The sequence below is a fragment of the Lynx rufus genome, unplaced genomic scaffold, assembly GCF_022079265.1.
Source record: "Lynx rufus isolate CCGP_SWC_20201006 ecotype Redwood Valley unplaced genomic scaffold, mLynRuf1.p SCAF_2, whole genome shotgun sequence".
NCBI classification, from domain to species: Eukaryota; Metazoa; Chordata; class Mammalia; order Carnivora; family Felidae; genus Lynx; species Lynx rufus.
In genome coordinates this window covers 129,114,176-129,399,026 of record NW_025814834.1, presented here as the reverse complement: position 1 = coordinate 129,399,026, position 284,851 = coordinate 129,114,176, and the positions used below count along the sequence as shown (strand labels likewise).

At 45.7% G+C, this 284,851-nt stretch overlaps 8 protein-coding genes and 1 non-coding gene across 18 annotated transcripts; 4 read left to right on the top strand and 5 right to left on the bottom strand.

The window, feature by feature from the left end:
- The first annotated feature begins 1,129 nt into the window (after window positions 1–1,129).
- LOC124516860 (small Cajal body-specific RNA 2) lies at window positions 1,130–1,540 on the top strand. The gene has a single exon (XR_006963246.1). It is a non-coding gene; the product is annotated as a small Cajal body-specific RNA 2 (non-coding RNA).
- An 883-nt stretch (window positions 1,541–2,423) lies between these two features.
- Window positions 2,424–13,204, bottom strand: CFAP276 (cilia and flagella associated protein 276). Its single transcript, XM_047085120.1, has 5 exons — window positions 13,124–13,204; window positions 4,644–4,760; window positions 4,006–4,121; window positions 3,511–3,641; window positions 2,424–3,068 (listed from the first exon to the last, which is right to left on the bottom strand). Exons 1-5 carry the CDS (start codon window positions 13,202–13,204, stop codon window positions 2,998–3,000), a joined length of 516 nt encoding a protein of 171 aa, XP_046941076.1. The 3' UTR covers window positions 2,424–2,997.
- A 1,163-nt stretch (window positions 13,205–14,367) lies between these two features.
- On the top strand, window positions 14,368–87,811 carry ELAPOR1 (endosome-lysosome associated apoptosis and autophagy regulator 1). Of its 2 annotated transcripts, XM_047085589.1 has the most exons (23): window positions 14,368–14,520; window positions 50,699–50,819; window positions 53,381–53,573; window positions 58,609–58,756; window positions 59,452–59,532; window positions 60,114–60,219; window positions 60,362–60,511; window positions 66,696–66,784; window positions 70,751–70,928; window positions 71,625–71,753; window positions 72,148–72,238; window positions 74,197–74,302; window positions 74,575–74,712; window positions 75,228–75,491; window positions 76,792–76,965; window positions 81,446–81,626; window positions 81,932–82,028; window positions 82,498–82,599; window positions 83,929–84,055; window positions 84,133–84,311; window positions 84,833–84,998; window positions 85,242–85,297; window positions 86,130–87,811. In XM_047085589.1, the coding sequence occupies exons 1-23, from the start codon at window positions 14,368–14,370 to the stop codon at window positions 86,227–86,229; spliced, it is 3,129 nt and encodes a 1,042-aa protein (XP_046941545.1). In that variant the 3' UTR covers window positions 86,230–87,811. The 2 variants fall into 2 exon arrangements, with proteins under 2 accessions (XP_046941545.1, XP_046941544.1); XM_047085588.1 differs by lacking the exon at window positions 85,242–85,297 and having other exon boundaries at window positions 86,161–87,811.
- Window positions 87,812–94,054: 6,243 nt separating this feature from the next.
- Window positions 94,055–115,932, top strand: SARS1 (seryl-tRNA synthetase 1). Its single transcript, XM_047084398.1, has 11 exons — window positions 94,055–94,245; window positions 101,057–101,127; window positions 105,993–106,070; window positions 107,308–107,466; window positions 108,441–108,584; window positions 109,351–109,506; window positions 112,329–112,550; window positions 113,108–113,237; window positions 113,507–113,664; window positions 115,032–115,161; window positions 115,503–115,932. The coding sequence occupies exons 1-11, from the start codon at window positions 94,110–94,112 to the stop codon at window positions 115,658–115,660; spliced, it is 1,542 nt and encodes a 513-aa protein (XP_046940354.1). The 5' UTR covers window positions 94,055–94,109; the 3' UTR covers window positions 115,661–115,932.
- A 10,182-nt stretch (window positions 115,933–126,114) lies between these two features.
- Window positions 126,115–150,803, top strand: CELSR2 (cadherin EGF LAG seven-pass G-type receptor 2). Its single transcript, XM_047085582.1, has 33 exons — window positions 126,115–129,451; window positions 133,792–134,439; window positions 136,357–136,579; window positions 136,994–137,109; window positions 137,286–137,374; window positions 137,756–137,913; window positions 138,341–138,504; window positions 138,658–138,783; window positions 139,148–139,314; window positions 139,595–139,885; window positions 139,969–140,143; window positions 140,378–140,519; window positions 140,678–140,798; window positions 141,198–141,381; window positions 141,558–141,659; window positions 142,298–142,392; window positions 142,608–142,817; window positions 143,301–143,484; window positions 143,585–143,713; window positions 143,800–143,980; window positions 144,141–144,308; window positions 144,407–144,533; window positions 144,648–144,848; window positions 145,227–145,401; window positions 145,721–145,833; window positions 145,964–146,043; window positions 146,131–146,257; window positions 146,348–146,470; window positions 147,095–147,222; window positions 147,672–147,760; window positions 147,866–148,060; window positions 148,189–148,359; window positions 148,507–150,803. The coding sequence occupies exons 1-33, from the start codon at window positions 126,115–126,117 to the stop codon at window positions 148,743–148,745; spliced, it is 8,778 nt and encodes a 2,925-aa protein (XP_046941538.1). The 3' UTR covers window positions 148,746–150,803.
- Window positions 150,804–153,373: 2,570 nt separating this feature from the next.
- Window positions 153,374–157,330, bottom strand: PSRC1 (proline and serine rich coiled-coil 1). Of its 3 annotated transcripts, none has more exons than XM_047085272.1 (8): window positions 157,207–157,329; window positions 156,661–156,718; window positions 156,512–156,569; window positions 155,614–156,055; window positions 155,117–155,260; window positions 154,807–154,925; window positions 154,407–154,500; window positions 153,374–153,981 (listed from the first exon to the last, which is right to left on the bottom strand). In XM_047085272.1, the coding sequence occupies exons 1-8, from the start codon at window positions 157,237–157,239 to the stop codon at window positions 153,781–153,783; spliced, it is 1,149 nt and encodes a 382-aa protein (XP_046941228.1). In that variant the 5' UTR covers window positions 157,240–157,329; the 3' UTR covers window positions 153,374–153,780. The 3 variants fall into 3 exon arrangements, with proteins under 3 accessions (XP_046941228.1, XP_046941226.1, XP_046941227.1); XM_047085270.1 differs by having other exon boundaries at window positions 153,894–153,981; window positions 154,807–155,055; window positions 155,146–155,260; window positions 157,207–157,328; XM_047085271.1 differs by lacking the exon at window positions 153,374–153,981 and having other exon boundaries at window positions 154,403–154,500; window positions 154,807–155,055; window positions 155,146–155,260; window positions 157,207–157,330.
- Window positions 157,331–161,424: 4,094 nt separating this feature from the next.
- Window positions 161,425–175,874, bottom strand: MYBPHL (myosin binding protein H like). Of its 6 annotated transcripts, none has more exons than XR_006963018.1 (9): window positions 175,686–175,863; window positions 167,061–167,149; window positions 166,305–166,500; window positions 165,952–166,091; window positions 165,649–165,808; window positions 165,410–165,546; window positions 162,689–162,734; window positions 162,102–162,152; window positions 161,425–161,515 (listed from the first exon to the last, which is right to left on the bottom strand). XR_006963018.1 is itself a non-coding variant. In XM_047085597.1 (9 exons), exons 1-8 carry the CDS (start codon window positions 175,831–175,833, stop codon window positions 162,724–162,726), a joined length of 1,068 nt encoding a protein of 355 aa, XP_046941553.1. In that variant the 5' UTR covers window positions 175,834–175,863; the 3' UTR covers window positions 161,425–161,515; window positions 162,689–162,723. The 6 variants fall into 6 exon arrangements, 5 of the variants coding, with proteins under 5 accessions (XP_046941553.1, XP_046941555.1, XP_046941554.1 ...); XM_047085597.1 differs by lacking the exon at window positions 162,102–162,152 and adding an exon at window positions 164,128–164,314; XM_047085598.1 differs by lacking the exon at window positions 161,425–161,515 and adding an exon at window positions 164,128–164,314 and having other exon boundaries at window positions 162,124–162,152.
- Window positions 175,875–178,355: 2,481 nt separating this feature from the next.
- On the bottom strand, window positions 178,356–245,986 carry SORT1 (sortilin 1). 2 transcript variants are annotated; one of them, XM_047085927.1, is made up of 20 exons: window positions 245,642–245,986; window positions 222,967–223,026; window positions 221,455–221,528; window positions 212,428–212,530; window positions 211,728–211,892; window positions 207,980–208,053; window positions 203,868–203,917; window positions 202,851–202,981; window positions 199,332–199,476; window positions 198,195–198,350; window positions 196,440–196,546; window positions 193,469–193,571; window positions 192,962–193,130; window positions 191,941–192,131; window positions 189,524–189,713; window positions 185,803–185,919; window positions 185,089–185,197; window positions 183,552–183,658; window positions 183,153–183,276; window positions 178,356–182,936 (listed from the first exon to the last, which is right to left on the bottom strand). In XM_047085927.1, exons 1-20 carry the CDS (start codon window positions 245,951–245,953, stop codon window positions 182,922–182,924), a joined length of 2,502 nt encoding a protein of 833 aa, XP_046941883.1. In that variant the 5' UTR covers window positions 245,954–245,986; the 3' UTR covers window positions 178,356–182,921. The 2 variants fall into 2 exon arrangements, with proteins under 2 accessions (XP_046941883.1, XP_046941884.1); XM_047085928.1 differs by having other exon boundaries at window positions 202,851–202,978.
- A 3,959-nt stretch (window positions 245,987–249,945) lies between these two features.
- Window positions 249,946–274,021, bottom strand: PSMA5 (proteasome 20S subunit alpha 5). The gene is made up of 9 exons (XM_047084434.1): window positions 273,895–274,021; window positions 269,705–269,771; window positions 263,249–263,375; window positions 260,752–260,819; window positions 259,737–259,844; window positions 259,539–259,597; window positions 258,557–258,659; window positions 257,465–257,551; window positions 249,946–250,192 (listed from the first exon to the last, which is right to left on the bottom strand). The coding sequence occupies exons 1-9, from the start codon at window positions 273,921–273,923 to the stop codon at window positions 250,115–250,117; spliced, it is 726 nt and encodes a 241-aa protein (XP_046940390.1). The 5' UTR covers window positions 273,924–274,021; the 3' UTR covers window positions 249,946–250,114.
- Between the last annotated feature and the right edge of the window lie 10,830 nt (window positions 274,022–284,851).

Here is a 284,851-nt window from a genome sequence, read left to right as displayed (position 1 = left end):
CCTGTTAACCTAGTGTGATGGTCACCAAATATACGATATAGTTCATAATTTATGAGCGTGTGTTTTTCTCCTTTGAGGGAGCTCATACATGCATCAGCTTTCATATATATCAGCATATATACATGAATAAGTGTTGAGGTGTATTAAATAAGGTAAATAGCACTCCTCAAAACATTTTATCTACCACTACTATTAAAATACAAGTATCACCTGTCATTACCAGTCATAAACTCCTTCATTCAAATGAGGTTATCGGGTTAACCAGCTATGAACCTAGGCAATCCTTGAGCCAATGGGATTCTGGCACATAAATGGATACTTTAAATGGATACTTTCCTTCTATTTGTTTATAAGTGCACGGTGGGATTGGTACAGTTACAAATTATAAATTAATATTTTTCTGGTTTACCCTCATCCACACCTTTTTCACTGAAAAAAGAGAAGGTAACAGACATTAAAATTGTGTTCCTTGATATGAAAGGAGCTAATACTAATTATATAATCACTACTTTTTTTTTTCACTACTTATTCTGGAATTGGAAAGTTAGACATGCTTTAACAGACATGCAAGTTAATGAAGGTTCAGCAATGTGACTGCCACAGAACCAAGTTCCAGGTAGCAAGAGGGCTCTTGTGAATGAGGATAGGGATATGCCTTCCTACTGTTACTCATCTCACAATTATCATGACTATCAAGCCCTTGGATTTAAGTAACCTATTCTCACCCTTCCCTTTGGTAAAATGATGTTTTCCTTCTCCCTTGGGGGAGGAACTCCTGCAGAACCTGATACTGGTTAATGACCGGGATTTGCCTTCTCCATGGGAAAGTAGCCACCTATAAATCTGAGACTGAATCATCTTATATCCAGAACTTGGGTCAAAGACCAAAGAAAAACTAGAGATATGGATATAAATATGCTGCTGCACAAAGACCAAAAGACAAGCACGATTTAGGATTGCCGGATTTTGTCCAGCCTTTCCCTCGGACCTGGGTTCGTTCCCCTCCGAGCCACGCGAGGGCAGCAAAACGCATACCGTCACGAGGGCCTATGCTCAGTGGTTCCTCCCAGAATCCTCCGAGGTGGGGGGAGGGGCGGAGGGATTTAAAAGAGGATGCGGACTTCCGTTCTCTTTCCGGAGGGAGAGCGGCCTAGGGCGAGGTGGTTTGTGTGGTGCTTTGGTGTTGAATGGAAGGCGCGTATGGGCTGAGTGTGCGTGGATGCGCGACTGTGAGTGTGCGCGTGGGGCGTGCAAGGCGAGTGTGTGCGCCCGTCCCTGAGCCACTCTCCCCCGCCTACACCTTGATCTTATTTGATCGGGTTGTGACCCTTGCCCCGCGGGGCCGACCCGATATGAAAAGCTCCCCTCCTGCGAAGCCCCCTCCTCTGGGGCGCTGTGCAGCGAGGCCCCTTTGGCGGCGGCGACGCTGCGGTCCCGGAGCCGGTCTTACGGGGCCCGGCGCTCAGAAATGATGAATTGATCAGATAGACGAGGCCGGGCTAGTCCCGGGCCACTGATTATCGAGGCGATTCTGATCTGAGCCCGGCCCTGGGGCACGGCCACCCGTGGCATTGGGGCTAAGCGTTTACAATCGGCGGCGGCAGGGGCGCTGACGGGTGGGGAAGGCGCGGGTGAAGGAGCCATCGCTCCGCCCCCTGGGGCTGGAAGGGCACGAAGTCGTGTTTGCCGCCTCAGTGTTTTTCTTTAGCACCCCTCCCTTTATTCCTTTAGTCCCGACTTGTGATGACCGTTTGTATGGTACCAACACTGGTGCCCGCTGATCTAGAAGCACACTACAGCGTCTGCGCTAAAGGCTCTATGTATATATGCACGCCTATATGTGTGTGCGCGCGCGTGTGTGAGTATCCGTAAGAGAACTTGGAGAGCTTGTAAATATTCAGATACCGGGGACCCGCCCCAGATTTACTGAATTAGATTTATTAGGGAGGTCAACGAGTCTGTATTTTTAAAAACCTTGATGTATGGGTCACAGTATTAAAGTTTTAAATATTTCAGTATCAAATAACCTGCATGAGATGATTATCTGGAGAGTCACCCATCTCTGCCGCTTTCAGCCATTATAAATAATGAGAATTGAAACTTCATATTGTCACTTGGCAGCAGATACTATCTGAATAGGTGGAGTAACTGTGGAAGAGGGGCTGTGATAGATTGGTGGGATTTAAGGACCATGTGTACCTAAGTAACAGGAAGAAGTCCTTTCATATCTGCATTATTCAATAATGCACATGCTGTCCAAACTTAGAAATGGAAGTTTACCCTACAGTATTCTAAAAGGTCTGCCATTTCTTGCCCAATTTAACAGCAGGTCCCCCTGAGTGACTTGTAATTTTAGAAACCACATTACTGCATTGGTTTTTAGGTCCCCTCAAGCCCAAGCACCAGATTATTGAACCATGTTTAGAAGAACTGCCTGTATTTCACGGCACAAATTGACAAAGAAGGGAATTGACTCCCAGGCAAGAAGACCGCAGAGTCAGAGAATGAGCAATGGCAAGGAGCCTGGACCAGACAGATCGAGCCCTCATGGCAAGGTAGAGTCCAGTAGATGACAAAATCCACTTGGTCCGAAGTATGTTAAGTGTGACCTCATCGTAACCATTAATGCCACATAGAACTACCAGAATTATGGCAGTGTGAGCTCATTAAGAAAATGGGCTACGTCCATTCTTGTTTCCTCAACACTTAGCTCAGTGCCTGACATATAAAAGTTCGCAAGAAATGTTGAATGGATACATCAATGTTTGGAATGACTTCTAAATCCTTATCTTCTCAGCAAAATGACTCCAAATTGCAAATATGTCCAACAGGACTAACTTCTAGAAGTTGGGAAACTTCCATATTTTAAGAGTAGTCAAGTGTCAACTTTTAGTCCTTGGGCAACACACTTCAAGCTTCATCCAGCACAAATCTATTTAATGGAGGTGGGCGAAAGGACGTTCCACTATGATTAATTAGTCCAGGGGCCTGTCAACACTAGGTAGAGAAGAAGCCACCATCATTCTTTCGGGAGTAGCCTCCATTGGTGGCTGCAGTATGAGGGGACACTGTGGAGAAAAGAGAAGAGGGAGTAGGTTGTGAATTTCAATTGTTTGCCTTTTCTGGGAACCTGTAATCATCCATACCTTTCTGGGTACTGTGGAGCAGTAACAAGCTGTCTTGTAACAGCTGGGAAACTGGCATATACGGGACTAATGGGAGATAGCTAGAGGTCTTTCATTCCCAGGTTTCTGCCCTTTGCTAGAAATTTTGTTCCCTAGACCTAAGGCTGAGTTAAAGGCTCTGAAAAATTGAACTCACTTCCTAGCTTATAGGCAACATGTCCCCTGGATTTAGCCTGATATATGTCAACTTAGTCACTGCTATTCCTAGATCCTAAGTTATCCCTTAAGTTCTCTAATGGCCAGTCACCTCAACTCCCTGATTCCTAGGTCCATTTAAAAAAAACTCTTGTACCACCCATCTGCCCCCCAGTCTTCTAACCCTTACCTATGGATCCCTGGATGCTGTGGATAGACTCCTTCTTAGGGTTGATCCAGTGTCTGATGTTAGCCTGGGAAGTGATGGAAGGTGGCAGAGGAGGGGGTAAAGGTTCTCCAGGGAATTGGGTCTTGATGATTCTGGAAGATGGTATGGGGAAGAACAGGGGAGAGTGAAATCAATCAGAAGGAGACAGGTGAGGAGGGAAAGAGTTGCATGCAGCCTCAGAAATAATGCAGCCAAAGATCCTTTTTATCTTTTTCAGTGGAATCAACTGAAGCTTTTGTTTGTTTATACAGATAAGAACAATCCTGGAGGATCGCTATTCATTTTAGATAATAAAAATATAGAAATTGCATTACAGATACAGATGTAAAAAATATAGAAATCTGTATACAAATGAGTACCTCTTGGTTATCGTTGTTATTTTTCAGGTAACACATTACCTTACTTGACTGGATGGCATTGTCCTTAGGACGGAGAGGCTCCACCTCCACCACTTACCCATGGGTATCCTGGGTGGTCTCCTGATGTAAGAGTGTCTCATTTTTGTTCTTGAATGTCCCTGTGTGGTGGTTGTACAAGGCTGCTAAGCGGAAATCCAGGTCATCCTTGGGTATCTACAGAGGAAGTCAATACGCCCCACCCCCAGGGTTAACTTGCCACCTCTACCCCAACTCTAGTCAGTTCTGCTGGGCTCTACTTTTCCCCAAAAGCAGAGCGAACCCTTTTTGTGGCTGAGACCCACCAACTCCTTACACACCAAAGACATCTTAACTCTTGTCAATATAGAATTGTGTCATGGTTAGGCCTAAGGAGGGGTGAGTTCTTACTGGAGATATGGAAATAATTATACTGTCCTTTAGTTGGGCCTAATGGGCCTTACTTCATTTATGGTTACAATCAGAAGAGAAGTCTGGTAAGAAAACAACTTGCTCCAGATAATCAACTGGAGAAAAAACCGAAGCCTTCCAACTTCCCAGGGGCCAGATAAATCAATATTTGGTTTTGGATTTGGTAGGATCTTGGATTGGGGACAAAATAAAGATGGTGATGCAGTTAAGGACAGACTACCTTTCCAAAAATGATAGTCACGAGTCTTAAGCGGATGTAAAGAGAAATAGCATTTCAATACTAGGTACCTCAGGATCAAAAAAATAAACTTCCCGCCTCATGGAGGTGATTGTGGGAGTTGAGTTGAGCCGACTCCAGGGTTCCTGTTGCTGAGCAAGGTGATTTGGGTTCTTATATGGCAGTTTCTGCAAAAGAGAAACCACACACAGGACCTGGTTACAGGAGGCCTTGCTGATGTGATGGCTTCAGTGACACCATCTCCTTATTCCATCCTATTTTAACTGAACCTCAGATACCTTCCACGGGGAGAACAATATGAGGCAAGATTCCCAGACTTTAGATGCTCCTAAGTTTTCAATCTTAGAACTGGCAGAAGTAGGCCAGGAATACAGGGAAAGGGGTGAAGTGGGACAGGGGGTAAAGAGTGCAGAAGAGATAAGATGATGAACTCAGGCTTAGATGTCCTGAGTTTGAAGAAAAGGCAAGACATCTGATTGCAGTCAACAGGTAGAAAATGGGAAGTGTGCAAGTTAGAGGAGAGCTCAGAACACGTAATAGAGGTTTGATGGTCGTCCGCATGAAGTAGTAGCTGAAGCCTGCAAAAGGAGTGTGGCCAAAAGGGCTCATGACTGTATAATATTATAATGGGGGGGGGGCGGGTGGAGAGGAAAGAGAAAGGACACTAAGGCAATCAGAGACAGGAGAATCAGAAGAGTGCAGTGTCTAAGCAGGAAGAGAAAAATATCAGCAGGGAAGGGTTATTGTGACTGCAGAAATGTCAAAGAAAAAGTACACCGGTTAGTCAATCTTCTAAATAGAACCACATAAGCATGAATGTGAAAAGCACATAACTGATTTTCTTCATTGTATGTAAAGCTATATTGTATCCCTAGTGTCTAGAACAGCAACCTAACACATGGCATTCAAAAATGAAACACTGTTTGAATGATGACTGAATTCTAGTGAGTACAATTCCAACCTAGTAGAAATCAAATTCAACCTATCCAATGTTGAAACCCTCCTCCCCTCTATATATGGCAAAATGCTGTGTGACTCAGATCAGTTATACATTAATTGAATACTATGTTCCAGGCAGTGTGCCACCAGCAAAAAAGATGACAAATGAAACAAGAAAACTACAAATATATGAGGCAAGCATAGGCAGATTTCCTCCCACTTTTCAAAAGCTACAGAAGTCTCATCATGTCCTCATTCAGTGGATGAGACTGTCTTTCACTGAGAAAGTCAAGACTGTTGAGCATGAATACCATCCTCACATCCAATGTCCTTCCATCTCAAAGAAAGAGATGTCCCTTTTACTCAAGAATAACCCTTATGAATGGAAAAACATATTCCCCTCAAATGGAAGAAAAAAAAAGCCAGGTAGCAATACTTATATCAGATGAAACAAACGTTAAAACAAAGACTGTATCGGGCGCCTGGGTGGCGCCGTCGGTTAAGCGTCCGACTTCAGCCAGGTCACGATCTCGCAGTCTGTGAGTTCGAGCCCCGCGTCGGGCTCTGGGCTGATGGCTCAGAGCCTGGAGCCTGTTTCCGATTCTGTGTCTCCCTCTCTCTCTGCCCCTCCCCCGTTCATGCTCTGTCTCTCTCTGTCCCAAAAATAAATAAACGTTGAAAAAAAAAAAAATTAAAAAAAAAAAACAAAGACTGTATCAAGAGTCAAATAAGGGCATTACATAGTGATAGAGGATCAATCCAACAACAGGATATAACAATTACAATTACCTATGTACCAAACATAGGAGCACCTAAATACATAAAGCAAATCTTAATAGACATAAAGGAAGAAATTGAAAAAAAAAAAAGCAAGAAATTGATAGTAATACAATAACACTAGGAGACTTTACCCCACTTATATCAATGGATAGATCATCCAGACAGAAAACCAACAAGGAAATGATGTTTTTGAATGACATATTAGATCAGATGGACCCAACAGATGTATACAGGACATTCCATCCAAAGCACCAGAATTACACATTGTTTTTGAGAGCACATAGAGCATTCTCCAGGACGGGTCACATATTAGGCCACAAAACAAGTCTCAATAAAAAAAATTTTTAATTAAAAAAATTAAAAAAAAATTTTTTTTAATGTTTTATTTTTTATTTTTGAGAGAGACAGAGTGCAAGCAGGGGAGGGGCAGAGAGAGAGGGAGACACAGAATCTGAAGCAGGCTCCAGGCTCTGGGCTGTCAGCATGGAGCCTGATGTGGGGCTTGAACTCACGAACTGTGAGACCATGACCTGAGCCGAAGTTGGAAGCTTAACTGACTGAGTCACCCAGGCGCCGTAGTCTCAACAAATTTAAGAAAACTGAAATCACAACAAGCAACTTTCCCGACCACGATAGTGCTGAAACTAGAAATCAATTAGAAGGGGAAAAAAAAAAACCCTGAAAGAAACACAAACACACAGAGGCTAAACAACATGTTACTAAATCACCAATTGGTCAACTAAGAAATCAGGAAATCAAGAAACAGAAAATGAAAACACAGCTGTCTGTCCGAAGTCTTTGGGATTCAGCAAAAGCAGTTATAAGAGGGAAGTTTATAGCAATACAGGCCTACATCAAGAAACAAGAAAAATAATCAAACGATCTAAAGAAACTAGAAAAAGAAGAACAAACAAACCCTAACAAAGAACTAACAAAGTTAGTAGAAGGATGGAAAAATGAAGATCAGAGCAAAGATAAATGAAATACAGACTAAAACATACACACACATACACGAAAAGATCAATGAAACCATGGGAAACATAAAACTGATAAACCTTTAGCTAGACTCATCAAGAAAAAGAAAAAAAAGAGAGGACTTAGATAAAATCAGAAACGAAGGAGGAGAAACAATAACCAACATCACAGAAACAGAAATAATTACAACAGAATATTATGAAAAACTATATGCCAACAAATTAGGCAATCTAGAAAAAAAGGATAAGTTCCTAGAAATGCAGAACCTTCCAAAACTACATCAGGAAGAAATAGAAAATTTGAACAGGCCAATTACTAGTAACAAAATTGAAATGGTAATTTAAAAGTCCCAACAAACAAAAGTGCAGGACTAGATGGTTTCACAAGTGAATTCTACCAAACATTTAAAAAATAGTTGGGGCACCTGGATGGCTCGGTCAGTTAAGCATCTGACTTTGGCTCAGGTCATGATCTCACAGTTTATGAGTTTGAGCCCCACATTGGGCTCTGTGCTGACAGCAAGGAGCCTTATTTGGATTCTCTGTCTACCTCTCTCTCTCTTTCTCTCTCTCTCCCAAAAATAAAGATTTTAGGAAAATAAAGAAGAGTTAATGCCCATTCTTCTCAAGTTATTCCAAAAAAATAGAAGAGGAAGGAAAACTTCCAAATTCATTCTACAAGGTCAGCACTACCCTGATGATAAAATCAAAGACACTACAAATGAAAAAAAAAAAAATACAAGCCAATATCCCTGATGAACATAGATGCAAAAATCTTCAACAAAATATAGCAAAACAAATTCAATAATACATTTAAAGGATCATTCACCATGACCAAGTGGGATTTATTCCAGCAATGCAAGGGGGCTCAGTATTCACAAATCAATCAATATGTTACATCACATTAACAAGAGGAAGGATAAAAACCATATGATTATCTTAATAGATGCAGAAAAAGCATTTGACAAAATACACCATCTGTTCATGACAAAAAAATCTCAACAAAGTAGGTTTAGAGGGAATGTATCTCCACATCATAAAGGTATATATCAATTTTAATGGTGAAAAATTCAGACTTTCCTCTAATATCAGGAACAAAATAAGTATGTCTGTGCTCACCATTTTTATTCAACATAGTATTAGAAGATTTAGCCACAGAAATCAGATAAGAAAAAGGAATAAAATGCATCCCAATTGGTAAGGAAGAAGTAAAACTGTCACTATTTGCACGTGACATGATACTATGTATAGAAAATCCTAAAGATTCCACCAAAAAATTATTGAAACTAGTAAATGAATTCAGTAAAGTTGCAGAATACAAAATTAACATACATAAATCCATTGTTTCTATACACCAATAACAAAGTGGGAGAAAGACAAATTAAGAAAACAATTCCATTTACAATTGCACCAAAAATAATATTATAGCTAGGAATAAATTTAACCAAAGCAGTGAAAGACCTCTTTTCTGAAAATTATTAAGACATTGATGAAAGAAATTGAAAACAACACAAATGGCAAGATATACCATGCTCATGGATTGGAAGAAATAATATTGTTAAAATGCCCATACTACCCAGAGCACGCTAAAGATTCAGTGCAATCCCCATCAAAATACCAATAACATTTTTCACAGAACTACAACAAATAATCCTAAAATTTTATGGAACAAAAGACCTCGAATAGCCAAAGCAATCTTGAGAAAGAAGAACAAAGCTGGAGGTACCACAATCCCAGATTTCAAGACATGTACAAAACTATAGTAATCAAAACAATATAGTACTTTAGGTGCCTTGCTGGCTTGGTTGGAAGAGCATGAAACTCTTGATCTCAGGGTCATGAGTTCAAGCCCCACACTGGGTGTAGAGATTACTAAAACAAATAAATAAACTAAAAAAAAAAACCCCAATATAGTACTGGCACAAAAATAGACACATAGATCAATGGAATAGGATAGAAAGACCCCAAATAAACTCATGCTTTTATGGTCAATTAATCTATGACAAAGGAGGCAAGAATATACAATGGGGAAAAGACAGTTCTTTTGATAAATGATGCTGGGAAAAAAACTGGACAGCTACATGCAGAACAATGAAACTAAGCCCCTTTCTTATATCATACACAAAAACAAAAGGAAAATAGATTAAAGACCTAAATGTGAGACCTGAAACCATAAAGTTCCTAAGGGAAAACATATGCAATAATCTCTTGGACATTAGCCTTAGCAAAATATTTATGGATATGTCTCTTCAGGGAAGGGAAACAAAAAGAAAAATAAACAATTGGGAGTACACCAAAATAAAAAGCTTGTTCACAAAGAAAGCCATCAACAAAATGAAAAGACAACCTACTGAATGGAAGAAGATATTTGCAAATAATATATCTGATAATTAATATGCACAACATATAAAGAACTTATACAACTCAACACCAAAAAACAAAACAAAACAAAAAAAACCTGATTAAAAAGGGGGCAGAGGACCTGAATAGACATTTTTCCTAAGGGGACCTACAGATGGCCAACAGTCACACGAAAAGATGCTCAACATCATTAATCATCAGGAAAATGCAAATTAAAACCACAATGAAGTATCACCTCACATGAGTCAGAATGGCTAGTATCAAAAAGACCAGAAAAAAAAAGACAAGAAATAACAAGTGTCGGCAAGGATGTGGAGAAAAGGGAGCCCTTGTGCAATGTTGATGGGAATGTAAATTGGTGCAGTCACTGGGGAAAACAGTATGGAGGTCCCTGAAAAAATTAAAAATAGAAATACCATACAATTCCATAATTCCACTACTGGGTACTTACCCAAAGAAAACGAAAACACTAATTAAAAAAGATATATGGACTATGTTTACTGCAGCATTATTTACAATAGCCAAGACATGGAAGCAATCCAAGCGCCAATCAATAGATGAATGGATAAAGAAAATGTGATATCTATATATCTATATATCTTTATTCTTTTTTAATGTTTATTTATTTTGAGAGCGAAAGACAGTGCAAGTGGAGGGGGGCAGAGAGAAAATGCTAAGCAGGCTCCACACTGTCAGCACAGAGCCCAACATGGGGCTCGATCCTGCCAACTGTAAGATCATGACCTAAGCCGAAATCAAGAGTCAGACACCTAACCGACTGAGCCACTCAGGTGCCCCTATATCTTTATTCTTTATCCATTCATCTATCTATCTATCTATCTATCTATCTATCTATCTATCCATCCACCCACAACGGCATATTACTCAGTCATAAAAAAGAAAAATCTTTCTGTTTTCAACAACATGGATGGAGCCTGGGTATCTGCTAAGTGAAAGAAGTCAGACAAAGAGAAACAAATACCAGATTATTTCACTTATATGTGGAGCCTGAAAAACAAAACAAAACAAAAGCAGAAATAGACCCATAAATGCAGGGAACACACTAAAGGTTGCCAGAAGGAAGGTGGGTAGAGAGAGGGGTGAAATAGATGAAAAAATTAAGATATACAAACTTCCAGTTTTAAAACAAAAAAGCCACGGGAATGAAAAGTACAGCATAGGGAATATAGTCAATAATATTGTAATAATGTTGTACGGTGACAGGTGTTGACTACACTTACTGTGGTGAGCACTGAGTAATGAATAGAATGGTCAAATCGCTATGTTGTACACCTGAAATGAATATAACACTGTATGTCAACTATACTTCAAAAATAAAATAAAAAGGAATAACCTTTTTCCCCTGAACCTAGCCTTGTGCTTCAGAGAGACCTGCACCATCCTAGCATCCCCTGTACTCAGCTTCTCTCTCGTTCCTTTATCACCGTCTCACTACCACTCTATCACCTTCCTTGCAGAACTAGACTTCAAGAGTTGACATTTACTTATCTCCACTTCCTCCCCATTTCCGTCCCCTCTTTAGCCACTGCAGTCAGGCCTCTTTCTCAAGCTAGCACTGAAGCTGCTCTTGCTAGTGACCAGTGATCTTTATCTTTAGCTAGGATTGGAGGATCCTTTCCAGACCTGATCTTATTTGACCTCTGCAGTTTATGGAACCATGATTCAGATTCCCTCAAATGTTCTCTCCATGCTCTGTTGGTCCAGTTCCTCCTTGTTTTCCTCTTGAGTTTAGTCGTAACTGCTTAGCTCCCTTGTCAGCACTACTTTCTCTTTCTCTGCCCCTTAGTGCATTCTCCAAGGTTTTTTTTTTGTTTTTTGTTTTTTTTTTTTTTGTATTCTTACATTCACTGGATGAGCTCATTCCTTCCTATGGCTTCAACCACCACATGGCTATTTTGATTTCCCGATATACATCTTCAACCTAGAACTCTCAAGCATGTTGCCTGCTATTCATGTTCACTTAAGAGTCCTACAGGCACCACAAAACAACATCTGCATAACTTATCTGAACATCTTTCTCCCCAAACCTGCTTCCCCTGAATCCCTCACTCAGTAATGGCATCAATTAAGTCCTCGGACACCTAGGAGCTGTCCTAGACTTGTCCCTTCTTTTGGGCCCATCCATATCCAGCCACAAAGTCTCATCAGTCCTGCCCTTTGCATCTTTTTCACATCTGCACCATATTGCCACCCCCTGCTTTAGATCCGTTATTCCTCCTGGAGACTGCTGCCTCCTGAGGCTCTTGCCTCCTTGCTGATTCCTCTTGTCCTAACTCCCATTCTACCCAACCCACTGTCACTGTGTTTTCTGAAACATCCATTGATTGTGTCATTGTAGTGCTTAAAATCCTGACATGATGCCCCGGTGCCTCCAGCATGGAATCCTAGCTCACTAGCATGGTGTACACAGCACATCCAGTCCAACAAGGTCACTCCGGCTCCTGCTCTCTCCCCTCCTCCATCTCACATTGATGCTCCAGCCATTCTGGACTCTGGTCCCCAACAGGCCACTCTTTCTCTCCTTTCCATGTATGGGCACCCGCTGCCTCCTCTGCCCTGAACATCTGGTTCTTGTTTCCTTCTTCCTAACTCACATTCCACCTCCTCCCTCACCTGGCCCAGCTATTTGGATGTGAAAACTCACCTGCTCTGGGAAGCTTTCCTTTAAGCTCCCAGTTCTCCTGATACACAACATATAACTCTGTCATAACACCTGTGCTATTGTGCAGGCATTCTTGCTGTTGTGGTTGTCAGTAAGCTTTTCTACCAGAGTTCCTCTAGAGCAGGAGCCATATCTAATTCATCTATATATCCTCAGTGTTGAGCAGATTGCCTGGCATATGGTAAATGATAAATGTTGAATAAACCAAAGGAAGCTCTTTGATCCTGTTATTTAAGCCACAATTACTATTTAATTCACCGTATTTCACACCACTTCAAGCATCCCAAATACCCCTGCCAGAAAAAAAAAAAAAGATCATCTAAATTCCCAAATCACTGACACACACACACACACACACACACACACATTCCAGTATTAACCAAAAGACAGAGATGGTGTGAAGGCAGATGTATAAGGCATGACCTGGTGGCTTCCAGAGGATTCTCTCCCATTCCATATCTCATGTCTCTTCAGAGAACAGTTTTCCAAACAGGGCAAAGGGTGGTTTGGCGGGACCTGCGACTGTTTAAGCCACATTACACAGCATTGCTTTGGGCAACGAGAGCCCCTAGTTCCTCTGGGCTAGAGCTCTACTTCACTCTCCTCAAAAGCACCTCTGAAACGTTAGCAGACCTGAATATGGGGCCAAGGAGGCAGGCAGAAAGCAAACTTATCCGGTACTTGACTCAGTGTCCTCACCAGAATCCTTTAAGTTACCATCTCTGCCCATTAGGCGAACAGAAAGAAGAGTGCCATCGACCCTGGTGGGAATCTGCGCAAGAAACCACAGTACCTTGGAAGCTCGGGCTTTTCCCAAGTAGGAATCATCGTTATCCAACGTAGGGTGCTGGAAAGGGTCTCGGGTGAAAGGCATGGCAAAAAGGCGCTGGTGTGAAGGACGGGGGGCCCGCGCAGCCGCACACAACGCACGCGGAGGATCCCGGGTCCCAATTGTTTGGAACGCCCAGTTTCGGTTGCCGAGCAACTGCCCCACCGTCTGTGACTGAGGTGAGTTCCCTTCGAGAAGGGCGCCACCTGGCGGTGCAGCGCGGGAGACCCCTTGGGAGGTAGCTCCTGGGAACGCAGAGGGAAAGTGTCACCGAGTGTACCAAGCAGCCCTGAATTTGCATTCGGGAGGCTTAGTTGAAAAACGCCGGCCTCCTGGCGTGCAGGACTTCTGCAAAAGACTTCATCTGGGGAAAGAAGTCCTAAAAGATGACCCAGGAATTTCCTTCTACCTCGCATCTAACAGAAGGATTTTTCAAAGCAATGAGAGAATGAGGATGTCAGGAGACGGAAGAGCCCAAGTGTCTTGCACAAACACTCCTTGCTTAAACCCGTTTATGCCAGTCTCAAGCCTTCTCACAGAGCCGGTTGTAAAGGCACCGCTGAATTTGGTGGGACGGAAGTTAAGATCTCCAGAAGAGGCTGCTGCAGTAGGTAACACGTACCGGGGCCACTCTTCCAAACTGTAACTTCTGGAGGTGAGATGGCGTCTCAATCTTCCTTCTATCGCTCCACACACAGGAGGTGCTAAATAAGTATTTGTCGAACGCCACGTCTGCAAAATTAGAGGTGCTCATGAAAAGCCCATGGCACAAAAGGGCAATGGAAAAGGTGGATTTGGTGGCGATGGCTTGGAGGATGTTTCTACTGCGTTCTTTACACGCCCCCCGTGCCCGCCTGTTGGGCCGGTTGCAGACCCCGGGCGCGCGCCCTCCCACGCGGCGCGCGCCGGCGGCGGCGGCTGCCATGGCGACCGGCAGGTGAGCGGCAGAGGAGCTCGTGGTCCCTGACCCACCCGCGCGGAGGGAAAGAGGAGGCGGTTGCCAAGGCGACGTGGGTAGGAGGAGAAGAGGAAGGAGGGAGGAGGAAGGATGGGCGGCCTCGGCGTAGCCGCAGGGAGGTGACTGACTCGAGCCCAGCCCCTTGCATCCTCCCCCTGTGAACCTCCCTCCCCTTTTTTTCCGCCTTCTGCCAGCAGTAGCAGCAGCCGCAGCACCTGAGCCGCTGCTGCCGCTCGCTCAGGACAACGTTATGGCTGAGCCTGGGCGCAGCCTCCATCCCTCTTCCGGACGTAGGGGAAGAAGTGAGCGGCGCACACTCCGGCTTCTGCGGCTGCTGCTCTGGGTTGGGACCGCCTTCCAGGTGACCCAGGCAGCGGGACCGGAGCTTCACGCCTGCAAAGAGGTACTGTCTTCCCCGATTCAACCCCACTTTGGTTAGAAAAATCTTGGATCCTGGCGGAGACCTTGAGGACCCAGGCACAGACAGTTTCAGAGGCCACGGAGTTTAGGTTTCTTTGGGGATGAGACGTGGGGCTGGGGGAGGGAAGAGGAGCAGACTGGCGTCATGGAGAGGCCAGCCTACTGGAGGACTCACGAAATAGATCATCCTCACAGCTTGGGCTGCTGAGCTCAGGGGGGAAGGTCCCAGCTCCAAGGAGCCCAGGAGGGACCCAGGTCCCTGGACTCGGGAATGAGGGAAGAAGAAGGCATGGGTTGTTTTCCAGCTGCAATGAAATTACCTTTAGTTGAAAACAAAAGATTATGTACAGAGGGGCAAAATGGAAAGTGAGAGAGAAGAAGTGGGGTAAGAGAAGAGTGAGGAAGGCCAGAGGAAAGTAGGGGAGCAAAGTGGGAATCCTTGTGGTTTCATCATGGCTTCAAAAAAGGAGAGTGAAGGAGGAAGATGTGTGAGGGGAACTGAAGGAACCCATCACCTCTCTCTCCCCACTCCATGTCAAACATCCATTTACCTTGCAGACTGCTAAATGCGTTGCCTTTCCCAGTGCGCTTTGTTTAGTATACCTGATAGCACAAGACCCACCTCTGACCACACTTTGAGTCCTGTAATATTTCGCTTTCCACAAATCTCTACTTTCCTTTTCTGGACTTCTGCTGACGTATGTCATGAGTTTTTTTCAAGGTGCTACTCAAACGTTGCCAACACAATTCAGACAATAGGTAGTGAATGTCTTCCACTTAAAAATGTCTTTGAGCATTCTTTTTGGAGGGATACACAAGGTATTAAGGAGTAACAAAACTCAGTAGTTTCTATAGTGTTGAAATAACAATATTTGGTTGTTCTCTGAGTAACCCTTTTTAACCATATGGCAGAGACAGTAACAAAATACAAGAACTGCATTGGGGAAGGCAAAATAAAAGTTGTTCTGTTATTTCTGTGAAATGTGAAAGAATTGTAATGCACCAATAGTTTAGCCCCGTAAAAGGAATCTCCAATGTCATACTTGGCTAGAGTTTTGAGAGGTTGAGATACTTTTTGTAAGTTGTCAGTGTTGACTGATTAGTAACAACAACCCCCTCCCATATGGACATACATTATTATGAAGGTGCTCTATTCATTACACTGTCTACAACATAACAGATCAAGAAGTGAAGGGACGGGAAGAGAGAGAATTTTTTTTAATGTTTTTATTTATTTTTGAGAGAGAGAGACAAAGTGTGAGCAGGGGAGGGGCGGAGAGAGAGGGAGACACAGAATCTGAAGCAGGCTCCAGGCTCTGAGCTGTCAGCACAGAGCGTGACATGGGGCTTGAACTTGTGAACCACGAGATCATGACCTAGGCTGAAGTCGGATGTTCAACCAACTGAGCTACCTAGGCACCCCTTAGAATTTTTTACTTCATTCATGAACATGATACTAGTGGCTCCAGTTAATGGCAGTTCTGGTAACTCTCGTCAGTCCCCTTGATGACCTGCCCTGGGCCATCTGTGTTGCCACTCAGCCACTTTATGACCTGTTTTAAAGATGGCTGGGAACAGAATGATTTTGTCCGTGACTGTGGCTGACTGTCCTTGGTGGCCTGTGGTCTAACCAACTGAGATAACTAGTTCAAGCAAGCCCACTTACCCAAGACTCCAACAGGGGAGTCTTCTGAGTGAAAGGTAAGAGTCTTACAGTGCAGCGACTACTTCTTGGTGAGATCTTGTCAGCTCTGGAAAATATGAGACATTTGAGAAATTAAAGATGTTGTATCATCTTGGTTTGGAGGGAGGGAAGAATATTGACACCTGAGAACTGTAACTTGGGTACAAATTTAGCCTTTAGTCCTTTTTAAATGGCTGACATTTGCCTAAACAAAAGGTCTTGCCACAGAGCACGAGCTTAGGAGAGTGGAAGGCTGTGCAACCCAGTTATACGAGGGTTCCACTCCCTGCCTGTCACTTACCACACAGTTTTTGGATTTGTAGGATGGATGTCTCAGTATTACCTACCTGAAAAAGGACTGCTTTGAGTACTGAAAGAGAGAGTAAAAATAAAAACATAAATTTGTGTTACCTAACCTCCTTTCCCATTCAGCTTCTTTACCATTAGATCCACACCCCGTGCCAGAGTGAAAGTGGCTTAGGAACCATGCTTATTGGCCACAAGCATCAGCAAGTCCTATTGAGACTCTCCTTGAGCAAACAGTGGCTGTTGGACACACGTGATGCCAAAATAATAAGGAAGAGAATAAGCCCATTGTTATAATGTTCTTCATTTGGCAATATGAACTGACGCAACAAGTTTGGGGGCTTCCAACCCTAAATGGTGAAAAAACAATTCAAGGTAGACTAACCCTTCTCTACTATTAATCTTCATATGAATTTCTTGTTTGTCCAATTTGGGTATTACTGACAGGGACTCTTATCAGAGTCATTAGGCCAACCCTAATAACAACAGTGCTGTTGCAGCCTTGTTTTCCAAATCTGAGGTATCCCTCTGGATCTAATCAGGAGACAGAGAGGTTTAGCATGAGGCCTAGACTAAGGTGACAGAGAACTGGGAGTTCTAGGTTGCTAAACCTGGGCCAGGGTGTGGCGTGCGTTTCCTTTCACAGTTTTATAATAATCAGGGTCACCAGTGGAACTAAGAATCCTGTATGGTATTTGTTTTCATGAATCATTTCTTTAGCCCTGTGCTAACCTGGGCCAAGTGCTGACTGAGAGCCAAAGGAGCATTTCCTATAGCACGATGAGTCTCAATCTAATGAGAGAGGAGCAGAAAACCTTCTTAACAGATCTGCCTTGTCCTGAGGCTCCAGCATTAACTGCCCCAAAGGGACTTCCCAATCTATACTGAAAAGTCTGTAGGGCTTAGGAATCTGGCATACCTGGATTGTAATAAAATTCAATTGAGTGAGTGATGACTCTGCCACTTAGTAAGGATGCTACTTTGAACAAGTTAATTAATTTCTTGCAACCTCAGATTCCCAATCTGTAAAGTGGGGATGATAATACTCTTCATTATTCTTACTCTCACAAAGCTGTTGTGAGGATTAAGTTAGATAACACATGTAAAACGCCTAGTGCATACCGTTGATATGTCATAGGTGCTTAAGAAATATTGGTAGGCAGGGGCGCCTGGGTGGCTCAGTCAGTTGAGCATCTGACTCTTGATTTAAGCTCGGGTCATGATCTCACAGTTCCTGAGTTCGAGTCCCTCATTGGGCTCTGTACTGACAGTGCAGAGCCTGTTTGGGATTCTCTCTCTCCCCCTCTCTCTCTGACCCTCTCTCCTTCCTCCCTCTCTCTCTCCCTCTCAAAATAAATCAATAAACTTTAAAAAAAGAGAAATATTGGTAGGCAGAAGAAATAAGTACACAAATAATGATACATAAATGGTAACATAAGGTTAACATGTGGTGAACAATGCAAGAGTGGCAATATAGATGTGAATAGGAAAAGAAGAAAACATATTCGAACAGTTAGCACTTGACCTACTTCTGGAATAATCAGTAGGACTGCAATGGGCAGAGATGGATTAGATAGAGGGAGGGGCCTGTGGAAAGGTACACCAGGAAAATGCAAGGGATCCTGGGAAGAGCAAGTAGACCAGGCGGCTGAAATGTGAAGTAGGTGTGAGTACAATGGGAGATAAGGTTGGAATGTGGAGTTGGTGTGGGGTACAGTAGAAATCAAGGTTGGAGAGTTAGAAACCTGAAGTGCAGAATCCTTGAAGGATTTCTGGCGGAGGTAGTGGCCTGCTCAGAGCAGATTAGCATGAATGAAAGGTAAACATGGTTGGGGTGCCTGGGTGACTCAGTCGGTTTGAGAGTCCCGCTTCGGCTCAGGTCATGATCTCACAGTTCGTGGGTTCAAGCCCCACATCAAGCTCTGTGCTGACAGCTCAGAGCCTGGAGCCTGCTTCGGATTCTGTCTCCCTCTCTCTGCCCCTCACCCACTCACACTCTGTTTCTGTCACTCTCTCAAAAATAAATAAACTTAAAAAAATTTTTTTAAAAGAAAAGTAAACATGGTTGAGGTAGGCCAAAAGGTGAGAGAAGGAGATGGGGGCAAGGAGACCGGTCAGGGAGGGGGCTAACAGAGGGACTGTGCTGGCTGGTGGTAATGGGACACATAGAGGTGTAGATATGAAAAATACATTGAAGGCTAGAGGGTTTGGCGACTGACTTTAAGTGCAGGGTGAAGAAAAGGGGCAAGCTGAGGGTTTTGGTCAGGGTTTTAGAGTGGGCATGGGAGATGCAGAGAGAACAGCTCTTGAATCAGAGTGATGGCCTTTCGCAGTTCTGACTTCCCCAGAGTCAGCCCCTGTACCAGGAGGAAGAATAGCCTGAGACCCTGGCACCACACTTTACCCTCTGATCATAGCTTCTGGGCTTCTATATTTCCTCCTGTATTTGCTTCTAACTCGTTATTCAAGGTCTGAACTCCACAGGGAAACAAGTTGATCTAGAAAACATTGAGGACCTCTGAGCTTTCAGGAAATATTTCACTGAAAGCATAAGAGTTAAAGTGACTCCTTTGATTGGGAATCATCAAGGTTGGATGTTTAAAACATCCTGCCATATTTGGTGGACAGGGGAAATTGAAAGTCTCCATTCATCATGAAGTATTTATAGGGTTGCAAGAGGTTCTGTTTTTGTTTGATATCAGAGGGCGCTAAAGAGTAATAAATTCTTGAGATCTGAAGACAGTTAGGAAGTCATTTTGTCTACTCTCCTGTCTCAAGGTAGGAGTATAAAACTGAAGCAGACTGATCATTATCTGCCTTACTTTAATAGAAAAACTTTAAAAATTGTAAAAGTGACTCATTTCATTTACAGAAAACTTGGGAAAAATAAATAAAAAGAAGACAGTAGAAATCACCTATAATCCTAGCATTCAAACCATCATTTTTTATGTATGTATTTGTGGGCAGACTACTGGTACAGAGAGTGGGGTCTGGATATACTAAGTGGGGTGGGTTCAGTTTCCAGCTCCTCCATTCAGTAACTGTATGACCCTGGGGAAATTATTTAATCTCCTCAGGACTCAACTTCCTCATCATTGTGGTGGGAATATTAATAAAGACCACTTAATTACTATATTATGACAGTTAAGTGAGTTAATACATGTAAAGTGTTTAGAACAGTTACTGGTGCATAATAAGTACTCAATAAACATTAGCTGTTATGAATTTTTAGTGGAACTATGATTAACATGGTCTTAAGGTAGTAAAAAATTAATAAGAATTTAACGGTGGTAAAAGTGTTGGAAAGGGGAAAAGAGTAGATGTGAAAGATATTCTGAGGACAAAGTTGGTAGAATTTGGCCAAGAGAGGGAAGAAAGCATAGCAGTTAAGGGTCTGGAGTTGTACTATCTAGATATAGGAGCCACTAGCCGTGCGTGGCTACCAAGAAATAAAAATGCAGCTAGTGCAGTGAGGAAATGAATTCTTAATTTTTGTGATTTTAATTAAGTTGAAAATAAAATGCACACTCTATTCAATCATTGAAAAATTATTGGCTGTGTTTGGAACTACTTGGGTACTTTCATAACCATAAATTTATGAAATCTAAATAGAGATCAAGTATTTTTGATGAAGATGTAGCATCTGAGTTCGGTTGTACGGTAAAGTATAAAACACAAACCAGAGTTGGAAAACTTAGTACAAAAAATGAATGCAGAATACTTCAGTAATATTGCATGTTGATTGCATGTTGAAGTGTATTATTAAAATTAACTTCTTTTTTTTAATGTTTATTTATTTGAGAGAGAGAGAGAGAGAGAGAGACAGATCACGAGTCGGGGAGGGGCAGAGAAAGAGGGAGGAGACACAGAATCTGAAGCAGGCTCCAGGCTCTGAGCTGTCAACACAGAGCCAAACGCAGGGCTCAAACCCATGAACCATGAGATCATGACTTGAGCCAAAGTCAGATGCCTAACTGACTCAGCCACCCGGGTGCCCCTTATTAACATTAATTTCACCTGTGTCTCTTTACTTTTTCAAATGTGCCTGCTGGAAATTTTAAAATCTTACATGTGGCTAGCATAGTGTTTCTACGGGACAATGGTGGCCTGGAGGTGATGGCTGTGTGAGTTTGTCACCTGCGGTTGAATCCTAGTTACCATTTCAACTGCATTGTCTTGGGCAAGATACTCACCTCTCTTTGCCTCAGTTTTTTCATTTGGAAAGTGGGGATAATTTAGTTCTTACCTTTTATGGATTGGGGGAGGATTAAAGTGCTTTGCAAAATGCATAGTGTATAGTGAGTGCTTAATAAATGTGTTTGTTACTGTTTTATGAAATCTTTGTTAAAAATTTAGGAATGGGACTGAACTCCAGATTGCTTTATTCCCTTTTGTCCTATTGAATACTATTTTGAATACTATTGAATACTTTATTCCCTTTTGTCCTATTGAATACTTTTTAATTTCCCTTTTGTCCTATTGAATTTTTTCAATGTTTATTTATTTAAGTAATCTCTACACCCAATGTGGAGCTTGAACTCACAACCCCGAAATCAAGAGTCTCATGCTCTTCCGACTAGCCAGCCAGATGCCCCTTGAATACTATTTTTAAATAGCTTTATTATTTTTGCAACAATGATACATTCTTATTCTAAAATTTCAAGAAATATAGAATGCAAACAAGGACACAAAACTTACCCAAAAGTTTGTAACCGGCTAAAACCACCGTAAACATTTTGTTGCATGTTTCCAGACTTCTTTCTATACTTCTAGACTTTCTATACTTCTACACTTATATGTATAGATATAAGTATATAATTCTCCAAAAGTGGAATCATATCACACATGCTGTGTTATAACCTAATTTTTTCATGCAATAATTTACAAGAGACATTTCTGTTAATAAATATAGGTCTGATTTCATCATTTTTAAGGCTGCATAGAGTTCTGTAGCATGTATATAATATAACCTATTTAATCAACTTAACCAATTCAAATGACTTCTAATTTCTATTACTATATACAATACTGAAATGAATGCTTTTGCATATATATTTGTAAATACTTGCTCAAATGTTATCCTGTTAACTCCTTAAGTTATATTGCTAGACATGGAGATTCCTTGATCAAAGAGCACATATTTTTTTAATATGTTTTTAAAGTTTATTTATTTATTTTGAGAGAGAGAGAGCGGGGGAAGGGGAGAGAGAGGGAAAGAAAGAGAATCCCAGGTAGGCTCTGCACTCTCAGCACAGGGCCTGATGTGGGGCTCAAACTCACGAACCACGAAATCATGACCTGAGCTGACATCAAGAGACACATTTAACCAACTGAGCCATCCAGGCGCCCCAAGAGTGCATATATTTTATATTGCTCTATATTATCCAATTTCTCTTTTGAGGAAATTGCACCAATTTTATTTTCCACTAAATGTCCTCACCTTTTCTCATACCTTTGGCAATACTGTCAGTCCTTTCAAACTTGACAAATCAGTAGGAAACACACACACACACACACACACACACACACACACACACACACACACAAACACACCCTTTGGTTTTGCTTGGTCCATAGCAGAAGGACCCCTCCTGTTTCAAGAAGGACCCCACCTAGAGCTCCCAACCTACCTTAGAGTGTTTCTGGAAGCTATTACTGCAACTGAGAGACAGAATCTTCCTCATTCTATAGCAAACAATATAAACAAATCCCTATACATCATCCAAGTCGCTTCTCAGCTGCTTCCTCCACCAGCCAGGAATGAATGAAAACTCTCTTTCACATTTCCCCACCTAAATGGTTCTGGGGTGGAACTGGGCTTGGAAGGCAGACTGTATACTCCCAAATTACCAATGCAATTGACTTACAAATTTGGTTAAGTGGTAAGAAAGAAAAGCAAAAGCTGTGGCAAGGAGGCCTAACCTAGATTATAGATTGGGAAGGTTAGAGCTGGCTACTCTGAGGAGTGGGTTTAAGTGGCGAGCTGAAGGTTTGGAGAAGTTTGGCAGGTGAAGACGAGTGGACAAGTTTGCAGGCAGGAAAGAGTCTGTGCTTACAGGACAGAGAGAGGGCCAGAGGGCCTGACAACATAATTTTATACTTGCAAAATGAAGAATGTATATCCCCATTTCGAAGTTTCAAAACTATTAAAGGAAGACACGAGATCTTAATTAAAAGTCTTTGTTGGCATGGATTTGTTTAACAATTGTTATTTACTTTTACATTTTAAGGTAATATATGCTCATAATAATCATTCACATTTATTGAGTGCCCTAAGTGACCTACAGGCATTTGGTTCTTATAGGAACTCTAAGCAATCCATTTGGTCCTTACAGGAACTCTATGAGGTAGGCTGTTAATACCCAACCTCCATTCCACTTCCCATGGTTTCCTGTCCTCTTACCTGCTTCACTTTCCTCTACAGCACTCTCTGCCATCTGGCATATATTTTACATATAAACATATGTGTGCATATACACCCATATTTTTTAAATTGTCCATATCTTCCGACAAGAATGTAAACTCTTGAGGGCTGGTATTGTTGTATGTTTTATTCCTTGCCACATTTCCAGTGCCTGCCACAGAGAGATGAGACTGCCAGAGGTCACTTGGCTGGTAAGAGAGCAAGAACTCAGGCAGCTGAGCTCTTAATCACCGTGCTGTTTTCTGCATGTCAGTCCCAATTGTGCAGAGGGTATGAGCTGAGAAGTAAAGGTTTCCCCTCCTCCCTGCAAATCCCCAAAGGCTAACCTCTGTCAACTCCTGCTTAAATATATTCTTCTTGAAATGTTTTATGCCTGTACAAGCACATCTGTCTTTTCTTTTTACCTTCTATACAAATCAGATCAGAATATTTGTCCTGTTCTATAATTTACTGTTTTCCTTACTTTAGGCCCATGTCTTTATTTTTAACAACTGAATTGTGATTCATTATAAGCATGCGCTATGATTTATTGAAACAGAAACTTGATGAATAGGTCAATTCCAGTCATTTTTATGGTAACAGTGCCACAGTGAACATCCTCCTGTGTGTATTGAGGCATAATTGTTTGCTTGAGTCTGTCAGATGAATTCTTTCTGTTTTTCAGTTTTTATGTATTTATTTTGAGAGAGACAGACAGTGTGAGCAAGGGAGGGGGAGGGGGGGAGAGAGAGAGAGAGAGAGAGAGAGAGAGAGAGAGAGAGAGAGAGAGAATCCCAAGCAGGCTCCACACTATAAGCACAAAGCCCGACTCAGGGCTCGAACCCAAGAAACTGTGAGATCATGATCTGAGCCGAAACCGAGAGTCGGAAGCTTAACTGACTGAGCCACCCAGGCGTCCCTCATCGGATGAATTCTTTTTTTTTTTAATTAATTTATTATTTTTTATTATTTACTTTTATTTTTTAATTTACATCCATGTTAGTTGGCATATAGTGCAATAATAATTTCAGGAGTAGGACCTAGTGATTCATCCTCTACATATAACACCCAGTGTTCATTCCAACAAGTATCTTCCTTAATACCCCTTGCCCATTTAGCCCTTCCCTACCCACAACCCCTCCAGCAACCCTCAGTTTGTTCTCTATATTTTAAGGGTCTCTTATGTTTTGTCCCCCTCCCTGTTTTTTTATTATTTTTGTTTCCCTTCCCCTATGTTCATCTGTTCTATATTTATATAGAATTTAAATTTATATCTTAAATTCTGAGTAAAGTCATATGATATTTGTCTTTCTTTGACTTATTTCACTTAGCATAATACCCTCTAGCTCCATCCACGTAGTTGCAAATGACAAGATTTCATTTTTTGATTACTGAGTAATACTCCATTGTACATAATATGCCACATCTTCTTTATCCATTCATCTGTCATTGGACATTTGGGCTTTTTCCATACTTGGGCTATTGTCAATAGCGCTTCTATAAACATTGGGGTGCATGAGTCCCTTTGAAACAGCACACCTGTATCCTTTGGATAAATACCTAGAAGTGCAATTGCTGGGTTGTAGGGTAGTCCTACTTTTAATTTTTTGAAGAATCCCCATACCATTTTCCAGAGTGGCTGCACCAGTTTGCATTCCTACCAGCAGTGCAAAAGAGTTCCCCTTTCTCCACATCATCAGATGAATTTTTTTTTGTCTTTGCTATCTTTTTTATTTACTTATTTTATTTATTTTTTATTTTTAACTTGTTTTATTTTTTATTTTTTAAAATTTACATCCAAATTAGTTAGCATATAGTGCAACAATGATTTCAGGAGTAGATTCCTTAGTGCCCCTTACCCATTTAGCCCCCCCCCAATCCTTCCAGTAACCCTCAGTTTGTTCTCCATATTTATGAGTCTCTTCTGTTTTGTCCCCCTCCCTGTTTTTATATTATTTTTGTTTCCCTTCCCCTATGTTCATCTGTTTTACATCTTAAATCCTACATATGAGTGAAGTCATATGATATTTGTCTTTCTCTGACTAATTTCACTTAGCATAATCCCCTCCAGTTCCATCCACGTAGTTGCAGATGGCAAGATTTCATTCTTTTTGATTGCCGAGGCATACTCCATTGTATATATATACCACATCTTCTTTATCCATTCATTCATCAATGGCCATTTGGGCTCTTTCCATACTTTGGCTATCGTTGATATTGCTGCTATAAACATGGGGGTGTGTGTGTCCCTTCGAAACAGCGCACCTGTATCCCTTGGATAAATGCCTAGTACTGCAATTGCTGGGTCATAGGGTAGTTCTATTTTTAGTTTTTTGAGGAACCGCCATACTGTTTTCCAGAGTGGCTGCACCAGCTTGCATTCCCACCAACAATGGAAAAGAGATCCTCTTTCTCCGCATCCTGGCCAACATCTGTCGTTGCTTGAGTTGTTAACGTTAGCCATTCTGACAGGTGTAAGGTGGTATCTCATTGTGGTTTTGATTTGTATTTCCCTGATGATGAGTGATGTTGAGCATTTTTTCATGTGTCGGTTGGCCATCTGGATGTCTTCTTTGGAGAAGTGTCTATTCGTGTCTTTTGCCCATTTCTTCACTGGATTATTTATTTTTTGGGTGTTGAGTTTGATAAGTTCTTTATAGATTTTCGATACTAACCCTTTCTCTGATATGTCATTTGCAAATATCTTCTCCCATTCTGTCAGTTGCCTTTTAGTTTTGCTGATTGTTTCCTTTGCTGGGCAGAAGCTTTTTATTTTGATGAGGTCCCAGTAGTTCATTTTTGCTTTTGTTTCCCTTGCCTCTGGAGATGTGTTGAGTAAGAAGTTGCTGCGGCCAAGATCAAAGAGGTTTTTGCCTGCTTTCTCCTCAAGGATTTTGATGGCTTCCTGTCCTACATTTAGGTCTTTCATCCATTTTGGGTTTATTTTTGTGTATGGTGTAAGAAAGTGGTCCAGGTTCATTCTTCTGCATGTCACTGTCCAGTTTTCCCAGCACCACTTGCTGAAGAGACTGTCTTTATTCCACTGGATATTCTTTCCTGCTTTGTCAAAGATTAGTTGGTCATACGTTTGTGAGTCCATTTCTTGGTTCCCTATTCTGTTCCATTGATCTGAGTGTCTGTTCTTGTGCCAGTACCATACTGTCTTGGTGATTACAGCTTTGTAGTATAGCTTGAAGTTTGAGATGGTGATGCCTCCTGCTTTGGTTTTCTTTTTCAAGATCACTTTGGCTATTTGGGGTCTTTTCTGGTTCCATACAAATTTTAGGATTATTTTTTCTATCTCTGTGAAGAATGCTGGTGTTATTTTGATAGGGATTGCATTGAATATGTAGACTGCTTTGGGTAGCATCAACATCTTAACAATATTTGTTCTTCCTATCCAGGAACATGGAATCTTTTTCCATTTTTTTGTGTCTTCTTCAATTTCTTTCATAAGCTTTCTATAGTTTTCAGTGTATAGATTTTTCACCTCTTTGGTTAGATTTATTCCTAGGTATTTTATAGTTTTTTGTGCAACTGTAAATGGGATCAATTCCTTGATTTCTCTTTCTGTCGTTTCATTGTTGGTGTATAGGAATGCAACTGATTTCTGTGCGCTGATTTTATATCCTGCAACTTTGCTGAATTCATGAATCAATTCCAGCAGTTTTTTTGTGGAATCTTTTGGGTTTTCCATACAAAGTATCATGTTATCTGTGAAGAGTGAAAGTTTGACCTCCTCCTGGCCAATTTGGATGCCTTTTCTTTCTTTGTATTGTCTGATTGCAGAGGCTAAGACTTCCAATACTATGTTGAATAACAGTGGCAAACGTGGACATCCCTGTCTTGTGCCTCACCTTAGGGGGAAAGCTCTCAGTTTTTCCCCATTGAGGATGATATTAGCGTTGGGTCGTTCATATATGGCTTTTATGATCCCGAGGTATGCTCCTTCTATCCCTACCTTCTTGAAGGTTTTTATCAAGAAAGGATGCTGTATTTTGTCAAATGCTTTCTCTGCATCTATTGAGAGGATCATATGGTTCTTGTCCTTTCTTTTATTGATGTGATGAATCACATTAATTGTTGTGTGGATACTGAACCAGCCCTGCATCCCAGGTATAAACATCAGATGAATTCTTAAATGTAGACATAGTGGGTCAAAAAGTCCAAGTGTTTAACATTTCAATAGATGTGTGTCAGGTTGGGAGCATGGGTTTTTAAAGCTAGCATTAGCCTTCTCCACCTGCAGTCAGATGGAGGAAGAGGGAGGCTTGCCTGGTAAGACTGCTGCCAATTTATTCCCCCCCTGGGAATCACTGAGACCCAGAGGGCAGAGTTGAAGAGCCTGTCAGCTTTATCAAGCTGCCAGCTTTTCCGAGTCAGGGCAGATGGGCTTGATGGCTAATTTTGCCAGATTTTCAGAAAATAATTTGGTCCAATTTATAGCTTTTTCTCAGTCTGTATCATTCCTCTTGTAAGTGACAAAAATTGTGCCATTTGTCACATTTCTTCTTAAGCTCTCCTTCTATGTCATACCAGATAAAGCACAGAACAGATAATTATAGTTAGTGCTTGACAGCTGCCAAAAGAAAATATATTTTTCATACTTCCGAGCTCTCCACTTTTCAAAATCTTTTTAAGTCTGAGAGCCATAATATGAGGTTATCACCCATTCTTCTCTTTCGATTTGACATGTGTTATTAAAGGCATTTATAAAAGACCCACAGAACTATGTGGGGTGAAAAAATAAATATGCTGATTTTCACAGGCCTAGAATGTGATTTTCTAAATTGGAATTGTACTGATGATACAAAATAAAATGCAAAACTAGTAATAATAATTGGACTTTAATAAGCCTGTGTGCTAATTGGAGTATCCTCTCTTTACTGCATGCACAACAGTCAAGGAGACCTGTTTCTGAATTAGAAAGGAAACTGAAATTGGCAAATTTTCTGCTTGAAATTGATTATTTTGCCCTCCAACCTCAATCATGTGAAAATAAAAGAGTGGCTAATAATCCACCAAGAGGAAAGATAAAGGAAGCATCAATTGTATCTGTTCATCTGACTTGGTTCAGATTCTCATAAGGATGGTGCTGGCTCAGGATAGCACTTTGGAAAAGTCAGGCCTGCCAAGCCCTGTGCTGAACTAGATGCTCCATACAGTTTGAATTAATGGGTCAACTTACTTTCCTTGTAAAACATTTGTTTTAATAAATCAGTGCTAGAGCTCCCATTTGCATACATTCAGCTGTATGTATAAATCATCTGTAAAAGAAAAGAAGGGATTGTGGGGTACCTGGGTGGCTCAGTCAGTTAAGTAAGCATCTGACTTTGGCTCAGGTCATGATCTCGCAGTTCGTGAGTTTGAGCCCTGCATTGGGCTCTCTGCTGTCAGTGCGGAGCCTGCTTCAGCTCCTCTGTCTCCCTCTCTCTCTGCCACTCCTGCACACGTGCACTCTCTCTCTCTCAAAAATAAATGAACATTAAAGAAAAAAAGTGTTTAAACAGGGCACCTGAGTGGTTCAGTTGGTTAAGTGTCTGACTTCAACTCAGGTCATGATCTGGCGGTTCACGAGTTCCAGCCCCGAGTTGGGCTCTGTGCTGACAGCTCAGGGCCTGGAGCCTGCTGTGGGTTCTGTGTGTCTCCCTCTCTCTCTGCCCCTCCCCCGCTCATGCTCTGTCTCTCTCTCTCTCTCTCTCTCTCTCTCTCTCAAAACTAAATAAACGTAAATTTATTTTTCTTTTTATTTATTCATTTATTTTTTTTTATTTTTTTAAATTTACATCCAAATTAGTTAGCATGTAGTGCAACAATGATTTCAGGAGTAGATTCCTCAGTGCCCCTTACCCATTTAGCCCATTCCCCCCTCCCACAACCCCTCCAGTAACCCTCAGTTTGTTCTCCATATTTATGAGTCTCTTCTGTTTTGTCCCCCTCCCTGTTTTTATATTATTTTTGTTTCCCTTCCCCTATGTTCATCTGTTTTGTCTCTTAAAGTCCTCATATGAGTGAAGTCATATGATTTTTGTCTTTCTCTGACTAATTTCACTTAGCATAATACCCCCCAGTTCCATCCACATAGTTATAAATGGCAAGATTTCATTATTTCTGATTGCTGAGTAATACTCCATTGTATGTATATACCACATCTTCTTTATCCATTCATCCATAGATGGACATTTGGGCTCTTTCCATACTTTGGCTATTGTTGAAATGTAAAAAAATTTTTTAAAAACTTAAAAAAAGAAAAGAAAAGATGGGATTATGACCAAATATAAAGTAAATAACAGCTTAGCAGCAAGTCGTAAGAAAACAAAGAACTATGGGGGGTGGAGGGGAAGACATGTTGTTAAACAATCACATGTGTTTTTAGCCCTAGGTTATCTAAAAGACTACCCCTGATTTTTATATTCTCCAGCTAGTTTTTCTTAGGTGGGGATAGATTCAGGTAAGGTTTCAGAAGAATGTGTGATTGTGGCCAATGTACTTGGTTGTGTTTAATGTAACTCTCATTCTAGTCAGATGATGAGTGACCAAAGGGAGTGGGCATGAATGAGTGTGAGCAGAAAAAGGTGGTACCGCTGGGAATATGCAACAGATTCTCAGGAGCTTCTCTGAAAGAGGACACATCCTCTTAATTTTTAGATAACTTAAAAATCTCAGGCTTTGTTTTTGAAGTATTGATATCACCCCATTTCCATTAAAATCTTTATTTTATATGTGCAGAAACTGAGGCCCAAGGAGATCAACAGGTTGGTTCACTCTGGGGAGAGTCGTTTAGATATAAAACTGTGATCTCACAAAAAACTGCTGTTAAGGTGGATCTCAGTAGCCATCCAGACATAAGGCATCCTGACTAGCTCCCTAAGATAGTGGAATGGTGCTTATCCTCAGGTGGCTTATATTGCGTAACAATTACCATTGTTTAAAAAAGTACTTTTCACCCCAGATAATGAGAGGCTCACTATTTCTAGAGTAAACCCCCTACTATTGGGGTAAAAAGTATTCTTTTCTAAACTTTGTAATTATGAAGCAACATAATTGGTCCTCTGATGTCCCTATTGTTTATGACACTCGTTTCCTGCACCCTAGACCCTTCCTGTTTTTTTCCTTCTTAGGAAGATTGACAGATACTGTCCGTATTGGTACCTAGGCCCAGAGAACAGTTATCGTTAGAGTACTCACAGTTTGAAAACATTAATGACAGATTTCCTCTAGAGATCATGGGCCATCGTCAAGTTTTCTCCACCAAATACTTATTTTTTTCTCTTATATATTTAATCCTCTGAAATTTAAAATAATTCACATACCAAGTATTTATTGAACATCATGCACTGAAGGAACCCTGGAAGAATGATAGGACATGAAACTGACATCGATGCCACCTACAGTCTTTCAAGGAACAAGCAGTTACAAACGGAGATCAGTGCATGATAGGATGAGGCCAGATCGGAAGGAGCAGTGGGCAGAGCACTGCCCCTGGAGCCGGGTTCATATCCCTGGTGAAGCTTCACTGACTGTCAGACTCAATTGTCAAAGGAACTAATCATATGTAATTTGAAGGATTTTTGTGAAATTAGAAATGAGAAATAAGATATGCACAGTGACAAGTTGTATTTGTTTGTTAGGGCTGCAGTAACAGAGTACCACAAGTTGGATGTCTTAAAACGACAGAAATTTATTCTCCCACAGTTGTGGAGGCAAGAGGTTCAAATTCAAAGGGTCGCGGTGCCTCTGTGGTGGCTCTAGGGAGGAGTCTTCCCTTCTCTTCCTCGCTTCTGGTGGTTGCCAGAAATCCTTGGCACTCCTTGATTGGTAGCATCACTTCAATCCTTGCTCTCTTGTCACATGGTCTTCTCCTGGTGTGTCTCTTTGTCTTCACATGGCCTTGTTACAAGGACATCAGTTATTGAATCGAGGGTCCGTCCTACTCCAGTATGACCTCATCTTAACCAATGACATCTGCAAACACCCTATTTCCAAATAAGGTTACACCTTCTGAGGCTCTGGGTGGACATGACTTTTGGAGGGACACTATTCAGCTAGTACACCAGCACATAGTAAGTACTCAGTAAGTCGAAGTGATTATGGTTACCAAGAGCCAAAGTGCAAATGAACCGAGAAAACCGATTTCAGTACAAGCTGGTGTGGTTAAGGAGAGCTTCTCCAAAGATGTGAGAAGGTCAAGCAGGGCTTTAGAGAAGTGGTAAAATTTAGATAAGAACTGAAGGTGTAGGTATGGTGGGGGAGGAGAACGGCATATCAATATTTTAACAATGGGACTATTAACCGTGTAAAATCAGCTATTAATGAGACAAATCTCCTTTGTTCCAACAGGAATTAAAAACTACAATCTTTTTCTGAATGGATAAGCACATATATTGTCTATTGTTATCTATTATCTATTACTTTGTAACCAATGACCCTAAAACTTGGTGGCTTAAAAATAACAAACATTCATGATCTCCGTTTCTGTGGGTCAGGAATTTAAGAGTGGCTTAGCTGGGTGATTCTGGCTCAGAGTCTATCATGAGGTTACAGGCAAGATGTCAACCCGTGTTGCAGTCCCCAAAAGCTTGTTTGGTGAGGATCAGCTTCCAAGATGGTTCACTCACGTGGCTATTGGCAGGAGCAAGTTCCTCCCACATGGGTCTCTTTATAGGATTGCCAGAGCGCCCTTACCACATGGCAGCCAGCTTCCTCCAGAGCAGGTGGTCAGAGAGGGAGGGAGAGACAGAAAGTGCAAAGAAGCATCCAGGGACCCTTTTATGACCTAATCTCAAAAAGTCACACACTATCACTCTTGCCATATTCTTTCTGTTCTTTAGAAGCAAATCGCTGAGTCCAGCCCCAACTCAGGTGGAGGATTGAGCTCTTTCTTCCTTTGGAAGGAGGAGCGTTCAAGAATGTGTGGACATGTTTTAAAACCACCACATCATAGTACATCATGAAATCATCCATTCCTTTAACTGTTGGACTAGTTTCCTAAATTTGATGTTCCTAAATCTCCATGTTACTATTATTACTATGTATTAATACAATAATCATTTTGAACTCTGACAGTATGCCAGACACTGTGCTTGCAGCTAGAGATTTGGAATGCATTGGTCCAATGCTTGCCTTCAGGGAGTTTATAGTTTAGTTGGAGAGGGACTTTGTCATAAATATAATGCTCTTATATAAGTGACAAAAGTGAATATAAACAAAAGGCTTTGCGTTTGCACTATAAGAAGGAAACTGCAGAAATCAGAGAAGGCTTTTAGGGGTAGGTGGTATCTGAGGGCCTAGGGTAGCACCTCAAGCCTAGCCACCTCTTGGTATAGAGTAGATGCTGGGAAGGTCTTTGGGGAGGGACATTCTAGGCCAGGAGATGGGAATGTGCAAGGTTTGTATGGGGGATTTTCAGGTTGTCCAGGGTGGCTTTCATGGAAGGGGAAGGAAAGGGAATGGGAAGATGGATTGAGGCCGGTCTTAGAGGCTCTTATAGAATAGACAGTATTAGGGAGAAAGATTGAACTTGATTCTGAACACACTGGAGATTTCTCGGGAGGGTAGCGAATGCTTAGATAGGTGTTTTGGAGAATAGAAAAAGTTAGACCAGAGAAACCAGTGTAGCTGTATGTATGAACTCATTCATTCACTAATTCATTCACCCATTCATTCATTCAACAAACTTTATTGCAGACCTGCTATGTTGCCAGGCATTGTTTATAGTCTAATGGGATATACACATATCTGAAATCATCACAGAGATAAAATTACAACTGTGACAAGTGCTACAAAGGGAAGGTACACTGTGCAATGAGAGCACCTATTAGGGGATTTGACTTAAGCAGGAAGTTCAGGTAACTCTTTTCAGGGCAGTGATAACCCAGCTGGGGTCTGAAGGATGTCCAGCAGTAATAAGCCATGAAGGGGTAGGAATCAGCACATGCAAAGGCCCTGAAGTGAGTACAAAGGACTGAAAGAAGGCCAGTATAGTGTGAGGAGCAGGGAAGGAGAACATGGTGAGAAATAAGAAAGGAAAGGAAGTCAATCAAACCATGAATGGTCTTATTTTAATTAAGTAATTAACAGTGCCTCCACCTATAAGGACTTCAGTTTTCAGGAAATACTCCATCAAAATAGTAAAAGCCAAATATAAAATAAAGATTATGGCAGGAAAAATACAATTTAGAATGACAAATCCAGAAAAAATAATTAAATGAATATATGAACCCTATGCAAGCAAATGGACTGGAAACTTGACCCTGAGCTTCCTGGTGGCCAAGGTAAAAAATGAAAACGTTATAGAACATTCTCAGAGCCCATTAAGAAAACACATGAGAAAATTACTTAGTGGGAAGATGCAACAGAAAGATGTACTGATAGGGCAGCTGTGGCATGAGAATGGGAAGGATTAGGAACATCAGAGGAAGACATTGCAGAGAGATTCATTGATTAGTTAATATATTACTGAGACTCTATAGTATCTGTGGATATTATCTCTCAGTATCTTTGGAGATTGTTATGGGACCAGTGATTATTATTTGTCTCTTGTATATATGTATATGATATAGAGATGGAATATATCTTCTTTTCAAGCCAAGATAATTTCCTTTGGTCTCTAATTGAAATTGCAGGGGATACAGTGTTTTGATTGCTATCTATTAACCATTACAGAAGTTGGTACTGCTTGGAGTGAGAGGAAAAAACAAGATGGCTTGTTTACCAATAAGTGTAAAAATAAAGAAGTAGGGGATTTGTCCTGATTTCTCCTGCTAAAAAGCAGGATCATCTGAGGCCTTCCTGAAAATTAGGGAGAATGGCATCCTGCTTTAATTTCTTCCATCAGATTTCACTCTTGGACCCAGGCCATTTCTGCTTTGGCAAAGCAAGGGGTGCTGATGTGAGCTGTGTTCCCAGTGATGGTGCTCCAGGCTGGCCCCAGGGGAACCTTTCGAGATTGTTGTATGTAGTGGTTGCCAGAACCTCAGGCACCATCAGGTGCCTGGCCGTAGGTGGGGCGGATGCGGGAGGGCGGGAGGAACTCTGTTACCAATTTTAGTACCGCATAAAGAAGCCTTTCATTTTCTACCTCCTAGCAGAAGCCATCTGAAAAAGTGAATTTAGGCAAATGGCTTGAAGTTGAGCATTCTGCTTTGGACCCTGTTCTTTCTTCCAGCCTCTTGCTTTAGCTTTAGGTTTTCAGATTTTCTTCGACAAAGCCTCACAGCCTGCTCCAGGCAGAGCCCAGCGGTGGAACTCTGGTTTGGGCCACGCACAGGCCTTCTCCACCTCACAGGGCTCCGGGGCCTCTCCCTGGCTGGCATCTGGCTGCCACCCTCGTCTGCCACCAAGACCCTTAGAAAGAAGAGTGACTTCCTTTAAGAATCAGATCACTCTTGCAAAGGATTGCTGAGTCCTGGCCCTCTGTCCCGTGAACAGATGGCTTCTATGATGGTCTCCTCGGTTTACCGATAACAAGCAGTTAATCTGTTCAGTTGGCTGCTGTGTCTCCTGCCCTGGTCTTTTCTTCATGACTATGCAGCTGTGCAGCTAGTTGGTTCCACCTGGATCTTCACTTCATGCAACTCTGAAGTCCTTTGGCAGCTTTCAAAGCTTCTTGCCCTGGAGAGGCCTGTCAGCTCTTCTTTCCCAGTGGAAAGTCCTCCATGGTGTTTCATCAGAGCTTCTTCCAGGGATGTCTCATCACTTCCAGCAGAGCAAAGAAACATGAAGAAAGGGTTCAGATTTAAACACTTACCTCCAGGGGCGCCTGGGTGGCGCAGTCGGTTAAGCGTCCGACTTCAGCCAGGTCGGGCTCTGGGCTGATGGCTCAGAGCCTGGAGCCTGTTTCCGATTCTGTGTCTCCCTCTCTCTCTGCCCCTCCCCCGTTCATGCTCTGTCTCTCTCTGTCCCAAAAATAAATAAACGTTGAAAAAAAAAAAAATTTAAACACTTACCTCCAGGCACTCTCCTCCCTCCTTTTAATTAATTAATTAATTAATTTTGAGAGAGGGGGGGGAAGGGGTGGGGGGGGAAGGGGTGGGGGGGGTCAGAGGATCTGAAGTGGGCTCCACTCTGACAGCAGAGAGCCCAATTTGGGGCTCGAACACAGGAATCACCATGAGATCATGACCTGAGCCGATGCTTGACCCACTGAGCCATCTAGGCACCCCTCTCCTCCCTCCTTTTAAAAAATACTGGAGTAGGGGCACCTAAGTGGCTCAGTCGGTTAAGCATCCAACTCTGGATTTCTGCTCAGGTCGTGATCTCAGAATTTGTGGGTTTGAGCCCCACGTGGGGCTCTGGGCTGACAGCTCAGAGCCTGCTTGAGATTCTGGCTCCCTCTCTTTCTGCCCCTCCCCTGCTTGCACGTGTGCTCTCTCTCTCTCTGAAAATAAATTTAAAAACCATAAAAAAAACAATAAAATAAAGTAAGAACACTGGAGCCATGTAACTTTTCAGCATAAAAAGCAGTGACAATGGTGGGAATTGGAAGACGAGGTTTCTGGAAATCCTATAACTGCATAGGTGACTCAAAAAAAAAAAAAAATGACCAAGCCAATCTCTAAGTCCCCACCCACTCTCGACATCTCCCAGCCAGCTTCCTGATTTAGTGAAGGGGCTCCCCGCTGCAGCTGGTATGAGCAGCACATGGAGGGCTTGCTACACCCCAGATTGCTGGCCCCACCTTAGAGGTTCTGATTCAGTGGGTCAATGAAAAGGCCTAAGAATTTGCATTTCTCACATGAACTTATTGAGGCTGGTGGTATTAGGTCCACACTTTGAGAACCACTGCTTTAAATTTAATGGAAAGGAGGGGCGCCTGGCTCAGGTCATGGTCTTAGAGTTTGTGAGATTGAGGCCTGCATTAGGCTCTGCACTGACAACACATAGCCTGCTTGGCATTCCCTCTCTCCCTCTCCCTCTCCCTCTCTCTCTCTCTCTCTCTCTCTGCCCCTTTCTACTGCCCGACTGCACATACTCTGTCTCTCAAAATAAATAAATAAACTCTAAAAAAATAATAATAAATTTAATAGAAAGGATAAGAGTTTTGAAGACAGGTGGGTTTGGGCCTGAGTCCCAAACCAGCAGCTTACCAGCCATGTGACTTTGGGGCATATGCCTGAGCATCTCTGAACTAATTTCTTCATTCTTAATATGGGGTAAATAATATCTACCCCACAGTTCATTGATCCAACACATATTTGTCATATAACTATTGCAGTACCAAGGTTTCTAAGCTAGCTGGTGGGGACATGACAATGAATGAGACCATTTTTGATGTCAAGGGATTTGGGGTAGTTGTAAAGATTAAAAAGAGAAAATTTGCAAAGTTTGAAGACCCTGAGAGATGTCTATTAAATATTCATTTCATTTCCCTCAGAGGAGGTATCATGATGCTGCTTTTACTTTTTTCAGGAGGGGGTGTCCAAAAGAGTCATCCTCAAATTTTATAGTATAGGGCCTAGAGTCATACTTCTCTCTTTGTCTAGATAGAAAATTTGAGGTATGGGCACTGGTGTCAGTTTAATTGTGTCCTCCAAAACTCATATGTACCTTGGAGTAACCCCGATGTCCTCCAGCACCTCAGAATGTGCCCTTATTTGAAATTTGGGTTTTGGCAGACTGTAGTCAAGATGAGGTCATTTGGGGGGGCCCTATTCCAATGACTAGTGTCCTTATAAAAAGTGGAAATTTGGACACAGACACACACACACACACACACACACACACACACACACACACAAGGGAGAATGCCACGCAAAGATTGGGGTTATGTTGCTGCAAACCAAGGAAGTCCCAGAAGTTGTCGGCCATCACCAGAAGCTAGGAGGGAGGCATGGAACAGATTCTCCCTCTCTCGTCCTGTAAGATGAAAACTGTACTGGTGCCTATATATGCCGGGACCGCCTTGATCATATTGGTATCTCCTCACCATATCCATAGTAAATATTTTAGCTGAATTACTCTGAAGTAAAGCAGGAAACATCTCAAAGGATTATGGTGAAGGCATAGGGTCAGAATAGAGATACGGTAGAAGTAAGCAGGGGCCAGGGAGTGAAGTGAAACTTGCAGGGGGTCCGGTGCTTACTCTGAGGGCAATGGTGGGGCAGTGGTACGTTATGTTTTGTGGTTCAAGTGGGTCACTCTGGCTGTGGCCTGGAGAGTGGCTTGGAGGAAAGGAGGGAGCCAAGCCCAGGAGACAAGTGAGGAGGCTCCTCTAGGCAAGAAGTAATTGTGTTTTGTCTTCATTGGTAGCAGTGTGGATGGAGAGAGGTGGACTGACTCAAAAGATATTGTGGAGGTAGAAAACAGATAGGTCTCAGTGATTACGTGGGGCCTAAGAGAGGTGTCAGGAACACAGTTGCTGGCTTGAACAAGTACTGAATGTAGCAGTTTCAATATCAGAGCAAAAAGACAATGCCAAGACTGGTATTTTATCTTTTAAAGTGTTTGGGGGAGGGTGCCTGGGTGGCTCAGTCAGTTGGCCATAAGACTCCTGAATTCTGCTCGGGTCATGATCCTCATGGTTCATGGGATCAAGCCCTGAGTCAGGCTCTGCATTGACTCACTCTGCAGTGTGATGCCTGCTTGGGATTCTGTCTCTGCCCCTCCTACACATGTGCACGAGCACATGTTCTTTCTCTCTCTTGAAATAAATAAATAAACTTAAAAAAAAAACCCTACTTTAAAAAAGTGTTTGGAATTTATTAAATATTTTAAAGAAATAAGTAAAACTAAATATTTAAACATTTTTTGAAGTTTTATTTATTTTGAGAGAGAGAGAGGACACGTGCACATGAGTTGGGGAGGGGCAGAGAGAGAAGGAGAGAGAGAATCCCAAGCAGGCTCTGCACTGTCAGCACAGAGCCCAACTCGGTGCTTGATCTCCCAAACCATGAGATCATGAGCTGAGATGAAATCAAGGCTCCCCCACTCAACCAGCTGAGCTACCCAAGCACCCCACTAAATAGTCAGACTTTTCAAGTGCACCTTCTATAACACATTAAGTAAATCACATTCATAAAAATATAAACATTATTATCATTCTCATATAAATTGTTAGCAGATAAAATTAATGAAAATAAAGTATTATTCAACAAACCCTAAGGACCATTATTGCTACCACAGGTGGATTACGGTATCATTCAGTTAGGTATGGAACACCAGGTGGGGAGGGTAGTTAAGAACTATTTTTATTTATTTATTTTTTTACTTTTTATTAAAAAAAATTTTAATGTTTTATTTCTTTTTGAGAGAGAGAGACAGACAGACAGACAGACAGACTATGAGTGGGGGAGAGGCAGAGAGAGAGAGGGAGACACAGAATCTGAAACAGGCTCCAGGCTCTGAGCTGTCAGCACAAAGCCCGACGCGGGGCTCAAACTGGGAACAACGAGATCATGACCCAGGCTGAAGTCAGATGCTTAACCAACTGAGCCACCCGGGTGCCCCTATTATTTTTTTTAATGTTTTATTTATTTTTGAGAGGGCATGAGTGGGGGAGGAGTGGAGAGGGAGGGGGACACAGGATCTGAAGCGGGCTATGTGCTGACAGCAGCAAGCCTGTTTTGGGGCTCGAACTCACAAACCGAACCATGAGATCATGACCTGAGCCAAAGTCACATGCTCAACATACAGAGCCACCCGGGCACCCTGAGAACTATTTTAAAATGTTGGTTCTGGTGTGCCTGACGAAAACCTGCATAGGCAATTAAAGCTAAGGGTCAGGGGCACCTGGGCAGCTCAGTCAGTTAAGCATCCGACTCTTGATTTTGGTTGAGGTCATGATCTCACGGTTCAAGGTTTGTGGGATCAAGCCCGGCCTTGGGCTCTGCTCTGACAGCACGGAGTCTGCTTGGGATTTTTCTCTCTTCCTCTCTCTCTGCCCTTTCCCCACTCATGTGAGCACTCTCTGTCTTTCAAAATAAATAAGTAAACTTAAAAAAATAAGGATAAGGATCAGGAGCTCTGGGGTAAGGGCTGAGCTCAAGGTATAAACTTGGAATTATCAGTCCATGAAGGCAATTGAAACTTTGGAAATAGCTTTGTGTAAGCGATTTGAACTGAGCTTTAGGAAAGTCTAGGATTTTAATTGAACTAGAAGATGTGTAGGTGGAAGGATGGATTTACAAACTGAGGAAAAGAGCAAAGCAAAGAAAGCTATGGTGTTAAGGTTAAGTGGATACTGTTAGCCGTGCACTGGCCAATGTTTAACAACTTGCTCTTCAGAGGTGAAGGGAAACCCTGGTTTATCGTGTTTGCTGATTTCCATGGTATAAATGCTCCCATTAGAGTCACTGGCAAGCTATCAGCGTCACTGAGCGTGGGGTTGGGAACAGATGAGCACAATCAGCTGTTGTAAGCTCATGTTGTGAGCAAGTGAACTTAGCCCACAGCTAGACGCAGTCCTGATGGAGAGGGAGGGTTCTATCTGGGAGTGGTGTTGGATACATTGAAGATAAAGTGAACGACTAGTGTGGCTGTGAAGACAGATGACAACAAGTGTTGACAAGGAGGTGGAGAAATCGAAACCTTCATACATCGCTTCTCGGCCTTTTGGCCAAGATCAAGTGTAGAAACCTTCATACAGTGCTGCTGGGAATATAAAATGGTGCAGCCACTGTGGAAGGCAGTTCGGCAGTTCTTCAAGAAGTAAACGTGGAGTTACCATATGACCGAGCAATTCCACTCCTAACTATATTTCCAAGAGAACTGAAACATATGTTAACACAAAAACTTGTCCATGAATACTCATAGCAGCAATATTAACAATAGCCAAAAAGTGGAAACATCCCAAATGTCCGAGTAATGAATGGATAAATAAAATGTGGTATATCCATACAATGAAATGTTATTGGGCCATAAAAAGAAATTAAATACTGATACAAGCTACCACATGGAGGAACCTTTGAAAACCTTATGCTAAGTAAGAGAAGTCAGATACAAAAGGCTGTCTATTGGGGGCGCCTGGCTGGCTAAGTTGGTAGAGCATGAGACTCTTCATCTCTGGGTCATGAGTTCAAGCCCCATGTTGGGTGTAGAGATTACAAATAAAATAAAATAAAATAAAATAAAATAAAATAAAATAAAATAAAATAAAATAAAACGGCCACCTATTGTATAATGCCATTTATGTGAAATGTCAGTAATAGATAAATCCATGACACATAGAGTAGACTGGTGGTTGCCAGGAGCTGGGGGAGGGGAAGATGGAGAGTGAATGTTGATTGGTAAGATTTTGAGGACTCTTAACCCCCCAGTTTGAGAAACAATATTCTAAGAGATTGTGGCATGGCAGCTGTTCAGATATGTTTGCTTCATTGGAATTATTGAAGCCCTGACTGCTGACCTGGCTCTCCAGGCTGGAAGTCTCTCCACCAGGTCAAGTTCTCCATCACAAACAGCTAACACATCTGAACATGAAGCTGTCCTTGGAGAGCTTTGCATAGGCCAAGCCAAGTTGGCCTGTGTCTTTCATGCATGATTAAAAGCTCAGGTGAAAAAAATTTGATGGAACATTTTGATCTCATTAAAAACCAAGAAAAGCACATCTTTGAAATATAATCTCATAAAACCCTGCTTGTAGACAGATGTGTGTACCAAATTCTCACCTATCAGAAAGGGATTGAAATTTATAAAGGGACATTTTGTTTCCTGGCGACAAAGCCATTTCAATCCTAGGGATATTTACAAGCAATACCAAAAAGCTCTCTGCACCTGACAGACTGGCTGCAGGTACCAAGTGTCTAAATGTCAGCAACCAGCCTCTCTCTTGGAGAGATTAGCTTTGGAGGAGTTGTTGAGGGAGAAAAAGTGGAAAAAGGACAGATGTTATTTCATATGTATGAGCAGACTGGGATTAGGGGGTGAGTCAAGACGGGTGGTAAACAGCAAGGGGAACCAGGGAGGTCTAACTGCTGCTGTCATCATTGCTGTTAGGCCAGAAATGGCTCCTTCCTCATAGCCCTCACAGAAAGGAGTGAAGAGCCTGGGCACTCCCTCCATGAGCTCTCTGCAGGCAGGGTCAGCTGGCTTTGTTTTCTTTTTTCTTTTTTTAAATTTTTTTTTTCAACGTTTATTTTATTTTTGGGACAGAGAGAGACAGAGCATGAACGGGGGAGGGGCAGAGAGAGAGGGAGACACAGAATCGGAAACAGGCTCCAGGCTCCGAGCCATCAGCCCAGAGCCTGACGCGGGGCTCGAACTCCCGGACCGCGAGATCGTGACCTGGCTGAAGTCGGACGCTTAACCGACTGCGCCACCCAGGCGCCCCTCTTTTTTCTTTTTGTTAGCCAATTTACAAAGAGCTGAACATAATCTCCTAATTGTCCTGAGAATTTGATGTTACTCAGTTTGGGTGGGTGGGTGGGATCCACTCAATCATCTTAGCAGGGCATTGTCATCCCTGTTTTATGGGCACAGGGTTTAACAATGGGTCCGCGGTTGTGCAGGACAAGATGAGAGTCTGGATCCCTGGGGTCTAATCCAGAGCGCCTTGCACAACTCCAGAACCACTCTAGAGTCTGCCCTTTTGCCACCATTCAGTCACTCAACAAATACTAATTGATAGTGATTGTGTCAGGCACTGTTCTGGGCCCTTGGGCTACATCAGTGAACAAAAACAAAGATGCCTCTTCTTATGTTGTTTCCGTCTGACCTGGAGTGAGGGCAAGGGCAGAAATAGACAATAAACACAACGAAAAGTTAAGTTAGAAAGTGTGTTTGAAGGTGGTAAGTGTATAGAAGAAAGGAGTCACTTAGGATTTGAAAATCCATAGGGTGGGAGGGGAGGAATTACAATTGTAAATAGGGAGGTGGAAGCAGGAGGAATAATATCAGGGGCCTTGGTAGGGGCTGAAGGGGAGGATGCGCGTAAAGAGAGGAGCCCCAGAGCCGGGTGCAAGGGTGCTCGTATGTGTCACTAATGGCGGCTGTCGTTACCACACCAGTTCCATCTCCTGTGCCCAAAGTGGACAGGCAGCTCTAGTTCCAGACAGGCTGGACAGCAGGGTCCTGCCTGACCCAGGGCCTGGTGGCACAAACTGCCCCAGCTGGGTGTGAAGACCCAGCAACCAGTTTTGTGTAATGTGCCCATGGTCAAATGAGCTGGGGTGACCGAGTGCCGTCTGCGGTTTTTGATCAAAATGGGAGTTGAAAACCCCAGAGTCGAATAGAAAATGCTGAAAGAAGGGGCAGCGGAAGGCCAAGGCTCCCCTATCCTCCTTCAGACTGGGAGCCCCGGGGCTCCCAGCTCCGTGTTGCTAGGCAACAGCACACAGATTGAGGGCAGCCAGCAGGGGCCAGCCTGCCTGGGGTCTGTTTGCTTTGGCTGCTGCTGGGTCTGGTACCTGTTCCGGGGGAGAGGCTGTGTCACTTGGAAGCAAACACCTGACTGTGTAGGGTTATTAAAGGAAAGCCAAAAAGCCATCCTTGACTCTGAGTTGGCCTCAGGGCCTGCAATTCCACCTTTAGCAATTTGCTCCTTCAAGCAAAGTCTGTGGTGTCAAACTTTTTGGGGGCTAAAACAAAATCTTAACTGGGAAGAATAAATACGCAGAAGAGATTTTAGGGGGGGAAAATGTTGCTTCATTAAAGGGGGGAATCCCCACTCCCGGCTGAAGGGGCTTTCTAAACCCCTAGATTCTGAACCATAATTTGAAAATCCTTGGCTTAAAGTATTTCAGCCCCCTGTTAAAAAGTGAACAGCCTTTGTTCAGCAAAATATTAAGCTATTTTATTTTATTTTATTTTATTTTATTTTAATTTTATATTTTTAAATGTTTATTTATTTTTGAGAGAGAGAGACAGATCGTAAGTGGGGCAGTAGCAGAGAGAGAGGGAGACAGAATCTGAAGCAGGCTCCAGCCTCTGAGTTGTCAGCACAGAGCCTGACACGGGGCTTGAACCTGGGAACAGCAAGATCATGACCTGAGCCAAAGTCAGACGCTTAACCGACTGAGCCACTCAGGCGCCCCAATATTAAGCTATTTTAAAATTACTAATATGTTATGATAGATTTTCATGGTTTTCTGCTGGGGTAGGGATGGTGGAGAACAGACTCCTCTGAGGATATGATGAAATCTGTATACCCTCTGCCCAGGAAAATGCACATACGTGAAATTCTGCATCTGGTTGTATTGGGGAAGTTGTCCATAGACCGTAGATTAAGGAGCTCTCTGTCTTTCAGGACACTTGTTTATCTGATTTACTTCCAAATGAGACAATACTTAAGTCTTGAGAAGAGTGAGTTTTGAAGGAGGGAGGGAGGAGAATCAGAATCTTGGGGATGGAGTCTGTATTTTTAACATGATCTCCAAGCAGTTGTGATGATCAGGTAGGCATGGGCATCAGGGCTCTGGAGGTGGTTTGTCTAGCCCCTAAGGCCCAGGAGACACTGCTGTGAGTTGGCAGCCCTTATGAGGGTGAGGAAGAGGGAGGAGAGAGAGAGAAGCCCTGCTTTCCCCCTCTAGTCTGACAAGCTGGAGAATGGGAAAGACCCTGTGTTCTCCATCCTGCCCTTCGTAATGGGAAACTGACGTTACTTGTGCCCCTGAGCCTCAGCCAGGCCCTCCACTCAAAATTCAAATGAGGGCACTCCAAAGCAAAAAGAACAAAGACCAGTACTTCAGAACACCATCCAGCTAGGACTGGGCCTAAGAAAGAGTCTCATTTGGGACACTGATGTTCAAATTCCGATATTTGTGGTTTTCCATGTTCTGTACTAATGAGAGGTCATTCCTCCCTCCTAGCAAAGGGTTAGTGTCTCCTTAATAGTCAGGATTGTTTAATGGGATCTGCTCCCATCTGGGTCAGGTGCTTTCCAAGCAAAGAAGCATTCGCCACTGAGTCAACAAATAACCTATTGATCCCGCTGTACCAAGCTTGGGGCGTTTTAACTGGTCTACCTCGCCTCCATCCTGACATTCTCTTCAGAGGATCTGGTTTTCAGGGACAGCGAGAGGACAGGAGGATGAACCTGCAGTTGGGGGAAGAGCAGGAGGCGGCCTCCTTCAGACCCCAAGGCCTGTAGTCAAAATCCGGGTTTACTTAAGAACCTGTTTCTTGACGCAGGCCCTATTCCAGCCAAGACAAACCCAAGTCGTGTTTCTCTCCTGCTTCCTTGGGTGGTTGTGACTTTATGCTGCATGACTTGGTGGTTCTCGGACTTGGGATATGAGACCCTGGTTGGCTCTGTCTCTCCTGCCTGTGGTGGGGGATGTATCCTCTTCCCCCCACTGTAGTTGCTGCAGTAATCCTTCCTCTTGTCAATGTTTTGCTCAAGTGGAGCCATTTATCCAAAATGAACAGTTAAGATGTGTGCATTCCAATGTGTATAAATTTTACCTAAAAATAAAAAAAAAAAAAAAAAACAGCAACAACTTCCAGAAGGGAGGAGTGGGTGGAAGTAAATGGGGAATGAGTAGAGGTAGATGAAGAATGACAGAAATTAAGAATTGAAGCTGGGGGGTGGGGGTCATCATATTCTGTTCCAAAATTCTTGTTTTGACATTCGCCACAATAAAAAGAAAAAAAGTACTTAGAGATGTCTGTTTTCTCTTAGAAGTCTCCCTACATGCCCCTTCCCCACTCAAGAATCTTGAAGAAACTCATACCCTTTACCCTAGTAATTCCACTTCTGGGAATGTATCCAAATCAAATAATGAGAGATGCACAGAAGGCTTCATAGTAGTGCTATTTAAAATAAGAAAAAGTTGGACAAAATTCCATGTTAAAGGAACTACAGTGCAATCATTAAAGCCACGGGAAAGTGCTTGTGACCGAAATTGTAAAAAAAAAAAAAAAAAAGTACAAAACTCCACACTGTATGATCTTCATTTGGTTTTTAGAAATGCATGTGCATGTATAGAAACAGAATGTGGAAAGGAATACAATCATAGGTTTAAAGTAGTGATCTCTGTTTGCTGGGCTTGTAGATTTTTATTTTCATTTTAATTCTAGCCTATATTTTCATCTTTTCTACAATGCACATTGAGCACTTTGACAATTATTTTAAAGACTGAGTAGTGCCATTTTGAAGGAAGCAGGAGGAAAAGGTGGAAGAAAGAACAGATTTCCATGCAGGTCCTAGCCGTAAAATAGTAAGGTACTGGAACAGGAAGGAATCTTGCAAATGGCCTAAATCCAACTTTCTCAGTTACAGATGAGAACACTGAGGCCCAGAAGAGTCAAACAACCCCCTCGGCTGTTTGTTGTCAGTCTCTCAGACTGCTTGTTTTAGCACCACACGGAGCCCTTACTTCCCTCCCAGGAACTTCGCAGCTCCAGAGTGTGCCGTGTTAACCCCTGCAGGCCCCGCTTGGGGAGCAGCCTTTTGTCTTTCCGGTCTAGGCCACCTGTTGCCAGCGTCCTTGGCCAGCGGGGCTGCAGAAATGACCTGACAGGAAGAAGGTCAGAGGAGCAAGGGGCCAACTGCCGCCCGATCACTCAGTGCCTCTCCCTCTGACAGTTCCAGCCAGCTATCCCTGCCTACTCGGTTCTGCTGTCACAGAGGTTACTTCTAAGGAGTGAGGTTAAATGTTTGTGGGGTCTGGCCTTGTGGCTTTCAGGCCATCATGAGTTGAAAAGGAAACAGTGCATTTCAATGGTTACTGTCACATTGGAGTCAAGAGACATGTTACAGTCTTTGCCAGAGTCCTTACACATGGTCTTAGTCCGTTCTGGCTACTATAACAGAACACTACGGACTGGGTAGCTTAAAAGGCAAACGTTTCTTACTCATGGTTCCGGAGACTAGGAAGTCAAAGATCAAGGTGTAGGCAAATTCATTGTCTGGTGAGAGCACTCTGCCTGGTTTGCAGATAACCCTCTTCTCACTGTATCCTCACATGGCTCTGTTCCTCTTTTTTTTTTTTTTTTCTTTCTCATGTTTATTTTTGAGATAGAGAGTGCCAGCGGGGGAGAAGCAGAGTGGGGGCGGGACAGAGGATCAGAGCCCGATGCGGGGCTCAAACCCACAGCCATGAGATCATGGCCTGAGCCTAAGTGGGACGCTTAACCAACTAAGCCACCTAGGTGTCCTGACACTAATCTCTTCTTGAAGGCTCTACCCTCAGGCCCTAATTACCCACCAAAGGCCTCACCTCCAAATACTATCTTATCAGGGCTTCAACATATGAATTGGTTGGGGGTGGGCACAAATGTGCAGCCCATAATAGTTATCAAAACCTTCTCTGGAGAACGTGGGGGCAAGCAGGAGTATGCAATGATAACTAACTGTAGAGAATGGTGGAAGACCAGAAATAAGCCTACCTACGTGTTTATGGTCTGTCTCCTCCCTGTGCCATCCCTGCCAGCACACTCCCCACCATGCCCACATCTACACCCTTAAGAGCTGTGACTGTCTCGGATACTACTGCTTCACCAGAACCTAGCACATAAGAGACCCTCAGTAATTACTTGTTGAACGCGGTATATGAGTAAACACCATTTTCCTAGAATGTGGAAGACCCGACATGTTCCAAGCTAACGGTATTCCCAGAGTTTAAACATTTTAGTTCCAAAAGAGCAGAATGTTTGAAAAACAGTTATTTTTTAGCACTTAATATTTATTTGTACAACTGTAACATGATGCTTCCAAACAGTTGTCAGTAGCCAACACATAAGCACCAGGGAACTGCCATGGGCATATCCAGTGAGACTGTCATGATGTCCACTCTGTCTGTTGCCTTCCACTTTTTCCTCCACTCCTCCCTCTTGGTGTCTTTTGAATTTGGCATCTATCTATCTATCTATCTACATATATATATAGGTAGATATACTTTTTAAATATATATATTTAAAAATAGATAGATAGATAGATAGATAGATAGATAGATAGATATACACTTTGGGGGATATTTCTTTTTTTTTTAATTTCTTTTTTATGTTTGATTTATTTTTGAGGACAAGAGAGACAGAGCACAAGCAGGGGAGGGGCAGAGAGGGAGGGAAACATAGAATCTGAAACAGGCTCCAGGCTCTGAGCTGTCAGCCCAGAGCCCAAATGCGGGGCTCAAACTCACAGACCACGAGATCATGACCTAAGTCGAAGTCAGACGTTCAACCAACTGAGCCACCCAGGCACCCCTGGGAGGATATTTCTTAAATGCAACTACCAGATCACAGATTTCTACTCTCTGGGGTACTTAATAGGATAAATCAGAGGTTGGGCATTTTCCTGTGGCATAATCTTTTTTTTAATTATTTTTTTTAAATTGTGGTAAAATATACATAGCATAAAATTATCTTGAACATTAAAAAGAATTTTTAATGTTTATTTATCTTAGAGACAGAGCGTGAGTGGGGGAGGGGCAGAAAGCGAAAGAGAGAGAGAGAGAGAGAGAGAGAGAGAGAGAGAATCTGAAGCAGGCTCCAGGCTCTGAGCTGTCAGCACAGGGCCCGAAGTGGGGCTCGAAACCACGAACCACGAGATCATGACTTGAGCCAAAGCCAGACGCTTAACTGCCTGAGTCCCCCAGATGCCCCTATCTTGACCATTTGTAACTGAACAGGTCAGGCATTAAGCAGCCATCACCACCATCCATGGACAGAACCCTTTTCATCTTGCAAAACTGAAATTCTGTACTCAGGGGCCCAGTCCCCAGCAACCACTAATTGTACTTTTTCTCTCTATGAATTTGAGAGGTACTGTGGGTACCTCATATAAGTGGAATCATACACTATTTGTCCTTTGGTGAGTGGCTTAATACAATTGGCATAATTTTCCTGTACCAACAGACAGCTCAGCATTTGACCAAGGAAGTTCCAACTTAGGGATTTTTTTTCTTCTCCTCTCTCATATTCCCCAGGAGTATCGCATGTGGCTGGAGGATTTAGGGGAGGGCAGATTAACTAAGGTGCCCACCTCTCATTTCCAAACCCTACCCTTCTTTTCCTGATGACAGGCAGCAGCCACTGCCTCCTGTGCCCTGTTTGAAATTGTGAGTTGGATGTGTGCACGGGGGAGTGAGGAACTGTGTGCTAGACATACATGCGGAATATATTTGTGGGTCTCCTTTGTGAATCTGTATGTTATGCAGACTATACACTTTCAAAGATCACTGGGTGAATTGAGGTACTGTTGGGGATTTGATTTGTTCACAGAATGCTGAATATAGCCCAGGAGCGCTGCCATTTATATCTCTGATTTAACTATCTGTCTAAGCTTATATTGTGAATAGTGAGATCTCAAAGGATAGTTTAGATTTGAAACAGCTGCAGTAGACCCAGCCACTTTGGATGGTGGAAATATCCCCAAGTGACATGAAATCAATTAGCACATATTGAAAAGGGAATTTTCTAAGGCTTGGAATCACCATTTTCCCGGCAAACCCCCCACCCAAGTGGCACCCAGGGGACACCAAATGAAAGGCGATGAAAAGAAATGGACTTGGCCCGTGTGTCTCCAAAACGCCAAATGTAGTCAGAGTGAACTGAAATTATCTGCCCGAACAGATTAGATATTTTAACACCAATTCTCAGGCCTCCGAAGCAAGCCTGTCAGCTGGCACACAACCAACACTGTCTTATTTAATTTTTAGATTTGGCTGTTAAATTTGGCCCAGTGTGAGTCTGTGTTTGATTGGGTGTATGGGGATGGTGGATTTCTGGTGGGAAGGCCTGGGTTCTAGCTCAGTGACTTACCAGCTGTGTGAACTTAGGCCATTTCACCCCTGTGTGAGTGTTTCCTCACCTGTACAGTGAGGGAAGCACTCCTGCTCTGCTTGCCTTATGGGGAATTTGAAGATCAAATTAGACCGTGTTTGGGAACCGTAAAATCACTATGCGGATGACCAGCTTAATCATGCTCACAGTGGGGACATCAAATCCTTTCTGCCCGGTTCACTCAATTCTGCATTTAATTTACATACTGTGAATTTTACCCCTCATTCTTGCAGTAAAACCCTTTGGGGAGTACCATATTTAGACCTGGAATTGCTATATGTGTAGTTGCTCTCTTCACCTTAGAGTCCTCTGAGATAAGGAAAAGACTGGAATTGGGGGTGGGGAGAATAGACCCAGAGAGATGGTAGCCCAAGGGCACAAAGAATCCTGATGTTTTTCTTTCCTAGATGACACTGATGTCTAAGTCCAAAGCCGAAGATTCTCATCAAAAGTTAGGCTCACTGGGGCAGTTGGGTGGCTCAGTCAGTTAGGCATCCGACTCTTGATTTCAACTTACAGTTGGTGGGATTGAGCCCTGTGTTGGGCTTTGCGCTGACGGCACAGGACCTGCTTGGGATTCTCTCCTTCTCTCTCTGCTCCTCCCCTGCTTGCATGCACTTTCTCTCCCTCTCAAAATAAATAAACGAACATAAAAAAATTAGAACTCCCAAAACAGTTCCCCCAGTTTTCCCCTTCTCCGCATCTTCTCCCTTTGGATGAAATTGCTGAGTTTGTATGTTGCTATTTTGAGCCATACTGGGCGCAGCACTTAGTAACTCTAATGGCTGGGCATAGAATATATATTTGGTAAATATTTAAAATAGAGGGAAATAAAATTGTTCTCTTATCATCTTGAGTTTCTGAAACTACAGCTCGAGAAACAACACGTTCACTATATTTCCACAAATCTGAAGTGCCATTGCTTCTTAGACCCACCGTTTTTTACGTATTGCAAAGAGAGGAAAAGCTTTATCAGTTAAAATATGACACAGTGCTTCCTTATTGTGCCAATTATAAGCCACTTTGATTTCACAGATGTTAAAATGTGAAATAAATACGCATTTTAGAATAAATGAAATGCAGCGTGTTTACCTCTTCCAAAAGGTAAAGCTTTCTGCTTTTGGTTCTGATGCATTCTTAGATTAGCAAACTTCAAAATGGTCTCATTTTTAGTCTCAGCTCCTTGCATTTACACGTGGTATGCAATCATGCTCTTATGTGGGTTGAAAGGGGACATTAAATCGATTTTTCTTACGGACACAATAGTACCAAGTACTTCCCTGCACTTGAATATAGATTTAGGTAAGGGCGGATTATAAAATACTTGTCAGAGCCAAAATGATAATAGTTCTGTGATCTGTTGTTTATTACGAGATTTAAAAGAGTGAGAAATGTTTAAGGGCATTTGATGGATCTATTGTGGGTTTTTTTTATCCTCCCAAGTAGTGCTTTTTATTACTTTTGTTGTTACTGTTGTTCTATTTAATGCTTGATTGGGCTGTTTTGTGGCTCTTATTTAGGTTATTGTTAGTTCAGTAAAGCAACTGAACTGTGAGTGTCCCACTGCACAGAGAAATTAGGCATGAATAGGTTCAGGTGATGAGAGCTGCCTGGGTGAGATAGGATGTTTTCATAAAATGTAAGGTGGGAACTCATCATCTTTCCAGGCAGAAGGGAGTGTGAAGAACAGGAAAATACAGCTTCTGTGACAATCCTTTGCACATTTTTCACAGACCAGTTCTTGCTCATAATTCTACAGTTTAGGACAAGAAAGCCAGCACCTGTTTCCAGCCTGTTCTGTAGTTTCCTTCTCACATTCCTTTGGTCCGTTGGGTCATTATCTATATGCAACAGCAAGAGAGTCACCACACAGAAAGGATTTCTAAGGACTGGACTGTGGTTGGGTGGAGAGGAGTGATCCAAATCATTGCAGCTCCTGTGGGCTTCCTAACAAACATTCGGGCACCATGATCCTTGCTCCCTGCTGGGGCCCCAGGCGCGTGTCGTCGGCAGCCCGGCAGCCCTCGTGCTGGGCGGGAAGTGGGTGGAAAGCTGTTAATGTCTGGTCACTGCTAATGCACGTTTTGCCCACTGTTGTCTCCCCTGCAGTCTGAGTACCACTACGAGTACACCGCGTGTGACAGCACGGGATCCAGGTGGAGGGTCGCCGTGCCGCACACCCCGGGCCTGTGCACCAGCCTCCCCGACCCTGTCAAGGGCACTGAGTGCTGTAAGCATTCCTGCCGCTCACCTCTGGCCTCTGCCCCGAGCCTCCTGCCGTCCAAGCCAGGCCCTCTCTGACAGTGCAGCTGCCTTAAGGAATCAGATCTCTCCCCCAGTTAGTCCCCAGCCCCTTTGAGATTTGGTACAGAAATGTGATTTCATGGATGCAAACTGGGTATCTAAATTTGCTTTTCTTTTCTTTCTTTCTTTATTTCTTTCTTTTTTTTAAATTTAAATCCCATCAGGGGATAAAGTATGAGCAATTCCAGCTGTGTGCCAGTCAGCGATTTCTTTCTGTTTGCATACATTTTCTTTTGTGCCTGTGCATCTCTCTCCAGTCTGCACTTACCAGCCACAATCAGGCATTAGGAAAAGACTGTGATTTGCTTTTGTTCTTGAAAAGGAAGCCAGAGAAGATGAATTTCTGCACAGACAGACCTTTAAAATGCACTGGGCATCACTTCAGGGAACAAGAACCTTGCCCAGCTGTGGAGCTGACTGTGCGATCAGAAAAGCCGTGACTTGTCTGCAGCTCTGTCCCCACCTCTGCGACTCTGTAGTCACAATTTTCCTACAATTGGCAGCTATTTCCCCTCCACTGTTCTTCTAAGCAGTGTAAAGGGATAAAACAGGGACTAGAGTCAAGGAATACTTGGAGATTTGGAAAGGAGATTTAAATTCTTTTTTTTTTTTAATATTTATTCATTTTTGAGAGACAGAGCATGAGCAGGGGAGGGGCAGAGAGACAGGGAGACACAGAATCCAAAACAGGCTCCAGGCTCCGAGCTGTCAGCACAGAGCCTGACTCGAGGCTCGAACCCACTGAGCGCGAGATCATGACCTGAGCTGAAGTAGGACGCTTAACCAACTGAGCCACCCAGACACCCCGAGGGCATTTAAATTCTTAAAAAAAAAAAAAAACCAAAAACTTACATAGTGCCTGGTTCAGTCGGTGAGCAAATAAATGCTTGTTAAACTACTGAATGGATATTGTGAAGATCTGAGCAGGACTGAGGTGTGACTGCTGCAAACAAGTGAGCCATCTTCAGGTAACTCCGCCAGCTTAACCGAGCTCTTCTTATGTGCATGCACTGTGAACCACAGAGATATATAAGGCACAGTCTCTGCCTTCAAAAGCTTAACGTCTGGTGGAAGAAGCAGACATTCATTCCTCCATTCATTTTTTCAGCAAAACTATATGGAGCCCCTACTATGTCTGTGCCAGTTACTGAGCCACTGTCCCCAGAGGAGCTCAGAGCCTAGCAGCAGGCACACACCAATATGATGTATTCATATGAGATGACAAAGGACAGGAGGTACGTGTGCCTAGGGCTCAGGAACAGCTCGGGGAACTACTTGGGCAGAGGTTTGCAGGTGGAAGAACACCAGACACATTCAGGGAAGAACATGTGGTCTGGGGTGGAGGCAACGCATGGAAGGTGACGGTGACAGATGGGGCTGTAGTGGAGCAAAGCCTGTAGTGGGAGATCAAGCTGGAAAGTTAGGTTGAGGAAAAAATTGCAGAAGATTTTGAATGCCTGGCTGAGAGCTTAGATTCTATAACCCAAGGGGAGTGCCTGATGATCTCTTAAATAACAGGGATAATAGTACCTATCCGTGTTTTAGAAAGATACCTCTGACCACAGAATGAGCAAAAGCAGGAAACAGGGAGCTAGTTAGGAGGACTCTGTAATCATTGAGCTAACAGCCAGGAGAATCCCAACCAGCATGGTGGCAGTGGAGCCAGAAAGGAGACAGAGACCAGAGACTCAGGGAAATTCATGGCTGAAGGGCTGGGCACCGTTCAGAAGACCATGGTATGTTCTACTGGAGAGCTCTCAGAATGGCCAAGGCTGTCCCTCAGGAAACGAAACCGTCAGGGACAAGTTCACTAAAGCAGAGCTCCCACAGCCCTAAATTTTATTTTTTATTTTTTATTAAAAAAAAATTTTTTTTAACGTTTATTTATTTTTGAGACAGAGAGAGACAGAGCATGAACGGGGGAGGGTCAGAGAGAGAGGGAGACACAGAATCTGAAGCAGGCTCCAGGCTCCGAGCTGTCAGCACAGAGCCCGACACGGGGCTTGAACTCACGGACCGCGAGATCATGACCTGAGCCAAAGTCGGCCGCTCAACCGACTGAGCCACCCAGGCGCCCCAAATTTTATTTTTTAAAATAACAGCTTTATTGAGATATAATTTGTATATCATAAAATCCACCCCCTTAAAGTGTAAAGTCTAGTTTTTAGAATATTCACAGTTGTACAACCACTATCTAACTTCACAATATTTTCATCACCCCCAAAAGAAACATCATATCCGTGAACAATCTCTACCCACGTCCCCTCCCCCAAGCCCCTGGCACCATAGATCTGCTTTCTGTCTCTGTGGATTTTCCTATTTTGGACTTTCCATATAACGGGAATCATACAAGATGTTTTAAATCTTAGTGGGTCAACTTCTGGATCTTGATCCTCTGCTCCTCATTTTAGGGTGCCCACAGGCTGCCTACTCCTCCTGGTGGCAGTGGCCTCACCACCCTGCCCTTGTCCCTTCTCTGCGTTCCAGCCTTTTCTTGCAAAGCCGGGGAGTTTCTGGACATGAAGGACCAGTCCTGTAAGCCATGCGCTGAGGGCCGCTACTCCCTTGGCACGGGAATCCGGTTTGACGAGTGGGATGAGCTGCCCCATGGCTTTGCCAGCCTCTCAACCAACATGGAGATCGAGGACACCACCACCGAGTCCACAGAGAACTGCACTGCGTGAGTGCCCCCTATAGTCCCCTCCCCTGTGCTGGGCTGGGGAGGATCGAAACCAGGGAGCCAAGCAGCCAAGGGTTAGGTTGGAGCAGCTTCCCACAGGACTGTTGGACATAACGCCCACCTCAGCCCACTCTTACTGATCCAAGCTTACAGTGACTGACAGGCGTTGGTGAGGGGTAAAGAACAGGGGGAAATAGAGAGGGGTGGATACGGTGGATAAGGGTTAAATGGCCCCGTCCACTTAAAATAGAACCTAACTGGATTTCTGCCATGGGATTTTGGATCAGCAATAAGCTGCCTCAACTTGATTGCAACCCAATGTGTAAAGCGCTAGGTATCTTCCTGGCTTTGGTGCTAACTTCTAAAACTGGTCAGCTCAACCTGAGTTTTTAGATTTGAGGGAGATAGACTAGGGCCAGATCTTTGGTCAGTGGTGGGTGGGATCTTCCAAACCTCTTGAGACCCTGGTGACCAGAAAAAATTTTCTAGCTCAGAAGGAGATCTTTTCAGTACTTGAAAAGCTCAGCCCCAGGTGCTTGAGTAACTGGTGAGTGACCCTTATCATATCTTTCGATATTTAATTCCAGGGACAGGAATTAAATGATGTGCCTTCTATGTGTCAGGCACTATTCTAGATGCTTTACATATATTACTTTCTATAATTCTCTCAAGAACCCTCTGAAATTGGTTATCATTATTTCCTTTACACAAATGAGGAATTGGAGGCTTAGCAAGGTTAAGTGACTTGTCCTTTGTTACCCAGCTTAGAACTGGTGACATTGGAATTCAAACCCAGTCCCAAGCTCTCTACTGCCCCATGAAGCCACCCTCAGATAACATTTAGTGTATGCTAGGCAATGTCGGGTCCTAGGGAGGAGAAACAGAGGGGTGCACAGATGCTCTTTGTTAAATATTGACAAATAAGATGCGAGGAAAGTACCTGAAAGTTTCTTTTACCCCCAAGTAATCAAAAGGATGAAAGGAGTTAATGATTGTTTACACTTGGGTCTCTAAAACTGGGACCAATGTGTCCCGTTCCTACACTTAAAAAGAAGGCCCATTAGCGGAGCCAGGCAACAGGTATTTTATAGTCGGATTTTAATGTCACTTTAGAGTTTAATATTATGTGTCAATATCATTGGCATGACAACGTTGGCAACAGAGATAAAGCCAGGGAGGATTAAAGCTGAAAGGAGACCCATTTACGTCCTAATAGAGAATGTAATTGACTCCACCTCCCCACCCCTGCAACAAGGTGCAGGCCCGGTCACCCAATCAATTCTTACCCGCTTGAAGAAAGGGTTTCTCTCTCTGGGGACCTCACTGAGAGTCCAGAAATCATTACCTCTCAGCAAGACAGGATGTGGGCCAGTTAATAACAACTTGTGTTTCCACAGCACACACTGCTTCAGGGCCTGCATCTTAAGGCATCCAAGACATCCCTGGGAGGGGAGAAAGAATGTTTCTCCTCTGTAGAAATGGAGAGGAAATGGCCATCTAGAGAGGCTGTGTGATTTCCTCACCGCCCTCAGAAAGGCAATAATTGAGCTAGTACTGAGATGTTACCCGAACCCATGTCCACTGTCTCCAACCTGACCAGAGCCAGCCTCCCCGCTGTTCTGCCTCCGGCGCCCCCAACTCATCTCAGCCTCTGCTCCAGCCTCTGCATGCCAATGGCTGCCAGCAGCCAGACCGAAAAAACACAAGTCCAACCACCGTACTTCCCCGCTCGAAACTCCAGATTCTGTGGATTCCTGTTGCTCCTGGAATAAAATCCAATACCTTGCCGCAGCCTGCGTGGCCTGCCTGGTCTGGCCTCTGCCTTCTGCCCATTTCTCCAGCTTCACCCAAATGCCTTCCCTCTGGCTTACTGTGTTGCAGCCACGTGGCCACCATACTCCTTCCCTCCTGGGTCTTTGGACACGCTCTTCTCCAGCTCTTCTGGCTCACTGCTGCTTCACACTCAGGTCTCTGCCTGAAGGTCACTTCCTCGGAGACGCCGGCTCTGACCCCACAGATTCCCGTCACATACACACTCTTGCACCATCTTGTATTTCTCCTTATGGCACTTAGCAGACTTATTACTATGTGATCAATTGTGCGATTAGTTAAGTTTCCTAATCACTTCCATGCCTCGATTTCCTCATCCTAAAAAAACAAAACAAACAAACAAACAAAAAGTGTTAAAAATAGTATTCTTGTAGGTTGTGGTAAGGATTAAATGAGATGATCCATGTGAAGAATTCAGAGCAATCCCTGCCACTAGAAATCAATCAACACATGTTGTTATTATTGAATGTGAAATGATCTTCACCAGAGACAACTCTGACAAAACCCAGAATCGTGATGCCTTTTGCAAATGTAGCCCACTTATGGCATCCTTTTAATTATTCATCTCACTCTAGGAGTTATTTATGGAAGATGCCATGGAGCACATCAGCATTAAGCGTTGTCTCTTTTAGCAGGAGAAATCAATACCATTCGATTAGTTGGGGTGTCTGGGATGAGCTCAGTGTAGGTATTTGAGAATAACACTATTTTTTTTAATGTTTACTTATTTATTTTGAGAGAGAAAGAGCGGGGGAGTTCAGAGAGAGAGGGAGAGACAGAATCCCAAGCAGGCTGTTAGGGCAGAGCCCAATGCGGGGCTTGATCTTACGAACCGTGAGATCATAACCTAAGCAGAAATCAAGAGCTGGTCGCTTAACCAACTGAGCCACCCAGGTGCCCTGAGAATAACACTATTAAAGAACTTGAGGGGCGCCTGGCTGGCTCAGTCAGTTGAGTGTCTGACTTCAGCTCAGGTCATGATCTTGTAGTTCTTGAGTTCAAACCCTGCATGGGGCTCTTTGCTGACAGCTCAGAGCCTGGAGCCTGCTTTGGATTCTGTGTCTCCCTCTCTCTTTGCCCCTCCCCTGCTCTCTCTCTCTCTCTCTCTCTCTCTTTCTCTCAAAAATAAATAAACATTAAAAAAAATAAATAAGGAACTTGAAATACATGCTATTCTAACAAACACAGGTCCCCTTAACAGACCACTGTTAATACTTGCCTGGGCTGGTCTCAGGCAAAACAATGAAAGAGTGGGATTATCTTTGGTCACCGTTTTCTACATTAATCTATATAATTCTGAGTCCCTCCTATGTGCCAGGCACAGGGCTTGGTCCTGGGGCTACATTAGTGAGCAAGATAAGTTTGGTCTCTGCCCTTAGAGCATCTGTAAGCCAGCCAGGAAGACAGACAATTAAAGAAGAATTAAAGAAGAACTAGAATATGATCAGAAGAGGGGGCACCTGGGTGACTCGGTTCGTTGAGCATCTGATTTTGGCTCAGGTTATGATCCCAGGGGCATGGGATTGAGCCCCTTGTCGGGCTCTGTGCTGAGCCTGGAGCCTGCTTAAGATTCTCCCTCTCTCTTTCTCTCTCTCCTTCTCTGCCCCTCTCCCCTGCTCATGCTCTCTCTCTCTAAAAAAAAAAAAAGAATATAATCAGAAGAAGAAGCCGAATTGCAAATAAAGAAAAGATGCTCAGCCTCACTAATAATCAAAGAAATAAGATGTAAAGCCCAATGAGACACTGTCTCTTACTACATCACATTGGCAACAACTTTACAGTCTGACCATTCCAAATTTGGGGAGGACGTAGAGGAACAGGAACTCTCTCACGTGCTGGCGGGCGCAAGTTGGTAGCAACTACTTTGGAGACGGTATGGCAGGAGCTGGGAGAGCTGGAGGTTCACATGCCCTCTAACCCAGCGGTTGTTCTCCCAACCACCTCCCTCAGACACGCGTACGAGGAGCAGAGCAAGTGTTTCTAACAGAGTGGGTACAAGAGCAAAATACTAGAAACAACCTAAAAGTCCACCAATGAGTAATGGGTAAATAACTCTGGTAGAACCATGCAAGGCAATATTATAGAGTAGCAGAAATGAAAAAATAGCTCTGTGTGAATAGGGATGAATCCCACAATCATCATACTGAAACGAACAAAAAAAGTAAGTTTCAGCACACATAAATATGATGCCATTTACATGATGCCCAAAACCATGATCGTAGGGCATATTGTTTAGAAATACCTGCATGATTATTAAAGGATAAGGAACATGTGCAGATGGTAAGCACCATATTCTGGAAAGTTGTTACTTGGCTGAAAGGAGCAGGTGGTAGTCAAGGGTTTGAGATTAGCTGGGTGTACACCAAGGCTTCTGCTATATTGTATTTCTTAAGCAGGGTGGGGGTCTTCAATCTCTCATAGTATGTGTAAGTGAAGTAGAGGAGAGTTATGGCTACGAGAAGAGAATCTGTGAGAGCTCAGGGTACACATAGCAGAGGCCAGTAGAGTCAAGGGGGACTTCTCAGATGAGGTGACGTTATTTTAAGACATGAGGAGGAAGTAAACAGAGGGGGAGAGGAGGTAGTTTGTTCCAGGAAGAGTGAACAGCATGTGGGAATACCCAGGGGGAGGGAAAGTTTGGCAGAGAAAGCGAAAGAAATGCTGCAGGGCTGGAGTCTAGAAGGTTCTCTGGCCTTCCCTCTTCCCAGTTGCCAGTTACATGCAGCATCTAAAAGTGGGCATTTCCAGAAAAACAGGTGGGATAGATTGGATGGACTCTTGGTTTCTGAAAAACAGCAGTGTCTGCTAAATTTCGTTGACAGCTTCGGAATTAGGCAGACTTGGGTTTGAATCTCAGCCCTGCCACTTGCTGGCTGAGTGATACCGGGCAAGGTACTCACTGAGCCTCAGTTTTACCATCCATTAAGTGGGAATGAATGGAAATCATGAATATAAAACGTGTAGTTCAGTACCTGGGAGGAAGACAGGTGGGGGTACACCTACCTGTCTTCCTCATGTCGGCTGTATCTCCAGCCTCCTTGATCCAGAGGTCATCCTTTACTGAGCATGTTTGTGACTAAATTCCCGTTTGCGAGTCACGAGTCTGGAATTCCACCGAGACCCAGCAGGACATGAGACCTGCACTTCCCACAAAGCATGATGGGCCGTGCGCCTGCCAGTGAACTTGGCTCTCGTTCCCTCACAGGTCCAAGTGGGTTCCCCTGGGTGACTACATCTCCTCCAACACGGACGAATGCACAGCCACGCTGATGTATGCTGTCAACCTGAAGCAGTCTGGTTCCGTCAACTTCGAGTACTACTACCCAGACTCCAGCATCATCTTCGAGTTTTTTGTAAGCCCCTGGCCATGGGGGAGGCTGGGAGGTAAAGGCTCTCCAAGGCTCAGATTCATTTACAGGATCACAAGCACATTTCCGGTTGGGGATTTTCCACAGTTGTCTTCCCTCTGGAGAGAACTATGGACAAATGGGCTGAGACTTCAAGATGTGGGGAGAAAGGCAGAAGTTCGGGGACTCTGCAGGGGCAGGAGACCCTAGGCATTCCGCCTGCTCAGACATGAAAACAGCATGTAAAGGCTTCTGAGTTATGAGTTATTTTTTCGGTGTTGATGCATTGCCTTTAAAAAAAAATTTTTTTTTAATGTTTATTTACTTTTGAGAGAGACAGAGCGTGAGCAGGGGAGGGGCAGAGAGAAAGGGAGACACAGAATCAGAAGCAGGCTCCAGGCTCCGAGCTGTCAGCACAGAGCCCGATGGGGGCTTGAACCACGAACCATGAGACCATGACCTGAGCCAAAGTCAGATGCTTAACCTACTGAGCCACCCAGGCACCCCTGCTTTGACATTTTGTGTGTATAACTAGCTCTTGCCCTGCTTCAGGACTCGTGTTTTGAGCTCAGTCCCCAAAGGAAACTGGAAACTCTTCCCCCATAAGAAGAGCCCTCTGGAAGGCTGTTGCAGCATGGGGGGGTGAAGAACCCATTTTCTTGGAAAGCTTTGACTCTGTCCCCAAACTCTTGCCGCCTCAGGTTCAGAATGACCAGTGCCAGCCCAACGTGGATGACTCCAGGTGGATGAAAACCACAGAGAAAGGGTGGGAATTCCACAGTGTAAGTATCATACCAGCCTTCTTGGAGCCTTTCCTGGGGATACCAGAAAAGGGATCAAGGGCTTTTCTTCCAAGGACAGTTTCCTCCTGGTCTGGGCTTCCCACCCCTCTGTCCCTAGAAGGCAGGGGTCTGACATGATGAGGATGCCATAGTTTCTGTCCTCTTGAGTTGACAGAATATGGGTGTGGGCGACTTGCTCCCATGGCTCGACCCCAAGGACCAGCAGCTTCGCAGGGTTAAGGGCCAGGTCTTCTGGGGATACACAGAACCAGAGAAGAGTGAGGGAAGTCCACTCACCCTCCTGTCAGCACCTTCAGGCTCCTCCATGGGTCTTACCTTGGAGATACTCGTGGTATATGTGGGTGAGGGAGAGGCCATGAGGGTTGTAAGAGGAGGCTTCAAGGCAGAGAGGAGCTAAGCTGATCTGGGAGGAAGGGCAGAGCTGAGGAAGTTGAGGGAAGGGATCAGAAGAGGTGCCTCCACGCAGACAGTAAGGGGAAGGATCCCCACAACAGGCTAATCCGATGGATTAGGGATATCCATCTCAGCAGCTAAATGAACTTCCTGTTTGCGGTTTCTAGGTCGAGCTAAACCGAGGCAATAATGTCCTCTATTGGAGAACCACAGCCTTCTCAGTGTGGTCCAAAGTTTCCAAGCCCGTGCTGGTGAGAAACATCGCCATAACAGGTACCAAGGGGGAGTTGGGTCCGGCATCTGCTGCTGATTTCCTAACTCTGTGGGGGGGGGGGGGGGTGCTGGTGAGGGCCGGTGTCCAGGCCTCAGTCTCTAGGCTCAACCGTTGCTTTTCTATGTTGTTCATCCTCCCTAGGAGTGGCCTACACTTCAGAATGCTTCCCCTGCAAACCTGGCACATATGCAGACAAGCAGGGCTCCTCTTTCTGCGAACTTTGCCCAGCCAACTCTTACTCAAATAAGGGAGAGACTTCCTGCCACCAGTGTGACCCTGACAAATACTCAGGTGATGTTTCTGAGGGTGGGTAGAGTTTGGTGGAGGTGGGGAGGGGGTGATAACCAACAAACATGGGGAGAAAACAGGAAGGAGAGCATCCTTCTGACCATGCTAAAGATGATGCTTCTTAAACCCTGGTTTCCTGGACACTGGAAGAGCCTTGCTGATCCACACTCCACTGATCACTCTGGAAACAAAAATGAAATCATCCAACAAGTAATTATTGAGCCCCTACTATGTGCCAGGTCCTAGGTGCTTGGAATACACCAGTGAACAAAATCGACAAAGCTCCCTGTTTTCATGGAATTTACATTCTGGTGGGGGGGGGGGCGGGGGAGGCAGACAATAAACAGTAATGATAATAAATATATAATAAATTATAGTACATTAGACAGTAAAACGTGCAGGGGGCTGTGGCAAAAAGAAAAAGCAGTTCAGGGTTACAGGGATTAGGAAAGTTGGAGAAAGGGGTTGCAATCTTTTTATTTTTTTCCTAAGCAGTGAAATTTGTAGACACGAAACCTTATATAAGATTACAGTTGGGGTGCTTGAGTGGCTCAGTCATTTGAGCATCTGACTCTTGACTTCGGCTCAAGTCATGGTCTCATGGTTCACAGGTTCGAGCCCCGCGTTGGGCTCTGCGCTGACAGTGCGGAGCCTGTTTGGGATTCTCTCTCTTTCTCCTTCTCTCTGCCCCTCCCCTGCACTCATGCTGTCTCTCTCAAAATAAATAAACATTAAAAAAAGATTATAGTTATAAATAATAGATACTGTAAGTAAAAGGTATATGTTTATATATTTTAATTCATAACAATTATTATCAAAGTTAATTTAGAAGAGCCATGAGGCTGTATTGATGAGCAAAACATTTTGATAGCAAGGGCTAAAGATGGAAGTTACAATCTTTTTACTACTTTTAGCAGCCTGAGCATCCATTGAATTCAAGGGAGGCCTTTTCAGGAAATCCAGGGTTCCTTGGAACATAGTTTAAAAACGAGTGTTCTGAGGGAAAATAAGGGGACAGGTGTAGCAGGCTGTTGCTAGTCTCTGAGTAGCTTCCTAAAGCATCACAACTTGAGAAACAGAACTGGTCATTTGAGGGAGTCCCAGGGTAGCAGGGCTATGGTGTAAGGTGGGCAGTCTCCCCAGAGGACCCTCTGCTCAGGCACCGCAGGCATTGGCACACCGGCCAATCTCTAAGACAGGTTCTAAACAAATAAGCCGGGAGGGAGAAGGAGTCCCTTCGCTTTCCCTACAAACACTCATAATTATTCCAGTTTCCTTTTCTTACCCAGACTCACATACACACCCAGCTCAAGGCTCTCTCTCAAGCAGACACTCAAACCTGTCCACAGACACACCCTTCAGCAGGTGTTACACTATGTGTTTGCTCGGCCAAGACGAGCCACTGACCATGTGAACCGCTTGTTTTTTACACTATTCCTAAAACAACAGTCCTGTTTATCTACACAGATCTTGCCAAATGAGTATAGTTTTCAGCAAGAACAGGAATGTTGAGATCTTGAGGGATGTTTTAATCCATAAGTCTAAATTCCTGTTTTTCCACTTGCATTTCTCATTCTCCTTCCCTGCTCTATCAATGGCAGCCTTTGTTGGTCTTAGTCTCCAGCTGCCTTTCCAGCCCAGCAGCTGTACAAGAGTTTGAATGGCAAGGTGGCTCTAGAGAAACCGCCCGGGAATGTTTTGATCAACTCTGTATGTAAACTGATTGTCATCCAGACAACTGTTACGAAAGTGTTCGGTTGGGAGTCTGAGTTTTTGAACTTTTGCCACCAGGTTCTCAATCCACCTCTTTGACTAGAAAGTGAGTTTTTACAATGACTTGACTCTTCCAGAATACAGGGTCAGTGGGAGGCTGGGGAAATGCAGAGAGAGACAGAGAGAGACAGAGAGAGAGAGGCGGGGGTGGGGGTGGGGGAGAGATCAGAGCCTATGATGGACTGTGCGTAAAGGGAGGTCAGAAGACCCTGTGAACATTTAGTCATCTATTTACAACTAAGTCCTGAGTGCCAGCCAGGTGCCAGGGCTTGGGCTTGGTGCTAGAGTTGGAGCTGGTGCCTACCCTCTACCTTATGTCGGAAAGTAGGAACGCCATTATAGGAACACCTGAATTTAGTAACCCCATGGTGCAGTAGCTGCTGGGATAGGAGCTCTGAGTGTAGCACACGGTAGAGGCAAAGAAGAGAACTGGTCAGTCCTTTACTGTGGAGACAGGAAAGGGTTCAGTGGCTGTGGTCTTGAAAGATGAGTTGGTGATTTGATGGATGTTCTAGAAGTGTAGCCAAAGCCAGAAGGCTCAGGGATCTTGAAGAAACTTGGCATGGCAGGAACTGACTTGGAGAGACCTAGCATCCAAGGCCAAGAGGTGGGCAGGCAACAGGCCATCCACCAGCCCTTCTGTGCCATCACTAAACATTTGAGATTTGATCCTATCAGCAGGGATGGGGTGGGGGGGGCATTAAAGAATTTTAGCTGGGGAGTAACATGATCTGGCTTGTGGTTTTGAAGGACCACTCTAGCTGCCATTTGGAAAATGGACGAGGAATGGAACAACTGGAGGTGGACGCCACAGGCCAGAGATTTTGCAACAGGCATCATTGCCGGTATCCAGGACCTACACTAGGAGCTGATGGGCCTGTATCTGTTAAGGACAAAGACTTGACTAAACGCATCTTTCTTATTGATAACTAAAATTTGATCATTAAGATGAATTCCTTTGTGTTACATTGAATATTAGGGACTTATTTCCTAGTAGAACAGCTTTGGGTTTAAGAGCATGGACTCCAGAACTAAATTACTAAAGTTCAAATCCCTGCTCCACCACTTACTAGCTCTGTCACCTGGGGCAAGTCCCCTGTCTGTGCCTGAGTTTCCTCATGTATAAAATGGGAGTGGCAATAATCCTATCTACCTCATAGTGTTATTGTGTGGATCATTTGATTACTACAGATAAAGGATTTGGAACAGTGCCCGGTATGTAGTAAGCACGTATTTTATCATAGCTGACCCTTGAACAACATGGGGACAAGGGGTACCCACCTCCCAGGTAATCAGAAATCCACATGTAACTTTTGAGTCTCCAGAAACTTAACTACTAATGACTGGAAGCCTTACTGCTAGCAAAAACAATTGATCAACACATATTTTGTATGTTTTGTGTATTATATACTGTATTCTTACAGTAAAAGAAGCTGGAGGAAAAATGTTATTAAGAAAACCACAAGGAAATCTACTCCTGAAATCATTGTTGTACCATATGCTAACTAACTTGGATGTAAATTAAAAAATAAATAAAATATTAATAAAAAAAGAAAACCACAAGGAAGAGCAAACACGTTTACAGTATATATACTGAATATACTGAATATATACTGAATATATATATATATATATATATATATATATATGTATGTATAAACCCAGTCTGCATATAAGTGGACCTGTCTGGTTCAAACTTGTGTTGTTCAAGGGTCAACTGTGTTCATTTTCGTCAAGGCTAGTCCCAGCTGTCTTCGCTTAATATGAAAGTACTTTTAGCATAGGTAACAACAGTAACACGTCACTTGGATGGTACTTTACAATTTACCAAACATTTTCTCATGTATTACTCACAGCAGAGTGCAGGACTGATCTCCCTGTTTATAAATGAACAAAGGGCAGCACAGAGAATTCGAGGGATTTGCCCAGAGTCTGAAGTGGGGTCTGACCTGGGCCAAGCATTCATTAGATGCTTGAACCTTCAGGGGAAATGTTTTCCTGTGATGCAGTGGATCAGGATGACAAGACCTTGTACTCCTAGAGGTGGGGAGAAGGTCCTGGAAGGAGGTGGGAGGCTCAAAGAGAGGAACTGGAGTCCCCATGATAAACTTTATCTTCTCACAGTTTTGCCCTGGGGCCAATGCTATAGGAATCACTTTTCACTCCCTCACCAACCATCTAGGCCGATCTTTCAAACTTGACTAGTACCCAACTTAAACACTTTGATGAAACCTGAGCTAGGGAAGTAAGGTCCGTCTCAGCATTTGGGTTAATCATTTCTTAAAACTACCTTAGCAGTTGTCAGTGTGTAAACAGCTGGACCCTTTTTGCTGAAACCTGGAGCTAGGGCATCAGGTTGAGCAAATATTTGACAAACAGAGAAAAGTCCTTGTGCAGAATGTACTTTCTTCCATGCAACTTGCAATTTGCTAGACCCAGTATGCAAGGTCCTGGGAATTGGTGTGTTTTCAGCATCTCCCCCCAAATTTCTCCTGGCCCAGTTTGTCAAAAGCAGGAGTCCCTGGATCTCTCTGTGCTGAATGAGGCCTTCTGCTTGTTAGCCAAGTCAATGAGCTGAGAAGACTCCAGCTGTCTTTCAGGCAGTATTTCCCTCTTGCCCAGACTAATAAGACGGGGACAGAAGAGGTGTGAGAATGCGTGGTTGAGGAAGCTCCCCAGGGCAGGCCAAGGAAGCTGTAACTAGGAGATTCTCTGATCTAGGAACTCATTTGGTGCCTTGGAAAGAAGAAGGGATCAGTTGGGAAATAAGCCTTCACTGGGAAAGAGAGAAAGAAATTCCTCAATCCTTATTTAAAATCCCATGACAGTTACCAGATAGAAATCATTCGCACAAACCCAGGTAATAATAGTTACTAGCATTTAGTGAATCCCTACTTACGATGTGCCAGGGATGTGCTGGCTCCAGTGAGGTGGATATTATTATTCCTGCTCTACAGATGAGAGCACTAAGCCTCAGGTTCAGTAACTTGCCTGAAGTGACACAGCTGGTAAATGAAGCAGGATCTGGGGTGCCTGGGTGGCTCAGTAGGTTACGCGTCTGACTTCAGCTCAGGTCATGATCTCAGGGTTTGTGGGTTCGAGCCCCGCATCAGGCTCTGTGCTGACCGCTCAGAGACTGGAGCCTGCTTCGGATCTGTGTCTCTGGCTCTCTTTGCCCCTCCCCCTCTCATGCCATGTCTCTCTCTTTCTCTCTCTCTCAAAAATAAATAAACATTTAAAAAAAATGTTTTTAAAGAAATAAAGCAGGATCCAAACCCAGATCTGTCTAACTTAAAATCTCAGTCCACTCTATCACACAGCCTGTCAGATAACATATAGAGTGAGGAGGTCTCACTTGTATTAAATGTTTACCTGCAGGTGACAACAATAGTCACTGTAGAAATGATGGAGACAGGTGTAGTGGTAGTATTGTACTGGCACTCTATAAAGCCATGACTTTTATTTTGGGGAAGTAAAGTCCCTGGAAATTTTTAAAAATTTATTTTCAAAAGTTATGTATATTTTTCTGGATAGAAGAAACAGGTCTTTTTGCAAATTCTCAACATGTTTGTAATTCAGAAAAGGTGAAATTCATTGTTTCAAAGAGGGATACACCGAAATAGTTCTTGCTATCGAGGCACTCATAGGGTTAAAGCAAACTGACATACAGAGAGTAGAATAAATAAAATGATAGTTAAGACGGTTTTTATTAGGAACAGGTCAGGGTTAGAGATGGCACCAGGATGTTTGGGGGTAGGGAAAGTGGAAAGAGCTCTATATCTTTTTTTTTTTAAATGTTTATTTATATTTGAGAAAGAGAGAGAGTGAGCGCAAGCAGGGCAGGGGCAGAATCTGAGGAAGGCTCCAGGCTCTGAACTGTCAGCACAGAGCCCGACATGGGTCTTGAACTCAGGAACCGTGAGATGATGACCTGAGCTGAAGTCAGATGCTTAACTGACTGAACCACCCAGGCACCCCAAGAGCTCCATGTCTTAAGTGGAGTCAGAGGAAATTATCAGCTCATTTGTGTAGGATGGTTGCATGGAAAAGGGAAAACAGGATGCGGGTTTCAGGAACTTACGTTAATGGCGGTTAACCTGTAAGATGCTCTTTCTAGCTAGTCGCCCTCCTCACTGGTCCCCTGGCCGGTCCCCTTCTCTCTGCCCCTCCCCACCGTGCGGGCCCAGTGGCTTCTCATAGCTCTAGGGAGAGGTGCAAAGGGGGTATCTAAGCAGGGCTTTAGGGACCGGAAGTGAAACAAAGGGAAGGGTGGGTATGCAGGGTGTTCTACTCCCATCAGTACCTGTGTTGTGCTATACCCCTGGGTCTTAGAGGTCACAGGTCATGAGCAAGTGGGCAAGAGCTCTGCTTTCTTATATAACTTCAACTATTTGTCCTTACTTTTCCAACTTAGAAAAAGGATCTTCCTCCTGCAAAGTACGCCCAGCCTGCACAGACAAAGACTACTTCTACACTCACACAGCCTGTGATGCCAACGGAGAGGTGGGTAGCGTGATCTTGGAGCCCCTTTGTCCCAGATAGTTCCTTTGCCTGCTCCTTGGGCTTTACCACATTTGGAGTTCCAGAGGTCAGCGAAGCTGGCACCAGAGAAAACCCCACAGACCTCCGCAGTGACCCTGGGGCCAAGGGGGGAAGCAAAACAAGACGGCCTCATTCATTTTCAGGTCAGAGACTCGTTTTTGCCCCATTTGTTCCGCTCCTTAGTTACATGTGCTCTGTTGCAAAAAGCCATTTCATTTTCTTTTGCTTGGTTTCTTCCATTTGCTTATTAGCCCCTCTGGGCAATGACTGCCTGTCCATGCACACTTATTTCCTCATGGAACTCATCAGACTTGTCCCCTTGGTGCTGCTTTTGTGGGCTGGCAAAGGGAATTGATTCCTACTTCCTGGCTCACTGGAGAATGGCCTGACTGTTCGGTCTTTGCTGGTTCCCTCTTTCCCCCAGGCTTTCTGCCTCAGAAAGACTTTCCTTTGTAGTCTGCATCGCCACTGAGTCAGCAGCCGTGTTTTGAATATTAATGCAGTGCCAGGCTTGGTGCTCAAGTTGGGGACTCTGCGGTGACAGAAGTGCCTGCCCTCGGGGAGCTCACAGTCCTAAGAAAGAGGGTGAGGGAGGAGAACAGGGCCTGACCAAAGCAAGAAGAAAGATGCGCAGGGCCCTGGGAGAAACCAGGAGAGGAGTGACCAGGACTTGGGGGTCCAGGAAGGCCTTTCAGCGGTCATGTGTTCATTTCAACAGTCAGTCATGGTGCTAAGCACTCCGTATACAACAGTCAACCAAACAGAGGGAACATCTACTCTTATGGAACTTAATTCTTGCTGGGGCACAAGTGGAGAGAGAGAGAGACAACAGATGAACAACAAATTAGACTATATCAGTAAGTGGAGGGAAAAAAAAATAAAAGATTAGGAGACAGAGAATGACAGAGGGTGGAGATACTATTTTAGAGAGGGTCGGGATGACATTTGAGGAGGTGACATTTGAACAGAGACCTGAGTGAGATGAGTGGGGGCCCCAGCGCTTTCCAGGCAGAGGGCACAGCAGGTATGGAGGTCCTAAGACGATTTGTCTTAGATTAGACGTTCTAGATGAGTTGTCTGTATCTGTATCCCTAAACCACAGCCTCTCAGGCAGAGAGAATGAGAAGTTGGGAAATCTGCATTCAGCATTAAGCATGTGCATGGTTCTTAGGGTGCATAGGTGTTTGCCGGCTGGATGGCTGGATAGATTCTCCTTTTGCCAAATAAGCACGGGATAAAGTCTGGTCCTTAGCAGTGGCTGTTTTTCATAATCATCTCCTACTCTCCACCCTCCCCCACCCCTTTCTTCATGTTTGGAGCATCATTCCCTTGCCCAACAGCCAAGGGAGAATGGCTGCACATATCATCAGTTGTACCTTACATTCAGTTCTGCAGTGTTTGGGGTTCTGTATGACCTTGAAAAAATTATTTTCATTTTATTGGCATCAGTTGACTCACTAATTAAATGAGGACACTTAATCCTGCTCCTCTTCTCCCCGCTTGGCATAACATATGACTGAATGTGGCTCTTTGCTTCCTTCTGCCCCAGTCTCTCCCCTCCCAGGCCCAGGCCAAGGCCCTCTAAATCTGTAGTGAGCTCTGCTGCCTGCCAGCCTGGCTGTCTGCCCTTGCCTTTGGATGCTCAGTAGGGCCAGAACCAGTGCTCCGCCTTAGCAGCCCAGCTAAGGCTCAGGGGAGGAGCCCTGAAGCGTGAGTGCACACGAACATGGGTTCATCAGGAATGCTTTACAGAACTCTTGTGATTTGTGCCTCATGCCCACACTGGTTCTGCTGAGTCTCATGATTTCACTTTGCCTTCTAAACTGTATTTTTAAAAATATTTTTTAGAGTTTATTTATTTTGAGAGAGGGAAAGAGAGAGCACATGCAGGGGAAGGGCAGAGAGAAGGAGAGAAAGAATCCCAAGCAGACTCTGTGCTATCAACCCAGAGCCCTACGTGGGGCTCCAACTCATGAGATCATGACCTGAGCTGAGACCAAGAGTTGGACACGTAACCCACTGTGCCACCCAGGTGCCCCTAAACTGTATTTAAAAAAAATGTTTTTTTTAACGTTTATTTATTTTTGAGACAGAGAGAGACAGAGCATGAACGGGGGAGGGTCAGAGAGAGAGGGAAACACAGAATCTGGAACAGGCTCCAGGCTCTGAGCTGTCAGCACAGAGCCCAACACGGGGCTCGAACCCACGGACCGTGAGATCATGACCTGAGCCAAAGTTGGACGCCCAACCGACTGAGCCACCCAGGTGCCCCTAAACTGTATTTTTAAATCAAGGGCTGTAACTCGTAACTCGAGCTGACTCGCATGATTGCCCTGGTGACCTCTGCCGTGCCTCGGCGGTTTCTCAGGGACTAGATTGGCCAATTCACTGGGGCTGCTGCATGTGCTGCTCTAAGGGATGGCCCAAATCAGTCTTCCTGCTCCCCAGACCCTTCTCTCCATGAGACTCAAGGGGACAGGCTGAGAGCGCCTAGGTTAGAGCACAAGCCGAGGGCTCTGGCCATTAGCTGCTCTTCCAAGGGAGGAATCTCTTCACAGCTGAGCTGAGCAGGGAGAGGAGGAGCTCTAGCACTCACTGTCAGCAAAGACAGCACAGGTTCCTTTTAAGACTTGTCACTTCTTATCCTGAATAGAATGGAAAGATGCCTTATTCATCCACCTTTTCACATATATGGTAGTGCTGCACAGATTATCACATCAGCGTAATCCACAGAAGTACTTTTTGTCTCTGACTCAGCCCAAGGACCACATAGGAGGCTTGGAGCTGCTGAACCAGGAGCTTCCTGTAGGTCAACCCCTCTTCTGTATAGATGCCTCCATCAGAAGAGTAGGGATGGCCCTAGTGAATGACAGATACAATGCTTCCCTTCCCCACTGATGTGATAGCTGACCATTCCTCTTCCCTCCTCCCCAGCTTTATTGAGATGGAATTGACATATAACATTGTGTAAGCTTAAGGTGTACAGTGTGTTGATTTGATGTATTTGTATATTGCAAGATGATGACCACCATAGCATTAATTAATACCTCCACTATATCACTTAATTAATATTAATATCAATTAATTAATTGATTATATCAATATTAATATCAATCAAATAATTAATATCAATTAATTAATATATTAATTGATACCTCCACTATATCACTTAATTACCCTTTTTATTTTTGCAGTGAGAACATTTAAGATCTACTCCCTTGGCGACTCTCAAGTATATACAGAAATACAGTACTACTAACTGTAACCACCTTGATGCACCTTAGATCCCCAGAACTTATTGGTCTTATAACTACAAGTTTATACCCTTTGGCCAACATTGTCCCTTCTGCCTTGATGTCTCAGAGAACACAGTAGCCATAGATTGTTATTATGTGATTGTTGCCCTTGCTAGATGGTGAGCACCTTAAGGGCAGGGGGCCATGTCTCATTCATCTCTGAGCCACCAGGTCTGGCACACAGATGTATTAGGCTTTCTAAAATGTCTATTGAGTAAATGAAAAGGCAAAGAAAATACTTGGAAGACAAATTGGACACCCCTTTCTATGTTTTGGGGTTTTCATCAGCTACTTTTCCCGTGACCTTAGTAGTGATAAGATTCTACATTGGAATCAGAGCTTTTTCTGGAGACAGCTGGTCCTCCCATGACCATTCTTTCTGTCACACAAGTCCTCATTAAGTATTTCCCTCTTCATCCAGTCAACATTCAGCAAATATTTGTCGAGCACAACCATGTGCCAGGCTCTGGGCTAGGGTCATGGGAGGCACTGGTAACCAAAACAAGTTCCCCACCCTGGTGGAACTTTCGTTATAGCCCAGAGTCCTCCCACCTCACCCCATTCTCGAGATAAATTCCTAAAGATGTGCCAAATGCCACACAGGCTGAGCGTTCTTAATCCATTTCTGCAGACACAGCTCATGTACAAATGGGCCCAGCCGAAAATCTGTGGTGAAGATCTCAAGGGGGCCGTGAAACTGCCCGCTTCTGGCGTGAAGACCCGCTGCCCACCCTGCAACCCAGGCTTTTCCAAAACCAACAACAGCGCCTGCGAGCCCTGCCCTTATGGCTCTTACTCCAACGGCTCTGGTAACCTCTTTATCTGCATTCTACCCATTCCCACATCACCCACATGGGTGGTCAGCTGAATGTGCCTTCTGTCCTTCCAAGGACGCAGTAAGGACTGGGCCACTCTGTGGACTAAGTTCAGGAGCAGAGAGGGCAGGGTGGGACCTGTCTGCAGGTCAGAGTCATACTTGAGAACTGCCTGCCTTCCTCCCTATTCCAACTGCGAATGTGACTCGGACTTGAAGTACCCAGTCCTCACCACAGAGACTGCTAGCATGCAGCAGGGATGCTAACCAGAAGGTCTGGGAAGCTGGGATGGCCAGCTTGACACAATCAGAGCCATAAGCCATGCTGCAGAAAGGAGTTGGGAGGATTTGTGTGCCTATTCATGTAAATGCATTTACTGATAATAATGTGACAAATAATATGAACTACATGCATCAGACTAGGAGACACATTTAAGTCTCAAAATGAAGAACTTGGTGAGCAAGGAGGACAGCTGGAGTTTTGGAATTCAGGGTCAGAATTTACGTCCTCAGTTTGTTAAATACATTGTCAGAATGTTTTTGAGTCAACTCGATATAACCGTGCTATGGTGCTCAGCATCACCCTCCTTTGGCTGCCTGCCCTTGTCGCCACTTAATCTGTGTGACAGCAGCTCTGGTCAGGGTGGCCGCGGCCTCCCCGCTGAAGGTGTGGATCTTGTGGTTACCCCAGATTGCACCCACTGCCCAGCCGGGACTGAGCCTGCTGTGGGATTCGAATACAAATGGTGGAACACGTTGCCTTCAAACATGGAAACCACCGTTCTCAGTGGGATCAACTTTGAGTACAAGGGCATGACCGGTAAGTGCGTCCCCACTTACTGTGAGCTGTCGGCTCCCTGCTCGCCCTACAGGGGCTCCTCCACCTCACATTTCTTCATAATAGTGATGTCTACAACGAAATGAGCTATTCATGCCATGCATTCTCTCTAAAGTTCCACTCCTTGCAGACATTTATCTTCCAAAACTTAGTTTTAGAGACAAAGCCAGAACTAGAAGCAAAGTGCACACTCCAAAGAGCTTGCTCTGAGAGTTTCAGGGGCTTTGACCCAAGTAGCAGGATAAATAACATGACTTGGTTGGGTTAGTGGTTCTGGATGCCTCAAAGGACAGTGTTCTCTCAGCATGTCATCTGGTGTACGCTTGCCCTTCATCTGAGACCACTGGGGTGTTAACTCTCCCCTCTCTTTTTCCAGGCTGGGAGGTGGCTGGTGATCACATTTATACAGCAGTTGGAGCTTCAGACAATGACTTCATGATTCTCACTCTGGTTGTGCCAGGATTCAGGTGAGGAATACAAAACCCAGGGGAATCCCACACCACCTTGGCCACAATCAAGTCCCACATAGCTTAGAAGGTTGTAGAGGAGAGGGCTTCTGGCATACAGAAGTATGAGTTCAGAATAGAGGAGAGCAATGGTAATGGTCTGACAAAGATAATCTGAATGCTAATATGGCTTCTTAGTTGCTGCCCATGCTGGCGGACCTACTGGTCGCGCTCCCTCTCATCTGGCTTCTCTCATCTATTGGCCACGTGCTACTCAAATTCTTCCTCCTGGGGGCGCCTGGATGGCTCAGTTGGTTAAGCATCCAACTCTTGGTTTTGGCTCAGGTCATGATCTCATCTCATAGTTGGTGGGTTCAGGCACCACATGGGGCTCTGTGCTGTCAGAGAAGAGCCTGGTTGGGGTGCTCTTTCCTCTCTCTCTCTGCCCCTCCCCCACCGCACATGTGCGCACACACTCTCTCTCAAAATAAATAAAAATAAATTTGTCCTCCTCACGGCATCTAGATAAAATGTTACCAAAAACAAAACAAAACAAATCAAAAAACCAAAAACGCTTTTAAAAAGGAGAGCCAGAAATACCCATAGACAGTTCATCTTTATTTGGGGTAAGAAGACTGAGATGGATTGTTCTCATTGTCATATTGATCCCCATATCCCAAGAAGACCTAGGACATTAAGCAATTTGTTTGCCATTAAAAAAATATATATATACTACAGGCAGTGTGGTACAGTGGAAAGAACAATAGGCTGAAGACAGGACACTTGAACTTTGCCAATTATTGGCTTTGTGAACTTGGAAAAGTCACCATGCTCCCCCTATAGGCTTCAGACTCTTCATCTGTAAAACAAGTCACATTCTGTGACTTTGGACTAACTCAGGTTGAGATGATTCTTCCAGCCCAGTGGTTGGCACAACTGTATAGACGGGAGCTGGGACTGATGGTACTTAGAATACGAGCAAATGACCAAAGCCAAAAGAAAAGCCATAAAAGGATTTCCAAAGCCAAAGTGAATTCTTGTACCCATATGTGCTTTCAGGATAGGGGGGGTACCACTGAAGAGGTTCCCTATTTCCAGTCTGTCTTCTCCACTACCTTCTTCAAACTCCCTCCTTTCCATCCCTGGCACAGTGCTCAGCCCACAGTGGTTGCTCAAAAGGTATTCATTTCCTTTCCCTTAATTTACACTACTCAGAGATGAGCAGTTATATCCCATTTGCAAGGTGATCAAAATTTTTAGGCTTTTTGGGGGGATAACATTCCTAAAAGTACGTATCAATTTTCAAATCTGATTGCTATGGTAAAGTCCTTCCTCAAATCACCCACTCACCACCACCCCTTACCTGCCCCCTTGGGCATGGATCTCTTTCCCAAAAGAAGGACCAGACTAAAAACTTGGCTTGAAGAGATGATAAATTGAAATATCTGCTCATTTGACCCAGGAAAAGCTCCCACCACCCCAGAGAATGAGCTGCTAAGTGAATGTAGGTAATTTACATCTTATGATGGTGGAGCTTCTCAAACAATGTGCTTATGCATCACCTAGGAATCCTGTTAGTGTGCAGATTCCGATTCAGTGGGTCTGGGGAGAGGCCTGAGGTTCTGTGCATCTAATAAGCTCGGGTTAGGGTGATGCTGCTGGTCTGGGGACCCCACTCTGCTAGTGAGGTTAGATAGCATTTTACTAAGCACTCGTACATCTGGTATGCCTTTGGATCTCACCACAATGATGGAAGGTAAATAAGAAAGATATTATCACCTTCATTCTACAGATGAGAAAACTACAATTTGGCTAGGACAAGGTCACATAGCTAGGTGGCAGAATTGGACTTAATCCATGCTGTTTCCAACATACTCAGAACTTAATCCTGTCCCCCCAGCAGACCCTTTGCTGCTGTCTGGGCTCTTCAATAAGCATTGCCTGACCTCTGGAATTGACTTCTAATTTCTGCGCCATAGACCTCCACAGTCAGTGATGGCAGACACAGAGAATAAAGAGGTGGCCAGGATCACATTTGTCTTTGAGACCATCTGTTCTGTGAACTGTGAGCTCTACTTCATGGTGGTATGTTTCCCTTTCCTTGTCTGCTATGGGGCTTCCAGGGACTATGGGGAGGGTTGCCCCCCCCCCCCGCCCCATTGGCACATGAACATAACTGACAACCTGCTTATAGCGACTTCACAGAGGAAGGGCCTGGACTGTCCATCAGGAACTTAACAGTTTAACATGGGTCTGACCAACTGTAATGGGCCCTGGGATGGCAGCAGCATGGGCGCCCTGCCCCTCACCAGCCCCCCAGCAATTGTACTGTCTCCACTTGTCTGTCTTGGGTTCAGGGTGTGAATTCTAGGACCAACACTCCCGTAGAGACATGGAAAGGTTCCAAGGGCAAACAATCCTACACCTATATCATCGAGGAGAATGCTACTATGAGCTTCACCTGGGCCTTCCAGAGGACTACTTTTCATGAGACGGTAAGCTCCTCCCCTTCCGCAGACCCCTGGCTCCCAGGAGACACCTCTGAGTCAGGATGATCCCTGGCATTAGCTTAAGTATGAGTGTGAGGTTCAGAATCCAAGGGTTAGAAGGATCTTAAGGAGTCCAGCAGGGAACTGCCTACTCCAGCCCCTGAGAAGCACCCAGCCTTGTCCAAATGACTTCCAGGGAAGATGACACTCTAAGTACTAATACTTTTTTCCCCTTTCACAAGGAAAAGACCTGCTTTTTTTCATATATCATTATCTACTGCATATTTCCCCCATGGCACTTAATATTTTTATACAACATTTAGAGTGGGTTAGTCTTGGTTTAGTGTGACACAAAATGTACATAAAGAGCTACTATTTAGTGAGAAAAAAAAAAAGGATTCTTCCAAGACTTTTCTCAAGTATTACAGGGTAAAAGAGGGTTAAGTAGTAATTTGCTATTTCTAGAGAACTCAATTGCTTCTGGTGTCTCAGGCCTCTGCCCTCTTTCCTCTTGTTTCCAGGGCAGGAAGTATACCAATGACGTCGCCAAGATCTACTCCATCAATGTCACCAACGTCATGGATGGGGTGGCCTCCTACTGCCGTCCCTGTGCCCTGGAAGCCTCTGACATGGGCTCCTCCTGCACCGCTTGTCCTGCTGGCTACTACATTGATCGGGATTCAGGAACCTGCCACTCCTGCCCCCCTAACACAATCCTGAAAGCCCACCAGCCTTATGGCATCCAGGCCTGCATGCCCTGTGGTCCAGGGACCAAGAGCAACAAGGTGCCAGCAATGTGTCATGCATCCTAATCTTGGCCCTCTGGATGAACCACCTCAGAGGGTTCCAGGACCTGGGTGGGATTTTTGAGGGGCTGATACCCAAGCATTCCCTGTAGCTTACTCCCGGGTTAAGTCCTTGAGGACACCCACCCAGGCTGTGACCATGGACGGCAAGTTCTTAGCTGTAGACATTGGTTTTCAGGGTCTAGGCCTCAGTCAAGGACAAGTCTCATCTTCAAGAGATGGGTTAGGGAGATCTGTGACTGTCTGGTCCAGAGGGTTATTTGGAATCTCTGCAGAGACTTAAAGGAAAGGAATAGGAGCTCGGGTTCACATTCAGCCTACTTCAATCCAGACAATTGTCATGGGTATTTGCCCTGAGTCCTTTGGGAAGGCAACCCACCTTTGCTGGGACATGCAGTTAATTGGCATTGCTCTCTTTTATCCTAGAGATTTCTTCTAAAGTAGAAAAGCAGTGCTGTTGCCCCCATGTACTTTCTAAAGCTAAGAAAGTTCTGTGACAGAAAGCTCTTAGGTGTTCATTAATGCTTTTAAATGAATTTGTATTTTATTGATCACAACCACACAAACACACAAACATCTGTAAGGCATTGTTTATGCAGCCCATGAATGCTGCTCAGTTTAGCTGTGCAGTAAAAAGCCACAATTCTGCAGATCCCAGACAACCTCTTTTGGGCACCCTAGACTTTTGCCACTAACTTCCTCCCCTGGGGCTCCCTCTGCCGTTGTGGGAGGGAGTGGCAGTTGCATGTGGCTGCTGCTGAACGGGGACCCTAAAACAGAGCAAGGCGGGGGGTGGTTATGGGAAATAAGTCCACTTTTGAAGCTCAGTGTCCTGCAGAGAACCTGGGAGAGAGGAGGTAGGGTTCAGTGAGTTTTAAATGGGGAGGGAGCAAGGCTTGTATTTCCTCCTCTGCCATCTTGAACACCCTTCTTCCAGTTAGCAATTCTTGTCTTCTGCTTAAAAGCAAGAAGGGCTACCCTGTGTATTGAGAGAGTTCTATATCCAGGCTGAGGGACAAGGCTATAAAAATCTGACCGAATTCCTTACTGGAAAACAGTAGATTTGCGTTTGTACATCATATATGTACTAATAATTGAACTGTGAGATGCACATGACCCCCACTAGCCCATTTGCCTTGTTTTAATGTCCACTCAATCTGTATGTCCGCTTCTTTCACCCCTGGGCTGGACCAGGCTGGGGACGATAGCCACCCCTCTCCACTACAGTCTCCTCCAAGTGCTGCCCACGCAGCGGGCCTGACGGACCCTTTCCCCTCAGATCCACTCTCTGTGCTACAATGACTGCACCTTCTCGATCAGCACTCCGACCAGGGTTTTGGACTACAACTTCCTGGCTTTGGCAAAAACTGTCTCTCTGGCTGGAGGGCCAAGCTTCACCTCCAAAGGGCTGAAATACTTCCATCACTTTACCCTCAGTCTGTGTGGAAACCAGGTAAGGTGTACGCATGCTGATGGCGTCATATTGAAAGAGGACACCAGGGGCGCCTGGGTGGCGCAGTCGGTTAAGCGTCCGACTTCAGCCAGGTCACGATCTCGCGGTCTGTGAGTTCGAGCCCCGCGTCGGGCTCTGGGCTGATGGCTCAGAGCCTGGAGCCTGTTTCCGATTCTGTGTCTCCTTCTCTCTCTGCCCCTCCCCCGTTCATGCTCTGTCTCTCTCTGTCCCAAAAATAAATAAACGTTGAAAAAAAAAAAAATTGAAAGAGGACACCAGTAGGTCAGAGCCAGAGATGACACAGGAGCAAAGCCAAAAAAAAAAAAAAAAAAAAACAGGCATCAGGCGGTTTAGGAAACTGAAAGGTTTCTAAGTGATTATTATTCTCCCTCAGGACCTTTTCCTATAAAATCAGATGTTTGGTTTATGAACATTTAGGAAAATAAAGGTGTTCAAGATAAGATGTTCGTTTACTCCTACCTGACTTTTATTCTTTCAAAATGAATATGTAAAAACAATGCAGAAGGAAGATTCTGTTCCCTTTAAAAAGCAGTCTTCACTAATCATGGAACTTGTTATTTGTTTTCTTCCCCCCCCCCCTTTTTTAAATTTAAATTTCAGTTAGTTAACATACAGCGCAACATTGATTTCAGGAGTAGAATTCAGTGATTCATCACTTACATACAACACCCAGTGCTCATCACAAGTGCCCTCCTTAGTACCCATCACCCATCTGGCCCATCCCCCACCTACCTCCAGCTGTCAACCCATAGTTTGTTCTCTATCATTTAAAATATCCCTTACAGGGGCGCCTGGGTGGCTCAGTCCGTTGAGCATCCAGTTTCGGCTCAGGTCATGATCTCACGGTTTGTGAGTTTGAGCCCCCGTCAGGCTCTGTGCTGACAGCTTGGAGCATGGAGCCTGAAGCCTACTTCAGATTTTGTGTCTCTGTGTCTCTCTACCCCTCCCCCACTTGTGCTCTGTCTCTCTCTGTAAAAAGTAAATAAAATGTAAAAAAAAAAATTTTTTTTAATCCCTTATGGTTTGTTTCCCTCTCTTCTCTTCCCTCCCCTTCCCATACGTTCATCTGTTTTGTTCCTTAAATTCCATCATATGGTGAAATCATATGGTATTAGTCTTTCTCTGATTGACTTATTTTGCTTAGCATAATACATTCTAGCTCCATCCACATCACTGCAAATGGCAAGATTTCATTCTTTTTGATGGCTGAGTAATATTCCATTGTATATATACCACATTTTTATTCATTTGTCAATCGATGGACATTTGGGTTCTCTCCACAGTTTGGCTATTGTTGATAATGCTGCTAAATTGTCAATAGTTTGAATCTGTATTTTTGTATCCTTTGGATAAATACCTAACAGTGCAATTGCTGGGTCATAGGATAGTTCTATTTTTAGTTTCTTGAGGAACCTCCATACTATTCTCCAGAGTGGCTGCGCCAGTTTGCATTCCCACTGACAGTGCCAGAGGCTTCCCTGTTATTTGTTTTCTAAAGGCTGGATAAAATAAACTGTTTGTAGTTCATCCCTGTGAACCTTTGCTGACAGTATAAAAGAAAGTAATGTGAAAGGCTTTACAGGATATTAAAACAATGTTATGTTCAGCCATTTCATGCTGCTGCAAATATTTTGGATCAAAAATTCAAAGGCAGAAATTAAAGGGCAATCACACCACTACTGCACTTAACTAAATCACAAACAAGGCAGGATTCATAGTTGGAGAGTTATTAGTTTCAAATGTTACAAAATAAAGAGCATCTTGAGCCTTTAGTCTGTGACCCTGTGAGCAGTGAGGCCTTTACACAGCACAGCTTTTATCACCTTCTGTAGCGTGCAAAAAAAAATTTGACTTGTGTTTATGTAGACAACAGGCCAAGAAATAAACTAATCAATATTCTATGGCGATTATGTCTTAATAAAAGAAAGGAAGGAAGGAAGGAAGGAAGGAAGGAAGGAAGGAACTAATCTATGGAAAGTTCGAGATACATGTCTCTATCTTGTCTTTCAAAGTCTTTGAAGAAGTTAAAATGAAGCTTCCACAGTGAGTTAGTGATAACTCAGGAATTGAGACTGATTAAAGGAAGACCATGTAGTAAAAGTTTCATTCAGTGAGCTGGAAGGACGATGAAGATGTGGAGTTTGGAGAGATTGCCTTCTTTTCTTTGCTCCTTTTATCTTTTCAGAAATGCTTACTGTGTACTGTCACACGACAGACTGGAATAACTCTTTGTTTTACCATAAGGTACAGATTTCTTTCTGTTCTCATGTTCCTTATTTCTTACACTCTAAAAAATAAACTAAGAACCACCAGATTTAGCAACTGACATTGCTTCATTTTTAACAAAACTTAGAATATTGAAAATCCTACATAGTAAATGCTTAATACACTTACATTTTTAAAAATTTTATTAAGTTCTATTTATTTTAATTTTTTAATGTTTATTTATTTTGAGAGAGAGAGAGGCAGAGAGGCACAGAGACAGAGAGACAGAGTGCAAGCAGGGGAGGGGCAGAGAGGGAGGGAGACACAGAATGTGAAGCAGGCTCCAGGCTCTGAGCTGTCAGCACAGAGCCCAATGCGGGGCTTGATCTCACAAACCGTGAGATCATGACCTGAGCCAAAGTTGGACGCTCAACCGACTGAGCCACCCAGGCGCCCCAGAAAAAATTTTATTAAGTTTAAAATTTTAATCCTGGTATAGTTAAGATACAGTGTTATATTAGTGTCAGGTATATAATACAGTGATTCAACACTTCCATATATCACCCTGTGCTCATCGTGATAAGTGTGCTCCTTAATCCTCATCACCTATTTACCCCATCCCCCCACCCACCTCCTCTCTGATAAAACACCAGTTTGTTCTCTATAATTAAGAGTCTGCTTCTTGGTTTGCCTCTCTCTCTCTTTTTCCCCTCTTTGTTCATTTCCTTTGTTTCTTAAATTCCACATATGAGTGAAATCATGGGTATTCATCTTTCTCTGTCTGACTTATTTCATTTAGCATTATACTCTCTAGCTCCAACCATGTTGTGGCAAAAGGCAAAATTTCATTCTTTTTTATGGCCAAACAATATTCCATTGTGTGTATATACCACATCTTCTTTATCCATTAATATATCGATGGACACTTGGGCTGTTTCAATAATTTGGCTATTGTAAATCATGCTGCAATAAACTTAGGGGTGCAGGGGCACCTGGGTTGCTCAGTCAGTTTAGTATCCAACTCTTGATTTTGGCTCAAGTCATGATCTCACAGTCGTGAGATCGAGCCCCACGTTGGGCTCCATGCTGGGCGTAGAGCCTACTTGGGATATTCTCTCTGTCTCTCTCTCTCTCTGTCTCTCTCTCTCTCTGACTCTCTCTCTCTCCCCCCCCCGCCTTCCTCTGCTGCTCCCCAACTCAAGCTCTCATTGTCTCTCTCTCAAAATAAATAAATATAATTTTTTAAAAATATATTGAAAAGATGATTTTAATTTTTTTAAATGTTTATTTTTGAGAGAGAGAGACAGAGTGTGAGCAGGGGAGGGGAAGAGAGAGAGAGGGCGACACAAAATCTGAAACAGCCTCCAGGCTCTGAGCTATCAGCACAGAGCCCAATGTGGGACTCGAACCCATGAACTGTTAGATCATGAGCTGAGCCAAAGTCAGATGCCTAACCGACTGAGCCACCCAGGCGCCCCACAAATGATTTTATATTAGCAGACAAGTTATATATTGATATTCCACAAATTTAACATTTTTTCAAGAACAATATCTCAGTATTTCCTCTACTATAAAATCTCCAGGAGGAAGGAGTCTTATGCCTACCATCTTCCAGAGTTCTCTACAGTGAGAGTTGTTATGGAATGTTTATTTCTTGGCATGTTCTCTATATAAACACAAACTTTCTTCTCTTGATACATTTTTTAAAATGGAATAGGTTCTAATTATTTCCCAGATGTCCTACCTCAAGGCAGGGAGGCAGTTACTTATGGGGTCTGTTTCAACTGCTGGGAATCTCTGTCTGGAAAGTGCTCCCAAGACAAGCACAGTGGAATCAGAGCACTAAGGGAGACACAGAGAGGGAATGTTCAAAAATTTCAGGAAACCAGTCATATATTTCAGCAGCTATCTAGAAAACTGGCCAGGGTAAGGTGGGCTGGTAGATTAGAGCTCCAGATTGTTTGCCACCATCACGACACCACTTATACAAGGTTCCCACGTGATTGCAAGGAAACAAAAAGGCTTGCGACCCCTGGGCCAGGCTTCCAGAAACTAGGACACCTAGGCCTTATTTTTAGCATAAAAAAAAAAAAAAGTCTGTTTTATAATTAGATCTGGGATGAATCATTCCACTGCAACATACCATCGGAAGGCTGAAATTTCAGATGTGAAAAAGCTGTGCCCTCCTTCCTTTTGGGAGTTCTATGACCATTCACTGCTCCCCACTTCATCCTCTCTGTGTCTGCCAACCCAGGGTAAGAAAATGTCCGTGTGTGCCGACAATGTCACTGACCTCCGGATTCCTGAGGGTGAGTCGGGTTTCTCCAAATCCATCACCGCCTACATCTGCCAGGCGGTCATCATCCCCCCGGAGGTGACAGGCTACAAGGCTGGAGTGTCCTCACAGCCTGTCAGCCTGGCTGACCGACTTATCGGTAAGTAAATCAGCCGCTGCAGCCTGTTTGGGCTTGTATATGTGTAAGAGAGAGTGAGGCTACCGGGCTCTGAGGTGAAAAGGCCCCAGATGAGGGACCCAACCTCCTGACCTTTGTTTTCCATTCCATCCTGGGATGCCACGTGCCCCCTGGGGCTTCTGACAAACCTTGGTTCACCCTTTCATGAGCCACTCTGGGGTGTGATGAGATGGAGGAAGGTTGGATGTTGACAGGTATTGAAAGAATTGAAGTGGTTGCCGGCTCATGCTACTAGTGACAACTAATTAGGAGCTCTAATTTGGCAGGGGTGACAACAGATATGACTCTGGATGGAATCACCTCCCCAGCCGAACTTTTCCACCCGGAGTCCTTGGGAATACCGGACGTGATCTTCTTTTATAGGTGACGATGAGAGACCAGTCTGTACAAGGGAAACCTAGGCCCCTCCACAATTTCTGGTGCATCCCTCTCTCCAGCCACCTACTTATCAAGCCAGAACATACCCGATGTCTAGCAGAACCACCCAGCAGTGACAGCTACAGGCTGGGAGTCCACTGATTCCCAGCTTCTGGGGTATTACTGGGGCAGATGTGCCCTGGAGGCAGGGAGAAATACGGGATTACCTGTGGCTGACTTCCCTTCCTGACTTAGGAGACTCCGGTGTTATGGATATGCTAACCTTTCCTGGACCAGTGCCTTTCCCCTTGACCACATCTCCCCGATCCCCACTCTCTCACTGTATAACCCCAGGCCTGTGCACTCCCAAGTCCTGACTTCCCCAGCAAGGAAACTGTTCCATGTTGACGTCAACGACTCTCCAATGGCACAGGTGAGTGATTCGTTCCCCTATGGGGGTTGGCTTTCTCTGCAGGTCCAGTGATGTGACCCAGTCCTGCAGTTCTGGGAGATCAGCCACCGTCCGTGTCAGATGCAGTCCACTGAAACCCGCCCCTGGAAGTCTGTTGCTGCCTAGGTAAAGGGGTGTAACAAAAGGTCTCCCTTCTTTGGGCTCATTTCATCCCAAGAGCCAAAGAGAAAACAGTCTGAGAGCCATTCATTGGCTCTTGGGGACACAGTCATGGCTCCAAATTCTCGATCTTCAGATGTTAAGAATGGGGCAGAAGGATGAGTCAAAGTGACTCTCGCATTCCCATACCATTATGGGGACAGCGGCATAGCCAAGTGATTATTTGATTCATCTCCTCCCCTTACTAGCTATGTTATTGTGCATTAATTTCTTATCTTCTCTGGGCCTCTTTTTCCTTATCTGTAAAATGAGGGTAATAATAAGTTCCCTCAGGGGGTGGTTGTGAACTTGTGGACTTCTCATGGTGTCTGGCATATGTACTCGCTATTATTAGGATGAGTAATGGTTTAAGGAATCCTAAGAATCTCTCCACAAATAAAAGACCCAATTCTGAGTTTAATAGCTGAGTGCATTAAATCGAGAATTCTGGAACCAGTTTGATGACCGCACCCCTCCCCCACCTCCTTTTTTTGCCCCACCTAACCCCAACTAACATTTTGAGGGGCACTGGTGTCTTTTGTGTGTGTGTATTTTTTTATTTTTATTTTTTAGTGTTTGTTTATTTTTGAGAGAGAGACAGAGTGCGAGTTGGGGAGGGGTAGAGAGAGGGAAACACAGAATCTGAAGCAGGCTCCAGGCTCTGAGCTGTCAGCACAGAGCCCAATGCAGGGCTCAAACCCACAAACTGCCAAGATCACAACCTGAGCTGAAGACAGACGCTCAACCGACTGAGCCACCCAGGCAGAGGGGCACTAGTGTCTTGAGGAACATGGTTTGGGAAATGTTGCTCCTAAATAAGAGCCACTCAGGGAGACGGGGAACAAAGCAAGATATTTTGACTCCGCAGTGGTGTCAAAATGTTAAGACCGCTATTCTTGTTGTAAACATCACAGTAAAGTACATAACAGCTACCCATGACCCGAAGTCTATTCCTGAAACCCACCCCCCAGGTAGCTGCATCAGAGTGGCTTTTTGCAAAATGTCACAAGTCCACGGAGAGAACAGGAGTCTCTGAAGTGTTGGTTGGGGTAGCCATGCTAGAGCTCAGACACCTCACATTAGCTGTGATAATGTCAGCAAAACAAACGGGCAGAGAGTAGAGAGCCCGGTGGAGGGTGGGAGATCAGAGAGCAAGACCTGTGTTAAGGACTAGTTGGAAGGGTCCTGGTGGGGTTCACAGTTTGGCAAGGAGAGGATGGATCAGGCAAGCTATGAGATGACAGGACTCCCACCACCCAGCCAGTGAGCGCTCAAGTCTCTTTTCTGCTTTGTCAGCACATGCTCCGATGGGACCTGTGATGGCTGTAACTTCCACTTCCTGTGGGAGAGTGTGGCTGCTTGTCCGCTCTGCTCCCCTGCTGACTACCACGCTATTGTCAGCAGCTGCGTGGCTGGGATCCAGGTGGGTTTCTCTCCTTGGGGATGTCCCATGAGAGAAGGGAATGTGACCTCTAAGTTTCTTGTTTTCCTCCCCAACAGAAGACTACCTATGTGTGGCGAGAACCAAAGCTATGCGCGGGTGGCATCTCCCTGCCTGAGCAGAGAGTCACCATCTGCAAAACAATCGATTTCTGGCTGAAAGTGGGCATCTCTGCTGGCACCTGTACTGCCATCCTCCTCACCGTCTTGACCTGTTACTTTTGGAAAAAGAATCAAAAGTACATGATGGGGTATTGGAGTTTGGGGATGGACAGGGTTGGATCTTTGAAGTGGGAGGAGAACATCTGAGGGTTAAATTCATGGGGCTGTCCTCTGGAGTTGGCCACAGATGCTGTGACTCTGGCCAGAGACTGGTTGAGCCACTTATCCAACATATGTATTGGTTACCCTGACTCCTGAACACGGACAGTATCACACGGCAGTCTATAAATGGCTATTAGATGCTCAAAAGAAAAGCAAAGAGTACCCTAAATCTGTTGTTATTATTAACAATTAAAATAATAAATTTACGATTCCAATATTTCTGTTAAGCTTTGGGAACACAGAAACAGCCAGACTTCAGGAAAAAAGATCACTGAACTGGAAATCAAGATTCCTTAGCTATATGCCCAGCCCTCACACCATTTTGCTGTTTCAGATTCCTTATCTATGGTTACCTGTTTATAGCCCAGCCTCTCTCTCTCCTCCCTCCCTTATTCCACATTTTGTTGTCTTATCTTTCCCATCCCCTGTCTCATAGACTGGAGTACAAGTACTCCAAGCTGGTGATGAATGCCACCCTCAAGGACTGCGACCTGCCAGCAGCCGACAGTTGTGCCATCATGGAAGGCGAGGATGTGGAGGATGACCTCATTTTTACCAGCAAGAAGTCACTCTTTGGAAAGATCAGATCGTTTACCTCCAAGGTAGGGAGGCTCGTCAGTGCACTGAGGTCAGCCTGGAGGGCTGGAGAAGACACCAGTCCTAGGACACTGAATGGTCCCACACTGTTCAGGGATCACTACTCTGCTCCCCACCCTCCCTACTGTTCTGTCCCTTCACCTTCAAAATCCTGGCTTCTGCCTTCTGTGTTTCCACACCTTTATTATTTCCCATGGGGTCCAAGGCTTCTCTTGACCAGGCTCCTTCTCTCCCAATATGCACTCCAGTTGATGAACTGTTTGGGCCTTTTAACTTCCAGAAGGAGTATTGAACCATTTACGTTGTAAGAATCATTTCCCCCCACCCCCACCCCTTTTTTATTTTTGAGGGTGGGGAAGAAGTGGTCTCTAGGATCAACTTCTGATAGAAGCGAGGCTCTCCTTTGACCAGTGGAGGGTGCTGTCACCTTATGTCTGGACCTGGTCCTTTGGGAGCTGAGTCAACAGCTAAGTCTAGGCTGCTCACCACTGAGCATTGTGGAGCTGGGAGAGTTGGCTCTGTCCGTGTGGCTGGGTAAGCGAGTTTGAAGCTCATAAATGCAATACCCACAACCCTGTCGCTGGGTGTGGGGCCAGCAGAGAGCGTCCAAGCAACTCCTCCAGGGCCACAGCCCTCTGCAGCCCCACTCTGCCAGAACGCACACCTCACTGCTGCCCTGAACCAGTTCATCAAACAGGTGTGGGTGGGGAGGGTGGTAAGAAGAGAGGAGAGGACTGGAAGGTTGGTGAGAGAAGGAGGGTGGGTAGGTGTTTAGATTGTAGAATCTCACTCCCTTTGTACTGACCTATCAGGGTGACTCCCTTGGCCTTTTTAAAAATCGTGTGTGTGTGTGTGTGTGTGTGTGTGTGTGTGTGTGTGTGTGTGTTTAACCAACAGGAGAACAATTTACCCTGGGACCCCTGAGTCTTTCTGGGCTTTTAGAATTCAGCAAAGATGCAAAGCAGGGGGTTTTAAAGATTTTTCTCATCCTCTGACTGACTGAAAGGACCAAGAAGAATAGAGGGAATCTTATATCTGTTTCCACAAAGCTGCTGGAAACAGGAATTCCATAAGGGTTCCTTCTGTCACCTCTTTTCCCTTTCTCTCCTTTGTTCGGCAAACTTGCCCCCCTGCAGCAGCCAGCTCCTGTCACCATCTCTCTTTCAGAGGACTCCTGATGGATTTGACTCCGTGCCACTGAAGACATCCTCAGGAGGCCCAGACATGGACCTGTGAGAGGCACCGCCCTGCCTCCCCTGCCTCCTCACCTTGGCACATCACCTTGCAAGCCTGTGGCGATTTGGGTGCCAGCTTCCTGCTGGAAATCTCTTCATTGTGGCCTTATCAGAAGAAGTTTGAATTTCAGATATCTGTTTTTTTATAGAGTACCCAAACCCTCCTTTCTGCTTGCCTCAAACCTGTCAAATACACCCACACTTTGTTTGTATATTACTCCCTTGCTTGCATCTTGTTTCCCAAAATGGTCCAGCCTTGCCAGAGCCATGGCTTCATCTGCTCATAATTCTTATAGCACTGGAATGAAAAGTTTTCTTTCTTCTTAAGTATAGAAACAACTTCCTCTGTCCTCTTATTGAAGGGCAGAAGCAGCTGGGAGTTTTTCTGATGATATGCCCTCAGCTCCTGATCTCTTTAGGAGAGAGGCTGGGTGAGGAGGGTGTGGGCATTCCCTCCTGGACCCGCGTGGTGGCCTGGATTCACTGCTCCTGGATAACCAACTCAAACTGAGTTTCATGGATAGGCTGAGGGCAAGGTGAGTAAGGCCTGGGGAAGAAAAGGCTCAATAAGCACAAAGAGAGGCAACCAGGAAAGTTTTGTTTTGTTTTGTTTTTTAAACTAGGTACTTCAACTCCCTTTCCTAAGTAAGTCATAAATATTCTCATAGGAGCCAAAGGAAAAAGTGCACCAAGAAAATGCCCCAGCCCTGGTGGATCTATTCTCCCCCCACCCCCCTTTTTAACATCCCACCATCTCCCTGTGACACTAAAGAGAAAAGGTAAGCCCCAGACACAGATGTTTTAGCTTTATTCTCTGCTTGCTTTTACCCACAGAGATGACAAACCCTACCAGTAAGGAAAATTTCCTGTCCTTGAGGGCCCCATTCCTAGAGGCTTGAGCCATATCATGGAACTGGAGTATCTTATGTTGAAAGAACACAAGGAGGCCAAGGTTTTGATGGGGCCATACCAGGGGATGCAGCCCACAATGGGATGAACCTGAGGTGGCCAGGATGTCTGCCTCTAAGCTTAACTCACTCATCTGCTCAGCTACCAAATAAACATTTTCTAGGTGGGCCAAAAGAGGAATTGACTCCCAACCCCTACTACAACCACAGAACCAGATCAGTCTTCAAGGAGGAAAGACTAGGGGGAGTTGAACAAGATGTGTAGCAAACTGGAACACCTCACACTTTCAAGTCTCTATCCTTCTCTTTCTCCTGTTCTCATTTCCTATGTGTGCTAAAAAACTAAAAAGACTTCCCAATTTCTGGCAGCATCCCTTTTGAAAGGTGAGTAAAGTGAGTGTCCTCTGTGCCCCTTTTCTCTACTTTTGCACCAAGTATAATCGATGGACTTCCAGTGACTACAATGGCAAAACCAGTGCAAAGCTTAAATTCCGGTTTCCTTTCTAATACTGGCAATTCTCCCTCCCTATCAGGCTAACACGACCATCCCTCGGTCAAGGGCCCAGTTACCCATGCTTGTATGTATCTTCTTTTTTGGGTGGCCGCTTGGTGCCCAGAGGATAGGTAGAGAAGGGGGTTGGCATTTCTAAGTGGTTTGTCTGCCATAAAAATGGTTTGCTGATCTGGTTAGCCACTGCTGCCCTGGCAGTGGTTTTATAAAAGGGTCAGTGAGAACCAGGCCCTGCTGTCACTTCTGGTCATCAGTAGCACTGCTGAAGGCAGGTAGTCCCTTTGGTTCAATAAACCTAGAAACTTTTTTGGGGGGTGTCCTCCTCTTATGGGAGTCAGGCTCTCAGACCCTGCAGCAATGTTGGAATTTCTTCCAACAGATGCAAACACCTAGCTCCTGAACTCCAGCCTCAAGTTTTCTGTAGCCTCAGTTAACACCCTGGACACCTGCTTCCCCACTGAATAACTTTCTTTTGTGACAAGAGCCATACAAGGTCCTTAGGCACCTTCGAAGCAGTAGGAAAAAGTATATATCCTGTTGACTTCTTTATTCTGACATCTTGAAACTGAGTGCCCACAGAGCAACCTCAAATTCCACTGATTCAATGTTGTTATAATGCTTTAAGCATCTCCTTTTTACTATTGTTTAGTGTACCGACTTCCCTGTGTCCTGCCAGGGAGCTCCTCAGTTACGATATCGGGGTCACCTGTGACTTAGACGTATTAGATGTTTTTTAATAGCCCTATTATGATATCATTCACAAACCATACAATTGGGTCCTCGAAAATATAAAACTCCATGGATTTCGGTATATTCACAGAATTGTGCAGCCATCACCATAATGAATTTTAGAAGAGACACATGTTAGATTTTATATGGGAAGAGCATTTAGCTCTTAAACAAAGGCAATAGTGATTTGCTACTGGGGGAGGAAATGTGGGCTCTGGAGACAAAATACTTAAATCCCATTTGGTTACCTAGAGTTCTAGAAGACACAAGTAATTCTCATCACGTAGGCATCACCTGATTCGGCTGGGAAAACAAACATTGTGGTGTGTTCAAGGACTGGGAGATTTCTTATGCCAATACAACTTTTTTTTTTTTTGTCTGACTCTACATTAAAGATAAGACTGACTATATTTATACAACAGAGACTTTTAGCGGATTTTTCAGCTTTGTGAAACCAAATTTTTGTCTCATCAGGACTGCTTGGATTTCCTTTTTATTCTGTATTCCAAGAGTTTATAGTTTGTTAGGGGATGGCTATTGCATGTCATATTTTTTCCTTTCCTTTCCTTTTTCTTTTCTTTTCTTTTTTTTTTTGTGAAATAAAAACATATGTTTCAAGTTGTTTTTCTCGAACATGAGTTGGGTGGCCAGATGGGTGAGTCAGAAATGGAAGTGTTCTTGAAGCTTAAACTGAAGATGAGGAGAGGCGCCTGGGTGGCTCAGTTGGTTAAGCATCTGACTTTGGCTCAGGTCATGATCTCACGATTCATGGGTTCGAGCCCCACATCAGGCTGTGTGCCGACAGCTCAGAGCCTGGAGCCTGCTTCGGATTCCATGTCTACTCCTCTCTCTCTGACCCTCCCCTGCTCACACTCTCTCTCTCTTAAAAAATAAATAAATAAACAAACAAACTGAAGATGAGGATGATTCTGGAACCCTGCAGTGACAGAAATGAGCATGCTTCAGAACAATAGGGACCTATCCTAGAAAGGCTCTCACCACCTGTTCAGGAATCAGCAACAACCAAAGCCTGTTTCCGCGGTAATAAAACGCATCTAATGATGCCTTCACTCCCCAAATTGGGTGAGGATCAAAGGGAGAACACGTAAAACACTTAGCATGTCCCCTCCCTTCCTTTCCAGTTCAGTTTTCTCTCTGGTGACACTGAGGCCAGTCACAGAACAACATATGTAGGAAGACAAAATTCGTTGCTTTGGGTGTGGCATGGATTCTTACAGAGCAGATATGGACAAAATCCTAGAAGACATCAGGACCTACCATTTCTAGTAGTAGCCGGATTTTCCTGCTTTAGTGCTTTCCTTCACTCTAGTTGAGGGCACTTAACCCCCCAAAAAGATTTCCCTCAGCTGGTTGTTTCTGTCAGACTGAGTTGTACCTGGTTGTACTGATGGTTAAATATTTAAATATCACCCCTGCTTATAAGCATAAAGTCTAAACTAGAGGCAGGTACTATCCCCATTATAATAAATGAAGAAACTGTGTCTCCAACAGAATTACTAATGTGGCGTGTAAATCCCTAACAGCCTACCTGCCCCTTTCTGCCCACATTGCTTCTACTCTAACCACACAACTTTTAACTGCCCCTTACTTATAAGCTCTTTCATGCCTCCCTGTTTTGGCCTATGCCTCTGCCTTCACCCCTTCCTTTTAACCTGCTAGACCCCCACCCAGCCTTCAAAATCGCCCCGCTGTGAAACTTTCCCTAGCTCACCCACTGAGGACTTCATGGTGAAGAAACAATGACATGGGAATACCACAGTTAACTTACATGAATTCAACCATATATTGTGTAGTATTCCAATGCATCAAACAACAGACATGACCAAGATTGAAAGTGTGTGGGGGGAAATATGTGAATGATTTTAAGGGTTTCCCAATCACTGACAAAGAAGTGAAACAGGTGACTAGGCAAGAAGATGCTAACGACTTGGTCTAAACCTTAAAGAAGACAATTGAGAACCACAGAGCAACAATGCCTTATTGAAGAGACAGAAAAACTGACGTAGGGTTGCATATACAAGTGTTTATGGATAATTTAAGAGCTATTCAAGGAGAATTTAGGAAATAAACGAACTCCATTTTAGTGCTGAGGTTAACAATTCCACATAAAATGTAATACCCCAAACCACACAGTGTGGTAGGAGAATGGACACCTCATTCCAATTCTGAGGGAGAGGTGGGATCAAAGTCATCCCCCCCCACCCCCCATCCTGGCAGCTTTTCCTGACCGATGTTATTTTTAGATGGTTCCTCCTTCATTGTCCAAGGATGGCAACATGAACTTCCTTTGTTACTGTGTTTCTCTGATAGAAGGGAGTGGGCAGCCTCAAGCTGGAGGTAGGGTTGTCAGTTTCTCCTGAAACAGTATGATAAATGTCACTGGACTGTGGGAACCAAGAAAGGTGGGTGCTGCACCAGTCTGGGGGGCAGGGGTGAATAGTGTATCAGAGACAACTTCCTGGAGGAATAAGGAATTAGCCAGTTTGGAGGAACATGGAAGGGAAGGGGAGTTCTAGCTAGAAGCACGTTGCACAAAGGCTCAGAGATGAGAACGGGGAGCTACAAGTAGGTCAGCATGGGGAATGTGAGGGGGAAATGCCAAGAGACAAGGGGAACATTTTAGAGAAGTCGGTAGAGGGCAGATCATGAAGGGCTTTGACACCTATGCTTGGACATTCTCGTGAGGGCAACAGATAGTCGCTGAAGGTTTCTAGAAGGGGAGTGAGAGGGTAGGGCTTGCATGTCCAACACTGAGAAATCCTCCTCCAGATCTGAGACGAAAAGAGGAGCTAAAACAAGACCCAGGAGAGCCCTCCTACGTTAGCCAGCACCGAACTGCTAAAAACAGGGTGGCACCCATGGCTGGGTGCCCACCCTCTTTTCTTGCTCTCTCCCTGCAGGTACTCATGCCCTCTAGGCTCCCCACTAGCTGCCCAGGACCCCCAAGGCCATATCTCAGCTAGGACTCTACTTCCTGAACCTACCACAAGCTTCTAACTGCTCAGCCTACTTCCTGTAACTCACTCATCCAGCAAGGATATAATAACCACTTACCACGTGTAAGGCATTGCGCTGGGTTCCGTGGAGATAAAGATGCACTAAAGGGTCTCTACCCTATAAGAAAAAAAAAAAACAACAGCACATTTTCTAGTCAAGTACCTCAAGGCTCTGTTTTCTGCTAAAGAATGCTAACACACTCTATCTTAGAGTCTTACCAATATTCAGGTTTTGTCTCTACTGCTTCATTTCCTTGGGCCTCAGTGTTCTTACATAGAAGATAAAGGGGTTGGCCTAGCTATTTTCCAGCTGAGGGGTCCCTGAACCCCTGAGTCCTCAGATGCAGCACCCAATAGCTATTCTCAGTGTTAAAGCTTAACAGAAACCACACATCCATAAGTAGTATGGCTTCACATCATCACTCCATAACTAAAGTATTATGTTGATTTGTTTTTGCATTAGCTTCTGGCAGTATAGTAACACTGGTTATTTCCTGCTGATCAGAAATTCTAATAGCAGCTGCATATATCTGATTAGTAAGAAGGGAGAGTGAATTTTTAAAAATCATGTGTTTTAGACAAACATTTCAAAACAGGGGGGACAAGGTGATGAAAAGGTTAGGAATTATTAGGCTAGCAGTTAGCTAAGATTCACCTCCAGCTTTAAAAATGCTATGATTCTGGGGCGCCTGGGTGGCGCAGTCGGTTAGGCGTCCGACTTCAGCCAGGTCACGATCTCGCGGTCCGGGAGTTCGAGCCCCGCGTCAGGCTCTGGGCTGATGGCTCGGAGCCTGGAGCCTGTTTCCGATTCTGTGTCTCCCTCTCTCTCTGCCCCTCCCCCGTTCATGCTCTGTCTCTCTCTGTCTTAAAAATAAATAAACGTTGGAAAAAAAAAAATTTAAAAAAAAATGCTATGATTCTAAGCTGATGAAGTATGCTATTATGTTAATGTGTTATATTTATCAGGTAACAGCATTTTAAAGGAAGATGGCTGTGATATAACAATAAGACTAATGGTGAAAATTCCTAAGGAAATTTGAAGAGGACAGAATTTTTTTAAAAAATTAAGCTTATTTATTTCAAGAGAGACAGAGAGAGCAAGTGAGGGGCAGAGAGAGAGGGAGAGAAAGAATGCCAAGCAGGCTCCACACTATCAACACAGAGCCCGAAGTGGGGCTCAAACTCATGAACCATGAGATCATGACCTGAGCCGAAACCAAGAGTCAGAGGTTTAACTGGCTAAGCTACCCAGGCACCCCTGAAGAAGAGAGAATTTTAAGGTCATCCTTCCAATTATACTGATTGGATTGGCCCAATGGACCTCCTCCCCGAGGCCTGAGCCCCCGTGCAGGCTTAGGAATGCCCATCACCATCCTGAAACTTAGTAAACAAAACACATTTTGGCAGTGACTTCACTGACATAGAAGCAGTCAGCCCCTATCAGACCTTGCCCTCAGAAGGTTTCAGGGAATCTAACACCGGGATGACTGTTTTCTTACATGTTTTCTTCAGAGACTGCAGGTTCCTACATGTCCTTCACACTGGTTTTGAATCTAGCATCCTATGCAAACTGAACCTAGAGAGGCAAACCCAGACAACCCTCTTATTCAAGCCTCCCTCCAGATCTCTACTTGTCAGCTTCACCACTGTCTTTAGCCCTACACTGTATCTAAGTTGGCTTGGCAGACACTTACTGGGAAGCAGGGAGAGCAGTGCCATATCCTCATCACGGAAGCCCATGCACATGCCATAAGACCAAGGAGGTCTTAGCATAGTCAGCTGGTGGGGCACTGGGGCGGTGGGGCTCTAAAGTCTCTGTAGAGGATGGGGTGAACAGACCGTCTATTCCCAAATCCTCCAAATAATCTCTTGTTACCAGGAGGGCTTTTTGATAACTTTGGCTCCAATCAGCAACCACAATATTTCACTGTAAAGGCCTTTACATTATTAAAATGAAAATATGGTGAAATCTTTGTTCAAGGACCCAATATGTGACTTCAACACCTTGTACTGCCTTCATATCTGCTAAATACTTTCCTCTTTGTTAGAGTCTCTTCATGTCTCTCAACTATTTCAACTGCACTTTTCCAATCCTGTGATCCTAAAGGTTGGTAACAGGACAATATGGTTTACTCAATAATCCGGTTAGGAAAGGTATCCTAGCAGGAAAACAGGAATCTCCTGTTACCAACCTTCAGGACTTTAACATGAGACTAAAACAGAGACTAAAATATGTAACCATAGTCTTGTCACAAGATGGAGAAGAGAACAGAAATTCAGGGAGACGGTCCAGTCTTAGGAACCATCCTTGCAAGACAAAAACTGGCATCTATTGGAAGCTCCAGCTTCCGGAAGCCAGAGACCATATTGGCAAGCCTCTGCCTACACTGAGATATGCCCTTTATCATGAGGAAACTGAGGCACTCGCTTTTATGGGACAACCAGAGACCCTACAATCAGCGCTGGGACAGACAGGGACAAAGCCCATGAACCAGACCGGCCCTGCGCAAGACCTGAAAAGCCCACGCCCAAACACTCCACCTTCCTATCCGCGGCCCAGTCTCCGACACAACTTCTTCCGGCCGAGAGGGGGCGCCTGCGCCCTCCCGCCGCGCCTGCGCGGGGAGGGCGGGTCAGCGCGCCGGCGCAGTGCGGCGGTCAGTGGCTGTGGTGATACGTTCTTCACGTCCCATAGTGTGGCCCGAGAGCAGGAAAGATGGTGCTGGATCTGGATTTGTTTCGGGTAGATAAAGGAGGGGACCCAGCCCTCATCCGAGAGACGCAGGAGAAGCGCTTCAAGGACCCGGGACTAGTAGATCAGCTGGTGAAGGCAGACGGCGAGTGGCGACGATGTAAGTACCAGGACGCTCAGGGTGTCCCACGGCTCTAATGCCAACTTCATCTCTCTGATCTCGTTACCGCTCCTGAGACCACAGCTTCTGCCCCTCGTTAGTCCCCTCCCTGGTTGCGGTGACTCCGAGGCTCTCACTATCCCCTAAAACGCACGGGGCGAGCCGGGACCGTCCCACCATTTCCCTCCGCCCGGGTGGTGGGAGCTGCCTTCCATGCGTGCTCTGTGCGGCTCTCTGGTCGTCTGGGGAGGAGCATGGCGCGTGCGCATCAAGAGCTGTCAAGCCTTCCTGCGGCAAGGGTAGCCAGAAGAAAGCTAGAGCGGGAGGTTTGGGGTGGGAGGGTCCCCTTTCCTAACACCTGTCTTTGGTCGCTTTAGGTCCCTTTCTCATCTTCCGTAAGCCCCGAGTGGTGTCCCTCTAATTTGATAGGATCTAAGGCTCCAGCCTGAGACTGAGTCACGGTTGCAGCGTAATAGTTTCAGTCCACCCATATTGGAAGTATTTTGAGACTTAGGCAGCCACTCCTGGCTAAAAACAAAGATCTCTGAGCTTTGGGGAAGGTCATCCCTCTGACCTGCAGGCATACCTGTAAGAATCGAGGAAAGACTTTTCCATAGTTGACCGGACATGGGGAGAGAAGCGAGGTGAGGCAAGAACAAGCTTGTAACTATTAAGGCTGTTTAATTGTGATATGTGCAAGTTTTCCGGAAAAGACGTTAGCAGAGTTGGTCTAGAACCTGGAACTGATCCGGGCATCTTTCGTGAAGCTAAATAAAACCAGAGAACCCTCTGCCTATCAACCTCTGCCTGGATTAACTGGAGTAGTCACTGATTGGCCGGAAGCTGTCAAGCACATGTGACTCTTTTTTTTTTTTTTTTGTCTGATGCAATAGGTCTGCAACCAGCTGAGGGCCAGGTTTTATGACAGCACGCTGCAAAGGCACTTGCTATCCAAAAATGTGGTGGATTTCTATTAGGAAAATTGATTTTCCTAAATTTATCAGGGTATAGGGTAGGAAAAGAGTATTTGATTAATTCCTGTTGTCTGCTAATTCTGTAGTCTCATTCATTCTAATGTGGTATTTGACTGTGAGATCCCACCACCGATTCACATGTAAATCTGAAATTTTAAGTTGCAATGGAATTAAATGGAAGAAAAAAACTAGACTGGACACTTTTACTGAATCAGAAGTCAGACGTATCAGATTTTGTGTCAGCCGTTAAAGACTTTGAATGTGTTAGTCTCTTGTCTATAACATGCACATCCACAGGAAATTCTGTCCCTTACATGATGAGTGGATATGTGGTAAAGGGATGAATTCTTTGGGGACAAGGTTGTTTTATTCACCTGTATGTCCTAGTAGCTAGGGTATACATATACATACAGGATATACATATACACATGTATACATTTAATCCCAGTACCTAGCACTGTACCTGGTTCTTAGCAAGGGTTTGACAAAGGTTTATTGAATTCACAAATAGTTTCTTTGTTCAGGCCACTATGCCCTTCTGTATGAAAAACAGTTTATGTAGTTTATTTTCAACATACCTGTTGATTTGATTCTTTTCTACCCGACATCCCTTCCTAATACTTTCTTTGCAGCCAAAAGTTCATGATGTTTCCCAAGTCACTGGCTGCCCAAGTTGGACATCAACAGATCTTACATCGAGGTTCTTTTACGTCTGAACCTCAGATCAGAGGTTGGGGTTCTTTTGTTATTTGCTGCAACAAGGACTTGTAACCCAGAGCCACATTAAAAACTCAGATCATGTTCCCTGAATGAGGACACAGCAGGCTTCACAAGTATACCTATTTGTCTGCCTGTAGACTTGCAAGACTTGCCACGAGGGCCTTGTGTGGAACATAGATGTCTGATACAACTTGGAGTCATAGTGTCACATCAGAGTTGACCACAACTCTTCTAACTCCAAGGATTCAAACTACGATTTCTTCTTTTTAATAAAGAGTAATATGGCAAGGACACATTTGGACATCTGATGAGCATTTGTCTCGACTATTTCCAAAGCAACTGTATTTCAGTGTATCTTGAAATCTGCTACTAATTACAGGAATTCTATCTAGCCTGTGCACTCCTGCACGAGATTTCTCTTTACCAACTGTTGAAGTTATTTCCACTTAACCCTACTGCACATGCCTTAAGCCAGTTCCTTCTCATTGGGAGAACTTTCTAACTGCTTTCAGCTTCACCCCAGAGTCACCTAGTGCAGGACCACATCCAGAACATGTAATCTTTTTGTAGTTTAAATCTAATCATTTTACATCCAGATTTAAGTCTTGCAGTGACATTCTTACCTTAAAGCAGCGCTGTCTGATGGAAATATAATGTGAGCCACATGTGTGATTGTAAATTTTCTGGTAGTCACTTAAAAAGGGAAAGAAAAACAAGAAATTAAAATTTTTTAAAATTTTATTTTGGAGAGAGTGTGTGCGCAAACAGGGAAGAGGAGCAGTGGGGAAAGAGAGACTCTTAAGCAGACTCCACACTCAGCACGGAGCCGGGCACAGGGCTCCATCCCATGACCCTGGGATCGTGACCTGAGCCAAAATCAAGAATTGGTCACTCAACCGAGCCATCCAGGCACCCTAGGAAATTAATTTTAGCAAGATACTAAATTATCCAATATATAAAAAATTAATGTTCAACATGTGATCAGTATAAAAACTGAGATATTTTACATCCTTTTTCTTTTTCACAAGTCTTCAGAATCCGATGTATATTTTACATGTACAGTATATCTCAATTTGGGCTTGCCATGTTTCGTAGCCTCAGGTAGCTAGCGGCTACCATATCAGACAGTGTTGCCCTAAAGCATAAAAATGCAAATTACTTAACATAATTTACAAAGCTCCACTTGTCTTCCTAGCCTCATCTTCTGTCACTCTCCAACATATGCCCTCCACTCTTTGTTCTAGCCTTGTTATGCTACCTTGTATGCTCTTTCACACACCTGTGATTGTTGCCTCTTCTTGGAATATTCCTTACCAGGCTGCTGCCCCCACTTCCATCAGCCCTCTTTGCTAAACCAACTCTGTTCCCATAGCACTACCTCATTTGTTGAGTGTTCTCTGTATCTCATGTATCTTGTTGTGGCATTTACACTATTTTGATATACAACCTTTCTAAGCTTATTTTTATTGAGATGTAATATATTCAGTAAAGTATGCAAATTTTAATGTGCAGCTTAATAGGTTTTATAAATCTGTATACCTGTGTAACCACCATCCAGATCAAGATCAAAGACATTCGCAGCATCCCAGCAGTCTCTCTCATGCCCCTTCCAAAAATACCAGTATTCTGCCCTCTGTCACCATAAATTAATTTTGCCTGATTTTGGACTTACTATAAATGGGTTTACATAGCATATACACTTTTGTATGTGCCTTCTTTCTCTCAAAATTATGCCTATAAGATTGTTCCATCTTTTCATGTGGAGCAGTGGTTGGTTCTTTTTCATTGTTGTACAGTACTCCCTTATGTAAATATACCAATCATCATATAAATACTCCAATCAGTTCTACTGATTGCCATTTGGATTACTACCGATTTAAGGGTGTTATGAATAAGGTGCTATGAACATTGTTTTGTGTGTCTCTTGGTAGACATAAGCACTCATTTCTGTTAGGTATATGCCCCGGAGTAGAGTTGCTGAATCATGAGGTAGGGACATGTTTAGAGATAGTAGATATTACCAAATAGTTATCCAAAGTAGTCATAGCAGTGAACACTCCCACTAGCAAAAGAAGAGTTCTAGTTGTTCTACATTCTTGCCCTTAGTATTGGCAGTCTTTTTAATTTTAGCCATTCTGGTGGATTTGTAGTGGTATCTCATTGTGGTTTTAATATGAATTTTCCTGATGACTAAAGATATTGAGCACCTGTTCATAAACCTCTTAGTACTTGGATAGCCTATCTTAAGAAGTGTCTGTTCAAGGATGTTGACCAATTATTATTTGTTTGTCTTTTTCTTATTGATTTGTAGGAATTCTTTATCCATTCTGGATATAAGACCTTGTCAGATGTATGTATTGCACATATTTTCTCCCAGTTTGTGACTTGCCTCTCACTCTTTCAGTCATTTAATGAATAGAAATTAATTTTTATGAAGTCTAGTTTATTGATCTCTTCTTTATAGTTTATGCTTCCTGTGTTCTTTTTAGGAAGTCTTTTCATATCCCAAGTTCCTGAAGAGTTTCTCCAATATTTTTTCTAGAAGTTGTATTACCTTGCCTTTCACATTTAGATGGATGATTCATCTCACATTGGTTTTGGTGTATGATGTGAGATAGAGATCAAGTTCATTTTTCCCATGCAGCAAGCTAGGAATAGAAGGAACTACTTTAATCTAATAATAGGTATTTATCAAAAAGCCTATAGCTAATGTTCTTAATGATGAAGTACTGAATGCTTCTCCCCTGAGGTTGGGAACAAGACAAAGATATCTGCTATCACCACTTCTAATCCACATCATGCTAGAGGTTCTAGACAAGGCAAGGTTCTAGACAAGGCAAGAAAAAGAAATAAAGGATTGGAATAGAATGTGATGACAGATGGTAACTAGATTTACTGTGGTAATCATTTTGCAGTGTATACAAGTATCAAATCATTATGTTGTACATGTAACTAATGTAAGATATGTCAATTATACCTCAGTGAAAAAGAGAATTAAAGTGGTCATTTTTTGCAGATAACTTGATTGTGTATGCAGCATCTAAACTATTAGAATTAAATTTAGCAAGATCACTGTATGTAATGTACAGAATCAGTGATATTTCTTTTTTTTTTTAATTTTTAAAAACATTTTTTATGTTGGGGTGCCTGGCTCAGTCAGCTGAGCGTCAGACTTCGGCTCAGGTCATGATCTCACCACTTGCGAGTTCAAGCCCCACGTTGGGCCAGATCTGTGCTGACAGCTCAGATGCTGGAGCCTGCTTCAGATTCTGTGTCTCCCTCTCTCTGCTCACGCTCTGTCTCTCTCTCTCTCAAAAATAGACACAGGATCCAAAGAGGCTGCAGGCTCTGAGCTGTCAGCACAGAGCCCAATGCAGGGCTTGAACTCATGGACCATGAGATCATGACCTGAGCCGAAGTCGGATGTTTAACCGATTGAGCCACCCAGGCGCCCCAATGATATTTCTAGATACAAATAATAATTAAAAAGCACTGATATCTAGAATACTTTTAATAAATGATGTTCAAGATCCCTGCACTGAAAACTACAAAACATTCCTGAGAAATTAAAGATAATGAAGGGATATGCTATATTCATTGATTGAAACATTCAGCATTGTTATATTATTTTTAATTGTCTTTTCTTTCTTTTCAACACCTAGCATGATATTTTCTTTTATATTGCCAGCACTTAACATAGGGCCTTGCAAATAGGGACTAAATAAAAATTTTAAAACCTTTTTATGTCAAAATAGTTACAGATTCACAGGGAGTTGCAAAAATAGTATAAGAAGGTCCTGTGTACCCTTCACCCAGTTTTCCTCAATGACGACATCTAGCATAGCTGGTACAATATTAAAGCCAAGAAATTGACATTGCCACAATTCACAGACCTTATTCAGATTTCACCAGTTTTACATGCACTTTGTGTGTGTGTGTGTGTGTGTGTGTGTGTGTGTGTGTGTGTGTGTGGTTCTATGTGACTTTATCCCATGTGTAAGTTTGTATAACAACTGCCACACTCAGGACAGAACGGTTCCATCACCACAGGAGACCCTCTCACTGCCCCTTTGTAGTCCATTCTGTTTTCCCCTCTCCCCTCCAACCCTGGTGACCACTCTTCTGTTCCTATCTCTCCAATCAATATAAGTGAATGAGAAAGTAGTTACATCATTTTGTGCTGAAGTTTATTAGTTCAAGTTCAGCAAAACCTTAGAAAATAGCTGCCTAGGTGCTGTCTCATTTCTAGTCATCATTTCACCTATCAAAAACTTGATTTTTGCTGTATTGCTACTCAGGCTTAGATTCAAGTGGTCCAACTTTTGCTAATTAGACTAATGAACCACAATACTGACATGCGAATTTGGGCCACAGTACCCCTATAGGCTGATTAGAGCACTGTCTTCCCCAAAAGAAACTAAAGTATAAGAAACTTACTCTCAGGGCACTTGGGTGGCTCAGTCTGTTGAGCATCCGACTTCGGCTCAGGTCGTGATCTCATGGTTCGTGAGTTTGAGCCCTGCATTGGGCTCTGCGCTGACAGCTCAGAGCCTGGAGCCTGCTTTGGATTCCGTCTCCCTCTCTCTCTGCCCCTCCCATGCTCACACTCTGTCTCTCTCTGTCTCAAAAATAAATAAACATTAAAAAAAAAAATTTAAGAAACTTACTCTCAAGGCCGCAGGTGAGATTTATGTCAGAGCAAAGGGAATAACATTAACCATTTCTGGCACAAGTTCATGGGACTAGAAACAAGACTGCCCTCTTTCTAGAGTCTAGCGCATATCACATAGTTTCTTTAAGTGGATTTTAAGATAATTGAGCAAGTTATAGTTACTTGAGTTTTTTCCAGGTTTCTCAGATGTGTTATTCTACTGTGACATTATCCAGCTTGTGATACTTTCTAATTTCAGTCCCAGAAGGGACTTTTCCTAGTCATCAAATGCTGAGGTAATCCTATTGTCACCACTACATGCCAACTAAATTGGGGGCTCTAAAGCTGTAAGATTTCACAGCTTCATGAGATCCTTTAGCTCTGCCTAAAGGTCCATGATTAAGAGAGGGGGATGTTTTAATTATGTGCATGTCTTTGGTATATTCTTGGATTCTTTCTTCTTCAGGCCGATTTCGGGCAGACAACTTGAACAAGCTGAAGAACCTATGCAGCAAGACAATTGGGGAGAAAATGAAGGTGAGAGAATGGTAACAGCCTTGAGAACTTGAGCAGAGGGGTTTCATCTTGCTCTTAGTTAACCCTCATGTAGTGTCTAACTTAGTACCTAATTCTAGGAGGTACTTAATTCTTAGTACCTAATTCTAGGAGATACTGAATTTCTTACCAGGGGAAAATATTTTAAAAATAAAAGAAGGAAGTGGGGAAGGGAACTAAGAGGCACCTTCAGGGAAAGGTGAGTCCATCTTCTGTCTTCAGATATGTCTTAGTCCTTTCAGGCTGCTATAACAGAGTACCATAGATTGGGCGCCTTATAAACAAGGGAAGTTTATTTCTCACAGTTCTGGAGACTAGTAAGTCCAAGATCAAGGAGCTGGCAGATTCCATGTTGGTGAGGACCCGCTTCCTGGTTCATAGGCAGGCCTCTTGTTGTATCCTCACATGATAGAAAAGAGCTCTCTGGGGTCTCTTATAAGGAGAGCACTAATCTCTTTGATGAGGGCTTTGCCTTCACGGTCTAATTTACTCTGAAAGACCCCACTTCCAAATACCATCACACAGGATTAGGTTTCAACATACAGATTTTGGGAGGACACAGACATTCAGTCTGCAGCAAGATAAGATTCTTGCCACATTGCTCATTCGTCGTCTATTTTGTTCTTTTTTTTTTTTTTTACCTTTTTTTAATGCATTTTAATTCATTTTTGAGAGACAGAGTGTGAGTGGGGGAGGGGCAGAGAGAGAGAGAGGGAGACACAACATCTTAGTCAGGCTTCAGGCTCTGAGCTGTCAGCACAGAGCCCGATGCAGGGCTCGAACCCACGGACTGCAAAATCATGCATGACCCAGGCCGAAGTCAGACGCCCAACTGACTGAGCCACCCAGGCGCCCCATTGTCTATTTTGTTCTTATAATAAGAATATAAATTACACCAGTAATCTTGTCCACTTATTTCTTGTTTTTTAAGTTTTTTTAAATGTTTATTTTTTAGAGAGAGAGACAGAGTCAGAGCGTGGGTGGGGGAGGGGCAGAGAATGGGAGACACAGAAACCAAAGCAGGCTCCAGGCTCTGAGCTGTTAGCACAGAGCCCAATATGGGGCTCGAACTCACGAACCACTAGATCATGACCTGAGCTGAAGTCAGCTGCCTAACCGACTGGGCCACCCAGGCGCCCCTTGTCCAGTTATTTCTTAAGCTCAACCTACAGTGCCAGAAAGGTTTTCTTATGGTGGACTTGAGATTCTTTGTCTCAGTGTCATCGTGCTGTTTAATGAAAAGAGCACAGATAAGGAGTTCAGATCCTGGATTGCTAGCTGTGTGGCTTCAGCCAAGTACACTTCTGAGCTTCGGTTTTCTCATCTGTGAAATGTCAGTGTTAACATTCACCTACAGAACAGAACTGGAAGAACTAAAGTTTTTAAATGTGGAGAACCTGGCACAATGCCTACAACATTGTAGTTCTTCAGCAAGTGCAAGTAACAACAGAGGGCAAGTAGTTACTGGTTTTCATCCAAAAACTCTTTCCTTGCTTGGAGAATGTTAAGTTTCAGCTTGGGCTTGCTTTGGTATCCAGAATAGTTGATGTTTTTAATCTTTCTTCAGAAATATCCTCGGGGCACCTGGGTGGCTCATCGATTGAATGTCCGACTTCGGCTCAGGTCATGATCTCACAGTTTGTGCAGTCAAGTCCCACGTCGGGCTCTGTGCTGACAGCTCAGAGCCTAGAGCCTGCTTCGGATTCTATGTCTCCCTCTCTCTCTGCCCCTCTCCTGCTGGTGCTTGTGCTCTCTCTCTCTCTCTCTCTCTCTCTCTCAAAAATAAATAAATAAATAAATAATCTTTTATAAATTTAAAAAAAGAATGAAAGATTTACTCATTTAAAAAAAAGTCCTCTTATCCCCTTAATCGTTTTTAAAAAATTTTTTTGAAGTTTTGTTATATTTATTTAAAAAAATTTTTTTAATGTTTATTTTTGAGAGAGAGACCAAGCATGAGCGGGGGAGGGTCAGAAAGAGAGGGAGACATAGAATCTGAAGCAGGCTCCAGGCTTTGAGCTGTCAGCACAGAGCCTGACCCAGGGCTTGAACCCACAAACTGTGAGATCATAACCTGAGCTGAAGTCGGATGCTTAACCGATTGAGCCACCCACGTGCCCCAGAATGTTTTCTTTTCTTTTTGAGAGAAAGGGAGATAGAGCATAAATGGGGGAGGGGCAGAGAAAGAGGGAGACACAGAATCCGAAGCAGGCTCCAGGCTCCAAGCTGCCAGCACAGAGCCCGATGCAGAGCTCAAACTCACAGACTGTGAGATTATGACCTGAGCCGTTGGTTAAGTGTCTGACTTAACCAACTGAGCCACCCAAGCGCCACATCCCCTTAATCATATTTAAAAAACATATTAAATACTCCCTAAAATCTGTCTCATTTTTAAGTTGTAAACCTCTAAACTAAACCAAAACATGAAATTTTGGAACCTGAGCTAGTAAAGAGCATAACAAAAAGAGTTCTTCCAGATTCTAGCACCTTACACTTCGTGATAATCTGAATCCTTCTCTCTAACAGTATCTTGTTACACTTTCAGCTTGTGACTGGCTGTGGAAATTGGTATCAATGATCATATAGTTTTCTTCCTTTGGGACTCATGATGCTTAATCATTTGCATGTCAGAGGCCCCATAATTATGCTAATTCCAGTGTATGCTCCTGTCTGTATTCTTTGGGGCGTATATATAGTGTCAGCCAAGTATTATCCTAGCAAGAAGATGGAAGTGTTTTCATTTGCAGTGGCATTCTTAGATCCCTTTACTGTAGTCCCGCAACGAGTGTTCTCCCTTACTGTCCATTAGAATGGTCTTAGTGCTTTAATTTGTATAGCGCTGGAAAGTATTGAAAAACCTTTTGTGTACCTCTCATTTTGGTTTTGAAATTTGCTGCAAACCTAGAGTATAGTATATTTGTCAACCTTATTAAAAGGGTAAGAGAATAGGCTTAGGAAATTAAGGGGCTTTCCTAAAATCACATTGTAAGTTAGTTCCAGGCCCAGAACTTGAACTCGGAACTTGAATTTGCTACCCAGAGGAATTATCAGATAGCAAGGAGCCTCAGCCTATCTTGGCTACTAGATATGGAAAACCTTGAGATTTGAGGCCATTTTTTCCTACCTCAGTAGTCTATGCTTGTACTTAACAAAACTCATTCTGGTATTTTCAGACTTTTGCTGCTTTTTTTTTTTTTTCTTTAATGTTTATTTTTGAGAGAGAGACAGAGTGGGAATGGGGCAGGGACAGAGAGAGGGAGACACAGAATCCAAAGCAGGCTCCAGGCTCTGAGCTGTCAGCATAGAGCCGGATGCAGGGCTCAAACCCACAGGCTGCAAGATCATGACCTGAGCTGAAGTTGGACACTTAACCGACTGAGCCACCCAGGCGCCCCTGGACTTTAGCCACTTTTTAAGATGAGTTTGCTTGAGTCACTGAAGGATGTGAGTTATGGTTAGCATCCTGGCTTTTCACTTTGGTGTATGTGATTGTGTAATAAATCTAAAGGATTTCTATGCTTTACCCTCGAAAGATTTGGTTCTTTCTTATGACTCAGTTTTGTGCAGTGGTATATGAGGTTGTATAAATGTAATTGCCTATTGTTTTATGTATAGAATTTAAAGAAATCTTTAGGATATTGTACATGATTTGTAGTCGTAAAACAGGCTCTGAATCTCACCTTGTTTTTGTGCAAGTTTTGCTGAGGTTTTACATATCCTGTTATAATGGCCTTTGATAATTTTCTTTAACTCCTTTTTTTTTTTATTTTTTTTTTAATGTTTATTTATTTTTGAGAGAGAGAGTGTGAGCCCGGGAGAGGCAGAGAGAGAGGGAGACACAGAATCCGAAGCAGGCTCCAGGCTCTGAGCTGTCAGCACAGAGCCCAACTGGGCTTGAACCCATGAACTATGAGATCATAACCTGAGCCAAAGTCAGACGCTCAACCGACTGGTCCACCCAGGCGCCCCTAGCTCTTTTTTTTTTTTAAGTTTATTTATGTATTTTAAGAGACAGAGAGTGAGTGGGGGAGGGGCCGAGAGAGGGAGAGAGAACCCAGTGCAGGCTCTGCACTGTCAGTGTGGAGCCAGATGCAGGGCTCAAACTCGAATCAAGAGATTATGACCTGAGCCAAAACCGAGAGTCAGACACTTAACTGACTGAGCCACCCAGGTGTCCCTTACTGCTTTTCATTTGGGAAGAGTTTGACTCCTAAAATGATTTTCTTCATGGCTCTGGGCAAGGATTGGAAACGATTTGGCAGACTATCATAAAGAACAGGAGAAGAGAAACCAGAGAGGAGAAAACCTAGCCCTGGGCACATTCTGCCGTTTTGCCACACTGCATTGATTGCTTTAAACTTAGTTCCAGATTTGGTGACTTTTTTCCTTAAAAATTTTGTTTTCCTTGGCATCCTAATATTCTATCATCACATCCATTTTTTCCCTTTACCCCCGGTGCTCAACGCTGGGATTGTTCTTAGCAAGTTGACCAGAATTCACAAATTCACACCCAGGCACCTGCCCCACCACTGAGCAATGGTATGAGCATTTTCACACATTCTTGGTGTCCATAACCCCTCATGTCCAGGGCAGACATTCTTCTCACGTTCCTGTTGGTGTCAGCCCTCTGACCCCGATGGGTTAATTGATCTGGCGAGGATCAAAAAGCTAGAGAGTGGTAGAATAAGGACTTGAAACTTTGATTTCTCACTTCCAGTTTACTAATTTTTCCTCTTATGTGTTGCAGCTTTTAGATTAGTTTATATACTAATTTGGTGTGCGCTTCTAAAACTATGTCAAAATTTTTCTTTCATTTAATATATTGTTTTGTTTTGTTGTCCCTGCAGAAAAAAGAGCCAGTGGGGGATGAGTCCATTCCGGAGGATGTATTAAATCTTGATGACCTCACTGCAGACACTTTAGCTGTAAGTTATTGTCCTTTCCTTTTCTAGGCTGGATTTCTGTTCTTTCATTGTAACTTTATTCCCAGACAAGCAAGTGCTTACACTCTGCCCCACATAGCACTGTGCACCGTTGAATGTGTGCAGCGGGAAGTGGCCCCGTCCGCTCTTGTTGTACTCTCCACCTGAGTGTTTGTTACATCGCAGAGATGGAGACAGATGGAATGGAAAAGTTGAGAGTAGGAAGAAGAGAAAAAAGGAATTGAGCTATGTTTGGTTTATAGAACCTGTTTTCACAAAGTCCAGGAATTTTTCAGTCTGCTGGAATTCGCTAAATATTCCCAACAGTGAACCTAGGGGAGTAATTTTCAAGTTTTTTAGTCATCGAACCTTTTCTTAAAACCTGTAACACAAAAGCATAGCAAGGGAATAAATACACAAAAGCAGAGTTGCTGCACTTGAAGGGTTAGGTTGGGGGTGCTATTCCTGTCCAGGCCAACCTGCTAAGGGCTCCCCAGCCCCAAGAAATCAGTTTGAAACACTTGGAAGAAGGAATACAAAATAAGCTTAAGACAGGGTCTCTTGCTCCTAACAAATTTATAATCTTTCTAGGGAACAGTTAAATGTAGTATGCAAGAGTGCTAAGTTGTTTTAATTAGGAATATTAGAAGGTACAAGTTGTTTTTGTTTTTTTTTTTAATGTGTGTTTATTTGAGAGAGAGACAGAGACAGAGACAGACCGTGAGCAGGGGGAGGGGCAGAGGGAGAGGGAGACACAATTTGAAGCAGGCTCCGGGATCTGAGCTGTCAGCACAGAGCCCGAAGCGGGCTTGAACTCATAAACTGTGAGATCATGACCTGAGCTGAAGTCAGACACTCAACCCACTGAGCCACTCAGGCACCCCTAGAAAGTACAAGTTAAGGGAAAGAGCTCTTACAAGAGCTACAATATTAAAACCCCTGAGATATATTGGAATGAGAAGAATGGCCAGAATTTATCCATGTCTGCCTTAGGTACCCCAAAAGAAAATGCCAATGAGTTTTTAAGGGCAAGATTGTGTGTGTGTGTGTGTGTGTGTGTGTGTGTGTGTGTGTGTGTGAGAGAGAGAGATAAACTGGTTCTTTGAAAGCCTTCATTGTTAATTTTTAAAATGCTGTCACAAGGATTGTCATTAGAGCACAATAGGGCAGCAGAATCTTATTCCTGCTGTATCCTTGACCTGCTGTGGCCTGAGTACTGGCCTGGCCTGTTCATCTACAGAACCTGAAAGTCTCACAAATCAAAAAAGTCCGGCTCCTCATCGATGAAGCCATCCTAAAATGTGATGCGGAGCGGGTAAAGTTGGAGGCAGAGCGGTTTGAGAACCTCCGAGAGATAGGGAACCTTCTGCATCCCTCTGTGCCCATCAGCAATGACGAGGTAGGTGTGGGTGTCACAGCAGGCGGCTGCCTCCACTGCTAGCCTCTGTTGGGGATGGGGTGGGGCGGGAGGAGGACAGGGAAATGCTGGCACTGTCTGTATAATATGCCTTGTGTCAGAAGCTGGCTTTTTGTAAAATTCACTCTGCCCACCAATTGAGAATTGAAAGAGTCAGATCCTTGTCTGATCGGGAAGTAGCAGAGACAGCAGGTAGGAGGAGACTCCTGGCACAGAAATCTCTTCTAAATCGGGCTGCTGTCCTCCACTGTGTGTTGCCCGTGGTAGCAGCGGGTCCTGTGGGAGGGATCTGCTAAATCAACCTCACCCCTCACCCACACCCTGCTGAGAAGCTGCAGGTTGAAGGGAAATCTGCATGATAAAAGTTTCCTGCTGAGTGGGAGCTTCCCCAGCACAAAGCTGCTCTGAGCCCAGCCTTTGTTCCCCGACACCCCAGCCGTGGCTAGGCCCATCTGTGCCTCTTTCATTCATTCCCTGGTGAACGAGTGTTAAACTCACTGCTGCCTGGGGTGGGAGACTCAGGAGGTCAGGGCCCGGAGCCCGCCCTCGTGTGGCCCCAGGACCAATGAGAACCTGGAAAAAAAAAAAAATCTACATTCTCCTCTGCACCCCAGGCAATGCTGATTGGGGGGGAGGGGGTTGTCCTGTTGCGGATTTTCTAGGAGTCCTTTAAAAGGGTAAAAAAATGTGAGAAAAAGACCTCTTAGAAATTCATGATTTCAGTTCCATGGCTATAATTGCTTCTAGGAATTTGTGAATTATTATTTCTCTATTGAGCACAGATTCTCTAGCAAATTCCCTTCCCTAGTTTCTGTACACAATGACCAAAGCCTAGTGTTTGAGTTCAGCAGTAGTTTCACAAAGCTCTAGGTTGTTCTTGGAATGGGGTGTGGAAAGGTGGAAGTTGTGGGGTTCAGTGATTGTGCATCTTTCTCTCCTGTTCTTGTTTTCCTTAGGATGCAGACAACAAAGTCGAGAGGATCTGGGGTGACTGTACGGTCAGGAAGAAGTACTCTCACGTGGACCTGGTGGTGATGGTAGATGGCTTTGAAGGCGAAAAGGGGGCCGTGGTGGCTGGAAGTCGAGGGTACTTCCTGAAGGTAAGAGTCAGGAACCCATAGCGATGGGATTATAAAAAAGGAGCTAAAAACAATATGTGCAGAAAACATAACCTACTTAAAGAAGCCCACAAATCCAGCACTTGTTCTTGCCTTTCTTCTGCACACTTACTGGCAGTAGATGCAGTTCTCTTTCTCAGTCAGGAAAGTGCTTATCAGGATCCCCTAGAACAAAAGCCACTAAGTGACCCTCTGTTATGAATATATGTTGCACTGACTGAATCACAACAGTCTGCTTTTAAGGAGCTTAGTGTGCTTTGACCAGCATACAACAGAGTCGAGCCCAAGTCAATGAGTGCTGGGGTGTGAATAGGCCCAGAGGACTATGAGAACAGGTAGGTAGAGGCAACAAACCCAGAGTAGTTGGGACAGAGGGCAGATAAATTCAGGGAAGACTTCCAGAGGAACATGGGAAAATAATTTTGGAGATATTGTACATGTATACACGTACATAAACATGCTCTCCATACACACATGAGTCCAGTGTCGTGAGAGTTACTGCAAGAAAGTCCTCCTGTGCACCCTGGACAAAGAATCCTTTTTGCCTCGCTTTGTTTCTCCTTACAGTGTGCCTAGATGATGTGCTGGGCATTGATGTTAAGAAGGAATCTCTTGGGTCAACTGTTGGGGTTCACGGTCTTTGCTGGCCTCCTGTGTGCCCCCAGTTGCCTCTGAGTGTTAAGTTCTAGCAGATAAACATGATGGCGATAGAACCCAATCATACAGTGCCGTGTCTCTGCTCCTTTAGGGGGTCCTGGTATTCCTGGAACAGGCGCTCATCCAGTATGCCCTTCGCACTTTGGGGAGTCGGGGCTACACTCCCATTTATACTCCCTTTTTCATGAGGAAGGAGGTCATGCAGGAAGTGGCACAGCTCAGCCAGTTTGACGAAGAACTGTATAAGGTGAGTAAGCCTGGGGCAGTGTGGCAGAATGCCTTAAGTTACAACATTTAACTTCAAAGATACAGAGCAGTGCTGACCAGTAGAACTTGCTGCGATGATGGAAATATTCTGTGTCATGGCTGTTGAGCACTTAAAATGTGGCTAGTACAATTTTAATCTTTGTTAAATTTTACCTTAAATAGCTACATGTGTCTAGTGGCTACCATACTGGACAGTGCGTTCATAGAGTCTATATTATCTTTCCCCAGATAATCTGTATGATTTATCTAAATTGAGCATACTTTAATACCATGGGCTTTGAAAAGAAGCACATTTTTGAGTGCTTGGGACAAAAGAAAATTATAGAAGTGGCTGATCTTCCTGTATCCTCCTACTCCTAGCCCCAGACTAGTTGCTTCTGGAGGGTGAGACATATTTTCCTTGGGATGGATGTGGCTTCCGGGTTGTGACTCTTTCCCAATCATGGACCATCTCAGGGAGAGCCAGAGCTATTCACGTTGAGAGTCAGAGGGTCGTTCTGATGAGCTGACTCCAACACCAGCTGTGGCACCCGCAGTCTGACTAGCACGTAGAATTTCTAGAGTGTCTCTGCTAACAGCTGCCCCTCACAGCATAGTCCACTTTTCACTTGTCCCCCGTCCTCCTTCTGTGAGAAGGGGGCCACTTTGCTCCTACTGGGAAGGAGGTAGACAATGCTCTTGGGCTCACTTGACTTATCTTAGGTAGAGAGAGGAGTTTAATAGTTAGAACTTCTTCCCACTGGGTCCTATTGATGACTTCTAGTTAGGCTTTCATTCAAGATGCATTGGGAAGCAAAATGTTTTCTAAACTCTGATCATTAGTGTAACCTTGATGTCCTGCCTCTCTTCTCTTTCTTTCTTTTAATTTTTTTAAATTAAAATTTTTTACAGGTTTATTTTTGATAACGTGTGCACACACACAGGTTGGGAAGGACCAGAATGGGGGGTGGGAACGGAGGATGCGAAGCCCGCTCTGTGCCGACATCAGAGAGCCCAATGCGGGGCCCGAACTCACAAACTATGAGTTTGTGACATGAGCGGAAGTTGGACACTTAACTCAGGAGCCCCTTCCCTTTCTTTCTTTTAATGAGGAGAGGAATGTGTTCATGTATCAGCTGAAACCGGTTTTCTCTTTTCTTTTTTTCCTTATCTCAACCCCAAGATTGGATAATCACTAACAGAGCTTTAGAAGGATGCCCTTCAGGTAACCCCAGGGAGAAGCTTATATGGAGGATTATGAGAGGCACACTAGGTGGCAAGTGCCCTTTATGTTTCCTGCATTCTCCCTCCCTCTCTTTTCTGGATGCTTCTTGGATCCATATACAGGGAGAGTCACAGGTCTCAGTAGTGAGAGTCTGGGCTGGCACTTCTTGCCTAATAACCTCAGTCTGTGAATTCTCTGGAGCAGCGTTGTCCAGTAGAACTCTCTGCAGTGATGGGAATGTTCTGTATCTACTATCCAGTTTGGCAGCACCAGCCACATGTGGCCATCGAACACTTGAAATGTGACTAGTGCAAGCCAAGGAACTAAATTTTAATTTAATTAATTAATTTTTTTTTTAATTTTTTTAATGTTTATTTCTGAGACAGAGAGAGACAGAGCACGAGTGGGGGAGGGGCAGAGAGAGAGGGTGACACAGGATCGGAAGCAGGCTCCAGGCTCTGAGCCATCAGCCCAGAGCCTGACGCAGGGCTCGAACTCACGGACTGCAAGATCATGACCTAACCGAAGCCGGACGCTCAACCGACTGAGCAACCCAGGCGCCCCAAAATTTTAATTTAATTTAAAGAGCCATTGGTGGCTAGTGGCTATACTGTATTAGACTGCATAGCTCTGGAGTTTTTCTGCATTGTATGTGGGTAGCCTCATAAGAGGCTAAATTCCCATGGTCAAGTAGCAACGTAGTCTTCCGGGTCCCCCAGCACTAACCCAGAGGAAGTTTCCTCCTTCCTTTTTTAAAAATTAAAATAATACCACATGACAAAGTTTGGAAATGATGGGGAGAAATCATCATCTTTCCCAATTCCTAATACAACAGTTGACATTTTTAATAGCCTTTTGGGGGCTTTTTTCATACATCTATCATTTTCCACTACTTCTAATCACAATGTATATAGATTGCCTCAGCATTACATCAAAATCATTTTTCAGTGTTACTTCGTGGTCTTCATAACCATCATTTTTTAATGGTTACATAATATTACATGGCTGTGATGTAGGATTGTTGGCTCTTCCCTTGTTGAAATATTTAGGGGGGCTTCCTTTTTTGCCATCATTAAGTCATGTTACAATGAACTTTGCCCTGTTTCTACCTTTTTTTCTTCTGCGTTACTTTCTTCAGCTGAACACCAAAGTGATTCTTTAAGGAGAATAATCCTAGACTAACTCACAAGCACCCGGAAAGCAGAGCCCGGGTCTCCTTTTGCCCAGCAGTGGCAAACTTGGCACTTCGTAAACACCTAACAAACATTTGGCAAGTGGATTCATTTATATTGCTACCAGCACAGCCAACCGTCATTGGCCACTGTACGTTATTCATAAAGGTCTCATTTATTAGATAGATAACAAAATATTATCAGAATATCTTACCTCCTTTTAATTTGCATTTCTTTGATCTCTGCTAGGGATCCCCTTTTGGAGTGACCTGTTCCCTCTTTTGTCTTTTTAGCTTCCCCTGCTCACTTCCAGGCAGGGATTGAAGTCAGTTCTCCCCATCCCATCACTCAAATCTTCCCTGTGGTTTCTTCTAGCTGAGGTCCTCACCCCTCACTCTTAACTAATAGAGGTCCCTCCTCCTACAGGTGATTGGCAAAGGCAGTGAAAAGTCGGATGACAACTCCTATGATGAGAAATACCTGATTGCCACATCAGAGCAGCCTATAGCTGCTCTGCACCGGGACGAGTGGCTGCGGCCCGAGGATCTGCCAATCAAGTATGCCGGCCTGTCCACCTGCTTTCGCCAGGAGGTGGGCTCCCATGGCCGAGACACCCGCGGCATCTTTCGAGTCCATCAGTTTGAGAAGGTGAGTGGTCAGGTCAGGGTGAGGAGTAGGACCCTTCTTCCATGCATCTCTCCGGGGTGGTGAGAGGAGAGGCACAATCTGTGTTACTCGGACCCACCCCGGCTTCACTCTTCCCTCTCGCCGCCTACATCTGTTTCTGCCTAAGAAGCGCATGCTGGAGTGGCTGTGAGCACAGACTCTGGAACCAGGCTGCCTGAGTCCCAGCGCCAGCTCCAACACTTAGCAGCTGTGTAACCTTGAACAAACTGCTTCTCCTCTCTGTGCTCAGTTTTCTCCTCTGCAAAAGGAGGATAATAATAGCACGTCCCTCATTAAGCCTGCAGTGAGGATTCAACTAGTTGATGGGATAAAGTACTTAGAACAGTACCTGGCGTGCACAGGGCAAGAGCTCCACGTAGCATTTGTTCTTGCGGCCCCAGTCCAGTCCAGCGCCAACCTCATGTGGGGCCCCAGCCTCACCTGACTCCCAGGGGTGTGGGAAGAGGTCTTCACTGCAAAGATATCTCCCACTTCAGCCCTGTCCTGTCGTCACGGTCTCCTTGGGTCCTCCTCTGCAGATTGAACAGTTTGTCTACTCGTCACCACACGACAACAAGTCATGGGAGATGTTTGAAGAGATGATTGCTACCGCAGAGGACTTCTACCAGTCTTTGGGGATCCCTTACCACATTGTGAATATTGTCTCAGGTAGCAGCGTCCCTTTCCTGCGTCGCACAAACACCACCCTCACCAGCAGGGCTGCCACACAGAGCAAAATAGCTCACGATCCAATTAATTGCCACATTAATTAAAACATCACACTCTTATCACTTGGGAGTGTTTGGTGATAAGAATATCTGGGCGTGATTTCACTTCTGGGGAGAGGATGTAAATTAAGGAATTCTGCAGGTTTGCTAAAGGTCAGTCTTGTGAAATCCCATCCCTCCTTCATGAATTCTAGGGGTTTTCCCTTACAGGTTCTTTGAATCATGCTGCCAGTAAGAAGCTTGACCTGGAGGCCTGGTTTCCGGGCTCCGGAGCCTTCCGTGAGTTAGTCTCCTGTTCTAACTGCACAGACTATCAGGCTCGCCGGCTCCGAATCCGATACGGGCAAACCAAGAAGATGATGGACAAGGTAGGCGGTCCCTGGGGAGGCAGGAAATAGGGCCCTTGTGCAGAATAGGTCCATCTTATTTCTCAGTCCTTGGAGTATGTTCTATCCCATCATCATAGGAAAATCTGAGCTTCTCAGTCTAGACCAAAAAGGGAACCTGAAAGTGACTTCTACTGAATCAGGACTGAGTCTATGTATGTATGTATGTATGTATGTATTTTTTAAGTTTATTTATTTTGAGAGAGAGAGTGTGTGTGTGTGTGTGTGTGTGTGTGTGTGTGCGCGCGCGCGTGCATGGGAGAGGGGCAGAGAGAAGGAGAGGAGAGAATCCCAAGCAGTCTCCATGCTGTCAGTGCAGAGCCCGATGTGGAGCTCAGTCTCCTGAACAGAACTGTGAGATAATGACCTGAGCTGAGATCAACAATCAGACCCAACTACCCAACCACCCAGGCGTCCCAGGACTGAGTCCTTTAAAAAACATTTTTTTTTTAATGTTTATTTTTGAGAGAGAGACAGCAGGGGAGAGGCAGATAGGGAGACACAGAATTTGAAACAGGCTCCAGGCTCTGTACTGTCAGCACAGGGCCCGACACAGGGCTCAAACCCACAAACTGTGAGATCATGGCCTGAGCAAGGTCAGATGCTTAACCAACTGAGCCACCCAGGTGCCCTGAGTCCTTTTAAATTTTTTTTTTTTTTTAACGTTTATTTTTATTTTTGAGACAGAGAGCATGAACGGGGGAGGGTTAGAGAGAGAGGGAGACACAGAATCTGAAACAGGCTCCAGGCTCTGAGCTGTCAGCACAGAGCCCGACGCGGGGCTCGAACTCACGGACCGTGAGATCATGACCTGAGCCGAAGTTGGCTGCTTAACCAACTGAGCCACCCAGGCGCCCCACCCTGAGTCCTTTTAGATAGAAACCTGAATCTAGCTCTATTCTACAAGGTAATTCTAGCTTTTCTCTTTTGGACTTTGTTTTCTGTGACTCCAGATAAAGGATAATCCCCACTTGTCTATAGAAAACAAGTTGAAGGCAGTGTCTTCCCTCTCACCAAAGAAGGTCTGGGTTTGTAGGCTTATCTCTTCAAACCCAATTCTCAGGCCCTAATGTTTTCCAAGTCTTGAAGGGACTTGAAAGGGGTAAAAGGGAGAGGCCCCTTGTTAGTTTCCTCCTCCCCCTAAAGGGCCTGGCTCTCCTCCATTTGCTGGGGCCTACCACTTGTCGCTCATGGAGACCTGAGGAATCTTAATTCAAATCCAGAAAAAGATCAATAATGATTTTGATTTAGAAATCTACAGTTGGGAAGTCTGGCTGAGTGGGTGGTTCCTGGTCATGAGTAAGACCAGGCTGAGTTTCGTGTTCCCTGTGGGGACACTGTCTTCACAGGTGGAGTTTGTCCACATGCTCAATGCCACGATGTGCGCCACCACTCGCACCATCTGCGCCATCCTGGAGAACTACCAGACAGAGAAGGGCATTGTTGTGCCTGAGAAATTGAAGGAGTTCATGCCGCCAGGTAAAACTCCCTGCCCGGCCATCTTCCTCCTCTTCTGTCTTCATACTCTTCTGCATGGCAAGCCCCTTTCAGAATGTACCAGCTTTTCTTGTTCCCAAACTCTGCCTATCCTCTGGTGCTAGGCGTTACAGGGGGCAAAGTTGAGAGAGTAGCCAGTACAGGTATGACATTTAAGTGCAGCTAAAATTCAGACTGGGGAAGAAAAGAATTAATGAAACCAGTTGCCATCGTGGGTGCCCTTTTGTTCATAGGGATCATTGTCTTGTGGAACTCTCCCCAGAGGCCCTTGGGCTTTGACTCCTGAGATACGATAGGTTATTTGATTGGCTCTCTTCTTCCAGGTCTCCAAGAACTGATCCCTTTTGTGAAGCCTGCCCCCATTGACCAGGAGCCATCAAAGAAGCAGAAGAAGCAGCATGAGGGCAGCAAAAAGAAAGGGGCAGCAAGAGATGTCCCCCTAGAAAGCCGGCTGCAGAACATGGAGGTCACTGATTCTTGAACATTCCTTCCTCCCGGTTTGTCAGGCTTTCGTTTCTGTCAGCTGGGATCTCAGAACCTGCCCACGGGCAGGGAAGCCAAGCACCCACTCGTCCCCGCCCCATCTGACTGCATTGCTAAAAGGGGAACAGTCTGCCGTGTACAACACAACGTTCCTGTCTCTTTGCATGGGCATAGGATCCAATCACTGATGACTGATGAAACCATGTAATAAAGCATCTCTGGGGAAGGCTAGGACTATTCCACAGTCTTCTGCCCAGGGCTCGAACCCTGTCTCTGACAGTTGTCCCTGGAACCACACTTCTGCTTTTCCTTCTAAAGAAGGCTGTTCCATTTAGCAAGTCAGACAACCTTTGAGAAGGTAGGTGAAGGCAGGGGTAGATTAGGAAGGGCTCTAGGGGAGAGTGAAAACTTTGTCTTAGACACACAAGCTTGCAGAAGGGCCAGATCCTCCTCTGTAAATCTGACCCTGCTTAAAAGCAGTTAGGTAAGACTAGCTTAGAGGCCAGAGTTGACATAAAAAGCCTCACGGTGCTTCTGTTCCCTAGGATGGGCTCCATGGGAAGGGCAGGAGGCTGTGAAACCACAGGAAAGATGAGACTGTGTTTAATCCCACAGTCCCCAGATTCAGGAGCACAAGTTGGAGCCTTATTAACACCTGCTTCTCTTGCCCAGTCACCCCCAAGTGGGAGACCAACCAGAAGAACAGAAGGGAGGGAGGAAGGATATTTTCTCCTTTCTCTGGTGCTCCCTCTGTTGCCCTAATGGCCAGTTGACCGTTTCCCTGGGGAGGGTGATGGTTAGGCTTTTTATTTGCTGCCTTTCATCTGCAGTGTACAAACACTTCACTTTAATAACACCTTATGTTAGTATAGTGCTTCTCTTCCAGGAGCCTAACAGACTTCCTATACTGATCTCTTTTATCTTTGTGACAGTCCCAGACGAGAGGGTGGGGACATGATTATACGTCTTCCATTGTACAGAAGACAGGGTACCAGGCGAGTAAGGGAGATGAGACAACATGACCAGGTGGGAGCCAGGAGTCCCTACTTCTCAGCAGTGCTCAGTGCCTATTGTGTTTCTTTGGAAGATGAGGGCATGGCTCCGAACTGGCCTGTCATTTAGGAGCCTTTACTTGATCTCCACGCCCTTAGTCCCTAAGCAGCAACTTCCCCAGGCCTGCCTGAGCTTGGCACCCAGGAAGGAGGCTGTGTGCTGGTCTTCCACTAGGGACTTGGGACTGATCCTGTTCATCTTGCTACTGGAAACCCTGTCGGACTGGGCCACCCATAAGGATGACCACGATGACTCTTCTGCCACCAGGTAGGCTCCACCAGCCTGCCTCTACTGTAGCCCATTGCCCTCTGCTCTGGGATAATAAAGCCAGGGCAAGGGGATGAAAGAACAAACTGCTCCCCACCACACACACTTCCCCGTTTGAAAAGCCTACTGGGCTTTAGGGTTAGAAACTTTCAAGTGGCTCTGAACACCCCCAACTAGCCCTAGAGGTCCCTATACTTGCCTCCTCTGCGCTCTCCTACCTTCTTCTGCTCTTGGTGCCTGTGACCTTCCTTCCACCAGGAGGCACTGCTTTTCTCCATGCCCTAAAAGTACCCTGGGAGGGCAGTTGCTGGGGCTCTGAGCCTGTAGGGACCTGGCCTGGCTTCTGGCTGCCCTTACCCTGACTCCCTCTCTGCGCTGGCTGACATACATTCTCACCTGACCAGTTTTCTGGAGCCTTTGGCACCTGGAACCTAGACTGCCTATTGCTTAATGCAGAGAGAGCCTCCTGCTCTATGCTGTTGGCTGCCCGGCTTCCCACACCAGCCTTCTCCTACCTGCCCAATGGCTGGGTAAATGTGCGGACAGGCCTGGGAGCCTGCGTAGTGAGAAGGAATGAGTGGAGGCCTGGAAAGTAGCCGATGTGTGGCCCAACTCGTCTGTTAGCGGGAAGTCTGTACTCCTTTCTTACTGATGGAGCTGGAGGAGAAAAAACATAGTTGTGAAGGAAAGGATGACCCTGCGGCTGAGGTCCTTCCCTCGGGTCACACAAGAACATGCCAGTAGGTGGGCACACATAGGCAAACACACGCATTTACTGAGTGCTCACTCTGTTCTAGGCACAATTAGGAACAGGGCTTACAGGAAGAATGGGACACAGTCCTTGCTCTCAAAGAACTCACAGTCATTAGGAAAGGTGTGGCTTGCCTGCTCCAGAGTGAGCTGAAAACCAGACTCCTTCCCTCCCTGGAGCAGTGGGATGGACCTGATGCAAGCCTTGTTTAGGATGGGAAGGCTGGCCTGGACGTGAGCACTTGGGAACCATCCCAGATAACCTTGACTCCACCCTGGCAGTTGCCTCCGCAACCCACAGCTGATGCCCTCATCCCTGGCATCTTGACCTGCCCCATATCCAACCTCAGCTACCCAGGTTACCTCAGTTGGCAAACAACCCCACAGGCCTGGTGGAGTGAGTCAGAGCCCTGGGTCCTTCACCAACCCTTGGTTCCCACACCCAGGAATTCAGGGCCCAAAAAGCAGGTCTGGGTGCTTCAGGCAAGAGAGAGGAGGCACCTGGTCTCTCTACCAGGAGACAGGGACAGCTAGAAGCCAGACTTTCAGAACGCAATTCTAAAGAGCCAGGCAAGCCTAGGGACCCAGTGTGAGACTGCTGAGAAGTTCAGTTTATTAGCCACCAAGGAGCCAAACCCTGCAGTGGTAAAGCCACTCCTGGGATCTAACACTTTTCCTTGTCCCGCTTTTCCTTCGCTGAAGCTTTTCCGGGTTACCCTGGGTCCTAAGAACAGCTTTTCTCCACCTCGACCTCCCCTATACCTCCCACAAGGGGCCTGGGGCAGCCCTGGCTGCACTCCAGGGATGAGTCTGACCGGCAGAACTGGGATGGGCCCTAGAGAAATGTGCTGCATGTCGGAGCCTGTGCCAGAATGAGGGGCCTGCCCCACTCCCCCAGTCACCTCCCAGCATGGGGTTCCCCAAGAGCTCCTCCCAGGTACACACAAAAGGGGGGTGCAACCCCACATCGCCTATGGGTGAGGTTCTGGTGGGGCTGACACCGCTGCCTCTGACGTTGCCCTTTTAAGAGCACCCCCTGGGGGGGCGGGGGTGCTGCAGGCAGGTTCTTGTTGCAGAAGCCTGGTGCTGTGTGGCTCCCCACCGACCTGCTGGAAGGAAGACTGGGACGCCAACCCTGCCGGGTCCCAACCTCTGGATCCCAGGGGGTTCCCAGCAGCCACTGATTCTGAGAAAGCCCCCTTTTCTGAGGGGAAGGTCATCTCTTTCACTGCTCTGATTGGTTGGCTGACAAACCCTGCATTTTGGAGAGCAGTCCGGTTCCCTCCACAGGACTTGGACTTCCCTCCCCCCACTTAAACCTGCTGTTAGAAATGGTCTGGGAAATTATTTTCATTGAGGTGTAAATTGCTAATAAGATGGTGCGACCCTTCAGGGAGACTTTTTTTTTTTTTAAACCCCGAAGAAAGGTAAGAATTAAGCTTCCATTTAGAATAACGTTCATCTTTTTCTCCTTCCATCTTGTCTCAGAGAAAGAGAAATATATATATTGTTTTCTTTCCTTTTTCCCCCCTTGTTTCTCTACTCTTCCTCCAGAACCAGCCCTTGTCTACTTGTTCCCTGGATCCCACCACCATCGGGCATCCCTGAATCCCTGCTCATCAGCTAGCTCTCTCCTGAACCTCCCTCTCCCCTCCAGTCTCTCCCCTCCTCACCCATTCCCCTCAGTACCTACCTGCTTAGTTTTCCCATCTTAAAAGAGCTTTCCTCCTGCCCTGCCTCTGCTGTCGAATTCAGTCAGATCCCATCTGGCTCCTTTCCCTCAGAGATAAATAAACAGCAGACACTTGTAGGCTCTCCCTACCTCATCAACATTCTGGGCCCTCCTAGTCCCCACCCCCTCAGAAAGAAGGTGGAACGTTCCAGACAGAGGGACCAACAGGAGGGAACAGGAAGAAGGCCTGAATAGCAGGAGAGCAGAGAATGAGGGGATATTGAGTTAAAAGTAGAGGAGCGGGGTAGGATAAGGAGATTGTACCTGCCCCTAGATGCTGGTTCCCCGGATCTCTGGCTTCTCCCTGCCCTTTCTCTGCATGCTGTCCTACTTTACATCCCAAATCTGCAATCTCTCACCATGCATCTCCAGCTCTTCTACCCCCCCCGCCCCCCCCCCCCCACATACACATTGACTTCTCCACCAGGATCTGAAAGTCCTAAGCACAAAGTCCAGCTCCCTAGCTGATCCTCTGCCCTCTCCCTCCTCTGGGTATTCAGACACCCAAAACAAACACCTGAGAGTCACCCTGGACCACCTCCTCCTCATCCCCAGTGGCCTGCCTCACACAGTCCCACTGAGTCTCTTGGTCACTCAGATCTGCCCCCTTGGCAGCCTGTTCCCCAGCCACAACACAGGCTCTCCTCCTGGACTGTTGTCCTGCTAGTCTGTACCCCCAGCTCCTCCTTCAGTGGGACTAGTCACGATGTGGGAGGAGGCGTCTGAAGGTACAGCCACCGTCCTGCCCTCCCCAGCCCCAACACTGCAGGTGGCTCTCTCAACTTATCAAGTCAAGCCCAGACTTCTCAGCCAGAGTCCACACTCTTCCAAAGCCTTCCCTAACTCCTCCACCCCACATAGAAATACTAACACAGCTAAACACAGCTCTACCACTACATTTGTCTCTGTCCACATTAGACAGATTAGTCTTGTTCATTTGTGTACCTCTCACACCTAGTTTGGTGCCTGGAGCATAACTAGGGGCAGACAGGGCTCTCTCCTAGGCCTGCTCTGATACACTTAACATTTAAGTTATTGCAGATGTTGCTTTGGGATATGCTGCTCGTAGCTCAGCCCCAGGCTCCGTCTCTTTCCCTGTGTGCTCGGGAGCCAAAAATGATCTCAGCTGGATCTTGGATGGACTGTACATCAGCCGTATGGAATGCTAGACCTACTGAGCCACCCTCAGCAAATAGCATGGCACTGCAGGTGGAACCTATCGCTGGGTTAAGGCATCTAGTGCCATCTTTTAATGAGCTTCAAAGAAAGTCTATCTAAGTTGGCTGGGACATCAGGCCTACAGCTCCTGGCTGCACCTGGCATTGGAAATACAGATTTGTGGTTAAAGTAAGTGAGTTCAGGGCTGTCCACAGAGGAGGCCAGAGGAACACCTGGCCTCCCAGATGGTAGCTCCAAGAATGGACAAACACCTGGTCGTTCCTCTATGCCAGCCAGCCAGCCTGCCAGTCTTTCATCCAACTACTCATCTATCCATTCATTTAACCAGTATTTACCAAGTGCCTACTATGTGTTGCCTACTGTGCTCGGTGCTAGTCTTCAACACACACGTATTCTCTCTGCTCCTGGAACTTACTGCTAGTGGCTGAGACAGATGTCAACCAAATAAATTAACAAATAAATGCTGTATGTAATTATAACTTGTGATATGTGCCAAGAAAAAAGGGGCTATTTAAGGCTACCATATTCAACAGCTGGAAGGAAGCCAGGGTGCCCAGAACAGAGTGAAGGGGGTGGAGGCCGGGCCCCTCTGGGCTTTGTGGACCAATATGAGGAAGTTGGCTTTTATTCTAGCACCTCCAAAAAGCCCAGCGCAAGGTTTTCAGGAAGAGAGCAACATGCTCAGATCAGACTTTGCAGTATTACTCTGTGAAAGACAACAATAAGGGGTCTTTTAATCAGATAAATCCAGCATGTGGCATATCCAATAAGAAAATTGGCTTGGACTCTTCAGTCACTTTCACATGGAAGGGAGGGAGGGAAGGAAGGAAGGAAGGAAGGAAGGAAGGAAGGAAGGAAGGAAGGAAACTAAAATTATATACAACCAAATGTTATATATAAACCTCTGGTTTGAAAGTAGCAGCTATCAAAGACCTCTGAGGGATAGCAAGGAATTTGGATTAGACTGGATATTAGATGATACCAGGAATCATCTTTTGTGTTCCGGGTGTGGCAGCCACCCTGTGGGGTGCAGGAGAGAGCTCCAATGCACAGGGCTGGGCTGGGCTGGGCTGCGAAGGGTTGAGGCGCCATGCTGTTTGCACTTCACTTTCGTTTCATTCCCTAAAAACTGCGAGAAAAAACGTAGTGTCCACAATTAGTGAATCTAATTGATAGAGAGTATCTGAGGGTGCATTGTCCCACCTCTGGCCCTTTTCCTGAACACTTGCCATTTTCCAAAATAAAACATTGGGAGAGATTTTTTTTTTAATCTAAAAAATGTTTATTGATTTAGAAACAATTACTTGGGCTGCTGAGTGGAGACTGGTTTGGAGGGGAAGCAATCACACGAAGACTCCAAGCATCCTCACAACTCTGACGGAAAGCCCCTCAGTGCCAGGCATGGAGTTGGGGGTCCGTCCTCAAGGAGCACCCTCAGCTGGGAAGAAAAGTGCAGGGAAGCGGACTGGGCACACAAGGCAAGTGTGGACCACAGACACTCAGGTCTTGGCCTGCCCCAACTTTTGGTTCCTGGTCCCTTCCATCCTACCCCACCCCATAGTCCCAGAACAGCAATGTGTGAAGTTCCACATGGCCAGCCTCTCCCCTCCCATTTCTGTGCTCTTTATACAGCAACACCGAGCCCAGAAACAGGATCTTGCCCTCGGAGAATCAGGATCCCTGCACCTCTCTCTCCTGCCTGAGAAACTGCCCTGCCCACCCAGCAAAGGTCACCGTGACCCTTCCCTTTTGCAGCCTCTCTCCACACTACTCCTTTCAAGCAGGCCATTGGTCCTAGAACTTCAGCCCACAAGCATCTGCCCTGACAGGGGTCACCTGGTTCTTCCCAAATGTGGCCTTGTCTGCCCCTCTACTGTGCTGGGCCACAACATACCCACCCCAACCTTGGCTTCAGCCAAGGTGACACATCTCAGTCATTCATAAGTATAATGCTTAAAAGCATGAACTTTGGAAGCAGATTGCCTGGGTTCCAATCCCAGGTCTGCCATTTACAAGCTGTGTAACCTTGGAGAAGACCCTTAACCTGCAGGTTAAATGGATTTGCTTATGAATTCCTCTTGCCAGGAATGCTGTTTCTGATTTGAGATGCAACCTAAGTCCTACCAGGTCTTTCTGGAGGATTTACTCGACCCTCAGTGCTCTCTCCTCTGAATTCCTTTAGTCCTTTCTGTCTCGGTTGCTCCTGGAGCACTTCACCCATGCTGTCATGTTCAGCTGAGAGCCAGGGCCAGGCCCTATGCAGAAATGTATTCTCCATATGCCCGGGGAACCCTCAGGAAACAGCCTGGGTGAGGAAGATCCATGAGAGCTGGGGGAGAGCCTGGGGCTATCCCAGCAGGTCACTTTCCCTCCCCAGCCTCCACTGTAAAACTTGGCCTAGAAGAGCAGTAAATTCCCTTTGAACAGACTCCAGGATCTTGCTTCACCCTGGTTTTCTCCCACATAGGAGGGAGGTCTAAAGGTTCCTTATAGCTGGGAAGTTCCATGAAATAGGCAGCCCCCTTCTTCTAGGGGTCAAGGAGGACACCACCAGGGCAAGCCCTAGTCGGAGACACTCTGGTGCACAGAAGACTTGGAAGTTTCCTTTCAGCTTTTGGGAGGTGGATGCTGCTGAGGAGGTGACAGTGGATGGAGAGGCAGCTCTGTCTTGTGCCCCTGGGGGCAGGGCAGGGAGAAGGTTAAGGGCTATTTGCCAAATGCACTTGGAGATGAAAGGAGAGGTTCATCACATCCCACAACTGTCTACTTTTGGGTAGAAAGGCCACTGACCCGGAGGAGGCTTCCTGTTCCTGTGCCTTCCATGGCAACCCCTGCCTCAGTGCTAGGTTCCAGAACCGGGATCCACACATGACCCAGAGCCAAGGCTGCTGCTCTCTCCCACCCAGAAAGCTTAGTTTAGTACAAAAGGAGAGAGATGAATGGAAAGCTGCAGTTTCCCCACGTGTTGGCTTAGGCCTTCATCAGAAATGAGAGTCTCATTACCCAACCCTGATTCAAAGGATAATTAACAGATGGTATAATTTCCGAGCATTCTCCGTGCCACATGGCTATTAGGTGAAGAGCAAAATGCCCACGCAGCCCCAGATCCTCCCAAACCAGAGTCAAAGCAAGTCCAGAGAGGCAGAGCCCTGCAGAGGCCGCTTAAGCCATCCCTCTGCTTCTGGAGCTGCCTTTGGCCTTGCCCAGAGGAAGAAAGCTCATCTTCAATCCAGGGGAGAGCATTCCCAGGAGCCACGGGTCCCCCTCCCACTTCCTTCTCCCCATCCTTTCCACCGCCACCACCAGAAATGTAGCCTAACCCTAATCCCTCTTGCTGTCCCCAAGGCCCATCTCCTTTCCTTTCCCCTGAGGAGAAAGTGATATATCAGCTCACCCTAGGCATCACTGTATGGTCACACTGTGACCCTGGGCCCCAGGTCCCTGAGAGGGGATTCATGTTTCCCTCTACTGTGACCAGAACGAAGCGTTGGAAGGGAGCATCTGGTTCAATGCTTTTCAAACTAGGTTCCTCCAGAGCACAAGCCCCACAAGGTGGCCCAGGGATGTATTGATGGGCAGAGGGGTGGGGATAGGGCAGAGCCCAAACCTGCACTTCATTCCAGGAACACTACTTTTATCTGTTTAATATTTTGGACTTCTACTTCAATTTCATTTGAAAAAGGGATTCTACTGCTAATTTAACTTGTGGAAACCTTATATAGGTACCTTATTCAATCCTCTCATTTTACAAAATGGAAATTGAGGTACAGGAATTTGACCAAGGTCACATAACCAGAGGGTGGTGGGACTGAGACTAAAGCCCTACCCTCCTCCCCAGGCCAGCCCTCATACTGCCTGGCCAGGCCCCTTGCAGTCTCTGCAGTTGGCCCTATTGTCCCTGAATAGGCGTCTCTGGTTGGGAGGTGAGACAGGGAAGCTCCTTCCAGATCACCCTCCACCAGCCCTGCCTGGCTTTTCTTCATGGCCCAGTTTCCATGCCTGGGCCACCTCCAGAGCTCCTGGAATCCTACACACCCCTTTCAAGTGCAAGGTTCAGTCTGTAGGCCTACACTGTGCACCAGGCACGGCTGTTTGTTCATCACAAAGCTGTGGGTGGAAGGAGGGGAACAGCAGCTGGACACTGATGGGGAAGGAGGGAGGGGGGCAAAAGTTCATCTCTCCAGACAGGAGGCCCTATGGGGCAGTGAAATCCACTGGTCTAGGATCTAGGAAGCCTGGGTCCTAATGCTTGGCTCCATCCCCAACCAGCCTTGTGACCCGGTAAAAATTTCAGCCATTCTGGGCCTCAGAAGCTGGTGATATTAGTATGTTTATACCGACTGGCTTTGGCTTTGGCAGTCCCAGCTTATCGCTCCCTACAAAGTCCAGGGGTGTCTAAGCCCAGCAACTGGACCCCAAGGGGCATCCTAATTAGACCACAACTTGGATGAGGGGTGAGGATGGGGGTCTCAGGACTCTGTGTTCCAGGGAGGTGGGGTGTCACTCTGGAATATGGGGGAGGCTTTATACTGTTGAGCAGGCCCCTTTTAGCTCAGCCTGACCCAGGACTCAAGGGCTCTTATCAGCAGCCGACCATGGTGACTGGAGTGAGGTGGGCCCTTGGTCTCTGAGAGCCCTTCAAAATATTTTTGAAAACCTGTAAGCATACTTAGGGCACAAACACCGTTATTCTCATTCTCTGTCTGGCTTCTGATTGTTAATTCTTCTCTAATTTGTGGTAGGGATCTGGCCCCGGCCCAGGGGCAGGCCTGGGAAGGGATTGGGAATGGAGGTCTGGCCAGCGGGAATCCTAGGACGTCGGTGTGTAGGAGGGCGCCGGGTGGGGCCCACCTCCTTCGGTGCGGCTGGCGTTGCCGCTTTAAGGCGGCGGCGGCGCGAGCAGGTCTATGGTAATGAGCCGCCGCCGCCGCGGCTGCCGCCGCCGCTCTGCAGAGCTCGCCCGCCCGCCGGGGAGGCGAGGGATCGTGGTGGGGCTGGGCCCTTGGCCGCGGAGACAGCAACAGCCTCGGCGGGGACGCGGGGCGCGAGCGAGTGGCGCGGGGCAGTCGAGGACGGCCGGGGTCCGGGTGCGTAGCTCCGCGGGCTCAGGTGGGCGATCCCGCGGGGGCGAAAGGGGCACCTCGAGACTCGGGAAGTCGGCAGGGCCAGGGTCGCGCGGGGCCCGCGGGCGCAGGTGGCGAGAGCCGGGCGCGCAAGTGGAGGCGCGGCGCCAGCCAGCGGTGGTCGGGGTGACCCGGGCGCGGGCCGGGATCTGGGAGCGGTGCGAGCCCGGGTGCGTCGGAGAGCTCAGCGCCGGGCCCCGCCGAGGCAGCAAAGCGCAGGCCCGAGGGGCGCACGAGTGGCCCCCGGGGACTGGCGCCCCGGCCTGGGCATGAGGCGCGGCGGGGCCGGCTGGAGCCGGAGGAGGAGCCGCCGCCGCCGTTGACCCGGCCGGCCGGGAGCAGGGAGAGATGCAGAGCCGGGCAGCCCGCGCCCCCCTTCCAACGCTACTGCCGCCGCCGCCGCCGCCGCCGCCGCCGCCGCTGCTGCTGCTGTTGCTGCTGCTGCTGCTACTGCCGCCACTGCTGGGAGACCAAGTGGGGCCCTGTCGTTCCCTGGGGCCCGGGGGACGTGGCTCCTCAGGGGCCTGCGCCCCCGTAGGCTGGCTCTGTCCAGCCTCAGCCTCCAACCTCTGGCTCTACACCAGCCGCTGCAGGGATGCAGGGACGGAGCTGACTGGCCACCTGGTGCCCCACCACGACGGTCTGAGGGTCTGGTGTCCAGAATCCGGAGCCCACATCCCCCTGCCGCCAACGCCTGAAGGCTGCCCATGGAGCTGTCGTCTCCTGGGCATTGGAGGCCACGTTTCCCCCCAGGGCAAGCTCACCCTGCCCCAGGAACACCCGTGCTTAAAGGCCCCACGGCTGAGATGCCAGTCCTGCAAGCTGGTGCAGACCCCGGGGCTCAGGGCAGGGGAAAGGTCAGCAGAAGAGTCCATGGGCGGGCGTCGGAAAAGGAATGTGAATACAGCCCCCCAGTTCCAGCCCCCCAGCTACCAGGCCACAGTGCCTGAGAACCAGCCAGCTGGTACCCCTGTGGCATCCCTGCGGGCCATTGACCCAGATGAGGGTGAGGCAGGCCGGCTTGAGTACACCATGGATGCCCTCTTTGATAGCCGCTCCAAACATTTCTTTTCTCTGGACCCGATCACGGGGGCTGTAACTACAGCCGAGGAACTGGATCGTGAGACCAAGAGCACCCATGTCTTCAGGGTCACGGCACAGGATCATGGCATGCCCCGACGCAGTGCCCTGGCCACACTTACCATCTTGGTGACTGACACCAATGATCATGACCCTGTTTTTGAGCAGCAGGAGTACAAGGAGAGCCTCAGGGAGAACCTGGAGGTTGGCTATGAGGTGCTCACGGTCAGAGCCACAGATGGTGACGCCCCTCCCAATGCCAATATTCTGTACCGCCTACTGGAGGGCCCCGGTGGCAGCCCCTCTGAAGTCTTTGAGATTGACCCTCGCTCTGGGGTGATTCGAACTCGTGGCCCTGTGGATAGGGAAGAAGTAGAATCCTACCAATTGACAGTGGAGGCAAGTGACCAGGGTCGGGACCCCGGTCCACGGAGTGCCACAGCTGCTGTGTTCCTATCTGTGGAGGATGACAATGACAATGCCCCTCAGTTCAGTGAGAAGCGCTACGTGGTCCAGGTGCGTGAGGATGTGACCCCAGGGGCCCCGGTACTCCGGGTCACAGCCTCAGATCGAGACAAGGGCAGTAATGCCTTGGTGCATTACAGCATCATGAGTGGCAACGCTCGGGGACAGTTTTACCTGGATGCCCAGACTGGAGCTCTGGATGTGGTGAGCCCTCTTGACTATGAGACAACCAAGGAGTATACCCTACGGGTTAGAGCACAGGATGGTGGCCGCCCCCCGCTCTCCAACGTCTCTGGCCTGGTGACAGTGCAAGTCCTGGATATTAATGACAATGCCCCCATCTTTGTTAGCACCCCTTTCCAGGCCACTGTGCTGGAGAGTGTCCCTTTAGGCTACCTGGTCCTCCATGTCCAGGCCATTGACGCTGACGCTGGTGACAATGCCCGCCTGGAATACCGCCTTGCCGGGGTTGGGCATGACTTTCCCTTTGCCATCAACAATGGCACAGGCTGGATCTCTGTGGCAGCTGAGCTGGACCGGGAAGAGGTTGATTTCTATAGCTTTGGGGTAGAAGCCCGAGACCATGGCACCCCAGTGCTCACTGCCTCAGCTAGTGTCAGTGTGACCATCCTGGATGTCAACGACAACAACCCCACCTTTACCCAACCAGAGTACACGGTGAGACTCAATGAGGATGCAGCTGTGGGCACCAGTGTGGTGACAGTGTCGGCTGTGGACCGTGATGCCCACAGCGTCATCACCTACCAGATCACCAGTGGCAACACCCGTAACCGCTTTTCCATCACCAGCCAGAGTGGTGGTGGGCTGGTGTCGCTCGCGCTGCCATTGGACTATAAACTTGAGCGGCAATACGTGCTAGCTGTCACTGCCTCTGACGGCACACGGCAGGACACGGCACAGGTGGTAGTGAACGTCACTGATGCCAACACCCACCGTCCCGTCTTTCAGAGCTCCCACTATACGGTGAATGTTAATGAGGACCGGCCAGCAGGCACCACGGTGGTGCTGATCAGTGCCACGGACGAGGACACAGGTGAGAATGCCCGCATCACCTACTTTATGGAGGACAGCATCCCTCAGTTCCGCATTGATGCAGATACAGGGGCTGTCACCACCCAGGCTGAGCTGGACTACGAGGATCAAGTGTCCTATACCCTGGCCATCACCGCCCGGGACAATGGCATTCCCCAGAAGTCTGACACAACTTACCTGGAGATACTCGTGAATGATGTGAATGACAATGCCCCTCAGTTCCTTCGTGACTCCTACCAGGGCAGCGTCTATGAGGATGTGCCTCCCTTCACCAGTGTGCTGCAGATCTCGGCCACTGACCGTGACTCTGGCCTTAATGGCAGGGTCTTCTACACCTTCCAAGGGGGTGATGATGGAGATGGTGACTTTATCGTAGAGTCCACATCAGGCATCGTGAGAACGCTTCGGAGGCTGGATCGTGAGAATGTGGCCCAGTACATTTTGCGGGCATATGCAGTGGACAAGGGGATGCCTCCCGCCCGCACGCCTATGGAAGTGACAGTCACTGTGTTGGATGTGAACGACAATCCACCCGTCTTTGAGCAGGACGAGTTTGACGTGTTTGTGGAAGAGAACAGCCCCATCGGGTTGGCCGTGGCCCGGGTCACAGCCACTGACCCTGACGAAGGCACCAATGCCCAGATCATGTACCAGATAGTGGAGGGCAACATCCCTGAGGTCTTCCAACTGGACATCTTCTCTGGGGAGTTGACCGCTCTGGTGGATTTGGACTATGAAGACCGGCCTGAATACATCCTGGTCATCCAGGCCACGTCGGCTCCCCTGGTGAGCCGGGCTACTGTCCACGTCCGCCTGCTTGACCGCAACGACAACCCACCAGTGCTGGGCAACTTTGAGATCCTTTTCAACAACTATGTCACCAACCGCTCAAGCAGTTTCCCTGGGGGTGCCATCGGCCGTGTGCCTGCCCATGACCCTGACATCTCAGACAGCCTGACTTACAGCTTTGAGCGGGGGAATGAACTCAGCCTCGTCCTGCTCAATGCCTCCACAGGCGAACTGAGGCTGAGCCGGGCATTGGACAACAACCGGCCTCTGGAGGCCATCATGAGCGTGCTAGTGTCAGGTAAGGAAGGGCCCAGGTGGTGTCAGGTGGGGGCGGCCATTGGAGGAGGCCCTGGGCAGCCGTCCAGGGAGAAGCCTTGGACTCACCTCTCTGCCCAGAGGCTGGCACAGAGGTTGAGGGGTGAGAAGCAGCTTGGGAAGGAGCCCTGGGAATCCTGGCAGCTGGTGCAGGCCCCGCCTGCCACCCCAGGCTGGGCTGGGCTGCTTCGGTTGGCTGCCCCCTGCCTACCACCCTGTGACGTGGCAGGGCAAGTATGGCGAGGCTGCCCTGGCTATGGCTGCCAAGAATTGTAAGAAAAAAAAAGAAAAGAAAAAAGGCACGTGGAAGACTGGGGGGCCAGGAGAGCTGGGGGAGGGGTAGAGAGGACTGTGTTGTGTGTGGGGCAGGGAGGTGAGCCGGTCCCCTCAGCACCCCTTCACGCCCGGCAGGGTATTCTTGTGATCTCATAACAGCCTTCTGACAGAGCAGAGGGCTGTGGGGCACAGGGTTGCCGCCGAGGGGTCAGGACCCTGCTGTCGGGCCTCTTCTGGCCCCTTCTGGCTCCCGGCTGAGCCCCAGACTGGCTGAGGGGGACTTTGTCTAGTGCATTCTTTTCCCTCCAGGCAGAAAGAGCCTGGCCTGGCTACCCCTTCAGAGCTCCCGCAGGAAGTGAAGCCAGAGCTCATTGTCTCTGTCCAAACAGACCCCACTGTCAGAGGCCATGGTTCGGGGTCCAGCTTGGGGGAGGGGCTGCGGTGAAGCCAGGGCCAGGCTGAGGCCTCCTGGGCCGCCTTGCCACCCCGTGGGCTCTTCTTAGGATGCTAGGCCTTCCTTGCTGTCTGTGACCAGCCTGGACTCAAGGAATGGGGTATGGGGACCAGGATGAGCGAGGGGACTGGTGGTCTTTGAGGGTAGAGCCCCCTGCTCCGGTGGGGAGAGAACAGAGTCCTGGGGCGTGGGAGCCTGGCCAGGACCCAGGCTAGGCATTCCTGCTGCTTGGCCAAGCGCTCAGCCTGCAGACTCCCTGGACAGAGGGTTGGGGGAGGAGAGTTGGGGGGGGGGGCATTCTGTCTTCTCTGTCAGCTATGAGGAGTGATTGGCAGTGGCAGGGAGGGGGCCAGCCCCAGGTTGCCGAGTCCCTTCCCCAAGCCTGGGAACAACTGGCACCCCCATGAGGGCCCCTTGTTAGAGACACCCTAGGGATGGATGGCCCAGGATACCCCATTCCAGACACATAAGGGAGGAGAAGAAAAGAGTCTGGCACCCCTCTATTGCCACCTCAGGGAGTCTGGGCCTAGAGGGCAATGAAAGACCTGTGAGATGCAGGGTGTGGTCAGCCCCCTCCCCGCTCTGGGTCCTTCCTGGACAGATGCCTCCCCTGCCCTACTCCCTTAGGTGGCCACAGGAGCCAGGGGATAAGAGATTTTAGAGGTCATGGACAAGGCTCTGTGCCTCTTGAAGCTTCAGTTTCCCTCCAGGAGGAGGAAGTGAAGGGCTCGAGCTCCTGTATCCTGTACCTTTTTCTGCTGGGAGAAGCAAGCTGTGGGGAGGGATGGAAAAGAAGGGCCTCTGCTTCTTGTCCTCCCCACAGCCTGTCCTAGGCGAGTATGGCAGGACACTGAGGAGGCCCCACCCAGCCTTCAGGCTCCTACCTGGGCAGAACCCCTGACCACAGCTCCCTGAGAACAGAAGGGAAGGCCTCAGGCTGGCCCTCCAGCCCTGGCCCCACCATGTCCCTTAAGCCCTGACCCTTGGAGGCAGTCACCACGGCAACCCCAAAGTTAAGGGAGGCTGGGGTGAGGGGGAACTGACTCCCACTGCCCCTTTGTTTTCCTTCTCTTGTTCTTTGTCTCTCTTTCTTACCCGCCCCTGCCCACGGGGCCCTCCTGCTCAGCCCCACTTCATTGCCCTCTCCTGATCTCCTGTGTAGCTCTCTCCTCCTTTCCTACTTTCTCCATTGCTGGCTCTTTTTCTGGGTCTTTGTTTTCCCCTGTTTGGTCTCCACGTTCATGCCCCTCTGACTTCCCTGCCTCTTGTCCCTGTGGCTGAAGCTGCCCCAGCTTGGGCTGGATGGCTCTTCTGAGGCCCCAATTCTCCCTGCCTCTTTCTTACTCTGCTGGAACACACAGGAACTCTTGTGCGTGGTCTGGTCAGCTCCCAGAGCGGCAGACCCCCACCCACTCCCCCCTCCACGCCTACCGCTTCCACTGGCACATCTGCCAGGGGAAGACAGGTTTGGAGTCTGATTCTGCCACAGTCTGGGACCTGGGACCCCTGTTCCCACCCTGCCTTGACACCTGAGGGGTGACCTAGGTCAAGGCAAGGGAGAGGAACAAAGAGGAAGGACTGAGCAGTACGTTGACTGCTGGGGATGAGGGACAACAGAAGAGGGGGCAGGTGGCCACAGATGGTAGACCAGATGGGAAGCAACAGAGACACATTGGGTGAGGGGCATGGGCGGGGCCTGGGACGGCAGTGGGGAGACACAGGGAGGAGTGCTTGTTCCCCGGGGCTGAGTGGTGGTGAGGTTTCTCTTGCTCACTGGCTTTGACTGCCCCCTCCGCTCCCTAATCAGTTAGGGGCTCTGTGTGGACTCTTCGGCAGCTTTCTGCCTGGAAGGACTATCCCATCAAGGAATCACTGGGCAGAGGCACCAAGTGCCTGAGAGCCCTGTGCCAGCTCCCCACCTCAGTGCAGGGTGGTCTGAAAGAGGGAGAAAAGTAGAGCCTGAGGTCATAAATCTGGGCAGGCCTCCTGGAGTAGGTGAGCTTGGGGCAGGTTAGAATAGTAGGAGGACTGTGGGTAGGCCAGGTGGGAAGGCACAGCGTGTTCGGTAGCTCTAGACGAGAGTAGGAGGAGCAGAAGTGGGGAATGACAGGCAAGCTTGTTGGTGAGAGCAGGCAGGCTTTGGCAGTCTCTGCGATGAGGCTGGAGGGCAGGTGGGTGGACCAAAGCCATGGCTGAGATGGGTGTCTGCCTTCAGCCTTCCCTGGCTGAGCTGAGCTGCCTGGTGTAGTCAGCCACCTCCCGTAGGTACGGCAGAGAAGCAGAATCTATTCCCAGGTCCCTCTCCTAATCCCACCCCACCCCAGAAACACCATCTTCTGCCCTGTTCCCACTAGGGGTTCCTTCTTAATATCAACTCAGGGCCCCTCCTGCTGTGTTTAAAAGATCATTTCCTCACTATGGAGACATCAGCATCTTAGCATTTACCGAACACCTACTATGTGTAGGACATTGTAGTAAATTTAAAAAATGAATACCCTTTACAGCCCTGCCAAGCCATTTCCTCCTCCCCACTGGCCTCCAGCTTTCATTTTCGAACTAAATAAAATCCAATGTCACGTATATGTGCATTCAGGTGTGCATGGTATTTCTGGGCTTAGAGTGTGGGTGGAGTGAGACACTAGAGTGTGTTAGCACCTAGCTGTTTATAAGTGAGTGTGTGGCCTGCAGGTGTAGCAAGGATTTGGGTGCAATGCAGTGAGCCAAGCGGGCGATGAATAGCTAGAGGCCCAAGGCCGGAGGGGAGATCAGCCTAGTGGGGCTTTTCTGGGGTTTCAGGTTGGAGAGCTGCCCGGGCCCTTCCATCTCTGCCCCCCACCCCCATCTCTCACAGCATCAGGGCAATGGGTGGTGCAGCCCCTGGAAAGGTGGCTCAGCTGGATTTCCTGGGGTGAGGCCTCCCCAGGCTATCTTCAGCAGCCCAGAGAGTTGGGCGGGAAGAATGCTTTGTGTGGGGCGTTGCTATGGGGATAGCAGGCCTGCGCCCAAGCAGCCATGGGGCTCAGTGGGAGGGGGACTGGGTGGCCCACTGACCCAGTTCACCCCTCACTCTGCCTCGGTGGGGGAGGAGGGAGCACAGCCAGGGTCAGGGTTATGGTAGTGTCGAGGTATAGAGGCTGAGGGGTAGGATGATCATTTTTGTGGGTATCTCATGGTGCCCTGGGCCCTGTAGAAAGGTAAGAAATAGGCAAAATTGGGTTCTTGTGCAGGGAAGTCCTGAATTTGGTGTAAGAGAGTTAAGAGTCATGGCTTGGACAGGGAAAGGTGCACAAACATTAAAAGACATGCCGTTCTTCACAGTGCAGGGTTTTTGTAAAGTATGCAAAGAGAACTTGTGAAAAATGGAATCACCTTAAGTGTGGGTGGGGTCCGATCCAGCAAGGTGTGACTTCCCTACATGTAGTCTCTTAGGCACTTTTTGCCACTGTGGCAACTGGGCAATTCAGTAGTGTGTGGGCTGGATTTCGGCTCCCGCTCCCTTCTTGGGGTGCTCCTGCCCAAGGCTAGGTCTCCGGCTTGGCACCCCTGCCCTCCCAGCCCTGTGCCGGGTCCTGACCCATGTCACTTATCCGCAGACGGCGTGCACAGTGTTACTGCCCAGTGCGCACTGCGTGTCACCATCATCACGGACGAAATGCTCACGCACAGCATCACACTGCGCCTGGAGGACATGTCGCCAGAGCGCTTCCTGTCCCCCCTACTGGGTCTCTTCATCCAGGCGGTGGCCGCCACGCTGGCCACACCCCCAGACCACGTGGTGGTCTTCAACGTGCAGCGGGACACCGACGCCCCCGGTGGCCACATCCTCAATGTGAGCTTGTCCGTGGGCCAGCCGCCTGGGCCAGGGGGCGGGCCGCCCTTCCTGCCCTCCGAGGACCTGCAGGAACGTCTGTACCTGAACCGCAGTCTGCTCACGGCCATCTCGGCGCAGCGCGTGCTGCCCTTCGACGACAACATCTGCCTGCGCGAGCCCTGCGAAAATTACATGCGCTGCGTGTCGGTGCTGCGCTTTGACTCCTCCGCGCCCTTCATCGCCTCCTCCTCGGTGCTCTTCCGGCCCATCCATCCCGTTGGGGGGCTGCGCTGCCGCTGCCCACCCGGCTTCACGGGCGACTACTGCGAGACCGAGGTGGACCTCTGCTACTCGCGGCCCTGCGGCCCCCATGGGCGCTGCCGCAGCCGAGAGGGCGGCTACACCTGCCTCTGTCGCGACGGCTACACGGGTGAGCTGGAGGGGGTCGGGGGGAGGTATTCTGGAGGGCTAACGCTTCAGTGCAAGCACAGATCAGGCTAAGGACCGGGGCTGCCTCGTTCTTTTCCAGAATAAGGCAGGCACAGGTTACACTGGCCATCTGCAGATCCCACTTGCTCCTCTACAGCGACCTACTGGGGAGGGAGGAGGGGGGAGCCCACCTTCTCCCAGCACTCCCCACCCCCATCCCAGGCAGCATAGTAAGTGAGGTCAGCGCCTGCTCTAGAGGCAGCCGGCTCGGGTTTATATTCCAGCTTTGCCACTAGTAGTAGTTGTGTGACCTCGGGCAAGTTACTTAACCTCTCTGTGTCTCGGTATTTTTAAATGGAGATGATGAATTGATTTACCTCACAGCGTGGTTGTAAGGATTAATGTAATTAACTTAATACATGTAAAGAGCCAGCCCTTGGAAGGTGTTGGCTGTGATTTAAGAGACCACTGGACTCAGGCGACTTGTTCTGAGTCTCACCTCACAGCTTGACTAGACCTGAGGCTGGGCCTGGAATCTGGTCTCCCCCACCACTGAGTGAGTTACCTTTTTGGGCTGCAGCCCATACTTTTCTTCCCAGGCGTTGAGAAGAAGGCATAGAACAAACTGGAGGGGTTTGGGTGCGGGGTAGGGTTGTTTCAGAAGGTCTGTGTACCTTTGTGACCCTGAGCAGAATAGCTCCACCCCTGCGCAGGTGCTGGGAAAAGGGTCAGGCCTCCCAGTTGGCCTGTGACCTGGGTTTTTACACATCCCCTCCCCAGCCTCTGCTTTGTGCTCCTGACCCCGCCCTGCAGGCTCCTGTTTCTCCTCAGGACACCCCCTTCTCTCCTCCCTGGGCCCTTCCTTCCCAGATAGGTTAGGCCTACTCTCTCTCCTCCACAGCCATGCCCACTGGCTCTGCCAGCGTTGGCGGGCAGACCCCACCGCCTTTCTGCTGCATCTTCCTGCCCAGAACTTGCCAGACTTGACTCCTCTCAGTCTGCTGTGGGTGGGGGTGGAGGGGAGGGGAGGGCTTGGGGGATGGGAGGGGAGTCTTTGTCCAGGAGGATGGGGAGGGGGGCTTAGAGTAGGCGAACAACAGTTTCCATGGAAACAAGAGCCAGTCACTAGGCACAGGAGCTGAGAACCTATCTCTAGAATCTGGGAATGGGGAGGGAGAGAAAGGGGTGGATTTTCCCATCTGATGTTGTTGGAATTTTCAGTTCCTCCACTGAAATCCTGGTCTGCTCCCAGGGCTCAGTTCCCCAATCTGTCAGCATCTCCCAAGTGCACAGAGGGCCTCCTTCTGGGCCCCAGGACTCAGGGCGGGAGTTCTCTGCCCCATTCCTGGGAGTCTCCAGCTTCCCCCACCCCTCACCCCCCACCCATAACTCTGACAACCAAAGTGGAAGCCTGGTCTCTTCCCCAGAGAGGGAAACTGATCTTGGCGCCTGGCAGAGACAAAAGCACCAGTGGGAGGGTGGGAGGAAGGGGGTTTGGCACCAGCCCTGGTGTTGTCCTGCAGGCTCTTTCCTCCATGCACATCCACCCCTGTGGGAACAGAACACCCCCAAGCTTGCTTGGAAGCCAGGACACCAAAGGCTAACTAGGACCTGGGCCTTATGACCAGAGACCCCGGCAGGCCTGTGCACTTGAGCCCCAAAAGGAGTACAGAAGGGCCTGGGAACTTCAAGGAACTCGCAGGGGAGCAGTATAATGGGATGGTGGTGAGAATGGCACGGTGGGCTAGACACAACACCCCGGTTTCCTAGATCTCAGAGAACGTGGGCACATGAAAGGAGGTGCAGATGCTTGGGAGAATTTGGGAGTGTTATGGGAGGTATCGCTGGGTGAGGAGCCGTCCCAGTTACTCTACCCTCTCAGGCACTTGATATCCGCCCTGGCTTTCCCCTTGCCCAGGTGAGCACTGCGAGGTGAGTGCCCGCTCAGGCCGTTGCACCCCAGGTGTCTGCAAGAACGGAGGCACCTGCGTGAACCTGCTGGTGGGTGGCTTCAAGTGCGACTGCCCATCTGGAGACTTCGAGAAGCCCTACTGCCAGGTGACCACGCGCAGCTTCCCTGCCCGCTCCTTCATCACCTTCCGTGGCCTGCGCCAGCGCTTCCACTTCACCCTGGCCCTCTCGTGAGTGGCTGGGCCCTGAGCTGGGGGGAGGGAGTGTGGCGGGAGCCTGGGGTGTCTCCCATTCTGCACGCAAGGCAAGAGGTCAGGCAGCGAAAGTGCTTGGAGCAGGTTGTTGGCAGAGCCAGCTCTGCACTTGAGAGTTGCTTGTGCGCTCTGCCAGCAGACGTTCCTTACCCGCCAGGGTCCACTTATCACTTTTCCTACCCCACTTTTGAGGGTGGGGAGTCAGGAGGTCAGGGTTCTGGTTTTAGTTCTGGTTTGGGCTCATCTTCCACGTTCCAGCTCCACAGCCCATAACCTTAGCCAAGTGTCAGCCCTCTGGAGTGTCCTGAGTAGGATCAGGGAGGGGCTAGTTAGGTGGCTGGGGTTAGGCTGGTGCCCCGCTCCCTGCCCCCATCTCCACCTCCTGCTCAGGTTTGCCACCAAGGAGCGCGATGGGCTGCTGTTATACAACGGACGTTTTAACGAGAAGCATGACTTTGTGGCCCTCGAGGTGATCCAGGAGCAGGTCCAGCTCACCTTCTCTGCAGGTGATCCCGGTTGCCCCATGTCCTTGCCCATCTCCCAAAAGCCCTATGTGTCGTGGCCCCTGACCCCAAGCCACACGCCCTCCCAGCCCAACCTGGGCCCAGTCCCAACTGTGAGCACACCCTCCCCATTCCCAGCCCTCATCTGACGTCCCAGCTCACCTGGGTCCTTTCCCCAGGGGAGTCGACCACCACTGTGTCTCCATTCGTGCCCGGAGGGGTCAGTGACGGACAGTGGCACACAGTCCAGCTGAAGTACTACAATAAGGTGAGTGTGGGAGGGGGTCAAGGAGCTGGAGGGTTCTGTCCTTGGCTCAGGTGCTCAGATCTAGGTGGTGCTTCATCCAGGGGGGCTGTTAATGGGTGGCACTTCTGACGGAAGTGGGGGAAGGGGGTGGGAACTTGCCACTTTGCCAGGGTGTCTCCCTTCCACCCGGCAGTACTAGATGTCCCCTGTCCTGTTAGGCACACACTCCAGAGCAGACATTGGGGAATGCAGTCGAGCACATATGTCACGTGAACACACGTGTGCACACCTGTATATATGTGTGTACAGAGCGGTGTCAGCATGTGCTGGTGCCTTTGTGCCTGGCCCGTGAACCTAGTGGGCTTCTTGAACTGTTTCTCTTCTCTGCCCTTCCCTGTCCAGCCACTGTTAGGTCAGACAGGGCTCCCGCAGGGTCCATCTGAACAGAAGGTGGCTGTGGTGACTGTGGATGGCTGTGACACAGGAGTGGCCCTGCGTTTTGGAGCTGTCCTGGGCAACTACTCCTGTGCTGCCCAGGGTACCCAGGGTGGCAGCAAAAAGTGAGCAGGGGAGAGGGCTGAGGGATGGGGTGCAGTGTGGGGCCAGGCAGGGAGGGAAGGTTGAGACAGTGGGCCTCAGGGAGCCCTGAAATGGAAACCAATCCAGATGGCGGCCTTCCCTCATCCTGCTTCCCTTAGCCCCTGCTCAGGCTTCTGCAGAGGTTTGGGTTGGGGAGCGGGAACGGCAAGGTTAGGCGATTAGGGCAGGGTCTCATGGAGCGGTCTGGGGGGTGCAGGGGGGATGGTGGGTGTGAGATGAGAGTGGCTCCAGGTTGGGATGCCCCGCTTTCTCTGTGCTTTCTCCAGGGCCCCTTGGGCTCCTGCCTGGGCCCTTCCCGCCTCTGGCTTGGTGGCAGGGAGAGGAGAGAAGGAAGAGCCAGAAGCTCCCCCGTTTTGCCTCACGTTGCCATCATTTCTGCTCCCCCAGGTCTCTGGATCTGACAGGGCCCCTGCTGCTGGGTGGGGTACCTGACCTGCCCGAGAGCTTCCCTGTCCGCACGCGGCACTTTGTGGGCTGCATGAGGAACCTGCAAGTGGACAGCCGGCACGTAGACATGGCTGACTTCATCGCCAACAATGGCACCGTGCCTGGTACGGGGACCCGGGGCAGGGGCAAGGCCAGGAACCCAGTGCAGAAAGGAGGGCTGGGCCTGGTATGGGGACATGTTGGGGGTTTCAGAGGCCCCTCCGGCTACAGGTTTTCTGTCTGGAGCCCTGACCCGAGCCCCTTTCTCTCCCGTCTAGGCTGCCCTGCCAAGAAGAACGTGTGTGACAGCAATAGTTGCAACAATGGGGGCACCTGTGTGAACCAGTGGGACGCGTTCAGCTGCGAGTGCCCTCTGGGCTTCGGGGGCAAGAGCTGTGCCCAGGGTAGGAGGGGCAGCCAGCAGAGGCTGAGGCCCGAGAGCTGTCAGCAATGCTGGGAACACTGGCAGGGTCGGGGCAGGCGCTGGGCAGGGCCCAGCCAGGCTGGGCTGTAGGTGGAAAAGCGTGTCTGGGCAGAGCCCTGAGAGGGTAGCACTGGAGACAAAGGGCCCAGTCAGAGGCAGGCCTGGGCACAGCATGGGGCAGGCGCAGGACAGGTAAATGCTCTGGAGGGTGGGGCCAACGAGGCGAGTGGGCACTAGGAGGGGCAGTGCCCTGCCTCCCACAGAGCCACCACCTCTGAGCATCATACCCCCTGGGGCACTTGGCTACTCCACCCCTCAGAATCTGCCTTTATCTGCCTCCTCAGAAATGGCCAACCCGCAGCGCTTCCTGGGCAGCAGCCTGGTGGCCTGGCACGGCCTCTCGCTGCCCATCTCCCAGCCCTGGCACCTCAGCCTCATGTTCCGCACACGCCAGGCCAACGGTGTCCTGCTGCAGGCTGTCACCAGGGGGCGCAGCACTATCACCCTGCAGGTGATGCAGGGAGGGGGTAGTGACCAGGGCTGCTGTAGCCTCCAGGGGGCTGGTCAGAGATGGCTGGGCGGGGTCTATTCTTGTCCCCAAGGAAGAGGCCGCTAGAGCTGTTTGTTGGATCACTGCTGCCATCTATTGGCCCCAAGGGAAAAAACACCTTTTCTTCTCTGGCCTCAGCTGGGTAGTAGGATGGGTTTGGTGGTCCAGGAAGGACGGCAGTGGGCTAGAAGAGATGATTAAGGCAGTCTGCTGACCCTCTTTTCTTTTCTCCTGCTGCCAGCTGAGGGAAGGCCATGTGGTGCTGAGTGTGGAGGGCACAGGGCTCCAGGCCTCGTCTCTCCAGCTGGAGCCAGGCCGGGCCAATGACGGCGACTGGCACCGTGCACAGCTGGCGCTGGGAGCCAGTGGGGGCCCTGGCCATGCCATCCTGTCCCTTGACTACGGGCAGCAGCGGGCAGAGGGCAACCTGGGCCCCCGGCTGCATGGGCTGCACCTGAGCAACATTACAGTTGGGGGAGTGCCTGGGCCAGCCGGTGGTGGGGTGGCTCGCGGCTTCCGGGGCTGTCTGCAGGTGAGCCTCCTCCCCTGCCTCCCAGTCCTCACCACCTGGAGGCCTGCTCCACAGAGGGCCAATACCGCTTCCGTCCCTCCCAGGGTGTGAGGGTAAGCGAGACGCCCGAGGGGGTTAGCAGTCTGGATCCTGGCCGTGGGGAAAGCATCAATGTGGAGCCAGGCTGTAGCCTGCCGGACCCCTGTGACTCGAATCCGTGTCCTGCCAACAGTTATTGCAGTGATGACTGGGACAGCTATTCCTGTAGCTGTGATCCAGGTATGCTAGGGATCCAGGGAAATGGGGCAGGTTGGTGGGTGCCCAGGGTCTCATTTCAGCTCTGCTGTGTGACCTGAGGTGGGTCATATGACCTCTCTGAGCCTTGTCTCCTGCACTGCAAAGCCATAGCCAGCTGGTATGATTCTCAGACTGGAAGGTGGTGGATGAAGGCAGGTTTGAAGAAAGTGCCAGGGGAGGGTGGGCTTTGAGTCTCTCTCATCCTTATGGTCCCAGGTTACTATGGCGACAACTGTACTAACGTGTGTGACCTGAACCCATGTGAGCATCAGTCCGTGTGTATCCGAAAGCCCAGTGCCCCCCACGGCTACACCTGCGAGTGTCCCCCAAATTACCTTGGGCCATATTGTGAAACCAGGTAAGTGGACCAGGGCATGACCCTCGCCTGTCTCTGGGGTGTCCCTCAGAGCACCATGAACCTGGGTGAGCCACAGCCACAGTCGGAAGGGCCACACAAGGCTGCACCAGACAAGGATGGCAGAGGGAGCTCATGTCCGCCTGGGCTCCTCTCTGCAGGATTGACCAGCCTTGCCCCCGAGGCTGGTGGGGACACCCCACGTGCGGCCCGTGCAACTGTGATGTCAGCAAAGGCTTCGACCCAGACTGCAACAAGACGAGCGGCGAGTGCCACTGCAAGGTGACAGCCCCCACCTGGCCTCCACAGTGGCCTCCTGGGCCCTTAAGTGGAGAAGGCCTTACTGCAGAGAGAGCTCAGGGCTGTGTGCCCTTGCTCTGATGGGGTGGACAAGTGGCCCCGTGCTCTGATGTGTCTGGGGTGTGGGGGACCCAGGATGGATACTCTACCAGTGAACTCTAGGCTGGCCTCACTGGTTGTTTGCAACCAGTTCTGACTGGTTGGCATCTCACTGATGGGCTAAACCGCAAATTGTTACCAGTTAAATATTTTGAATACCATTCCTGGGGGGACCTGAAGTCAGCGAGCCTCCCTCCAGAGGGGCCACAGCTGAAAGGATCCATGAGCATCCAGGAGAGAGAGCCTGGGCCAGTGACCCGCATCCTCTGTCCCCCCTCTCAGGAGAACCACTACCGGCCCCCTGGCAGCCCCATTTGCCTCCTCTGTGACTGCTACCCCACGGGCTCTTTGTCCCGCGTCTGTGACCCCGAGGACGGCCAGTGTCCATGCAAGCCAGGCGTCATTGGGCGCCAGTGTGACCGCTGTGACAACCCTTTTGCTGAGGTCACCACCAATGGCTGTGAAGGTGGGGCTCCCATGCTGGGTCGGTGGCTCTCCTGCTGTGTGCCAGGTCCCGATGTCCCAGGGATGCCAGGAGCAGGGGCTGGTTGCAGTCCTGAGGCTGCTGAGGGTGGGCTGGGAGCCTGAGCAGAGCTGCAGGGGGACAGCTACTCCTGGGTGACCTTGTGTGTTTCCTTGCAGTGAATTACGACAGCTGCCCACGGGCCATCGAGGCTGGGATCTGGTGGCCCCGTACCCGCTTCGGACTGCCTGCTGCTGCTCCCTGCCCCAAAGGCTCCTTTGGTAGGTGCTGGACTTGGCCTCTCATCACTAGGACTGGCTGCAGATCCCGGGACCTTTCTCTGGTCTCCAGGTCCTGGAGACTCCATGTCCCACACTGTTGCTCTGCTCCCAGGGTTGCCGGGATGAAGGGCACCTACATCCTGAATTCTTAACAAAAATGCTGAAACACCTGCCGTGTGCAGCCACAGTGACGGGTATAGAGATTCAAAGATGAATCACACAGCGTTCCTTCCCATCCTCAACTCACCGCCTGGAACAGGAATTATGCCACTAGAAAGGCAGTCTGGGGAGTAGGGGCTGTTGGGTGCTGTTCCAGGGGACCCAGCCCCAGTCCTGGTCCTTGGACTGAGATGATGAACAGAGTTCATAAGCAGAGAGTGGCAGAGAGCACAAGGTGCAGAGGGACAGCGATGTCTAGGGGCTTGAGGAGAGTGTGTGCCCTGTGCTCCTGCATCCTTGTTTGGGCCCATCTTGCAGGGGTTTCTTACTCTTCTCATCTGGGCTGCAGGAGGGCAGGGCCCTTGTTTGCTTGTCTCCTGTCTCTGGCCCATGAGGTCCTGGCACCCGGGAACTCTGGCAGGTCCGGGAAGCATCCTGTATCTGTCCTGAGGCCTGCCATCTGGGCTTCCTTCCCCCAGGGACTGCCGTGCGCCACTGTGATGAACACAGGGGGTGGCTCCCCCCAAACCTTTTCAACTGCACATCAGTCACCTTCTCAGAGCTGAAAGGCTTTGTAAGTGAACCTCTTCTCTCCCCTCGCTGCTGCTAGCTTTGAGAAAAGGGCTTTTGGAATTCCAGCCCCCAGGGTCCCCCCCACCGGGAGTGGCCATTTCTCCCTTTTCCTGAGGCCCTTTTACTCCAGAGTTCCAGTCCTGCTCTCTGGGGACCTCACTGCTATCCTCCTGTGCTGACCTCCTGCCATCCCTGTCCTGTCCGGCTCCATCCTAGGCTGAGCGGCTACAGCGGAATGAATCAGGTCTGGACTCGGGACGCTCCCAGCGGCTGGCTCTGCTTCTGCGCAATGCCACACAGCACACGGCTGGCTACTTTGGCAGTGATGTCAAGGTGGCCTACCAGCTGGCCACACGGCTGCTGGCCCATGAGAGTGCCCAGCGGGGCTTTGGGCTGTCTGCCACGCAGGATGTGCACTTCACCGAGGTGGGGCTTGGATGGGGCAGGGCTGGCTGGTTAGATGGGGGTCATGGTGAGTGAGCCCGTTTCTGGGGCAACCTGAGGGCTGAATGGGGAACACTCTCCATCCCTGCCTTTGGGGACCTCCCAGTTGGCATGAAGCCTCCGGGATGTCCCTCGAGCCATGGAATTTAGAGCATCTCCTTCCAGCTCTTTTTCTAGTAAGGTGTTAACAGAAACTAACGTTTGTATTGGGGCCTGGCCTGACCAGGTTCCTCGGAGCAGAGGCCTTGCCCACCTTGCCAGGCTGGGGAGGAATCAGCATCTAGCCATGTGTGTGGGTCCAGACACAGGGCTTGGGAAGCTCCTAGTTCCAGAATGAGGAGGGAAGGTTTGAAGGAGCGGCATGGTTGGCGTGGGTAGCCAGGGCTGGTCGAGGCACAAGTGGGGCCCGGTGGTGGGGATGAGAAGGTATGGGGCTGCAGCCCACTGTGACCATGCCTACCCCAGAATCTGCTGCGGGTGGGCAGCGCCCTCCTGGACGCGGCCAACAAGCGTCACTGGGAGCTGATCCAGCAGACGGAGGGTGGCACGGCCTGGCTGCTTCAGCACTACGAGGCCTATGCCAGTGCCCTGGCTCAGAACATGCGGCACACCTACCTGAGCCCCTTCACTATCGTCACGCCCAACATCGGTGAGGCTGGGTCAGGGAGGGGGCTGTGGAAAGAGGCCCTGGCCAAGGTGGCTGTGCTGGGGGCCTGACCCAGGGTCTGACCTGTGACCCTTCTCCCTAGTCATCTCTGTAGTTCGCCTGGACAAGGGGAACTTCGCTGGGGCCAAGCTGCCTCGCTATGAGGCGCTGCGGGGGGAGCGGCCCCCTGACCTGGAGACGACGGTCATTCTGCCTGATTCTGTCTTCAGAGGTCAGTGGGGAGCCAGAGGGTGGGTCAGGGGCCAGGCTGGGGCATCTGTGCGGGGCCCAGCTGAGTGGACAGTGTCCTGGTCCCAGAAACACCCACCGTGGTCAGGCCCGCGGGCCCTGGAGAGACCCAGGAGCCAGAGGAGCTGGCTCGGCGTCAGCGGCGGCACCCAGAGCTGAGCCAGGGTGAGGCTGTGGCCAGCGTCATCATCTACCGCACCCTGGCCGGGCTGCTGCCCCATAACTATGACCCGGACAAGCGCAGCCTGAGGTGAGCAGCTGAGGAGACAAGGGGTGGGTGGGATGCAGGTTGGGCGGGTGAGTGCTGAGGCACAGAGAGGCCAGGGGTCGGGGCATGTCCAACTGATGATGGGTGTTCCCTCAGCCACGGGACTGCCATAGTGACTGTGTACCTGCCTGTTCTTCATCAGAGTCCCCAAACGCCCTGTCATCAACACACCGGTGGTGAGTATCAGCGTCCATGACGATGAGGAACTTCTGCCCCGTGCCCTGGACAAGCCAGTCACGGTGCAGTTCCGGCTGCTGGAGACGGAGGAGCGCACCAAGCCCATCTGTGTCTTCTGGAACCATTCCATCCTGTGAGCCTAAACTGCCCTTCCCCCAAGGCTTTGGGCGGAGAGCCAAGCCCCTGGGTGCCTTACACTCCTGGTCCCCTGCCCCTGCCTCCCTCGTGCAGAGTCAGTGGCACAGGTGGCTGGTCAGCCCGAGGCTGCGAGGTTGTCTTCCGCAACGAGAGCCACGTCAGCTGCCAGTGCAACCACATGACGAGCTTTGCCGTGCTCATGGATGTGTCCCGGCGAGAGGTTGGACCCCCAGGGGGCAGCCGCGGAGCTAGGGGTGGGAGCCCAGGGCACTGGGCTGGATTCTTAGGCCCTGCCCTTCCTAATTCTCCTGGCCTCTTGCCACCTGCTCTGCAGAATGGAGAGATCCTGCCGCTGAAGACACTGACATATGTGGCCCTAGGGGTCACCTTGGCTGCCCTACTGCTCGCCTTCCTCTTCCTCACTATCCTGCGTGCCCTACGCTCCAACCAGCATGGCATCCGACGGAACCTGACTGCTGCTCTGGGCCTGGCCCAGCTGGTCTTCCTCCTAGGAATCAACCAGGCTGACCTCCCTGTAAGATTTCTCCCCTCACCCAGAGACCGTCCACAACTTCTAGTCCTATGAAACTTCCTATAGTCCTCCCCAGCTCCCCAGTCTCTGCTTCTGCAGCAAGAACTCAGAGCCCAGCCCAGTACCCAGCCCATGGTTTCCTCTTCTCCAGCTCCCCCTCACCTACCCCTACCGCACCCCCCTCTGCCGCCTCCCCCCCCACCGCCTCCCCGTCCCCCAACCCCCCCCCGTCCCCCAACCTCCCCCCCACCCCGCCAGCATCCTAGGAGTACCTTCCTCTGGCCCACACTTCCCAAAGCACCACCTTATACCCAGGCCCTTCCCCTGACAAGACGCTCTGGGTGTGCCCTGGTCACTGACCAGGCATGGCTGGGCCCCCAGTTTGCTTGCACAGTCATCGCCATCCTGCTGCATTTCCTGTACCTCTGCACCTTCTCCTGGGCCTTGCTGGAGGCCTTGCACCTGTACCGGGCACTCACCGAGGTGCGCGACGTCAACGCTGGCCCCATGCGCTTCTACTATATGCTGGGCTGGGGTGTGCCTGCCTTCATCACAGGTACCTCCCACCCCCTTCCCGGGCCTGAGGTTCTGCATCCCTAGGCCCTGGGTCCACCTTCATGCCACACCTCCCCACCCACATCCCAGTCCCAGAGGCCCCATACCCCCATGACCCAGGCTGAGTTCTCCGTAGGCATGCCTCTCAGTCCTTGAGGCTCCCCACCAGGGGCTGGGTCCCCCATCCTGGACAGGTCGGCATGGACACATGGTGGGTGGAACCCTTTGTCCTCTGCACCTGGCCCTGTGAGCCCATTTGACACCTGACTGGTATCAAGGCCCTACCACCCCTTCCCCTGCTGTTGTCACCATACCCCCAGGTCTAGCCGTGGGCCTCGACCCTGAGGGCTATGGGAACCCTGACTTCTGCTGGCTCTCCATCTATGATACGCTCATCTGGAGTTTTGCTGGCCCTGTGGCCTTTGCTGTCTCGGTAGGTGCTAGAAAGTGGGCTGGGGGTGAGCAGGCTGAGTGTGTCCCCATTTAGGAATGGGGAAACTGCTGGGCCCCCGCAGAGTTGAGTAGAAGCTGTCTGTCCCCTGATGATCGCCCTCCCCTGCTAGATGAGTGTCTTCCTGTACATCCTGGCAGCCCGCGCCTCCTGTGCTGCCCAGCGGCAGGGCTTTGAGAAGAAAGGCCCTGTGTGAGTATGGGGTGTGGGTGCCTGGGCAGTGGGCAGGCATCGGTGTGGGAGGCCTCCTGGCCGGGCTCACAGCCTCCCCCTCTCCAGCTCAGGCCTGCGGCCTTCCTTCGCTGTTCTCCTGCTGCTGAGCGCCACGTGGCTGCTGGCGTTGCTCTCTGTCAACAGTGACACCCTCCTCTTCCACTACCTCTTTGCTGCCTGCAATTGCATCCAGGTACCTGGCCCAGGCCCATGGAGATGGGGGTGTGAGGCTTGGCCATGGGGTGCCCGATTCCGCACTTAGCTGCTGCCTCTCGCCTGCCAGGGCCCCTTCATCTTCCTCTCCTACGTGGTGCTTAGCAAGGAGGTCCGGAAAGCACTCAAGTTTGCCTGCAGCCGCAAGCCGAGCCCTGACCCTGCGCTGACCACCAAGTCCACCCTGACCTCGGTGAGGGAGCCAGGGATCAGGGACGTGGGATCAGGGAGGTCTGGGGCAGAGAGGAAGAGGCAGAAGGACCAAGGAGCTTGTTCTCTGTGCTTTTTGCCCCGCTTTTTCTTCATCCTTACATCCTTTCCTGGAAGGAGGAAGGGGTGGTGAAATGGTATGTGTGGCCTGGGAAGAGGGGGACATGGGGGTAGGGAGGAAGGTTTTGACTCAGAAGAGTTGGGTGTAGAGCTAGGAAGAGTAAGGTGAGGAAGTGACCAAGACAGGTGACCCAGTCACGGATGCCCAACATCTGAGAATCCCTCGTGGATCTTGGTAGATTTTCTGTGTCCAGCACATTCTCAGGAGATAATTCCTGGTACCATTTTTTTACCAGGAAGCCCTTATATAGCTGAGTCCAGGGTACTTGGCGTGCACAGGGCTGGCCCAGGTACGGCAGAGCTATGGCTACTACCAGGCCCCGATATGGGAGTGGTGGGGGGAGCGGAGATGTGGGGCCTCTCTCTTTCAGACCTGGGCGTGTAGGTGGTAGAACTTAGGGCAAGCTCCCTCGGCCCTTCTGCTCCCCGTCCTGGGGCCACCCCGGCCTGCTCCCCCTACCTACTGACCTCTCCGTTCCATGCCTAGTCCTACAACTGCCCCAGCCCCTATGCAGATGGGCGGCTCTACCAGCCGTACGGAGACTCAGCAGGCTCTCTACACAGTGCCAGCCGCTCGGGCAAGAGTCAACCCAGCTACATCCCCTTCTTGCTGAGGTGAGCCCTGGTGACGGGGGCATCCGCAAGGAGAGAAGAGTGCTGTGCCTGCTGGAAACCAGGCCAGCCACCTGCTGGGAGTTGAATAGTGCACTTGGTGGCTGGCTGACTGGTGGCAGCTTAAATTAGAAGCAGGAGGGGGGTGCCTGGGTGGCTCAGACCGGTTGAGCGTCCAACTTAGGCTCAGGTCATGATCTCATGGTTCGTGGGTTTGAGCCCTGCGTCGGGCTTCGTGCTGACAGCCTGGAGCCTGCTTGGGATTCTCTGTCTCTGTGCCCCTCCCCCATGTGTGCATGCACTCTCTCTCTCTCTCAAAATAAATAAATTAAAAAAAAAAAAAGAAGTAGGAGGGGCATGGGGCAGAAACAGGGAAACGAGAGAGAGAGAAAAGAATGGGACACTAGGCAAAGGGCTGGGCTGACCCTTCTAACATGGCCTTGTCTTCTCAGGGAAGAGTCCACACTGAACCCTGGCCAAGGGCCCCCTGGCCTTGGGGACCCAGGTAGCCTATTCCTGGAAGGTCAAGACCAGCAGCATGGTGAGAACAGAAGCCCCTGATGGCCGGTGGGGGGCAGCTGCCTGGCTTTTGTGGAGGGTGTGCAGAGGCAGGTTGGTCAGCCGTGATTTCTCCCCCACCTCCCAGATCCTGACACAGACTCTGACAGTGACCTGTCCCTGGAAGATGATCAGAGTGGCTCTTATGCCTCTACTCACTCATCAGACAGTGAGGAGGAGGAAGAGGAGGAGGAGGAGGAGGCCGCCTTCCCTGGAGAGCCAGGCTGGGACAGCCTGCTGGGGCCTGGCGCTGAGAGACTGCCCTTGCACAGTACCCCCAAGGGTGGGCCGGCGCCAGGGCTTTGGCCTTTGAAGGGGGCAACGGGAGGGCAAAGGGCCTGGAATTCCTAGGGTAGTGAGTTCCTAGCTGTCTGTCTTCTCCGGGCCTTATCAACTTCCTTTCTCCACCAGATGGGGGCCCAGGGTCCGGGAAGGCTCCCTGGCCAGGAGACTTTGGGACCACAGCAAAGGAGAGTAGTGGCAATGGGGCCTCTGAGGAGCATCCTTGGGAGAATGGAGATGCCCTGCCTCGGGAGGGGTCCCTGGGCCCCCTTCCAGGCCCTTCTGCCCAACCTCACAAAGGTGAGCAGGGCATGCCCAGCTGCCATGCTCCCCCATTTGGCAACCTCACAACTCACCTTTGCCCCGTGGCTGGTAGGGCTCTCTAGGGCAGTCCCATGAGCCTACCACTTGTTCCTCATGGCGCCTGCACCCCCCCTCCCCCCACAGGCATCCTCAAGAAGAAGTATCTGCCCACCATCAGTGAGAAGAGCAGCCTCCTACGGCTGCCCCTGGAGCAGGGCACAGGGTCTTCTCGGGGCTCCTCAGCCAGCGAAGGCAGCCGGGGCGGGCCCCCTCCCCGCCCTCCACCCCGGCAGAGTCTCCAGGAGCAGCTGAACGGGGTCATGCCCATCGCCATGAGTATCAAGGCGGGCACAGTGGATGAGGACTCGTCGGGCTCCGAGTGAGTGAGGCTGGCTGGGTGGGACCGGGCGCAGCCCCTCAGAGGCCCGGCTGGGCTCACAGCTGCTTCCAGGCCTCGCCAGGCTGCTCTGGCAGGCGGTCGGGGGACGGATGGGCTGGCCAGCTGCCTTACTGTGACATGCCCACAGACCATGGTGCCCCATGGGGTCAGCTCAGCCCGCATCGGGCAAAGTGAGGGAGGGTGGGGAGCTGGGGTTGCTTTTCTGTTTCCTTCTCCTGGTGGAAGCTTCTCCCTGTCTTCTCTGCTCCGACTAACCCCCTGTCTGCCTTTTCTGTCACTTTCCTTTCCTGCCTCTCCAGATTTCTCTTCTTTAACTTCCTGCATTAACCCTGGGCCGGTGGTTCCTACACCCTGAGGCTCCCTTACCTTCCCCAGCTGCACTCATGCCCCCACTCCTGTCTTGTGCTCTATCCTGCCCTTGCTCCCCACCGCCTGCCCGCAGCAGCGACGAAACGTCCATCTGAGGAGCCTGGGCCTTGCCGGGAGGGGCGCCCACCCCACCCAAGGCCATCTAGTGCCAACTCCCTCCCCCACCATCCCCTTCACTGCACTTTGGACCCCTGGGGCCAACATCTCCAAGACAAAGTTTTTCAGAAAAGAGGAAAAAAGAATTTAAAAAAGGATCTCCACTCTTCATGACTTCAGGGATTAATTTTTTTTATATGCTGGAAACTGACTCCCCTTTCCCTTCCCAAAGAGGATAGGACCTCCCAGGATACTTCCCAGCCTCTCCTCAGTTTCCCATCTGCTGTGCCTCTGGGAGGAGAGGGACTTTTGGGGGGCCTGCCCCTCATTTGCCATCACCAAAAGGAAAGGACAAAGCCACATGCACCCAAGGGCATCAAGCCCTGCAGGCTGCACCCCGGCAGGCCTCAGTATGGTGAGGGCGTCAAGGTGGAGGGCACTCCTCACTCTGCCTGTGCTGCCCCTCCCAGGAACTGAAAAAAGCCCTGTCTGGCGAGGGGGCAGAAGGACTCCACGCCCCCAGACCCCCAAATGCTGCATGAACACATTTTGAGGGGAACCCGTGCCCCTGGGCGGCGGCCGGGCCACCCCAGCCCCTCTTCTCTCCCTGGACTCTGGCCACGCGCTGCAGTCCAGGCGTTTGCTCAGTTCGCTGACCCAAAAGTGCTTCATTTCCCTGCCTGACCCGCATGGGGAAGGCCAGTCGTGTGTTAAGTTGCGCTTCTTTGCTGTGGTGTGGGTGGGACGGGGAGGAAGAGTAAATCCAGGGCTGGCTCAGTCGCCCCCAGACGTCTCAAGCACAGGTCTCAAGCCTGGGTTCTGGTGTCCACTCACCTACCCACCCGAGATCAGACAAATCCCACTTTGTCTGACCTGCTGTGGCCTCTGAGACATGTTCTATTTTTAACCCCTTCTTGGAATTGGCTCTCTTCTTCAAAGGACCGGGTCCTGTTCCTCTTTCTCTCCCTGTCCCACGCCCACCCCCAGCTCCCTGCGAAGAGAGAGTTAATATATATTTTATTTATTTGCTTTTTGTGTTGGGATGAGTTCGTGTCCGGTCCCAGGGGGTCTGATGTGGCTGTGACAGGTTGGGTGTGTACCCAGCAATCCTGGCGTGGGGGCCTGAGGCCCTTCCCCTGCTCCAGGCTGTCATCTCCTGCCTCCTCTCCTCCGGCCTCCTCAGTTTTGCCAACTGCAATTCATTTGAGTTACTGTTTATGCTAAGCATGTACTCCTGACTTGTCACTGACTTTCCTCTGGAGCAGGTGGCTAGAAAAAGAGGCTATGGGTGGGGGAAAAAAATGTTCCTGTTCTCACTTGTAAGGCTGGTTTTTGGCTTTTCTGCCATGGATTCTCCCCCTGACCTCTCCCCTCAGCAATTCCTGCAAAGGGTTAAAAATTTAACTGGTTTTTAACTACTGATGACTTAAACAACACAAAGATGCTGGATGCTAACTTGATACTAACCATCAGATTGTACAGTTTGATTGTTACTGTAAATACAGTAGGGTTTTGTGTTTGTTTTTTTCATTTCCCCATACTACTGAATAAACTATAGCTCTGTGCGGGTTGAGCACTGTCATCACGTGCTTCTGTGTGGTACCCTGTCCTTCCAGAGGGCAGCTCTGGAAAACAAGAGCAGGCAGGGCCCTAGGTGGGCCAGGAGGTCAGGGGACTCAGATGCCAAGCAGCCGATGAGCTAGTCCCTCTACCAACACCCCAGCAGTAGCCAAATAGCCTCATCAGCACAGAGCCCATGTCCTGGCACGTCCAAGGAAGATGCGGCAGGTGGCAGGAAGGTTTCCTTTTCACCAGGATAGGAGGGACTTGTGTGGCTGGAGAGGCTGCAAACAGCAGGCAGGTTTCCGGTCCAGTCGCTTAGGGGCTGAGTCCTGGGGACAGAATTCAGGAGGCAGGGAGGGCAGAGTTGAGTGGCTGAGTGGCTGGTAGGAATTCAAAGCTCAGTGACTAGGTACCTCCTGACCACTTCTCTGGGCCATTTTGTGTGTTTTGCCATTGGAAATGAAACAGCAATTCACACTCAAGCCAACTACGTGTTCTGCAACATTACTTCTCTTCCCAAGTTTTGTATTTTCTTCAAAGGTCTGTTCAGCAAACTAGTTAGGGAGTTAACATGGGGGCACTAGAGGGTGCGTAGTGATTAAGAGCACAAGCCCTGGGCACCAGACTGAGTGACTTAATTTCTTTGCCTGCAAAATGAGGATGGTAAGAACATCCACCTAATTGAGCTTTTATGAGACTTCAATGAGTTACCACATGTAAGGCGCTTAAAACAGTTCACAGTGCATAGTAAGAGGCCAGTAAATGTTGGCTTCCCTCATTGCTGCTACTGGGCAGGGGCAGGGTTAGAGAGCATAAAGAGACAACTAGAAAGGCGGACCTGAAGGGAAGGAACGCAGCAGCTAGCTGAACAAGGAAGGCAGCTGTGGCAGGTGGGCCTCCTCCCTCGCTGGCACTGCCTACTGAATGTTGCTTAAGCCGGCTTGGGGCGGGATGGGGGTGGGGCAGGATGGGGGCGGGGTGGGTGGGGATGGGGTGAGGTGGGGGTTACGAAATTCAAGACTGACCGAGAGCAAAAGAACATGCCTTGTCCTTTCCGGCCACCAGGTGGCAACAGCACATGGGTCTGCGGCTGGTTTTGTCTCCCAAGCTACACACACGTGCCATCTGCTGGCCACACCTAAGTGCTTGCCTGGGCATGCCGACCTTCCAGCGCTTCTGCCAGAGCCGGGAGTCACCAACAGGCCCTGCTCGCCAGACACCCGTGCAGGACACAGCTGGGGAACACACCTCAGGTTTTCTGGCCTCTGCCAGATTTCTCCAGAGCCAAATACTCAAGTGTGTTTCCACATCCCCTCCCCCAACTCAATTCTTGGAATCCCAGAGGCTGTAGGAGTTGCTGACAGAGGCTCAGGGAGAAGGGTGAACATCTAGGCAGCTGTCACTGTGATACAGGTGAAATGTGTTACATGAACTTTAAGATCGGCCATAAAAAGGAGAAGACAGCAGTGGAAGGCCTCTGTCTGGGGAAGGGCATTTCAGTGCCTATGTAGGGTGCTTGTGGGCATATGTATGTGGGGGGCAGGGGACACCAGCTGACACTCCACTCCCTCTGCCCAGTTGCCTATTGCCTTCCTTAAGTCACAGCCTAGCCTTCTAAGAGGGAAGTTCTCTCAAAACTCACAGGGAATTGAATTGGTTCTGGTTGCAAGAGTCAAAGGCTGTGAGTCAAAGGCTTAGCGAAATCTGTTCAATGAGTCTCATTCATTCAACAACCCCCCACCATCTTGCACTCAAATTTATTTTTTCAATAAATAAACGAAATTCTCTGCCACATACAAATGACAACACTAGGCACTGCAGAGATTTCTAAAACCTAGTGCCAACCCTCACGTCTAGGAGGGGACATAAGAGAACACCAACAATATCTAATGATATACGTGACGAGGTGTTCCAGTATCTTCTACTGAAGCAGTCAGTGAAAGTGAATACCAGGGGACCCATCAAAGGGTCCCCTCATCTCAGTACCTCAGGCTAGATGATGAGGCATTCTCAGAAGGCTCCATTCTCCGGATGTGCAAGTGGCTTAGTAGGTTGAGTGTCCAAACTTGATTTTGGCTCAGGTCATGATCTCACAGTCTGTGGATTCGAGCTCCGCATTGGGCTCTTCCCTGACAGAGTGGAGCCTGCTTGGGACTCTCTCTCCCTCTCTCTCTCTGACCCTCCCTCGCTCCCACTCTCTCTCGCTCTCTTTCAAAATAAACTTAAAAAAAAAAAAAAAAAGGCCTCATTCTCTTGCCAGGAAAGGACACCCAAACTTAGCAAGCTTAGGCTATAAATAATTGACCAAGACCCTTGATAACCTCACATAGTGTGAATCAAGCTATATTTTACTTGATCTGGACCTTCCAGTAACACACAAATCCTGTGAAAATGCAGCTTGTTCCCATCTAACGCCAACAAAGGGAGGGCGGATAGTCACAGCTGGATGAGCTGCAATCACAAGAGCCTTCGGCCTATTGAGGCCCCAGCCTGGGAGGCTCCTCCTGGCTCCCTCATTGGAATAACACAGGAGTTTACTACGTATTTGTTTGAAATTGGAGCATTTACTTTCACACATACAGAGATTATAAAAATACATTCATTTTATTTTAGAAAAACGCAGATCGATGTAAGCTTATCATAAACTGACCTCTTGAGAGTCACAGAATTCACAGGAAATAAGTTCTAGAGACCAGGTGCCTGCCTCTGCCTCTCCAAACAGGCCTGCATCCAGTAGAGGATGTGATTCAGGACTGTTCCTCAGAGAGCATGGAGGTTAGCTACAGAGGCCATTCACATGTAAATGCCCAGTGAGCCAAAGCCTGGGAAGAAGATCAAACTGGGACTGAACACAAGAGTGGGGGGTGGAAGAGGACAAACCACTCTCCTGCATTTCTCATTTTCTGCTTGTTAATTTCACTGTTGGGAGGTGACCTCTTTTTCCTAATCCTCTTTCAACCCACAGAGTTTGATTCCCCTCCAGCTCAACCCTAATCCACCCCATCTCCCATCTCTTCACTCCTGGGGCACCAGTCCTGGTGGCATCTTTTCCTCCTGCTCCTGGGCCAGAATCTTCTGGAGTCAGGGCCTGCCTTCCATGAGAGGGCTTGGAGGGTCGAGTAGAGGTGAGTCCAGGCAGTGACTGTAGTGGTTTGCTCCTGAATTTTTGCTTGCTGACCTGATCTCTTTACCTAAAGAGTCAGAAGGAAGAACTGCTTTAAACTGTCCCTCTTCTGGGCTATCTGGGTGGCTCAGTTGCTTGAGCATCTGACTCTTGATTTCAGCTCAGGTCATGATCCCAGGGTGGTGGGATCGAGCCCCGAGTCAGGTTGTGTGCTAAGCATGGAGCCTACTTAAGATTCTTTCTCTCTCTCCCTCTGCCCCTCTCCCCTGCTCTCTCTAAATGAATAAACAAACAAACAAACTTTCCCTCTTCTTCAAGCCTATTTGTCACCGAGCTGAGTTGAAGTTCCTCAGGGAAGGAAGAAATGGGACTCCCTGACCCTCTAGTCTCCCCTCCTCATTCCCATCTTGCCACATAGGATTCAGGGCTGGTGTGCCTAACAGTTTGGAAGCCTCAGTGACAGGGGAGAGAGAGCATCTCGACCAGTCTTACCTGGTGGGTCCTGGGACCGCCACTTTCCTGGGGGGCTGCAGGTTGCTGCGAGTGGCAGCAGTGATGGGAAGATTTGGCCGCTGGGAAACAGGAACTTGATGGGGGTTAACAAAAGAAATAAGTGAGCAGAAAGTTCAAGTGACCCTCCCCGAGTGAGTCTGGGATTAGTGCCTTTCCTCCCACCCAAGGTTACAAAACATAAAGTATTTGAAAACCACAGTTCACACTCTTTGCCCGGGCCCACATCTCTCCTTAGCTCAGTCTCCCCATCTTCAAATTGGGCTGTAATGAAGATGGAGAAAGGGGTCACTGTTCCCAGCTCTGTGAGGGTGCATTCAACCTGGTCAAGGGTAGGCATTCTTCCTCCTGATTTCCAGCCATTACGTCCACTCTTCCTCACCTCTGTGCCCTACAGCACTTGGTCGTGGAAGTCCTTTCCGAGGTGGCAGAGAAGCTGGAGGCAGGGCACCTTTGCCGGGTGGTACACTCCGGCTGGTGAGTGGCATTCGGCTGGCAGGCCTGGGGATGGCAGAGGGAACAGGCAGTCGACTGGAAGGCTTAGCAGCTGCTCCCTGCGGCCGAGAGAGGCGCTGAGAGTTGCCGGTAGGAGGCTGTGGGGCCAAGACTGGTCTGACAGGGGTAGGCGGGCCTGGTGGAGAGGAGTAGAGGAATTTTGGGGTCAGCTCCATACCCTCCCTCCTCCCATTCACCCACAGTTTTGCTGCCCAAGTCTCCTCACTTGCTGTTGCTCTCCCACTGGGCCCAGCTTTGCCCCGGACTGGAGGAGTAGATCGGGCGAGAGGAGAAGATGCTGGGCTTTTGGATGTAGGCAACAGATTGCAAGTGGGTGACTCCTGAAATACAAGAGAGAAAAAATAGGACTAGAATGGAAAAAGAATCTGTTCTGCTGGCTGTTTGAGGAATAGAGGTGGAGAGCTGCCTAGATCCCAGGAAGCAAGGGCAGACGTTCGCTGCCGACATCGTCATCCTCATCAATACCATTTATCGTGAGCTTATTATAGACCGTGTAGAGTTATGCACAGACACTGTGCTAAGTGCTTTGCTTATGGTATTTTGCTCAATTCCAACAGTCCTGAGGTAGAATTTTACTATCCCCACTTTACCAACGAGGAAACCACTCTATGGCTGTACCGAGTCACGCACTGGGTCTGAGGGCACACGTCCAACCCAGGCCCTCCAAACTCACCCTTTTCACACTGGAGGGCCTCTTCCCAGATGCTGCCCGGAGAACCCTGACTGACCCCTTCTTATCGCCGCTCCGGAGTCGGGGTGTCAGGCCGCTTGGGGAGGGGGTGCTCCGAGTCAAAGAACTCACAGTGGGCAGCAGGTCTCGGACAGGACTGTCCTTCAGCACAAAGGTCTCCCGCCGGGGGCTGGGCTTCACCCTGCGAGGCCCCAGGCCCTCGCCCGTGCTCTCCTGCTCCTGCAGGGCACACTGCTCCAGCTGAACTGCCAGCCGGTTGGCCTCGTGGAGAATCTCCTCCAGCTTCTCTGGACTAAGGGGACCCAAGCTGAGCCTCAGCCCCTGGGGGGCTGGGGCCACTGCATTTGGATTACTTCGATTGGAGAGTCCTCTTCGGAGCGGTTTCTCTGGAGTCACCGACACTGCTATGTCTTCCTCCTCACGACTGAGACAGAAAACAAACCAGGCGCCATGCCCACACAGAAGAGAGCAGGAGACTGCAAAGGAGACTGGGCAACTCCTCCACAACAGAGCCAGGGACACAACCCCAAACCCGGAAGCCCATGCTGGCTGTGAGGGTGGTCTCTAGGTGATGAGATGCCCCGTTCTATGAGGCCTCATAGGCCTTTAGCACTTACCGACACTGGAAATTATGCCAGGATGCGGACGGAGCAAATCCACTTACCCTTCTTCTTAACATCCTGAAATCTCATTCCAGCTTATCCCTTTTCCCCTCCCCCAAAAGTGTCACAGGGGCCCAGGTCAACTAGTCACCCAGCAGCCCCAGGGCACCCAACCCCAATTACCAACCCAGACCCCAGAGGACAATACTTCAGCACTAAGGGGACAGAGGCAGACAGGCACTGTTGGAGGAAAGCAAGTAGGTTAAAGAGGCTGGTACCTGTCAGATGGTGACAGCCCTCCAAAGTCCAAGGTCTCATCCGCTATGAACTTTACATCTGTAGGGGAGGAAGGAAGGAATGCCAGCCTCGGGTCCCTAACGCCGTTCTCAATCGCAGCGCCTTACTCCTCCCTCCTTACTTTCCTTACCTTCCTCTAAATCTTCCATGTTCCAGCCAGCAGGTGCACGAGTCAGATTAGACCTGAGCTGGAGACAGAATACACCTTTCTTCAGGTCTCCATCCTGCCCAAGGCCCCCAGCTAAACGCAGGGTGCAAGCCAGGGGATGAGGATCATGCTGGAGATAAAGCAAGGGTCCCAGGGGTAGCACCTGCCCCTGTAACTAGCCCTGTGAACTCCGGGGAAGGTGCCGAGAAAGCACCATCCCCCTCCTCAGGTTGCCCTGCAGCCCCCCTACAACCTGGGCTCTTCTCACCGGGGGCGGTCTGCGCGCCCCATCTTCTTCCTCGCCACCATCCTCCGGTTCTCTCTTTCCCCAAACCACCTTTCCACTCACACGGCACCACACTCACACGGCACCACACCCACACCACACCTCCAGCCCACCCTCTGTTTTTACTTTCCGCCCCGCCTCACCTCTCGCAGAAAGCACTTGCCTCCCACCACTTAGTCCCGGGAATCAGCCCTGAGGGGGTGGGGCTCCTTTCGAATCTCTCAGGCCCCACCCACTCTCACCACATGTGCTCCGTGATTGGTGGTTCCCAACATCCCTGCCCTCAGGGGCGGGGCGGCATCGACCAGCCGGCCGGAAGTCTGCCGGTGGGGGCTGTGTGGAGAGCGGTTCTAAAACAGACTTCATCCGGTGGGCTATGGCGGGGAGGCCGCCTGCGCGCGCGTGTGTCCGGGAGACTTTCCTTGGAGGAGGTGGGGCCTCGTGGCGGCGTGCGAGGGACCTGACCAATGACTGTACGTTTCTCACCCTGCCAGCTGGGCGGAGCCGGGCTCCCCGCTGGACCTCCGAGCGCCAGTCACCCTAGACGGAACGCTCCTCTTGAGGAAATTTGTTTTCAGGGGCTTACTCCGTTTGCGAGCACCGCGTTTGCCATGTTTCCTCATTTGTGATTTTTCCAAGTTATGGAAGCACCTAGACATTTATATTTTAGGTATATTGAGGTTCTCTAAGAAGTACAGCCTCCATTATCTTTTTTTTTAATATATACAAGTTAGCATATAGTGTAATAATGGTTTCAGGAGTACAATTTATCGATTCATCACGTACATATAACACCCAGGGCTCATCCTAACAAGTGCCCTCCTCAATGCCCTTCACCCATTTAGCCCATCCTCCCCTCAACCCAACACCCCTCCAGCAACCCTCAGTTTGTTCTCCGTATTTAAGAGTCTCTTGGTTTGCCTCCCTCTGTTTTTATCTTATTTTTCCTTCCTTTACCATATGTTCATCTGTTTTGTTTTTTAAATTCCACATTTGAGTGAAAGCATACATTTGCCTTTCTCTGAATAATTTTGCTTAGCACGATACATTCTTGTTCCATCCACGTTGTTGCTAAAATGGCAAGATTTCATTCTTTTTGATCGCGGAGTAATATTCCATTGTGTATATATACACCATATCTTCTTTATCCAGTCACTAGTTTGGTACATTGAGGTTCTCTAAGAAGTACATCTTCCATCATTATTTTAAGAGAACATTCAGAACCGGAGGTGAACAGGGTTTTTGGACACGGAGATTTGGGTCCAATTCAGCCGTGACTCCTCTGTCACAAGGCAGGCAGGCTTGAGTGTATTTGACCTCTCGCTTATCTGCAGAGCAAGAACCCTGACCGTCAGTCATGGTTTCATGGCTAGAACTACCAGAGTCAAGTTTATACCTTGTGCCTTAGGGGCTTTTGAGGGGTGTTTGTAACTTGCTACCTCTAAACTAAAAGCTGTGTTTGTGAAGTGCTTAAGCCTACTTATTAGAGATCTTTTTGTTGTTTCCAAGTGTTGCCTGTGAATAGGCTGGGGCCACCAGTTAACAGGGCTTCTTAGAAATGTTCTAAAAATTTAAAACAATGGCTGGAGAACTTTAGTCTCCAGAGTTTATGACCATTCTTTTGGTTAATATTTAGAGGCTTTTTTGGGGGGGGGTTACTTTCTAGTTTTTAGCTGTGAAGCTGAGGTGATGAGGTTTGCAGGCACGAGATGTTACTGTAAGAAATGCCACAGGAAGCAAAGGAGACTTGGGGTTCAGTGGGGGTGCTAAGGCAAAGGGCGGGGGGGGGGTGGCCCAGAACTTGCAGGCTTGTGTGAAGAAGAACTGGGAGAAGAGGATTGCCTGGTTTTCTGTAGGCTTGTTGGTGAGGGTGGAATTTTGGTTGTTTGTAGGATTCAGGTTCTGTGGAGGTGGGAAGACCAGAGCCAGTAGTTTCCCTCTCTCCAGGCAAGTGGTGGCAAAGTGAAGAATGAAGGGAAAGAAGCTGCTCATTAACTGCATTCCTGCTGGGCCGAGGAGCAGCCTGACTGGGGAAACCCCGCCCTTGCTTCTTCCCAACCTCAGGTGAGTGGGGATGCAGTTGTAGCAAATTGGAAGTTAGTTCCTCCTGTGGAAACTCATCTCCAATTTCCTGTCACCCAGTTATGATTTTGAAAGCTGTTGCAGTACCAGAAAAAAAGCAATTGAACTACTTTCTCCTCCATCAGAATAACAACAAAACCAGAGAATACAGATTTCAGGCACAAGAATTCTTTACTCAGCCTAAGGCCACTAATCTGGGAATTATTTGTCCCCCTCAGCCCAACCCCTAAAATGACATCTATGAACAGATGTTCAAGATTTTGGATAAATAGTGAATAGACGAATTAATGAAGAGATTACACCCCCTCCCTGGCACGTGGTAGACCTTACTTCAGAAGGAACTCCCTAGTGTTGAGGGCATAAATGACAAAATTAAGGATTCCAGTACAGTTCTTCTTGAATGTGGGAAGATTAACTATGACTGGAAGTCTTGTTCAGCGTGAAGATTTTATTCCTTCACCGTGAAGGTTCAGCGTATAGGAACCTTGAGTACTTTGATAGCAGAGGCATTGGGGCGGTGAGCTGAGGCCAGAGGTCTAACTGATCCTTAGGGCATCGTAGCTGGGTGTATTCCACTCCTTCCTGACCCCGGCCCTGCTTCAGCTGAAGGGAGGCCTCCTGGCCATTGTGTCCCTGACTAGCTGGCTCTGGACTCTGGTCCCCCTCTCTCCCCAACCTGGCAGTTGCAGCAAGGGGTCCCGCAAGGGCATTTGACCATACAAATAATTTGTGTGGCTAGTTTCTCAGTTTTCCCAAGATGCTACATAACTAGTGACATTCTGGATGCGTGGAAAAAGTTAATTATGACATATAATGGATGCCTTGGGGGGCATTGGGGCATTCTCATAGTGCTCCAGTTGAGAAAGGCTGGAATAGACATTTGCCTCAGCTGAAAATAGACCTTTGGTGTGAACAGAAAAGCCTGTCTCAGTTTTCTCAGCCGAAACACACCCTCCTCCTCTTCAAAACCTTGCCTAAGATTTACTGCCTCCTAGCGGTCTTTTCTTTCTTACAACCCATGATCCCACCCCCCAGACCTGCTACAGTTGAGCGTCGCTTGGGTGAAAGAGATGAGAGGAAAGAGAGAAAGCTTGAAGTCAGGCAGACCTGGTTCCAATCCTAGCTCTGCTAACTTACCAGCTTCGTGACTTGGAGCAGCTTATGAACTTCAACTTCCCCATTTGGAAAATAGAGATTAAAAGTGATAAAGCCTGACGTTCAGTGTCTGATGTCGAGAAGACTATTTCAGTTACGTGCTACTGTGTAACAAACCACCTTAGTATTTCAGGCTCGAAACCCCAGATCTCATGATTTTACAGTTTGATTTTACAGACAGTCGTGCTAGGAGGACCTGTCTCTACTCCATGACCTCTCTATACTCCAGTCCCAGTGGATTGGACTTGACTAGCGCTGAAAGGTCTCAGGCAGCCACACGTATCTAGGGCTATGGTGCTGGCTGTCAGCTGGGATGCTGGGTTGTCCTGTATGTGGCCTCTCATAATTTGGAAATCTGTCCTGAGATTCAACTACTAGACCTCTTAAGGTCTAGGCCCAGACTGGCACAGCATCACCTCCACTACATTCTTTTGGTTAAAGCAGGTCACATGGTCAGCCCAGATGTGAGGGGAGGGGAACAGACCCCAACTCTTTGGGAAGAGCACGATGCCCTTGCTAGCCAAGATGGGGGGAACTGTTGCTGTCTTTTGCAGATGCCATTACAGAATGGCTTTAATATCTTACTTGTTATGAGAATGAAAGCAAACATGTAAGCAAGAGCACCTCACCTTTATTCTTTCCCCAAGGCTTAGTGAGACTCTGCTCCAATTTCTTCAGTGTCTCCCAGCCCTCAAGTCTTAGTGCTTGGTCTTTAATTAGCTATGTATGTATATGTGTGTTCTGCTGTCTGTGTCTCTGTGATGGATGTGCATCCTCTTTTCCAACTTATACTGGAAAGATCAGAGAGGAAGAGACCAAGTCATGTTCAGCACCTCTTTCAGCACCAGGCACAGGATAGAGTTGAACTTAGCTCTGTCATAGACTCTAAACAAAAGGACAATGTTAGAAACCTCTGTGGAAGAGAATGTGGATATAAGAAGAAAGAGGAGGGGGCACCTGGGTGGCTCAGTCAGTTAAGTGTCTAACTCTTGATTTCAGCTCAGGTCACGATCTCACGATTGGTGGTAGCGAGCCCCGTGCCGGGTTCTCTGCTGACAGTGCGGAGCCTGCTTGAGATTCTCTCTCTTTCTCTCTCTCTGCCCCTCCCCTATCTGCACATACACACTCTCTCTCAATAAACAGACAAACAATTTTAAAAAACGGATTCCAACTTTCTAAATGGTCTTCCCATATAGAAAGCCTCAAACAGATGGACACTTATGCACCGAGGATCCACACGTTTATTTAGATTAGTCCAAAGCAGATGTTGTGCTGGAGCTGCTTAAGGACACAATCTCCCCACAGTCAGGCTTCCTGGAGGCACAGAAAAGAGAGGGTATGTTGTGGCTCTAACAGCAAACAACCAGTGCACACCCAAGATGCTGAGGCAATTCTCCTCACGGTCCCTGGGTCCCGTGCTATGAATTCTCTCCTTACCCTGCTTTGTTGCTGTGTGCTGGCTGAGAGAGAGGTAACAGGGCAAGTCCCGACACAATATAACATTAACACAGAGAGGGAACTAAGGCATGGCCAGAGAGCTATCTTTGCAAGCCAACTGGCAGAGAGAGCTCTCTTGAGAAATCTGGACTTTTAATGCGTCCCTGAGGGTTTCCATTTGATCTATATCAATGATGGGCTCAAATAAATGGCATCTGGGATGGTGTTCATTCTGTTTTCGTCAGCCAGGAACTGCAAGTCCCAGGAGACATTGGGAACTGGTTCTCCCTAATTCTCCCATGAGCCGCTCTTTCACCCCACTCATTAGTTCATGCACAGCATTTCTACTGTGAGTGATTTAGAATCTGAAGAAGCTATCAAATTTTAAACGATGATCTGAGTTGTCCTTTGCCAGTAATGTGCTGCTTGGGACCACATACCCGCATGTTCAATTATTACTGACCTATGATGATAATGGTGGTTTTCTTCTCTCAGAAGGGAAGGAGTCCACAAACTTCAAAGTAAAAAACAAGCAAACGAATCTGTTTCTTACCATGCTTATGACACGGCAGTAGAAACAGTTAGCAGGAGCAGCTTCCTGTCTCTTTTTCCACGCTGCTGCCGCTTGGTGGTGGTGACCCACCTCTACTCCTCTACTGGCTGTTCCCTTGATGCCTTTTCTTATAGCACCTGCCCACCTCCCTTCCACTGAGCCCCCTTACACTTGGATAGATGCTATCACTCCTTTCCAGAGGACCATTAGATTTAATACCTATCATCACTTTGAGTACAGAAAGAGGACATGACAAAAGTAGTACCAACTATGGTAAAGTCCTTCCATGGAGATGATAGTATTAGCTTACAAAAAAAAGTGGTTAAAAGGAAAATAGTTATCAATGACTGCATGGTCGAAAGGCTTAGTTAGGAATACAGATATGTATTCAGATCTGTATTCTGTATACAGATATGTATTCCTAACTAACACTAACAGATTCAACACTAACTGTAAATACAAAATGCTCTATTCAGAAGCCCAGTCCCTCTCCTTACCTTTGTCAGAGTTGCCCTAATCTTCTTTGGAGGCCTCAGTGAGGAGCTGCAAGAATTCAGACATTTCTCAGAGTTAGCATCTCAGAAATTTCTGGGAAACCTTCTTTTTTTTTTTTAATTTTTTTTTAACGTTTATTTATTTTTGAGACAGAGAGCGATAGAGCATGAACGGGGTGGGTCAGAGAGAGAGCGAGACACAGAATCTGAAACAGGCTCCAGGCTCTGAGCTGTCAGCACAGAGCCTGACGCGGGGCTCGAACCCACGAATTGCGAGATCGTGACCTGAGCTGAAGTCGGACGCTTAGCCGACTGAGCCACCCAGGCGCCCCTAAATTTCTGGGAAACCTTCTTGTGGAGCATTGGGAAGGGATATACTTCTCATGTTTTTTGAGAGTCCATTATGTAATTAGGAGTCTACACATGGGGAAGAATAGGGCACGTAATGGCCCATTCATTCCTGATTCATGCTATGCACACTTAGAGAGTGCCCACTGTGTCAGAAACTGGGCTCACCACCGGGGGGACAAGTGTGAATCAGGCTGTACCTGCCCTCACAGTGCTCATGGGTTAAATGAGAAACCAGTAAATAGGCACTTATATAACAATATGTTAAATGCAGTGATGGAGATCTGAACAAGGTGACAGGCAGAGATAAATGAATGAATACTTTAAAAGAGGTATGGGGGGGGGCGGTGCCTGGGCAGCTCAGCTGGTTAAGTGTCTGATTCTTGATTTGGGTTCAGGTCATGATCTCATGATCCTGAGATCAAGCCCCACAAGGGGCTTTGTGCTGAGCCTGGAGCCTGCTTGGGATTCTCTCTCTCTGCTTCCTGGACTGGGCCGAAGACTGTTTAAAAGAAAAACGGTCTGGGGCACCTGGGTGGCGCAGTCGGTTAAGCGTCCGACTTCAGCCAGGTCACGATCTCACGGTCCGTGAGTTCGAGCCCCGCGTCAGGCTCTGGGCTGATGGCTCAGAGCCTGGAGCCTGTTTCTGATTCTGTGTCTCCCTCTCTCTGCCCCTCCCCCGTTCATGCTCTGTCTCTCTCTGTCCCAAAAATAAATAAACGTTGAAAAAAAATAAAAAAAAAAATAAAAGAAAAACGGTCTGAGTAAGGAAAGTCTTGGGCTCTTTCCACCACAGTGCCGACTCCTCACTTAGCCAATACTGGGAATCTTGGGGGGAGCTGATCACCACCTTGTGCTTCAGGTTTCTCCTTTGCAGAATGGAAATAGCCATTCTTTCTATATTACAGAATTGTGCTGGAGAGAAATAAGATATTGGATAATAAAAACGGCCCCTCAAATACATCCTGATGATGATGGTGCCCAGTGCCGAGAGCACGTGAAGGGGAAGCCAACCAAGCCCTTCTCCATGCAGGCTTGTGGCTCTGCCCCTGAATTTTCCAGCTGTGGAGAGAGGGTATGAGTTCTGCCCTTACCTCTCACATCCACCCGACAGTCCACAGATGCCTCCCCCAGGGGGTTAACTGCCTTGCAGGTGTAGATACCCCCATCAAAGGGACCAGGCTTGCGGATTTCGAGAGAGCAGATTCCCAGGTGAGTGAGGGCTCGGTACTTGGGGTTGCCTTGGATATCCATCTTGTTCTTCAGCCAGATGATCTTTGGCTGCAAGATAAAGGTGAGGGGGCCAGCATGGGAGTGGTGAGAAAGTTCCCCATTCCTTACGTTGGGGGAGGGGTTCCCTTACTGGTATCCAAAATCCTCCCAGGCTCCTTCTGTTGGTTGAAATGAGCACCTGAAACCTTGCCTTGTTCATCAAGTATTCCTGAGTAGAAAAAAGGTAGGACCTTCTGTTCTTTCCCCTGAGGCACCGGGCCTCAGAATCCCCTCTTTTTTGTATGTTCGTTGTTGAATCATTCATATTCTGTTTCCGCTGTTGGCTAGGGAGTCACTGTTGTCCCCTCTGGTTAGAAAGTAGTTTCTAGAGTGGGCTTATTGATACCCTCTTTCTGAGATGTAGTACTCTGGCCCAGGACTCCTATGCAAAAGGTACTTGGTAAGGTTGTTAGGTTTTTTTTAATTTTATTTTAATGTTTATTTATTCTTGAGAGAGAGAGAGAGAGAGACAGAGTGTCTCTGCTCAGGGGATGGACAGAGAGAGAGGGAGACACAGAATCCGAAGCAGGCTCCAGGCTCCGAGCTGTCAGCACAGAGCCTGATGTGGGGCTCGAATTCACGAACCGCGAGATCATGACCTGAGGTGAAGTCAGACGCTTACTGACTAAGCCACCCAAGCACCCCCTTGGTAAGGTTGTTAGTGATGTTTTATGCGGTGTAGTGTACAGAAGTAGTGACTAGATCGGAAGTAGACTTGCTCAGGGTTATGGCCTCAACTCTAGACAGCTGGTAGGCATATGGCCCTGAGCAGGTGAGGCGTGGTGGGTGACTAAGGAGAAACCAGCGGGACTCCATCACCTCTGCCAGAGAGACAACTTGAAGCTCATGCCCAACTGCCAGCAGATTGGCAAGTGATCTTCGCAGAAGAGGAGCAGACACTAAAAGGAAAACTGGAAACATCATCCACGTCAGCCTGTCTTGGACTCTAAGTGCCCTAGCTGTTCCTAACCTACGTAACCTGCGGTGGAAGAGGCAGGCGATGGTGATGGGAACACATGTTTTAGAATGCTCTCCCACGTAGCAGAGGTGAGGGCAGGAGCAGGGAGCAGCACAGCACGGCCACCATGCAGAACTTCTGCTTACCTTGGGAGAGGCGCGGACACAGCAGAAGAGCTGGGTGTCATAGCCCATGACCGTGGTGCAGTCTGCCAGAGGCTGGGTGAACTTTGGGGCTTCAGAGAAATCTCGCTGTGCAAACCCCCCAGTCTTGCAAAGGGTAGCTGAGGAGACCGAGAAGGGCCCTGCTATAGTGCCTGAGATCCCCCACCTTTCTTCAACTCTCCACCCTCCACCCTTCCCAGCTCCGAGTCTCTGTGCCCCACCTGCTTTCTGGATGTGGGCAAGGTCAGCAGTGATGGGGGCTGTCTCACTGAGCCCGCACTGGTTCTCAGCAAAGACTCGAAATGCATAGGAGTTGCCCACGATGAGGTTGGAGACTGTGAAGCTGGTGCGGTGATAACGTTCCAGCACCGTGAACCACAGCTTTGGGGGCCCAAGAAGATGCCGTGAATGAGATGCCTGTTTTGTGAACTCACTCCACCTCGGCTCACCGCATGGAGGTAGCAGCGCCCCATTCCAGAACGTGTGATTGCTCCCTCCCCTCTCCCTCCCTAGCTGCGCCTCACCCCAGATTTTGTGTCAGCCTTCTGCACGGTGTATCCGAGGAGTGCCGTGTTGCCTGTGTCTTGGGGAGGTGTCCACTCCAGAGTAGCATTGGAGCCCCAAACATCCACCAACTTGATACTCTGAGGAGGGCCTGGCCGCTCTGAAAGGGCCAAGCATGGCAGTGGGCAGGGTACGGCTCACATATGCATGGGAATCACTTCGGGGTGCCCTTCCCCTTCTCTGCTCAGCTATGCCCCCCCTCACCCACCACTGTGCCCCACACTCGGTGTGGGGAGTCACCCTGGCCTCCCCAGCTGTCTGTGATGGCTCCTCTAGCCTGAGGACCAACTCGCTCCCACTCCCCCTACTGTACCGATCACCAGGATGTCAATGGTGGCAGTGGCCTCCAGCTCGCCCAGCCGCACGCTGAGCTGGTAGCGACCTGAGTCAGCACGTTGGGCTTCTCGGATGAAGAGGATGGAGTCCCGCTCCCCATTGCGCACACTCACACGGCCAGCATCCAAGGCACAGCCATCATGTGTCCAGGTGGCTTGAGGTTTGGGTTTGCCCTGAGAAATGGGAGTAAGGCGCTGAGCAGCCCCAAGAGACCTCGTGACCCTGCCTGCTGCAGTGGGGACCAGATCCACCCCAGGTCCACATGGTGACTGGACTCGCAACTGTGAATGCCTTGAGTTAGAAGTTCGCACACTGTCCCAGGGGACCTGCATCTTTCAGCAACAGCTGAAAGGATGTGGAGGAAGGAAGGGGTTTGGCTTTGAGTCTCCCGCCCTCTGAGAGTTTAGATCACCCGAGGCAGCTGGGGCTAACAATAGCTGTCTAAACTCCCGAGAACCCTCCAAACTGAGAGCTCCCAGACCTCTGCTGACCAAGGGGCAGAGGTTAGCCTCAGCGGGTCACATGGGGCCACGCCCCACCCCATCCCCCCCTCAGGAGTGCAGAGGGAAGAGTCATTCTGCCTCAGACTTCTGGTGACTTGGCCCCGTCCACTCCAGGCCAGGACAACTTCCCTACTGCTAGCAGGACTCTCAGTATCTGTTTCCAAATCAACACCCTGGCCTGGTCCCGGCCCGGACCCAACACGGAGTCAGCACGGGGCCAGCATGCTTACCTGGAATGGGATTAGTAGGTTCACAGTGTCTCCGACCTTCCGGATATAGGTCTGCCTCAGGGCGCGAGGTAGCCAGATCTTGGGGTGCTCTGAATGATAGAAGGAGAGAGAACAGTGGGTGGTGAGCCTCCTGTAGTGGGAGGCGCAGAGCTCAGAGGAGATGGACACTGCACCCGGCTGTGCTCCATGGGCAGACGCCCCAGGTGCTCGGCAAATCAGTCCTCTCCTAGGGGATGGGAAGATTGCTCCCTTCGTCTCGCTGGAATTTCGGGATGAGTGATTGGCTGAAATATCCTCTGGAGAGCATTCAGGTCTTGGCAGAAAGCACTGGAATGTGAGCCTGACGCTTACTTCTTTTAATTTGTAATGCTCAGCTACTGACTCTTCATTAACCGAGATTTCCTTTTTCTGTTTGTGCACAGACTGGTCCAGCCTGTGGGGTTTGCCTTTCTACCCCATTTCTGCATTTGTCCTCAACAGCACTCCATTTATCACAGCCACTTTCAATGTTACTCTGGACCTCCAAGCGTCAGCCCTGCTTCCCAGTTTGAGGCCACACTGGAGGAGAAAGTTTTCCACTCTGCAGGCAGAGTCAACACCCTGGACCCACCGGGACAGCACTGACGTCACTGAAGAGGGAGCTGGTGTCTGGGTCCCTTCCTCTGCGTGGCTATGCTGCTTGGACGACCTGTGCGATGCTCTTCCAGTTGGTGGAGGATCGCTTTGTACCAACAGACTCTGGGAATCTGGGAAAAACTAGGCCACCCCTCCCTGCTCCTTGATGTTCCAGGCCTGTTCCAGTGAGTCGAGGGATTAGTTTATGTCCCTTGGCTTCCAGGATGGAGGCAGGAGACGCTCAGGAAAAGTGCTGAGTGTGAGGTTTGGAAGACGACCAGGTGTGACCGCTTCCCTCTCCGGATGTCTTGGGCTGCCTCGGCTGAGAAAGTGCAAACATCCCACCTGGTTCCCTTGGGGGCCTGGCTGAGACTGCACCATTTTCTAGCTTTCTCGGGGCTCCTGTCTCCTTCTTCCTCAGGCAGACAGTTGCCTGTTGCTGTTGTCAAAAGTGGAATGTGACAGTGCCTCATTCCTCACTACCTCCCCGGCCTCTCTGCACAATTCTTTTGTGGAGTCGTAAAAAGCCTCACCCAGGTCACTACCGAGGCAAACAGCACCACTTTGTGATAGTGGGCTGTAAACTTTCTGATAACGTAACATTTCCCGACGATACATTCCTGAGCACTCCACTCCACGGTCTGTGTGTTCACTTACAAATTGAACTGTTTAAATATGTACATTATGCAATGCAAACTTTTGAATGGTGAAATTTAAAATACAGTACATAGGGGTTCTACTGTGTTCTTCCTACACCTCAATTTGTAGCCCACTGTTTAGAGAGCAGGAACCTCCTTCCCATGGTCTGCCCTGTCACCACCCCGAGGTCACTTTTTGCCTTTGGAAATAAATATAAACACAGATAGTGCACACTGTCCATTTTTATTTATCTAGTTTCCTTTTTCACTGTGTGGCTTATGTTTCCTCCTGGGCTGTGCTTCTTAGACTGCACCTCACCCACCCCTGCCCCTGGCAAAAGCAGGAACGAAGTGACACGGGGCCTCCTCAGGTGCTCTGAGCGGCTGGCCTGCCTGTGTTGCTCAGGGCCTGGCGCGCCAGTAAGAATGGCGGCGGCGGCGACAGCGATGGAGCCCCAGGCGGCTGAGTGACACTTCTCTGGTTGCCCTCTGTTCGACTTTGGCGGTTTGGAAGGGGGCGGGGCACGAAACACAGAAGAAGCGTTTGTGTGATGTGTTCCTCTCCTGTGGCCCTCTCGGCAAGCAACCAAGGAGTTGAGAACGAGCGGATATGACTTAAGGGTTTTCTGAAAAAAAGAGGGTGGCAGTTGAAAAGGAGGGTCAAAACCTCATCTTGTTGGGCTTGGTTCCCTACTGTTGGATGAGGAAATAGCCCTTCACACTTGCTGGAGGGAGGGCTGGAGAGAAGCCGGCTCTTCTGTCCCCTGCTCTGCCTGCATGACGCAGAGGGAGCTTGATGAGCGCCAGGATCAAGAAGACAGGGAGGCAAGGGCTCGGAGAGAGAAACACACTTGTGAAGTTGTGCTGCCTCTCCGTCTAGAAATGTACGTCCAAAGGGCCTGTTCTCTGAGCACAGCATACCTGCCCCCTTACCTGCCCTCCACTGTCCACCTGGGTCTGCGCACCTTGTCAGGGCTCTGACAGTGATCTTGCTCTTAGGAGGAGGTAGCAAAGAGGGGAAGGCAGAGGGATACCCTCAAGAATTGAAAAGGTTGAGGCGAGGAAACCAGCCGTCACACCTGGAAGATACGTTGTCTGAGTCCTGCTCTGCTTAGAGCTCAGGTGGGGAATGGGCTTCTATAGAGGGGTGCATGCCCACTGATCTATTTGTGCCCACTTAGTGTTTCTCTTGTTTCTTAGAGAGATACTTTGGAAGATGTTAGCATTGGTTCACCTGAACTAAGGAGAACAATTACAGAAATAATTTTATGTGGAACATAAATTAAGATGGTGGTATTCATGGGGCTCCCGGGTGGCTCAGTCGGTTAAGTGTCTGACTTCAGCTCAGGTCATGATCTCACGGCTTGTGGGTTCGAGCCCCGCATCGGGCTCTGTGCTGACAGCTCGGAGCCTGGAGCCTGCTTCAGATTCTGTGTCTCCCTCTTACTCTGCCCCTCCCCTGCTTGCAGTCTGCCTCTCTCTCTCTCAAAAATAAATAAACATTAAAAAAATCGTTTTTAAAGATGGTGGTATTCAGAGGAAGATGAGCAGAATGGCCCGGGTCCCAGAAGGGATCCCAGCGGAGGCAGAGACAGAGAAGGGCCCACAGCTAGCATGGCAGTCTCTTCCTCCCTGGGGGGCGCCTGTGCCAGTTCTTTGTTTGTAAGTGGGATTCCCTGACAAGACGTGAATTGATAGGGGACAAAGTTAAGTTAGTAGAATGCTCTGAATCTGAGGCTTAGTAGGTGAGGATTCTGCTCTCAGCAGGCTCCCAGACCACAGTGGGGAGTGGGGGGGGGAGGAAGGAGGACAGGCTTGGGCAAAAGCAGCTGACAGTGCAGGAGGTGGCAGGAGACAGCGTGGCAGCTGCAGGTGCCCAGGCAGCGGCACACTCCCCAGCTTGACCTGGGCCCTCGCCCTTTGCTAAGAATGGTAATTGGAGGGCTCATTTGGGGCATCTCTTTTCACACATCTGCAGTCAAGAGAGGTGTTAATTGTATCGACCTTGGGGAAACATGGCTTTTCCCTGAAGCCCAAGGTCTTTCTCCTCCTCAGATGCCAGGAGGGATGTGAGCCAAAGACTAGAGCCCTAAAGCACAACCTAGGTTTTCTTTCTTTTTAAATTTTTTAAATGTTTATTTTTGAGAGACAGCGAGCAAGCAGGGGAGGGGCAGAGAGAGAGAGAGAGGGACACACAGAATCTGAAGCAGGCTCCAGGCTCTGAGCAGTCAGCACAGAGCCCGATACGGGGCTCGAACTCACAAGCAGTGAGATCATGACCTGAGCTGAAGTTGGACACTCAGCCTACTGAGTCACCCAGATGCCCCACAACCTAGGTTTTCTAAGACCAAGTTTCAGACAGCCACAATTTGGTTTTCTCCCTTCATGGAGTGTAGGGGAAAAGGCATTTTGAAAACAAAAAGTCCTTTGAGAGACATTGGCTTCTGACCTGTGGGGTCATCTTTCCCTCAGACAGAATGTGGTCTAATTCTTTCTTTAAAATGAACAGAGAAGGAGACTACTTAAAGTCCAAAGATCTTGACTCCTCTTGATTAGAAATTTCCTCTTAATTCTACCCTAATTTCATTCTGCTGAAGTTTATGCCCATTTCCTTATTCTGTGCTCATGGGGAAACAGATGTTCATATTCTCTCAAAATTTCCCTTTACACAGTTAAAGCCTGTCCTCCAGCAATTCCTGAAGTGCCATGTAGTTCACACTGATGTTATTACTTATGGCCTGGAGAGTGAAGGAACAAGACAGACACATCGAAAGAAGGGAGGGAGCTGTGTGTGTGTGTGTGTGTGTGTGTGTGTGCAAGTGTGAGAGATAGAGTGTGTGTGTGACAGGGTGTGCATGAATGTGTGTAAGGGGGTGAGAGTATGCGCATGTGTGTGTGTGTGCTCTGGCCTGTGTGAGTGAATGGCTACCCATACAGGGCAAATGCACAAGGTGAGCGATGGCTTTGAAACAGGCTGTGGACTTGGCCTTATTAGAAACTTGCCTGGAGGAGGTCACAGGAAGGATGACCTCCAAAGTACCTTGTGGGACAGGAGTGTCACCTTCTTGAAGACGGTGAAACTAAGGTCAGGAAAAAACAGAAGGACCTAGAAACAGGCAACTGCTCTCTGAGAAGATCTGCCACCCTTCCTTTGGGGTGGTCCTCCCCATCACGCTTGCTGTGTGACAGCCACTCTCTCCAGTGCAGTTCCGGATCTTTGTGATCTCAACCGGCCCCCCCGCCCCCGCTTCCAGTCCCTGCAGAGCCCCTCACGTCTATGCCCACCCCTCTTCCAGCAGTGTCATCCTCTCTGGCTCTAGCCCCTGGTTCCTTTCGTCATTCTCTAGCTGAGTAACTGCAGCCCCTGTAATCTGAATTTCAAGCGCCTCACTCTCTCCTCACCTCTACGACAGAGGGTGGCTAACTGCCTGGCCAAATGCATACTGTCTCTTCCACAGTGTAGCGCCTTCTGGGAAGGGGCTGCTCTGGCCCCCTCGCTATAGGACCATCAGACTAGCTCTTGCCAATGAAGTGCAAGTGGAAATGATGAGAATCACTTCTGAGCCAAGGCCTTCAAGAAATGCATTCTCTACATCCTCTTCTGCTAGCTGCAGCCGCGTGGCTGAGTACAGGGCCCTGAGGCACAGCAGAGCCACAAGAGGGAAGAGGCCTGGGTCCTGGAATCATTGCATGGAGAACGGTTTTTAATAGAAATAAATAGAAACAGAAGCTTTTTCATAGAAATAAACATCTATTGTTTTTGAGCCTTCAGTTCTGAGGCCTCTTTGTTACATCAACCGGCAAACCCCGACGAGCACAGCCTCTGCCCCTAGAGTGCTCCCGTTCTGCCGCTCCAGCTACCAGCCATCCTTCAGCACCACTAAGACCTCTGATCCCGTCTTCCTACCTCTTCACTCCCTGTCACCCTCTCTGTACCACTCTCTCTCCCACCCACCTTAGATTCCAGTCATTACACTCCCTCCCTTGTGTCCCCACTCAAATTCCTTACTCCTCTTTTTCTCCACGGCACTCTCCTAGCAATGGCCAACCCCAGTGACATGCTTTCCACCCACTCAGTGCCCACATCCGCACGCTGGGGAAAAACACAAGCGAGGCTGACAGTAAGCTGATGGCCATGAGCAGTGACTACTAACTCCAAATGGCCCCTGGCAGTTCTAGTCCACTCTGCCTCCTATTCTCCCAGGTGACTATTGGGTACCTCCCTCTTCTAAAACCTCCATACCTTCTCCCTCGTCCTCATCCTTAGTTGATGATCTTGCTAGTGTCTCAGGCCTGCCTACAGCCTATTCTTAGCTCAGCAGCTAGAAGAATCCTTAAACCCTATAGCTGACCATGTCAGTTTCTCACTTAAAACCCTGCCCAGTCTGCCCACCAGTCTCAGAGTTGAACCAGTCTTCACAAGGGTCCTGCTACCTCTCTGCCGGCAAACCTACCGTTCTCTTCCTCACGCTGCAACAGGCCCAGTGGCCCCAACCCATAAGGCACACACTCCTGCCTCAGAGCCTTTGCACAGACTGTTCTCTCTGCATGGAAGACATTCCCTCCAAGTATCTGCATGCATTGTTCTCTCATCTCCTTTCAGTTGCTGCTCAAATAGCACCTAATTAATGGGACCTTCACTGAATATCCTGTTTAAAACTGCCGACATGTTTCCCACCCCCAGTGCTTTGTGCCCTCCCTCTCTGCTTCATTTTTCGGCACAGCGTTTATCACATCTGACATCTTACATATTTTATTTATTTATTATCTATCTCCTTACACTAGAATGTAATCTCCACAAGGGGAGTTACTTTTGCCTATTTTTATTTCTTTAGCAGTGTGTGGCACATGATAGGCATAAAAGAAATATTTGTAGGAGGAAGAAAGAAGATAGGAAGGATGGAGGAAAGCAGGAAGAAGGAAGAAGGAAAGGAAGGTTGCTCCCAGGCATGGGCTCCAGCTTCCCAAGGCTGGAAGACACAGAAGAGTTTGGATTGAAAAGAGATGCAGTTATTCTGAAAGCAGCAGCTGGGCCCTTCCTCTGGGTCTCAGGGTCTCCTCTTCTCCATGGCAGGGGTACAGCCTGCCCCCCAGCCTCCCACCCAGCGCTGCCTGCAGGACCCAGCGCCTCCGTACAGTGCTGAGGGGAGACGGAAACTTGTTTCCCAGTGCCGGCCGCCTACGTCTGCTCATCTTGTAGCCACATAGCAGGCTTTCCTGACTAAAAGCTCATGTTGGCCAGTTACAATTTATTTTGACGTTGCAAATGCATGTCTGCCCCTGGTGCCTGCTCCGTTTCCTGTGCACACACACGCTCACTGCAGTGCTCCTCTGGGTCCGGCGGTGCTCCCCGTGAGGTACAGGAGGGGTTAAGAGGAAGAAAAAGACCTTAGAGCTCACGCGAACATAGGGACCATCTAGGCTGGGTCCATGGCACCCTGAAAGACCTTTGAATGGGCTTCAGGGCTTCAGGGGTTCTGTGGGCTCCCTGAACATTTTCTAAGCATTTTTCCTGGGATAAGATTCTACAGATTTCATCAGATTTTCCTAGGGGTCCACAGCCATCAAAAGGTCATCCTTCAATTTACAGATGAAAAAATGGAAGCCCAGAGAGGTGCAATGACTTTCCTAGGGTCGCAGGACAGAGCTAGGACCCTGTCCTCTCTAAGCAGATAAGATGCAAACATATTTTGCAAACTATCACAAGCACTGCTTACCTTCACTGACCTCTGGGATGCTAATGAGTGGAGCTGCTGGCGCGGGGGCGGTGAGGCTGCACTTGGGGCTGGCCGGGGGCTGTCAGGAGCGACGGCCCAGAGTGCCCACTCACAGCCAGAGGGAGGAGCGTGGCAGAGACGGATGATGACCTCCCCCAGGGTCTTATGGAGGGAGACCAGCCAAGTTGGGAGTCAGCAGTCCCCGGCTCTCACTCTCTCTCTGCCTGTGTCGCTTATTCTCTGGATCCTTACGGAAGAAATGGTTTTCTGTGTCAAGACCATCCCAGCCTAGTGTGCTCACAATAACTCTGCTCCCCTACCTCTTCTTTTTCAATGGAAGGAACTCAGCCGGCTCTCTCCCTGTGACATTGAAACAGCTCCTGGAAACCCAGCGCCTCCTGTGAGGATGACGAGTGGCAGCCAGCTTTCCCTACTCAACCCTGTTTGCAGGTAGAACTCTGTCTTCACCCCTAACTTGGAAATATTTTATTATCTACTCACATTGCCATTTGGCCTCTTCCCAGGTACTTTGGGTCACCTCAACAGTCCTCCTAACCCCCTACTAGGTAGACACTAGTTATTACCATTTTACAGAGAGGAAATTGAAACTGAGTAGTTGGTTAGCTTGTCCAAGGGCACAAAGCTGCTGGAGGCAGCCTGGGAATTGAGTCTAGGTCACAGCGTCTTCTCCTACCGCTCCCTACCCTCGGGTTTCATGCGTTTCTTGTTTGTGGTCTCTGCATCCCCCACACTTAAGATGTTGAGGGGCCAAAAGTAGAGACTTTGTGCAGGTAACTGTCTTAAATGTTTGAGGCAGCCCCCGTGGTTCCTTCTGCCGGTTACTGCACATGAGACGGGAAACGCCTGGCTCCTGCCTTCCACCTCTGGTCGGCTAAGCCAGGCACCGTGGGCGACACCCCAGGTGAACATGACAGAGGCCTCAGCCAGGGGCAGCTGGGGAGTGGGTGGCTGGGCTGCTGGCAGGGAACCTGGGACTGGAAGGGGCGCCCACCACCTCCTGGCTCAAAAGCGCCTCTTCGCTTAGAGGCCCAGAGAGACCACTGTGGAAGGGCCGCCAAATGCTTCTCCTGGATGGGCTCTGCTTCCATGGAGCTCAGACCCTGAGAGGCTGGGATTTTCCATGGGAGCCAGCTGGGGTGTTGGGGTAGGTCCTGGACCTGTGGCACTGCCAAGGGAGAGGCAGAGTGTCATGGACCGTTCACCACCAGCTTCTCAGTTGCTGTAAGTTTTTCACTGCCCTCTTCTAAGCCAGACGGCCACCACCTCACCCCTCAATCCCTTCCTGGCTGGTATATATCAGGTCCTAGTATATATCAGGTCCTCAGTCCCTGGGACAGACATGTTATTAAAGGTAAAAATATAAACAGATCAGTTTTAGTCGCTGGAAAGCGTCACATACACCATCCCCTGGCTTCTCAGCTAAAAAGCACAAACCCAGCAAAGACACATGAGAAGCAAGGAAGAATCCACCAAACAAAGGGGTGGGGGCTCCAATGAATGCTCCCCCACCCTAGGCACCAATCCCATGAAGCTTCCCTCTGCACAAACCTGAGGAGGTACAGTCAGGGGGTGAGGGATATCCTCTCCAACTCCTACCACCCAGCCGCCCCACCCTTCCCAACCCCATGGGTCACCTTCTATAGGGGACAGGAGCTGGGGAATGGGGCTGCCGGCCTCCTGTCGAGGTGAAGCTGGGGGTCCTTCTGCATCCGCTGGGCTCATTTCTTTCACCTTCAGTGTGGATCCTGAGGAGGCCACCTCGGGAGCTGTGGCTGCCTCCATGCTGGGCCGCCCGGAGGCTGGGCTCCAGAGGGAGATTTTCACTGTTGGTGGTGAGGGAGGGGCTAAGCACCTGCTCTCCAGCCTGGCCTCCGGGGTCCCAGCCATGGGCTTATGTAACTGGCCTGGCCTTTCCCCACCCGGCTACTCCCAGCAGAAGGGCTGAAGTAGGGGCTGGGGAAGAGAGGCAGATCAGACAGCAGCCCAGAATAGCCGCAAGAGGACTGAGGTGGCCCCGCTCACACAGCCCGGGGGTGGGGTGGGGGTGTGTGTGGTAGGCTTTGAGCTTCAAACAGCTCCCCTGGCCGCGCACACAGATCATACAATGGGGCTCCTGGCTTAGCAGGCTCAGCGGTTCACACGCACACCTTTCACCTTTAACGGCTCCTTCTCTCTCTGTGCCGTGTTCAGGGAGCTGTAAAGTCTTGTCAACTCGCCCTTTTCAGGGTCTGTCCCCATCCCCTCCGCCAACCCCCCTAGTGGTGGGGAAGGTAGAGTCTGCCCTCTGGAGCTGGACTACCTGGACTCACTTTTGGCTCCATCACCAACTAGCTTGTGCGACTTGCATCACAGTCTCTCTCAGGTCTGTTTCCTCATCTGTAAAATGGAGACGGTAATGCCCATAGGGTGGTTGTGAGGATTAAAAGAGGTAATCTGTGCAAAGTGCTTAGCAGAGTAGAGCGAAGTGCTTGATAAATGGGAGCTATTTTTAGGTTGGGCCAGCACGTGGCCCTCTGAGAGCTCCCTTGCCTCTGAGATAAAGTACCAGTAAAGCGAGAGGCAGCAGTGGTGGAGGGGAGCCAGGGGCATGAGGTCAGAGTATGTGTGTGTGACTTCGGGCAGGGCTACTCACTCATTAGCTAGGTGACCCTGGGCAAATCACCGAGTCTGAACCTCAGGGCTCTGAAACCAGAGATGATGATGCCATGACTGTGTTGAGGCTAAAATGCTAATAGTCGAAGGAAATGGCCAGAGCATAGGAAGTGTTATTAGTTACATACTAAAGGTCCTATAGGATTTCTAGACTTACCAAGCCATCATTCTACACATTCTGTACTGTGTCCAAATGGTTTCCTATCATACCCTCACTTTCTTTGTTCCAGAAACCAGCATCCCCTTTGTGTGTGTGTGTGTGTGTGTGTGTGTAAAGACTTTATTTTTAGAGCAGCTTCAAAGGGTTCACAGCAAAGTTGAGTAGAAAGTACAGAGTTCCCATATACCCCTTCCTCCTTTCCACCACCTCTTTTATGGAAAAAAAAAAAAAAAAGAGTGTGGTTGAATGGATGAGCTCCTTACTCATTTCCTCCCTCTAGCCCTCAATTTAGAGACAGAGTCGACAGGATCCCAGGAGCCTGTGCTACAATGGAAACTCCCCTTTGCAACTTGTGTAGGGGCTGAGACCAGGAAAGCTAGTAGACACATTTCTGGCCCAGGAACCTATTTATCAGGAGCTGGGATGGCCGAGAGGGAGCTGTGTGGCTGGACCTCTGAGGCTGCACTTGGTGCCACATCAGGATTCGTGTGAAGGTGGCTGCCCGATTTCTTTTGCCTGAGCCAGCCAACAACTTTATAAGTACAGAGTTCCGACATCAGGAGACTCCAAAACCCCCTTTTTCCACCCTACTTAACCCATCCTTTGGTGAAACTGGTCTAGGCTTTCAGTCTAAGCCCTTTGTTGCAATAGAGGTGTAAAGAATCAAGGTAAAAATGGAGACTCTTAGGGTCTGTCCATTATGAAGTCTAATTTAATGAGTCTAGGTGGGGTCTAGGAATCTGCATCAGAAAAAGCAACCTTAGTGATTCTGGTAAAGTCTTAGGACACTAGGTTAGATAGACTTGCTGAAAATAAAATTATATACATAATCTCCTAGGGGAGGAACTCTTCCGCCAGGTGGCGGGGCTCCTTAGAAGCAAAATCTTTTGCCTCTTCAGCTTCAGATCATGATGTCAGAGTAGGTATTCATTGGAAATATCACCCAAGATGGCAGACTGAGAAGCAATTTTCAAGGCTCAGCTAAAGGTTCAAGGGAGTTGGGGAGGAACCTCTCCTAAAACACAAGTTTGGGGAGAGAGGAAAGCGGCAGCTCTTTGAATGTCCTTAAATGAAATGGATCAGGCAGGCTAGGAGTAAGAACAGCAAGAGAAACCTGAGAGAGGCAGGGTTGTTGTCTGTCAAACCTGCCTGAAGGAGCATCTAACTCAGGAGAGTCATTCTATGCCGCTGTGTCCAGAAGGAAGAGTGTAGCAGTGTACTGAAAGGGTGTGTTGGGGTGTGAGACCGAGAAAGCTGGCCCCACAAATACCCATGGGAGGTAGACTTTTAGGAGCGGAAAGAACAAGAAAAAACTAAGTAATCCCCCGCAACTTACCTAATACCTCTCATGTGACAAATGCACAGTCCTGCCTCTTTTACTGGCTTATTCTCTGGTGGCTGGAGTTTGATTTCTGAGGCTAGAAAACTGGAAAATCTACCATATTAACAAACTGTACATATTAACAAACTATAGCTTAGTCATTTCAACAGGTCAGGTAACAAAGTCCAGTCTGTTTTATTTCTAACCCAAATATTGCAAATATACAGAAAATTACCAGTACAAAGTTAAACACATCCAGATTTATTTACACAATGCTAAAGAAATTTGAGTTTGATTTCCGTTTTGTGGAATTTTGTAATGGGGTCTGGCTTTTGTTGTGTAACTGACATGGGTCACTGAAACTTGATTATCCCACCCCACATGCAATTTTCTGTCCCAAGGGAACAGAAAACTTGGGTTTTTAGCGCACATGCAGTAATGATGTTAATACTGCTTTACACTTTAGTAGGAAGGCAGCTGTCCCACAACTTGGGGAAGGGGCAGAGAAGTTATAGGACAGGGAGGGACCACATGCTCAGAAAGGGGACAAGAGACAAGAAAGGGTTGAACAACAGGCACATGGGGACCCTGAGCATTTCTGTGCATGAGGATAAGGAGGGTACGACCAAAACCCTCCTTCCCTAGACGTCCAAACACGGGAGGTGGGCAGAATCATCGGGGAACATTCAAGTCACCCGACCACAAACTGAGGGCATGCGGAGGATGAGAATGTCATGAAAGATTTGGGACACATCAATAAATCATTAACATGTACACTATACAGTTTATACATGTATATATGTACATATATATATATATAAAGGTACAGATTAGTTTATGTTATTCTATATAAACAAGGATGCTTAAGAATGTACTGGTGTGAAAAAAATGCATACAGCAAGTTGTTGAAGACAGTTTCAAATTAATGTTCTGATTCTTACTGTTATAATGAGACATAACCAAGGAATCAACATGGTCCTGCTATTTCAATCATCCTTCATGAGGGCAAGGCCCGGGCTCTGCTCGGGCAGGACGATGCTCCCAGAGCTGCTGGGCAAACGGGCAGCAGATGAAACAGAAGGTCTGGCACCTGCTGAGTGCCAGTGCCGGTAAGTCTGGCCCTCCCTATCGCTCCGTCATGTGGCAAGTCTTACACTTTGGTTTTGTTCAAAGGACATTTAAGTCCATGTTTATTTCCCTGCTTGCGGCAAGGCAGTAGCAAAATTGAAAAGCTGAATCTCTTATTTTAGTAGTTCCAAGTATCCAGGGTGAGGGGTGAGGGGAATGTACCAACAATGGGCAGGATGAGCTCTAAACCACTGTATATAGAAGCAGGGCTCTTTAGAGCTCTCCTGAAGGGAAAGAGAACCTCCCATACTTGGATGATTTGCCTAAGAAACAGAGAACTGACTGAAGCTCCGGCCAGCCCTCTCTGTACCCTGGTATTGTGACCAAGGCCACGGAAGAACCGGCTGCGCTTTATAGAGCCAGTGCAGGAACTGGAGGTGGCCAGCACCTGATTCATCTGTCAGGGATGAAAGGCCAGCTTGGGCATGTAGAGGCCCAAAGGCAAACCTAGGAATTAGAGAGGTACACGCTGGAAAGCCTAGTGAGAGGCAGATGGCAAGTTCTCAATTTCAGTTATAACTAATCTACTGAATCTCCTGAGCCCAGCTTAGAACTGCCAGAACCCTCCAAACACTTTTGATTCTTGAAAGTGGTGTTCCCATTCAATCACCAGCCTCGGTATATGCATCCCTGGTCTCTGGACCCACTAAAAACCAAGAACCCCCCTTAGGTCCAAGACACCTGTCACAGGTGAGGGATGGTGAGTTCTCCACCTGAATTAAAAAGCCCAGACCACTCTGGACAGTCTGACATGTCCAACTTATCTTACAATGCTAAATTCTATCACTGAAACCTCCAGCAATAATCTCTCCTGCTACCATCAAGCCTGGGATTTTATTACACAATGGTAAGCTATACTTTACGCAAAGATAATGCTCCTAACCTAACATCAGTAGAACAAATTAGAACTTGTCTTCCCTCATAAGCTATCATGGATTTAGGATGTTATGCTTTCTGGCTGAGGGCATACATTTCTGAGTGAGCAGGCTGATATGGAAAGCTAACTAGCCAATGAAGGGAATGAGCCAGGCTTGTTGGCAGTCCTCCAACCAACGGGAACTAGCTAGCCGGCCAGGGCCGAGCAAACAAGGAGAATGGAGAGGGGTGGCTCATCAAGGGAGATCCCACGCCCGCAACGAGGTGAGGGGCAGTTTCTAAACACATATTCAAAATCACCATTCATTTGTGTTTTCAGCCGTGAAAAACAGGAGAATAAGACTTGCCGTTTACCAAGGTGACAAAAAGGCTTCACACGCTGCTCTGACAGAAATGCCACTGACCCTTCTCCTAAAGAACAGCAAATCATCCAGAAGAAAGAAGCCCTTCCCGCTCCAGGTATCCAGCACCTGCACGCATAACAAGGTCGTGAGCCCTGAAGACGGCCAATGGACAACCAGCACTGCTCATCACACACAGGGACCCTGGACAATTTACTCACTTTTTGTATCTCAGCTCCATCCCCTAAAAATGAGTATTACAAACCCCTGCCTTCAAAGGAAGAATCTCACTGAGGATGTGGTAAGGTTCAAATGACATACTGCGAATGAAGTCCTCTGAAAGCTGCCAGGTTTTACAGAAATCCCAGATACCATTATAAGCAAAGAGCTTTAACCATACTTGGTTACAGAATACTAACTTTCCTACATCCTAAAATGAATCAGAGAAATACTGCATACTGGCACAGGTACTCCCAACGGGTAACACATATATGCCGTGGGCAAAAGGTGTGCAGCAGAAGTGGGTCTTTTCTGGGCATCAAATTCACTTTGGACAGGAGGTGAGGGTGTCTGGGACAAAAGCTGACACTTCATCGTTTGTGAGCCGGTCAAATGAATGAGCTTTTCCTAAAAGACCAGTGCTCTCTAGCTCGAGCAAATATGAATCCTCTTCACAAAAACTGCCCTAACTTTATTTTCTAACTAGGGCTCCCTGACTCATTTAATTTTCCTGCAGCTTCAGAGTCTCTAACCTTCTCCATCCACCCCCTCTCCCACTTTCCCTGCTGCTGTTAATCCATTCTGGGGAGGAGAGAACACGGCCATCTGCTCACTCATTCTGACAAAAGTTAATTTGGCACATTTACTTTTTTGTGACTTTACAGCCATAAAATGAACGAGCAGCAAAATGGCAGTTACCAAAGAATGTCCCAATCATAATTACTGGGTGAAACTGTGGCCAGCACAGTAGGGATGCTAAGACCAAGCTTGTACCATGCTATATTCCTGGCGAGCAAACATCCAAGCCGTATGAAAACTAACTACTGCAGCTCGCCGCTACTATATGGCCGTCTTCAAATCCACCTCACTACATTCTACCATGAACTTAATTTGAAAAGTGTCAAATGGAAAATTTCCTTAAATTTAAAATACGAACCTAATGTATCACATAAAACATCACCTACACTGGAAGTGTGTCTTCAGTTGGTTCGGCCAAATGTTTCACGGCAACAAATTCCTTGGCAAAGCTGGGGAAAATGGGTGAGGAGGAGAGCCTGGTAATAAAGTCCTGATTTTCAAAAAAACAGCCTATAAATCTGAAAATGTGTTAGTCCTGGCTCCATGTACGACAGCAATCCAGGAGGAGGCACGCAAGTAAACGGCCATCCTGATGATTCACCGCCGTACCAACAGGTGGCAGAGGACATGGAAGACTGTGTGATGTTCAGTCCGTAGGGGCCACACCGGGCGCCCTCCCTCGGCTCTAGCAAAGAGGTCACTTGGCCTGGGCAGACATCCGGGGCAAGCCCTAACCCTGTCCTTGAGCAAATCCACTGGCACAAACATGAAGCACGGTTGGAAAGATCTTGGAAGAAGCAAGAATTTGTCCTTTAATAGGTGCTAAATCTAGTCAATTCTCCGCTGCTCCCTTCTTCCTGCCCCAAGTTAAAAATATTGCCCTTTAAGTTTTCCTGATTTAGTGTCTTAGAAGCACATGGTTAAGTCAGTTGTCAAAGGGCAACTGACAAGGGTATACTCCCCGATTAAACAGGGGAAAAGAAACACCACTGTGGTCTACGGTCCCCAAAAAAGAAAGAAAGAAAAGGCAGGGTGTGTGTGAGGAGCTGGTGTGCAGTGTTCTTGGGGCAGGGCTGTCCCTGGCCGGGGAAAGGCTGCCCGGGCCGTGCCAGTCATTGCAGCCTCCAAGTCCCTCTCGGCAGCTGCTTTGTATCGCCGGCAGAGCCCAGGGACAGCACCGGGTGCGTTGTGAACATTGATGCTGGGGTTGGCAGGAGCCCTGAAGCAGGCGCCATGCAAAACATGCGAGAGTGGGGTTAGTGAAACGTTCCCTTCTGATTCCATTTCGTTTCCCTTAAAAAACAAAAACAAAACCAAAAGAACCCATACTTTGCAAAAAGAATTTGAAATAAAAAGTTAAAGAATTAAAAATTCCCCCCCCCCTTCTCAGGGCCAATTATGAGAGTGTTTAGGGTTCCCCCCACCCCCCGCCCTGCATTTCTTTAGTGAAGGTCCTTTTGGCTTTGGTGGAAGCAGCAGAAACAGAGCTGGGTCCCTCGCAATGGGAAATTTATTCCCCCCATTCGGAGCCACAGGGAGTGTGAGAGGTACTGCGGTTCCATCATCTGTCCTCGGTCCCAGCTCCTTGGAGGAGCTATTCCAGGAGGTCCTGAGAAGAAAAACAGAGACCGTATTATTTACACACTAAAAAGTTCCTATTTTGAAAGTTATGACCTAGTTGCTGGGCTGGCCAACTCTCACAGTCATTAAGTTGCTGCTTCTGGCTTTTACCCTCCTTTGCCTCAGTCAGATCTTGATTATAAACAGAAAAAGAAACACTCCTGTTTTGTACTTGTGGCCCACCCCTCCGGAAGAAATGGTTTACCTCATCTGAGTCGTCGTGATAGCCGCTCTTGTTAGTGTGGGGGGCTGTGTCCAGAGCGTCCACGCCATCCACACCATTGGCCTCGGCATGTTGCTGAAGCACAGAGTATCGATGCACCAGGAACCTGGGGGTGGAAACATCTGTGAGTCCTCATGCGGTGAGGATGGATGTGTTTCTCACAGGACTGTGGATTTTCCGAGTTTTATATGTTCACAGAATGAGTCATACATATACGCTCCTGGTCGGCGTGTGGAAAATATAAATTCTGATTTGGGCCTCTTGCTTTAGGGACATCACTTCAACGAGCTAGTTTTTGCCCAAGAGCAAACTCAACCGTGCGCCCTTGGCTGACTCTGTGGTTTGAATTCAGTACCTCTGACTGACTTCCATGCTCCTTACCTTCCCCCACACACGTATTTCTTCACGAGGAGCACCCCTGCTACGACGGTGACCAGCATCAGTCCCACGGTGGCCAGGATGATTGGAACAGAATTGGACTTGGAATTCTTGATAAATTAAAACACAAACAATTTCAGGTGTGCATATTCTAGGACTGAATTCAAGGAGACTGCCCATTTCCCTGGCCTCTCTGTGAATGATCCGCAGTCTCTAGGTATTTACTGCTTTCTCAGCCCCCCCCACGATGGGCCCTCTCAGTGCTATCAGGAGGGCATCACTGGTGGCAGAGGGTAACCAGAACCTCAGCTCCTTGAAGCTGCCAGAATGGTGCAGACTCAGGGGCTTTCATGTCAAAGTAACATTGGGAGCCCTTGGCAGTGAGCTCGGTCAAACAGCAATCGTGACTGTTCCCGGCTACCAGTGTGTAAGTTGTGGAGCACTTAAGGGTGCAGCAGGAAAGGGAGACACGATGGTAACAGGGGTTTGGAAGAATCTGGAACAGAGCCAGCACCCGGGAAGAAGCTATGCCAATGCCTTATCAGGCAGGACAGCATATAATACTGAGACGTGTTTTTACTTAATTTTTGGTATGCTTTTACAAATAGGCCTTTTTATATCATTGTTTGAGTGTGACCTACCTGCTTCCGGGTGGGAGATAGGGAATGTGTGTTTTCAATGTATCCAAGAGGAGGCAGAGCTGGATTCTGGGACAAGCTGTGTCCCTGTGGGTGGGAGTCCAGTGCAATCACACACACACAAACACTGAGGATAGCTGCCAGGAGTGTGGGGTGGGGGCGGGGGGGGGGGCGCAGAGGAGGAGGAACCTGCCCCCTGACAAGTACACACACCCACGCATCCTTCTCCCGCTACCTTCCTAATCCCCCCTCCGTCAGGCCCTCAGTCCTGAGAAGGCTGGGGAGGAGGGGGCTGCGGACTGTCCACCTCTCATTTTATGGGTTAGGAAACTGGTGTTCACAGTTTACTGCCCCCGTCCCACTGCTGGTCCAGTACTTCTTTATCAAGAGGTTTCCTCTTTACCATTTCCCACACCCCAGCCAGACAGTTCAGTACTACAGATCTGTAATCAGCCCATGTCAAAACCAACCCACTGAGACCATCGTTCAGTTCTGCACTCTGCACGCACTCAGCATGACTTGGAGCAGAGACCACCTAACCTATGGCCCAGGGCTCCTCTCTTCCACAAGACTCCGGTGCAAGACTCCGGTCCTTTATAGCCAGGCTTCAAGCCTTTTTCCTAAATGACTCTCAGCCTCAGAAATGTCCTCAACTTGATGCTTCCAAGACTCAGAACAACTTTACAGAATTCCACTTTGTTCCCCCAACAAAGAAGTTTCTGGGGACGAGTTTCTCACTGCGTCGCATGACCCATCCTCCACACTAATGGTTTCCTGTGCAAAGCAAAGCCCGCCGGAAGTAGTTCGGCCACTTTTATTCAGTAATATAATTCTTAATGTTTTTTGTTCCTGGCAGAACAGGAAACCCCACTGGTACCTAAACCAGAACTACTTTCATATACCTGCTTTTCAGGACTCAAAAAGTTACTTGTACATTTCTTTTTCAAGTCTTTTACTTCTCGAACTGGATTCACTCCACCTTGGCATCTGTCTCCTGGAATTTTCCGGTACCTGAAAAGGCAGAAGACATTTTTTATCAGACCACTAGGATCTATCCCTGGATTCTTGTTAGTTCCTGAAAACAAGATTTGAAAAGTGCAGAAAAGCATCTCCACCTTATACCACCTCTCAGGCCAGAGGGGAGAGCCACAGGAATGTTTCAGGGACATTTTGTGTAGTTTCAGGCCTTGAACAGACCAAGCATCCCTAGCCATGCTGTGGGGACATGCTCACCATTCTGCCTTAAGAGATGGGGCCAAAGAACTGTGACCCAGGGAAAGCACATTAACACATGGTACAAAAATGGGAGGGGGAAATATGTATCCGGGGAGGGGGCACCGTGTCCCCTCCAGAGCAGCGCTGCCTAATGTAGTAGCTACTTACATTTCAACTAATTAAAACTAATTCAGTGCCTCAGTTGCTGCACACGGTCAGCAGCCACCATATGGGACACAGCAGGTTAGGGAGCATTTCCAGCACCACACAAAGTTCTGTTAGTGTTTTGCTAGCGTGCCCTAGAATGCCGTGTGCTTGGAGATGTGGAGTGCTGCGAGTGGGGGTCTCACTCTGCAGGGTGAAGACTCCTCTGTCACGATTTGAGAGGAGAGCCGCCTCACCCGTTTGTTGTCAGGTGCTCCTCTCTGCCGTACAGACAAAACTCCAGGTCGTGGCCCTTCAGTTCTGGCTGCTCCACACATTTGGAGTCATTTTCTGGACGGAAGTAGCCAAAATCACTGCCAAGAGTCAGCAAAGAAAGTATCTTTCAGAGTTGCTGAAAGACAGTTAAGTGACTAGTAATGAAGGGTTTCTGAGGAGCAGCAGAAGCTTAATATTCCAGTCTTTGGTTGCGTGAGAGCAGCTCAGGAAGGCCTGTGTCATCTGTAAAGAGGGTCTGTTCAGGAAGACAGACATGAAGAGGGCTAAACTGGGGGACCATCAGCTTACGGATCAGGCCTGGTGGATTGAGGACTCAGCGGCTGGGAGCCCTGCACAGACCACGCGGACTCCAGGAAGGGGATGACTGCAGCAAGCGGGGGGGCGGGGGGGGACTGTGCACCGAGAACAAAGACACTGAGAAACAGTGGCAACAGCGACAGATCTAAACCCACTATGCTTAGGAATCTTTTTATTTACCTCCAAATCACTCATTATTATGTTTTTGGGAGGTATTCCATAGGGTGTATGCCAAATCTTTCCTGCCTGCCCCATTTCTGTCCCTCTTAGCTTCTTAGATGACCTTTGTCTCCAGTGCAAATGCCTGTTGTGCCCTCCATCCTACCCCCCCTTTCTCTGTTTCTCCCAAGAAATATACCACCTCCTCTCCAAGGCTGACCCCGTACACGAGCGCCCTGGGCCCATCCTTCCTACTGCCCTGGGATCTGGCTTCACTGATGGTATGGACCGACTATCAGTCCCTTAGCCTGCACATGTCCTCTTCCTTCCCCCTCTTCTTCCTTATCCTTCTTAGAAGGATATTTTATACTTGTTCTATTGTACTCATTTCCTTTCTACTCCATGCATTGTGGCTTCAACCCCCGTTATCACCTTGGAAGCGAATGTCTGAGGCCCCCAAGACTCCCTAGTCATGCCACTGTGGAGAGCCCTCTCTGGCCCTGCCTGTGTGGTGGCCCTGAAACAGCACCTGCTCCTGCTCCTGCCGTTGCAACTGTGCCCGCCGGTCTCTCTCGGCACGGTTTGCACTTCAATCTTCCTAGCCTGGAAATGCAGACCCTTTCCTGCGGCCCACAGGTCATCCTCTTACTCTGTATCTGCTCTGCCTTCATGAGCTTCATTATTTGTTGCAACTAAAACTTCCAGGTTTTACCTCTCTTGAGCTCTGATCCTCCATTTCCAAGTACCTGCTAGATGTCACCACCTAAATCTGCTGACAGACCTTCAAATAAAGTGTCCAAAACATGTCACAAATTCTCTTTCAAGCCAGCCTCTCCCAACATTTCCCTATGTTTGTCCAGGGCACTGCCTTCCTTCCATTATCGAAGTCGAAAATTCAGCCTGGGCATGCCCTATCTGGACCCTACTCACTTCTTTATCGTGACCTCTGTGACTTCCCCTCATGGCCTATCTCCTGACACACCGTTCCCGAGCATGCCGGTTGTATCTACACGTACGCCAATCCATGGCTTCAATGACTTGCTTCTTCCCAGATGTGCAAGGTCAGGTCCTGCCACTTGTCAGGGATCGGCTCCAATGCTGCCTCCTCCACAAAGCCTCCTTTGACCCATCTCCTTTCAGCTCTAGATGGAACAGCCTCTAGGTTCTCTATATCTTCAAGGCACTGTTTCACAGCATAATTATGTGCATCTTACCGGGAGAGTCAATAACAGGCTTTCCACCATCACTTTGCACTGCCTTGTGCACAGCAAGTATGCGATGGATGCTTGGGGAATACACAGATGATGCTTGCACTTCAAGGTTTTTGTGACAGATATTTAGGGGACAGGGTAAGAAGATGCAGAAGACACCACCCCTCTAGCACGGAGGGGGAGTTCCGGTGAAAATTTTAGGATGTCCAATCCGAAATGTCCAGGAAAGTGTCCTTCCCGCTCACAGAGTACACATTTCTTAGGCACAGGTGGCACAGTGTGTAGGCTCTGGGGCCGAGCTGCCACGCACACATTCCAGCCGTGCCGCTTCCCGGCTGGGTGATGGTGGGTGAGTTAGCGGTAACCTCTGAACCTTCATTCCTCCCTTTGTGAGATGGAAATGGCAACAGTACCTAGCTCAGGGGGCTGCCATGGTTAAACATAAATTGTTCGGGACAGTGCCTGGTATAGTTACTGCTCAGGAAACATCAGCTGCTATCACGACTACTCAATGATGATCAAATACAACATGCCCTCAAGGAGTCGAGACTTTACTGGTAGAACCAAACCTGTGCACAATAACCAAAACACAGCAAGAGCTGTACGGCAGAAGCCCAGATGAGTGAAAGCTGGAGAAGGCTTTACGGAGGTGAGAACTGAGCTAAGTATTAGAGGCCAAATAGGAACTCCCAAGCTTGGGGGTCAGGCAGGGAATGTGGGAAGACTTTCCAGGCAAAGGAAGCAGCAGGTAAAATGGCATGGAGCTCTGAAGAAGCACAGCTTGTCTGGAAAGCAGGAGAAGGTCAGGTAATTAAAAGCCTGGTCTGGGTCCAGTCTAGGATGTAGAGTGTCCCAGTGTCAACAAGCTCTAGCCCTAATATGACACCACAGTGACCGGAAGGATCCTGTTTCCTGTGGAAACACAGAAGACAAGACCTCTGGCCCATTCTGCATTTAGATGTGAGCCACACATGGGGAACCACACTGGGTCAGACTGGGTGTTCGCTCAGTCCCAGAGAATGTGATGTGGGAGGACACGACTGCTACCTGTCTGCATTCTTTTCCAGATCCTTTTAAAATTTTTATCTTTGAAAGAGAGAGAGAGAGAGAGAGAGAGCAAGCATGAACAGGGGAGGGGTAGACAGAGGGAGAGAGAATCCCAAGCAGGCTTCCTGCTGCCAGCATGGAGCCTGATGCGGGGCTCAAACCCACGAACTGTGAGATCATGACCTGAGCCGAAATCAAGGGTCAGATGCTTAACCGAATGAACAACCCAGGCGTCCCTTTTCTAGATCTTTTAGGATCCACTTTTACTTCCTGTCAGTATGTTTTGCAGGTAATGAATTCCATAAGATTACTGGCTGTGATGGGAAGCAGTGCCTCTTATTTGACCTAACTTACCCTGCTTGGCTACCTGGGGCCTGCCTTGCCCTTGTGTAATCAACTAAGTCCATGCCAGTAGGGTAACTAACCCTTCAGCCCAGATGGTCCTGAACTTGAGGCAGTCCATCTGGATGGCCTCTAGACCTTGATACGACATCTGGACCATCAGTACTCCAACATCCCCTCCGGTCTCCTTCAATCTTGCAGACGATCCAAAACCTAGTGCCCTACCTGCTGAACTCAGGCCGCCAGTGTTTAGTGAACACATGAATTCCAACTTCCTCCCAGCTCCTGTACTGTCCTTCCTGGTGTTTCTGCCGTATTTTCTCCTCTCTCTGTTTCTGAGTTCTCTTCCTCCTTATACACCTCCCTCCCTTGCTGTCAGGCCAGGATTCCTGGGGGCTGTTGCTGGCCCTGTCCAATAACTGACTGACTGGCCTGAAAATATTACCTGTCCAATTGCTAATAACTCTCAGTCCCTTCTCTGTGCCTCCATTTCCTCAGTAAGAGCAGCAGTTCTCCACCCTTGGAGAAGAAAGGATTTGAATATTTTTCAGCACTATAAGTCAACGGTCTTTCACTACCTCCTGCACAGCAAAGGGTCTGACAGAGATGTGAGGGAAGCTGATACCAGAGGAAGTCCTCCAGGGAGCAGGGGCAGACGGACGGCTGCTTGGTCACAACATAGTCCCGACCATTCTGGCAGACAGACGACTTGCGGAGCCGCAGGTACTGTTCTTTGTAGCCTAAGATGCAGCCGTCTCCGTAGTCTCCGGGGTCGGCAGAGTGAGCCAGCCATACGGTATAGTCCTTCTCCTCACCTAAAGGGAAGACAGGCTGTTCAGGCCACCACACCCACGTGTGCGAGGCAGCTGCCAGGCTGAAAGGAGAGGAAGGACAAGAAAAAGGGGATGTCGGACTCATCCCACTGCCTCATTTTGGAACTGCAGACAAGAGTTACGTCAGTTGGAGCCTACTAGCAGTTGGCACCTTCTCGTGTCAGAGGAGGACACTTCACATCTCACCGCCCGTTTGAGTATTAGGAAAAAGCTTATTTGCTTCAAAGTGAGCAGATGGATGGAGGACCTCTAAGCTTCCTTCCACATGGAGAGACTGCTGCCTCCATGTCTTGCACACCCGTGCTGTTGGTCAGCAGGAGCTGTCACAGGTAAGCAACCAGGCGTTTCCTTTCAGGAGACAGCAGTTAGCCAAAAGCTAGAGTTCAGTTTCACTACTCGTTAGTTTGCCTCAAACAGAAGGGAAGACAATCTCTTTCTAGACTTTTAACTTCAGATGACTGGCTTTCACGTAGACTGCTGATGACAGTCAATCCAGCTTTGTAAGTCGTATCACCCACTCCTGGAGAAATGACTCAAAGGCCATGGCCTAGACTGTGGATTAGGGTTTTATCCTCTGGGATACGAAGATCAGCGCAGAGTCTGTTAGGGAGCAGGTGTCCACCAAATCTTTTAATGGCGTTAAACTTCAGGGATAACTGTAGAGCTGCCTTCTGAGGGGAAAACTCACAAGCCAGCTCCTTCACAGCCTATTTAATGAATCTGGATATTAAATAATGACTCTCGGGTATTAAATCATATGTAAACACCTTGTAGAAAAGGCCCAAACAGTGCTTCTGCTTCCTCCAGGAGTCACTAAACTAACATTCTGAGGAAACAGACCCATTGTGCCATCTAATAACAGGACCAAAATTCAAACAAAGCTACTTGAAACCTTGTCTTTTATCATAACATGCCAACAAGAAACCAGGGCTCGCAGGGTGGGAGACTTTTCTCCAGTTTTCTCTTTTATCCTCCATATTTTTCAGTACAGTGTCAGCATCTTTGGTACCGGGGCCTGGGTCTGCTTATGATTCTTTAGCAACACCTTGCAATGAGCATTTTACCTCCTTTTCGGAAGCCATTTTCCACGCCTCTAACATGCCTTCCAGTCTGACATCACAGAACTCTGAAATGGTCAGTGTGGGCTTCGAGCTCACCCAGTAGCCATTCTAGAACCTCACCTGTGACTGACATTCAAGCCAAAACTCTTTACACGAATACTTCCTCACTTCAACGTTTTGATAATCAGATGCTCTATGCAACACACTTTCCTCTAACGCTTCTCTTACAGTTCTGTTGCAATCAAGGGTGAAAAGCCCTGAAATGTCATGAAATAATTTTAGATAAACACAAGGACGCATTATCCTTACAAGCAGAAAAAAGTCCCATAAAGTGTTACAGAGCTTCAACAGTGTGAGGCCACGCTTACAGCCTTAGCCACACACGGCTGGTCTGAAGTGAGATTTACTCTAAGGGTAAGGGTAAAGTATACACTGGATTTTGAAGTCTTAGAAGAAAAATATAAAATATTTCACTGATAGTTCTTTTTTTTTTTTTAATGTTATTTTTTGAGAGACAGAGACAGAGCATGAGCAGGGGAGGGGCAGAGGGAGAGGGAGTCACAGAATCCGAAGCAGGCTCCAGGCTCTGAGCTTTCAGCACAGAGCCAGACATGGGACTCGAACTCACAGACCGTGAGATCATGACCTGAGGTGAAGTAGGGACGCTTAACCGACTGAGCCACCCAGGGGCCCCACATTGATAGTTCTTAACACTGCCTACATATTGAAATGATTTTAGGTATAGTAAGATGATTAATTATTTTATATTATTATTAAAGTGAATTTCACCTCTTTTACTTCTATAATGCAGCCAACAGAATAATTTAAATTGCACATGTGGTCCTCATTTGATTTCTTTTGGACAGTGTTAGTACAAGGAAGGAAGCTGCATTTCTGATACCATTCATTGCATTGCCTTGAACATCCTTCAATCCTCTTTCATATGCTTTTTTTTTTAAGTAGGCTCCATGCCCAACGTGGGGCTTGAACTCATAACCCTGGAATCAAGAGTCATGTGCTGTACCGACTGAGTCAGCCAGTGGCCCTCATATGCATTTTCTTATTCCAGCTAAAAGAAATGAAATTGAATTATTAGGAAAATAGGCTTATATGTTCTGGTAGAAAAGGTCAAAGGAGACTCTACTCACAGTTCCTTTCAAGGACATCTTTAAAATCAATGGTGTAGGAGACCCACTGGCGGGTCAGGAAAGATTCTGTGAACCCCCATATGCTGATATTCATGGACCGAGCTCCAGGTTCTGAAGCTAGACCGGTAAAGTAGATGGGCTCCTTGGTGAACATGTAGGTTTGCCAGCACTGACCTTCATCTGTGGAGAACCTGAAACCACAATTAGAGAACAGTCGTGACAGAGGATCAACATGTACGGGAGTATCAGGAAACTACTCTGGTTGTTTGATCCCAAACCAGAGAAAACCCTCATATTTATGTCATGGCTTAGTGACTGATAACTATATAAACTTTTAATGCCCACAGATAACAGGGTAGGTAAAAGAGATTCATTCAAAGAATATAGAAGAAAATGCCTTTATAAAAATTGTTTCAAAGGAAACAGAGGGTAGCGACCCATGTACAAATGGGCTTCTGAATAAACATACAAAATTATTTTAGAGAACCTATACTTAAGGAGTAATTTTCCATCCAAAGTGCTTAAATGCTTCTATATGATTCTTGTGGAGAGAAAGAAGAATTATTTATTTACTTATTTATTTAAAGAGAGTGAGAGAGAGAGAGAGAGAGCGAGCGAGCGTGACCGCACACATGTGCAAGCCAGGGGGAGAGACAGAGAATCCCAAGCAGGCTCCATGCTCGTTGCGGAGCCTGACTTGGGGCTCAATTCCATGACCCTGGAATCATGACCTGAGCTGAAATCAAGAGTCAGACGCTCAACGAACTGAGCTACCCAAGTGCCCGAAAAGAAGAGTATTTTTAAAAAGTGACAAAAAATGTTAGCTAGAGGAACTCAGAAGAAAAAGCAAAGATACTGAATGTGGGTTGCTCTAGATGCAATCCTTTCAAGAATGTTCCCTACAGTTCTTAGAATGCACAAATTTGAATCAGGGTCCATAACTATCCCTACCTCCCACAGAAAAACATCCCACAGTTGCCCTCCATGCAGATAGTGTGGGTGGAGCAGAGCTCATGCATACTTAATCACATTGATAGGATGGCTGCTGTGCTCAATGGCCACAATGATGCCTCCGGAATCCAGGATGGTATAATAGTGGGGTCCTTCGAGCATCTTCGTCCAGGAGTAACCCCCATCATCTGAGATGTACACATCCGGGATCATCACTGAAATGGCATCCCCTACACTACCTGCAACACAATCCGCCATCTCGTCAGCAAAAATCAGCAATGAAACGGAGAGGGTTTACTGCCAAGAGAATAATTTTCAGTGAATTTACTCTGATTATTTCCCATCATACCTCTTGTAATAGGAAAAAAAGGCCACTGAAAAGTTGGGAAAGGAAGTCATGTTTCTCTCTCTGATAGGGAGTCTAATGAAAAACCCAGAGTATCATTATTATTCGAGAAATTTCACAAAGGATGGTAAACATCATGTATGGTGGTTTTCTTATAGGATTCAAGGCTGTGGCTGAGTTTTAGTGTGCTCAGCTACTTGCTCCTGTGGAGATGGGGGGCGGGCTGCTCACCATGGGCAATGACTATGCCGACGGCCTTAGGCTCTGACAGTGGGGCCATTGGAACGTTTAGTTTCTGGGAGATGCTGTAGGAAGCGTGAATATGAAGGCTGCACTGTGAAAAGAAACCAAAGCTCAGATTAAAACCAAAGGTGTAAATTTTTAATCATCTCACAGAGCCTTCTAAGAAAGCTTTGAATTTAACCCAGACTTCAGTGGGATACTCTCTTAAAAAAAAAAATTGTGGTAAAAAATACATACCATAAAAGTCACCATCTTAACCATGTTTAAGTGTACAGTTCAGTGGGGTTAAGTACATTTATACTGTTGTGCAACCATTACCACCATCCATCTCCAGAACTTTTTCAAACCAAAACTCTACACCCATTAAACAGTAACTCCCATTCCTCCTCCTTCCAGACCCTGGAAACCACCATTCTACTTTGTTTCTATGAATCTGACGATTCTAGGTACCTTATATAAGTGGAACCACATAGTATTTGTCTTTTGATGACTGGCTTATTTCACTTAGCATTATGTCCTCAAGGTTCATCCATGTTGTGGTATGTGTCAGAGTTTATTGAAGGCAGAATATTATTCCATTGCATGTATATGCCACATTTTGCTTCTCCGTTTATCTGTCAAAGGACACTTGGGTTGCTTCCAGCTTTTGGCTACTGTGAACAATGCTACTATGAACACGGGCATGCAAATATTTCTTCGAGACCCTGCTTTCTTTTGGATATATACTCAGAAGTAGGATCGCTGATCATACGGCAGTTCTGTTTAATTTTTTGAGGAACCGCATACTGTTTCATATAGTGACTGCACTATTTTTCATACCCACCACTGACGCACAAGGATTCCAACTTCTCTACATCCTTGGCAACACATTATTTTGTTTCATCTTGTTTTTGATAGTAGCCATTCTAATGTACATGAGAGGCGTGAGAGGTGATCTCTCCCTGTGGCTCTGATTTGCATTTTCTTAATAATTAGTGATGTCAAGCATCTTTTCATGTGAGTTTTTGGCCATGTATATATTTTCTTTTTTTTTTTTTTAAGCTTGTTTATTCTGAGAGAGAGTGAGAGAGCATGGGAAGAGCAGAGAGAGAAGGAGAGAGAGAGAATCCCAAGCAGACTCCTTACTGTCAACATATGAGATCATGCGGGGCTCGAACTCATGAACCGTGAGATCATGACCTGAGCTGAAATCAAGTCAGACACCTAACTGACTGAGACACCCAGGCGCCCCTTGTATATTTCCTATACAGAAATGTCTACTCAAGTCCTTTAACCATTTTTAATTTGGGTATTTGTTTTTTCTGTTGTTGAGTTATGGTCTCAGTGGGATATTCTTGATTCCAAAATAGATTAGTAGATCTAGGAGCAAATTATGCAATTATTTTCTCATGTGTAATGCTTAGTTTATTTTATTCCTGCATTACACCGAAGCCTCTGATCAATATTTAAAGCGTGAATAAAAAACATGAAAATAAAAATAAAGCATGATTCCACACAAATAAACTTGATGAACACCTGACATACTTCAGATACCGTACAAGATGTGGTGCTGATTCAAAGTAAGACCCAGTCCTGTCATTAAGATTTCTGAGAAACCAGTTGAGTTATAAGGCACAATGAAAGTTAATGTTTTAAAAGAGGTCTGTGTTGGATAAAATGTTCATTTTATGTCATATATTTTACTGCAGTAAAAAGGGGTTCACACAAACTACGGACGACATGAAGAGGCAGGATTAATTCTAGGTGACGATGGGCCCTCAGGATGATCAGGATTTCCGCTGCTTCTAACAGCTCAGGACTGGGAGAGTCAGGCATAAATTTCCCAAGAGTCACGTGGGCAGTGCCACAGAGGCAGGAGTGCATGTAGGGTGTTCAGGGGGCAGCAGAGGGCTACAAGGAACATGCCAGTGATCAGATGGACAATGACAATGAAAAGGCAGAAGAGAGCCTGACAGGGGAGGAGAGGACCTTCACTCACCAGGTCAGAGGCACAGACTTTATTCACAGGCAAAGGGGAACCCTGAAACGTACTGAGGAGGGAAAGGCATGGAGTGTGAGAGTGGCCAGGCAAGTAAAGAGGCCACTGCACCGCCCAGGCTCAAGGTGAAGAGGGCAGGCACAGGGCAAGGCCACGGTAGAGGGATGGAAAAAAAGGGGAAAGGAGAAAGGGCACCGGGTGGTACAGGTACACTATCTTACACGGTCTGAGGCTCTTAAAAGGAAACAAAAAGTCCTGCCTACAACAGCAGAGTGGATATCAGCCACAGGTATTCTGAGAAGAGCTCGGGAACCACCAACACTGTCATTTTTTGAGGAAAACTCCCAGGGTTCCCTGAAGCTCTTCTCAAACTCTGTAACATCCAGACACAAGACTTGTTTCTCTTTTCTTTTTTTCTTGTCTGTCCAGACCCATCACTCTTGGAACCTGGGATCTCCTGGAGCAATGCCTTTGTATCTCTATTCTTAGCCTCTCCTCAGAGGGGCCAGTTCCGGCATTCATGGGCCCTACCGTGTCACCATCCACATCCTCTGGCTGTGTGGAGCCCAGGCAGAGGGGAAGAGAAGGCCAAGTTCTCTTCTGTTTGTTTCTGGCCAGCACGGCTTTGCACTGCTCATGAATGGCTGGTCCCCGGCGTCACGTAGAATTCCTTAAGTCTCATAGTTGCCATGCTGACTCAACTGATCACCGGCCCATCCTCCGTTCTGTTTTTATTCAGTGGTTTAGTAAAACACAAAATTTTAGCCTTTAGTTTTGTTTTTCTTTAAAAGACAAATAGTCCATAGTATTTTGGCTTTTCCTTTACCTACATTCTACATTACTTTCATTACTCTGATTTCCAAACTTTCCACCTGTAGCAGCTGTGGTCACTAATCAAGTACAAAACTTCATTATTCAAAGGCTTGAAACTGATCAGAGCAGGACACAATGGCTGCACAGGACACATGGAGTAAGACACACCTCATTCTTGTTTTTGGCTGTAGCATCACATTCACTGTTTTCAGGCTTCCTCAGGTGCTTCCACCTTCCTCCTTGGTCAAAAGTGATCATAGTCTGGATAGAGTTATCTGAATGGGAAAAGAACAGTCTTAAGTCTGATAGACCGGAAGTACCTTATTAAATTCAGTTTACCATGGCATCTCTCGCTCCTGGGGCTACATAATGCCATTAGAACTCTAGAGTCCTACAAGCTTGTAACATCCAACAAAACAGCTCAGTGTTGGTGAGTAACTGAGCAGCACTCTATGCTATTTGAAGAAGGCTTCCCACCGGAATAGGACTCAGCTGATTCCAGAAATCATCTAAACTGATACTCTTGAAAAAATATCTTTTTTCTCCTTACCAACACAAACAGGTTAATGTCCATTCTCCTTCCTTGCTTGCTTGCCTTCAAGGTAAAATCTACAATGGGAAGGCATCCCAATCTTTACTCGGATAAGGCCAGGATACCAGGCTTGTTATAGGGACTCTCAAGATTTGAATGTATGTGCCGAAGTCTGGCTCAATAATTCCTAATTTTCATCTTTCCACTACCCCATACCCGATCTCTCCTATACCTTTTCTTTTTTTTCTACATGCTCTTCCCTGTTCTCTATTCTTAATGACATAAACTATTGCAAGTTTAAATTCAGAGACAATATGCTTTGAGTTTCCCAAGGAAAATCAAACAAGAAAGCAAATGAAGGACAATTCATTTAGTCAATAAATATTTATTGCATGCCTACTATGTGAAAACTGTTGTGAGCCTTTGGGACTATCTCAGTGAACAAAACAGAAATAAAACTTGGTGAATGTACATTCTAGCAGGGTCAGACAAACGCCAGACACTGTAAACAGGTAAATTATATAGTATGTTGGAAAATAAGTGCCATGGAAAATCCTGCCCTGCTAAAGAGGGGCTGAGTGTGTGTGTGTGACTAGGGGAGGGCAGACAAGCTCCCAGTGGGACAGTCATGGCAGGCTCTATGGCTCTATTCAGAAAGCAACATATGAGCACAGATTGGGAGGAGGATGGTGTCAGCCTTGCAGATATCTGGGGAAACAGAGAACAGTCCCTGAAAATCTCTAAACCATGCGTGTGTGTGCCTGGTGTGTTTAACGACTGGCAGAGGGCTGCAGTGACCAGAATGCAGTGGGTGGAGGGGAGAGGGGTGGGAGGAAACGGGTCAGTACTGCTTAAGACCTTGCCGACCACTGCAAGATCTTTACCAATAAAAACAACCTCTCACCTCCCACCAAAAAAAATAAATACATCTATAAACAAAACCTTAAGAGTCTTTGTACTTTAGAGTGATGTGTTTATTTGTATAACTGGGCCTTAGCAAAGGTGAGCTCTGCAGAACCTCGGAGCAGAACACCAGAGGAACACTGGCCGGCTACAGCTGTGCCTTCTACAAGGAGAAAAGCAGGAGGTGGTTCAAACTCAGGCTCATTCCTCTAGGCCTAAACCTCCCAATATAGAAAACTCATTGCTTTCATTTATTTAAAACTTCCTCTACACAACATAGAACCCAAAAAATCTTTCTTTCTATCTGCTGCTGCTTTGCTCTTTTTAGTTCTATTTACCATAACTGATGTAAAACGAAGAGCCAGTATTGACATGGATAGGCTTGCCGGCTAGGCAAGCAACAGTACTGGGGGGACAGGACCACCATTGTTTCTGAAAGCCTCGACTCCCAACACTTTCAGCTGAAGGACAGCTGTGCCCAGACTTACCTTCTGAGAGCACACTTGTTATGTAGACCCCGCGGAGGGAGGTCACATTGGTAAAGTCCGTCTCGCCACCTGTGGTGGTGTAGAGATGTCGGTCCAAGGACTTGGAATAGACAATGCCTCGATCATCTGAGGTAAAGATTGTGCCAAATCCGGTATCTGAAATAGGCAAACAAACAAAAACAGTAAGTCTTGTGGGGAGGGAACAGAGAGAAAAACAACAGTCCAACCATACACATGACTAAATGGCTGACTGACTGCATACATTAGCCAACTGTCCCTCTTCATGATGTAGGCAGAGACCTGAGCATTGATCATGGTTTGATACTCATGATTTTCATGTCCACCTTTAATTCTACTACCCAGCTTGGTGCCTGGAGTCTGGTAGATACTGTTTGTTGAATGAATTAACCAGATGCCACAGAAAAGCCCTTCCCAGATATATTCTGGTGGCAGAGGCAATACACTTAGATTTATATCATACATACCTCTAAATCTTTATATTCTAAACCAATGCTTCTTGAACTATCTGTGGTGAAGGATCAATTTTTTTTTTAAGTTTTATTTATTTAAGTAATCTCCACACCCAACATGGGGCTCGAACTCACAACCCCGAGGTCAAGAGTTGCATACTCCTCTGAGCCAGCCAGGCGCCCTGGTGAAGGATTAATTTTTAAATTTCTATTATGGCACAAACCGATCCTTTGTAAAATATAATAAAAATTAATCCTAAGAAGAGTGAAATACAAAATCTAATCCTCAATGTTTTAATGATTAGATTCAACAGATGTAAAATTACTTTGTCAAATGGTAAGAGGAGTTTCTCAATGTTTGCTATTGCTTTGGTGCTTACTTGGCAACAAAGAGCTTGCAAACCGTATAGCACCGGTCCTCCGACCATTCTTTGAGCAGCACTGCTCTAGAATACTTGGACATACACATAAACCACATTCTAGAGCCAAAAGAAGGGGCCTTCTTAACAGAGACTACACAGTATCTCTAAGACAGAGTATTCAGTAGGACACTAATAAAAACCTAGGGGTAAGACGAAATGTCAACACATAAGAAGGAAGCTCAAAATAGAACTTGAAGTTTAAATCTCTATGCGTTCAAGGGTGGGCCACTAAAAAAAGCTCTTACCTCCAGGTTCATCTACATGCATGAACACCATGTCATCATTAGCTGCTAGAATAGAATAGAACTGTTCCTGCCCCACAGAAGGTAGCTGGGCCATGCTCCACGTGTCCCCTTGATCTGTTGATACATGAATCCTTCTCGTTGTATCCTGGAACGAATGCCAATATTTAACTTTTCAATTTTCCACCAAGATGCCATGTGCAGGGACATGAATAGGAACATTATTATTCATAATTGTAAGTCTCACTCTCCATTTCCTCACTGGGTACAATCGTTATAAATGACACGTCCTAGTACCAATTACCAAAACAATTTCTTAAATTTTTTTTTGTTTATTTATTTTTGAGAGAGAGCGAGCACGAGCAGGGAAGGGTCAGAGAGAGAGGGAGACACAGAATCCAAAGCAGGCTCCAGGCTCCGAGCTGTCAGCACAGAGCCTGATGTGGGGCCCGAACCCACAAGTCGCGAGATCATAACCTGAGCCAAAGTTGGACACCCAACCAACTGAGCCAGCCAGGCGCCCCACCAAAACAATTTCTAACCCCTAGCAAGTTCCAGGCAATGGAACAATCCATTCTATTGTAAGCAAGGCTATCTTGGCTTCCTCTTTGGCTTCTTCATTCTGGTATGGCCCTGTATGATGTAATTCTCCCAACCTCTGACATTCCCCATTTTCTTCAATAGAGCTAAGGGTATGATGGGGTCGTCTTTAGTTTGGCTTTACAGCCATTCGCTATGCTTGCTCAGATAATTCTTAAAATGATGATTACTGTACCAAAGTTAGGTCCCTCTGAGACAGTCCTAGCATAACCCAAAGAATGAGACAATTAAGAGTCTAGAAAATGGAGATGAAACTCATGCTTGGGAGATCACAGGGAAGTCAAGATGTGACACGTCTCCTCTTTAAGGAAGTCTCTCTACACAGCCATAGTGAAGGGAACATGCACAGGCTAGGAAGAGGCCAAGGAGAGGCAGAAATTAATATAGGGGAGCTGATCAGGGAGTATTTATCTGTTGAAAGGAGTCTGTTAGGTAGGCAATTAACACCTCCTTTCAGATAAATAGCTTAAAATAGCTACTAGACATAGTTAGCCAGGGCACAGGAATGAGTCCCAGGGCTTCCTTATGTTAAATACTCTTTAAAATTTAGTGACAAGTACATTTAACCTATCTCTAACTTATACCTAGATGTTTACTTTCGGTCTTACTCATTGTTACAGGTAGAAACTAGAATTAAAAAGCACACACTAGACAGTAGCAGTACAGAGTAGGAGGCTAACTCTGGAAGCAGTCAGTCTGATTTCCACCAGGGTTCTATCTCTGGGTGACCCTAAGCAAGTTACTCAATTTCCTCAAATACAAATTGAGGTGAGAGGCCAGCTCCTAGGGCTGCTGGGAAGATGATCACAAAACTGCTTGAGACAGTTATGTATAGTTACTGTGTCCACTTCCCCGTCTCCACTCCCCCTTTCTCTGAACCCGCTGTAATCAGCCCGTTAACCCCAGTGCTCTGATGAAAACACGCTTGTCCAGGTCACTGACAACTTCCACTTTGCCAACTCCAGTAGACAATTCTCAGGACTCATCTAATTACGTATTTTAGTTGAGTTTCACACAGCAGATCACTCCTCCTGCTTGAAACACTTTCTCCCCTTGGCTTTCATGGAATCCCTGCCCTACTCCCCGCCTCCCTGGTCCTTCCTTCTCAGTCTTCTTTGCTGGATTTTCATCTCTTTGCAACCTTTCAGCATTACTAGGGTGCTCTGGCCCATGCTCAGGCCTCCAGAAGATAACATCTAGTCACATAGCTTTTTTTTTTTTTTTAATTTTTTTTTTCAACGTTTATTTATTTTTGGGACAGAGAGAGACAGAGCATGAACGGGAGAGGGGCAGAGAGAGAGGGAGACACAGAATCGGAAACAGGCTCCAGGCTCCAGGCTCTAGGCTCTGAGCCACCAGCCCAGAGCCTGACGCAGGGCTCGAACTCACGGACCATGAGATCGTGACCTGGCTGAAGTCAGACGCTTAACCGACTGCGCCACCCAGGCGCCCCTCACATAGCTTTATATACCATATAATTTGGAGAGATTCATATACCCGAATGCTTACTCAACATTTCCACTTAGATATCTAGCAGGCATCTCATACCCAAAACTGAATTCTTGATTTCCCTCCCACAAACTTGGTCCTCTTGTGGTCTCTGCCATCTCAGTAAATGGTACCACCATTCACCCAGTTGCTCAGGCTAAAGACTAAAGTTATCCTGGGTTCCTCTCATTCCCTCACAATCCACATCTAATCCATCAGCAAATCCTACTGGCAACACGTTAACAACATATCCACACTCTTACCACTTCTTCTCTCATCCATGTCAATAGCCTGGTCCAACCTACCATCTTCTCTCACTGCTGTCATGGCCTCCCAGCTTCTCTTGGTTCTTCCATTCCTGCCCCTTGTCACGCTGTTGGTTCCTGCACCTACCTATTCTGTCAAAAGAGCAGCCAACTTACACCATTCCCTTGCTAACAACCCTTCAGAGCTCTCCAACACATGAAGAATAAAAGCCATGCTCTTGGGGTGCCCGGGGGGCTCAGTTGGTTAAGCATCCGATTTTGGCTCAGATCATTATCTCACGGTTCAGTTTGTGAGTTCAAGTCCTGCATCAGACTTCTGCTGTCAGCTTGGAGCCTGCTTTGGATCCTCTGTCCCTCTTTCTCTGCCCCGCTCTGACTCACTCTCTCAAAAATAAACAGATTAAAAGAAAAAAAAAAAAAGCCAAGCTCTAATTGTGACCTATAAAGGCCATTGGCTCCCCCTCTTTGGCCCACCTTTCCCTGTGCTCCAGCCATGCTGCCCTTCTCACTGTTCTTCAATATTTCCAGCATGTTCCAATCCTAGGGTCTTTGTGCTGTTTCTTCAGCCTAAATGTACACAGAGCTAAGTTCTCACTTCAGTCAGGTCTCAGACAGCCCATCCAAACCACCCTATCTAAAATAGCACTGCTCCAGTTCCTAATGCATTCTATTTCCTTACTCAGCTATAGATTTCTTCATAGTTTTAATTGTTAACTGATATTATAATATCGTATTTATTAGTTTAGTGTCGATCCAATTCCCTACTTAAAAATAAGCTCTCAGAGCAGGACATTTATCTGTGTTGTTCACTGCTATATTCCTGGGACCTAGAATAGCACCTAGAATATAGGTGGTACTCAATTAATGTCACTATTTCATTACTGGATAATGAGCAAATGGGACTGCTTTTTTCAGATGCCCATGTCTGAGTAGAGTCCAAACACTGGGGCCATGCATCCCAGAACAGGTACCACAGGTCATGTGGTGACAACAGGCTGAGCTACAGAGTAGCCCTGAAGAATCAGTCAACTTCTAGGAAGACTCCCTCCAAATCTTAGTGAACGTTGCAAAAAAGGCAAGAAACTCTGTCAGTCCTAGCAGTAAAAGGGACTCGTTTGAGACATATTTACAGAATATTAGAAATCGCCAAAAAAAGGGCAATACCCACCTTATCAGCCATCACAGAGGCAAAAAGGAAACGTCCCCCAAGACCAAAGGAGTAGATTTTCACACCGATGGTTTTGAAGCTCTTCCCCAAGTCTGAAGTTCTCCATAATTCCAGTGCCCCAAGGTCAGCTTCTTAAACAAGACAAAATATTAATAAAAATTGCACATATTGGTGAGCCCCTTTGAGTTGTTCAAAACAACTGTTTTAGAATGTTCTTAATTTTATAGCTAAAGGATTTTTAATCTTATGCATGTTAATCAAGTAGCAATATGAAATAACACAGCATTAGGTATAGGAAATTAACATGGGGTTTTATTTTTATACAGGTGAGGTTTTGCACTGGATAGAAAGATAAAGCTTACTTAATTAAAATACAGTGTTATATAAACGTGTCACAGCCACAGCATCCTATTTTGCTTTCTTCATGCTTGGAAACAATCTTATTTTATTTTAAGTAGTCTTGAGTTTCTGGTTTTCTTGCTGATCATCTAACATCCCTACTGGAATTCAAGCCCCATGAGAGCAGGCCTTGGGTGTCTTGCTCTCTCCATCCTTAGAACGGTGATTGGCACACTACTGCAGGTGCTCACATGTGAATGAATGGATAAATGGAATGGATTTGTTGAATGAATAAATGAAGGATTGTTTTCTGCTTTGAAATGGTGCCACGGACTGGACAGCTAACAACTTCCACCAACACAAACACAACCTCCATGCTCTTTTGCAGAAATCACTATGCACTTCAACTTGTTACTGTTTGTAGTCTAATATTTACTTTATGTATAAGCGTTACTAAAATTAAGTATACTGCTTCTGTGTGTGGCTTGCATTTTTATTTGATCTAGGCTCAGTGCTTTTAAAATTTGAATCTGGTTGTAATTTCAAAATTTTAAAAATCATTGCCAGTTATCTTTAGCTATTAAAATCAAGGACAATGGAAGGATCTTTGATGTTTCTACTTCTTACAACCATGAGTGGACAACAGGACACTCTTATTTGGGACTAAAATATACTTACTGCAAGAGCCGTTTGCATAGGTGGTAAAGAAGATGGTGTTTTCTGACCCCCTACAAAGAGGCAAAGACAGAAAAGACACAGTTCAAGACTGCTGTCAACTGCAGTCACGAGCTCCAGGCAAGTCTACTAATGACACACTCCATCCGCAGGCACCAGCTGAGACAGCTTTTGGGGATGCTGCATGCCAGACTCTCGCAGCCTCGCTGGTCAAGGTTCCCCCCAGCCCGGCCCCAGGATTTTCCCCAGTCCACTACTTCTTCACGTGGACTCTTTCAGCGGGTCAGACTGGCCTACTTACTCTGTCCAAATCTGCCTCTTGTGTTTGCTGTTCCTGTTTCTGGCTTAAAATGCTTTTCTCTCTCATGTAGCCAAATCTTACCCTCACAATCTTTAGGCTCCAGCTTCAAATTTAGCTCTTCTCTTTTTTTTTTTTATTAAAAATTTTTTTCTTAATGTTTATTTATTTTTGAGAGAGAGAGAAAGAGCATGAGCAGGGGAGGGGCAGAGAGAGAGAGAAGGGGACAGAGGATCAAAGCAGGCCCCACGCAGACAGCAGAGAGCCTGATGTGGGCCAAACCCATGACCCACAACTCATAACTGTGAGATAATGACCTGAGCCAAAACCAAGAGTCAGATGCCCAAATGACTGAGGCACACACGCGCCCCCAAATCTAGCTCTTCTATGAAATGTTTCCTGGCACTCCAACTGGAAAGCTTCTTTGCTGCAAAATTCTGGAGCAGTGATTCTCAACTGGGGGCAATTTTGCTCCCCCGGGTCATTTCCAGTGGTCACAACTGGGGGATGGGCAGTTGTTGCCAGTATCTAGTGGGCAGAGGCCAGAGATGCTGCTAAACACCCTGCGATGCAGAGGCCAGCTCCCCCACAACAAAGAACTGTCTGGTTCCAAACGCCGTTAGCACCAAAGTTGAGAAACCTCGTTTCAGGGCACTGTGCTACTCTGTGCCAACCACTCGGCATTCCTTTGTCTCCTATTTAATTATCTTAATCCACCAGTTTATGTCTTCTCTCTCCTATTACATTATCGCATTCTTAGGACAGGTGTGAAGTTCTGTGCTCTGTTGTTTCCCCTCAGAACCAAGTTCCATGCTTTGCATGTGCTAAGTAACTTAGTTCTTTCATCTCAAATAGACAGCAAGGTCAGAGGTTGAATTATTTAAATTCGAACTTGGAAAGGGAATTTTCAGGAAAGTTGATTCAGACCCTGATGGTACTTCTAGATCAGCACCAGCGGAAGGTGTCAATTCAGACCCTGAAGGTACTTATCAACCAGCACTAGCAGAAGGTGCTGGGTCTGAGCACGTTCCTTTGGCACTGCAGACTATTAATTCCTAGAAATCAAACATCTAAAAGGTGAGGTAACAGTGGCCAGCAGACCAGATATCCTATATTTAGACGCTAATCAGAAAAACGAGTTACAAAAATAAAAAATATTATACAGAATACAAAATACCTTTCAAAAATAAATTTTTACCTTTAAAAAATTTTTAAGTAATCTCTCCACCCCATGTGGGGCTCAAACCCATAACATGGAGATCAAGAGTCACATGCTGGACCAATAGAGCCAGCCAGGCACCCCTTAACTTTCACTTTTAAAGATGAGTTTTCTGTTTGTTTCTTTGAACTCTGGAGGTATAACTGACAACACTTAAAGTGCACACTGTGGTGATTTGATATACATATGTAAAGGTGAGTTTATGGTTTCTTTTTTTTTTTAATGCTTATTTCTTTTGAGAGGGAGAGAGGGAGGGAGGCAGGAGGGAGAGCGAGAGAGTGAGAGAGAGAGTGAGAGAGAGAGAGAGAGAGAGAGAGAGAGAGAGAGAATCCCAAGCAGGCTCCACGCTCAGCCTGGAGGCCAATGTGGGAGCTGGAGTGTGAGATCATGACCTGAGCCTCAATCAGTAGTTGGATGCTCAACTGACTGAGCCACCTCGGAGCTCCCATAAAAGTGAGTATTAATGACCAAAATTACTAGAGTCTTATTATAGTAACACCCTATGTACTTTAGGTCCATCAAGAGTGTAGCAATCTGTTAACTTAGTTACTTTAAAAGTTACTTCCTTCCAGGGGTACCTGGGTGGCTCAGTTGGTTGAGGTGACTCAGCAGAGAGCCTGCTTGGGGTTTTCTCTCTCTCCCTCTGTCTCTGCCCCTCCCCTACTCACTCTGTCTCTCTCAAAATAAATAAACTTTAATAAATAAATAGATAGATAGATAGATAGATAGATAAAAGTTAGTTCTTTCATGATAAGACCACATAAGACACAAACACAGTTCACTGAAACACACACAGTGAATGGGGTGCCCGGGGGGCTCTGTCAGTTCAGCGTCTATTGATTTCTGTTCGGGTCATAATCTCACAGTTCGTGAGATCGAGCCTTGCATTGGGCTTTGTGCTGACAGTGTAGAGCTGGCTTGGGATTCTCTCTCTCCCTCACCTGCACACGTGTGTTCTCTCTCAAAAATAAATGAATAAATATTAAAAAAAAAATAGAACAAATGTAGATGTGGCATGTGTCCCTTGGTGGTGCTGTAAAAACCTCATGTAACCAGTGTTTCCTGGGAAAAGGTCATTTTATTCAAGCGATATTTTTTAATACTTTAATTTCAGTAGATATATTTAGCAATGTCTCTATTACACATTTCCCTGACTCCCTAAGTCGAGGACATTAAATATGAAAGTCTTCCTTGGACTATGGGTCATCTTCACGAACATCAACCGCAGGAAACTGTAACACAGTGTTCCCATTAGAAGTCACTGAGGTACGTATGCTCTCTTGATCTGGCACCAAATAATCACATCCTGTTACAGCTTCTGTTTCTCTTGCTTTTACAGTCCCCCCACCTCCATGCAGCTCTCAGGCAGGGGATACTCAGGCTGGGTGTGCTTGCTCTTGGTGTTCACACACCCCACCTCTGTCACCAATCTGCTATCCACAGGGAAGCTACATTAACAAGTTTGTTGAAATTAGTCAAAGAGAAGGAAGAAAGAGGTTCTAAACAGGGGAGTGAGCCTAATCAGAATTTGGGAGGTATGAAGGTTTTTAACACAATTCTTGCTCAACAATCTCCCAAACTCCCCCAGTAAATCTCCTTTCACAAAAGCCAGAGGTTAAGCCGCTGACTAGCCAGTTAGGACAAAGGTGATCTGCTCCTGAGTAAGAACTCCTCCACTGCATCATCTGGCTTTTTTTTTTTTTTTTTTTTTTTTTTTTGTTAATGTTTGTTTATTTTGGAGGGAGAGAGACAGAGTGCAAGCAGGGGAGGGGCAGAGAGAGAGGGAGGGAGACACATAATCCGAAGCAGCTCCAGGCTCTGAGCTGTCAGCACAGAGATCATGACCTGAGCAGAAGTCAGATGCTTAAGCAACTGAGCCACCCAGGCACTTTTTTTTTTTTTTTTTTTTTGAGAGAGAGAGAGAGAATGAATGAATATGAGTGGGGGAGGGGCAAAGAGAGAGAGAGGGACAGAGAATCTGAAGCTGGCTCTTGTGTGCCGGCAGCAGCGAGCCCGATACAGGGCTTGAACTCATGTCAGATGCTCAGCTGAGCCACCCAGGGGCTCCTCCTCCACTGCATCATCTTAAGCAGGCACTGGGTGGGGGTGGGGGCCCAGCAAGAGAAGTGAAGGATTTCTGGTGCACGGACAGTGTGACTCTGATGGCCTGGAAGCTGTCTGGGCTTTCTTCCTGAGTCCGTGCTACATTCCACACGACTGAAATGGAGCTCTAGATGAGGGAATATAAATCTGGGCACAGGGAAGTACGTGAGTCCTCAACTCAAAGCTGTATTTTATACTTTCCAACTGATGTCACCATTAATGGAGACTAAACCTTTGCAGACAGCAGCAACTCAGTCACGTGCCTTGTTTTACACTTTATATTCTAACGTTTAGTGAGACTAAGTATTCTTCCCCAGAAGAATTAGAGGCTCCTCCAGGTCAAGATCTGGGTTATACCCCTTCTCTTGTATCCCTTAGGGCACCCTGAAGAGTACCTGGCACATGGTAAGTGCTCAATATTTACTCATGTGACTTTTGGCAGCCCTGTCAGGAAAGGTTTAGGGCTCTGCACAGATGGAGTCTTCTGTTACTCACCATTTGGCCAAACACACTGCTTTGTGGATTTCTTCCCATTTTCCCCCAAAATCCTTGGACACCCACAGGCCATTCTGAAAGATTATAAATGACTTATCAGAATTCCAGCTTTGTCTTGTGCAGCTGCTTATATGACCCTCAATAATTCATATGCAATCATTCAGGACAGTAAAAACACACACTGAAGCTCCATCCATAAGCTGTCTGTGCTATACACATGGTTTATGGCGGCCGTGTCAGGGTTTGGGAAGTTCAGAATGACAAGTGCTTGTGGAGTGCCCAGTACATGCCAGGCACTGTACCAGATGTGCACAGGAGACACAAAGACAAATAAGATACGCTCCCTGCTCTCAAGGAGTTCACAGTTTAACAATGGGTGCAGATATGAAGTTTGACACAAGGTGGGGGCGCAGATACGAAGTTTGATACAATGTGGTAAGTTACAGAAACACGGTCTCTGGGGTGAGAGTAGGGAGGGGAGGGGCAATGAATGAGAGATGGTTTGTGAAGACAGCTGAACTAATATTAAATAATGAACAGTGTAACCAAAAGAAGGAAAATGGGAAGATGGGATGTTATTGCACAAATATATCCCAGTACTAGTCAAGGCGAGTCAACATTGCAGGGTGGGCAGGGAGCTAAAAGCCTTCAGACACGGATGGAGCACAAATTCCAAGGTGAGGAAAGAAGGGACTAATGCTTGGAAGAAAGGTGTGGGTCAGCTCACAGAGGGCCCTCAGTTTTACTTTTTTAAAGGTGGAGTACTTGGATGGCAATCGGAAAGGGGTGGATTTCTGTTCAGAAGCAGGAAAAGTAATGAAAAAGTAGTGCCACATTAGTTCATGAAGAGTTACTGAGGCCCTACACCACAGCTATGAGGAATAGGCTCCAGAATCTAGAAACTAGATTCAGTAGAACTGGGTGATTTTTCCTGTAAGGCAGAGAGAGAGAGAGAGAGAGAGAGAGAGAGAGAGAGAGAGATCTTTAGCAGTATAGAGGGGCAGCAAGATAGGAATCTGAGCCTTAGGAGGAAGCCAGAAATATGGATTTGAGAGTCTTATACATTAATTACAGTGGCAGTTAAAATGGTCAGCGTGGAAGAGATTGCTCACAGTGAAATGAGCGGTAGGGACTCAAGGGTAGGTTGACAGGAGTTTACAAAAGAGACCAGGAAGGAATGGTTAGAAGGTAGGAAAGAACCAAAGGAATGAAGTCCTAAAAGCCAAGCCAACTGAGTTCCCAGAAGGCGAGACTGGCCAGTATTTCCAAATGTAGCAGAGACTTAGTATGATTAAGATGGACAATGTCAGCTATATCGACAACACAAGCCTACTGGGCCCAGACCCAAAGGAGGCGAGACAGAGATGTCCTGGTGCAGCTGAGATTAAATGAGGATGGTCTGGGCAGAATTTACCCCCAGTGTTCTTCCACTCTCATCCACCATTCTTCCTTCTGTAACTTTTCCTCCTCTGGTAGTTTTCACCTCCCAGCATTTCTAAGGTACCTAATTCTACTTAGAAATAGGTAAGGGTCTGATATCACCTGTTTTCACTTTAGTAGATATTGGTCCATCTTATCCACACTGATTATTTTTACTTCCTACTTATCCTTAACTGGAAGAAATTTGAGGTATAAAAGCAGACCGTGGCTACTTCTTCCTGAGGACAGCATGTTTCAATAATCTCAAGACACTTGGTAATGGTGATGAGGTGGTCAAAGGGGGGGCTGGTGATTCTGTCCATCCCTCTGGGGGTCTCTCTGCTCCCTTGAAGGGCCTATAGCTCAAGCTGCTGGAGGCCAACTTCCTGGAATTGTTGCATTAAGATCTGAAGCCTACTCAGCAGGGCAGTTTCCTTCCTCTGGCCTCCTTTGGCTAAACCTAACTTTGACCTTCCTTGAATCTTCCAGCCTTCCCCCTGCTCACCGAAGGCCCAGAACCCCGACTGCTCTTCCAGTGCCCTTCACCCTCCCTGTGCCAGCCCAACTTGTCCACATTGATGGTCCAGTTTCTGTCCCAGAATAGTCACCACAGCAATGGCTCTCAAATTTTAGTGTGCAGGCTCAGCCGCGAAGGTTGTTAAAAATACTAGCCACCTCACAACCAAAAGTCACTGATGGACTCTATCTGGATTGGGGCCTAGGAACTGCATATTAAACCAGTCTCCCAGGGGTTTCTATCTGATGTTGCTGGACAGAAGAAATCAGAAATAAGATGAGAGAGAGCCATGTAAATGTAAAGTATAATTACGATTATCATAGTCTAGCAACTCAGACACTTTGGGCCCTAAAAATCCATGCTACAGAAGACTGGTCCTCTAGGAAAGGAAAAGTGACACATGTTCCCCAGGGATCTTTCAAAAGAGAGGTGGGAGGGTCAGGGAGGGACACAGGTTTCTGGGAACAGTAGAGGAATGTGCTAGGGGATGCAGAGATTTAAGACTCTGGATAGTTAATACATGAGTATCAAAGACAGAAATCAATATGCTTTATATACTGGGAACTAACAAAAAAAATCATAAAAATGTGGTTTGGCCATAGCAAAGGAATAAGACCATCAGAAATTTGACAATTTATGCATGTCCCTTGCAGCATAAGAATGAATACATTAAACTGTTTTCTAGTTCGTTACTCTGATAGTACACATTTATTCACTTAAAAAAAACTGGAATGACAGCTAGATAGCATACTTATCTGGACTAGATAGCACATGAAAATCATGCCCTTTACCAAATAGGAAAAAGATGCAAAAAACACATAATCAATGTCTTAAGAAGTCACTAGAAAGCAGTCCAATATAAAGAGCATATCCTACCCTCTTGCACTGTTGGTGGGAATGCAAACTGGTGCAGCCACTCTGGAAAACAGTGTGGAGGTTCCTCAAAAAATTAAAAATAGACCTACCCTATGACCCAGCAGTAGCACTGCTAGGAATTTACCCAAGGGATACAGGGGTACTGATGCATAGGGGCACTTGTACCCCAATGTTTATAGCAGCACTCCCAACAATAGCCAAATTATGGAAAGAGCCTAAATGTCCATCAACTGATGAATGGATAAAGAAATTGTGGTTTATACACACAATGGAGTATTACATGGCAATGAGAAAGAATGAAATATGGCCCTTTGTAGCAACGTGGATGGAACTGGAGAGTGTGATGCTAAGTGAAATAAGCCATACAGAGAAAGACAGATACCATATGTTTTCACTCTTATGTGGATCCTGAGAAACTTAACAGAAACCCATGGGGGAGGGGAAGGAAAAAAAAAAAAGAGGTTAGAGTGGGAGACAGCCAAAGCATAAGAGACTCTTAAAAACGGAGAACAAACTGAGGGTTGATAGGGGGTGGGAGGGAGGGGACGGTAGGTGATGGGCATTGAAGAGGGCATCTTTTGGGATGAGCACTGGGTGTTGTATGGAAACCAATTTGACAATAAATTTCATATATTAAAAAAAAAAACAAAAAACTGAGAACAAACTGAGGGTTGATGGGGGGAGAGAGGGAGGGGAGGGTGGGTGATGAGTATTAAGGAGGGCACCTTTTGGGATGAGCACTGGGTGTTGTATGGAAACCAATTTGACAATAAATTTCATATATTGAGAAAAAGAAAAAAAATTTCAAAAGGACATAATTGGAAAAAATAAAAATAAAAAAAATAAAGAGCATATCCTAGAGCACCCTTTTAAAACAGTATATTTTGAGCCTACAAAAATGCAAAAAAGCAAGACAAGTTCCTCAATTATACTTACTTCAGTGCTGAGGGCTAACAGGTAATCAGAATTCTGAGGGCTATACATCATCTGAGTCAGAGGGTGAAAAGGGAGATTGGTCTGAACAAAGTTCTTTGCAAAATCTGATGATCGAAAGATTCTTCCTCCATGACTTCCTCCAGACACCTCTGCTGTTAAAATCACCTGATCAGGAAGAAAAAAGTTCAGATACAGAATATAATACTATGAAAGCACAGGAAGTTCTTACACCATTTCCACCAGGTGTTAAGAAAATTTTCAAAAGTAAGAAGAGTCATAAAAACAGTAATATTAGTTTGTGCACTGCACTCTTCAACTATTAGTCTTGTAACAAATGTTATCCTACACTGAGCTAGCGTGTCATAACTATGAACGTAGCCTGCTCAGTTTGGGATTAGTTAGTTGCCCAAAGACTAAAATGTTGTCTCATGGATTATACATTGTGATGCCAACAACCACCACATAATTATAAAGAGTTTGGCTGGATCTTGGAATAGGGACCAAAAAATAAATAAATAAATAAAAATCCTGTGTGCTGAATTCTGTTCTTTTATGAACAGCACTAAATTATGTTTAATTTTAAAAATACACTAACAGCAAACTAAATATACTGCTGTGTACAACCGGATCATTCCACAATTATCTGACAGCCTGCGTGTGGTACCAAGCACAACTTCGTATGTATCTGAATGAGTCTCACCTTTCCAGAATTCTCAGGACCAATAGCCATGCCAAACTCAGTCCGAATGAAGGTGTTATTGATGAGATTTGTAATATCCTTAAAGTTCTTTCCATAGTCCTCACTGAGAGGAAGAAAAACAAGACACATTAGAATGCGATGGTCAATGAGGACACTGCTGGACTCCTGCCTGCCTTCCTTTCCCCCTTCCCACTGGCTTGGCTGAGGCGCTCATCCTCCCCTGAACAGCCTCAGGGGGGCTGATTCCATCTCTAGCTCTGGTGGTGGGCCTGATTAGTCTGAAGGAAATCGCATTCCCTTACCAGTGATGGGATCAGAAATGGGGAGTGACCCAGGATGAGCCAATAAGACCAAAGAGGGGAATTTGGAGTCTTTTAGGAAACACATCTCTTTACACTTAAGATAGCCTCCTGACAAAACGATGTCTCCTTTTAGATCAGTGGTTCTCAATCAGTGTATTTTTGCCCCCCACCCCCATCCCTAGCTGCAAACGTTTGGTAACATCTTGAGACATTTATGATTATCAACAACTCAGGGGTGAGATGCTACTGGCATCTAGTAGGTAGAGGCCAAGGATTCTGCTGAACATCCTACAATGCACAGGACAGCTTCACAATGAGAAAAAATTATCTGGTCCCAAATGTCAGTAATGCAAAATTTGAGAAACCCAACACTGTAATATGTGAACACAAAGCAAAAAATTGCTACAGGCATTCTGACACAATGAGAGTGTAGCTTGAAAAATAAGCCAACATACATGGAGAGAACTGCTGAGGGGATTCTGGAATTCCAGAGTCTGTGACATTGGACTGAATAACTTCTCTATTAGTTATGCGCCATTAATTCCCTTATTATTTAAGCTAGTTTGGGTTGAGATGTCTGCTAAATGTAACCAAAGGCCTCCTAACTAATCTGTTAATGCACAATACACATGATAAAGCTGTAAACTCAGCAGCAGGAGTCTTAAAGTCCTCCACTTCCAGAGGCTGCCGTCCCAGGTACCGGCCTCTAGTGCACGCAGCACACAAAACACAGCTAGGGAAAACAAACGCACTTAATCTCATCTCTTGGGTTGTCAAAGCTTTCCCCCAAGGTTCATTCCAACAATGTCTTTGAGAGGTATTCAATTTCGTGTTTCGATTTTGAAAATTAAAAGCAAAAAAATCAGTAGCTCTCTACCTCTGACGGGTTTAATACTGTGTGCAGTTCTGATAAAACATGACATAGAATGTGAAATCTGCACATTCGCTGAATCTAAATGTTCATCAGTGAAGACCACCATGTTTTGCAAGTCAACTGCCCGGTGATAAGTGCAACATGCAGTGGTCTTCACCAACAGAATAGACGACTTAACAGATGGCACAATTTTGGTTAGCAGCCTCAACAAATAATCACAGAACCACAGAACATGAGAGATACAAGGGACTGGGGACATTTTGTCCAACTACCCTCACAGATAAGGAGGTTCAACGGGAGGCAACTGTCAAAAGTCTATGAGTTAACTAGGGGCAATTCTAGTTAACTGAGAATTCTTTACAATTCTTGTAAAACTACAAGCAATTCTCTTAACTCTCAGCCCCATACTAGACTAACTTTTAATTATTTGTGAGTTTTTCTCTTACAACCTGCAGTCTTCCGCTACCTTGCCAGGGCTTGTGGCCTGGCAGTAAAGATGGGCTCAGAGGAAGTTGAGAGCAGACAGGAAGGCAGTATTTGTGAGTGTTTGCATAGGTATGCAAAGCAAATTACATGTGACTTTAGGTTGTCTGAATAACTCTTCCCATTTCTTAACACACACACACAGAAGATTCCTAAACAAACTGGGGATTAGGCAGTGCCCAACCAATTCCTTTATTACCCTTTCCTTGGCTTTGGAGTACAGAAAGTATTCTTATCTTCCAGACAGCAGGTCAAGGGATATGCACGAACAATTCATAGCTCTACAATGTACATATCATCAATCGCTCAGACAACCATCTAAAGGAATTTGTAGTTGCTTGCTTATCACCAGCTTACAAATCTCCCCTCCTTCATGACATCCCCAGGGAACCTCCACAAACCTGTTGGCAAGCCTGCTTGCTTTTTAAGAACTTGGCACAACAAAACATATCCCTGCCCTTCAGAAAGAGAAAGCAACAATGCACAAAACAAAAAATCATCTGTGACACAACCTTAGCCACTTAAAAAACAACTGGAGTACAATGGACTAGTATCAACCTGCTAGGATTTAGGTAGGGTTCTGCTAAGACCACATAAGGCCAAGGAATACATTTTAATATAACACTTTATTTTATTATTTTATTTTTTTTCTTGAGAGACAGTGTGCATGTAAGTGGGGAGGGGCAGAGAGAGAGAGGGAGAGGGAGAATCCCAAGCAGGCTCCATGCCCAGCGTGGATCCCGAGGCGGAGCTCGATTTCACAATGGACCATGAGATCACGGCCTGAGCCAAAATCAAGAGTTGGACGCTTTAACCAACTGAGCCACCCAGGTGCCCCAAAACTTTATTTTAAAGTAATTTTATTTTCTATCAGCACATTTATCCACACACAACATGTATCATGAAAAGGAAAACAACGAAACATTTTGAAAAATAAATCCATTTTCAAATTCCATAGGATAATGAATAGCATTATAAACAGCAGTCAAATGATAAGTTAACAAAACCCTGTGAAACCACCTGCTTTAGGAACAAGTCTTTTGAACAAAAAATAACCAATTTCTTGTTGCCAAAAAGAAATGATCACTTATGCATGTATCTGTGCTGTAAACATATGCTTAACAATATGCACGTGTTTACAGCTCAAGAAACTGTTAAAATAAAAATATTATTGGAATATAATCTAATAACCCCAAAGAACAAGAAAACTCTAGACATTAAAATAAATGAAAAAAAAAAAAGTAATCCTCACATGGAACTTCTAGTAAAAGCATGCAAATTCCTAGCAAGATGAAGGACTCAAAAGAGGGTTTTTCCAGAAGACTCATATATTGACACTCAACCCCAATGTCAACAGCCAAAAATTACATCCTTGTTTTTGAACACTTTTCATTTACAATACATTGGAACTTGTAATACCAGGCATTTGAACTGCAGACATTTAATGAAATGGAACAGTATAAGAGTTCTACAATATCTCAGATAATCTTACATTTTAATTTTCTCAACAATCAAACAAGCATAGATATCCTTGTCTGCTTGGCTTTCAGGCCTAACCATTTTTCTGTTTCTTTAGTTCATTTCTGCCATGATTAAGTTGCTATAAATTGCAACATAAAAGCAACAAAGATGACAATAAACTTAAAAAAAAAATAACTACACTTTTGTCGTTTTCACTAATCAGGAAAGCTTACATATTAGATCCTGATTGTTCACGGACTCCATATGTGCAAATGTGACTACTCACTCAAATGTATTTGTAACCCTAAAATCAATACTCATGGCACTCTGGCAGTCATTTGCAGGTATGCACAGAGTGACAAACATCTGAGTAACCCAGCGTGCCCATTCCCAGCTGAGGTCCAACGGGGAGCTGCTCTGCCTTCTTGTTCCAGCTCTAATACTGCAAATAAGGGTCTTCTTCACAGTCTATTTAGCACCACGCCTTCTGCATTTTTGCATTTTTTGTTGGTTATTCTGCTGTTTAAAATAGCCCCTTAGCACAGTGTTGAACGGCTACCTAGTGTTCCTGCACACAAGAAGGCTTTGATGTGCCTCATGGAGAAAATAAAGGAGTTAGATAAGCATCTTTCGGGCAGGATCTGGTTGTGAGCTCAACGTTAATGAATCAAGATATATTAAATAAGTAAGGTATCTTTCAACAGAAGCACACACAAAACAAGGTTACGTACTGACCAACTGACAAAAATGAATGTTGTGACCAGAGGTTTGCAGGAGCCTAAACCTTTCTTTCTTTCCCCTAGGAGCAATGGTTCAGTATTCACTAATTCAGCGTTCAAGGAGATTTTGTAGAAAAATGAAAATCAGCTGTACTGAGATTTCCAGTTAAAAGACCAATAGGGAGAATGTAGCATATTAAAATGTGGCTACATAATTACAGACCTCAAATCATAGACTAGCCAGTAAAATGGGCAGAATGTGAATTTACATTAGGCTGAAAAAAAGACTTTTTATTTAACCCCGATTGTCTAATGCTAATTGTCTAATGTCTTTTAATTCTTTTTTTAATCCTTATGCAAAAAAGGATACAGGTTTTCTGTAGAAATTTTGAAAATATAAGCGGGAAAATAAAAAGGGTAAGATATTGTGGATAAGATCCCAGAACTTTTTTTTTTAAATGTTCATTTATTTACTTTGACAGAGAGCACGAGCAGAAGAGGGGCAGATAGAGATGGAGAGAGAGAATCCCAAGCAGGCTCCATGCTGTCAGAGCAGAGCCGGACATGGGGCTCAATCCCACCAATGGTGAGATCATGACCTATAAGCCGAGTTTAAGAATCAGATGCTTAACCAACTGAGCCACCGAGGTGCCCCAAGTCCCAGAACTTTTCATCACAAGGAACATGAGAATATATCCAGTGTCCTTATTTTGCTTTGGTTGACAAGGCAATGCAATAGGTATTTTCATGGGAATATTTCCTACGTGATGAAAACCACCTAGTTTCATGACTTTTATATGCCTTAAGTTTGTAAAAGTGAGGTTTTAGTAAAAATGCCATCATCATACATTTTAATAAACTTTTTATTTAAGGAAAAAGAACAGTAAAATATGTTTTATAATGGACTTTATGCTACCCTTGTAGCATATGCAGTCATTGTTAATAATCTACTGCAGTGAAAACTGAACCAAGCATACCATTTAAAAGAATGTCATACAAGATGTCTTAGAGAAGCCAGCTTACTATACTTTAATATCGGTTGTATACCTTTAAGTTTACCTTTCAAGTAACATCCTCAAAAATTTATACTGACTATGGAATAAACTTTAATTTGAAATTTCTTAAGATGCCCTTACTAATTTCCAAAAGTTGAACAACTCTCAATAGGAAATAACATAGCAGCAGTTTTGCGGTAATTAGGTACAGAATTTTGATGCACAATAATGCTTACATGTGTCTCACTAAGTTGATCTTACAACGAAAAGTTAGCCTCAAGAGGCCATAAAACAAAAGGGTGCAAAATATCTTTCAGTTGCCAAAAACCAAATTATGTTTACCACAGATCTAGTTTATTTCCTTTTTAACGTCACATTTGAAAAAGGCAAATGAACTTTACAACCTATTTTATAAATTATTCCTTAACAGAGAATCAAAATTTAAACTATTCAAATATAACTCTTTTAATTGAAGATACTATTATTCAATTTTACCTAATCATTAATGCCTAGGGCTTTTATTTATTTCCCAAATCTTCCCACAATTCTTTTTTATTTTTTTTAAATGTTCATTTATTTTTGAGAGAGAGAGAGAGAGAGAGAAAGCGAGCACACGCACGAGCACCAGCAGGGGAAGGGCAGAGAGAGAGACAGAATCTGAAGCAGGCTCCAGGCTCTGAGCTGTCAGCATGGAGCCCGATGCGGGGCTCAAACTCACAAACCATGAGATCGTGGCCTGAGCCCAGGTTGCAAGCTTAACTGACTGAGCCACCCAGGTGCCCCACCCACAATTCTTTTTTATAACCTAAAGACCAACGTATACTTCCCTCTAACTCAGCGTAGGTAACAAAGCTTCTTTCTAATCCTGTGAGCCTCTGGGCCCTACTACTCAGAGCAGCTGGCATGTGAGGAAAGTGCCTTTTCTTTGAACCCCAAATGAACCTTTGACCACATAAGATTTGGTACGGAAAGATAATCCAGTAAGTAATATAATCATGGGAGCTATAAAAAACAGAAGAGTCTCAGAGTGCATTGAAAAGGCTTTTATTTTATTTTTCAGTTGGGCAACCTCCCCCTATTCAGGACTCATCTTAATCGAACTGCCCCCTCCCCTCCAAAGCAACACGTGCCTCTTGGCTGGCACGTTCAACAACATGAGTCACTTCACAGCAGCCAGGCCAGCCCAGGGGGAGAAGCAACGAGGCATATTTAAAGTTTCCACCTAAACTCTGGAAAAGGTCTCACTTCACAGCAGGGAGGAAATAATTAATATTCAAAATGACCTTGGCAAAAACAAAAAACAACCAAACAAAAACCCTGCTGTGCAACATGAAGCAAAAGAACCTTAGTAACATGAGACTATCAGAAACAAATAGCACTTCCCTCTGGTAAAATGTATGTTAGGGGTTTCTCACAAGACTAGACAAGTATAGGATGAAAAGGGCTGAGTCAGATGGTAGTAGGTATTTTAACAGTGACATTTAGCGATACTGTTTCTGTTTTGGTTTTGGCTGCCTTAAAGTAAACACAAAATTGAAAAGCAAAAGGATGGGAAAAAAGAGTCGTGAAAATACATTTTGCTCCCCCTGGGTATGACTCATGAACCTGTCAGGAACAGTTCTAGCCACACGATTAAAGAGCAACAAAGAGAATAAAAAGTGAATTCAGAAGGCAAGCAAATAAGTGATGCAGACAATAGGGATAGAAGGTAGTTCAACCTGGAGGAGGAAGAGTTTAGTAAACAGCCTTCACAACATGGCTCTTTGGAATCAATAGGAGAGGATTTGCTACTAAAAAATGAACTGGAAATCAGCACCTTCTATGACACATACATGTGTGATATGTATCACAGCAGCATTAGTAATCCTGAAAAAATTAGCTACAACCTGAATTTCCAAGAGGACAGTGATTAAGTAAATTCTGTCAATCTAACAAAAATGATGAGTTACCAGCAGAGGGGATATGAAAAGTATCGTGGTATGAACATTCACCAATCAGAATGGGTACAGGCTGTGACACGAGGTGTTAGTAATACTTGCATATTGGCAGCGGCAAGGGGATGTGTGCATTTGTAGAAGCCATGGAAGCATCTGGGGGCAGGCAATCACTTTTTACCAACTGGCACAGGAGGCTTTCAAATTCATTTTAACAACTGGTACAGCAGTGCCAGAACAGGCTGGCTACGAGCCATCCCTGGCTGTTGGCACGGCAGCAGCTGACCCCACCAAGTTCTTACTCCACGCCAGCCACTGCAAAGCATAACTTGCAACAGTTACCATTAGTAATGGTAATGGTCTATGATGACCATTGTTATCATCTTTCTTTTACAGATGACAAAACATTTAGGGAGACTAAATGACTTGTTCATTCGGCTTGCAAATAAATGATAGTGCTGAGATTCAATCCCAGGCCTATTTGCCAACAGAATCTGGCAACTTTACCCTGCACCATGCTGCTTCCCAAGACTACGTGCCCATACGAATAATATTAAAGGGGAAAATCAAGATAATAAACTGCAAATAAGTTAAGATTATACCTTATGGTGAACTTTTTTCTTTTAAAATTTCCAAATGTCTTATAATACGGTTGTATTCCTTTTATAATGAAATGTAAATTGGTAAGAAAAACTGTATTATATGGAAAGATTTTATGACAGCAAGTTTTTTTAAACACTAGAAAGAGTTACAAATTTTTTAAATGTAGTTTTTCCTTTCCCAAACAGGATACTTTTCATCTGTCTGAAATGTTTCAACCGCTGTTCTAAATGAATAAACAAAATCACCTATAAATTATAGCCCTTTCTAGCACTGGGATTCTACAATGTGTTGTCAATCTTTATCAAATAAAAAATAATATCAGCCTAAAAATTATAGAGAAGCCAAGACATGCATTCATTCAATTAGTATGTACTGCTTGCCTGCTATGAGTCAGCTGTTTGGCTGGTTGTTGGAGAACCGGGAGTTAGTCAAGAACCTTGCCTTTATGGAGCTTACAACAATTCCAGACGGCAATTCCTTCTTAGCAAATTTTTAAGCCAACATCACTGTGTGGAAGGGCAGAGAGCACTGGCTCCAGGCTTAGTAGCAGCAGTCAGTGATCATGCCTACTAGGGAGGGGAGGTTAGGTTGATCCATCTCAGAGCTTCAACATGGGTTCACTCCATGTTGAAGTGAATGCCAACAGTCAAATAAAGAACACTGAGAGAGTACAATGCTCCCGGGAGCCCTACAGGTAGTTTTTATGTCATCTGCTGGGATGTCCTATTCTTTAGGTCCCTTGGGGAAAATTGGGGTAGGCACAAATGACTGAGAAGACAATCAGCAATTTCTGAGAGTTGGCTGGTCTTGAATCTCATAATTAAGGGAAAGAACCTACTATTTAACCAACCTGTATCTTTGAAAAGACAACTCTAAAACCTTGTGAATGTCACAGTATAGGTTATGACTCCTGAACACACACTGCCAGCCACCATCATTACCAATGTGAACACTATTAGGCACTTGGGTTAGGTCTGACCTGAGGACCTCCTCCTGATCTGGAAACAATCTGTTTAGGGCTTAAAATAGGTACCCATTTTTCTAAATGCTTGGTTATTTACTTTGAGAGAAAGAGAGAGGAAGAATCCCAAGCAGGCTCCGTGCTATTGAGTGCAGTACCCAATGCAGGGCTCGATCCCATGAATCGTGAGATCATGACCCGAGCCGAAATCAAGAGTTGGATATTTAACCAACTGAGCCACCCAGGTGCCCCAGTATCCATTTTATTGTAAGATAAATCACATTCACTTAGGAGGTATAGTGAGGACTGTAAAAACCATTTCAGGGACATAAAAACCATTTTGTGCTATTGCAGGGATATAAAAAATCATAACAAATAGAAAGGTGGCTAAAGTCTATGCTACTTTCCCACAGATAAATACCCATTTAAATTAACAGACACATCCCTATGGGCTCTTCCTTCATCTTCCTTTATTGTTTTGCCACTCAATTATGTCAGCCTAATCTCCTTGGAACTAGATCCCTTTTCATATTTCTTCAGGTTGTTAAGTAGGCACTCAGTGTGCTGAGTGTGACAGTCTGGTGAAAATTTAAGATGCCTAGAAGATCCTTTAAATCAGCTTTGAGACTCCATCAAGTCTATAAAAGTAGATATGCTACTCAGCCAATGCCCCAGCCACATGTTATACATCTCACCTTCGATATAGCTTGGACTGTCCAAAAGTCATAATTACCAGTGGTACATGGAAGGTAGTCAAGACTAGAATGATCTGGGAAGAGACAAAAGCATGCAGTCAATAAGAAAGATAGTCTAATTACATGTCTGCATGTGATGGGATTAAATCAACATCTAAGAGGCTGCCAACAGCCCTGGTCTGTAGTAGCTTGTACTGTTAATATCAGAAAACCAAGACATACCAAGTTACTAGGGCTCACAATGATTCAAGATCTCAACTCATTTTGTTGAAATGGTCCCATCACATACACTTGTAACAGTGAGGCAAAAGTAATCAACTACACATTATAATAAAGGAAGGGTTTAACCACTTTGTATCTCTATTATTGTAAGATATTCTCAGGTAAAGATCATCTCTCTTCCTGCTTACAGAGCCTAGAATAGTACGGGCGCTCTAATAGAAGTCACGGTGTCATATACATCTGTCCTTTCCTTCTTCTCCTTGCTGTTGTTTCTCCATGAAGTTAATTTTTTAAAGAACTATTTTTCTAGACAAAAATATGCATGGAGAAAAGATTCTGACAGATTAGCACAACAGGCTAAGGAGTCTCAGGTAGCCATGTAACAAGAAATCCTGGAGATGCCAACTCTCTTAGATAAATGGATAAATCATGGAAATTGGCATACAACCCAAATTTTAGAAGAAACTAAGACATGATTACAGAGACAGTCTACCAGAAGTTTTAAAATTAATTAAAGTAAGTAATTTGTAGCTTCCTTTTCAACATCAAAATTATTTCTTTTGGTTCCTGATATAGCCATCACATGCCTAAATGCTACGATACGTACATTACCAGAATCCCAGAGGGTATGAGCTGTGGTCCCTGACCTTGTTCAGACAGCAGGGCACAGAGCCAGGTAACGTCAAGCCTAGATTCAAGACCTGAGGCCACCCTCAGCACACCCTCCTACTGGGAGACTGTCTATACTAGCAGGGATAAGGGGCTAAAGAACTCTCCTTTCACGCCCCTGATCCTGGCAGCGGCTTCTCTGTGGTGGGGAAGGGACAACAGAGGGAGCTGAGCAACCATGAGCCCATGGGCGCCACAGTCCTTCAACACTAACTGTGGGAAAGGACACAGGAACAATACAGTTTGGAGGAAAAATGCCAAGATGTGCAATGTGCAGTTTTCCGCTTCTACACAGGGGTTTTCCCAAGTATTGTGAGGCTCCCGTCTCAGCACATGGCACTCTCCTTTCTCTTTCTTCTTCTTGCTCATCTTGATGCCAAGCAGCCACCAGAGACTAAAATGGTGTCTATCTTCCTATTATGGAAGAAGGCGGTCACAAGAGGCTTCCAGTTCTAAAGCAAAACCAAACCAATCATCGTCCTGAAAGTCGGTACCGCAAACATGCATTTTCTGCAACTGAAGTTGGAGACTATTTCAGGAAGTAACAACATTCATTGCTTAAACTCCTAAAATCGACATCTTCTTGCTACGCTGAATTAACAGACTCAAAATACTACTTACCCCAGTGCCATCTCCAACCCAGGACAAGGATACTGAGACACTGAGATCATCAAACACATGCTACAAGGAAAAAGAAAATTCATTTAGAAATGACATCTGTCTTTTGATCTTTGACTTCCTTAAATAATTCAGAACACTATTACTTTCAAAGTAATTCAGTTCATAATTATAAGGGGATACGGATTTCCAGAACAAAATTTGGGAGAGACAGGACTGAACTACTTAACCCAAATTACAAACAACTTGGACATTTTAATTCTCTCTCATACAAAGTAAGCCAAGCAGATGAGTTTTCTTACTGCACCAGATGGGGGAGATGGAATAATCTAATTGCTTTCTCCAACAGGACTAAATATAAAGATACAGAAAGTATTCTTAGGATGCTTTAAAACAAGAGATCACAGCCCACATTGACAGATATAATTGTAACCCAATCAGCATAATTTACATTTTTCAAGGCAGCCTTCACAGTACAGCTGAGCAGTTAATAGCTGGATTCCTTTGGCTCCTAGGTTAACTCACTGACCCAAAATGACAAGGGACAGAATCAAAGAGCCAATGCCCTACTTCACCTTTATTTAGTGATGATGATGATTATGATAAAAGAACAATCTTAACTGTCGTGGTAAGAGTGAGGAGAAAGAAAAGGGAAAGCTGGTGTGTTAATTCCAAGATATGGTAAGCATGTTGGACTATAGTCATAATCATCATCATAGATGCTTTAGGGTTTTGGTTTTCAAATACTTTCTTTATAAAATAATACATATCCGTTATAGAAAATGTAGGCAATAGTAGGGAGGTATGATAAGGAAAATATAAACCATTTGTAACCCTATCGTGCAGAGATATTCAAGGCTAACATTATTGGTATAATCTACTAGTTTCTATCATTTTTTAACGGAAAAAGAAAGAATTACAAAAAGGCAACAATGGCACTTGGTAAAAATTTCCAACCATACACAAATATATACAGTTAATCCTTGAACAATGCGGGGGGGTGGGGGGTGGTCAGGGGTGCTGACCCCCTGGTACAGTCATAAATCCGCATATTACTTTATGTCCCCCAAAACATAACTACTAATAGGCTACTGTTGACTGGAAGCCTCACCAATATCATAAACAGTAGATGCACACATATTTTGTATATGCATTATATGCTATATTCTTATAATAAAATAAGCTAGAGAAAATAAAACACTATAAAGGCAATCATAAGGAAGAGAAAAATACATATACAGTACTGTACTCATCAGAAAAAATCACGTGTAAGTGGACCCATGCAGTTCAAACCCATGTTGTTCACAGGGCAGATGTATAGTAAAAAGTGAAGATACTTCCTCTCCCTCTGCCACATGCCCCACCACCTCAAGCCCCACTCTCCGAGCAGTTAATTAGTCTAGTATTTAGTTCTACTAAATGGTGACAATTACGTGCTTTTCGCTTACAAAGACATATATCTTATTAAGTTTTTTCATCTTAAGCATGCCCTGCCTTTCTGAGTATGAGCAGTTCCTTAGAAGCAGAGGCTATAACTTTATACTTGTTGGTATTCCTTATGCCTACCACGATACTTTACACACTCAATAAGCATTTGTTGAAAATGATTATACGTCCTTCCCAAACCACCAACTCAGTCTCAAAATAGAACATGTCTATAAATGGTGGGAGGCCAGCCGCTTGGTCACTCAAGCCGCTACCCCAACAGAGAGGTCTGAAGAGACAGGACTCAAAACACTAACTGTTTTGCTTATCTTCTAATTTTCTTTCGTGGTTCTCCTGAAAGGGCTTCTGAATTCACCTATGCTATTTCCCCTCTGGACTGTAAGTATCTTTGAAGTCAGCAGAAGCTCTTGTACAATTTCTTGTACAATCAGTGCCTCACAGAGGGCCTGACTAAATGCTGGTTAACTCTCAAATGCTCAGGCAGAGCTTCTCACAGCCTCTGCAGAACAGAAAGGCCATTCATACATGTAAGCTGGCCAAGCATCTGAGAAAACGTAGGGCTGCTAGAGACATCTGGAACCAGAAGCTTAAAAACTGACACAGCAATGTGTCTTGTAAGATACTGCACACAGAACAAGACAGCATGTTCTCTTGAGTGAGAATATAGTGTCTGAAATTACATCAATGAGCTCCTTGAGGAACAGGAATATCCAGAGCTACCACAGGCACCAGAAAGACCACATGGCCTCACAGTCATCTAAACATAGGCCATCTTTCCAAGGAAGGCTCTGGCCCCCACAACTGACTAGGATATAAGAAAAATTCCACCACCGGAGTCCTGGCTATCTTGATCAGGCCACAGTATAGTTAGTCTTGAGCCAATCATGATCTACAACTCTCACTTTTCAGACAAAGCTCTACACACCTGACCTAGTCAATGCATTACTCACATGTTCCTGTTGCCCAGTCACAGAAGAAGGAGGATTATTAGCTATCACTAGCAACTCCCAGCTTCACCTGAACAACTCAAAGGATGGCTGACCTCATTTATCATCCAAAGAGTTCCTCTGGAAATACAGGCCAGGTTTATTAACTATAATTGTGGTCTTCTGCTACCCTTAACCTTCCCTCTCTTCCCTTCCCAATAACCAATTACATTTTACTTTTGAAAACACATACACTCATTGAAAAACACCCATCCATCCATGGCAGAAGCAACTAACTTTTTTGGGGGGAACAGGAATTATTTCTCATCCTGTATGAGGACCAGGTTCCAGTCTTTAACATTCTCATTCTAGTGAAAGTCAAAGACAAAAATGAAATCAGATCTAACAACAGATCAAACCTCAGGTGCAAAGAAAAGGTCATATGGAAAGAAGAGAGATCCAGGAGCGTTGGGGGACCAAGAGCACAGATACAATCCTACTCCTGCAGAGAGAGAAGAATTATGGATGGCCAGGAAAGGGTGGGCAACCTGGTCATGGTTAGGAGACAGAATTCACAAGTGTTGGCAAAAGGCCATCAGTTCATATGGTTAATCATTTATCACACTTGGTACAATGTATATGTCACCCTATGTTGCAGTGGCATCTTAAAATGTTTCAAAATATGTGTTACTTTTAATTATAGCAACAAGAACCTTGTCTGCCTCCCTCACTAGACCTGAAGCCCATGTCGTGCAGGGACAAAACCTTCATTTTAGGAACTAATATACTGCATAGCATATGGACGGCACTCAAAACATCCAATTCATTTTCTTTAAGAACTATTTGTGGGGACGTCTGGGTGGCTCAGTCAGTTAAGCGTCTGACTTCAGTTCAGGTCATGATCTCACAGTTTGTGAGTTCAAGTCCCGCATCGGGCTCTGTGCTGACAGCTCAGAGCCTGGAGCCTGTCTTCAGATTCTGTGTCTCCCTCTCTTGGCCCCTCCCCTGCTGGCGCTCTCTCTCTCTCTCTCTCTCTCTCTCACAAAAATAAAAAACATTAAAAAAAAATGCTCTGAAAAGGCAGATGATGAAGTGAAAAGGCCAGACCCACTTAATTTCTCTATGATGGGAAGGAGTATGAAATGTAAAGTTATGTTCTGAGAGGATTTCTGCCTCTGGCCAAGGTGAAGTCACAAGGTCCAGATTTGCCTTCCCACCTGAAACAACCCCCCCCACCCCCCGCCAAAAAAACCCCCCACAGAATATGTAAAACAACAGTTTTCAAGACACTGGATCTCAAGGCAATGATCCCAGAGAGATGGGAAACAAATAAAGGCCTCCCTGGCTTACTGTATGGAAAGAATTTCCAGACCATAGTGCAGGGGAGGGAAACTCAGGCAGAGCCCAGAGGTCTGAAGGGATGAGCTGATAGTCTGGGGAGGCCACAGAGGCTGGAGTTCAGTAGTAGAGTGCTAGAGAGGCAAGAGCTGGACAGAAAGAAAACTCTGGAGATCTACAGATGGAGGCTTCCCAACCACCCTGCCAAGCCTTCAGCTGAGTCCTCATCAGTGCATGCGTGTCAGGAAGCTACCCGAGACCAGGGAAAGATCCACCTGAAAGGACTGAAGGAGACCATATGTGGCCCTCACCCAGGAGCAGAAATAATTCCTGCTCCCAACAACCAAAGGAGAAAACCTCATATTTCACAAGGAATTAGAGAGAATACTTGGAAAAACTCTACTTCACTAATGAAGAAAAATTAACCCTTGTCTAAATGCTGTTCTGGTCTTACCTTAAAAGCTTACCAAAACAAAACAAAAAAAAAAACAAGAACAAAAAAGAACCAATCCGTTTCCAAGGAACCTAACTATGTGCCAGACCAAAGTTCAAGATATTTATAGGAATATAAAAATATCTAGCACTGAAGAAAATAAAATTCACAATATCCAACATTCAATAAAAAAAAACCAGGCGTGCAAAGGAGCAAGAAAACAGGACCCATAATGAGAAAAATCAATCAAGCTGACCCAGAAATCACACAGATAATAGAATAGACAAGGACATTAAAAGAGCTGTAATTATACTCCGCAGGTTCAAGAAGTGAGAGAGTAGATTGAGCATGCTAAATAAAGGCACAGAAGATACAAAACAGACTGAAATTGGACTTGTAGAGATGGGAACTACAGCGTCTGGGATGAAAATTACACTGGATGGCATCTCCAGGAGAGGAGGCACTGCAGAAGAGGACACGAACAGACTCGAAGCCCTACCCATGGAAACCATCCAAGTGAGACACAGCCAAAATGACCGGAAAAATGAACAGAGCACCACTGAGCTATAGAACTTCAAGTAACCTAATATATATGTAATAGGAGTGTCTGGAAGATGTGGGGGGTGGGAATAGAAAAAAACCCTGAAGAAATAAAGAGCCCCGAATTTCCCAGATTTAATGAAAAGTATCAACCCAGAGAGCTAAGAAGCTCACAAATCCCAAGCTGAAGGAGCACAATGAAAACTACACCAAAGCACATCCGATTCAGAATGTTTAAAACCAGTGATAAGAATTTTAAAAGCACTCAGAAGAAGAAATGACATTACATACAGAAGAACAAAGAATCAGTAGACTTCCCCTTAGACACAATGCAAGCCAGTGGATCAGCATCTTTAAAGAACTAGGGGAAAACTGTAAAGATGGAATTCTATACCCACTGAAAATATTTTTTAAATGCAGGTTTTAGAAAAGGAAGGTTCTTCTCTTCTGAAATTGTTCACTGCCCCTCAGTACTGTATGGTGGGTGTTCCTTCTTGACAGCTACAAGAGAAGGACTATGCCAGTGCAAAATCCCACTTTTCCATGTAAAACCACCATTCTGGTTCCTAATTATCGCAGTTTACATGATCTCTTCCTAGATATTATTCTCACAGCACTTCTAGATGTTGCTGGTACTATAACTATTTACATATCTGGTTGCCTCTCAAATTACGCTAGGAATTCTTAGATGGCAGGCACTGTGATCTGGTATTACCCATCAGGTATAGCACAAGGTCTTATATGTATTAAGTGCTCCACAAATACCTCATAAAAGTCTATTCACAAACTCTTGCTACCAACATTATTGACCTGTGTGTAATCTTCCTTCTACCATGATTGCCAACATTTCAGTAAATAATGGCTAAACAGGGTTTCTCCCTACACCTCTGCCAGCCAGAGCACTGTGGCCACTAGGATATGTTCCTGGGTGCTCACACCTACAATAGGGACCTCACTCCTCTTTCCCTTTATAGTTACCATCAACTCCATATGGCCCAAACTGGTAAAGATGCCCTGAACACATCAAAGTGTTTGGAGACACTGGCCAGGGGTAGACTACACAGAAGAGAAATCCAAACATTTGAGTACAAAGAAACAATGGTCTGCATACTGAGATTTACGCAGGGCTTACAGAGGTGGGAGCAGATACAAGCAATACCAAGACGGCGCGGGAATGTTGTTGTGTGGTAGAACACACACAAAGATACGTGTAAGCATTCTGAAAAATTTCAAAGGATAACACAAATAGCATATTAATACCATCTATAGTAAAGTACTGAGTGTGCAGTAGATGCTGTAAGTGCTTGTTAAAATAAATAAGAATTTTAAGATCAGGATAGACAAGTTATGGTAAGAATAGAAGGAAAATAAAAATACAGAAAAGGAAATGTGAGAAGAAAAGTACTTCTGCTTGAAATACCCAAAGAAAACAGAGACAAGGCCACAAGATTACGTGCTCAAATAGGCAAGGTTTCCAATGGTATATACAGCTGAACTTAATCAACCCATAAGTTATGGCTCAATTGTTCAAATCAAAGCAAAGTTAAGATGAATAAAAGAAATATGAGCCGAGGACAAAGCTTTGTGGCTATAAAGATGTGAAAGGCAGAATAATCCCTTTAAGAGGAGGAAACCCCAAACCTTCAGAACAGTATTACCAATGAATAGCCCACAATATTAAAATACTGAACATACGAAAACATGTAGGAGTCAAGAAGTCCAGCCAACAGAAGGTAGAGGGAATGTCTAACTCAAGCACCGTTGCAAAAACGATGTTACGTGTTAGCTGTATGCCTGACAACTGAAACGGAGAAGGTGGGGAGAATTGAAGCATGTTTTATTTCTGGAAAACAATAGCTGTGTTGCTCCAAAGTAGTATGCCTAAGAGGTAGATTATTTAGCACAAAGAGAACATGATCTGGCCACTTCATATTGCTAAGCACTCAGCCAAGTGTACAATCTAGAAGCAGGTCAAAATTAAGGGAAACCATGTAAAAATGCTATCTATGTGATGAGCAATCGAAAAACCAGTATCCAGTGGGACCACAGAGTAAATACAGTAATTCAGATTACTTAATCATACCCTACAGAAGGAAGCTCAGAAACGAAGCAATTTAAGACTGGCTATGTAAAATGTGAGTCTGATTCTATCAGGAGCAGGTAAGCATGAAATTTGCTACTTCTAGAGACAGACTTATTAATCTCCTAACACAGTTACTGGCACAGGAACAAGACAGATCAATGGAACAAAACAAAGTCCAAGACTGGACAAGGTTTCTTTTAGTGTATGATGAAGCTAGCATTTCAAGTTAGTGGTACAAGTGCTGGAAAAACTAGCTATTTGGAAAAAATAAGCTGGATCCCCAAAACCCTTCTTAACCCCACTCCCAAATAAATTCCACATACAGCCAAGATTTAAATACAAAAAGTCAAATAATCAAACTCCTAGAAAGATGAGTGACTATTTTTAATCTCAGAACGAGAAGACCATTACAAAAAATGATGCAAAAAACGGAACCCGTAACATAATATAGGGATTACTTTGACTTTATATAAAAATTTTAATGGCAAAAATACCACATAGCAAGTTTGAAAAATGTCAAAATTATTTGCAACATGACAAAGGGTTACTATAGAAAAGAGCTGTCATGTCAATAAGAAAAAGACAAAGGCCTCAAAAGAAAATAGGGAAAAGACACAAACAAGCAATTCACAAAGGACAAGGAAACAGCTCATAACATATGAAAAGCTATTCAATTTCACGAGTAATCCAAAGGAAATCAAAGAAGAATAATGTGATGGCGTTTCCACCTTCCAGAAAAGCTCAACAGAACTTATCCAGTGAGGGCACGGAGACCAGGCACCTGTGTGCACTGTCCATGGGAGCATATCAACTGCTACCACTTTTCTGAAGAGATGCTTGGTGATGTGAATCAGAACTCATGCCCATACCCTGTGACCCAACAAACCCAATCTTAGGAATTTATCATAGGGGGTAATTACACATCTTAACAAAAGATGTGTTTGTACCTGGGTGTTTACCACAGCTAACAACTACTGAGCACTTCCTACAGGCCATCTCCATTGCAAAGCATCTTCACACATTATCATTTAATCCATATAACAATCCCATAAACTATCACTGTATCTGTATATTCTAGGTGAGGGATTAAAGCTTTGTTAAATAAGCTATGGTGTGCAATAAAACAACATACCAGGTGCTGCTGAAAATGTTTCAGGTAGTCACTGACATTGCAAGGTACAATATTCCTAACGTGTTGAGTACAAAGCAAGTTATGGAATAGTGTATAAAATCCTGTGTATTAATGGATAACAGACATCTGGAAGGAGGTCCTTCAAAATTTAACAGCAACTGTCTCTAAGTGGTAGAATTTATGGTGATACTTCTTTATAGTTTTTCTGGATTGACTGAATTACTCCCCACCCCACCTCCAACTATCAGGAATCACTTTTATTTTTTATTTTTTATTTTTTTTTAAGGAATCACTTTTAAACATAAAACTATAGAAGTTATTTTTATTTTGAAGAAATAACATATAAAAGGGTGGTATAAAAAGTACACATAGAACATAACAGTTTATTCTTCTATTAATACTGGCTAATGGGGTGTAACAGAAGGTTACAGGACAGGTCAGAGAACCCCGGACCCCCTGTCACACTAACATGGGTGGTCTTGATTTGAGGTAGACTCCCTAATACCACATCTTAACATCATTATTCACCGATATACTCACAGTCTTCTGTTCATCACCTGTTGAACAGTGATTTCTAGTGTCCCAGATGGTACTGACAGCCGTTTACTGCCCCCAGTAGGGAAGCTCTGGGCAGCAGGGAATCGCTGGCTGGCATTTATAACCAAATTGGTTTTCAGGGATTCATTATGTTAAGAGAGTAAGGGACAACTCGTAACACCTTCTCTGAAATACATCCACCTTGACAGCTGGCGGTAAGATTTATCCATGCATTTATTGCCTACCATTTTAAAGCCTGAGGTCCACACATTTTAGAGACCATGAATTACCACAAATGTCCATTTCTCTGGTCCTGTGGCCAACTGCTAGTTCCACCTGGAAAAAGAGAAAGGCCACAAACCACAACATTCTTCAGGGGGAGAACTTTGTCTTCACATCTAATTAAACCAGAAGCCTAATTACTGTTGCTATAGCTTGGAGAACTTAAAGTTAGTCCTGACAGTCACTGTAGCTTGGAAAAAAAACAAAAACAAAAAAACAACCACTTGGTAACGAGAAACTTCTGCCTGTCTTTAGTTACACACCTGATCAAAAGTAAAATACTGGAAGAACCAACACTGGACAACCAAGTGTGGGTCAGGTTCACAGGGCCAGGCCCAGATGAAAAGGCACTTGCAGATGACCCAACTGTCCTGCCATCAGGAACCATCTCTCTGGCTAGTAAACGAGGGAATGAATCCCATGATGGCATCATTCACACAGATTCCTTCTTGTGACAAGTACATCTGTGTGTCTACCATGGGCTATGCCCTATTTGGAGCACTGGGGAAACAGAAGTAATAATACACATTCTGTGCTTGTGGAGCATTTATACCCCAAAACACACCTCCTACAGAAGTCTAAAAATGAAGGCAAAACATGCTAGACCTTTAATCTATAGACGGCAGCCTGTAATAGTGAAAATAAAACCACAAAAGTGGGTGCAAAAGCCCAGTCCAGTTATTAGCTGGTTGGAAAAACAGGCACAAATTATTTTCTCTCTTGGGCATCCATTTCCTCCAGAGTAAAACTGAATTATGCTCCTTCACTCACTGGAATAATAAGAATCAAATGAAATAACATAAAAAGGCAAGGCCCTGGTGATTCCATAAAAGCTGGGAATTTAAGATTCAGGCTTCCAAACCCCAACTAGGGAACACAGGGACAGAAAGGACACAGTGATGTCCAAAAGAGGTCTGGAACACAACTTAGGTGATGCTCTCGCAGGCAGGGAGAAAATCTTAACAGAATTCAGTTCTGTTAAATAAGGCGCTGCAAGGATCATAAAACATGAGCTAAAAATAAGATCACAAATGTTCCAGTTCTCATGGAGACTATTCTTAGAAATGAAACAGCTAAACACCAAATATTACACAAGTTTTCATACCTACTCAATTATTCAGAGTCTTCTGCAAGGCAGGATGATACACAGGAGAGCAATGGGATAATATTCAACCTGAATTTTATTTCCAGCTCTGCTGAAAGCTGTGTGGAGCGTGAGTGACACAACCTAACTTCACCACCAAGGCAAGGGGGCTGGAGTGACATTTCTAGATCTTTAAGATTCTATGACTCATCAATAATTTAACCGCTCAGTTTGCTTTTCCACTGCTCTTTGTTTAAACAAACAAACAAACAAACAAACAAATTCAGCTGCCTGCTCCATAACACTCTAGTGTTGCAAAGGGGGGGTGGGGGAGGGCAACAGCAACCTGCGTTACACAGAAGCCCCAAAGAGCCGAATGCTCACTGGAAGGAAGCAAGGGAGACTTCTGGTGCCAGGGTCTGTGCAGTAGAAATCTATGCATTTGACCTCTAAGATAAACCTGCAGACCATCACTCTAAGTCAATTTGCTAAACTTGCTAGAATGGTCTAACATTAGGAATCCATTTTCTTAGTTTACAAAAGAAGCAAATAAAATTTGGGGGATAGTGTATCTCAAGACAGGATCAGCAGCAAAGAGGAACAGGATATTGCAAGGGGTCTATCACTTCTGTAGGAAAAAAAGTAAACTTCAATAAACAGACAACGGGCCGTTCAAAAGGGGAGAAAACAGCTCCACATTCTCAACAGCTCTTGAGGGCATGAATGCCACACCATATTAAAATAATGTGAGGGGTGCCTGTGTGGCTCAGTTGGTTAAGCGACCAACTTCAGCTCAGGTCATGATCTCGCCGACCGTGAGTTGGAGCCCTGCATCGGGGTCTGTGCTGACATCTCAGAGCCTGGAGCCTGCTTTGGTTTCTGTGTCTCCCTCTCTCTGCCCCTCCCCTGCTTGCACTCTGTCTCTCTCTCTCTCTCTCTCTCTCTCTCTCAAAAATAAATAAACATTAAAAAAAATTTTTAATAAAATAATGTGAGTGGTGGGGCACCTGGGCGGCTCAGTTAGGCGTCCGACTTGATTTCGGCTCAGGTCATGATTTCCGGGTTCGTGGGTTCAAGCCCTGCATCAGCTCTGTGCTGATGGTGTGGAGCTTGTTTGAGATTCTCTGTCTCTGCCCCTCCCCTGTTCGTGCACTCTCTCTCAAAATAAATAAATAAACATTTTAAAAAAATAACAAAATATGGGAATGCAAGCTGGCGCAGCCACTCTGGGAAACAGTATGGAGGTTCCTCAAAAAACTAAAAACAGGGGCGCTTGGGTGGCTCAGTTGGTTGAGCATCTGACTTCAGCTCAGGTCATGATCTCCCAGTCCGTAGGTTTGAGCCCCGCATCGGGCTCTGTGCTGACAGCTCGGACCCTGGAGCCTGCTTCGAATTCTGTGTCTCCCTTTCTCTCTGCCCTCTCCAGGTCGTGCTCTGTCTCTGTCTCTCTCTCTCTCTCAAAAATAAACAGTTTTTAAAAATTAAAAAAAAAAAAAAAGCAACTAAAAACAGAACTACCCTACGACCCAGCAATTACACTACTAGGCATTTATCTAAGGGATACAGGTGTGCTGTTTCGAAGGGACCCATGCACCTCCATGTTTATAGCAGCAACAATAGCCAAAGTATGGAAAGAGCCCAAATGTCCATCGATGGATGAATGGATAAAGAAGATGTGGTATATATATAATGGAATATTACTCAGCAATCAAAAAAGAATGAAATCTTGCCATTTGCAACTACGTGGATGGAACTGGAGGGTATTATGCTAAGTGAAATTAGTCAGAGAAAGACAAATATCATATGATTTCACTCATGTGAGGAGTTTAAGAGACAAAACAGGTGAACATAAGGGAAGGGAAGCAAAAATAATATAAAAACAGGGAGGGGGACAAAACATAAGAGACTCTTAAATATGGAGAACACAGGACTACTGGAGGGGTTTTGGGAGGGGGGGATGGGCTAAATGGGTAAGGGTATTAAGGAATCTACTCCTGAAATCATTGTTGCACTATATGCTAACTAACTTGGATGTAAATTTAAAAAAATAAAATTAAAAAAAAAAAAGCAAATAGACTAGAGAACCAAGAATGAAAAAGAGGATACAAATGAGGAGACAACTGCATGAATCTGGGTGAAAGATTACAGTGGCTTGAAATGGAGTGCTAGCCAATGGAAATGGAGAGAAGTAGATGGATTTAAAGTGTGTCTGGAATCAGAAAATACAGTATTTGCTGATAGATTCTACATTGAATGTGAGAGAGAGAATCAAAAATGACTTGTACTATATTATGAAGAACTTCAGCCTTTTGTCGTCAACCACTGAAGGGACATTTACTGATAATCCTTAGTACCTGGAGAACTTGTATTGTGGGGGGTACAAATAAAAGTAACTCTAATGCTTTAAAAAAATAAATAAATAAAATAACAAAATAAAATAATGTGAGTGGTGGGATAGCATAATTTAATCTCTTCCTAAATGATCCAGGGTCATACTGTTGACTAAGAAGGCAGAGAAATATTTTATAAGAGTTTCCATTAAACAAAAACAAAAAATCTCTAGCATTTAAAAGGACAGGCTTAGTTTTTGAAAAATTCACTTTCATGAGATAATTCAATTCTGACTATGCCCAATAAATGAGCTAAGTTTCAAAACAGTTAGCATTTACTTTTTACATCCTAGTCCCACTTTGAAGACAAGACAGTGATAAGGGATGGGTCCCAGCTGCCAGCCACTCCCCAATACAGGTAGGGGCTAAACCCTCACAGCCTCTGCTACAACCACACGGGCCTTCTTCCAGATCCTAGGGCATACCAAGCTCTTTCCAGCCTGAAGCCTTTGAACATATAGTTCTCTCTGCCTGGGATACTCCTCCTGATAAAATTCTATTTATTTTCAAGTATCAATTTAAATAATTTCTCAGTAAGTCCTTCCTAATGCCCCCAGAGTAAAAGGCCCTCTGTCAGTTATTCTCCTATAGTTACTTTTGTTCTTGTGGGTAGTTACTGTACTTATAATTATGTATTTGTTTAATTTTCATTTTTGTCCTGCTGGTTCATAAAAGGAGGGATCTTGTCTGCTGTGTTTCACCATCACTTCCCAGGACCGATGCCTAAGTTTTGGAAGGCGGGCAATTAGCGACTGTTAAGTACAGAAAACCAGTAATGGCACTGAAGTTTAACTGAGCACTTATGATATATAACGCACTACTACTTTATAGATGAAGCAGTGGGTTCAAAGAGGTTAAGTCATTTGTCCAGAGTCACAGAGTTTGTAAGCCGCAGAGCAAAGATTCAAACTCCTGACTCCAGACCACACACTGCAGTCTCCCCCAGCACTGTATGAGGCAAACATGGTGAAAGAATCGTGCAAGTATCACTCCTACCTTTAAGAAGTTTATAATGTGGGGAATAAGAAATGTAATAAATGAGAGTGAATACAAGACAGAATACTACAGTTAAGTGCTAGATCACACGGCATAGTTAAATGTGGTAGGAAAGAACAGAAGAAAGCACATAGAGCTAGAAGGGCATTCAGATGGGAAGAAAAGCCATGCGCACAAAGATGGAGAAGCAGCCTAGCCCATGATGAGCTCAAGGGACTGGTGAAAAGGTCGCACTAACTGGAACAGAGGGTTAACAGAGGCCAGGAAGTGGTGAAATGTTAGCCTAAAGAGATATGCACATAATAAAAAATAATTCCATTGACATTCTGGTCTGCTCTGCTTCCCAGCAAAGTTCCTGAGAAGTACTGATCACATCTCGTTAATATTTCTTAAAAGTCCACAGAAGATGGCACAGTGCAAAGCTAACAGTGGCTGCTCAGTTACCAAATGAGGGTGAAACAGGCAAGGTGCCATTTCAGGGCTGTCAACTTGAAACCACGGACGCTAACTCTAATAAACTAAAGCTTAATGAAAGAGAAGTAGCTATGAAATGATAAGTAGTCTTATTTGTTCTAATTGTGAATTCCTTAAAACTATAAGTAAATAGCTATATATACTTGAAATTAATAGAACCCAATGAGCCAGTAGCTGATGATGGTGGGATTATGATTTCCCCCCTTTCATCTTCCATAGCTTCAGGAACGACACTTTGGTCAAATAATCTCTCTCTCACCTTATACCCTTTTTCTTAAAGTCCCAAGTCCAAGGACATAGGTGGTACATATTTCTTAATCCAGATTTGGTTCCTGTGAGTAGCCATAATAACTCTCTTAGGAATATTACAGCTATGAAAAAAAAAAAAGTTAAGTGCATACCCAAATATTTGAGCATCTAACTGGAATGCATCAGAAGCTGTGTGGAAATAATCATTATAAGATATGATAGGATGAATACACACTATATCCCATGTCTCATTTTCTCTTCACAATGACCCTAAGACACAGAGAGTAGTCTACCCATTTTATAGACGAAAAGACTAAGGTTCACTGAGATTAATCTGCCCATGATCACCACTGATGTTTGAATCCAGCCAGGTCTGACCTGAGATCATGTTCCCTCCTAACCACTGCTTCAAAAAACTGTCGATCATATTAACAAGTTAAAATTTTGATGTAATCATGAAGGTTATAAAAAGAACACATACGCTTCTCATATTTCTGCCAATCTTGACTCACTTTCCTTCTTGCCACCCCCGCCCAAGCCTGTCACCCAACCCTGCCAAGTGATAAAACCACCTCATCTCATGTATCTCCGCTTATTCACGTGTTCCCCTGGAGTTGGTATTTATCAGGATCATTTGGTTGACATTTGGGCCTGGGGCCTCAAGAACAGATCAACAGGCTTATTAAGAAATGACATAAAGAGGGGCGCCTGGGTGGCGCAGTTGGTTAAGCGTCCGACTTCAGCCAGGTCACGATCTCGCGGTCCGTGAGTTCGAGCCCCGCGTCAGGCTCTGGGCTGATGGCTCAGAGCCTGGAGCCTGTTTCCGATTCTGTGTCTCCCTCTCTCTCTGCCCCTCCCCCGTTCATGCTCTGTCTCTCTCTGTCCCAAAAATAAATAAACGTTGAAAAAAAAATTTTTTTAAAAAGAAATGACATAAACAACACATATATGGTACTTCAAGGTGTTCAAAACATTTTCTCTTCAAAGCCTCTGATAATGCTCCACTTTATATGATGGGAAACTGAGGTTTAAAAAGGCTGACAGGTGCCTGGGTGGCTCAGTTAGTCAAGTATCCAACTCTTGGTTTTGGCTCAGGTCATTGTCTCACAGTTTTGTGAGTTCAAGACCCATGTTGGGCTCTGTGCTGTAAGCGCGGAGCCGGCTTGGGATTCTCTCTCTGCTTCTCTCTCTGCCCCTCTCCCACTCACATTGTCTCTGTCCTCAAAAATAAATATAAAATAAAAAATAAAAAGGCTAATTGAGTTCTGCTGAGGGTACAATGACCTTAAGGAGCAGAGAAGAATTCATAACTATATGACTTACATCAGGGGTCTATAACCTTGCCTTATCCCTAAAGCAAACGCATTGATTTAAAATGTCTCTATGAAACACTTCCAAATGTAGCACCACGTTGGGACATCTGTGTTCTACTCTCAGTTCCTGGCCCACATGCAAGTAATTTAGCCTCATCAGTAAAAGAGATATGACCAGCTAATTAGCCTAACAATCTATGATTCAAACTGTTTAGCACATTATCAGCAAGAATTCACCCTTATGCTTGTTCACAAATGTTCAGAACAGAGAAATCTGTTCCTCAGCTTCGTCTTATAGCTCCTGGGTTTCTCATGCCTTGGCTCACATCCTCCTCCAATAAGGTCCAGGAGTCCAGGAGTGTTCCTTAGAACCTTCAGCACTTCAAGTATAAAAGGTGGTCTGCACTGCCCTCTATTCCATTCTCCTGTTGGACGCATTCTTCAAGACCACAGCAATGGTCAACTTCTAAAAAGGATAACTCTTCTTGGCTCCCCATTTCCACCTCTGGTTTCTCCACCTCTAGCCCCCTCTCTAGCACTAAAAGATGTAAGTCCCAACACAAAATTCCCTGCCCAGACATCCCCTCTCTTTCCTCTTCTCATCCCTGCCCAAGAGCTACCTTTTTTGACTTTTCTATATGTTCTTCTGGAAAGCTTAGACATACTCCTCATCTCTCCATTGACCATTCCCTGAGCATATGTTGGATTTCCCTCCATCATGCCTTTACAGATCTCCTTAATAATCACCTCCATACCTTGATTCTCTCTTCATCTAGGAGGCCTTCCCAGACCACCGCACTGTAGTGGTCAAGCCTTCTTCAAAAATTCTTCCAAACTCTCATCAAGCCATCTCTGAACACCTAAACCCTTAAAGTAGCACCAATGAGGATATCTTTAATGTTTACCTGTGATGATGCACAGGCCTGAACTCCACTATACAGTTTAGTAAGTGCTTAAATGAATGACATCCACATAATACATTTAACAAAACATTTTGATAGAACTTCATATTTGACCCTCCAAATAATCCTAAAGCTGCTTATCTAGTTTATAAACTTATAAAGGTCATAGAAGTTAAGTGACTGTCCATGAATCACATAGCTATAAAGCAGCAGAACAAGGTCTCAAATCTGGGTATTGAGATCTCTCTTTTGAATTTTGTATACAACATATCTGTAATTTGAATCCCTTTGACAAATAGTATGTACCAGATAGACATTTGATTGAGTCATCTTGTCCGGGAAGTATGAGGTTCATCAAAATTTTTCTTCCCAGTTCAATTCTCTTGATTCTTCAGGGTGATCTTACTGTTGAACAGACTTACAAATTGGCTAAAGTACAATACTAGAGCTTAGTTTCTTAGGTAATACAGGAAGAACAAAACTCTTAACAAAAGCAAATAAGAGAGAGATAGTACTCAAGCCCTAGAAGGGAAAAAAACATACATTTCTTCTGATGAAAAAAATCAAGTCAATTAATCACACATACATTTCTAACTAGCACAGGACTGAGTATACTAATGGTAAGCTGACAATCTTTTTTATTAATTTATTTATTTTTGAAAGAGAAAGAGAGAGGGAGAGAGCAGGGGAGGGGCAGAGAGAGGGGGGACAGAGGATACGAAGTGAGCTCTATGCTGACAGCAGACAGCCCGATATGGGGCTTGACCTCACAAACCGTGAGATCATGACCTGAGCCAAAGTAGGACACTTAACTGACTGAGCCACCCAGGCCCCCTGGCCATCTGTTTTCAAATACAAGCAGTCAGGACAAAAAAAAAAAAAAAAAAAAAAAAAAAAAAAAGCCCCAGTTTTGGCAAAGTACTGTAGGGAAGGAGAAAAAACAAATTTACTATTATATATTTACTGGGTTTGCTTTTGGACTATCCAAAAGCTTTGGTTAGTATTTGCTTAGCATTAGATTCTTCAGGCAACAAAGAATGATAAAGAACTACCCAAAAAATAAACAAATCAAAGGTCTTTCATAATTTTATGAAAAAAAATACTCCTGCTATCTTTAACAACACTGGTATTTCAGTGAAGCAAGCTCTGGAGGTGGTAACAAATTACCCCCAGATGTGAAATCCCAGGCTATGTTCAAGTTCAACTGTGAAGCAGATCAGCCGCAATTTGCTTCTAAATTTGGAATCAAGCAATAAACATTTGTGATCACAACCTCTGGCCTCCTCCTCTTCCATATGAATCAGAATTTTTTTAGACATTTTAAATCTAATCCAAAATTTCTCATGTTGTAGATGAGGAATTGAGGGCTAGAAAGTGAAATGCAAAACAGAAAATAAATTACAGTCACAGAAAACTTTCTCAGCAAAACACCACAGGCTCTGAATGGAAGATTCTGTTTTTACTGTGGTTTCCGGAGACTAGGGTTGAGAGTAGAGTAGGGAAAATAGCCTCAATCTTTAAAAAACAAACAAAAAAAGAACAACAGAAAAAAAACCCTCCACATGTCCAGCATTCACTTAAAAACCTCTACAGATTTGAAGGGTCTGTCGTGAAGATCCATTCGACCCAGCTAGCTCAAAGATATATATTACTAACCCAGCTTTGATTACAGTCACTATTAGAACAACAATACAAAACCTGTCTAAAACTGACTAAAATTGACTAGCATGTTCCTCAAGGCCCATTTTACTCCTCAAACCCGTTTACATAAAGATCAGTGACATGGCTACCTAGACAATGGGAAAGAACAAATTTTCACCAAACTTTAAAAAATGTTTATTTATTTTGAGAGAGAGAAAACAAGAGTGAGCAAGTGGAGGAGGGGCAGAGAGAGAGAGAGGGAGGGAGAGAGAGAATCCCAAGCAGGCTCTGCACTGCCAGCACAGAGCCCAACTTGGGGCTCAAACCCACAAACTGTGAGATCATGACCTGAGCCAAAACCAAGAGTTGGATGCCTAATCGACTGAGCCACCCAGGCACCCCAATCAATTTTCACCAAATTTTTAAAAAAGAGTAAAAGATGCAAAAAAAACACTGGTTACAAAAGGATAAGAAGGCAACTTAAAAATTTTTTGGAAATTTACAAATGCACTATCTATCTCAAAATATTTTTGGAGCTACTATCATAGCACCTTTTCCTTAAAAAGCTGTATTTTTAAATTAGATGTTAAATTTGATAGTTTTGTGTACGCTAATATTAGCTTCTAATAACCTAAAACATTTGAACGTCATTTCTTCAGTCTTAAAACACAGTTCACTTTCTGTAGAGACAGAACTTGAGGGGTCGGGGTGCACAGAAAGGGAGGGAGAGGAGCAGACATTACTCCTACCGACCACTACCACTCAGTGTTAAGCATTGCCCTGATGTGATGATCACACAAGGATAACAGGCCAAGTAGGACAAAGTTGGGGAGCACAGTCTCTGCAGTCACCCACTGAGAATCCAATGCTTGCTGGCAGGAGCCGATTAGAAATCGGCAGAGTGCAGAAGAAGCTGCTAATAGCCTCCGTGAACCTGACACGAAAGATCAGATCAAAACAGCAGGATGGAGAGCCTATTATTATTATCATTACAGAAAGAAAATAACCATTAGAAATTGACCAGAACATGAGCCTTCTCCCAATTATTTCCACAAACAGACAAGAGACTCAGATTTCTAATTAAAAATCACTAGGCACAGAGCCAAATATTTGAGTCAGCAGAGAACTTACCTAATTGTCACGCTGCATTCCCTCTCAGCCACTTGTCCTGCCTGGGTAGCTGTCTACCCTCACCCCAGCCAACCTTCAGATGAGGACTAACTAACCTTTCCCCAGATAAATATACTTCATCGAATCTGCTGATACTTGTAACTGAAATCCCCAATGCATACAGCATGTTAACAGCCATTAGGGGTTAAAGTTCTGATTAGTATACTGCATGGGAGTAGAATCCCATGAGGATTTTGCTCATTCTGCTCAACCAGGACCAAGAAGGAAATCCTGCAGAATTCCTATTCTTTGACCCCAAACAAATGGGTGGAACAGGACTCAAGAGAAGATTAACTCGAGGGTGCGGCTGGGAATGCCGGGGAAGGTAGTATGAAGAGAGGTTGAATGTTGGAATAAGTGAGGCACTTAGAAAGTTGCAGGGGAGCTAAAGGCACTGACCTTCAGATTTCCGGGTGTTACAAAGATCCACGACAGGCCAGAAGTGGCAGCTCCTTGAACCTCCAACAGGCACATTCAGTCCTGTCAGCCTGGACTCAGCCTTGCCAGCACCAGCAAGCACACACACACATTCTTCTCAGAGCTGACATACACACAACACAGTCTCTCCACAGGGCCTGTTTACTTAAGAAACCAGATGCTTTGATGTTGGGGTAGAAGTTGGGAAGTTATGTGTAAAGAAGTAGTTAATGACAGCAGCAGAGGGAGGACAGAGAAGGAGCAGCAGTTTTCTGGCTTTTAATCATAACTTTTGAAAGTTTTAAGGAAATTATCAAATGGTCTGAACCCAGGAATGAGAAGGAAATTATGTCAGCAACCACCGTAACTCCGGCCAAGGCATTTCATCTGTTTCTTTAAGACAGTTTTCATGCCTAACCTCAAAGGGCTACTTATAGGAGGAATGTTTTGAAGCAATCCAACTTAGCAACCAACATTAATAAAATCTATGCTTGCTCAATTTCTCTCATGTACAAAGGTTATACATGTCATGAGCATTCCAAGCACTTAAAGGAAAGAATCAGTAAAAAGGGTGGTGTGAAAACAGTTTTGGGTTAGAGGCAAAAAGGGTATTTATTGAGCCCGAGTTTCAGGTCATTAGGGCACAGGTCTCCTAAACCAGAGCAGAAAAGTGCTATCATGGTTTAGAACTACCTTGCTTTTTAAGGAAGATGAAACACCAACATATTCTCATAAGCCAAACAAACCATAGGTCCAGGAGATCTGCTAAACCCTTCTGAGGCTTTTCATTGTCCAGTCTGAATTATCTTTTCCTGGTATCATTCAGCACACCTTGAACATTTTTAGGGCATTCTCATATACTGACTGTATGGATTAATGTGGTCTAACACGAACAGCACATTTTAGCAAATAAGAAGAGAACCAAGAACTTCTGATTTTCTTTGGGAAGCGAATCCTGTCATCTTATGAAAAACTACTCTACTCTAAATGGCACTTTCCCAGCTGTACAAAAGTATACAATATCCCTGATAAAAAAAAGTTGTTTTGTCCTGCTGATACTTTTATCTCACACTATTATAGTGTGAGATAAAATACTAGATAAAATACTAGATCCCCAAATACTAGATCTCTTCAATATAGTTCAGGAAGATTTATTATGACTTCTAAAAACAGAGAAGCGAAAACCAGAACAAACCACTATGTAACAATTCCTGTTAAGGAGGTGAATCTCTGGGGCACCTGGGTGGCTCAATCGGTTAAGCCGTGACTTTGGCTCAGGTCATGACCTCACGGTTCGTGAGTTCGAGCCCTGCGTAGGGCTCTGTGCGGACAGCTCAGAGCCTGGAGCCTGCTTCGGATTCTGTGTCTCCTTCTCTCTGCCCCTCCTCCACTCGTGCTGCTTCTCTCTCTCTCTCTCTCTCTCTCTCTCTCTCTCAAATAAACATTAAAATTAAAAAAAAAAAAAAGGTGGACCTCTAAGACCTGCTTTACTCAACCATGTCTAAGGTGAAGAATATTAACAATAGCTTCACTCTGGCCACATATACATGTTATAAATAGGATGGGATCTCTGAAGGAGAGATCATGGACAATGAACAAGTGCAAAAAGAGCTATTTAAAATTAGGTCACTGAAAGACTAAGAAAAAAAGCTAAAAAACAAAACACTGGAAACAGTAGCTAAATAAAATGAGAGAAACAGAGGGAAGTTTCTTTTCATATGGACCTTAAAGAACCAGATTTTAAGACCTGCTCTTGAGTAGATTTGGCCTAAGAATCCCCTGAGCCAGTTTTTTCAACCTCTAGCTTTAAAAATCAATAGTTTACAAATGACGTATCAAGTCAAGCCAATCAAGGAAGGTTCTGCAGGAATAAATCCAGGAGGAGCAGCAGGTCCTAAATTAGGTAGGTCAACCAGCAAGAGAAGAATCAAATATGGAGTAAGAATGCTGTGTCCAGCTGACTCCAGGAAGGAAGTGGTCCTGTTGTAAGTTCAGCTTCGGTACTGCAAGGCCTTTCTCAACACCCCACCGTGAGATGGAAGTCTACAACATTATTTCTTCCTCCACAAACAGGAAGTCTTCCCGGTACTCACTCCACCCAATCTGCATCCAACCAGTCCCACCCGTCAGCACTAGTTTCACCACCTTTCCACAGCTCCTGGAATGCCTTACGTGGGGCTACCCGGCTACCCCTGACTGCTTGTGCCCTGACTGCAGTTGCCCTAGGGGGAGGGGGGAGTGCAGATCTGAGAATTCTGCACAGGTAACAAGTATAGTCCAGGCAGAGGGAGAATGATAGTTCAGGGGGAGACTGAGATCTGGCTGACAGGGAACGTGGCTATACATGGACAAGTGCAGTTAGCCACTCATCTCTGTCCCCCCATGCAACTCTCTTTGAAAGAGCAAGAGCTATAACAAAGAACATATTAAATTGAGAATACATTGTGCAAATATGGGTAACAACAATTAAACTGTTAGTTCTAGAAAAACAAGAGGAAGATGCCCATGTTGCACTGCAGCAAGGAGCCAGGACCTTCTTAACAATGGGCTTTGTCAGGCCAGTAGCGTGCAAAGGTTGAGGGGCTTGTCCCCAGGGCCAGAAATGCTACAATTTCTAAAGTTGCTGACTAGGACCTAGCGCAAAGGAGAGTATCTGCAACGTGCGTCCTAACTGTTGGAAATCTTGTTAACAACAGGATGAAGACATCCTGGTCAGAGTCCAAAGCCAGGATAGAAGGTCAAATGTGAAGGCGTAAGAGAGATCACATATATACTGTCATCCTACTTCCAAGCTTGTTCCTTTGCCTATTAAAATACACACAGTAACCTAGGAACTGCCGTGGGATTTCTGAACACCCGCCTACCCACCCTGAAAGTACTGACCCAGCGAGGGCACACCTTTGCTTCTGCACAGCCCAACTTCTCCAAGCACTTAAGAGGTAATTATTCCTCCAGTTGCCTAGTGGGTTATAGCGCTACTGGATCCTAATTATTTACACAGACGCAAAAACAGCGACGCACAAGAGATTTTGACAACTTAAAAAAAAAAAAAAAAAAGAATGCCGTGAAAGTCGAAGGCTGCCTCCCCTGTGACGAAACACAGCCGCGCGGGCCGCGGCGTCCCGCGGGCCGCTCCCGGGCCGGACTCCGCCCGCCGCAGTTTCGGGGCCGCGGCCAGGCGAGCGGCCCGGGTCTCCCCGGCGGAGACGCGAGGCGAGCGGACGGAGAAAGAGGGGCGGGCTGCGCGGGCGGGGCAGGCGGCCGCCGGGGGCCCGGGGGCGGCACCTCGCAGTCCCGGCGGCACCCGGGCCCGGCGCCCGCTCACCTGGTGCGTGTTGTTGGCCAGCTTGGCGACGAAGTCCCGGACCCGGCCGCAGTCCTCATCCTCGTCGAGCGCGCTGCGGCGCCAACGGCCGCCGCGGGGAACCGGGCCCCCGGGCGCGGCCGCGCGCAGCCCCCAGCTCACCCCGACGGGGCCGGACCAGCGCGACAGCGGCGCAGCGGGCGGCGGCGGCGCGTCCAGCCGGTCCTGGCCGAGGGTCGCCGGCGGCAGCAGCTGCAGGAGGAGGAGGAGGTGGAGGCCGAGGCCGTGGGGCCAGCGCGAGAGGCCGTCCGCAGCTCCCCGGGGCCGCTCCATCGCCGCCGAATGCCGACGCCGCCGACACCTGCCGCCCGGCGCGCCCGCCCACCCCCGCCGGCGCCGCGCCACACCCCCGAGCCGGAGCCCGGCGCTCCTTGGATACGCGCAGCCGGGCCTCTCCGCCCCCATAGGCTGGCCGCCTGTCCTTCTTCCCCGGCCCACTCCTCATTGGCTCGCGTCGCCTCCGGCTTCGGGGGTCCTGGATTCGGATGCCAAGATGCGGGACTGATTGGCTGGAACGTGGCAGAGACGGCTGAGGTCATCCCCCCCATCGCCCGGCGTCTCCGGGGCCGGGCTTCCAGAGTTAGCGTAGGAGCTTCCCCCACCCCTCCCGCGTAGCCCCCCGCTCTTGGCGCCCGGACCCACTCTGGAACCCCAGGTTGGGGACTAGGTTATTCCCCCGTCTTCCCCACAGACACCCCTAAAATTCCTTTCATTGCGGCAGCGCCTGGAAAATCTCTTAAGGGAATCCCTGAGCTCGCTCAGCTGGAAAAAGGGGGCTTCGTCATGAACCGGTGCTTCAGGTTTTTAACCCTCGCGTACTGGAGCACTCATTGTCTAATGTAGCAGCCTTCTTGCTGCCAAAAGAGGTAAATGTGAATTGTGTGGGCTAGTCCTACGGAGGCAGATAGACATCAGGACATCCGTGACTCATGCAAGCTTGAAGAAGAGTCCTCCACCATGTATGGTCTTACTTTCTTCTTCTGCAGGGAGTTAGGCCAAAGGTAGAATTGTTCATTGGTTCCCCCAGAGTTACAAAGTAGCATAGAATCAGGGGCAGGTAAAAGGGGCAAGAGAATTACCCAGTGCTTACTTTTAGACAATCATTTCATAGGTGCATGTTGTCTTTACCAAAGTGCCCTAACCCTGCGGTGAGTGCATTGCACAAGTTTGGTTTTCAGTGTATAATGCCCCCTAAATCAGCACCCTGCCTTTAATCAATAAAACCCCCATGCTGTTTCCTTTATTGAAGAAACTGCACACTTAACTTTTAGAACATGCAGCGCAGGTAGAACCAGTTTTTAATCTTTACTGGCTCCGTCCCTTCAGAATGCCAGAAATTGTTCAGTAGAAAATGTAGCAAATAGATACAAAGTCTGCAAAATGTTACACCCAGATAAAGCCACTAAAAACTACTTTTAACTATAAACTGGACGTAAACCCAAATGAGAATATAATATTCACTGTAGAGCAAAATGGTGCAATGCACCCAACCCAATGTTTACGTTAAAATCCTATTCATGTTAATTTGCAAGCAAAAAGATTTACAAATTTACATTTTTTTCCCAACAACCATGATAAGACCTGAGAAGTGAAAAATAATTTTTGAATGGCATCTGAGCAGGGTGGTGGAATCACTAGAATAGTCTTCCAAGTTCTCAGCTGCTGAAATGACAAAGCTCCATGAAAACCGGTGTACAATTTGTTCCTTTCTGTTAATTACCATGTGTCAGATTATTTTTTAAAATACAGATTATTTTTTAATCTATGCCAACTATGGAGTAGATCACAAGACAGTCAGTTCCAGCAGCATGTGATTAGCTGGGGAAGAAGAGGGGCTATAGAGGAATATTTCTTTGTTTGGGTGACACAAAGATGAATGGTCTATTGTCTTACAGCCCTGAAAGGAAAAAAGCCAACTCAACAGTGCCATCTCCTGGAGAAATTACTAAATCCACTTTTAAACTAAGTAGTAAATTGTAATTATGTGCACCTTCACTTTTGAATATATTGCTTTTAGTTACCATATGCTTACAAAATATATATTTCCTTTCTCTAACTCTACCAGCTTCTGGGGACATGGCATTTTGCATATGGCACTGAGGAAGTGTTTTGAGTGAATAAACTGTTCTGGTATTTTACTTTTGTCTGACACAGGCACTAAATACAGAGGTTGCACTTTATCTCCCTTGTGAAATACTGCACAGAAGATCTTACCTTACTTGTAGGACTAAAATATATAGATTACTTATCTCAAAACTGTACTTTCCTCCAAGATACATTCTATAGCAGAAAGATGAACAGAAAAGTTACGCATCACAAAACTATTGCTTTTCCTAGTGAGATTATTTCTGGTTCTGTTTAAATTGAACACAAGAAGTGTTGTAGAAAGTTTTAAAGTTCTACAAAAAAAACCCCCACAAAGTTCCATCTCTTTCAAGAATGCTGTGGGCGCCTGGGTGGCGCAGTCGGTTAAGCGTCCGACTTCAGCCAGGTCACGATCTCGCGGTCCGTGGGTTCGAGCCCCGCGTCAGGCTCTGGGCTGATGGCTCAGAGCCTGGAGCCTGTTTCCGATTCTGTGTCTCCCTCTCTCTCTGCCCCTCCCCCGTTCATGCTCTGTCTCTCTCTGTCCCAAAAATAAATAGACGTGGAAAAAAAAAATGCTGAAATCCTTTTCTTTTAAGAATTCTAAAGTTTGAGCTATAGAGGGTATGAAACTTACTGCCTCACCAGTTGTATAAGGTACAAGTAACACTGCCTGGGCAGTAAGGAGGAAAATAGTGTAAGCTGAGGCTATGGGAGATATGCTAAGATCTATTTTCCCTTAAACAATACCCACGATTCGGAGACACAACTCTCACCTCTCCCTAAAGCGGCACACTTTGTGCATGAACCTACACAGAATTAAAGGGAATGCTGTGGTCTAGTTCTCCCCACGAGAAGCTTCATAGGAGCACAGACCATACTGTTTTCACAGCTCTATTTCCAATGCCTAATACATTATTACTTGGTACATAGGAAGTAAGTACTCATTAAGTTTGTTAGATTTAAATAAATAGAAATTACGATAGGATTTTTCGGTGGCATTTTCTATCAGGATTTGATAACTGGTGAACATGAAATGAATCTCATGATTATCATATTTAAAAAGTAATCTCTACACTCAACCTTGAGATCAAGAGTCCCATGCTCTACCGGCTTGCGCCAGCCAGGCATCCTACCGTGTATTTAGTAACAGGGTTAAAATAACCGTAACAGTCTCCGGAACATTGGTGACAATACGCTCTGGTTCCCTACTCTCCTTATGTGTATATACAGGGCAAAAGTTTTCTTCCAAGTGTTTCCAGTCATTGTAATTTCCAAAGGCATATAAACACAAGTTTCTGTGGTTTTTTTTTGGGGGGGGGGAGGAGAGTTGCCTGGAAACACAGTATGAAATTTAGTATGAATTCAACCTACTCAAATAATCATAACTTATTTTGACATCATGGACAACTGCCTACAAATGTTAATGAAGATAATACACAATTCTGCATTATCCACATATGGATTAGCCAGTCATGTTGTAGATAGTGCAAGTACATTTCAAATCTCAATGAGATTTCCCTATTACTTAGAAGGTGTGTAGGCTTCAAGGGACCTGGCATTGTAAAATCAAGAGTTGATTTGAAACCAGAAAATCTGAGTTCAAATCCCAACAGCTTAATTTTCTGTGTCCACGGACACACAGCCTTAGATTCTTTATCTGTATGATAATGATATCCATTTCATATGGCCATTTTGGGGGCTCCAAAAGATTCCTTAAATAATTTCAATGAGTCATAAGATGGCAGCTCTTATAGTTCTTATCTTCATAAAGTGAAAATCTCTTTCCAAATTATCAATACACAAGAACTGAGACAACATTGTAGTTGGCTTAATGAACTACAACCCTCAAAACATGTTGTTAACATCTCCTTCATATAAGAAATAGCAGCAAAAATACCTATTTCATCAGGTGAAACTATGGCACTGAAATGGATTCGCAATGGTATTAAGATCTTTAAACCATTGCGAAGAGTTGGACAAGCTTAAGTTCATTTGCCAACATCAAGGGATTCATGAGATAGTTGATCTGTGGTAGACATCAAGTTGATTCTGTGGTAGACAGACGCTAAAACAATTTAGAATAGATACTCTGATAGGATAGGGATGTTAGTACCACTATCCTTTTTGTCCCCTAAAATGAGCATTTCGAACAAAAGACTGCATTAGAAGAGAATACTCTATTAACAAATTTTAAATTTTTCTTTATTTCAGAACTGTCTTTATGTACAGACATCATAAAAAAATGCACATACACTGGAGATTTTCCAAGGAACAGGAGCTGGAAATAAAAGTTAAAAGCATTTAAGAGAACTGAAATTGTCCCAGAGAAGTTCTGAGGATCATGCTTCTTTAAATGTCCTTGATAACCTCTTCAAGTTCTTCCTTTGTGAACATGTGGAAATTCTGGCCGGGCTGCACCGTGGCTAACTGGAAAGAAAGCAGAGAAGGGTTAATGAGCTGGGCTCGATTACCCTGCTGATAGCACTAGCATGGTCAGGAGAAGCTGTGTTAGTGATGCAGCTGTTCATTAGGAACTAAGGGATCTGCTATCCAAGGGATATCCTTTCCAGCCACAGGTTCCTAAAATAGCTCTCTGACTCCCAAATAAAAATTCTTATTGACCAAGTTTTCTATTTTGAGGTTAACAGACCACATAGCAGTTAACCAAATGCCTGGTGTCATTGTCATTTCTTGACACTACTTCAACAAGGATCAGAAAAGCAGCAGCAAATTACTTGGGGTCAGTACTTTTTCCTTAGAAATATATGAAAAGTGTGTTTACACACTTGGAAGTGAAGCTTGTGTGACCTTTGCTTCCTGGCCACCCTGTGTTTTAATTTTTATCGGTAAAATGGGGATAACAATAGCACGTAATTCATACAGAAGTTGTGAAGATGTGTTAATCTGTGTAAAGTGCTTACAACACTGCCTAGAACATTATAATAAGCACCAAATAATTACCGATTATTATTAGGTATATTATTTTCTTTAAAATTTTTCATAATGCAACTTAACAACAAAGTCTGTTTTAAGTTCATTATTTTGAGAGACAGAGAAGAGAGAGAGAGAGCGCATGTGCACATGTGTATGCTCACAAGTAGAGGAGGGACAGAGATAGAGAGAGACAGAGGTACAGAGCCAGACATTAGGCTCGATCTCATGAACCATGAGATCATGACCTGAGCCGAGATCAAAAGTCGGACGCTCAACCTACTGAACCACCCAGGTGCCCCTGTTTTGTTTTTTAAAAGGACTAGCCATGAAAATAAAAGGATTCCATTAGCACCAACACAGGAAATCAGTTGAGACTGACAAATATTAGTTATAAATAGCAGTCCAGATAGAATCTATTTAAACAATAAAATACCAGGGTCAGAAGACAGTTTCAAATTTAACTAAAACTACCAAGTTTTCTATCACCTCTGCTGATAACATAGTCCCATGTTTTGGGAGCCAATACTGAGCAATAGGTGCCATTTGACATTTGCCTAAAAAGCGGTTGTGTTGGTTTTAAATTTCCTCCTATTGCCTTTTTCTTTAGACTTTACAGTTAAACATACTAGGGTATTTTTGGTAATATTCATTACTGATATTTAACATAATCTGAAACTTCCAGAAATAGCATAATCCAATTACATGATGTTTATTATTTGCCGCTTCACCTACAGGAAAAACACAAAAAGACTACTAACATTTTAAAACACCTGAAGATCTGATCTGGGAACAGACTTAAAAAAAAAAATGTTCTCTCAACAAAGCCTGCAGTCTCCACTAGATTCTCCCAACAAAAGATCTATCCAATTACACAAAATGTCAGAACACATATTTATAAAATACATGTTAAACATTATCATTCATGTCCATATAGACCATGGGCTCTATTCCAAGGAAATTAAAATAATGTTATTACTACATCTTTCAAGGACGTGAGGACAGAGACACAAGGTCAATAAAGCAGAGAAGAGTGAGGGCCTACAGAATTTTTTTGTCAAGTTGCTCAGAGCTCATAGGCTAGTCTTCCCAAACCATTTCAGGGGCTAAAAACAGAAACCGGGAAAGCTCTGAATAGAAAAGTCTGATAGAATCTGGCTGTAAATTGGTGCTAATAAGACTAGACCCAAATACTGCCTTTAGGAAGGTACTCACTCATCACTAGATGAGTAAAAATAACCCCTCGCATTTGCATCATGATAAACTTATTTACATAGGGAATATGAAAGATACTCTTCTATTTATCGTATTCTTTCAAAAAGCTCTGTGAGACAGGTGAAACATTTTCTTTCATTAATTCAATTAATAATTAATTATTAAGCACTTATGTACTAGTTATAATTGTACTAGGCATTAGGGATCCAAAGATAAAGAAAATCTCTTTTATTTACTAAGGGTGCTGGACACCAAATGCTTTTAATGCCAGGTGTTATAAGAGAGCTGAGCATATGTAGAGGCACAAAGGAGTGATCTAGGGGGAGTCAAGAAAGGTTTCAAAGAGAAGCAACTTTTGGGTTGTGTCACAACTCAAAAATGGGTCACACAGTGGAGAACCAGAAGAGCAGATGGAATGTGCACATGTATAAAGCATGCAACAAGAGGATATATTTGCAAAATGAAGTAATTCTGAATGGCTAGAGCAGAGACTGCATATGGGAGGAGATAAAACGGGAGGCGAAGTAGGAAAGACAGTATACTATAGTGGTTAAAAGTACAGGACCCCAGGAGGCACCTGAGTAGCTCAATCGGTTAAGCGTCTGACTTCAGTTCAGGTCGTGATCTCACAGCTCGTGGGTTTGAGCCCCGCATCAGGCTCTCTGCTGTCAGCACAGAGCCTGCTTCAGATTCTCTGTCCACCCCCACCTCTATCCCTCCTCCACTCTCTTGAAAACAAGTAAACATTTAAAAAATTAAGAAAAAAAAAGAAGTACAGGGCACAGGAGCGCCTGGGTGGCTCAGTCAGTTAAGCATTTGACTTCAGCTCAAGTCAGGTCAGAATTAGCATAATCCAATTATATGATGTTTATTATTTGCCGCTTCACCTACAGGAAAAACACAAAAAGACTACTAACATTTTAAAACACCTGAAGATCTGATCTGGGAACAGACTTAAAAAAAATGTTCTCTCAACAAAGAGAGAACCCATGTTCACGATTCATGGGTTTGAGCCCTGAGCGGGCCTCTGCACTGGCAGCTCAGAGCCTATAGCCTGCTTCAGATTCTGTGTCTCTCTCTGTCTCTGCCCCTCCCTCACTTGTGTTCTCTCTCTCTCTCAAAAATAATTAAAAAAAAGAAAAAGTACTGGACCCCAATCACAGCTGAGTTCAAATTTTGACTCCATCATTTACCACTGTTATTTTGAGCAAGGTCCTACCCTCTCAAAGCTTCAGTTTCCTCTTTTGTAAAATGGAAATAGGAATACCAGTCTGAGAGAGGTACTGTGAGGATTAAAAGAAACAATTGCATGCAAAATGCTTAGCAAGGTCCCTAACAGATTAAACATATGACTTAAGAGCAGTAAATTATCATACCATGAAAGAAGTTTGGGATTTATCTTATAGACGGGAGTCAGAAAAGATTTCTTTTTCAATTTTTTAATGTTTATTTTTTGAGAGAGACAGAGCATGAGAGTGGGGAGAAGGGCAGAGAGAGAGAGGGAAACACAGAATCTGAAGCAGGCTCCCAGCTCTGAACTATCAGCACAGAGCCCAACATCGGGCTCGAACTGAAGGACCACGAGACCATGACCTGAGCTGAAGTCGGATGCTTAACCGACTGAACCACCCAGGTGCCCCCAGAAAAGATGTTTTCAAGTGGAGAACAATCAAGACTAGATAAGTAATTTAGAAAATCAACCTCAGTAAGCACAATGAAGGAAATGGAATGAAATGAAAGATGGCAAGGCTAGAGGCAGGAAGACTAGTTAGGAAACCTCTGAAAGGATACAAGGCAGGAGAAAATTGAGTGCCTGAACAAAAGAAGGCACTGGAAGTAGGGATGGAGAGGAGGCACTGATATGACAATTATTTACAAGGGGGCAAAGACAGTGAAGGGAACAATTCAGTGAAGGGAACAAAAAGGGAAGCCGAAGTCTTCTAGGTTTCTACTGTGAATGACAGGTATACATACCGGTAGCATCATCAACTAGGATTAGAAGGGCAGGAAGATGAAATGGTTTTCAGGAAAGATAATGTTTCGTTTCAGAATTGTCAAAAATTTGGGGCACCTGGGTGGCTCAGTCGGTTGAGCGTCTGACTTCAGCTCAGGTCATGATCTCACGGTCCGTGAGTTCGAGCCCCACGTCGGGGTCTGTGCCGACAGCTCAGAGCCTGGAGCCTGCCTCAGATTCTGTGTCTCCCTCCCTCTCTGCCCCTCCCCTGCTCATGCTGTCTCTCTCTGTCTCAAAGCAAAAACATTAAAAAAAAATTTATAGAATTGTCAAAAATTTGAGGAGTCTGCTTCAGAAAAGTCAGATAATAGGTTTAAAAAGTGACCATGAAATCTGACAAACTGGAGTTAACTTAGCAAAATAAGGAAAGTCCCAGGGAAATATTAAGAACACTAACAAATGGTAGCAATTGAGGAATAAATGAGGGGAGAAGCAGTGAGGACAATGGATATAGGTTCTCTTGGGAAAAGACCTAGTAATGAAGATTACAAAAAAGGATGAATGGAATAGCGCCCAGCAATAACATGTAACAGACTGATACACACGAGATGAATTTCAAAAATCATTATGCTGAGTGAAAGAAGTTAGACACAAAAGAGCACATACTGTGTGACCCATTTATATGAAATTCTAGAACATGAAAGACAAATCTATAACAACAAAAAGCAGATCAGTGGGAAGGAACGAACTAAAAAGGGGCATGAGGAGACTTTTTGGGATGGTAGAAATGTTCTATACCTTAATTGTGGTAGCAGATTATACATTTGTCAAAATTCACTGAACTGTATACTTAAAATAGGTACATTTTACAGTATGTACACTATATCTCAACAAAGTGGATTTTTTTTTTTAAGACAGGATACTAGGTAGAAGGAGGAGTTAACAAAGGTGTGATTTGTTTTGTTTTTCTAAAAAAAGATGCAGCTTGGAAATTTTCCTTTTTTGTAGAGAAGGACAGGCTGGTGATCCAAGGGACAACTGGTAGAGCAGGGGCCCCCAAATGCCTGACTTTCTCAGATTGACCATCAAAATCACCCAAGGAGATTTCAAAAGTACAGATTTCTGGACTTCATGTCCAAAGACTGATGGACAGTCAGATTTGGAAACTATCAGAGTACTGGTGGAGTAAACTGTCTTAGACAAGTGAAAGTGACCTTTTTTAATGCAAAAATAACTAAGTCAGGGAGTAATATAGTTAACGATAGAGCATGGGGGCTCCTGGGTGGCTCAGTTGGTCAAGCATCTGACTTCAGCTTAGGTCATGATCTCACAGTTCGTGCATTCTAGCCCCACATCGGGCTCTGTGCTGACAGCACAGATGGAGACTGCTTGGGATTCTTTCTCCCTCTCTGTGTCCCTCCCCCACTCACGCTGTCTCTCAAAAATAAACATTAAAAAAACAATGAGAGAGCATGACTGAGACACATCTGATGCTCTTTTCAAAGCAACACTGAAACTGAATGAGCTAAAAATCTATGCAGTTTCAACTGAACCAAGCAGACCTCAGAACCTGCATTGTGAAATCAGCAGAGCTATCTCTGAATTACTCTGAGGTAGGAAGAAGGGGGTAGTTTTGGCAGAAATGCCAAGACCCGCGGTGCCTGGGTGGCTCAGATGGTAGAATGTCCGACTCTTGATCTCGGCTCAAGTCGTGATCTCACGATTTGTGAGATAGAGCCCTGTATCAGGCTCTGCATCGACAGCAAAGAGCCTGCTTGAGATTCTCTCTCTCCCTCTTTCTCTGTCCCTCATCCACTTGCTCTCAAAATAAATAAATAAACATTAAAAAAAAGAAGAAGAAGAAGAAGAAGAAGAAGAAGAAGAAGAAGAAGAAAAGAAATGGCAAGACCCTATCTCATTCAGTACCAAACACCCCCAAAGTACCAGAAAGGAACTGACAAACTCCCTCCTAAGGGTCAGACTGGGAGTATCACTGTTACTAAGAAAGTGTAAAAATAGTATTTATGTAGTAAGTTTTTCCATTTCTATTCCAAACTCCTCTTCTCCCTGTTACTGCTCAAGAAGTAACCCCTCTGTCCCCCCACCTCCTCTCTCCAATTCCACCCACGCTTTCCCACCTTTAGGCCAGCCCCTTGTTTTGGCATTCAAGTTTGTCCCTTTCACTGCAGCCTGTGGAAGCTGGCTGGCTCTAAAGGCAAGACATTTGTCAGCCCTTAACCAGCCATCCTTCACCAGGGATTAACCTAAACATACATTTTCTCAATGCACACTGAGTACAGCTGACATAATTCTGGTAAGCGCTGATTGGTTTAATTACTGATTTGTGATTACAGACACAGTTGCCTTTAAAAAATTTTTTAATTGAAATATAATATTATGACCACTATCTTGACCTTTTTTTCCCCTTCTTTTACTTGAGAGAGCGACAGAGAGAGACAGAGAGCGAGCAAGCAGGGGAGAGGAGCAGAGAGAATCTTAAGCAGGCTCCACACTCAGCACAGAACCTGACACAGGGCTCGATCCCACGACCCTGGGATTGTGACCTGAGCTGAAACCAAGAGCCAGACGCTCCACCGACTGAGCCACCCAGGCACCCTGTACCCTTTTTTTTTCCAGCTTTTCCCCCTTGTTTTTAATGTTTATTTATTTATTTATTTATTTATTTATTTATTTATTTTGAGAGATAGAGACAGATCATGAGTGGGGGGGGAAGGGCAGAGAAACGGAGACACAGAATCTGAAGCAGGTTCCAGGCTCTGAGCTGTCAGCACAGAGCCCAACACGGAGCCCGAACCCACAAACTGTGAGATCATGACCTGAGCTGAAGTCATACCCTCAACTGACTGAACCACCCAGGTGCCACCCCTCCATCCTAACTTGTGATAACAATCTGGTAAATCGAGCCTCCGCTAGTTTTTTTTTTCCATTAGTATTTTAATGTAGCCCAGCAGTCCTTTTGCTTATCCCAGCCTTCCTTTTTCCCTGTCCATAAGGACTCTTCCAAGTAGATCCCACTTGCCTTAACTCTACTGTTGGAATTCACCCACTCTCAGCAGATGATCTAACATTCACCAGGGAAATACAGGACCTCTCTCTCAATTCACCTGCAAACCTACTCTATCTTTTTACTCACCATTATCTCCTTTTCTCCCATCTACTCTTAGCATCCTAAATAAGGGCAGTCAGAATCTGGTCCACAACTCTCTGGTATCATCTCTTGCCACCTCACTCACTACCTTACATATATCTTGCACCCCAGCATCCAGAAAACCCTCAAATTCTCCTTTACATACAATGTTATTTTATATCTTTGAGCCTTTGCACATGGCTGTTCGCTCTTTCTGGAGTACCCTTCTCTTCCTTTCTCTAGCATCACCTCTTCCAGGCGACTTTCCTAATGTCCTAGGATAAGTTAACATGTTTTGGGGACAGTCCATTCTTATTACTATTATAGAAGTATTGGAGCTTCAAAGGATAGCAATAACTTCTTAAGGGCTGAGCATACAAAATGTGATTATCTCCATGGGAGATATGGGAGCTATGATATCTGAATAAAAAACACCACAAGAGAAAAATACCTCTATATTAGTTGCATTCAGCTTCTCCTCCATTACTTGTTTGAGGATGATGAGTGAAGACTTGATGGCTTCTTTCAGTGTCATAGACTTGAAACAAAAAGGGTAAGAAGAGTAGCCATTATGTAATTCCTCCTTCCTTCAAAGATTTCCCCTATCTCCCTGAATGATGTAGCAAATATTACTAAATCAAGCAGCTTAGTAAGTACAGTGCATTACCAGGTATCTCTAGAATTCAAGTAAACAGTAAATAAGTAGAATACATTTATTCAAAGTTTCAAGTCTTATTTTGAACCAGATCAAAGTCACCAACTTTCATATTAAGTGATCTTTGAAGAAGTGGAAAGGGCTACACTTCTCTAGTTATCCTCTTTTAATACAGAAACAAGATAATATTGGGAATATCCTATGATTCACAACTCCCAAATGATCTAAAAAGGTAGCCCACTGGTTTAGTAAACCTGCTCTTGTAGTACTGTGTTTTGAACCCATGAACCCAATTTCTTCCACACATAAAATCAATACTATCAGGGGTAGAGGGGAGTAGACATCTCTGTGTGAACCAGTAAGTAAGATAGCCTTCAACCACAAGTTACCCAAAGCCAAGTCTTCCCATCCTACAAGATAAAAAATGCCAAATGTCTACTTGCTTCTAGAGCCAGACTAGGAAATATATCTGTTAAGTAAAGCTTTCAAGATAAAGGGTAAACAAACTGAGGTCATCTATACCATGGTACAGCACTCAGCATTAACTACTGATATGTGCAAAAATACGAATGGATCCTAAAAACAGCATTATTGAACAAAAAAGGCAAATGCAAAATATAAACTGTATGACTGCATTTATAGAAAGGACAAGAACAGACAAAACTAATCTACAGTGGTAAACATGGTTGAAAGGGAGAAAGAGTGAATGGAGAGGAAATAAGCATTTCAGGGAGTGATGGAAGTGTTCTCCATCTTGTTTTAGGTGGTGGTCACGAGGGTGTGTACTCCTAGAACTCCTAGAACTGAACACTTAAGGTCTTCCCATTTTATGTAAATTATACCTTGATTTATAAAATAATAATAAAAGTTGTGAGAGTACTCAATTACCTTGTGGTAAACTTCTTGCAAGGAGCTCTGGGCACCCTCTGAAGCAGAGCCAATTGCTCGAGCATCACACTGTACAAAGGTCCCAGATGGGTCCATATGAAACCTGCAAAACCCCCCAAAAGAAGGGGGTTACAAATGCTTAAGAGTGGTGGCATTTTATGTAACAAGTATCTCACTAAAGAATATAAATGCTTGGCCCTGCAGTGGAAACTCCACTGAAATACTGAGGTACAGGTCCAAAAGATGTTGTATGCCTAGAGAAACCAGATTTTTTTTTTTTTAAGTTTATTTAAGTAATGTCTATACCCAATGTGGGGCTCAACTCACAACCCCGAGATCAAAATTCACATGCAAAGTCACATGCAGCTATAGAAACCAGATCTTTTATTTTATTTTTAAAGTTTATTTATTTTAAGATAGCAAGTATGCACGAGCCAGGGAGGGGCAGAGAGAGAGGTGAGAATATCCCAAGCAGGCTCCATGCTAAGTATGGAGCCCAATGCAGGACTTAATCCCAGGACACTGGACCATGACCTGGGCTAAAATCAAGAGTTCGATGCTCAACCAACTGAGCTACCCAGGCACCTGAAACCAGATCTTTTAAAAAGTGTTTAAGAAAATTCATTCCTCAGAGATTTAGAAGTATAGAAGATATAAATATGGCACTTGTGTATGCCTATCTAAATAATATTTGAGGAAAAGGAACAAATCAGCATTCTAAAGCAAAGCTCTAAAACACACCCTGACTATAGTAACAAAGTTGCTTTTAATTCTTTCCAGAATCAGCAGTGGTTCCAACAGGGAAGTTCTTCACAGAATGCTTGTCTTTGTATAAACAGCACAGAATCACTGAACTTTAGAGTTAGAAGCCCTTCATTTTTTATAATTCTACAATAATCCTCTCAGTTTAGACAACCAGTCCCCATCCCAAATTAAAATAATTCTACAAAAAAAGAAACAGGAAAAAATGGCAAATTCTTACAGCTGGGGTCCTTTCTCATCAACTCCTCCAAATAACAGTGCTACTCCAAAAGGACGAGACTAGAACCAAAAAACAAGAGGTATTAAGATAAACAAATGGCTACTGAAGCAGGAGGTAAGAGGGGCTGGGAAAGGTATGTTCAGAGGACAAATGTCCTAAGTCCCTTAGAAGGAAACTTGCCACAAACACCACACTCACCATGGCACCTGGATCTGCATCTTCTTCTCCAAACTGCAGAGCTAGATTGGACACAGCCTGAGTCACACTCTCCACGGTCATTGTCTCATTGTAGGTGAACCAATGGTTCTAGAAAAAGAGCAAAATGTGGTCTAACTTTTAAATAAGAAAAGCATTAAAGCAGTCCACCATCTCACTACATACATCCCTGTGGACTATGGTTGCAAACCGAAGGCTCAGCTCCAGTGTTTTTTTCTTAACACTGAACTTGAATGCTTGGGCCTACATGAGAGGAAGAGAAATAGCTCTAGAAAGAAACTGTGATCAAAGTACCCTAAGCATTAATGACGGACTAGAGGATTATCCCTTGAAAAACAGAGTTAGCCCTTCACAGCACTAAGCTTAGTCTTTTCACAAAGTGAATGCTAACAGCTAAGTGCCACTTTCCCTCAAAGAGCCTACCTTATCATTGTGTTGGTGTTTAAATTAAATGACTTACTCTTACATAAGTACTGACAGCAAAGTTGAAAATAAGTGCAAAAAGTTTTATCAATCAGGAATTTTTTTCTTACTGGTCTTTTCTCGAAGCAGCAGGTACTCAATTAAAGAAAAAAACAAAATCAGCATTCTTGACCTGGTACATAACATTACTCACCATAGGAGAGCTGTTACTTGCAAGCCCAGCACCAAAGGCAGTTGGGGTAGAATGTCCTTTAGCTATGTCCACTTCCTGCTATGGTGCTCCCACAGTTAATTAGGGAACAGAATGTAGTGCAATGCTTGCTTTATTTAAGGCAAATCAAAAAGAAGCAAGAGACTGTCAGCACTATTTACCAGGGCTTCCTTAAAGCTGCAATGGTTGGATGGCTAGACTCCAAGCCTCAACAAGTTATTAACTAGGTGGTCTATCCAAAATCACTCCTAAGAGCTACAGCTGATATTAACACAGATAACCTGCAATACAGCCCAGGCAGCTACATCATTAAACAAGGAACTCAAGCATCAAGGTAAAAAGGAGAGATGATGCTAATTTTACCTGTGTCTCCACTCTGGCTTTATCAATTAAAGTCTTAGCATCAGCAATTAGCCCACTCATGGCACAACCTGCAATGTAAAAGCAATAGTGACCCAGGGGCCAAATCCTAGCAGAACTCTTTCATCCACTCAAGAAATACTGAAACACTGGAATAGAACCATGGCGGCCATACGCAATCCCATAGCAATACACCCAAGAGGTTAGATGGGAAATTATTTGATTATACTGAACACAAGTATAATTATACTACAAATAAATAAAACCATCTGCAATAACTCAGAAGTCCAGTATTAAGATAGAAGACAGGCAAGAACAGCCAAACAAGCATGAATTTTCACATATTACATCCTTAAGCATTCCTTTAGCATTCTCGTAGACCACAATACACTTTCAAACTAAGCGAACACTAACATCCCAACAGAAGAAATAAGGAAAAAAATAACCATGTCACTATGAGCTATAGAAGGCCCCAGGATAAAATCAAAAGCTTTTTCACCTCCCTGACCAAATACAAACCAATTAGTTTAGAAAGAAAGTTTGCCTGATGGTCCAAGATGCCAACGTTATAGCTGTTACTTTATATGCCATAACTTGAAATCTGTATTTCCAGCTTAAGCCTTACTACCACATTTCAAACCTATGAAGCCAATGACTCCCTTAATATATCTACTTGGACATACCACCAACTCAAATCAAGTTCTTTCTTCCTTCTAGACTCTTTGGCCCTCACAACCAATCAGATCCCAAATTCTATCAATCTCCATCTGATTAACCTGTCCAGCATTAATCCTTACATTGTCCATTCTCTGTCCACTGCCTTGGTTAAATCCCTCATTGTTTCTATTTGGATTAAAGGAAATTTCTTTCCAGGTCTCCCTACCTCCAGTCTCAGGCCCCTTCACTCTACCTGCAACCTTGTTATGAGAATTGTCTTTCTAAAAGACTAATCTGGGGGCACCTGGGTGGCTCAGTTGGTTAAGCATCTGACTCTTGGTTTAGGCTCAGGTCATGATCTCACGGTTCATGGGGTCAAGCCCCATATCAGGCTCCTTGCTAACAGTGCAGAGCCTGCTTGAGATTCTCTCTTTCTCCCTCTCTCTCTGCCCCACCCCTGCTCATACTCTCTCTCTCTCAAAATCTGATGATATTACCCCAAAGCTTAAAATCTTTCCCATCAAGTTGAAGCTCTTGCTAGCATGGTAAAAAGATTTCTACTGTCTGACCCAAGACTTATTTCTTGCTATAGTCCACCTGCCAGTCTTACCAAACTTCTTGTGCTAGGGTATTCCCTATTTTACACCACTAAGGGTTTGCTCATTTCTATTCCCTCTGACCGGAGTGCTCTCCCTTCCTATACCCACACACTTGTTCACTTAGTGACCATTTCCTCATCTTTTAGAATTCAACTCAGCTCAAGCATCGCTTTATGGAATCTTTTTCTGAAAGTCCCACTACCACTGGTTCCAGACAAAACTAATGATTTCCTCTTTTGTACCCCTACTGAGCACATACTACAGCCTCTCTTAACACCTACGTCACTCAACTGCATTTACTTATTTACATGTCTACCTCCACTATCAGACTGTATGCTTCTGAAACATAAGGACTATGTCTCATTTTTCTCTGTATCCCTGGTGACTAGCATAGGTCTGACACATGGTAGGCTCTCAATTTGCTGAATGAAGTGACACTGATCTATCTCCAGACACACAACTTGGGATTAAGTAGACAAAATGTTCTTATCTTAAAAGACTAAATCTCAGGTTCTACATCTGAAAGATACTGTCAAGCTCCTGGAGTCACCATGGCATTGGTTCTGAGGCCTTCAGGCAACTAATTATTTTACCAATATTCCACTAATTAGATGACTAGATGGTTAAGAAAATTTCAACAGTCAACTAAAATGCAGAACTACTCACCCTGTAATGCTACAATGATGCCAGAAGCTAAGGCAGGGAAATTATAACAGAGACCAAAACAAAACAAAAACGAGTGCTGGGGTGTGGGGGATATAGGGGAAGACAGGGAGTAAAAAGATAAATCTGAAAACAGAGGAAGAAGACTGATCTGCTCAAAATCTATTATTCTCATGCTCTCTGAACCTTAGTCACTCTAAAGACCTTTAAGAATTCCTCTTTCTAGTGGACACTCTAGTTTTCCACATGATCCTCTGCTCCAGATGGCTTCCTACTAGGGCTAACATTATGCAACACTGAAGACCCAGCCATTATAGGGAGCTGGCCTATGATTCACCTTTACATATTTCGACAACCATCACATTCGCCAAGTCTAAATTTGAAGGAGAAAGGAACTTCTGGAAGTAGGCTGAGCCCTACAATTGCTTCCCACTCCTATATTATGCACACTGGCTTACTGCCTGGAAAACAGTAGCTAATAAGGGGATAAGATGTTCATCTAATGAACCTCCTGTGGAACACCAAAGAAGACTAATTAATCCAAGCCAGATCCTATAAAACAACTTCCCCCTACTCCTTACCTATGTGAGCATCAATCTCTACAATTTTCTCAATGCTGCTAGGCTCCATTAGTGGGGAGGTAATTCTCTTCTCCACAGCTAGGCACACACCCTCTGATGTCTGAATCCCAATGGCTGTAGAACCAAGCTAAAAAGAAACGTGTTATAGTTATCATGTACAGGTCAAAGAACAGTCTCACATACTCACCAGGAATCTCTCTGAATACTGCACAAGACAGAAGCTTCAATTAGCCATACCAAGTATTCAGAGAGTATAAACAGCACCCTAATAAGTAATGTGTTATTCCTGTCAATGGCAGGAACACTTGATTTACAGATTTTGTTCTTCTAAAGGGAAAAGTCCAATGAAGTCTTGAAAACATCTGGAAAATGATCAACTCTAATGCCAATATTTTGGAGAGGGGTAGATTCTAAGGTTCTAAACATCAACGGGCAAAAAAGTAATAAAACTAGAATGTTTTTCTTTTCACCTCTGTTCTCTTGACCTGTCCCCAAAGGTAGTATTTCTCAAATCTACATGACCTCCAGAAAAGTAGTGTACATTAAAAAAAGGAAAAAGGTACCTGGGTGGCCCAGTGGGTTGAGCGTCCAACTCTTGATTTTGGCTTAGGTCATATCTCACAGTTTGTAAGATAGAGCCCTGTGCCAGGCTCCGTGCTGGCAGCACGGAGCCTGCCTGGGATTTTTTCTCTCCCTCTCCCTCAAAATAAATAAACAAACAGACAAACAAAAGAAGAAACAAAAACACCACCACAAACATAATTATTAACTTAATCTTTTGAGGTCACTAGCAGTTTACAATATAGCTTAATTTCATCTCCCCATCTCCAGGGCACCATTCTAGTCACCGATCCCTCTATGTCTGTTTCTTTATCTGCAAGATGGGGGTAATAAAACATCAAGAAAGTAAATATATTAATACATAAAATGCTTAAAATGGTGCCTGGCACATAATAAATGAGTAACAAAATTAGTCATTCTTCTTATATGCCTAGACTTCAACATCCTCTTACTTAGGTTCCCCATCTTAATCTCTCTCTTAATGTATATTTCATGTTATAGCCTAACTGATCTAATAAAATGCTATTTTAATTATACTTCTTCTCTGAAGAACTAACATCTCCCTATATTGCCTGTCACATAAAATCCAAATAAGCTTCCAAAGCCCTCAAAACCTAATCTCACTTTTCATTTCAAACTTTATTACTCATTATTCTCCAACAAAATCTACCAGGTATAGCCCAACCCATTTTCTCATGCCATATTATTTATCCCTTAACTCACAAACCATGAGATCATGACCTGAGCTAAAATCAAGAGTTGGACGCTTAACTGACTGAGCCACCCAGGTGCCCCTGAATTACCATTATTATTTAGTTAGTTCCACAAAGCAATGCCTGCCAGTGCAAGCATCAGACTCCTGGAACCTGTTATTGTAAAGGAGTCCAAGGAATTTCATGAATCATTATGCATAACATGCTTAACATGACTGCAGACTGCATAATCACGTCTCATACATAAGTGAATTATTTTTCAAATGCATAAAGTTGTGACTTTATTTACAAATGTTTTTAAATGTATATACCAGCTTTTTTTTTTTTAATATATATGCATAACTACAGGAGAGGACCGTTAAAGAACTTTATGTAAAAAATGGGCATTCATACTTCTAGGTAAAGGTATAGACTGAACACACACATTAGCTCTACTCCTTCCCCTAGCCTCATAATAGTACAAAATTAAAGGATGGCAGGGTCAGGGGATAGGGGGCGATGCACAAATATACTAGCACAAAGAGAATGGGCAAAGACACAGCAACAAAATTTCTAGGAAAGAAGACAGGTTAGTGATAATTTACTTAGTAGACCTGAGAAATCTGAACCCTAAACCAGTAGTAAAGAAAATCAAGAAACAATCTGATTTACATTATAGGATCCCAACATTATAGGATCCTCTGGAAATAGAAACAAAGGAGCTAAAAATCACAAAATCAGTTCAGTGTTACCTAAGAAACAGATTTCCAGATCCCCTCCCCTAGGCTATAAAGCTAGATGACAGCTCCCACCCCCACTCCTATAGAAAACTCTGGAAAGGGTAAAACAGACAGTGGTCTTTGGATTGGGGGACACTAAGCACAGTCAAAGGCAGGAGTACCAGAGTGAAAACAGGGGATTAAGACTGACTAGCTGAAGGTTAAGAACTTCAGCCTTCTTTCCCCATTCAGCTCTCTGAAGCTAGTAGCTGAAACACCCTTCAGGCATGAAATGAGAAGGGGCAGTTTTCTCTAGAACAGTTTTCAAACATTTTGGACAAAATCGACATTAAGAAATATATCTTATATCAGGATCAAAACATACTAACATACACAAATAAATACAATAGAAACAACGTGGGAAAAAAACACAATGAAACACCAATAGTATCAACATGGCATTCTGATATCTACTGTTCTATTCCACTCAAAAAGAAATGCTACCTTGACCCACTAAATTGATTTCAATGCTCACTAATTGGTCAAGACCTGTAGCTTAAAAAACATAGATCTAAAGAATCTAACCAATTCAATAAAAAAAAAAATTGAAAGAAAAGTTAAAAAAAAATCCTTAAGAATATATTTCATCCATAAAACAAAAATAGGACACTAATAAGAAAAAGGAAAAAATAAAGGAGCTTAGAAATTGAAAAAGCAGTATGCCCAGAGAACTAGTCCAGAATTGGAACAGGTCAGAAGCTCAAAGAGATTTTTAAGAATCTTTACTGGATACCTAATGTCTTGGAAATTTTGAGAAGATACATATAACCTAGAGAGACTTTGGGGATTATTTATGACATGTATACATTAAATTAAGCAAATTTTTAAAAAAGAAGAGCTCTTAACTCCAGGAAAATATTGTGCAGAAATGGAAAAATGGCTCAGCTGTGAATACATTTATTTACATAGTCATATGACTATAAGTGTTGACTAATGATCTCACAAAAGTATATATTGAGTGAATTGCTGTACCTCCACCCCAGGAGGAAAGCGTGTGTGTGTGTCCATGTGTGTGATTGGGGCAAAAATCTTCATCGTCCATAATGTAAAGTCTGTGGATAATATCTAAACAAAAACAAAATTTTTCCCCCCACTTCTGCTGGCTGTCTGCTTCTGTGCTAGAAATATGGAAGCAAATGCCAAGAAAATTATCAGCTAAAAGATCTTAAAGTGTTGCATTTGGGAAGCTGAAGATAGAGGGGGCAGTCCTCAGGGATTGCTGTTTTTGTTACAAGGTTGATATAATTATTTTATCTTTTGATTCTAAAACTACATGCAGGTATGCCTTAAGAATAAAAATGTAAAAGTCAGAAAATATTACTAGAGAATTTAATTTGGCACTTAGTTGTTCTCTAGTTGTTTTATGTATAGTACATTGCTCTTAAATCTCCAACTGAACAGAGCAGGACAGACTTTATATCTACTTTTTTTTTTTATGTTTATTTATTTTTGAGAGAGAGAGACAGAGCGTGCGCACAAGTGGGGAAGGGGAAGAGAGGGAGACACAAAATCTGAAGCAGGGTCCAGGCTCTGAGCTGTCAGCACAGAGCCTGATGTGGGGCTTGAACTCACACGCTGTGAGATCATGACCTGAGCCAAAGTTGTACACTTAATAGAGCCACCCAGACACCCCCTTTATATCTACTTTTAAATTTTATCTGGCAGACTTGTTCTCAACCAGAGGCCATTTTATCCTCCAGGGGACATGTATCTGGAGGACAAAGTCTAGAGACAGTTTTGGTTGTCACAGTTAGAAGTGTGAGTGCTACTAGCATCTAATCCCGCTGAACACTCTACCATGCACAGGATGGTCTCTCAACAAAGAATTATCCAGTCCAAAATGTCAATAGTCCCTGGGTACTGTAACTATTTTGTGGATGAAGGATTTTCATATTATAAGAATTCACAGCCTGTTCAGTTTGGCCTCCAACTTAAATAACTTCCTAAGTTTCCACTCCAAAAAAAAGATTAATATTTTCAAGACAGACTAAGTAATAAAATGTACCAAAATCAAGGGAATTTTCTTTTGAACACTTACATTTACCCCAGATATTTCAGTATTACAATTCTGCCTAAAGTCCACCCCACTCCTTGGTGGGGACTGAGGAAAGGAAGTGAGGGAACATTTGAAGACTCTACCTAATATTTCTTTAGTATAACTCATAGTAACCAATGTCCACATGCTCAGTTTAATATGGTAATTTTGACACTGCCACAGATTATCCTTCCTTCCCCCAAAAAACCTACTCCAAAGGCATTTTTTCCCCACTTCTGCTGGCTGTCTTTCACCCATGCCATCCATACCATACCTCCAAATGACAACTTATACTTGCCATTCTTAGTCGTTTCTCCAGCTCCTTTCATGCTACTGAATACTTATGGTTATCAAATTGCTTTCTCATTGACAACTCATAAGTTGCCAAGGCGACAACCAGGTTGTTTAAATACCAAAGAGCCTGAATTTTCACATGGGTTAAGTCACATCTATTAAAGGGTCACATGGCTATTTCTATCTTAGCCCAACCTAGGGTAGACATCACATGGTCTCTAATTATCTTTAAGCAATCTGAAAATTACTAGCAGTAAGAAGCTTAAAGAAGAACCCCCCCCAAAACTGAGGATTATTCTTGGCTTGGATAGGACTATTATCTTTAAATGCCACAGCTTGAAATCGTCATAGTCTTCACAATTCATAATAACGTATGGTTTCAATACAGGGCAAAGATGATCAGAAACAGGCACTTGTAGCTGGCCCACCACTTTCTGTCCCACCATCTATCATAGTGCATCCACCTTTACTTCTATGTCTTCAACTAATCACAGTCTCTTTTGCCCTTTTCTAGATTCTCATATAATAGTTTTCTATAATACACTCTTTTTATAATAGGTAACTTAGAAACACAGTAGCTCTCTTCAATTATTTGAAGAACTGTTTTTGGAAAAGGTTTAAACATCCTGTGTGGTTCAAGGACAAAACTAGGGACAACTAAGGAAACTTCAAAGAAGCTAGACTTTGATTTATTTATTTTACAGTTTATTTATTTATTTTGAGAGAGAGAGAGAGAGAGAATGGAGAGGCAGAGAAAGAGGGAGAGAGAGAATCCCAATCAGGCTACATGCTATCAGTGCAGAGCCTGACACAGAGCTTGATCCAACTAACTATGAGATCATGACCTGAGCCGATACCAACTGAGCCACTCAAGCACCCCAGGAAGCTAGACTTTTGATTCAATACAAGGATAAATTTCTAAACCATTATGAATTGTTTTCTAACAGAATGAGCTATCTAGTGAGAAAATATTCTATCACTAGGACTATACAAACAGAGGTTATTTAGGGATGTAGAGGTGACTGAAGCACAGAGTAATGGGTTCATCTAGATCACTGATTCTCAATCCTTGCTAGATATTAGAATCACTGAAGGAGCCCTTAAAAATACTGATGCCTGGACCTTCCTTGGATAACCTAAATCAGAACTTAGATTATCCGTAATTCAACAAATGCAGATCCCATGTGATAACTAACTTTAAGTATAGATAGCTCACTTACTGATTTTGTTAATATTGGTTTGGGGGCGCCTGGGTGGCTCAGTTGGTTGAGCGACCAACTTTGGCTCAGATCATGATCTCGTGGTTTGTGAGTTCGAGCCCCGCGTCAGGCTCTGTGCTGACAGCTCAGAGCCTGGAGCCTGCTTCAGATTCTGTGTCTCCCCCTCTCTCTGCCCCTCCCCTGCTCATGCTCTGTCTCTCTCTCTCAATAATAAATAAACGTTAAAAAAAAAAAAGAAAAAGAAAAATACTGGTTTGAACTATTTGATTTTGTTACATTACAGGACACACCTCTTATTCAGTCCTGAAAGTGTCCAGTACAAATCCACAATTTTACGAATACAGGTGATGAGTTAAACAATTTTTCAAAGTATCTTCCAGATGCTAAGTCTAGACCTCTATATCCCTCTCTTTATAGCCAAGAGGATTATGAACACAAACATGTCCCTTCAGCCCCACTGAGAAAAAGATACTTACATAATTACGAAGCATTTATCTGTTCAAAAGACTTCAGGAATAGGATTGAAATTGATATTAAAACGGTTAGTGGTTGGGTAAAGGGAGATACAGAATATTTTCTAAACAAATAGCTAAAACATGGGGCGCCTGGGTGGCTAAGTTGGTTAAGCGTCCGACTCCGGCTCAGGTCATGATCTCACGGTTCTGTGAGTTGGAGCCCCACGTCAGGCTCTTTGCTAACAGCTCAGAGCCTGGAGCCTGCTTCAGATTCTACACCTCCCTCTCTCTCTCAAAAATAAAACAAAAACATTAAAAAAAAAAAGGGGGAGATAGCTAAAACACATTTACTCCAAATGTTCTGCCAGCAATGCAGTAGGTTGCCATGAAATTTCAAAAACTTGCTACTTGATACTATACCTTGATAGCTTCAATGGCATATTCCACTTGAAATAATCTTCCTTCAGGAGAAAAAGTATTCACACCCCTATAATTTAAAAAAAGCATTAAAGATTGTCAGAAAAAGTGTAGAGAAACAAAACTCAAGTTCCTTGACATCTAGCTCAAATAGCTACAAGATATGCATGTTGTCATTATTCTCCTTTGCCCAAAACAATCTGTAGCTATTGTTTTGTACATTAACAGCTTTTCAAGAAAATGGAACTTATGTATGGAACACTTCTGTGCTACTCCCAGAGACTTCAAACTGATCAAATGAGAGCAAGGGGCTTTCTACCTCAACTCTGAACCAAACTGAATTCCCTCAGTAAATTCAAGCCCCCAAAACTACCTGGCAATTCCCAATATGCTTTTATCCTTCTCCCCTTCACATTACGTGCATTTAATGTCAATATCATACTTTTCAGTAAAAGTCAGTTACAGGTACATTTCTCTATTTATTTGTATGAATTAGTATTGCTATCTTAACAGACCGAGATCTGGCTCGTTCCTAAAGCCTAAGCTAGTTTATTCATTACATACATATTTACACCAATTACACACTAGACTTCTTTTTCTTTCTAAAACACCTTCCCACCTTTTCTTGTTCCATTCTGTTGGAAATTCCTATGGAGAAGAGGCATCAATCATGGTCTTAGCTATAAAAGTCTTCTGCACACAATGGACACTTCAAAAATACTTGAACAAATGAATGAAAGTAGTTATGATCCTTGGCTGATAGAGTTTGGATTTGATAACATGTAACATGATATATAACACAGTGTTTTCAAATTTGTTTTATCAAAAACTCTTTCTTCAAAAAAAAAAAAAAAAAAGTGTATGTATCCCCGAAATACAAAACAGGTAATAATAATACAAGTTGACATTTACTGCATATCTACTATATACCTAGCATTGTTATAAACCTTTAAATTACTTAATTCACTTAATCCTCAAAATAATCCTATGAAGTAACATTTAAAGACAGATAGTATTTCACAGATGTGAAAGTTGACAAAGAGGTTGAGTAATATGCCCAAAGTTAGTCAGCATGTAAGAGGCAGAGGTGGAATTAGGGTTTAGGCAATGTGACTGCAGAGACCTATCTTTGAATTGTTTCACTATACGGCCTCTGGGAATTATTACTCTGGGCTAAATCAGGAGTGAAAGGAGAATCTCACCATCCCAGAATCCTCCTGGCCCCAGAGGTAATATCCCAGAGGTCATTAAAAAAGTTCAGAACTCTAGGAACAATTTTTAAAAATCACTGAGTGAAAAGTCTGAGGACAGAAGACTGAAATTAAGTTCTAGTTCTGCCACTTAGTAGCTTTAATTCCCTCAAATGAAAAACAAAAAACAAAACCTATCGTACATCTATCACAAGATAATTAATACTGAATTGCACAGAGTATGAAAGAATTTTGTGATAAAGTACCATGTGAATACAGTATTTTCACCTTAATTCAGGCACTTCATCCTAGTATAGTATTAATTACTACATCCTTATATGGGCTCTGCTCTTGGCTGTCTTCTCAAACTTCACTGTTTCTTTGGGTTATTTCGTTTACATCAAGCACCAACTACTCTCAAACCTCTATTACCGGTCTGACCTCTTCCCTGATTAATTTAATGAATCCTGAGCATTTTCACTTGGATATCCCATTAGCACCGAACACTCAATATCTTCCAATCTGAAATATCTCTTTAAATCCAGCCATCCTTGCAAAATCAGTTCCATCTCCTGTCATTCCTATTTCATTTTTATTTTAAAACACCTGCAATCTCTCAGTTCCCCAAGCTAGAAAGTTCTGAATGATCTGACTCATTTCTCCCCATCTTCTCCCACATTAATCATATACCAAGTCACATCAATTCCTCCCACATGGTAACTCAACACTCTTCTTTCATTCTCAACGACCTCATTACCTTTCACCTAACTATTGTAAGCCTTCTAACTGGTATTGACTCACTCTTTCTTCTGCTCCTGTCAAACAATCTCTGCAAAACACAATTATGTAACTTCTTCAAATAAAAATTAATAGCACATGGTTGCCTAAATAGTGACCCAAACTCCAGGGGCGCCTGGGTGGCTCAGTGGGTTGAGTGTCCGACTTCAGCTCAGGTCATGATCTCACGGTCTGTGAGTTCGAGCCCCGGGTCGGGCTCTGTGCTGACAGCTTGGAGCCTGGAGCGTGCTTCGGATTCTCTGTCTCCCTCTCTCTGTGCCCCTCCCCTGCTCATGCTCTAACTCTCTCTGTCTCAAAAATAAATAAAAACACTTTAAAATTTTTGAAAAAAAATAGTGACCCAAACTCCTTCACTACAAAAAAAATCCATCCAACATCTAGCACCATCCTGTTTTCCCCATAGTTCACCACTCCCATACATGTATCAAATGTACCACACAGAAAAGAATGTTCCCAAACAGGCACTGTATATTCTCTGCCTCCAACCTACTGACACTTAGTCCATATTTATTAAAATCTTCCTCTTTCTCAAGACTCAGTTTAAATATCAGCTCCTTTTTAAAGTTTTCAATGACCCCCTAATATTGAATGCAACCTCTCTTAACAAACTTTCTATAGTACTTGATTTGAATTTCTCTAATGACATGAAACCACTTCTGACTTGCACTATGTTTTTTAAATAGCTCTTTAAAAGGCAAGCTCCCATTTAAGAGCAAGAATCTTGATTTTGTTCACTGCTGTATGGCCAGTAACTAGAACAGTGTCTTGTACAGAGCAAGCATGCAAGTATATTAGCTAAGTGAATTTAAAAAGGCTGTATTTTAGGCATTCTTGGGAGGATATAAACATGAATAACATATAGCACTCATTGAAGATGTTAAGTAAATGATCACAGAACCTTAATAAAGACTTTCTAATAAGAATAATAATGTCTATCATACACCCCCTAACTCAAAATTCTATCACCCAAGGAGGATTTTTTTTTTAATGCTCTGGAAAATAAATACCAAGTCATTTTACAGGACAGTACAAAAAGCTGTCAGTTTTAAAACTTCACATATATATATTCCGAGTCAGTAAAAGCATAAAAAAAGTGAGAGTTCCAAGTGATAAAACTTTTGACAGGATCAACATACACTTGACAAGAAATGCAGCTTCTAAAGACCTAGTAGAAAGAAAACATCCGCCTTTCCTGGCTAAACAAACAAACAAACAAAAAACCCCAAAAACATCTTTGCAGCTATGTGAAAAATCTAACCTACCCAAACAGAAACTGAAAGTAACAATGTCTAGAGAATTGTCTATGTACAGCTATGTGAAAAATCTTTGCAGCTATGTGAAAAATCTAACCTACCCAAACAGAAACTGAAAGTAACAATGTCTAGAGAATTGTCTATGTACAATTTTACTCAGCATTTCCAAGCCCTGAAAAATATTTTTTTTCTTTTAATAAATACAACAATCTCACAACCTTAATTTTAAAAACAGATCTGGCCTTAACACACACACAAACTAAATCGCTTTAAGCTTCTCAAAAAGTCCGAAAAGTCTAGGTCTAGTGGAATCAGCGTGATGAGGAAACTCTTAAGAACCACTCTAAATCCCAGTTCCTATAAAATCAGACTCCACACTCCATCCGGGCATAGCTGAGAATACTTTCAGACTTTTGCAGAAACTATACATACCAGCATGCCTTCCTACATTTCAACCAAAGGAAAGGTTACTCTACTTCCACAACTAAGAAACGGAAAACGAGGTTGTTCCCCTAGAAGGAAGGGGGAGCTGAAATTATGAGAGCCATTAAAGAATCTCTAGTAGCTTTTTTTTTTTTTTTTCAGGCAACACGTTCACATTTTTTAAAAAGGCAGTCATACTCAGCACGAAAGATGAACGGAGGAGGGGTTGACCCCTGGACTTCTCCGGGTTAAAGGTCGGAGTCGCGGCCCCTCGGCCTTCTCCCCCAAGCACAAAGCGGAGCTTCTCCCTTCCGCACCGAGTTGGGACCCAGCAGTGACTCAGCGGTAGCACCTGGCGCGAGTCTAGCTTGGGGAATCACTGCAGGCGGCTGGGGAGGACAAGAGATCCCCAGGCCGGGCCAGCCTCGGGTTCCTGGGGCGCCCCATGACACGGCAGAACCCAGGCCGTGACCGGGCCCCAGTCCTGCCCACTCACAACCCCGACCCCACTTTCTCCCGACGCACAGACCTGTCGTACTCAGACCGGGTGAGGAACATGGCGAGGGCAGGAAAAGCTGGCAGCAGCTACGTGGGGTTTCTGAGGGCCAACACGAGTCCAACAGCACCCAACTCACCCACACCACCACAAAATTGAGGCCCTGCTTCCAACTGCGCGTGCGCAGGCGACCCCTTCAGCCCGCCCGTCAGTGCCTGCTTCCTATTGGTTGGTTGTAGTTCCCGCCAAGGTGATTGGGCCAAAGTGCCTCCCTGCCAGGCCGCGGTTGGTTCCAGGGACCTCCGGCCCAGGGCCGTCCTTCCGCTTTAAATCTTGGCGTGGTTGCTAGGGGCGCTCCGAGCCCTAGGCATGTGGGGAGATTCTTCTCTTGGAGAAGGTGTGAACCCGCCCCAAGATTGGCAGTTGGGAGAACTTGTACGGAGGAGTTGATAGGCTCATTGTACAATAATCCCCGCCGGAGTAAATTGGTCCGGTTTTTCTCCACGCCCTCCACCAGCCCCGCCTTTCGCGGGATTCCCGGCGCTTCCGGCTCTGGCTCAGTCTTCCAGGCGCTGCGCGGAGAGCTCCGGGACTCGCCGTGGGCGGTGACTGGGTGCGCTGCGGTGGGAACGAGTGGGCGCCTTGGGCGGGTCCGTTTGCCTCAGCCCACCCTACCGTGGTTCGTTTCAGAAAAGTTTGGTGGGCTTCAGTCAGTGGGAAAAGACTCCAAGTTTCCTTCTGGTCAAGGTAATTTTACCAGCATTTCCTTCCATTCCTTGCCCTCCCGGCTGCCCCCACCCCACACTTCCCAGTACAGGTTTTAGAGCAGGTAACGCCTTGGATCTGAGATTCGTATTGCTCTCTGCTTTTTCTGTTATTCGTGAAGAATTTAGCTGACTGTGCCGCCTTTGTGTGCTTTGTGCTTCGCTTCCCTAAAGGTAAAAGGGCAACGTCACAACTTCATAGAAAGGCTGTAAAATGAATTATTTGTTCAAGAAAGATAGCCAAGTAAGAAGTCATTTGATGGGCAGTATATGACAGAGAGAAATGCCAGGGTTCTGTTTCCAGTTAATATGATACCACTGGTCAAGTCTCCTTCAGGCCCCGTATTTCTCAAGTAAAGTTCATGTTTGGCTGTAGGTTAGATTTGTAAATGAGGCATTTCAGTTGAGGGGGAGGCGGTATGTAGAAATATGCCTTTGGGGTATGGGCTCTGTTTTTCCTCTCATTTATTTCCTGGCTTCATAAATTCAACAAGAATATCGTTTTGTGGTCCCTAGCCAGTCAGATGTTTGACACTTATAAAACAGAAGTTCCAAGTAGCAATCCTCAGCAATCTGTTAGATTGCTGTGAAAAGAACAATATCCTCTAGGTTTCTGGTCAACTATTGTGGCCTTTCTGTTGAAAAAGTGTTGTTAAATTCACTGTGCCTACTCTTTCAAAGTTCTTTTGAAATTAATATATAGTAACTATTTATATACCTACATAGGTATTACCTATAAACCTATATAGGTACTTGAGCATGATAATATTTCCTGAACACTCAGGGATGCAAGGTGTCCTACTGATATCAGATATGGCAGTGACTGCCCCACAAAGTCACTTGAATGTGGAATCTCCTCTGGGTAAATGTGTTTGTGCCCTATATATCATAAATGAAGGGGAGCCGGTAGATGATGGTGGGTAATAAGGGAAATCTTGTTTTCTCCAAGAAAATGGATCGTCATGGCATTAAAAATCCAGCACCTAGTATAGTTTTCTTGCCCATAGTCAATTCAATAAATGTATCATCAAATGTTGAACCAAGTGTTCCTCTGAGAAAAATGATAAAGGAGCCAAAGAAGACAAAAAAGAAATGTACTAAAGCATGAGAGAATGAGCTACATTCAGAAACTGAGTAAGGTATCTAAACATATTGGAGAGCTAGGCACATTGGTCCTGGAACAAAATGAACTGTGGCAGAATAGTCCCTGGTGGACCGCAGATACTACCCAAATAAAGAAACCAGTAAGAACTGATCCCCAAAATCAATTCTTTACATACCTGTAATTACCTAATTTGTAAATATTTCTGACTGCACATAAACTAGAAATTACTGCTTTAAAAAAAGACACCCAAAAGTATGTATAACTGTCCCCATGACTTATAAAAAGAGATATAGAAGAAAAGAGTCGGGAATTGTTTCAGAAACTAAAACCATAAAAGAGAGCACCTTGTACTTTGGTGGCAGCAAAAGCAGGGAACTGGCATCTGGACAGCTAGTGTGATGCTATAGACACTGGCTTAAAATAATTTTAAAAGCCTCATGGTATCTCTTTGGAAGAAATAAAATGAGAGTTTATCTATTTAAGAGTAAAGTAATTGAGGATAAACAAAATGTAGTATGTACATACGACAAAATATTATTTTAGCCTTAAAAAGGAATGAAACTCGGGGCACCTAGGTGGCTCAGTCAGTTAAGGGTCCAACTGCTGCTCAGGTCATGATCTCGCAGCTTATGGGTTCAAGCCCTGTGTAGGACTCTGTGCTGACAGCTCAGAGCCTGGAGCCTGTTTCAGATTCTGTGTCTCCGTCTCTCCCTCTTTCTCTCTCTCTCTCTTTCTCTACAGGATTATTGGTGATCGTCTCCCATGCTCAGTCTCAGGCTGCAGCATTTGGCAGAAATCAGTGATTTTTCAGAACGTTGGAAGGTGCCCACAACTGGCACTAGTGTTTTTTGTCACTTCAGAGCACCTATGGAGAGTCCTTTGCTTTCCATACAAGAGTAAGCTTAGGAATGCTTTGTTTTATTGTAGGTCAGGCTGCCTGCAGATATGGACCCTTTCCTCTGCTGCCTTATTGCCAGTTACATTAAATACAGTATATGGCAAGAGTTTATTAATCTGTACTATAGTCAACATCCATGCGAGCATATATAATGGCCTCCATGCAGAAAAAAATAGGCAATAAGAAGGAGATGATTATGGTGGAAGTTAAGAAGGAAATCATGGAGAAGTATGAACGAGGTATGCGAGTGGCTGAAATTCCAAGATTTTATAAGAAGCCTATGTTTGCATCTTGTCTGCAGAGGAGGAAGAGAAAAAGGCAGAGGAAACCCTCACTTCAAATGAGATTAGAGAAATGTGTAAAATGTGGGAAACTGCAAAATTTTGTAGAAAAGCACCACCCAAAAAAGGCTGTAGCAGTGTGAGCAATGAATCTGTTTAATGACAATGCGATGTCACATTTCCACGAAATCCTCAAAAGGAGGCAAAAGCAAGTGTCATTGGATAAGTTCCTTGTTAAAGTTGCATGAAAAGAAAAAGATTCTATTGAGATAGCAGTGATTCCCTTAGTGACAGTGAAAATTGTCCTACACAATAATCCTCCTCTTTCTTGTCTCCCTCACACCAGCCACGAAGGTTTTCAAAAGTAAGTGCAGGTTAGGGTACCTGGGTGGCTCAGTTGGTTAAGTGTCCAACTTCGGCTTGGGTCATGATCTCGTGGTTCGTGGGTTTGAGCCCCACATTGGGCTCTATGCTGACAGTTCAGAACCTAGAACCTACTTCAGATTCTGTGTCTCCCTCTCTGCCCCTCCCCTAAAATAAATAACCATTAAAAAAAATTTTTAAGTGCATTAATTTGTTTTTCTTTAGACTGTATATTTTCTTTATTATTTTGTATTTTATTACAGTATTGTAATCATTTTTATATGAATATTTTTAGGTTGTAGAATGAATTATATGAGTTTCCATTATTTCTTATGGGGAAATTTCGCTTCGATATACAAGTGCTTTGGATTACAAGCATGTTTCTGGAACGAATTACACTCACAAACCGAGGTTTTACTGTACTTCTATAAGGCACCTAAAATAGTCAAATTCATAGAGACAGAAAGTAGACTAGTGGTTACCTGGGGCAGGGGAAGAAGGGGCTGGGGAATTATTGTTTAACAGCGACAGAATTTCAGTGTGGGATGATGATAAAGTTCTGGGGATGGATGGTGGTAATGGTTGCACAACAAAGTGAACATTGTTAATGCCACTGAACTATACACTTAATGATGATAAATTTTATGTATATTTTTACCACAGTAAAAATAAATATTTTCTTTAAAAGGAAAGTAGTTGAAATGTGAGTTCTTTGAGGACCAGTATTACATCTTATTCAGCCTAGTACCTCGCATATAGTAGATGCTCTAGAATATTTGTTGAGTAAATAGACAATTATTGACTGGTTGCTGTAAACACACTAGTTATATAGAGATTAATGTATGTGTCACAGAATTAGAGTAAGTAGAAAATTCAGTATTTCAAATTGCCACTCTTAAAATATAATTTAACACTAATATTTCTTTTTCTTTTATTTCCTTTGTGGAGCTTTTGTTTGGTTGGTTGATTGGTTGGTTTGTGTTTTTTAATTTTTTTTTTAACATTTATTTATTTTTGACAGACAGAGAGAGATAGAGCATGAGAGGAGGAGGGGCAGAGAGAGGGAGACACAGAATCCGAAGGAGGCTCCAGGCTCTGAGCTGTAAGCACAGAGCCCAACATGGGGCGCGAACTCACGAAAAATGAGATCATGACCTGAGCCGAAATCGGACGCTCAATCGACTGAGCCACCCAGGCGCCCCTATTAGTTGGTTTGTGTTTTTAAATAAAATTGATGAAAGTTTGTTGGTCACAATCTTTTTAGGTGAAATACTGAGAGATGAAAAGGACTGTTTCTTCTTGGAGAAATGCAGATCATTTAGATATTAATGAAAGTTCTGCATTCACCTGCTGAATGGGAGCTTTCACATATTTTGGTACTTTTTGCATATTTTTGCAAAGAAAGAAATATGACCCCCTAATTAAAAGCTGCTGTAATCATTTTAAGAGATGAAACACAGAGATCTTAACTATATTACAATAAAGTATCTACAGATTAGAAGACTTGTCATTCCACTAGAAGTAAAGGTAGTAATTTCATAAAGCTACTAGCCTAACAAATATTGAAAATACTCAGATTTGTTAGTAAATGTCCTGTATGATTACTTTGTGTCAGGCATTCCTGGGTGAATGGCAGAAGGTATACTTACATGGACAGTTTCATAAGTGATTTCAAATCAATCTATAATCTAGGTCCCTTTCTCTTCTTAAATATCCTGTTCCCCAAATCCATCTATCCAGTTTTATCTCTAGCAGCTACGAGTTGCTATTTACATAAAGAGACAGTTTAGATTTGGCTGCTTCACCTTTTGATTTATTTTTACTCCAGTCATTTTGTAAGAATATCTTAAAATAAGCAAAGATTTTGAGCCAAGGATATTGACAGATTTAATTAGCTTTGATTATTGCAAGTCCCCCAAGAAATAATAATTGGCCAGTCCTGGCCAATGACTAAGCACGGCAGGAGCTTTATTGAGCAGTGAAACGCAACTGACTGAGCAATGCAGCTTCATTGTAGAAATATTTGGGACTCCTCTAATGGGTAGCTTTGGCTTGAGGATCATCCATCAGCCTACCTGAAACCCTCAGAACTGTGCTGCAGTCTGAGATAATGCCTACTTATCCTTTCTTTTCCCTCTCCTTCATAACTCAGAATGTGACTGTATTTGGATGTAGGTCCTTTATAAAGGCAATTAAGATGTTAGGGTGAACCCTAATCCAATCTGACTAGTGTCCTTGTAAGGAGGAATTTGAACACCCAGAAAGACGCTGAGGGCATGTGTGCAGAGGAAGGGCATGTGAGGATACAGCAAGAAGGTGGCCATCTACAATCCAAGGGAGATGCCTCAGAAGAAACCAATCCTGCTGATATCTTGATCTTGAACTTCTACACTCCACAACTGTGAGAAATACATTTCTGTTGTTTATGCTATCCAGTCTGCGGTACTGTATTTTGTAATGGCGGCCCTAGCTATGCCAAATACCACCTTGGCAGCTGCTCAGAGGGTCCAAACTAACACAAGTGGTACCAAGAGAGGTCCAAAAACAAAAAAACAGAAACAAAAGAAAGCTAGAAAATAAAATGAAGTTTCAGGACTGGCTCACTCACTATCTGGTGGGCAAAGACAATATTATCGTGAGTAGTGTACGGACATGGATAGTTCCCAGCACAAGGTGGTGACCAGGTGCTAAAGATTTCATCAGTGGTGGCCTGGGAAAACATCCCAGTGGAGGAGAAGGAAAAGAATATAATTTCAGGCATTTGAAATGTATGGGGGTCGGGGAGGGCAATGCCTACAAGGACAATGGAGTTGGCCGGTTACTGCTAAGTTGTATAGACACTCAGGCGGGATAACGAAAAAGCAAAGGTCCCCCTTGATTAATAGCCAAGTATGAGAGACAAGAGGACCTCTTTAGTAACTTACAAAAAGGCTTTTATCTCTATAGTGGAAGACCTGACACAGTTATGCCACAAACTTGGGACATGATAGAGGCACAGAGCCCCAAAGACATTTAAATATGTAGCCAAAGCTAGTCAGGGCCCTGGCTGAAAATGCCTGAACGCCTGAAACAAGGGATGGGACATCTGGATGCACAACTGTAAGGATCTTAGCTCTGTAGGCCCTCGTGAACTTTGAAAGCTTGCAGAGATAGTCTACCTCTTCATAATAAGAACTAGTACTTCCTCCATGCTCAAAGACACTGCAGAGCCACTCCTTCTCTACTGGCTACTATGCTAATAAATGGAATCAAATCCTAGCATAACCAAGCTGAAAACATGCCTGACCTAATAAAGGAGGAAAGAGATCCCATACAAAGGAGCTGTAAAAATTAGCATATACAAACAAGTCAGAGGGGTTTTGAGGTTGCTTGATCATGGGGGCTGGAATATTAGACTAATCAAGAATTCATTGACAGCACTTTCTTCTCGGGATTTAACACTGCATGGACTCTTACGGAGGATGTAACAAACTCATGGGAGGGATGGGCGGGGGAATCTCTTAGAAACCTAGAGAAAGTGATGGCCAATGCTGAGCAAAGTAGAAATGTCTCAGTTGCCCGGGCACATGGTAGAAGAATGAATTAAAAGACTGGGGGAAGTGGGCATGCTGGAATGGATATGTGTGAAGCCAGAAGACCCATCAGAGGATTCTGTTTCACAGGAGGGCCCAGAAGATACACCATTCACCCAGGCCATCAGAAATCCTCTGGTAAGGGACACCACCACCAAGAAGTTCTCTGCGTTCCTGAGCTAACAACAGCAGTCACAGAGTTAGGACCCATTAATGATTATGGGAAAAATATTCCCCTTCCCCAAGTAATAGAGGCCAGATAGTGGCACTTAGTCACTAGAAGCCAGGAGGCCACAATTAAAAAGACCAACAACATTTGACAAGTGGCAGCCAAGAGGGCTTGACTCACAGGGAGTTGTGGAGATGGATGTAGAGCTTGGTATCTCTAGGGGCAAAATAGGTGGGAATCCTATTAACATCTACAACCCAAAAAAGGCCAAAACGGAGGAGCAGGAGACTGAGGATGGTTTCATCCAGAAAGTCATCGTCCCTTGTTCAGTATCCCGATCTGAGCCACTTTTCAGATCTGAAACTTGTTGACTTAAGGGGCGGCAGATCCTGCGGCACTGCAGCAAATGTAAGTGTTATGATTCCCCAGTCCTTTGCTAAAGATACCTATGGCCATTTACTTCAGTGATTGTACACAGTGGGAAAGAGGAATAACCAGAAATTTAAGAACTATTGGACTCAGTCAACTCAGACATCAATATCCTGAGACCCAAAGCATTGTCATAGCCTCTTGTTAGAGTGGAGGCAAATGGGGACTGGGTAATAATTGGAGTTCTGACTAAAGTCTAGTTAGGGTAGGTCCATTGTGTCTGTGAACCCACCCAGTGGTCATTTCTTCAGTTCTTGAGTCTGTAATTGGAGTTGATACACTTAGCAGCTGCAGTTATACCAACATTTAAATGCTTGACCTGTGTGAAGAGCTATCATAGTGGAGAAGGCCAAGTGGAAACACCTGAAAATGACCTTCCAGACCTGGCTAACATAGTAAATTAAAAAATAAACAAATGAAAATATCACATACCAGGGGGCATGGTGGAAATTAGTGCCACCATTAAAGACCTAAGAAATGTGGGAGGATGGTCCCTATCATATCTCCATTTAATTAGCCAGTCAGGCCCCTGCAGAAACTAGATGGGTCCTGGAGAATGACTCTAGACCACCATAGCAAGTCACAGCCCCAATAGCACCTGCTGTGCTTTATATAGTCTTACTGCTAGTGCAGATTAATAAGGCATCAGGACATGACGTGTGGCCAGTGGTTTGTTGAACAAATTATTTTCCATTTTGATTAGGAAAGATCATGTGGGACAGATAACCATTTACAATTTTGCCTCAAGGATAGATTAACTCTGCCCTCTGTCGTAATAAGGTCCAAAGAAATCTGAACCTCCTAAACATCTCATAGAGTAGCACACCGACCCATTGCATCAATGATATGCCGGTCAGACTGTACAAGTGGAGTGGCTAGTATGCTGGAGGCATTGGTAAGACTAATGCTCCAGAGAATAGAAGAAAAATGCTATAAAGATTCAAGGACTTGCCACTTCAGTGAGGTTTTCAGAGTGTACCATTATATCTTTCCAAAGTGAAAGTCTTGCATCCCTTACCACAAAGAAGAATGCACAGGGCTTGGTATGTCTCTTTAGGTTCTGGAGCAACATATACCACACTTAGGAATACTGCTCCAGCCCATTTACCAGGTGACATTGAAGATTTCCAGCTTTGGGGCCCAGAGCAGGTGAAAGGCTCTTCAGAAGTCCAGGCTACAGTACAGACATCTTTGTCACTTTGGCCATATATTCCAGTAAAATCCTGTATTGGAGGTATCAGACTAGGGAAAGAAGCAGTTTGGAGCTTGTGATGGTTAATTTTATGTCAACTTGGCTGGGCTATGGGGTACTCCAGTATTTGGCCAAACATTATTCTGCGTGTGTCTGTGGGTGTGTTTCCAGATGAAGTTAACATTGGATTGGTAGAATGAGTAAAGCAGATTGCCATCCCTAATGTAAGTGGGCCTCATTCAATCAGTTGAAGACCTGAGTAGAACTAAAAGATTGAGTAGAAGGGAACTCCTGCTTGATTGCATAGCTAGGATGTTGGTCTTTTCCAGCCTTTAGGCTTGGACTGAAACATCAGCTCTTCTTGGATCTCGAACCCGCCAACTTTCAGACTGGAAATCACGCCATTGGCTTTCCTTGTTCTCAGGCCGTTGGCTTCAGACTGGGAACTACACATCAGCTCTCCTGGGTCTCCAGCTTGATGACTGCAGATCTTGGGACTTCTTGGCCTCCATACTCATGTGAGTCAATTCTTTATAATAAATCTATAGCTATAGCTATACAATCTATATCTATACTTACACCTACATCTATATAACTATAATGTTTCTGTTTCTCTGGAGATCCCTGGCTAATACAGATCTTGACACCAGCCGTGGAATGTAGCTGTAACAAATAACTAAAAATGTGGAAGCTGCTTTGGAACTGGATAATGAGTGGAGTTGGAAAAGTTTTAAAGTGCATGCTACAAATATGGACATTAAGGACAAAATTCTGGTGAGACGTCAGATGGAAATGAGGAGGACGTTAATGGAAATTGTGGGAAAAGTGACCCTTGTTATAAAGTGGTGAATAACTTGGCTGAACTGTGTTCTGTTTTGTGCAAGGTAGAATTTGTGAGTGATGAAATTGGATATTTAGCTGAGGAGATTTCTAAGCAAAGTATTGAAGGAGGGGCTTGGTTCCTCCTGATTGCTTATAGTAAAATGTGAAAGGAGAGAGATGAAGAAGGAATTGTTAAGCAAAAAGGAACCAGAACTTGATGATTTAGAGATTTCTCAGCCTATCCATATTGAAAAACATGAGAAAGCATGTTCTAAAGAAAATACCAATGGCACAACTTGATTATCACTTGATAAAGAGTTTATGGGATTATATGAGCAGAAATGCAGCCAATTTGAACTGAAGGGGATGAAAATGGGACCAAACAAAGGAAGGCTGTTGGGCTTATTGAATTTGACAAGACAGAATGATAGAGCTATTCAGCTGCACACATGCACTATTCTGCAAGAAGAGGGGAAAATGATGCCGACAGTGATTAAGAGATCATCAGGGCCACTACACTACCTCAGTTTCAACAGCCTTTGGTGGGGGACTACCCAACAGGACCTTGGGGGTGATGCTGCCACCTACTGGACCTGGAGGGCAGAGCATTGAACCAAGGAGGATTATTTTAAAGCCTTAAAATCTGATGGACTTTGCCTTGCTAAATTTTGAGCTTGCTTGGGACCATCACCCCTTTCTTCTCCCTTTTGTAATGAGAATGTCTATCCTATTACTATCCCACTATTGTATTTTGAAAGTATATAACTTGTCTGATTTCACAGATTCACAGCTGGAGAGGAATTTTGCCTCAGGATGAATCATACCTCCAGTCTCACTCTATCTGATTTAGATGATATTCAAATGAGACTTTAGATGCTGGAATAAATTAAGAGCTTTGGAGATTTGGGGATGAAATGAATGTATTTTGTGTGCAATAATGATGTGAATTTTAGGGGGCCACAGGTGGAATGTTATAGACTGAATGTGTCCCCCTCCAAATTCATACATTGAAGCCCTAATCCCCAATATGATGACAAAGAGGCACCAGAGAGCTCTCTTTCTCTGCCCTATAAGGATACAGTGAGAAGGTAGCTGTCTGCAAGTCAGGAAGAGAGCTTTCACCAGATCCTGATTATGCTGGCATCTTGATCTCGGACTTCTGGCCTCTAGAACTGTGAGAAAATAAATTTCTGTTGTTTAAGCCACCCAGTCTATGGTATTTTGTCATGGAAGCCCAAGCTGACTAAGAAAGAGCTTATGGTAATCCCCAGTAAAAACATCACAGTGCAGTCCTTAGGACTCTGGAGCAAGGCCATGCCATCTGCAACTGAGAATTATACACATTTTAAGAACCAGCTACTAGTGAGAACCAGATAGATACTGAGCCTTGATGGA

What these genes read in the sequence shown, in the direction of transcription:
- CFAP276 (XM_047085120.1), bottom strand. Translation starts at nt 13,204, where the DNA reads ATGCCTTTCACCCGAGACCCTTTCCAGCACCCTACGTTGGATAACGAT. An exon ending in TTTATTTTTTTGATCCTGAG is followed by an intron (nt 4,122 to 4,643) that starts GTACCTAGTATT and finishes CTTCCTCTGTAG; the next exon opens with ATACCCAAGGATGACCTGGA. An exon ending in ACCACCCAGGATACCCATGG is followed by an intron (nt 3,642 to 4,005) that starts GTAAGTGGTGGA and finishes ACCATCTTCCAG; the next exon opens with AATCATCAAGACCCAATTCC.
- ELAPOR1 (XM_047085589.1), top strand. Translation starts at nt 14,368, where the DNA reads ATGGCTGAGCCTGGGCGCAGCCTCCATCCCTCTTCCGGACGTAGGGGA. An exon ending in TGTCAAGGGCACTGAGTGCT is followed by an intron (nt 50,820 to 53,380) that starts GTAAGCATTCCT and finishes TCTGCGTTCCAG; the next exon opens with CCTTTTCTTGCAAAGCCGGG. An exon ending in GGACTACTTTTCATGAGACG is followed by an intron (nt 74,713 to 75,227) that starts GTAAGCTCCTCC and finishes TCTTGTTTCCAG; the next exon opens with GGCAGGAAGTATACCAATGA.
- SARS1 (XM_047084398.1), top strand. Translation starts at nt 94,110, where the DNA reads ATGGTGCTGGATCTGGATTTGTTTCGGGTAGATAAAGGAGGGGACCCA. An exon ending in CAATTGGGGAGAAAATGAAG is followed by an intron (nt 101,128 to 105,992) that starts GTGAGAGAATGG and finishes TTGTCCCTGCAG; the next exon opens with AAAAAAGAGCCAGTGGGGGA. An exon ending in TGCCCATCAGCAATGACGAG is followed by an intron (nt 107,467 to 108,440) that starts GTAGGTGTGGGT and finishes TGTTTTCCTTAG; the next exon opens with GATGCAGACAACAAAGTCGA.
- CELSR2 (XM_047085582.1), top strand. Translation starts at nt 126,115, where the DNA reads ATGCAGAGCCGGGCAGCCCGCGCCCCCCTTCCAACGCTACTGCCGCCG. An exon ending in CTGTCGCGACGGCTACACGG is followed by an intron (nt 134,440 to 136,356) that starts GTGAGCTGGAGG and finishes CCCCTTGCCCAG; the next exon opens with GTGAGCACTGCGAGGTGAGT. An exon ending in ACCCAGGGTGGCAGCAAAAA is followed by an intron (nt 137,914 to 138,340) that starts GTGAGCAGGGGA and finishes CTGCTCCCCCAG; the next exon opens with GTCTCTGGATCTGACAGGGC.
- PSRC1 (XM_047085272.1), bottom strand. Translation starts at nt 157,239, where the DNA reads ATGTTGGGAACCACCAATCACGGAGCACATGTG. An exon ending in GGGCTGTCACCATCTGACAG is followed by an intron (nt 156,056 to 156,511) that starts GTACCAGCCTCT and finishes TTTCTGTCTCAG; the next exon opens with TCGTGAGGAGGAAGACATAG. An exon ending in AAGTGCTGTAGGGCACAGAG is followed by an intron (nt 154,501 to 154,806) that starts GTGAGGAAGAGT and finishes ACCCCCATCAAG; the next exon opens with TTCCTGTTTCCCAGCGGCCA.
- MYBPHL (XM_047085596.1), bottom strand. Translation starts at nt 175,833, where the DNA reads ATGGAGGCAGCCACAGCTCCCGAGGTGGCCTCCTCAGGATCCACACTG. An exon ending in ACCTACTAATCCCATTCCAG is followed by an intron (nt 166,501 to 167,060) that starts GTAAGCATGCTG and finishes CCCATTTCTCAG; the next exon opens with GGCAAACCCAAACCTCAAGC. An exon ending in AGGCTGACACAAAATCTGGG is followed by an intron (nt 165,809 to 165,951) that starts GTGAGGCGCAGC and finishes GGGCCCCCAAAG; the next exon opens with CTGTGGTTCACGGTGCTGGA.
- SORT1 (XM_047085927.1), bottom strand. Translation starts at nt 245,953, where the DNA reads ATGGAGCGGCCCCGGGGAGCTGCGGACGGCCTCTCGCGCTGGCCCCAC. An exon ending in GCAGTGTGTTTGGCCAAATG is followed by an intron (nt 203,918 to 207,979) that starts GTGAGTAACAGA and finishes GCCTCTTTGTAG; the next exon opens with GGGGTCAGAAAACACCATCT. An exon ending in CATCCTATCAATGTGATTAA is followed by an intron (nt 192,132 to 192,961) that starts GTATGCATGAGC and finishes TTGTGGTTTCAG; the next exon opens with GTTCTCCACAGATGAAGGTC.
- PSMA5 (XM_047084434.1), bottom strand. Translation starts at nt 273,923, where the DNA reads ATGTTCCTCACCCGGTCTGAGTACGACAG. An exon ending in AGAGATTGATGCTCACATAG is followed by an intron (nt 260,820 to 263,248) that starts GTAAGGAGTAGG and finishes TTTACATTGCAG; the next exon opens with GTTGTGCCATGAGTGGGCTA. An exon ending in TGCAAGAAGTTTACCACAAG is followed by an intron (nt 257,552 to 258,556) that starts GTAATTGAGTAC and finishes TTTTGTTTCAAG; the next exon opens with TCTATGACACTGAAAGAAGC.